The following is a 269,104-nucleotide window of genomic DNA, read 5'->3' as shown; positions in this document are numbered from 1 at the left end:
CCCAATTCCAAAGTCTTTTTTGTTATACCAGTGTATAGCATGATTTCTGGATGTTCTTTTAATTTAACCCTTAACACTAAGATAATGATTTAACTCTTTTATGTGCCCACACATTCACACATACATACATATTCTGTCTTCCCCCATTCTCCCAAAAAGAGTTATGCCACAATTTCTGGTTAAATCATTAACCAGCTGTTTATATTATTATAAGAAAGTAATTTTTTTTTCAGATTTCATTTATTTATTTGAGAGAGAGAGAACACAAGCCTGGGGAGAGACAGAAGAAGGGAAGCAGACTCCCTACTGAGTAGGGAGCCCAAAGCAGGGCTTGATCCCAGGACCCCAAGACCATACATGACCTGAGCTGAAGGCAGATGCTTAACTGACTCTGCCACTCAGGCATCCTTAAGCAAAGTAAATATTTTTATAACTAAAAACATGTTATGCTATGATTATTTCTTTCCTGTATAATTGCAATCACTATTTGCCATCTTTCTTTCACTCACTTAATTTTCTGTATATTGATCATCTTGGAAGTTTTCATCAGAATTGGAAATCATTTCTCAATACATTTTAACACAGCAAGAAATCTATCAAATGTTTTCCTTGCTTGAAAACATCCCTCCTTCACCTTATTCCCTTTCAGTGGAACTTGGATTGATTGCTATCCAATCTATTATAGCTATGGAACTGGAAATATTCTTTTAGTATCACTTCCAGAATTGACTTTTTATTTCTCCTGTGTTGAGGATCACCTGTCTCTTGGTCTACTCCCTTTTTAAATTTTTATTTTATTTATTTATTTATTTATTGCTGGAGTACATACACCAATAACTCTCTGAGAAAAGGTACATGATTTATTTTATTTTATTTTTTAGTTTGCATGTCTTAAAATCTTTTTTTTTTTATTCTACCCTCATATTTGCTTAATGTTTAGGTTTTGTATAGTATGCTGGGTTGGACTTCTTCCTCCCCCATCTCTTAAATGATGTCAAGATTTGAGTGAGGATGGTGTGGGGAGCGGCCCTTATGGTATCTTATAGCAAAGGAATAACAGAGGTCAATTGTGAAGAGGGGGTTAACCAGAATGACATCTCCACCACAAGTTTGTTCTTAGGCACATCGTTTTTATAAAAGAGCAGATGGTATTTGAGGATCTGGGAAAGGATTCCTTTAAACTGTCTATGCTTGCATATTTTACAACAGTTATCATGTACTTAAATTCTTGACTTTCATATACCTAACCAATTTGAACTCTTCATATACTTAACCAGTTTGAATAATATTCTAAAGCATCAACTCTTCCTGGAAGAGGGGTACCTCCAGGAGTAGAGAGACAAAAAACACTGGCTCTCTCATTCTCTCATTCTTTTTCCCTTACCACCCCTCAGGACCAGAAACAAAAAGCTTTAGAAAACAAAAGTAATTTTTTCTACTCTATCACATCCTTCCTCCACCCTACAAAAATGGTTCAATGGCCTCGTTGTGGAGTCTGTTGGTTAATAACCCAAATTTCTCTAGAGTTTAGAATACTTATAAATAAAATCACCAATAATGACAATTTTCATTTATTTTTCCTTTTAAAATTTATATCAGAAATTTATATGGTCCCCTTTGAAAGATGATAAGAATTTAAGAAATATATACATTATAAATTTTTTTAAAAGACTCACAATTTGTAAAGATTCAAGATAAAGAAAAAAAGAAAGACTTCAATGATTTTCTAATCATATTTATCATGAACAATTTTGGCCTATGTTTCTACTAATGAAAACCATTATTAATTTTAGTCAAGCTTTAAAGAAAGTAATCAAGTCCTAGAGATTGGATATTACGGTAATGTTATAACCTTATTTTCCAGGCTTTCATAATCTCCTTGTAGATACCAGACAGTTTTATAGTGAACAATTAAACAGTCTATGATTAACTGCTAAAATGAGAGCTATAAGCATATAATATCTGACTCCATATCATGAAAGACCTAGGTTATTAGCAAATGTGCTGCAGAACTTTATCCTATAATCTACTTAAATAAAAAATAAAAGTTACTAAGCTGTAAGTTGGTGAGAAATGCAACAGAAAAATTCATAGTAAAACTCAAAACAGATCATCTTAATATATATATTCAACCTCCCGGTCCAAGCATATTCATGTCTAACACAAGTTCTGCATAGAAACAAACATGATACTAAAATTGAATTTTTACCCTAAAGCTAACATGGAAATGAAAACTGAAGAAAAAAAAAAGTACATTTATTTCTTTTACCGAGATTTTTCCTAAGATTTTTAAGTTATTTGTACATTTGGACCTTTTGCATTTTAACTTCCTCTGAGAACAATAGAAGTAGATTCCCACCCTGTTACAACCTTATCAGCCAGGTCTATGGAGAAATCCTTTCAACTAAAACAGTTAACAAGGTTAAAATCTAGATTCTATCAATTAATGATGAAAGTTAGCAATTTAGTAATTGATCAATGTTACATGTTTAATGAACTTAGATGAACACTTTCATGCCTTTGAACTAACAACTCATATTAATTAATTCAGTTAAATGCAGAATTCATCTTTGATCTCCCTATCACATAGCAAATGTAGACAGCTTGAAAAGCCATAAATGGCTACAAACAATGTAAATGTGCAGGAATTTCAGTATAGAAAAGCAGAAAGGAAAAAAAAAAATCTAGAGCCGGTCCAAATTGTTCTAAAAACTAAAGTTTAGATTTCCCTTTCTATTTGGCATTTGCTGAATTTCTGGATTCCACCAATTGTCTTTAAATTCTAAACAGTGAAAAACTGCTTCCTCAGAAGTACTGGGGGGAAAAAAAAGAGGAAAGAAAAAGGAAACTAAATTGCTTTTTAAAGCATTCAAAACCAACTGTCAAAGGTCATTGCTGGGGAAATAAGCAGCCAGTATTTGAGTGAGACCTCAAAGTATAAATATCAACTGTTGTAGTCCATGCCTTGGCTCTACTTCTCAACTGAAGACTTCCAAAATTACATGGTTTCTAGTAAGTGAATTACATTTACATTTTTCCCATAATCAAAGAATCCAGATCAAAGCTTGATTTCATAATCTTGTTGTTTCCTGAAGAGGTGTTCTGTAGTGAAAATGAGGTCATTGCCTTGGTAAATTGAGAGACCAGCTCAGAAAGTTACCAAAACGATGAAAAAACTGGTTTTGTGATTTAAGGATGTACAAGCACATTTTATTGAGAGCCACAAGGTCCCAGGAAAGTACTGATGTATATTTTTGCCTCATGCTTTGGCATATTTTTTTTTCATTACAATGGTTACATTTGGAGATCCATAAGGAAGAGCAGTGCTGTACCAAAGGAAGGAAAAGGGGTTGGGCATTTTAACCTTTAATGGAATAATTTCAGCAATTTAAATTTCCTTTTAGCTTTAATCTATTCATATGCTAAGACTGGAGGAAATATTTTGGGATTGACTCTCTACCCCCAAAAATCAATTCTTGTTTTTAAAAAGGGAGTTTTTGTTATATACTGGAGAAATATGCACAAGTGCAAACAGAATTAGTACAAATGCTATCTCTGGAATAAAAACAAAGGCTGGGTTGGTGTTAAAAGGCTCCTGGGATGGAGGCCACAAGAGCACGGTAAAAGCAAATTAACTACAGGATGTTTTCCATCCAGAGTGGATTCATCTACTGACAATGAAAGGGGAAAAAGTTCTCTTGGTTATGGATTGGGTTTGTCTAGAATTTTTAAACAACCAAAATACCATTGTAGGGCCATATGTCTGTGAGAAATATCATTACAACTAAACATTTAACTAAAGAAGGAAAAAATTGAAGTTTTGCCCATTAGCCAATACTAAGTTCTTTAAATTGTTATCATCAAAGTTGCTCGTTTAAATAATCCAGTAAGACAAATATTTTTCTTTATTTCAATAAATGGGTCAAAATGTACAAGCAATACCTGGTAATGTTCTATAGAGTTCATTCTGGGCACAGCTGCAGAATCTGTATACCACCAGACAAGTTTTTTAAGAAAACAATGAAAATTGGCAATGCAGATGCTATAGGAAATTTTATGCTTAGGCAATCTTGCATCTATTCTGTAATTCATGTATCTGAAACTTGCTAGCTATTGAAAGATTGTTCATCAGAGTTGTTCTTAATTAAGATACTTTTGAATTTTTAAATATGTTTTAGTTTAGACAATATTTATTAAAATTTAAATATAATAAAACCAGTAGCAAGTTAAGATAGTTTCCCCTCTCTGTGTTCCTCATCTTAATGCTCCTTAAAAATCATTGAATTTTTTGGGGGTGCCTGGGCAGCTCAGCCGTTAAGCAGCTGCCTTTGGCTCAGGTCATGATCCCAGGGTCCTGGGATCAAGCCCTGCATCGGGCTCCCTGCTCATTGGGAAGCCTGCTTTCCCCTCTCCCACTCCCCCTGCTTGTGTTCCCTTTCTCACTGAGTCTCTCTCTGTCAAATAAATAAAATCTTAAAAAAAAAAAAAATCACTGAATTTTTAAATTAAGAATTCCAAATAGTGTGTTCCCTTTTCTTCTCACTCCTTTGGCCCGAACATCTAGAAAAGGCTTTATTTTGACATGATTTTTACATTTTCTTTTATCTCTATTAAACTCATGTACACTGAGTGATGTAATCACTAGATTTACTAGGTTAATAAATGGTAGTTGAAGATATATAACACAACAATTTCTGACTCGAGATGAGCTCCCTCAGAATGAGCACAGAAAGGAAATTTTTCAATCAGTAAAGCTTGTTCAGCCATTAATGAATCAATAAAAAATTTTTAAATCACATGACACCTAAAAGATTTCAAATGTTGGGCGCCTGGGTGGCTCAGTGGGTTAAGCCGCTGCCTTCGGCTCAGGTCATGATCTCAGGGTCCTGGGATCGAGGCCCGCATCGGGCTCTCTGCTCAGCGGGGAGCCTGCTTCCCTCTCTCTCTCTCTCTGTCTGCCTCTCTGTCTACTTGTGATCTCTCTCTGTCAAATAAATAAATAAAATCTTTAAAAAAAAAAAAGATTTCAAATGTTTTTACATAATTTTCCAAGAAATAGTCAACACTGGTATACTATACTGTCTCACACCTCTACATTCCAGGTTCTTTATTCCTTGAGAGGCCAGATAATTTCACTATTCCACAAAAAAACAAAACTAAACTAAACAAACACCACACACACACACACACACACACACACAAAATCCCTAATTATGCCTGTAAGTAGGTGACCTTACTCTATTATTCTTACTCTATACAAAGAATGTGAAATATACCACAATATTTGAATATGTTTCATATAAATTGTTCATTTAATTGTAGGTACTTTAGTGGTAAAGTACCTATATTTTTATACATGTTTAAGTGTTTTTATTTTATTAGCAGATGTTCTTTATTCATTAACATATCTCCCTAGACTGAAACATTCAGATACTACCTTCCCCACTTTCCCAATAAGGAGGGAGCAACCCTCAGAACAGACTCCTGTTTCCTGACCACAGGAGTAGCCATGTGACCCATCATTCTGGCCACAGTGAAGCATGAACATGTGATCCAGTTAAAGCAATGTGGAGTCCTGCCTAGGACTCTCTGCTGGACCTTAGTGGAAAGGAATTCCAATTCTCTGCTGATGACACAACTCTAACAATGTGACCACAGGACTGCCAGCCACTAGGTTCCCCACCTCATGGAAAAGTTTGAGAGAATAAAGTTGATGTCCTGACCATGGCTAACCAGGCTCAGGACAGCACAAACTTCCAGGTTTGAGTTCCTGAGACCCACCAACCAAACCACAAAATTAGAATCTCTGGTTTGGGAAAGTAGGGGCATTCCTTCTTTAACAATGGAGTCAATGACATTCTGCTTCCAGTAACACCTCCCAAAAACAAAACTAGTTAGGTCTTGCTGAATCCTATCTTTCCTTGACACTCATCTCCCTTACAATGACTTTTACAGTCCTGGCACATAATAGGAGCTCAATAAATACGTTCTGAGTGAACGAATGAATGAATCAATGAATTTGTTAGCACTGAACTATACTGTACAGTTAGTGAAGGTGAGTTAGTAAACATAGGAACACAGTAATTTAGAGCTCACATTGAGAGGTGTCTTTAAATGGCTCTGTAAGCATATAGTCTTTTCTGGGTACCATATTCAGCTTAAGCACAGAACACCCAAAGAAAGTGAGGGTCCCATGGTGAGAGGAATCTGGTGCTATACAAATGGGGCAAGAGACTTCGGGCTAAAAGCTGGAGAAATAGGTCTCCCAGCCACCAAATGGGATCTGAGCCACCTCAACTGTTATGGATGGAATGTCTGTGTCTCCCTAAAAGTCATGTTGCAACCTCCAAACTTACCTAATGTGACAGTATTTGTAGGTGAGAATTTGGGGGGGTAAATAGATTTAGATGAGAGCATAAGGGTGGGCCTCCCATGATGGGATGCGTGTCCTTAAAAGACCCCAAAGAGCTTGCTTCCTCTCTATCTGCACATATGGAGGAAAGGCCATGTGAGGACACAGGAAGAAGGTGCTGTGAGCAACCCAACAAGAGAGGCCTTACCAGACTTGGATCCTGCTGGCACCTTGATCTTGAACTAGTAATCTCCAGAACTGTGAAAAATAAATACCTGCTGTTTAAACCACGCAGTCTATGGTATTGGTTAAAGCAGCCCAAGCTAAGACAAATTTTCTTATCAGGATCAGGCCCTATGTCTCAGAGTCCGCCTCACTACAGAATGTGATGGCTAGTCTCAGCTCCCCGCAGAACACTTAATTTTATTTAAGATAAGTTTTACTGTGTTTACTGAGGCTATACAAAGCATAATAAAATTTACATTTTATAAAGTCATACGATTTGTTCACTCTGAATTTTATTTGGCTACTATTTTTCTACTAGGTTGAGTTCCATGATTGACTGTTGAATATAATAAACATTTATTATGTACCTTTTACATACTAAATTCATTCTAGATCAGGGGATATTGAAGAAAATGCCTGTCCTAATAGAGTTTATATTCTAGTCGAAGAGGGATGAGGTGAAACAGGGGATAAACCAACAAACATGTAAACAAATAAACATGTAGTATGTTATATAGTGACCTCCAGTTCTGGGCATGACAAACCCTTTCATATCTGTTTAACTATCTCATCAAAAACAACTACAGGAAAACATGAAGAAGGCCCTGGAGAGTAACCAAATGTGACAGATTACAATGCTCAAAGCAGGAGAACATAGGAGGTCCACATTTACCCTGTCATTTTCCCAAGCACATTTTCCAAAAGGCAGAACATAGGAAAAGTGTCCAAGTTGAATGGCAGTCTTAGCAGAAAAAGAGACAACAGTCAGTATTTGGAGCTGTCAAAGCATTTGGATATGAGCAAAACCAAAGAAAGAAGAGAATCACAGAGAAAAAGCCTAAAGATCTTCACACAAAGTCCTCCCAAGGCATTGTCTGACCCTGAAATTTTTCATGGACAGTGTAAGCCTTCCTGAAGAAGAAAACAAAGAACCCTGGGGAAAAAAACAGAACAGGGCGGCTAAAAAGAGTCAAACAGAACCTTTAGCATCTAAGAATTACTGGGGAAACAGAGGTCAGAGTTCAAGGTAGAATGATCTTGGTAAACATTCAAGCTTGAATTTGAGATCCTAGAGTAGCCGGGAAGCATAGCTTTGTCATAAAACTAAGGGGATAACCTTAAACAGACCAGACTTAACAATGCTTGCAATCAAATTTCAAAAGAATCAAGATGATCTGCCAATTTCCTAGCTACCTTCCAGAAGAAAATTAGACCTCTTCGGAAGAACAGAGTAACATTCCAGAGTTCTTAAAATGTTTTAACCATAAGGTTCATCATCCAGACAAAAATCACCAGGGGTGAGACGTAAGAGGGTGGAGGAGTAGCAGACTGAAATGACATCAGATCCCAGGAGTTCAGCTAGATAGGTATCAAACCATTCCAAACATACAAACTCAACAGGAGAGAGAAGAGAAGAGCAGCAATTCTAGGAACAGAAAATTGACCACTTTATGAAACGTAGGAGGAGCAGAGAAGTGAGTCCCAAGGGATGGGAAGATAGATTGCGGGGGGGGGGGGGGAGGCTGGCTCCCGGCAAGCAGCGGAGTGGCGGAGCACAAAATCAGAACTTTTAGAAGTCTGCTCCACTGAGGGACATCGCTCCAGAGGCCAGGGCGGGAGACCCTTGTGAGGACAGTATGGTCTCAGGTCCTGTGGGGTCACAGAAAGATTGGGGGTGCCAGAGTGTGGCAAAGCTGCCAGGTATTGGAGTGGGGAAGCCGACTACAAAGACAGAGCCAGAGAGTGAGCTTTCAGCTCGGGGTTACCTGAAACTGATCCGTGGCACAGTCAGACCACTGCTCTTTGAGCAGAGACCCCACAAGTGACAGACCCGGGGAGACCCACTTTCCTCCGCCGGGAGAAACAGTGTCGCAGGAATCTGCTGGTTTTGGAGACTCCAAATGGGGATGTGCGCCAGAGATACAAACACTCAGTCACAGGCAGGTGAGCTCCGAGTGTAGCCAGAGACCAGGGAGATAGGAGTGATTGATTGTTTTTCTCTGAGGGTGAACTGAAGAGTGGGGCCCCAAGCTCTTGGCTCCTCCAAGCCAGAGATTGGGAGGCCTCCCATCCTCCAAAGCTGTTGGAAAAGTGTTCAGGGAACAAAAGCTCCAAGAGCGAACCTGAGCAGATTATTTAGCCCAGCCCCTGGCAAGAGCGGTGCAATTCCACCTCAGGCAAAGACATTTGAGAATCACAGCAAGAGGACCTTCCTGCAGAAGATCCGCAAGAACATCCAGCCAGACCAAGCTCACCAATCAAGGAGAACAGCAGAACTCCAGAGCTAGAGAAAAGCAATACATAGAATTCATGGCTTTTCCCCATAATCCTTTAGTCTTGCAAAGTTAAATTTTTTAAATTTTACTTTTTTTCTTGTTCTATATTTTTAACCTTTCCTCTTTCTGCTTTTAATGTTTTTTAACTAGTTTAACAATATCTTTCTAAAAAATCTTTTTAGACCATATTATCATAATCATATTTTATCCCTTCATTATATTTAACCTTATTTTTTGTATATCTATAGGTTTTGGGTTTTTTTCTAAAAACTTTTGGGATACAGTTTCTTATAACAGATCAAAATATACCCTAATCTAGCACATGGCTTAGTTCTAGTCTCCAGACTAATCACATTCTTTTTTTTTTCCCTCTTCCTTTTTCTAACCAACTTATCAATTATTTTTTAGAATTTTTTTTAAATTTTCACCTTTACAATCATATTCCATCCCTTCATTGTGTTTACCCTTATTTTCGTGTATATATAAGTCTTTATTTCTTTAAAATTTTGGGAGGTAGTTTCTTCTAAGAGACCAAAATACACCCAAAATCAAGTGGGTGGCTCAAGACTGGGTTCTATTCACCAGTCTAATATATATATATATATATATATATATATATATATATGTACAGAGAGAGAGAGAAAGAGAGAGATAATACACACACACAATATTTTTATTATATATATTTAGTATATAAAATAATATAAAATTAATTATAAAATATATTATATTTTAAAGTAATTTTAATAAAATATATTAATTAATAATATAATAAATATATTTATTATATATATAATACACACACAATATTTTATTTTTTATTTAATTGCTTTTTTCCTCCTTTCTTCTCCCACAGTTTTGAATCTCTTCAGATTTGGTTAGCGTTTATTTTTCTGGGGTCATTGCCACCTGTTTAGTATTTTATTCTCTCGTTCATATATTCTTAACTGGACAAAATGACAAGGCAGAAAAACTCACCACAAAGAAAAGAACAAGAGGTAGTACCAACATCTAGAAACCTAATCAATACAGACATTGGTAATATGTCAGAACTAGAGTTAAGAAAGACGATTCTGAAGGTGCTAGCTGGGCTTGAAAAAGGCAAGGAAGATATTAGAGAAACCTTTTCTGGAGAAATAAAATCCCTTTCTGGAGAAATAAAAGAACTAAAATCTAACCAAGTTGAAATAAAGAAAGCTACTAAAGAGATGTGGTCAAAAATGGAGGCTCTTACTGCTAGGATAAATGATGCAGAAGAGAGAATTAGTGATATAGGAGATCAAATGACAGAGAATAAAGAAGCTGAGCAAAAGAGAGACAAACAACTACTGCACCAAAATTCAGAGATAAGTGATACCATAAGATGAGACAATATGAAAATAACTGGGATTCCAGAAGAAGAAAGAGAGAGGGGGCAGAAGGTATATTGGACCAAATTATAGTAGAGACTTTCCCTAATATGGCAAAGGGAACAAGCATCAGAATCCAGGAGGTAAAGAGAACCCCTCTTAAAATCAATAAAAATAGGTCCATACCCCGTCATCTAATAGTAAAACTTACAAGTCTTAGTGACAAAAAGAAAATCCCGAAAGCAGCACGGGACAAGAAGTCTGTATCATTAAGTGATAGAAATATTAGATTAGCAGTAGTCTTATCCACAGAGACCTGGCAGGCCAGAAAGGACTGGCATGATATATTCAGAGCACTAAATGAGAAAAACATGCAGCCAAGAATACTACATCCAGTTAGGCTGTCATTGAAAATAAAAGGAGAGATGAAAAGCTTACAGGACAAACAAAAACTAAAAGAATTTGAAAACACCAAAACAGCCCTACAGGAAATATTGAAAGGGGTCCTCTAAGCAAGAAGAGAGCCTAAAAGTAGTAGGCCAGAAAGGAACAGAGACAATACATAGTAACAGTCACCTTACAGGCAATACAATGGCACTAAATTCATATCTCTCAATAGTTATCCAGAATGTAAATGGGCTAAATGCCCCAATCAAAAGACACAGGATTTCAGAATGAATAAAAAAATAAGACCCATTCATATGCTGTCTATAAGAAACTCATTTAGACCCAAAGACACCTCCAGATTTAAAGTGAGGGGGTGGAAAACAATTTACCATGCTAATGGACATCAAAAGAAAACAGGGGAGGCAATCCTTATACCAGATAAATTAGATTTTAAGTCAAAGACTATAAAAAGAGATGAGGAAGGATACTAAAAGGGTCAGTCCAACAAGAAGACCTAACAATTTTAAATATCTATGCCCCTAACATGGGAGTAGCCAATTATACAAACCAATTAATAACAAAATCAAAGGAACACATTGATATTACAATAGTAAGGGACTTTAACAACCCCCCTCACTGAAGTGGACAGATCATCCAAGCAAAAGATTATCAGGGAAATAAAGGCCTTAAATGAGACACTGGACCAGATGGACATCGCAGATATATTCAGAACATTCCATCCCAAAGCAATATAATACACAATCTTTCCTAGGGCACATGGAACATTCTCCAGAATAGATCACATTCTGGGTCACAAATTGGGTCTCAACCAGTAGCAAAAGATTGGGATCATTCTCTGTATATTTTCAAACCACAATGATCTGAAGCAAGAACTCAATCACAAGAGAAAAGTTGGAAAGAACTCAAATAATGGAGGCTAAAGAGCGTCCTACCAAAGAATGAATGGATCAACCAGGAAATTAAAGAAGAAGTGAAAAAATTCATGGAAAAAAATGAAAATTAAAACACAACATTTCAAAAGAAAAAAAAAAAAAACACACAACATTTCAAAATCTATGGACATAGCAAAGGCAGTCCTGAGAGGAAAGTATATAGTGATACAAGCCTTTCTCAAGAAACAAGAATGGTCTCAAGTACACAACCTAACTCTACACCTAAAGTAGCTACAGAAAGAACAGCAAAAAAAGCCTAAACCCAGCAAGGGAACAGAAATCACAAAGCTCAGAGAAGAAATCAAGAAATAGAAGCCAAAAGAATGGTAGAAAATATGAATGAAACTAGGAGCTGGTTCTTTGAAAGAATTAGTAAGATGATAAACCCCTGGACAGACTTATTGACAATGTGGAGGAAATGGATGCATTCTTAGAGACACATTAACTACCGAAACTGAACAAGGAAGAAACAGAAAACCTGAACAGACCCAAAACCAGTAAGGAAATTGAAGGGGTCTTCAAAAACCTCCCAAAAACAAGAGCCCATGGCCAGATGGCATCCCAGGGGAATTCTACCAAACATTTAATGAAGAATTAATACCTATTCTCCTGAAACTGTTTCAAAAAATAGAAATAGAAGGAAAACTGCCAAACTCATCTTATGAGGCCAGCATTACCTTGATCCCAAAACCAGACAAAGACCCCACCAAAAAGGAGAATTACACACCAATATCCCTGATGAATACAGATGCAAAAATTCTCACCTAAATACTAGCCAATAGGACCTAACAGTACATTAAAAGGATTATTCACCAGGACCAAGTGGTGGGATTTATTCTTGGGCTAACATGGCTGGTTCAACATCCGTAAATCAATCAGTGTGATACATTAATAAAAGAAAGAACAAGAATCATATACTCTTAATAGATGCTGAAAAAGCATTTGACAGGCGTGCCTGGGTAGCTCAGTGTGCTAAAGCCTCTGCCTTTGGCTCAGGTCATGATCCCAGGCTCCTGGGATCAAGCCCTGCAGGTGGCTCTCTGCTCAGCAGGGAAACTACCCCCCCCACCTGCCTCTCTGCCTACTTGTGATCTCTGTCAATAAATTTTAAAAAATCTTTTTTTTTCTCTTAGATTTTATTTGTTTATTTGACGGACAGAGATCACAAGTAGGCAGAGAGGCAGGCAGAGAGAGAGAGAGGGAAGCAGGCTCCCTGCTGAGCAGAGAGCCCGATGCGGGACTCAATCCCAGGAACCTGAGATCATGACCTGAGCCGAAGGCAGCGGCTTAACCCACTGAGCCACCCAGGCGCCCAAAATTTTAAAAATCTTAAAAAAAAAAAAAAAAAAGGCATTTGACAAAGTACAGCATCCTTTCTCAATCAAAACTCTTCAAAGTGTAGGGATAGAGGGTACATACCTTAATATCATCAAAGCCATCTATGAAAAACCCACAGCAAATATCATTCTCAGTAAAAACTGAGAGCTTTTCCCCTAAGGGCAGGAACATGGCAGGGATGTCCACTACCACCACTGCTATTCAACATAGTACTAGAAGTACTAGCCTCAACAATCAGACAACAAAAAGAAATTAAAGGCATCCGAATCAGCAAAGAAGAAATCAAACTCTCACTCTTTGCAGATGATATGATACTTTATGTGGAAGACCCAAAAGACTCCACTCCAAAACTGCTAGAACTTGTATAAGAATTCAGAAAAGTGTCAGGATATAAAATCAATGCACAGAAATCAGTTGCATTTCTATACCCCAACACCAAGACAGAAGAAAGAGAAATTAAGGAGTCAATCCCACTTACAATTGTACCCAAAACCATAAGATACCTAGGAATAAACCTAACCAAAGAGGCAAAGAATCTGTACTCAGAAAACTATAAAGTACTCATGAAAGAAACTGAGGAAGACACAAAGAAATGGGAAAACATTCCATGCTCATGGATTGGGAGAACAAATATTGTGAAAATGTCTATGCTACCTATAGCAATCTACACAATGCGATCCCAATCAAAATACCATCAATTTTTTTTCAAAGAAATGGAACAAATAATCCTAAAATTTATATGGAACCAGAAAAGACCCCGAATAGCCAGAGGAATGTTGAAAAAGAAAGCCAAAGTTGGTGGTATCACAATTCCAGACTTCAAGCTCTATTACAAAGCTGTCATCATCAAGACTGTATGGTACTGGCACAAAAACAGACACATAGAACAATGGAATGGAATAGAGAGCCCAGAAATAGACCCTCAACTCTATGGTCGGCTAATCTCTGACAAAGCAGGAAAGAATGTCCAATGGAAAAAAAGTCTCCTAAACAAATGGTGCTGGGGAAATTGGACAGCCACATGCAGAGGAATGGAACTGGACCATTTCCTTACACCACACACAAAAATAGACTCAAAATGGATGAAAGACCTCAATGTGAGAAAGGAATCCATCAAAATCCTTGAGGCGAACACAGGCAGCGACCTCTTCGTCCTCAGCTGCAGCAACTTCTTCCTAGGAACATCGCCAAAGACAAGGGAAGCAAGGGCAAAATGAACTGTTGGGACTCCATCAAGATCAAAAGCTTTTGCACGGCAAAGGAAACAGTCAACAAAACCAAAAGACAACTGACAGAACGGGAGAAGATATTTGCAAATCATATATCAGATAAAGGGCTAGTATTCAGAATGTATAAAGAACTTACAAACTCAACACCCAAAGAACAACTAATCTAATCAAAGAATGGGCAGAGGACATGAACAGACATTTCTGCAAAGAACACATCCAGAGGGCCATTAGACACATGAAAAAGTGTTCAACATCACTCGGGGTCAGGGAAATACACATCAAAACCTCAAAGAGATACCACCTCACACCAGTCAGAATGGCTAAAATTAACAAGTCAGGAAATGACAGATGATGGTGAGGATGTGGAGAAAGGGGAACCTTCCTACATTGTTGATGGGAATGCAAACTGGTGCAGGCACTCTGGAAAATAGCACAGAGGTTCCTCAGAAAGTTGAAAATAGCTACCCTATGACCCAGCAATAGCACTAGGTATTTACCCTAAAGATACAAATGTAACAATACAAATGTAGTCATCCAAAGAGGCACATGCACCCGTATGTTTATAGCAGCAATGTCCACAATAGCGAAACTATGGAAAGAACCTAGACGTTCATCAACAGATGGATGGATAAAGATGTGGTGTATATATACAATGGAATACTATGCAGCCATCAAAAGATATGAAATCCTGCCATTTGCATTGATGTGGATGGAACTAGAGGGTAATGCTGAGTGAAATAAGTCAATCAGAGAAAGACAATTATCATATGATCTCCCTGATATGAGGAATTTGAGAGGCAGAGTGGAGCGTTGTGGGGGGTAGGGAAGGAAAATATGAAACAAGATGGGATTGGGAGGGAGACAAACCATAAGAGACTCTTAATCTCACAGAACAAACTGAGGGTTGCTGGGGGGAGGGGCGTGTGTGGAAAGGGTGGTTGTGTTATTGACCTTGGGGAAGGATGTGCTACGGTGAGTGCTTTGAAGTATGTAAGGCTGATCATTCATAATCCTGTACCCCTGGGGCAAATAATACATTATATGTTAATAAAAATAGTTAATTCAAAAATTACCAGGAATGCTTAAAAACAACAAACAACAAAAATAGGGCCAAAGGACTGCAAGTCAGGCAATAAGGAAAAAACACAATGAAATGGATCCAGATGAAAAAAAATCTCAGCTGAAAAATGGAAACTACCATAGAACCAAATAGAAAGTGGAATCAAAGAACACCATTAAAAATTTACAAGCTAGGCGTAACCAAAAAACTGGAAATCATAGATGGGAGGATTAGGTAACTCAAAGATAGATCAATAAAAATGATACAGTATGAAGAGGTGAGAGAATGGTTGAAAAAATAAAGAGTTTTGATGATATTTAGGGAAGTAACAGTCTAATACACATGAAATTGGAAGTCTACCAGGAAAGAACAAGAAAGGGATAGAAAAAGAAATTAAAGAAATAATGATGAAAAATTTCCTGAAGTTAGCAAAAGAAAAGGAAAAAAAAAGATTTAGAGATCCAAGAAACACAACAAAATCCAAATAGGATCAATTCAAAGAGAACCACACCTCAGCACATAAATAATTGGACTACTGAAAAATAAAGACAAAGAAAAACTAAAATATAAAAAGAAGTAAGAAAGAAAAGGAAAAATCTTAAAAGTGTGCGGTGGTCAGTAGTGAAAGAATTACACCTAATTTACAGAGAAAGAATAGTGCAAATGGCAGCTGGTTTATCATCAGCAAGAACAGGGTCCAGAAGACCATGGCATAACATTTTAAAAGTAGTTACAGAGCAAAGGAAAAGGTCAACCTAGAATTCTATACCCATTGAAAATATCTTTCAAAAACAAAGGGTAAAATGAAGATAATTCTGTTAAAGAAAAGTTGAGAGAATTCATTGCCTTCAGATTTACATCATTGGAAACACTGAAATGCAATTTTTTAAAAGATTTATTTTATTTATTTATTTTAGAATGAGTCATGGTAGGGGCAAAGGAAGAGAATCTTCAAGCTGACTCCCCACTGAGCACAGAATCCAATGTAGGACTTGATCTCAGTACCCTGAGATCACAACATGAGCCAAAACCAAGAGTCCACAATCATCTGAGACCCAGGCACCCTGAAATGCCTTTTAAATAGGATTTAGCTATTTTCAGTTTCAGTTAATTGTCCTAAACTTGCCAGGCTGGTCATATGTACTGATAGAGTTTAGGACAACTATTCAAAGTTTATAACAAAGAGATTATTTCTGTTTTAATGATAGTGGGCTAGCTATAATATAAATGGCTATTTTCCGTAAGTGGGGAAGGAAATTTACCTTGAATTCATCAAAACGATTACCATAGGAACAGAGATGGTGATTTTTTTCCTATCCATTTAGGTGCAGGCCAAGAAGTTAGAATGTAGAGTGTAAGTATAGTTACAACTACTTCCAGAAGGAAGTTCCTGTTCAGGATGTACTTACTACAAAATGACAGGAAGTTTAAGAGAAATGGCTGAGCTTGGGTATATGAATAAGAAAGAGAGGATGGAAGGTTTCTTTAGTCTGCTAGAAAGCATAAAACTGTGGCTCCTTGCATAACAGGGCACAAGTGTCTCAGGCAATCTGATCAAACACATAAGCAAAAAGAAGTAACATTTTCCTTTATGCACAAAACATGTGGAGAAGTCCTGCCAAGAGTTACAATTCAACTTTACCTAATCGTGTTCCTATATTAGCATATCAGACAGTTTTCTTTTAAGTGAACCTTTCCAAGGCCATGCAAGGGAAAGCCATGTTCCCATCCTCAGGATTAAAAGGTGAAGCTCATAAGATACACAAGTCAGGCCCCATAAGTGGTCACCTGTCAGTGCCTGGATAGAACATCTTTGTTTAAGCTAAAGTAGTCCCCTGGAGAAGAAAGAAGCAATTCATTTGCTTCTGCTGAGGTTTCCCCCTGACAATCAGAAATAAATATTCTAAACAACAGAAAACACCAAGTAGAGGAAGTATATCATACTGGATGACAGCATGGATTTTGGGACCAAATGGCGGTAAGTTTGTAAGCCGGTTCCGTCACTAGGTATCTTTGTGACCTTCCAAGGTCCACCTTTGCATCAGTTTTTCTTTTTTCTGATGCTAAGGTGCCTGTCTCACAGTGGGCTGCATCGAGGATGCAAAATATATGTTAAGTAAGAGTTAGTAGTACATACATTAGCACAGTTTAAGCTCACTATTATTTTGCTAAGAAATAAATGATGTAAAATCCAGCTCTCCATTTTCACCTATTGATTCCAGGAGATTCCAGAACCCATATATTGTAGAGCAATGGATTCTTCTGTATTACAAGATATACATCCCTTTGTTTTCTAGGCAATTGTTACACCCCCCAGCACTATGAGGACGGTGATTCTCTGGGGCAAATGGTGCTCACCACCTGGCAGCCACAAGAAAACAAGAATGCCAAGGTCTACAGTGAGGAGAGGGAAATGGTTTGTGGCAAATGCAGGAGGGAAACAAGTGGCTTGAGAATGAGTTCTCAGTGGAAGAAGAGATGCCACCTCTTAAAATCGCTAGGGGTGTGCACCTGGATGGCTCAGTCCATTAGGTGTTTGACTCTTGATCTCCACTCAGGATTTCATCTGAGGGTTGTGAGTTCTAGCCATGCATTGGGCTCCGAGCTGGGCATGGAGCCTACTCAAAAAATTGCAGGGGGTAAGGCGGGCCCAGAGAGCAGATTATCTGCACAAGGGAAGAGGCTTTCTCTAGTAAGAACCTTGGGTAGAATTCCACACACATATATGGAAAATACATACATACATACATACATACATACATACGTGTGTGTGTATATTTTTTTGAGAGAGCGCGCACACGCGAGTGTGAAAGCAGGGGAGGGACGGCGGGAGAGATCGTAAGCAGACTCCACACTCAGCACAGAGCCTATCATGGGGCTCGATCTCCCAACCCTGAGATCATGACCTGAGCTAAAGTCAAGAGTTGGATGCTTAACCCGGTGAGCCACCCAGGCACCCTTAATTCCATGTACTTAAGAAAAAATTTTATAAATTCGCTTGTGACCTAGGCCCAGGGCAGGATTTGATGGCCCAAAGTGACCTCTAGGCAAGACAGCTGGCCCTGTTCATATACCATATAGAAATAACCCCTGCTCTGGCCAGTCACTCTTTGACTTTTTACACTCTTAAGGGTGCCTTTCCCAAGAGGACTTCTAACTCCTTAGAGGAGGTGGCAAAGCTTCCTGGTACTAAGCAGGGAAAATGCAGTTGAAGACTAAAAGTGTAATCCCAGGAGTTTGGGTGCAAAGCCAGCTGTATTCAGAAACATACTTACTCTTGGGGCGCCTGGGTGGCTCAGTGGGTTAAGCCACTGCCTTCGGCTCAGGTCATGATCCCAGGGTCCTTGGATCAAGTCCCGCATCAGGCTCTCTACTCAGCGGGGAGCCTGCTTCCTCCTCTCTCTCTCTGCCTGCCTCTCTGCCTGCTTGTGATCTCTGTCAAATAAATAAATTCTTTAAAAAAAAAAAAAGAAAAGAAAAGAAACATACTTACTCAGATGCCACTACGACTGGGTTCTCTGCCAGTGTCAGGCCCAGGCATTACTGCGCCATGGACTTTGGGGAGAAGGCTTCGTGGGGAGGGAGAGTGGGAACAGACGAACTGGTGTTCACCACCCATTAGCAAGACAAGTCATGCAAAAGAAGAAAACAAGAGTCAAAATTTTTAAAAGATGTTTCAGCACAACCTTCTTCCAGTGAAGTTTTATTACTACACTCATTTTAAGTAGACTTGGTCTCACAGGTGTTCTGCCTGCTTACTCCCAGCTCTATGTTGAAGGCTTTCAGGGCAGTAATTAACATTAGCTGATTACTAATTCATTTCATGTCTCCCACGAGCAAAGCTATTTCACTTTTTCCTAATTTTTTTTTTTTACTAATTTTGGTCCCTACCCTCCAGTCTCTGCCCAGTTTATGGGGCATCCAGAAACCAACTAGTACCTGATTTAATTAAACTTCAGACTCTGTATCCAGGTTATTAAGTAGACTACAAGGCAGATCTTGTGAACGAAATTTTTATTTACACACTGTATCTAGAAGCAGATACATAAATTCTTATACAATTAATTTCCAAAAATGTGCAAGAAATTACTATAATTTGTTTACAAACCAAAACACATATTAAAATCAATGGACTTTGGATAATTCATTCTGTGGTGTTCTCAGTACAAATGGTACACACCTGATTTGAAACATACAGAAAAAGTGTAAACTACAGCAATCTGGATTGCAAGTATTAATTTCATGGCACTCCAACGACTATAAAATTTCTTTAATCCAACATGTATACTTATTACAAAATTCTATAAGAATTTTTCATCATCTCTGGATGTAGAGTTTGGATCACTTTTCAGAAACATCAACTACACATTCACCATATTATGACTGATCAATAAAAAGGATGTTTATTTAAAAAATCCTTAATAGGATTTTACAAAGTAGCAAAAAGAACCAAATTTGTGATTACTAATGTACCAATACTTTATTTTGGAACTTTAAAGTTATTTATGGAACTGGTAGCTGCTCCTTATTAGAGTTTTCAACAAAACTGTCTATTGCTGGTAGAGTGATTTCATTTTCAAATTGACTTCACATTTGATGACAAGCCATTAGGATTTAATATATATTATTCTGAATCATTCATGAAACAAATTATCTCATATATAATGTGAAATGTACAATGATTAAAACTGGCGTTTCTGAAAGCATTATTAAGATATTTAGATTTATAGCACTAGCAGGGGCACTGCGTATAACCTATTCAAGATTTTAGTCATTTTTATCCTGTTTCATTAATACTGGCTCAGAAATTATAATGTATACTTTGTATTTATTTCCTATATGCCAATGATTTTTGTCTTTTGGCACACAATTTTCTTCAACAGCAAGATGGTTACCCTTGTAGTCGGTTTCCTTAAAAACTATTCTTAGTTCTATGATCATTTCCTGTGATATGTTTCTGACCTTCTAGATTTTCAGATTATTGCACCAAGTAGAAAGAGAACAGTTTTCCTTAGAAAGAGTGAGATATTTTTCAAGTACTTTCTATGCTTTCTTATTATTTATAAAAATGCCTAATAGTGTCCTAGTAAGCCTAGAATTAGCTTCTGGCCTCCATCGTGTTTTGTGACAAAATGTTTGATTAAAAAAAATGACTCTGATTCATTTACTATGGCAAAAGGATACAGCTTTCCTGTTTTCTCTTTCTTGCCTTGAGCTCAGATTTTTTAGAAGCACATATTTTAAAAATCACTTACAGGTTTTTCCTGCGCCATCTAAACTGCCATTCAGTAGAATCCAGAAATTTAACCAAATGGTATCTAAATCAAACTACAGGACAGAGATTTCTCTCTTTTCCCCTTTCCATTTTTAAAGACTATTTTATTTTAGGATCCTATAAAGCCAGTTTCTCACATTATGTTGTGCTGCCTATGCCAAATGGTTCTTTCTACACAAAAGCAGAAAATATCCCAATACTCCTTTGTTGGTAAATAATTTCTTGGCAAATACTTTTATTTTTATCAGTACACTATCAGGCCCTAGCAATTTCAAACTGGATTAGAATAGGGCATTTCACCTTGAAGTATTTTATGTTACGACTACACAAAAAGCACATAAAAAACTGGCTTTCTGAAATAGAACAGCATCAAGACTTGCCCTCCATAAAACACAAAATACAATTTTAAAAACATTTAGATGAAAATCAAACTAATCTTAACTTGAAACTAAATAGCTAGATCTTGAACACATGGCATCATGAGGAAAACGTGGGGGGCAGGCTTTGCCCACATGACGAGACAGGGTTCAGGGCAGTCCAAAGACCTCTGTGCACCATGATCTCACAAAGAGTACATGTAAATGCTTCTAGAAACACGGAGAAGCCATTTCAACATTTATTATTAATACACAGTGACTCTGTGACAATACCTGCCATCTAATATAGATGCACAGGGACTTTTAACTCACCCTAGATATATTTTAAATTGTTTAAAAATAAATAGTTTTGCAAAAAAATAGTTTAAATGTCTTGCATTAATTTGATAAGTTTACAACTCTGTTATAGTTCTTAATCCAAATAGCTTATAGTGAACACTTAAATTATATTATTACAGTATACTCCATATTCCATCCTATTAGGTGAAAACGTATCAGAAAATGAAAGAGGAGTCTTTGCGACAAGGTACAATCAACATTCCACCAAAATTAAGTACCTTTTCCCCTTTAAGTCAAAATACCGTAACACGGTATTATTGTGCCTTTTCTTGGTATTTCTCAGTTCTGACCCTAAAAAACAGAAACAACAACAGCAACAAAAAACAGGGACACTGGCGTGTCTGCATGACAAAGCCATTAAGGGTGACCTAAGACCTTTACTCTTACTTTTAATTGAGGGGTAAGAGATAGGAAAACTGAGTGGCAAAGGAAGAAATGTCTTAAATTATATGTTTCATCGGAGGTGGAAACATTTTCTAGATGGGATGCTTCCAAAACACTCACTGAAGCGAATAAACACTGAATTTCAAAATAACCAAAGTACTGGGGATAACACACTCCTTTCTGTGCCCCAACCCAAGCAACTGAATCAGAGATAAAACAACTAATGCTGGCTGCCAATTTACTTAAGACTTAACTAAATTTAAAACAAGACAAAACAAAAAACCGATTTTTAAATGGCGGTATAAACAATGGGCAACAAGACTTCTATATACCTGATATGGTTTTTAATATTCTTCTTACAGGAGGCTCCACGAGTTATACAATTTTTCAACTAAAGTCATCAGGTTTTTTGGTTTTGTTTGGTGGAGAGAAGGAAGGGTCAAATCTAGCACATCTTAACAGTGACTACATAAAAGAAGAATATAAACCCAAATCTAAAACAAGGTTTTCTACTCAAATCAATTTAAAACTTTATATAAACTTAAATGTCCCAAGAGAATCTAGTCCTTTACGAAGGTCAGTTCTACATCAAGTTCACCCAAAGAAAATGCTGGCTAAACTAAAGAAATCACAGATAAAACACTTTACCAAAGGAAAGTATAATTAAAACAACAAAATTACTATCACAGGAAACTATGATCATCTAGTGTCTCTTCAATAATAGTTCTAGTCCCATAGGTCTGCTTATGTTATTCCAATTTGTACCAGAGCTTAATGACAGAAAAGGCAACAATTTCTAAATTGGTGGTATACACTTCTTTACGATTTTTTTTTCATGTAAGGCCATTTATTAAAATAGACAAACCACAAGATGAAAATGAAGGCAACAGAAAAATTCAACTTTTCACAACCAAAAAACAGCACAAACTCAAAAACAATTTGGAAATAAGTGTTGTAGAAGTTATGTTGCAGATCTGCATTCCAATACCCAAGATTATGTCAAATCATAGTTCTAAATAAATCCATCTGAAGTATGAGATTAAAAATCATTTTCAGTGTATGTGTAAATTCTGCATTTTTTCATATGGGTATGTTTATTCAACATGATCTTTGAAAACGGGCCACTTAAAGAGACAACAATATTCATTCTGTAGGTTTCATTCAACTTTACTTAGGGTTGAATACACATGAAATGTGCTTTTAATGCATAAAAATCACAGTGGATAGCAGCAAAGGACTGGGGGGGGGGGTGGTTAAGGAGAATCTGATCATTCACATTGTGATTATTCTGCACATTTATGAAAGATAATTCACACTTCCAAAACCGCAAGACTTCCCTTTTTAAAGAACCAAAATAAACCCAAGACACCTTGCTGACACTTCCCCACCCCTGAATAGATTGATTACTTTTACACATAAAACTGAAATAGTATGGCAGCAAAAGATTTTGATAGCAATGTAAGTTTGTAAACTGTATTTCAATCTCTTTTTCTTATTCCCAAAGTGCAAGATGCAGGGTTCTCGTAATCTTTCAGTAGTGCTTCTCCTGTAAGTAATCCTTCATTTTGTTTGGCAAAGGCAGTTTCTGAATCAAGTCTATCCTAGTATACTGACGTATAACAAAACGACACAGGTACTGCAAAGAACGCACCTGCATGAACCGCGACACGGGATTGGTCAGTCTGACCGGGTAAGTTGCAGATCCAGGCAACCGAGACCTTGAATAACAAAAAGCTCCATTTTCAGAGTCCCTGATTGAATGCTCAATTAGATCAACGATGGACGTATGTCCTTCTACGTCGGGCTGTTCATAAAAGCTAAACCTACCATTGGAGTGTTCGATTCTCGTGTGAAGTGTTTTGCCATGGGAGCGGAAGCTCAAGCTCAAAAGGTAACGGTCGTCAGAACTGTCCCGAACAAGGAACGAGCCATCCGGCACATTCGCCAGCTTCCCCTCTGCCTCCCAGCGCGTGATGGGTCCCCAGTACCACCCTTGTTTCGCCAGTTTTTTCAGCTCCTCCGTAAGGCTCGTCACAACCATGGGGCCGCTACTCTGCACCGAGTCGTACACTCTCGCCACCCCAGGGGCAGAGTTCGGGTCAAAATTCAAATGGCAGCGCATGCTTTCGGCCACGTGGGCGTCTGTGCCGGCGAGCGCCCCGAAGTTCCTTTGGACTGGATTGGTCTGCATCGGAGGTAGCAACGGTGAGAGTGGGGGGGCGTCGTCGTGCCCCGCTCGGGGGCTCTGCAGCATGACTCCGGTGGTGCCGATCAACAGGCCGTTCACCGCCTGGTCCACGAAGATCTCCGGGGCCACCACGAGGTCCTGGTCTACCTGATTCTCGTCTTCGGCGAAGGAGCCGCCTCCCACCTGCGGAGGGACCGCGGAGACCTCCATGGGCGAAGAGGTGTCCAGACAGTAGCCGCGCGGCCCCTCCAGCGGGTACATCCCCTCGTCTAAAGGCACGGTGTACTGAATGTAGTCCTGAGGCACAAGTCCGATAACGACAGGCACGTGGTCCTCGAGGTGCAGGTGCAGGTCCCCGTGCTGGGACTCGGAGCCCTTGAGGGAGCTGCTCTGCTCCGGGCACACGGTCTCCGACTGCAGGTCGTGAAAATCCTTCCGCACCCCGTTCAGGGCCGGGCTCGGACTGGACGTGTGAACCAAGGCCTTGACCCTCACCTCCATCTTGATGCACGTCTCCTCCGAGTTGGTGGGCCGCAGCGGCCACGGCGTGGGGCTGTAGTGGTGGCTGCGCAGCGACGTGGAGCGGATGGGCCGCTGCGCGCGCACGTCCTTGAAGACCAGCGGCGCCGACGAGGAGGAGAAGGTGTCGTCGTCGGCCGAGCCGCCGGCCGCCGCGCCGCCCTTGCCCTTCTGCTTCTGCTTCGCCGACAGCCGCCGTTTCAACGTCCCCATGAGGCTCTCGCTCTTGGAGCGGCCCTTCCCGCCCTGCTCGCCGTCGCCGCTCAGGTCGCAGCCCGCCAGCTCCTTCCCGTAGCAGCCGCCGAACAAGGGCTCGTCCTTCCCGAAGTCGCCGGCCAGCGCCGGCTGCGGCACCACCATGAAATCCGTCTCGTCCTTGCTCTTGCTCAGGTTGAACGACTTCCGGAAGGTCTTGAGGCTGATCTTCTTCATGGTGACGCGCTGCCCGCACCAGGCTCCGCCGCTCGCCGCGAAGCGCTCCGCACGCCTCCGCGGAGGCCGCGATGCCGCATCTACGGCCTCGCCCGGCCTCGCAGAGCCTCCGGAGCCGTCCCCTGGAAGCAGAAAACGTGCAGTTTTTAAAAAGTCTCATTACGGGGTTTCTGCGCACACGTTTGAGGTCACTGTTTCAGGCCTTTAGCTCCCGAAGGAGGACGCGCGTGTGGCGGCAGCAGGGTCGGCGCCGTCCGCGCGGGGCGCCGTCCCCCGCTGTCCCCGGCTGTCCCCCCCCGTCCCCCGCTGTCCCCGGCTGTCCCCCCCGCCCCCCCCGCCCCCCGCCGCCCCCGGAAGAGCCCGCGGTCCTGCGGCGGTCCGCGTCTGACAAACTCCTCGCGACGCCTCCAGAACAAACCCTACTCTCCTTTCCGCACCTCGCTTTGAGACAGAGTCCAGGTTCCCGCCTTTCCTAACTCGCTCCGCCGGGGCGACGCTCGCTGCTGTCGCCCGCGTCCCCAGCAGCACAGGCTCAGGGACCACGACACCGGGTCCAACTGGCAGAGTAACAAAGCCCGGCCGATTCCTCAATATTTACATACACTTTCAAATACGGAATCATCTGTAGGGACACATAAAAAGAATCCTACCATCCGCGAAAACCTGCAGAAAGTCAGGGCATGGGCCCGCATGCCCGCGAGTCCCCAAGAAGGCTCCGGCCGCAGCTTCCCCGCGCGGGCGCCCGGCGCCGCCCGAGCCCCGCTCGCGCTGCGCCGCTCCCAGCCGAAGCCGCGCAGGTGTAAGTGTCGGGCTATTCGGAAGATTACGAAGCAGATTTCCAGAATGATTATTTCTTCCTCCTCTTCTTCTTTCTTTTCCCCCCTGGCAAATTTTTACTTCTGTATCCAAAAATATGTTTTCTAAACTATCTTATAAAACATTCCATCAGAGAAAAGATAGGATTTTAACCTGTAAAGACTTTCTGAATATCATTTTATAGGGAAAATTTGGGGCCCCAGAAGTAATACTGGTAACAGTAGTACCTGCCTTGCAAAGACATTCTGGTTTTTTTTTTTAAGATTTTATTTATTTATTTATTTGTTTACTTGACAGACAGAGATCACAAGGAGGCAGAGAGGCAGGCAGAGAGAGAGGGGGGGAAGCAGGCTCCCTGCTAAGCAGAGAGCCCCATGCGGGGCTGGATCCCAGAACCCTGGGATCATGACCTGAGCCGAAGGCAGAGGCTTTAACCCACTGAGCCACCCAGGCGCCCCAAGACATTCTGTTTTAAACTACACACGTTTTATTTCCTCTCTGTCCAAGCTCTGCAGGTTCTGCAACCATCAAAGTATAATGTCCTAAAATAAGATGATTAGCTTGACTTGAGCAAAATGCTAATAAAACTAAGAGCAAGATCCTCCCCACCCATCAGTTCAGCACCACTCTGTTTCTTGGCAAAAGAAAAAAAGCTCTAAGCTTGATGACATTCACAAATTCACTATGCATTTGCTAAGTCCCTGCTACACACCCAGCACTGTATGGTCATACACAGATTAATAAATCGTTTATGGCCTCATAATCTAGTAGCACAGAGAGATGTATGAATGTATGTATGAATGGACAATATTTAAGACAAACCTATTAGTAATATACTGATGATAACACAAAGGGAACTAAGAGAGACATCTTACAAACATTTACAGATAGACAGGATTTGGTTACTGTGTGCATAGAATCTGAATGAAATCATTTTTAATAAAAGCCACTCACATCAGACAATCTATCGGGGGATCAGCAATATCATCTCCTTAAAGGAAAAAGCAATTTTAAAAAGTCTTACTGTCATGTACTATGTTTTCGAGCAAGCTGTAAAAAAATGCATATATGTACTTGGAGGGCCAGTTACTTTTAAACATACTAAGTTGTCTATTAGATGAACTCACTATCCAAGTACCATTATCTTCCACCTAAGCATAAACATGTAATAATTAAGTTATTAACAATTTTAATGTAACAAAAATATGACCACTCATAAACATGAAATGGAGAATGTAACAATATACTTTAGTTGGCAAGTCACTCCTTCTGAGTAGACCATATAGGTTTTGTAGCCAAAGACAGATTCCAACATGTAATCTTTTCTGATAAGAATAATAATCCAACTATGGTCGTGATAGGTACATCTCTAAGTATAACTCCTCTACGCAGCAGAATTTAGAGATTTTTTTGCTATGTGATAAAGATGAATTACAACCACTAGAAAGAAGCGGATATGAAACACAAGTTAAGTAAAATAAGCTCTTCTCTTACACAACACGTGTAAATTATGTTGAAATTTTAAAAGGTCAACAAGAAAAAAGAACAACAGAAAGGAGCTGATATCATAGAAATAATAAATAGTAAGTAAAAATGTACAAAGTAGCTTTCTGGTAAAAATTAATATTGTGTGTTTGCATCACACAAGCCCGATCTATGGGCTTGAGGATGAGTAAGTCCTGGGTCAGACCGTGACACCCCGCACCCCCAACTATGCAACCGCTTCAGGGGTCATCAACCAATGATGTCACGAAACCTACCACACTTAGAATTTCCATAGTAATTATCATATCAACTTGCCTTGCTACAGAAATATTTCAGGAAGGCAAGCGTATGTAGCTCCATGAAAATCTGTACGCTGCATGAGCATATGAAGTTTTAAAAATGCCTGAAAGTCAGTCATACATTCTGCTGCAATTAAATACCACTCCAGAGTAACATAAATGCTGCAATACTACCTATGAATGTGCCAGGGAAATATCTGGAGAAATCTTTGCAAGTAAAGAAACACTATCACACACAGAAGCAGGTCCAGGCATACATGGAAACAGGGCACATCGGCAAACCGATGGCAAAGGACACAATTCAGTCCTCAGCGTGAAGACAACTGGTTATACATCTGGAAAAATGAGAAAACTGGATTCCATACCTCACACCAGCAGTGAAAATAAATTATGAGATTAAAGATCTAACAGTGAAAATCTCATTTTAGTTGAAACAAAATATAAAATATCTTTAAGACTTTGAGATAGGAATAAAATGTCTAAGTGCTCGCTTTGGCAGCACATATACTAAAAATAGGAATAAAATGTCTTAAGGCACAAAAAAGGATAAAGAATAAAATCAGGGCACCTGGCTGGCTCAGTGGGAAGAGCATGTGACTCTTGATCTTGGGGTCTCACATCACTTTAAGCCCCATGTCGGGGGTAGAGATTACTTTAAAAAATAAAAGCTTTAAAAAAATAACAAAACTTGTTCAAAAAGATGCACAAAGGGACTGAGATGTCATCTATCAAATTCTTTTGTGAAGCTAAGAAAAACAGGACAACGTAAGTATACCAAAGCATCCACTAACTTCTCTTAATCAGAGAGAACTTTTTTTTTAAACATTTTATCTACTTGATAGAGAGCAAGCACGAACAGGAGCAGCAGACAGAGGCAGAGGGAGAGGCAGGCTCCCCACTGAGCAGGGAACCCATGTGGGGCTCGATCCCAGCACCCTGGGATCACAACCAGAGCTGGAGGCAGATGCCTAATGAATAAGCCATTCAGACATCTCCAGAGAGAACTTTTTTTTTTTTTTAAGATACATTTTTTTAAAATTTATTTGACACAGACAGGTCACAAGCAGACAGAGAGGCAGGCAGAGAGAGAGGCGGAAGCAGATTCCCTGCTGAGCAGGGAGCCCGATTTGGGGCTCGATCCCAGGACCCTGGGATCATGACCTAAGCCGAAGGCAGAGGATTAACCCACTGAGCCACCCAGGTGTTGCCCCCCCTACCCCCAGAGAGAACTTTAAAGTACAATTCTTCACAGCAGTAGAAACTGCATTTATTTGTCTTAACAGGCTGAAATGGTGACCTGAACACTAATAAAACCTCCTGCATTCATGATAATTTTCTGGCTCACTAGCACAATGAATCCAATTTTGTTCATAAAAGAACTGGGCATCAGTTCACACAGAGATTAAGAAAACAATTACCAATAGCTATAAAACCAAAGGATGCAAACATGAGACAAAACAAACATGTTCAACCCCAGTATCAGGGACGTTGCAAAGAGAGTACGGTTTGCATTAATTCTTTAACCCTCTCAGCCACCCAGGCATCCCATGTTTGCATTAATTCTTGAAAATCAGCAAATTCTCCACAGACTAGGTAGGTCAACAGATCAACAACCAGAATGGCTTATATATGGTCTGTCTGGACTGTCACTTCAACATATCTCAAACCCAAACATGTACATCAACCTAAAATCTGACCCACAGGCTCTAGCCCAGTTAATTTTCTAGGATTAGTATAAAGTGTTAGCTCAGTTTCGATCTTAATAACAAAGGTTTCTGTTTTCCTGCTTCTGTGCCTGGTTATGCTATTCCCTCCTCCTGGCAAAAGTTCTCTTTCTTTTTCCTAATCCACCTTTCAGAGAATTCCTTAAAAATATATTCCTCTTCCTGAAATCTGCTCTGATCACCCTCCAGAAGGGAGTTCTCTCTCCCTTCTCCGAACACACCCTGCATGTATTTAATAGTATGTCACACAGTGACCCAGAATTGCTTGCATTCTATTCCTATCCTATTCCCCAGATGGTAGTGCTTGAAGACAGAGACCATGTCTCATTCATTTTTCTATTCCTAACCAGGAACTATCATTACATATTTATTATAATCTGTTTAAGATCTCTGATACCAAATAAATATTCCTTCACTATTAAGTAAATGATAGGAACAATGGCATGGGGAAATCATACTGTACAAAACTGGCTAAATCTCCTCTTATCAAAATGGAGCAACTGATCCACAAAATCAAAAGTCATTATTACAAATGATGCAGGACTGGCAATTCCATCTAAAAAGGCCACACAGAAAATACCCGCCGATTCTGACAAGGTCTACCACTCAGAATCCAGCCCCATACTTCCACATGGCAGGTGTTTTGTGTTCCGTCATGTAAAGGCTACTGAAGAAATGCTACCAAATACACGAGTTAAGAGAAAGAAGTAAAAATACTAAATGCCACCCCCCATTACTTACTTCCACACAGTTATAGTACATCTAAAAAATAAAAAATCTGCTTTTGAAAATTGAGCATCCACGGCATTATCAATACACTGAAGTATGCTATCATCAGGAAATAAAAGTACGAAGTAACTGAATGTTCCAGGAGGCACTACGGACCTTTCTGTCGTACGCTGTTATTCATAAAGCTCTCTCCCTCCTTCCCCACACCTGCCGCGTGTAAGATACTCTATCAGATCTAAGAGAACTTCAACTGACACAAAACTAAGAGAGGACATCTGTGAGCTCCGAGAGAGGTCAAAGAAATGCTAGGAAAAGGCTGGCCTGAGACAGTCTGATACAGCATCCTCAAGCAGTAAACTCTGAACGGTGACCAACAATTAAAAGCTGTCAGTCAGACTAGACTGTAAACAAGAGAGGGTGAGAGTATATGGTGACTCTTTGCTTCCCAGCTGCTCCCTGACTGCCCTATGTGGACATGTGGGTGAAAGCCACAAGCAGGTCTTAGTGGCTCTGAGGTGCCCCTGAACTTGGACTAAACATTCTGTCCTTGTTCTTTTCATCACTATCATCAGAACCTCAGAGGAGTCTTGACCCACAGAAAGTCTGTCTTCAGTAGAAGGAACAGCCTCTGATAGTAACAGAGTCCAGTCCATCACGGTGGCCACTATATGGGCAGAGGCTGTCTGGGCAGCACAGACAGGAAACAAGTAAACCAAGGGAGACGTGATAGTTAGGAACTGTGAGAGATACCATGAAGGAAAGGAAGCAATCAGAGAATACCGGGGGTTCCTACTCTAGGTTCCCAAAACACTGAAGACCCCTCCAAGGCCTCTCCAACAAGCCAGTATTTACACCGACGCCAGTCACGCAAAGGAAGGTTGAGGCGGAGAGAACAGCTTTCCGGACGGAGGGAGGGGCAAGCTCTGGGCTGAGGTGGGAGCTGCAGATGCAAACACAGAATCCAGCTGCCCCTCAAGTGGATGGTGTGGAGTGGGGCGTAAGACGCACATCAATGTATTTGGGTCTGACTCTAAGTGCGTTCAGAGGAATGAAAAGGTTTCCGGCGCGCCTGGGTAGCTCAGTCGGATAAGGGTCTCACTCTCAATTTTGGCTCAAGTCATGATCTCAGGGTTAAGACTGAGCGCCAAGTGGGGCTCCACGGTCAGCGGAAAGTCTGCTTAAGATTCTCTCTTTTCCTCTCTCTTTGCTCCTTCCCACACTGTGTGCACGTGCAACGACGCTAAAAATAAATAAATTAAAAAAAAAAAAAGGTTTCAAGTATCAACATGTTCTAGTTTAAGGATGCATTTCCCAGTTCTGAGCCACATATCCTCCTCCTCAACATACAAGCATACACAAACCCACTAGGCCGGTAACTTGGGATGGCAAAAACAAAGTCAAAAACAAAACCCAGGGTTTCCCATTACCTTACCCCAAAAACAGATGAACACTTTCTTCATAAAATGCAGATGCTAAAACAATCACTGGAAACTACTTCTGTAGTTCTAGGAGAACTACAGGTCTTCCCCTGGTAGACCACACTCTCCCATTTCTCAGCAAGAGTTAGGCTGAGACAAAGGAAACCGTCAAAAAAACGAAGAGGCAACCCACGGAATGGGAGAAGATATTTGCAAATGACAGTACAGACAAAAGGTTGATATCCAGGATCTATAATGAACTCCTCAAACTCAACACACACAAAACAGACAATCATATCAAAAAATGGGCAGAAGATATGAACAGACACTTCTCCAATCAAGACATACAAATGGCTATCAGACACATGAAAAAATGTTCATCGTCACTAGCCATCAGGGAGATTCAAATTAAAACCACATTGAGATATCACCTTACACCAGTTAGAATGGCCAAAATTAACAAGACAGGAAACAACATGTGTTGGAGAGGATGTGGAGGAAGGGGAACCCTCTTACGCTGTTGATGGGAAAGCAAATTGGTGCAGCCACTATGGAAAACAGTGTGGAGATTCCTCAAAAAGCTAAAAATACAGCTACCCTATGACCCTGCAATTGTACTACTGGGTATTTACCCCAAAGATACAGATGTAGTGAAAAGAAGGGCCATCTGTACCCCAATGTTTATAGCAGCAATGGCCATGGTCGCCAAACTGTGGAAAGAACCAAGATGCCCTTCAACGGACGAATGGATAAGGAAGATGTGGTCCATATACACTATGGAGTATGATGCCTCCATCTGAAAGGATGAATACCCAACTTTTGTAGCAACATGGATGGGACTAGAAGAGATTATGCTGAGTGAAATAAGTCAAACAGAGAGATTCAATTATCATATGGTTTCACTTATTTGTGGAGCATAACAAATATCATGGAGGATAAGGGGTGTTAGAGAGGAGAAGGGAGTTGGGGTAAATTGGAAGGGGAGGTGAATCATGAGAGACTATGGACTCTAAAAAACAATCTGAGGGTTTTGAAGTGGCGGGGGGGGTGGGAGGTTGGGGTAGCAGGTGGTGGGTATTATAGAGGGCACGGATTGCATGGAGCACTGGGTGTGGTGAAAAAATAATGAATACTGTTTTTTCTGAAAATAAATTAATTAAAAAAAAAGAGGCTGAGAGAATTTCAGGTTCAACATATGAACACTGGAGAGAGTCAAACATGAGTCAATTGCATACAAAGGTTTTATTAATATCTAATTTCCATTTACAAGCCATTCTTGATAATGCCTCACTTTGTGATGTAATTTTAGTGACATTAACATTCAACTTCTTTAAAAATTGCTAATCACTTGAAATATGATCTCTGTCAGGAAACATCTAGAGCTACAAACCCTTCTGGGTCCGCAGTTATGAATACACTAGTCATCATGCGAGAAACATGTGTCCGTGTGTGCTTGAAGGTGCGCAGACACAGATAATACAGTAGAAATGCATACAAACTCATCTCGGGGCTGGGTGGAAAATATCTGTAAGGACATGCCACACGCTGTAAGCCTACGCTTTAGAGATCCATAATTAGGTAAGTTTTGAAAAGTAGGTATAGAAGCCGAAGAAAGTCTCAGATCTGATTGGGAAAGCAGACCTGAGCAGGAAAGAGTACGGCGGAGGACCGGGGAGGCGTATCTACCCCAACCTGCCCACAGACACTCTGCTTTGTCTGGAATTCAATGGACAAACTACAAGAAGAGTAATACACCAAATGCTTTCCATTTGCCTCACTTTTTCAAGCACAAGTCTTGACAGCCCTAAGCCCGCCATAATGTGCCTCTCCCATTCTCACACTTGTCCTCTGCCCCACTGCCACTCTGAGACCACCACCAACACGCGGCCGTTCGGGGCACCGGTGCTGCTGCGACCACCACCCTGCAAACCCCTCACGTTCCCCAAGTCTTTGCTCTGCTGTCACCTTCTCCGGGAGGCCTGGCCCGAGCAGGCAGGTGAGCTGCAGTGCAGCCCCTGGCACTGCGCCGCGGTACTTTCCCCAGCACACCCCCTCCTCGTTTACTGTGCTTTCTCCCCCTCCAGACGCTGGAGCAGGTGAGCTTCACAGAAGTGAAGCTCCGTGTTACCCACTGCTGCCCCCCAAGAATCTAGGACCATACCAAGGGCGCAGGAGACGCTCAGTCACTCTGCGTAAGCCGATGTCAGAGCCGCAAACCTCATCCGGCAGGCGATCGCCTACGCTGCCCACCTTGCCCTCAAGCCATAATTCGCCATTATTTACCAAAAAGTCACTTAACTCCTTAACGTGGCGTGACGCCGTTCTTTCCTTGATCTCGGCTCCAGTCACACTGAAAGCATTCACACTCAGCACATTCTCGCTCAACACTGAACTTCTGCCATACTGCCTCTTTGACTGGAAATGTCTCCTTCATCTTCCTCACCAACTAACTCCTTCACGCCTCCGCTGTTCCAGTAGTTCCTCTAAGAACCACATTCTGCTCTTCCTGAGGGTGAAACCCCCCAAGTCCAGGACCGCAGAGTACTGCATACCTCTCCGGCCTAGAATTCTCATCTGGGATGTGTACTCAGATCTGTCTGTATGAACGAGTGATTAATGACTCACCGCAGCGGACGATCTATACTCAATATGAAAGCAAAGAACATGTTAATTTTTTTTTGACATTTTTATCCTCCACATCTAGCACACACCTGGCCCCAAAAAGGCACTCAAAAAAATGTGCTGAGTGAACACGGCAGTGAAATGAAGGAGAACACTGGTCCACAGTGAGAGGCAACACGACGTACACAGGTGCCCCTGCAGCAGAACTGGTAACGATTCTGAGGGGCTACGTAGTCCCGTTTAAATTAACCTCACTAAACTTAGGGTTCAAATGGCTCTGATTCCCATTACTGCATCCCTTTTGTACAAAAAAAGACTGACAACCAGAGTAAAAGTACTTGGTAATTATCTACTTGATAACTATTCCTTTTCCAACTACCAATCCATATGCAACTCAACATTAACATTAAATAAACAAAAATCAATCCTGGACATGAAAATACTGTAAGAAGTTCTATTAGGCCATATGGCCTTTTAACTCTTCCTTTCACTTTCTAGGCAAAGATCACTCTGAAAGTTTTAAGAGTATCTGTTTTTCTGTTTGCACTTCCAAAAATATATGCCATCTTTTTATAGGATTACCATCTGCCTCACCATGCCTAAGTAAATGTTCTGAATTAGTTTTATTGCTTTTTAATTATAAAATTTTAAGTTTACACATACTGAAAATGTGTCTAAAGGTTCAAAGGAAAAGGTTTTAGACATGAATACTTTGTTCATATGGGCAGAAGCTAACCTCTTCAAACAATTTCCCAGCCTGTTTTCAAAGGAATGACTGGAGATAGTCATGCCTGACATTAAAACACCTAATGAAAACATTTAAAATACAACATCAACTATTTAACATTCAACAAGTAATATAGCTTTATTATTGCTGGTTTATAAGGGAGGAAACCAGGTCTCAGAGAGATTAAAACTTGCCCAACCAAGTTAAGTAATGTGTCACGAGGAGAGATGTGGAATGTGATCGTGGCACATCGAAGCTCCCATTCTCCCCCCGTGACAGGCTGCCACGCAGCCAACTCAGCAGTTCCCAACTTCCCAGGCTGGGGACCCCTTCATCCTCTTACAAATTACTCAAGAACCACCAAAAGCTCGTCTGTGTGGCTTTTATCTACTGAAACTTTGCCTGCTAGAAATTAAAACTGAGACTTTAAAATAGTTAATCATTTTTCAATAACAATATACTCATTACATGTTAACATAAATAACATTTTTCTGAAAAATATATTTACCCAAACAATAAAAATTCAGTGAGACAAGCGGCACTGTTTTACATTACTGTAAATCGTTTTTCTGTCTGACTTAAGACAGCTGGACTCTCATGTTTCCATCTGCATTCAATCTGCTACAATATGTTGTTCCAGTTAAAGCCTAATTAGAAAATCCAACCTCCTACAGATACATAGCTGGTAAAGGGAGAAATATTTTCTTTAATAATATTTTCATATAACCGTGGGTATTCTTTCCTGTGATATTATACCAAAAATCAACAAGTGATAGTTTCTTAAAAACTCAGTTGCACTGGGAAATCTGAAACCCTTTAGATAACTTCTTTATTACATTCAAATCCCATGGTCTAAGCTTGCATTTTGAATCAATCATCCAGGTATGTATTATTTTGTAGTATCATGGTGATTTCATTACTCAATCTTGAAAAATCCCGTTTATTAACATTACCATTGACTGATCCCATCAGGAAAGTCTACGCACTGGGAAGCAGTAAACTAGCAGTGGGAGACACAAGCTCTCCATAATTCTGATTTTTGCTTTAAAGCCTGGATTTATCACTGACACCAATACTGTCTGTAAATTTATGAAACTGTATCTACCGAAACCCTGAAGCTAAAAAACCGTAGTTGGTCAACAGGTCTTTTGTTAATTTATTTAGGTTTTGTTTTGTTTTTTAAGTTAAGTTCTTTGCCCAACGTGGGGCTTGAACTCATGACCCTGAGATCAAGAGTCACATGCACTACTGACTGAGCCAGCCAGTCGCCCCCTCAACAGTTCTTTCAGGTAAAAGTGGTATCTCCTGACAGATTTCATGAAAGAGGAGCTGTAGTGCAGCATCTCCAACAACAGCACAAATGCTTCCCCTGAGACACCTTCTTCCATTAGTCTGTGGGAGAAACCATGCTCTATACACTTGCATTTCGTCACAAGGATTTTGAAAAGATGTGTACTCAGGGTCAAGATTTAATAAGTGTAACAATTTTTACAGCTTCCTCAGTGACTTTTTTTTTTTTTAAGATTTATTTATTTACCAGAGACAGCACACAAGCAGGGGGAGCAGCAGGCAGAGCAGGCAGAGGGAGAAGCAGGCTCCCCACTGAGCAGGGAGCCTGATGGGGGACTCGATCCCACGACCCCAGGATCATGACCTGAGCTGAAGGCAGACACTTAACCTACTGAGCCACCCAGGAGCCCCTCCTCAGTAACATTCTTAAACATAACTGTGACTTGCTTTTTACTGCAAGTGCTTAAAGGTAAAGAACAGGAGACTGCTATGAATGTTCAAATCACAGCTGGGGCCACAGCCGTGGCCATGGGAGGGCACCACCAATTGTATCCACCATTGCTTCTGTACCCTCAGAGAATGGCAAATAATGTTTCAGCCTCATTATCAAAGGGGATCCACAGACCATACTTAGAACTACCAGCTTAAACTATCTGTGAAAACAGTTTAAAAGAACAAAGAGAAAGAATTTAAGGTAAGCAAGGCATCCACATAAGTTACCAAGACAAAGAGTTTCACTATCATCTCTCTGCCCTAAAGGTGGCCAGTTTCTTAGCAAACCATGGTTCGTGCCCTTCCATTTCAGCTCTTCAGTTTCTATTCCGTTGTTCCTGAATCTGTCAGTATATTACTTGCCATTAACTTTATAAAAAATGAAAAATAAATAACAGATAATAAAATCCTTCCAGAAAGGGAGGAGAAAGGAGAGAAAGTAGACCATATGATAAAAAGGAAAATAAAGGCAATGGCCAATACTAGATGAAATGCAACAGAATTTAGGTCCCAATGTTTGGTATGCCAATATATATAACTGGGATAAACTCAACTATTAGAAAAAGATTTTCAGGTCTGGTCTTAAAAATCCCATCATATGCAAAACAAAGTTTCAAAACACCATAACAGCATCTGCTAGCCACTATCAGACTATCCTCTTCTTCAGCATTTCTGCGATTATCATATTCTATCAAGTGAATCAAGTTTACTTGTATTCTACTTGGGATCATGAATGTTATCAGTCACTGGTATATCCCCATTACATAAAATACCTCCTGGGTTTGACTGAGGTTCATCCAAACTTTTTTGAATTTAAATTCACTGCATATTTTAAGCATGCAAACAAGTAAGTAATTTTTTGTTAAGTTCTTCCTACAAAAATAATTGATTCGTAAACACTAAATAAATGCAGATGGCTAAAAATTTTCTGTGGAATTAAGTGTAAACAAAACCATTCTAAAAGCCAACAAAACAGTACTTTAAAAAAATACAGGCTTTTGTACAAAGACTGCTTTGCAAATATGATTAACTTCTACTTAAAAGAAATGTCAAAATGGAAATCACATGTAATATATCATTGAAGGACAGATTTTACACAATTCAGACTGATAGAATTCCGTCAATGGATATTTAAAGGAAAGACACTGGTCCTACATATGGAAATTACGAAAGACTGCATATTTACTTGTTTCAATTAAAAATGAAATGTTTAAAAATACGTGAGTCCATACTTAAGTAAAGTTTTTCAATTAACTGACAAACACCAATCTTACTTGCTTCAAGGAAAAATCCTCTAACAGAAAAGAATGAAAAAAGGAATATGCAAACAATAAGAAAGCTAGTGTAACAGTAACAAGATAGTGAAAACGGTCATACAAATACAAAGGGGCACATTACATAAGGTATAACCCACACAGAAAATAAAAATGCCAAAAATTTTTACACACAAGGAGGCCCAGGTGGCACACTCAGTTAAGCGTCCAACTCTTGGTTTCGGCTGAGGTCATAATCTCAGGTCAGGAGATTAAGCCCGAGACAGGCTCCACACTAAACGCAGAGTCCACTCGAAATTCTTTCTCTCTGTCAGCCTCTCCCACACATGTTCTTTCCCTCTCTAAAATAAATAAATCAATTAAAAAAAAAAAACTATACACACAAAATCGAACATTAAAATATCTTTTTCAGCCCAAGAAAATAAATGAAAATGAAGAATACAGATTTAAATTACATAATTACTTTATTCCTTTAATATATGGATTCTGTACTCTAAAAAGTAAGAAAGCATCTGCTTTTCCAAATGTACTAATATATGAGGTCACAATGGAAATATCGGTAAACTGAAAAATCAGAAATATCTCACTGGGGCACCTGGATGGCTCAGTTAGGCATCGGACTCTTGGTTCTGGCTTAGGTCATAATCTCAAGAGGAGGAGATGGAGCCCCACACTGGGCTCCACTGGGCAAGGAGCCTGCTTGGGATTCTCTCTCCCCCACTCCCCCTGTCCCTCTCCCATCTCTTAAAAAAAAAAACCTCCTCAAATGACGACAAGACAATAAAAACATAAAAAGGAAAACAGAAAAGTAAAAATGACCAAGCATCCTCTTGAATCAAAGAGGAAATCTCAAAGAGAAGAAAAATGGTATACTCTTTATAAACTAAAATCATGGAAATGCGACAGATCAAAAACTATGTGATTCTGCAAGACCCTACTAACTGTGCCCCCAGAAAACTTCTAAGCCTTAAAGGCTTACAAAACTAAACATTAAGGAATTTTAAAATTAATAAATAAAAATAAATAGCAAGGAATTAAAAGAAACAAAGTATGCATTCAATTCCAGAAGTCAGCAATGAGAAACCACCCCCCCCAAAAACAAAAAATAGTGGTAAACATTCTAAGAGTTGATTCTTCGGTCAAATGACAACTTAGTTGATGAGCAGCTAAGCTGGCTGTTGTAAGAAAAAGGAAAACTGTATTTATATGAATTAGAAATGAAGTAATAAGTATAAAACAGTAATAAGTATAAATACAGTATAAAACTGTATTTATATGGATTAGAAATGAAGTAACTACAAAATATGTAAGAGTACTGTGTAATTTCAATAAAAATTTGAAATTTAGATGAAATGGGAATTTTAAGGCAAAATATGTATTACCAAAATTTGCCTTACAAGAGGCAGGAATCCAGAAGAGACTAATAGTTGTCAAACAACTTGAGGAAGTCCTGAAAGAACTACCACGACCCCTCTTCCTTTGGGGAAAAAAGGGGACTAATTACTAAAAACACGAAATACAAAACTCACTAACCTACTTCAGGACATAGTACAAGCAGCCTCCCAAATGTACTTCTGAAGCTAAAGAATATTGATACCACCACTGGACAAAGACAATACATTCAATACAAGACAAAACAAAAAACCCCCCAGGTCTCACTTATGAATACTGAAATGCAAATTTTAAACACCAGAGTGGTGAGGGGAAGCAATTCAGCTATGTAAGGTACATCCCAGGACTGCCTGCACAGCTGATTATTTGTAAATTCATTATAATTTACCATAGAGCAAAGGAGCAAAATCATATGACAACAGCTATAAATCTCTCTCTCTCTCACAAACACACACACCAAAAAAAATTATCAATCCTAACCCTTCAAAATAGAAACAGATGGACATTTAACACATGATGATATAACAAAATTAAGAGTCATATGAATAAAGAAATGATAAAAAGCCAGCAACAAAGATGTGGATTATCAAGTATTAATTAACATTATTTTCAACATGCTAGCTAATTAATCAGACAAGGGTAAGGAGTATAAATATTGGAAAGGAGAAGGCAAACTGTCATTATTTACAGATGGCAGGAGTGAGTACCTAGAATACAACAGATGCAGCTGAACAACTATTAGGGAAAAAAAGAAAACAAAAAAAATTCCCTCTAGTGACTACTTACAAAATTTACATGTAAAAATCACTAGTAATTACTTTAAAAAAGCTGGTGGGGGGGGGGCGCCTGGGTGGCTCAGTGGTTAAGCCTCTGCCTTCACCTCAGGTCATGATCTCAGGGTCCTGGGATGGAGCCCCACACCAGGCTCCCTGCTCCGCAAGAAGCCTGCTTCTCCCTCTCCCACTCCCCCTGCTTGTGTTCTCTCTCTCTGTATCTCTCTCTGTCAAATAAATAAATAAAATCTTTTAAAAAAAAAAAAGGCTAAAATAGGCTAATATAGTAAAAGACTAGATTTGATTTACAATAGTTTCGAAAAAGATGAAATTATTTTTTTCAAGATTTTATCTGCTAAAGGGAGAGTGAGTGAGCGAGCACACAAGTAGGGGGAGCAGACTCCCCACTAATCAAGGAGCCCAACCAGTGCTCAGCCCCAGGACCCTGGGATCACAACCTGAGCCAAAGGCAGATGCTTAACCGACTGAGACACCTAGGCACCCCAGATGAAATTAATTTTTCAAAAATGTCCAGAAATACATGAAAAACTTTAAAACTCAAGAGGATCATAACCGATTTAGATATATAGAAAGACACATTTTATTCTCAGATAAAACAATTAAATCCTGTCAAAACATTTCTCAAGACCCCAAGAAAACATCAATGATATCTGCAAGAAACCAGATAAAATTATACTGAAATTGGACCTATAAACAAGGAAAAGAGGAAAAAAAACTAAAGGATAAATGAGGGCGAGTGAGCTGCACAAGATCTTAAGCTGCACAGCTTAGGGCACCTGGGTGGCTCAGCCACTTAAGCGACTGTCTTCCGCTCAGGTCATGATCCCAGAGCCCCCGTTTCGAGTCCCACATCGGGCTCCCTGATCAGCAGGGAGTCTGCTTCTCCCTCTGACGATCCCCTCTCTCATGCTCTCACTTTCTCTCTCTCTCTCAAATTAAAAAAAAAAAAAATTAAAATTAAAAATTAAAACAAAACATACAGCTTAAAACTGGAGGGGGGAAAAAGACTAGAAAGTCAAGAAATAGACCAAACACACATCGAAAGAGTATGTGCCCAACAGAACACGTGACGCTACTGGGGGGAAGAGAGATTCTTCAAGAAAGGATGATGAGCAGGCTGGGTGACCATTTGGGGAATGATGGAGAAAGCAAAGCTCTTACTTTCTTATATAAAAGTACTGTGCAGAAGGATCAAATACATAAACATAAAAGAAAATACAAAAGTTGTAGAAAAATCTTTTAAAAAAATCTTAGCACTGCAGAAAGCTTTTCTATGCATAACATAAAACCATGAAACCATAGAGGAAAAGAATGACAATCCAACAATGCAAAAGTTATAAATCTCTGGATAGCTAAAAGAATGGCATTACTAAAGCCAAAAGATAAACCAGAGGAAAACTGCGAGCACATGACAAAGGACTAATTTCTGTAGCACACACTGTGCTCTTAGAAATCAGTACGAGAAAGGCACAAAATCCCATAAGCAAACAGGCACAACATACAAAAGAACAGTTCACAGAGAAATAACGGAAGGAAAGAAAAAAGAAAGGCAAGAAAACAAGAGAAACCAAGCAAGTGAGAGAGGGAGAAAACAAATTCAAGTAGCCAATCATCACCCTAGAAGATTTTCAATTCATTCATAACAATGAAATTAAAGGAATCTGGGGTGCTAGAAACTGTTCTATATCTTGATTGTGGTAGTGGTTACACGACCGAATATATTTGTTAAAAATCAACAGATGGTACGCTATAAAGGCTGGCTTTTATTCTAAGTATATTCTAAAATTTTTACTAACTTATTTGAGAGAGAAAGAGAGCGAGCACACATGCACACACACGGGGAGGGGGGCAGAGGGAGAGGGACAGACTCCACTCCACGCTGAGCGTGAGCCCAACAGAGAACTCAATCTCATGACCCTGAGATCATGACTTGAGCTGAAATCAAGGAGTCAGATGCTTAACTGAATAAACCACCCAGGCAGCCCCCCCTGGAGAATATTCTATCTCAACTTTAAAAATGCACTGAAAGGAAAAGCGAAATGGTAGTACCTCTCACCTATGAGTTTGAAAAAAGTTAAATCAGTAACAGTGTTGGCAAGGGCATGAAAAACTGATAAAAAACTTAATACAAATTGGTATGATTTGTGGAGAATTATCTGAAAATATTTATCAAAATTTTAAATTCACATATGCTTTTAAGAAGTTAATTATGTGAAGAGGAATTTGTGTTTTGGATATATACTCATGCCAAAAACAATGACATACGGAAAATGATGTTCCCTAAAGCATTAAAATTTTTTTTTTTTTTTTTTTTTTTTTTTTTTTTTTAAAGATTTTATTCATTTATTTGACAGAGAGAGATTACAAGTAGGCAGAGAGAGAGAGGAGGAAGCAGGCTCCCCGCTGAGCAGAGAGCCCGATGCGGGACTCGATCCCAGGACCCTGAGATCATGACCTGAGCCGAAGGTAGTGGCCCAACCCACTGAGCCACCCAGGCGCCCCAAGCATTAAAATTTTTAAAAGCTACTATTACTTGATCATTTACCTTAGTACTGGTAAATATAGACCACACATTAGCCCAATGCATGCCAGGCTCTGGTTTAAGCCTTCTGAATACACAGCATCTTACTAAACCCTTAGAACCCAGTGTACTCAGTACTGTACCCAAAGCAGTCTAACACAGTGGAAAGCACTCTGGAACCACAAAGCAGGAGTTCATATATTTCCTGGGTCCACGATTTAACAGTTGTATGATCTTCAAAATAACGGAACCTACCACTCAAGTCAGTTGTGAGGTTTAAACATGTTAATATATGGGGCACCTGGGTGGCTCAGTAGGTTAAGTGTCTGCCTTCATCTCAGGTCATGATCCCAGGGTCCTGGGATGGAGCCCTACATTGGGCTCTCTATTCCATGGGGAGCCTCTCTCCCTGCCTGCCTCTCCGCCTACTTGTGATCTCTCGGTCAAATAAATGAATAAAATCTTAAAAAAAAAAAAAAGCGTTAATATATGCGGTGTCCTCACAACATAGCCTAGCGCGTATTAGGCTGATATGTGTTTGCAGGTAATAGTAGTAGTCCAAACAGTAATATCCCCACTGTAGAAATGGGGAAGCTGAGGTAGAGATTAAGGGTAGAACTGATTCTACAGGTCAAAGAACTGATTCTACAGAATGAGTCCATTTATTCACTCTACAGACATATGCTAAAAAATTTATTTTGGCAAAAATGCAGAATTAATCTAAATATCTGAAACAATAACAGACAACAAAAATCAGTGAACTACTTTAATAAACTATAATCCACCAATACGACAGGATATCATGCAGATAAAGCAAGGGGTCCAAAATACATTGTTGGTAAAGGGCGAGCTACAAAACAAAATGCAAACATGATCCCATTTGTGTACGTGTTCATATGCCCACACGTATCGAGTGAACGTCTCAAAGACTACCCGGCCTCCGTGACTGCAGCTCGAGTGACCAGGGCAAGGGGTCGGAAGCCCGACAGACTGCTCTTTTCCGATATCGTCCGCTTTTTGAACTGCGCCCCACACCACGTTAACTTTTACAAAACAAAAAGAGCTCCATCAGTGCCCGGTCTGGCTGACCAAAAGAAATCCGCAGAGGGTTTTGGCTTTTGCAGAAACCGCATTCCCTGTGCTTGGCAGTGAGCGGGGTGGGAGGCTGTGCTCCCTCAAGCCGCGAGCGTGGCGCCCCCCAGCTCCTGCCCGGGGAACTGCACTCAGTGTCCAGGTCCAGCCGCGGGAGCTCGGAACTGGGCCCGTGAGCATGTGTGCTTTACCCGATTCACTCTGCGCTTCCATTGGCAAGACATGTTCTAAGGTACCAGAAAAACCTCAAAGAGATTATTTTGGGGGGTATGGAAATGCTCAAAACATTTCCCATGTAATTTATGATAACTGCTTCTTCACTTTACATACCATTTTGGCTCATAAAAGGTTTCACAGGAACGCCCTACTTTCAGATAGTGGGGGAGTCCTGTATTAGATCTTTCGGTGACCAGGAAGCACGTTTCACTTTACTACAAAACAACCACTCCCACCACAACCTGAGAAAAGAAAACAGGCAGGCTAGGTAAAATATGTACTTGTGTGTTTCGGTCACCTCTTATCCAGAAAAGCAGGATGCTGATGCCCTCAGGGTCAAAGGTCTCAATACTTTTCCTAAATCCATCTCTCCCTAAACCTTCCCAAACCATTCCCAGTTCTCCCTCGCTGTTTATCTCAAGGAGGCAAACTCTTCCCCTCCATGCCCCGTGTCATTTCGGGTCCCGCACTGTCGTCTTCAGTCTTTCGCTCCCCTGTTCACAAGCAGCCTCTTCCCGTGGCGCCGCTCCCTCTGCATGCCAGGAATGAGCACCTTCTCCAACCCAAATCCCTGACACCGGACAACCTTGGCACCCTGGGGTTCGCCCCATATGGCAAGTGCTTCTCACGACATTCGCTATGATTTCTGTTTAACTTACACCACTCACCACGGCGAGTCCCTCTCCCATCATCATTTCAGGTGACATCCTGGTCTGGACACTGTAAGACACTGCACTTCCTGGAAAAGTTTAAGGAGATGCTGCCAGATCTACACAGAGATGAAAGGCCTTACCCTCAAGGACCTTAGACTCAAGTACAGACTATAAGCAAGCAGCGTTTGCAGAAACAGGGAGGGGCTGCACAGGCAGAGTTCAGGGGCTATCCCCATTCACAGGAGATACCCAGGAGGAAGAGGAGGGGGTCCTGCCAGCCGTTAGTACCTCTATACCATACAACTTCCATTACTAATACCAGCACAACCACTGCCCAGTCAGAGGGGACTACATCCTAAAAAACGTACATTCATCTTCTTGGATCCTCATAAGAACTCTATCAGAAGGTATTTTCTTTATATCTTTATCTCCATTTTATAGAAGAGGAAACTAAAGCTTAGAAAGTTTGAGTCTGGGACACCTGGGTAGCTCAGTCGGTTAAGCATCTGACTCTTGGTTTGGGCTCAAGTCATTATCTCAGGGTCCTGAGAGTGAGCCGGCATCAGGCTCTGTGCTCTGGGCAAAGTCAGCTTGAAATCCTTTCCCTCTCCCTCTCCCCTTCCCCAACTCAAGCGCATCTCTCTCTCTCTCTCTCTCTCAAATAAATAAAATCTTTAAAAAGGTTAAAAAAAAAAAAAAAAAAAAGGAGGGGCGCCTGGGTGGCTCAGTGGGTTAAAGCCTCTGCCTTCCGCTCAGGTCATGATCCCAGGGTCCTGGAATTGAGTCCCACATCAGGCTCTCTCTTCTACGGAGAGCCTGCTTCCTCCTCTCTCTCCCTACCTGCCTCTCTGCCTACTTATGATCTGTCTGTCAAATAAATAAATAAAAATCTTTAAAAAAAAAAAAAAAAAAGGGGAAAGAAAGTTTAACAATCTGTCCAAAGTCACAAGGGAAGGGGCCAAGTAACTGACCCGAGTACAGACCTTCGGTGCATAGTCTAGAAACTACCACCTTTTCGGACGGTTTAGAATGGGAGAGCAGAGCCTAGTGACTAAGAGCACAGACCTGGAACCACGCCACTTGAACTCAGATCAAAGGCAGCATTTCCTAATGAGCGTGCGCACCCAGGCCTCAGATTCGTCATCTAGAACAGACATCAAACAAGCGTCTACCCAGGGGAACTCACTTCTGGGTGATGGCAAGAGGAAGCTGACAAACCTTCTCTGCAAGAGGCAACCATACAGTTGGGTCAAACTGTAGAATGCGACCACTTCAGCACTCTGGAGATGAACTAACAGCATGCGAGAACGGAGAACCTTATTCGTGAAAACCACTCAACTCTGGGACTGCATTAAAATTACAGACTTTTATGCTCCAAAACACGGTGAGAGAGAGCAAGTCACAGACTAGGAAAAAATATTTGTACATCACATATCTGATATAGCATCTTTATGCAGAACAAATAAAAAACCTTTACAACTGAATTAAGATAACCTAAGTTTTTAAATTGGCAGAGGACATGGATAGATCTTTTACTAAAGAAGACAGAAGACATGCAAATGGCTAATAAGCACACGTTATTATTAAGGTGCTTAATATTACTGGTCATTAATAGAAATTAAAAGCCACAATGATACCAGCACACAGCCACCTGAATGACCAGACCTAGTATTAGCAAGTACGTGGCGAAACTGCAACCTTCATGCATTGTTGGTGGGAATGCAGAACAGCTTGACTTTTGAACCGTTCTCTGTTTTCCTTAGTGTGAGAAAAATGTTGTAGGTAACAAAAAGATTTTTGATAGAGCAGGTACATTTTAGACCCCCAGAAGTCAGTGCCTATCAGTTCATGGGGACCCTGTACTTCCTTTTTCCTACCGCTGTAGAATGCTTGTGTATTGACTTCATTCTTCTTGTGGCACCTTAAGGAAGTTTCTCGTTTTATTTTAGTTGATTTTGTCAGTTTTCTTTTATTGTTTGCTCCTTTTGTTGTCTTAAGAAATCCTCCTGATGCTGAAGTCCTATACTCTTCCGTATTTCCTATACAAGTACTGAAGTTTTGTTTTTCACCTATAAGTCCTTGATTAATCCAGTATTGATTTATACAATGTAAGGATTAATTTACAGTTTTGCACATGGACAACCAAGTGGCTAACACATAAAAAAAATACTGACCCTCCGGCACCTGGATGGCTCAGTCAGTTAAGCCTCCAACTCTTGGTTTTGGTTTCAGTTCAGGTCATGATCTCAGGGACCATAAGATCAAGCCCTGAATGAGGTTCTCCGCTCAGTGGAGAGGCGGCTTCAAAGATTCTCACCCTGTGTCTCTCCCTCGACTCACAGAAACACTTTCCTCTCCTCTCCTCTCCCCCTCTCCCTAAAACAAGTAAGTAAATCTAAATTTAAAAAAACAAAACAAAACAAAACAAAAAAACTAACCCTGATAAGATCAAAGAAACAAAATTAAAATAGGAATAACTTTCCACAACCCAAATTAGTAAAGATTTTTCTAAATGATAATATTCATTACTTGAAAATGTCTTAACATAGCTGTTTTAAAAAAACTTGGTTCTATGCAACTCTTAGAAAAATATTCATACTCTTTGATCCAATAATGCTGTTCTTATAACTCTTAAAGAAATAACACAAAACCAAAGCATGACAATGTCCCCTACATTATTAAATAGGATAACAAAAAATAAATTTTAAGAATCAGACACATTCTAATTTCCAACAGTCTGAGAACTGTAAACAAAATTCTAGCACATCTACATACTGGAGCTTCAGGGAACCACTAAAACTGATATTTATACAGGGTTATAAATAACATGAGGGAAAAGTTCATATTGTTCATTTGTTAAGTGCAAAAACACAGGAAACAAAATCATATGTACAGTGTGGTCTCGATTATGTAGAAAGAATAGGGAGGCACACCAGACCAGAAAGAAATACAGCAAAACTGCCATCTGGACCACGGAATGCTCCGTAAATACTATTTTCAATACTTTATTTTCAAAATATTCTATAAATACAGAGTTTTTATAAGAAGAGGTCTGTGAGTTTGTTCTTAAGTTACTTTTCTAAAGGGAGTGGCTGAGTAAATCCATCAGATTCAAGCAAAATGCAAGGCCTTTTCTTGGCTTTCAGTTCTACCACGAATGAACAAAAATATAAATCAATAGATAAGAATATTGTATTTTTTAAATGAAAGCCTAGGCAGCCTTCTCTTTCTCTTTACCCCACCCAAAACAAATTTTTGCCAATCTGACACTTGATTTTGATTTGTGTATAGTTAGTTCTGGCCTGAAATATTCAGTCTGATGAATATTATATCAATATAGAGTTAATACAGACTTAATGTATAAATATTAACTCAGAATAATAAACTCATCAGCTTTTCAGTGACCCTCTTAACTCCTTACTCAGCTTCTATTCCACACTCAATCACAATCATTCCCTAGCATGTACCCTCAATTCCCGTTCTCACTTGACTCTGACACACTCTCTTGGCAAAACATCACTGCTTCAATCCAACTCTGCCCATGCCATGTCTACACCCTTACAGGAAAACGTGGCTGGAGAAACACATACCACTCTGCCTGGTCTCACTTAACGTCATGACCCATGAACCTCTGCTGGAAACTTAATGCTGCCTGGAAATCAAACTACACTTCCCTGATCCATTCACTCTCTCCTGTTTATTGCCAACCAGCCCCGATCTTTCTTCGACCTGTAACAGGTACTCCCCCATCTTTAATCTCAGCTGATGGCCCAGCTTCCTCGCTCACTGAGAAAATTAGGACATGAGAAGAAAACTTCGGACAAAACCATCCTGTTCCTTTACCTATCCGTGCACCTCTCTCAAGGCCCTCCCCTCCATTTGTCTACTGGATCTCCCTCACGTCCCAACAAGCTCCCCTCTCTACTGGATTCCTCCTAAAAGCATCATTTCTCATGTATACAAACTTGTCTTTAGGCTACCTTCCCCACCAGCTATGGTTCCGTCTCTTTAACTCCCTCTGCAACAAAACACCGTGGGAGAAACATACATACTGGAGACCTACTAATCCTTTCCTCCCGGTTTCCCTCTACCCACATCAGACACCTTCTCTACCACATCAAACAAACTGCTCTGGTCAAGGTCACCAATGACATCTCACTGTCAATCCAGCATCAGTGCTCAGTTCTTACCTGCGCTATCCACAGCACCTGCCACAGCTGATCAGTCCTTCTCCACTACCGTGTCTCCGATCTGTCTCGCTGGGTACCGGAGCACTCACGCTGGGTCACTTTTCCTGACACCCCAGTGACTTCCCTCGGTCTCATGCCTGAAATAGCGCCGGTGTCTCCTCCACTCCCAGATCCACATCTTTCATTAGCCTCGTTTTAGTCAACTTCCTTCTTGACACTGCCACTCACTGTGTTAGGAATATCCGAGACTAAATGTGTTCAAAACTGAACTCCGGATCTCTCCCATCGCAGCCCCATACCTGCTCTACTTGCAGCCTTTGCCACTTCGGTCTATGGTTACCCCATCCTTCCAACTGCTCAGATTGAGACCTCCACAATCAGCCATGGTTCCTCTCCCTCTCCCTCGCCACATTCGGGGTCATGGTTCAACTACTTTCAAAATACATGCAGAATCCAATCTCCTGCTGCCACTTAACTGCCTGTGCTCTCAGCCACAGTAGTTAACTGCCTCCCACTTCATTTCCTTGCTTTCTCCTCGGGCCTCTACATTCTTTTCTCACATGCTGTCAGTGCCCTCAGTAATGAAGTCCTTTATCTCTGACCCAGGACTGTCAGGTCTTCCAGCAGCAATCATGAAACTGCCAGGCTAAGGTGACAGCCTGAGCACAAGGTGCAATCTCCTACTCGTCACAGTTCTTGACGACTACATGCAAATAAAAATAAATGAAAAATAGTAAATGGAACAGAATTCCTTGGACTTCTTTTAGGGCCTCCAGATCTTACACAACAAGCTTTATTTTACAAAGAATTATGATTATTTGCATGATTACAAAGGTAGATAAAGAAATTTAAAGATAAGCAAGTTAAGAAAAATGAACTTAAAACTGCCAAGTAATTTCAAATTTAATTAAGAATAAATTAAGGGGCACCTGGATGGCTCAGTCATGGCTCAGGCCATGATCCAGGGTCCTGGGATCAAGCCCCACACATCAGACTCCCTGCCCAGCTCCTCTCTCTCCCCACTGCCCAGCTCTCTCTCTAATAAATAAAATCTTTTAAAAAAATAAATAAATTTATAATTACAACAAAAGCTCTAATAAATTTTCAAGTGATTCTCTCCCACCCTATAGGCTACTGACACAAAAATATGGGGTAGCACTAGTTTGCTGTGTGACACTGAATCAATCTTTCCTTTGTTAGTCTGATTTCCCATATAAAATAGGTTGATCTCTAAAGCATGCTCAGTTCTGTAAGTACCTGACTCAGGGCAAAGAAAAATACGCAGAGACTAAGAAATCTAACCTGCAGAAACAAAATTTTACACGAGCATCTCTAAGCATCTTTTTAACTGTGTTCAATACATTTCTATTAAGTTAAATATGAAAATGTTCACAAATCCAATCATTTAAAATATTAAGGGAGCTGGCTTATATAAGAATTGATTAATGAGCTAAATTCACTCCTCTTTAACTTTAATTCATACTTTAACATTTAAAATTTAAAAAGCAGAACACTTGGGGTGACTAGCTGGCTCGGTCGGTGGAGCACACAACTGTTGATCTTGGGTCATGAGGTCAAGCCCCATGCTGGATGTGGACGTTACCTAAAAAATGAAATCTTGAAACATAAAAAAAAAAAAAATGAAATCTTAAGGTGCCTGGGTGGCTCAGTTGGTTAAGCAACTGCCTTGAGCTCAGGTCATGATCCTGGAGTCCCAGGATAGAGTCCCATATCAGGCTCCCTGCTGGACAGGGAGTCTGCTTCTCCTGCTGACCTCTCCCCCCCCCCCCTCAAATAAATAAATAAAATCTTTAAGAAAAAAAATCTTAAAAAAAGAAGGTAGCACACCTATATACCAGTTCATCACCATCTATGAAGTATGCACATATTAAATGTTTAATGTTTACATTTTTATACCTGTGTAGACACTTACCAATGTACTAGCTAAAAACGCCGCAAGTTCCCTAAACAACAGTAGCGCTTTCATTGCCAATGACCAAGTACAGCCTCACTGGTTAAGTACCCAGTAGATAAGGCCCTTTGAGAACTTTGTTTTACAAACTGGTTAAAAGTAAGGTCCAAAGATCTATGTTTGCTGCTTTCGTTTTTATTCTGGCTTTAAAAGTTGAGGAAAAAACTAAAAAAATTAAGATACTGATCCACAAAGTCCAACATCTGGTGAAGAAGAGCTTCAGTTCAAGACAAGAAAATGAAAGGGAAGAAATTACAGAAGAAACGGAGAATTTTCCTGTAAAGGAACGACACAAGCTCACAGACTGAAAGGCTCCATGGAACACTCAGTACAAAGAAGAACAATAAGCAGGCGCACCGTGATGAAATTTGTAGGAGACAGCAAAATGAAACTAAAAGCTTCCCCCAAAATGAGGGGAACATGACACACAACTGATGGGAAACAGCAACTAACTCAGTAACGCAGCAAACTGCTGGTCCAACATCTTCAAAATTCCAAGAGCAAATTTCTTTTCAGTGCAGCATGCGTTCCCAGGGAGCGACTTCTTGTGCGTGTGCACACTGCTCGGCACCCGTGCAGGGCCACGGCTTCTGGTAAATGGACTGTGAGGAACATGACATGTGTCACTTCTGGGCCAAATAGTTCAGGGCCAGCGTGACCCGTCAGCTCTCCCCTGCGCCTGCTGTGGTAACGCAGAGCCGTCGGGGGACGGTGACGGGGACCTGCGGGTGAAAGCAGACTGGACCCAAAGACGACGCAGGAAGAGCCCAGGCGCAGTGCAGACTTGGGGCAAGCAAGACAGAACTTCTATTTACCCGCGAAAATTTCAGAGTTCATCTATCAATGCAGCATCACCTACTCCACCCTGACTACAGCAATAACCGAGGGGCGCCAGGGTGGCTCAGCTGGTTAAGCATCTGCCTACAGCTCAGATCATGATCTCGGGGTCCTGGGATCGAGCCCCACACTGGGCTTCCTGCTCAGCGGGGAGCCTGCTTCTCCCTCTGCCTGCCGCTCCCCCTGCATGTGTGCGTACACGTGTTCTCTCTGCCTCTGACAGATAAATAAAATCTTTTTTAAAAAAAAATAAATAAATAAAACAATAACCTAGAATTCTACACACACAGACTATAAATTAGATATTTGGAACATACATGCTTTCTGACAAAGACTGAACAAAACACAATAACCCCACCTTTCTCAGGAAGTTACTAGAATGAGCTCCATTAAATCAAGGACGTAAACTAAGAAACAGAATATAGGTAGCCTCACTCTGGAAAGAGGAGAAAAGAATCTCTAGGTTGCTATTATAGCTCCTGCTGTTCAGCCTCTTTAAGATAATGTCCCGCCGCTTACGGTTCTTCCCAAACACAGCTCACCCTCCAAGAGCCGGCTCAACTGTTACCTCCTCCACGAAGACACAGATTCAAGTTCCCCACCTCCCAGGAGTGAATGAAAACATCGCGCATCCACAGGACGTGCCCTCCAGTTGCGACTCTGCTAGCACTGTGGTCTAGGACTTGGGCCGACTGCTTCACCTCAGTTTCCCTCTCCCCAGGATGTATGTATGCAAGGATGAAGCTGGCCAATAATCTGAAGCTCCCTTGTAACCCTCAAATGCAGTAATTCTCCAAATGCACAAAACTATTAAAATCTTAAAATAATTCTATGTGTGTTAAATGCTTACATACTTCCACAGTCTGTGACATTTGGTAATAATATTATTCCCTAAGTATATTTTTTTCACTTTCAAAAGCAATTGTCAACAGATAAAAATGATTATTGTCATAGGGATGATATTTCCTTTAAAACCAAAATTAAGCTTTAATAAGAAACATCTCATTACTATAAACACCAAAACAAAATTTACAAAAGCAAAATCATACTAAGTAACAGTACACCAGTGAGAATTACCTTACTTTACCGGTGTATTAACCCTGCTGCTTCAACCATCCAGTGTTGCTGGGGTACCCAAAATAACACCTATTCCCCACAAGGACAACCATCAGCAGTTCCAAATAATAGGCCATCTAGAGCACGTGATGAATTTACCTTTCCCAAATCATTCTAAAGAATAACATCAAATTCTTAAAATTGTTTTTGATGGACATTTTTCCCATTGGGGGCCACAGAGTCCTCTGTTCTCCTAAAAGGGAAACCTTACACACAAGCACGCACACCAAATATAAATAATCTCGTGCTGTCACTGAAGTGCTGTACATAGGTGCCTCTTCGGATGACCAAATCTACCTGTTGCAAAACTTCAGGATGGCATAGTGACATCTTCAGGTTCACTGATGCTGAGATAACGGTTTGTCTCCCAGGCCTTCAGAGATCTCTGTCTTTTCTTCCTTCTTTCTTCTCTATTACTCAACAGTCTGCTCCCAAGGACAATGGGACAGTCACTGCTCCTCAAACATATTCTCCAAGTGTGATGCCCTTTTAATAATTTTAAGAAAATATTTCAGTGTGATGGCTGTTAACAGTGATACAAATATACGTATATATATTGCACCAGTATAAAACAAGAGCCTGGAGCCCTGCAGAAGGCCAAGTGCTGTACCTTTGTTGGTCTACATCTCCCCCCAGCTGATTGCAGTGACCCAGTGCCAAGCAACTCGATAGCTGCCCACATCTGTAACCCTCACAATCCTAGTAGCTGCCACCATCAATACTTCCATGGGCTCCCACAGTCTTTCCTCTTTTATTTTCATTTTTCTTGTTCCTTTGGTCTTACTCCCTGTCCCACACAGGGCTTCTTTAAGAAAAACCAAGTCTTGGGATGCCCGGGTGGCTCAGTTGGTTAAGTGTCTGGCTTTGGCTCAGGTCGCGATCTCACAGTCCTGGGATGGAGCCCCACATCGGGCTCCCTGCTCGTCGGGAAGCCTGCTTCTCCCTCTGGTGCTCCCCCTGCTTGTGCTCTATCTCACACACACACTCTCAAATAAAGTAAATGCAAAAAAAGAAAAAAGAAAAAGAAAAAAGAAAGAAAGAAAGAAAAACGAAGTCTTGCATATATGTTACTAATCACCCACAATGCTCCTTTTAGCTAACCTCAGTATATTTTAAACTGATTATTTTTTTTTAGGATTTTATTTATTTGACGGAGAGAAAGCCACGCAAGCAGGGGGAGCAGGAGAGGGAGAAGCAGGCTCCCCAGTGAGCAGGGAACCTGATGCAGGGCTCAATCCCAGCACCCTGGGATCATGACCTGAGCTGAGGGCAGATGCTTAACTGACTGAGCCACCCAGGTGCCCCTAAAGTGATTATTAATATCAGCAGGTTATACTCCTCACTGAATCCATACATTTCTGTGTGTTTTCTCATTTAATCTCCACAACAATGCTGAGAAAGACACTATTACTATTTTACAGATAAAACAAGTAAGACCGAATTTATTTTAAAAACCTACCCTAGGGCGCCTGGGTGGCTCAGTGGGTTAAACCCTCTACCTTCGGCTCAGGTTGTGATCCCAAGGTTCTGGGATCGAGCCCCGCATCAGGCTCTCTGCTCAGCGGGGAGCCTGTCCCCGCCCCCCCCCACCTGCCTCTCTGCCTACTTGTGATCTCTGTCAAATAAATAAATAAAATCTTTTTAAAAATAAATAAATAAAAATAAAATCCTACCCTATAAAGTCACAGAGCTGAAATTCAAACCTAGATCTTCATCCCTATGAAAGACTGCCTTCCCCATAACCAGTTAGTTATCTAGGCCTCGTACTGGTCTGATTCCAAATGAGGTTTTTTCCCTCCTGCTGAATTCCGCATCACAGAACTGAGAATGCCAGAGGTGCCAGATAACCATGGGTTTACGTGAGCTAACATTAAGGGAAATGTGCTCTGGAGTTGTTACTCTCCATACACTCTAGAGAACTACACTTCCAGAAGTGATGAAGGCCTGTGCCTACTCGTGAGTGGCCAGCTGGACACTTGAGTAAGCTCAGACCCACGCTATGGGTCTACAGCTAAAGACAGTTCCTGGGGTATCTGCCTGGCTCAGTCAGTAGAGCAGTAACTCTTGATCTTCGGGTCAAGTTTGGGACCCAGGTTGGGAGTAGACCTGACTTAAAAAAACATAAACAAACAGACCAAAAAAACCACTGTTCTCTCTGTGTAGGGTGAGCTGGGCCCTAAAGTTACAAAAATGTTGGTCTTATTAGTGTTATGATTTATTCAGCTAAGCAGATCAGATGGGCAACACAAAATGAGCAACACAAAAAGCCAACAGATTTCTACCATCTACCCTGTACACCCTTGCCTTTAATGTGTACACAACAACATAAAAACTACAAGCACTTTCTGTATGCCATGTCCCTAAAGGATGTGTTAGGGAGACACAGAAACACAGAGCACATTCTGCCCATGTGGGACTTTGAGGAGGAGAAAGACCAAAAGAAATAAAATAGTTATACGCTGCAGTAAATGTCATGATGAAAACATACGAACTGGTAAGACAGGACTCCTGACGGGCCTAGAAGAACGAGTAGTCGGGACAGACTTCCCCGGTGCCATGAACCTGGGCTTGAGAGAGAATGAACGGACAATAAGAACAACACTCTAGGCAAATGAACTACCACGTCACAGATGAGGAGGCCAGAAACAGCCTGGAACGCGAGAGAACAGAAAGGCTAGAGGGTTAACTTCATGGTGAGAAAGACAGGGTTGTTTGAGATGAATGGAAGAACTGGGCAGAAATCTTGTAGCCCATGGTACAGAGTTTGGAGTTTACTTTAAATAAAATATTCACAATAACTCTGTCAGGTGGATTTATTATCCTCACTTGAGCCCCACAGGAGGAGGACATGGAGGGACATGGTTCAAAGTCACAAAGCTAGTAATGTATATTAAAGATCAAACACCACCAAAAGGTACTCACGGCCCTTTGCAACAAGAGAATTCAAATTTTAAATGACTTTATCTAAGTACATCCATTCTCAAAACATCAGTAAGTCCACAGGCACCTAAAAATAATTGCCCCATTAAGTAAAATTTAATGTTTGTATGCATCATCAGAGATCCTGAAGTCCGTTTAAAATGTGCCTTAGTTCTAAAGCCTTCACTACTTACCTGCTAAACCAACATACTATACAGAATAACAAATTAACCACAAAAACATTAAAGACCACTTCACTGTAGATGCAATTTAAAACATGTCCCAATGCTCTTTCGTTTTTACTCCCCGAACTACTCTCTCTCAATCTAGTCATAGAACAAAGTTCCCCCTTTTTATGGCATACACTTGTATTATAAATTTCTCCCTTGTAAAAGGAGTAATTTTACAGAAATACTCAGGCACCACAGATGTGCCATTTCTAAAACTGGAAAAAGATTAGGGATGGGGACCAAGAACTGAAATAATCTTCACTTCCCATAAAAGATCCAACAAACAAAATAGCAAACAGTGATCCTAGCTTAGGTCATTTACCTACCTACCTACCGCTATTGAGTATTAAAATCTATGTGCACACACCCATTAGTTACGCTATATATAAATAACATGGGGTATCTGACCTCATATTCAACATATTTGTGTAACAACCCATTCCACATGACTGCATATTTTTGAGAAAACAGTAATTGCCACAAATTGAAAAATGGACATAACATTTCCATTTTTCAGACTATATTGTGACTTTTAAATAAGATCACACAAGTACTTCTATGAGCAAAATAAAAGATACTTGCTATTTTTTTTTTAAGATCTTATTTAACTGAAACACTGAGAGAGAGTGAGAGAGAGAGCACAAGCAGGGGAAGCTGAAGGCAGAGGGCAAGGGAAAAGCAGGCTCCCAGCTGAGCAGGGTGACCGATGTGGGGCTTGATCCCAGGACCCTGGGCAGAAGGCAGACCCCCAAAGACTGGCGCCACCCAGGCGCCCCAAAGATACTTGCTATTAATAACACAAGTTTCCTGAAAACCAACGGCAGTGGAGAAAAACTACCAGAGTTTTCTCTGAGGAGTGAAGTTACATAACAAGACAGTCTTAAGCAGACACTTGCTTCTGTTCCCCCCCAAAAGAGGGGCGTTAAAAGGAATACTCCCGATGGCAAAATGGGTAAGAATCCAGTCAGCACAGCTTTTCCTCCCAGGTCATGGCACTGCCCAGGTAGGCTACAGCCCAGGTCAAGGTCACCCAAACCCCTTCCCTGCCACTCCCTATAAGGTGCTGCCTTGGGACGATGCCACGGGACACCCGAGAGTGTGCCCCTCGGTTCCGGGGAGGCCATGTTTAAGGCCTGCCCTATCTTCCCACTAAAAGAAGGCAAAAGGGCAGTGCCAGGTACCTCCGATCAATTTAGAAGGCATTTAAAGATCATAATAAGGGGGAAAATATTTCCAAAGAGATGCTGAATGGAGACCCAAAAAGGGTAAAGGCTCGTCCTTAACCAGACCAAAGAGTGGAAAGCACTTGACCAACCCCGGATAATCAGTTCTGAGATGCGTTATCAAGGGGACGGTCTGTGAGCCAGCTTCCCCAAAGGCAAGGAGAAAACGTTTCAGAAGGTCCTGGAACCAAAGGGTTGCGACGAAAGACTGTGTTTCGAACAGAGACGGATTCCGAAAGTTACCGCACCGGCCGCGAAGATGCAGCAGTGAGGAAAAATTAGAAAGCCCAGAGGAAAAGAGAAATATCCCCGGCTACACTTTCCCGCTTTGTCTGTGCAACTTGGTCAACAATACCACCGATGCTTTTAAGTGAGGAGGATCCTCCACAGCACGGAGTACTCCACTTAACACTCGTTCATTCAAGTAAGCTAAGTGGATTTCGCGCTCTGTGTTGGGTTTTTAAAGCCAATTTAAATGTGCGCCTGCCGTGGCTGAGGGCACGTCCGACACCTCGCCCTGAAGTCGGTGGCAGTTCACTTCTGTCTGATCACCCGCATCTGTATTCCAAGAAACCCCGGCCATTCAAAACGTCCTGGGGAACCGTGCGATGCCTCGCTCCCGTTTTTACTGGGATTACTACATTCTCCGACCCCGACCTCGCACCCAGGAGCACGTCGCCTCACCCAGGACAGACCTTCAGGAAACGTTTGCTGAACTGACTTCATCACGGTCCATTTCGTTCCCGGCAGCCCGCGCCGTGTCACCTATCCCCCCCGCCCCCCGGCCCTTAATTCCAAAACGCGGGGACGGGAACCCCAAATTCCACTTTCCGACTAACTGTGAAGTTGGCATCCAGCCTGCTGCGCGCATTCCGAGTTCTGTGCCAGGACCTGCCACCGAGAAACGTCAATAGTTGTGCCACATAATGAGCCACCATGGTGTCCCCGAAGTTGCCAACTCCTGAAGCAAATTGAAAATTAAGGCCTGTCTCGCTTCCAGGGGCCGCTGAAAAGCCCACGGCCCCCACCTCCGTGCGAGTAAATCCCATCCAGCAGCACCGTCACGCGCGGCACACGCGGGGGGCCCCCGGCGCGACCTCCCGGCGGGCGGGGGCGGCGGCGGCACCGACGCGGCCTGGGCCCTCCCGAGCCCGCGCGCCCTCCGGCCCCTGGACCACGGCCCGAGCCCGAGCCCGAGCCCGAGGAGCGGCCGAGCGGGCCGGGCGGCGGGCTGCGAGCCGCGCAGGCCCCGCGCCGCCGCCCCAGGCCTTCGCCAAGCCCCGGCCTCTCGCCGGCGGGGCTGCGGGCAACAAAGGCGGAGGCCCGGGCCGGCGCGCCGCGGACGGGGAGGCCGAGGGGTCGGACCGGCGCTCGGCGGAAGCAGGCCTCGGCCCTCCCCCGCCCGGCTCCCCGCCCGGCCCGGCTTCCCGGACGCCGCTTCCCCGCCGGCCGCCCCCCCCCCCCCCCCCCGCCTCCCCGCCCGCGGACCCGCCGCGGCGGCCCGGGCCTCGCGCCGCCCGGACCCTCGGCTGCAGGCGCGCCGGGCGGCCTCCCCAGCCCCGCGCGCGCCGGATCCGCCCCCGCCGCCCCGAGGGGAGCAGCAGCCCCCGCGGCCAGTTTCCCGGGTTACGGACGAGAGGGCGCCGACGGCGAAGCCCGGACCCAGCCCCCGACTCGGCTCCGCAGACGCTCACCCGGCGGCGGCCCGCTCCGCTTCCTCGCCCAGCGCCGGCGCGACTGCCGCGCTCGTCCCTCCTCTCCCGCAACTCCTCCCTCCTCCTCCTTCCTCCTCCTCCTCCTCCTCCAGGAGGGGCGCGCGGCGGCGCCTGGGCCCGAGCGCCGAGCCGGAGCGGAGGAGCCGAGCGGGCCGGCCCGCGCCCTCTCCTCGGCCCGCGGCGCAGGCGGGCGTCCCGGCGCGGGGGGCGGGCCGGGCGGGGGGCGTCCGGGGGCGGGGGGCGGGGACGCGCGGGGTCGCCGGCGTCCCGGAAGGGGGAGCCGGGGCCGCGCGGAGGGCGCCGAGGGCTCGGGCGCGTCGGGGGACGCGAGGGGCGGAGAGGCGCGCGCGGGGCGTCTGAGGGCCGGGGGCGCGCGGGGTCTGGGCGCGTGCGGGAGTCGTGCGGGCGGGGTGGGGCGCCGCGGGTCGAGGAGGGGGATTCGGCGGCCGGAGTCGGGCGGGGGTCCGACCCGCGTCCCGACCCCCAGCCCTGGGGGGGACGCTCGTGTCGCGCTCGTGCTTCGGCCCTGCCTCCCCTCTTCGGGTGGCCGGCGCGGAGAAGAAAATCGCGGCCCTCGGGCGCCGGCCCTCCCTGTGCCTCTGCGGCGGGGGTGGCGGCCGAGGGGCGCCCACCGGGCGCGGCGACCCGGGGGCGAGGGACCGAGGCCGGCCGAGCACGCCTGCCGGGGCGGGGCCCCTCTGGGGCGCTCTCCCCACCCCTCCTCCGGCTTCCTCGTCGGATGTGTTCGCGGACCGAAAACTTACTGCTTGCTTGAAGCCGTCCGCTTCTCCCTGTAGGACTTTTTAGTGCTTTGTACCGGAGTTCGCTATTGTTTGTGCCGCTGAATTTCACGGTAGCGTGATGTAAAAAGTTTCCTGTTGGTAACTTGGTTTCTTTGGAAATCGGATGAATGTGCCACCGACGTGTAGCAAAACCAGCGGATTTTATTTTTGTCAATGAGAAGAATGAGAAGCCACAGGGAAAAAAATTCATTTCTCTTTTGATGAAAAGCTGTTAAAGCTCAGTGTCGTTAAAAGAAGTATTTTTGACTTTAAACGTTGTATTTCTTTAATAGGACCTTTTAAAAAGAGAAACAGAAGTTCATGTTCAAGTGTGAATTTATATCTGGATTACATCTCAATAAAGCTGTTAGTTTAAAAAAAGCTCAGGTAATTGATCTTAATTACTATAAATGTCTAATTACAATATTCATCTAAACAAAATCTAGATTAGTAATTTAAAAATTGGATTATCAGGTAATTCGATCGGTTTTTATGACTGAAGAGTATGTATGAGACTGATGTCATCTAGTGTGTGTGATTCACCAGACTCAGTGTTCTTTTCGGTTCTTACCTGTATTTATGAATAAACCTGCGCTGTTACTGTTATCCCGATATAAATGCTACTCAATTCTCAAATGTCTACTTGTAGTGAATGTAAACTAAATAGAATGGCCAGAGAGGTTAACAGTAATAACAAGTAATAAGCAGCACACTTTTCAACGCGCCCCCTCAGAAGGAGAGTGTGTGGATTAGTGGGGTTTATCATCTGATCCAAAGAACCCAGGAGCCCCCCAGGGACAATGGGCCTGATGAGCTCTTAGCCAAGCAATGCACTGACTCCTCCAGCAGATAGGATCAAACCCTGGCCTTCTGAGTCTGTCTGAGCTGGTCAGCATCTTGGCTTTGATAGTTCATACAGTTGTGACCTTAACCAAGGTTCTCAGCTGTAATTTCAGATTCTACTTGTAAAGAAGCAGGGTGGGGATGGGGGAGTGGCTTTAGAGGTGAACTGTGTCAGATAGCTGTGAAGATTACATGAAATAATTGCACAAAAACCACTTAATTTGGTGCCTGGTCCAGAAGGATTATCATTACTAGATAATGTATATTTTATGAGCCAGGCATTGCATTAAGTGCTTTTGAATATATAATCTGCTTTAATTTGAACAAGTATCTATAAGTTGCGTATTATCATCTCCACATTGCAGATGATGAAAATGAGCCTTCTTGTGTATAAGTAGGAAATAACTTTCACACTGTTATTATGGGGCAGAGCTGAAATTCAGACTTCGGTCTCTCTGACTCCAGAATATGAGCTTTCAGCCACTAGATTAAAATAACATTAGTAATGCAGCAACAACTTCAGTGTAGAGTTACTAGTGGCTGAATACACTATTAAAATCTTCCTGTTTGCCTGAATTCCAAACACTTCTTGGCAGTAGACACGTGCTCTCAACCAAGCCTTCCTCTAGCAGCAGCTCCATCACCCTTTGGGGGAAATCTTATCTTTGCTTATTAAACTCAGCACTGCTGAGAGGCAGGCCCAGGACGAAGACTGCTGTTTACACTCTTGCCCAGGATTGTCACCCTGCAGCAAGCGATGCGAACGAGGAAAGTGGAGGGGAGAAGGGGATTGACCCACCCTAGTAGGCTCCCTGGACCAGATGGTTCCTTGTGCCTGCCCCCGAAAGCCTGCTAAGAAACTCCCGTTTTGCTCCTGCTAACCAATTTCCATTCCCTGCAACCAAAAAGGCTATGTGATAGATACATGTACTTGCTAAAAGATAATAATAGCAAAGGGTCTTATTGAAACTCTCCTATTGAGGGAGCATGGTTCCACCTTTTCCTCCTAAAGTCATAGCTTCTACAGCCAGAAAGACCTTTTTTGGTCAACAACATCAATACCACCATTTTACGGAGGAAGAAACAGACTCAGCGATGGTATGATCTGTCCAAGATGACAAAGTTAAAAGCAGCTGAGTCATGACTTGGACTGCCATCCCCGGACTTACAGTCTGGTTTGATTTCTAGTATTAAATAAATGTCTTACCTTCCCTGAGAAGGGGGAAAGAAGAGAAAATTGGGAGGCAGCAGGATGGCATACAGGGGCAGCCTTCCACCCTCTGGGCCCCCAGGGAAAACTGCCCAAGTGAGCAGAATTCCACACCCTTAATGTTCCTTTCTCCTTCCCATGGCCCTTCTGCTGCCTCCCACCTTCCGGTCTTTGAGAATCCTAAGCTATCCCCCACTCATTCAAGTTCCTCATTTGGTACTTACCGGTGTTGAAGAGGGTCTCTCAAGATGCAGGTCCTTCCCAGAGGCTCGGAATGTGACTTGGTTTGGAAGTGGCATCTTTGCAGACGTAGTTCAGTTAGTATGAGGTCATATTGGAGAAGGCTGAGACCCTGGTCCAACATCATTGGTGTCTTTATGAGAGACGCAGAGGCAGATGCATGGAGAAGACAAGGTAAAGACACAGGGAGAATGCTAGGAAGGCAGAGATGGCAGTGAAGACAACCAAGGAAGCTAAGGAACTCCAAGGATAAGCGACAGCCAGCGGAAGCTAGGAAGAGGCAAGAAAGGATTCTTCTGGGCCTTCATAGCTAGCAAGGCCCTACCAACACCTTGGTTTTATACTTCAAGCTCTCAGAACCATGAAAGAATATATGTCTGCTGTGTTAAGCACCTGGTTTGTGGCGGTGCCTAGGTGGCTCAGTGGGTTAAGCCTCTGCCTCCAGCTCAGGTCATGATCTCAGGGTCTTGGGATGGAGCCCTGCATCAGTCGCTCTGCTCAGCAGGTAGCCTGCTGCCCCCCCACCTGCCTCTCTGCCTACTTGGGATCTCTCTCTCTGTCCAATAAATAAATAAAATATTAAAAATCAAAACAAAACAAAAAAATAAACAGCGCCCAGTTTGTCGTACTTTGGGGTGGTACGTGGGGAATGCATCCAGGACTTCCAGGTCCACCCAGCCCAGGTGGCTGTTTGCTGGAAGTCTCCTCCCAACTCAAGCTTCTCTTTGCAGAGGCTCCCGGTTACCAGTGTTGACCGTAGGTCCCAGTGTGCCCAGACCAGTACCACATTATAACTGTTGTTTTGTCATCTCCAAATTGTTCCAGAGATTGAGAAACATCTCAATAATTGTTCCAATAAATTCTGTGTTCACCCGGCCTCCGTCCTAATGTGTAAAATAGTGACTCAGTTACACAACATCAAAGTTCCTTGAGAACTGGACCCAGACTGCTTCTCCAGCCTCACAGTCCACTTCCTTATATCATACTTTGCTAGGCCACACGGGGCCACTTCCCTTCCAGATAGTTCCAGCTCTGTGCCTTAACTCATGCTCTTCTCTCTGCCAAGAATGTTCTTCCATTTCACCCACCCCTACCTTCTGATTATTTCTGTTTATTGAAAATCTTATCATCAGTCAAGTTCAGATCTGCCCAGTCAGAAGTGACATCATTCTATTCAGAACCCCCACCTTGGGTTCAACCTCTTTTTAGAGCACTTCGCCCTAAATTGAAAAAAATCTCTCTCCTCCTTTGAATGCAGATTTTTTTTTTTTTAAGGTTTTATGTATTCACTTGACACAGAGAGAGAGCGCAAGCAGGGGGAGCAACAAGCAGAGGGAGATGGAGAAGCAGGCTCTCCGCTGAGCAGGGAGTCCCATGTGGGGCTCAGTCCTGGGACTCCAGGATCATGAGCTGAGCCAAAGGCAGACGCTTAACCTACTGAGCGCCCCCCCACCCCCATGCCCCTGCAGATGCTTTATCTTACTCATCACTGCATTATACTACTAGTGCCTTGAGTAAAGACTTCACACAGTAAAGACTCAAATGTTTGGTAAATAAATATGAATATTCCACTCCTCTCTCCATCTCTTTGGGGATGGCTCAGTGACAAATGGGCTTTCAAAATCCCTTTTAAAGATCCATTTCCAGATGTAGGGTGGCTAGTTAGAACTTCAGGAAGGGACCAACACCTGCTTTCTGGGGGAATGTCTGTGCTATTTTGATCAGCAGCTAGACTCTACTCGCCGTTAACGGGCTGAAGTCAAAGGAGTGATGCCCACCTCCCAGAACAATGAGCTCTGAGGATTTTTAAAACCAGACGGAAGGTCTGTGGACACCTGTTGAGTCAGAAAGGCGGCACTGCGACAGAACACCGTTCCTGTGTAACGAGTCCGCGGCGCTGCAGGCCTAGCTTCACACTATTCTATTTCAGATCAAAGATTCCTATTTGTAGACAATTTAAAGAAATACCTCACTCTTTCTTGTCTTCTCCACTTCCATGATCCAGGGCCCCTCTGACTGCTTAGGAATGTTTCACTGTGTAAGGTAATCCTGTTGATTTAGTGCAAAAAAATTTAGCAAATACCCATTCCGATGAGAACTTGATGGCATGAATTTGCCTCCCCAGAAATTTAGGAGGTATGTTCTGTTACAGAATATCACCCTGTATTACCCTCACCCCCACTAAGCCACCAATGCAAGAATGTGCTAGAATTCTTCCCTATAGTAGGCAGAGAGCCAGAACTCCTATGGCCTGCTCAGGGTAGTCTGAAACTGCCATCACAGCTCGGGGTGACGTGCTAGCTGTGCAGAATCCCATCTCTTTGGGGTGCCTGGATGGCTCAGTTGTTAAACATCTGCCTTGGGCTCAAGTCATGATCTCAGGGTCCTGGGATCAAGCCCTGCATCAGACTGTCTGCTTGGCGGGGAGTCCTGGCAAACCATAAAAAAGGGGAAAAAAATACTGTGCCTCCTATGGCATTGACTAATATTCTGTATTAGAATTTTGTTCCTTTAGATTTGAAGGTCTTAAGGTACAAATACCTTCCCAGAAGCAATAGCGCTTTCAAGTATCATTACCCTGTGATCCATGTATTACTATCATACTGTTATTTGATTCTCGCGTCATTTTCAACTTTTTACGTCTAGGTGTTCCCCAATTTACCTATGCAATTCCATTCTAAGAACTTCTTCGTAATTTATAAATTCATTTTACAATTCAATGTTTCTAAGGAAAAAATGCAATGTCATAAATGGTCATTAGATTCCCAAATTGTCTCCTCTACCCAACTAAAAAGATTGTAATATAATTCAACTATACGACTAGAATGAATATTAAATCTTCCCGGTTATCCAATATGCTATATGTTATTCAAAAGCTACCCTAGTCTATTAGCGGCAGGCTCTTGAGGAATGAGTAGCAACTGGGAACCACATGGTTCAGTAAACACATCAGGACTCAGCCCCCAGGAGGAAGGGCTTTGCTGGACCCACATGCTGGCTTCCAGTCTACGCAGGAAAACTACAGTAGGGGTCAGAGAAAAGTCAAAATTGCAAGAAAAATGTCCCCAGTGTAAGTATTGTGTTAGGTACTGGTGTGGTATTAGGTCTGGGAGTGTGTTAGGTACTGGGAGCCTCTCGTATAAGTATGGTGTAGGGTACTGATGTGGGTTGAATTGTATCTCCCAAGAGATACGACTAAAGCCCTAACCCCCATACCTGTCAATGTAACTTTATTTGAATATAGAGTCTTTGTAGACATAATCGATTTAGTACAAAATCATACTGGATTCGGGTGGGCCCTATGCCTCTGACAGATTCTTGCATGAGGGAAATCTGAGGATGTGCACCTGCTCTCATTCAGGAAGGCAGAGACCCAAGCATGGAGACAGGTGAGCTGTAAAGAGCCAGACGGCAGCTTCGACTCATTCCATATCCAATAAGTAGCTCCTGAGCACCTAAGTCCCAGCACATAACTATGTTCCAGGGGTAGCTCTCAGCCCAGCAGATGTTTCCGCAGACGTTAGCTGAGCACCCACTGTATTCTAGGCATAGTTCTTCATGTGGTCGATAAGGAATAGGGACGACGTGAAAGTGCTCTTAAAGGGTTTAATTTAGTGGGAATGGGAGAGGAAAGGGGTGGGAAGAGTTGACCCTAAATATTTAAGCAAATAAACAGAAAAGTCTAGATTATAAATGTGCTATAAAGGCAGTAAAATGGGTGATGAGAAAGACAGTAACTGGGGAAGGGTTGGCGGCACTTGTGTAAGAGTCAATCCAGGAGGGCTGCTCTGAGGAAGCCATCCTCACTCTGAAACTTGAAGGATGAGGATGAGAAAAAAATGTGAAGGTCTTGGCAGGGAAGCCTTCTGGGAAAACCTCTAAGGTCTGACAGAATTTGGCATATTTGAGGAAGAATGAAAACTGGTGTGGTTAGAACATGGTAACGGGTAGGTGGGAGATAAAGGCGGAATGGGGGGGCACTGACAATCATTTCAGCCTTGGGGCACCTGGGTGGCTCAGTGGGTTAAGCCTCTGCCTTCGGCTCAGGTCAGGATCTCAGGGTCCTGGGATGGAGCCCCTGCTCAGCGGGGGGCCTGCTTCTCTCTCATTCTCTGCCTGCCTCTCTGCCTACTTGTGATCTCTCTCTCTGTCAAATAAATAAATAAAATCTTAAAAAAAAAAGAAAGAAAGAAAGAAAGAAAACCATTTCAGCCTTATAGGTAGGGAGCTTTAGTTTTATTCTAAGAGTGATGGGAAGTAACGAGGGGATTTAATCAGGGGTTGGTGCAGACTGTCTCCTTGCTGCACGGAGAACGGATTTTTCTCCGGACAAGGTTAGAAGAAAGAAGAGTAGGAGCCCAGGTGACGGGTGATGGCAGTTGGGACTGGGTTGGAGGTCACAGAAGTCAACTGCATTGATGTGGCTGGCCTTAGGAATTTAACAGGAGAGTACAACTAAGCGAAGAGCTGGATGAAGGGGTTTTGGTGATTATAAAACATATCCAGAATTCTTTGACACTCTCCTCCCCTTAATTTGGGCTAGTGACTCCCTTTAAACCAACAAGGCAAATTTATTTAATATAAAGTTTAGGCAACATGGGCATCTTCACAAAATGAAGATGTGAAGAATTGGTGAAGCCTGCGTGTTTTCAGACTAAGTATGAGGGACAGTGAAAAGTCGTGGCAAGACACCAGAGGACGAAGAGTTTGAGTGTAGCAAACTGGAGGAGACTTAGCAAGGTGTTCAGACTTCACGAAGTGTCCCTTTATCTTTGGAGATAAGGATGCTCCTTTCCTCTGGGATACGGAGGACACCTCTGACCTGCTTCACATGTAGGTCAGAAAGTCTTTCCTAGGTTTTATGACCTGCTTTGGGGCAAAGAAAATTCTTTCTGCTTATGCCATTACTCAAATTCCTTCAGCTTCAAATCTTCAGTATGTCAAGTGTCCATATTTTGGGGTAGAATGTCCTGAACCCATCAAGAAAAGCCTAATTCCATCAGGCACCTGGGTGGCTCCATCACTGGGCGTCTGTCTGCCTTTGGCTCGGGTTGTGATCCCGGGGTCCTGGGATTGAGTCTCTCTCTGTCAAATAAATAAATTAAATCTTAAAATAAAAGAAAAGCATAATTCCTTACCAGAACTTTTGTGTCTCTGCTGCTATCTCTTCAAAGGATATAAGCCCAAAGGGTAAAACAAGAAAAAGTTCTCTACTGACCTCTTAAATTATAATCCTGCAAATTAAACGGACAAAAGACAGAATAACAGGCAAAAAGGCATGTACATTTTTAAATTAGTGTTAATATTTTTATGGGTATAGGGGCTTCATGGAAAAGAAGTAGAAACCCAGGGGTACCTGGGTGGCTCTGTTGGTTAAGCAACCGACTGCTGATGTCATCTCCGGTCATGATGTCAGGGTCCGGAGATGGAGCCCCCAGCAGGGCTCTGCGCTGGGCGAGGCGCCTGCTTGGGATTCTCTCTCTCCCTCTCCTTCTTCCCCTCCTCCTTCCTCCCCACTCATGCGCCACCCCCCACCTCCCCCCCCTCCGCATGCTCTCTCTCAAACAAAAAAAAAGTACAAACCCAAAGAAGCATTTAGAGTTGGGCTTACATATAATTATAAATTGTAGAGAAATAACCAGGCAGAGGAAGAGGGACTGAGCTCAAGGGCAATAAATTGTGGGAAGGGGACCAAGAAAGGCATCGTCATTAAGAGTAAGGATTTTTACCCAGACTCCTCTCCTCCCCTCCCCTCCCCTCCCCTCCTCTCCCCCCTCCCCTCTCCTCTCAGTGCCTCTTTGATCCTCCCGGAAGAACACCCTACAAATGGAAATGTATATCACCTTCGCAGAGGGAACATGTGCCCTGCTTTTAGGCAGGAAAAACCGAAGGCGAAGAGCTCCTCCTGTGTCTGCCATTTTGGACTACCTTCAGCTCAGAAGCATCTATCGATACGCCTAAGTGGCCTATCATGGGGTACCACATACTGACCACCTCCCAAAGTTAAAGCTGCTGCACTGGCAACAATTTTCCTCTCTTAGAATTTACTGTGCAGCTAGATTCTTGAGAATGAGACTAGTCACAGATTACAGAATACCTTAAATGTGCTGAAAGTCAGATTTATCTCAGAGAAAATACTGCAAGGGGCAGACATTGGAACTGTAAAAAAAAAAAGGAGTCTTATATCCCTTAGCAGGCAACCCAAGACAAACACATAGAATGTCAGTAGTAATACATAAGGCCACCAGTCAATGACTAGTAAAGCATTCATACCAATTATAACTTATATGGAAGTAATTTTACTCTTTTCAGCTAACAGCAGACCTGTTTGAAAGGGAGGAGATGTGTGTTCAGGCAGGGAAATATCGGTCCTGCAAACATCTTGTTGCGTAACAATAAGGAACATACCTTTGGTATTGGTATGTGTAAAATTTCCTATCCTGAGTCACATCTCAGCAGTGGCCGGTTGGTCTTGGGACTTGAGATCCAAAGGCACTCTCTTTGAAGGAAGTGTAGAAATGTTTTCAGTGAATGATTTCCCCACAAGGATCCATTTTCATGGCCCCTTGGTTCTGAGTTTTGGCGGAGGTTGGGAACAATGGGTGCTAAGTATCCGCACACTGAGTGCTAATCTATGCCAGGCTTTGCAAGAGGAGTGGCTCTGAACCTGTTTTGCCTGAATTAACCAACCCACCCAGCTTCCGGGTACAAAAGGAAAAAGGCTGTGTGTCCGTCCTTCCCCGAGGGAAAAGGAGTTGTTTCCTCCCCATTTAAAGCCAAATGGCGACAAGCTTCAAGAAAACCAGAGTCTGATCTGGGGCCTTGGTAGGGGTGTTGGGGGCCTGATGTCACAGTCACACATGAAAATGTTGAAGGATATGGACACACTAGGGCTGCCAGACCCAGTAGCAAAACAGAACAAAAGACTCACAACACCTCTGCAGTGTGGCAGGCTAAGGGTATGGGAACCACCTGTGGGCTTTGTGGGCCTGTAGACAGAGCTAGAGTCAGGTGACGTACAAAGGACTCTGCCCTAGAGGGTGTTAAAGAGAAAAATTATTGTGATGCTTGTTAAGACAGTAAGGGAGACTTTCTTGTGATCTATGTAAAGACAACTGGAACAGCAGAGAGAGACTGGCTTCACTCTGAACACAGCAAAGACTGCTGAGGCTTTACAGCCCACAAGCAGAGCGAAGGCGGCCAGTGGATGGAAAATTACTCAGTGGAAATAGGACTAAGTGGAGGGAGTCTTAGAGAGTCTTGCTAAATCATCACCATCTTGTGAGGAGACCCAAGCTACCCACAGCAAGCACCACATGAGTGCGCCATCTTGGAAACCCTCGCCCCACATCAGCCTTCAAAGGACCCGCAGCCCAGCCCATGTCTTGCCTTCAAAATCAGAAGAGACCCCACACCAGACCCACCCAACCAAACTACTTCTGAGTTCTTGGCCCAAAGAAACTGAAATAAAATGTGTTTATTGTTTTAAATCACTAAGTTTCAGGGTGATTTGTTATGTAGGAGAGAAGTAATATACCCCATTTTACAAATAAGAAAAATAAGGCACAGAGAGGTTAAATAACTGGTTGGTGTCATGCTGCTCTAAGTGACAAAATCGGGATTTGAACTTACATCATCTGGTTTAGTGTGCCGCCTTGACAGACCTATGCCTTTGCCATGGAAAGAAAGTGAGATGTGCCGCTCAGCATGGAGATGGATGGGACCTCCCGGTGGCCAGCAGGTACGTGAGTGGGCCCATGTATATTTGACACGGGAGTAGTCTTTTAGTTTTCAGAATTTTGAATAGACTTTTATTTTTAGAGGAGTTTTGGGTTCACAGCAACATCAAGCAGAAAATTCTGATCATTATTTTTTAACCATCAAACCTTTGCACGTATTTGAGCTTACCCGGTAGCTGATAATAATTGAGTATTTTATAATAAAGATTAGTCTGTGCTCTTTACACTAAAACTATTTTTGTGAAGGAAATGTTTTCTTTTACCTGATTTACATCTCTTCTTCATTCATTTTCACCTGGCTTTTATGATTTAATTTGTAATAGGCAGAATACTTGATTTATTTATTATTTTTAGATTTTATATATTTATTTGACAGACAGAGATCACAAGTAGGCAGAGAGGCAGACAGAGAGAGGAGGAAGCAGGCTCCCTGCTGAACAGAGAGCCTGATGCGGCGCTTGATCCCAGGACCCTGGGATCACGACCTGAGCCGAAGGCAGAGGCTTTAACCCACTGAGCCATCCAGGTGCCCCAAGATGTTTGATTTAAATAACTGAATGAAGTACTAACATTTTAAGAAAGTAATATTCAACATCCACTTGTGAGGGTTCAAAATATGTAAACTGCTTAATCTTTCAACCTTACTTATGTCCTCATAAAAAGACGCTGCACACCCTGATCGTGTTCTTGGGCTCATCTGTCTTCCACCTTCTCTCTTTCCGGTTGATTTCAGGGTAATCACCTTGCCATGTCCGTGGTAACCGTACTGGGCAAAGAAGAAAGTATGGGAAAGGGAGTGAGGGGAGCAAACCAGTTTCCAACGCTCTCTCATTCCTAAACTTTTGATCAAGAGGAGCTGGGAAGGTAGAGTTAACTTTTAACTATCTATTAATAAGTATCAAAAGACAAATGCTAAGTCAGCCAACTGCATACATCTTTTCCCTTTCCCTTCATTACCCCTAGGTTGTCAACTTGAAAAAGTATGACTTCAAATGAGACCCAGAAATAGAAGAGGCTGTGCACCAGCTTAGGAGAAGCACTCGGCAAAAGACAAGTCTTTGTTATATAAGGAAATAAATGAGCGCTGATCAAGAAACACCAATTTAAATATTACCTTTCCGTCGGGACATACTGTATACTTCATTACAAGAGCAAACCAACATCTATTAAAAATAAGTAATTTGGGGGTACCTGGGTGGCTCAGTCACTAAGCGTCTGCCTTCTGCTCAGGTCACGATCCCAGGGTCCCTGCTTGGCAGGAAGCCTGCCTCTCCCACTCCCCGCGCTTGGGTTCCCTCTCTCGCTGTGTCTCTCTCTGTCAAATAAATAAATAAAATCTTTTTAAAAAGTAATTTTGACTGAGCTTTTGAAATGGTTTTCTAACAGATCCTCCCTCTACAATGTTGCTGAATGTGCGTAAACTCGGGAAAAATCTGGCAACTCCGGGATTTAGCTTGGAAAGAAAAGCCACCGAAGACCTGGGGAGCTATTGAGGAAACATCAGTGTGATTCAGATCTCCTTCTGTCATTGACTGTTTACAGGTTCGGCTGTGTTTGAAAACAGCTCTGTAGGGATGGGGGGTAAGGGGTCGATAGCAGTCCGAGCTGTCAGCTCTCCTTTGGCGGGTCTCAGTGAGCTCCGGACAGGTGCCCCCTGCATACAGATGCCCCCGCACACAGAGTAGCTCTGGGCTGAGTCGAGGCTGAATGTTGAGTGGCAGTGGGATGAACGTGTTATTCCCAACAAACGGCTTGCGGGGGTGGTTTACTTAAGTCTTTATTTCTAGGTGGCACAGAGAAATAGGCTTCACTCTTAGATAGGCTGAGGCCAGACCAGCCACACACACACATAAAAGCAGAAAAGGATAGATCCAAATAGAAGGTCTTCCTATGTGGGCCCATGGGTTGTCCCAGGGTGTTCCTGAGGAAAAGGCCAAAATGCCCCTCAACAACTGACTTTCGCTCTGTCAAACCTTCCTGATTTCAGGTTCCAGGTTCCTCGGGAGTCCCTCAGTGAAGCTGCTACATCCTTAGGTAGGGGCGTCGGGGCCCCTGTGTAGGAGAGATGCTGCCTCGGCTTCTCTGCAAAGCGTGCGAGGCTTGCTGGCTTGATGCTGGCGGAGAGATCCAGGGGAGGAAGAGGGCAGCCGGCAGCTGGGGAGATGTCCGCGCCCCAAGGGAAATGGGGGGCACCTGCCGGGGTCTGCACGTGCTCTCCAAGTGTCCTGGTGTCTTTGGGAGCGTGACATTAAACAGCAAATAAAACACATCACGACAGGTAGAAAGACGCCGAGGGACATCTACCTATTGAGTCATTTGGCATTTCCCCAAAATGTGTCACCCTGAGCAGTAATCACAGGATTCTATGACTGACTGCTAACTTCTTCAGTACGGTATGCAAAAGTCGTTTAAAAACACATCCTTAAAAAAATAAAATAAAATAAATAAAAATTTAAAATTTAAAAAATAAAAAAATAAAAATAAAAACATATCCTGCGGGACGCCTGGGTGGTTCAGTGGGTTAAGCCGCTGCCTTGGGCTCAGGTCATGATCCCAGCGTCCTGGGATCGAGTCCCGCATCGGGCTCCTTGCCTGGCAGGGAGCCTGCTTCTCCCTCTGCCTCTGCCTGCCTCTCTGCCTGCTTGTGTGTACTCTCTCTCTCTTTCTGGCAAATAAATAAAATCTTTTAAAAAAATAAAATAAAAAATAAAAACACATCCGGCTTATGCAGAGGCTCGTCTTGGGGTCCAGCGACAAGACAACGAGCACCGCGGGGTGCGTGCTCCCTGCCCCCTCCTCGCGGCGCTGCGGTTGCAGCGGGGACCGCCCTCCTTGGCTCTAGGTTTGGGGAGATACTTCTAGGCCCTTCCATCTCACACCGGGGCTGCTCCCTCCGCTTGCCTCGCCCGGGCGGCTGTGGGTGGCAATGGCTCTGTGTGGCCACTGGGTCCCGGGTGTCATCGGCCCTTGTGAGTCCTGAGCTCTGCCCACCACACCACTCCATGCACCGTCTCTTTCTTAAGCTTTTTTTTTTTTTTTTTTTTTGGTTAAAGCCTTTCGGTCCGCCTTCTGTTCTGCCAGCGCTCTGCGATAGCACCTCTTTTTTGCACAGCCTGCAAATGGATGCAATTCAGGTCTGGAGCTTGGAGGAGTCGGATTGGAGCACACATTCCAGAACCAGGCTGTCGTTCCATTTTCGGGATAAGCCCTAAGCATACTCTGCTGGCCTGGCAATATGCTCACTTGGCGAGGCTGGACATTTCTCAGAATTCTGGGCCCGGTATATTTGTGGTTGGTGGGGGGGAGGTTGGGGGAGCCACAGAGACATCCGCAAAAGGGAAGTGGAGTGGCGGTTAGATTATTCCGATGCTCAGGAGATCAGTGGAGAGGCCCAGGCTTTGGGGCAGCTCACCCATTTGGTTGCATTTTCCTGCCGGCTGGCCTTGTTGGTCCGGGTGTTCTTCCACACCCTCCCCGGGCTGCTCTGATGCCTGGGCCAGGTGTGTTTTGAGCTTGGAGGCGGAAAGTGCCAGATTCCCCTGAATAGAGCGATGGGCATCACCAGCATAGAGCGATGGGCACTTAGCAGGTTCCAGTCTGTCTCTGTGGGCTCCAGCTCCTGCCCCCTGACTTCCAGATTCCCTGACACTTTTCCTGGTCTGGTCTTCCCTTCCTGCCTATGGCCCTGAGACTGAAGACCACATAGCAGATAGAAAGACCTGACAGAGACCGCCTAACCAGCTCCTGTGATTGTGCAAGGTCAAGCCATACAATACACACATGTTTCTATAACAAAGAATATATATAGTGGTTTTGCGACTGTAATAAAACCCCCACATATTTAAACCACAATTCTTTTTATCTGCCCTATTTAGTTTCCCTTTTATCTCCCCTACATGTTAAAATACTTCCTGTTACTTTCTTCTTTATTAATGCCATTTCAACTACAATTTCAGAGCTTCATTACCTTCTAAAATATCTTAGAAATAACACTGTGCAATGGTATTCTCTCTGAAAACATAATTAACTAATTAATGTCAATCCGAATGCCTGCTTTGAGGCCATAAGCATCCTCACAGAGGCTAAGATTTGGAAATTGAAATAAAATTCAAATGAGCTATTTTTGTTATTTCTCAAGCCATTTTATGGTTGTTATCAGGTTTTGTGAAAATACTTAAAAAATCATTAACTTATAAATCTTAAATGACCTGTGCATTTTGCTTATCCATATTAATGCCATTCTCTCTCTCTCTCTCTTTCTCTTTAGTTTATGAATGTCTAAATTGGTCAAAAAATTGGTGTTATCTATCCTTCTATTAAACTACTTCTAGTAAGAAACCTGCTGTGATTCCAGTATTTTATCAGTGGAAGGTAAAGACCTTTTATTGGGCCAGTGAAAATCCCTCCGCAGGAGCTCATTTCTGATTGTGACATTCATTGCAAACACAGACAAGTTTCCTTCTCTCCGTATAGAATCTTTTCCACATATTTGAAACTCATTATTATGTCACACATGTCCTTCATGTGTGTGCATGTGAAGCAAAGGGTCTGAATTAGTTTTTTTTTTTTTTTTTGGACGTTTTAGAAGTGGTTACATTCTTATTTTCTTTCTCTTTTTGGAATTTATCCTTCAAAGTTCCAATTCTACTGCATAGAGTATGTTCATTGTCAATATCCATCTCAGACAGATAACGTGACAATGCATCAGGTAATAACATTCAGAACAAATTATGTCAGAATTTTCTTTCCTATGAATACCTTTGCTTTTTTATTGTTATTTTTATTAGTATATAATGTATTACTTGCCCCAGGGGTACAGATCTGTGAATCGTCAGGCTTACACATTTCACAGCACTCACCACAGTGCAGACACTCCCCAACGTCCATAACCCAACCACTCTCTCCACACCCCAATACCTTTGCTTTTATGGACCACGTGCTATTGTGGTCCATAAAATATTTTGTGTTTATTTGTGTAAAATACTTGAATATTTTTATATCAGAAAAGAAAAAAAATATTTTTGGAGAGATAAGTACAACAAACATGACCAACATATCTAAGAATCACAAGACATTTCATTCATGTCAGAAAGGAGTAAAAGAGAAAAAAAGGTCTAATTTTAATCCATCAGTGTGTGAAATGAACTGCGTGTAACACAGTATTTGGAAGCCAGTTATACCTCAAAAGCTTTTTATATTCCCCAACCTGAAAGACATTATTTAATGTAACAATTAAAATGTGACTTTCTTTACTATGCGAACTCCCTCTTAAGAGATAAATAAGAACATTCATATTAATAAGATATGCATTCTCTTATTTAATTAAATGTCATCCACAATGGAACTCATCAATTTGAAGAGGATAATAGACTTGGGTAATGTTAGAATGTTAGACCATCGCAGAAACGAAGCCCCCAGAAACCAAGAAGAAAGCCAAGACTTTCTTCTAATTTTAAAAATCATTTTCTAAATCACATACATAAATTGGAACAATGCTCATTTTAGTTCAAAGATGTTTATTTTAAAAGTAATTGGCACAGAAACAGGGCAATGTTCTATCCCACTAATTTTATAGTCCCGGAGAGCTCACTACAAACAGATGAAAAGCATGGTCAGTAATTTCCTGAGCCAGAGCTAAATTTGTAATTAACAGAATTTGTTTAGATGGGGTGAGAAAATGGGAGAGAAATAAGTAAGTGCATAAGAAAGCGACCTTGAACCTTCCATAGTAAGATGTACTTTTAACAAATTGACTTCATTTGTATGAGACATATTCCATAATTCCATAAAATATGGGCTAGCTTAATAAATACTAATGTTAATAATCATAGTGATTACCAAGATTTTAAAAAATCACTGGAATTTCTGTTTTCAATGTGGATAGAAATGAAGGAATCATTCATCTTATGAATTTTATTCCTTGCCTAATGCGACAATTATTGGATATGTCAAGGAAAAGAAATCAGTATTTCAAGAGAAGATGAAAATTAAAAATTACGAAGTAATACTTAGGTCTGGAATTCCTAGTGAAATTCAAATTAATTAAAGGCAAAATGCTAATTATCTCTTCAGGAAAAGAAAGTAATTAAATTGTCCTTTTAAAAACTAAGATTATTTTTCTATTCCATTTGAAATGGACTTCAGTATTTTCTATTTTTAAAAAAGATTTATTTATTTATTTTAGGAAGGGTGATGGAGGCAGAGGGAGAGGGAGGGGGAGTCTTTAGCGGACTCTGTGACCAGCCCAGAGCCTGTCCCAGGGCTCGATCTCATGACCCTGAGATTGCGACCTGAACCCAAATCAAGAGTCTGTTGCTTAACCAACTGAGTCGCCCAGGAGCTCCAGTATTTTCTGTTTGTTTTTTTTTTTTATACTAAAATGAGTCTTTCACATATTGTGATAATATTAAACATATTTGTTTTCTTGGATTAGATGCCTAGCATTAGAATCCAATTTTAATATAAAGTTAAAATTATTTGTATATCCACTTTCAATCCCCAATAGCTAAAGCATGCATGTTAGCTCTTTAACTGTCTTAATATCTTAAAATAAACAGAACAGACACTTAAGTACATCAGTTTGAGTATATTTGTATGTCTCAACAATTTCAACCTCATTCCTCACTCTTGGTTTTCAGCAGTGCTAACACAAGAGAAATTGTGGGTGTTGCACTAAGTGATTTTCCTACTTGAATTCAAAGACAATGATAGTGTTGTTCTAGGTTTAGGAAAATTTACGGCCAGTTTAGTGTTCTAAGTTTGTACAAAAATAGTCATTGGACTTCTCACTGGTATTTAACTTTATGAAGTAATATTATGTCAATTTTACTGCATGAATTTTCACTCCAGAATACAATAGCAATGCTAAACTTTTAACACACACCAATCTATTTTCAGGATTGTTTGCCATGAAATTACTGATTGATCCCTTTGGTTGGACCCTGTTCACTGATTCCTTCTCTCTCTGCATAGATTTATAGACCTACCAAACATCACATAAAGCTGTTAATATGGGAATGCTATTTAATGCGGCTGCACGGCCAGTGTTACAAGGTAATGATGTTAAAATTTTAAAAGCAGGTTTCAAGAACAGGGCTAACTTCAACATTTTTTCCTTTAGAATATTGGAAAGCCTTGAAAATAATGACTTATTAAAAATATATAAAAATTAAACTTATAACAGTGCATCAAAATACGCATTGTATTATGCACTGAATGTGCACTAAACATGAAAGGCTTCCTTTTAAAATTAATCACTTATTACCATGTATTATATTTTCATGCTTCCACAATACTAATTCATGGTCAGAAAGGACACTAGAAAGTTTAAGAATTTTAAAGAAACAAGCATTACAACTTTGTACTTTATCTGAATTTCAAGATAATTCTCCCTAAATATACTCCATGTTTACTTTTTAAAAACAGCTTCTTTTGTTACTTTGATGAATGAGTTGCTTGATATTCAGTAGTTTATGAACCTCTTGGAAAGGGAACCAGCATCATGAGGCTAAGGCATGGTTTCACTAATGACAAGTGATGTCACACTAACCTTATTTCTTTCTTAAAAAGTGTGACTAAACGGGTCATTAAGGGCCCCACTGCAGACCCAGAGTATCTGGACTTCAGCAAAGCATTTGACAAGGTCCTCATGTGATATCTTTGAAGATTTGGTAGAGAAATATTAGCTTGAGGCAAGGGTGGTTTGATAGATTGAATTCTGGATGGATGATTATGATCAAGAAATGTCAGATGATCGTAATCAAGGGCAAGCTTTGTCCTCAGTCCTTTGCTGATCAGATTTGTTAATGACTTGGATAAAAATATAAAGCACCTAAGACTGGTAGCTAGTATATAAAACTGAACAGAACAGTTGGGCAATTGGATTAAATTTACTAAAATGGCATCGAACACAGTAAGTTCTTGATCCTAGTTTAAAAAATAAAATCGGACAAGTGCGGTTGGAGGATATTTAGCTCAGCAATTTTAGTGAAAATATGAGCCAACAGCAAGATGTGACCTTAGCAAAGTTATGCCGACCTTCAGCTGCATTACTAGCACCATAACATCCAGAGTGAAGAAGGCAATTGTCTCAGTCCACTCAGTAAGACCCCACTTGGAAAACTGTATTTTCTGGATGCAAATTGGAGCTTATTCAAGAGATAGTGACCGGAACAGTACAGGAATTTCAAAGCATGTGATACAAGAAATAAAGAAACGGGGGGTGTTTAACTGGGACACAGGAAGACTGAGAAAATCTAAAATCGTGGTTTTAAAACGCTGGAAGAATAGATAGGAAAAGAAGGGTTGGACTCATGTGTAGGGCAAAGAGGTAACACAGATCACCCCTGTAGAGATGCGGAAAAGCTCTTTGCATAGATCGCGAGCTTATCAATGTAGAGGACTGAGGGAGGTTTTTTTTTTTTTTAATTTTTAAAATTTATTTTCAGCGTAACAGTATTCATTGTTTTTGCACCACCACCCAGTGCTCCATGCAATCCGTGCCGTCTCTAATACCCACCACCTGGTACCCCAACCTCCCACCCCCCGCCCCTTCAAAACCCTCAGGTTGTTTTTCAGAGCACTGCGTTGCAACTGCTGTTGAAATCACGGAGCCAGGCGGGAATGACTGCTGGATGCTGCAGCCAGGAGAGCAGGACTGGCAGGAATCAGGAGATTCACAGGCAAAGTGTCGACGCACAGGCTGCCTCCTGCTATAATGCTTGTTTTGAAGCCACAGTTTAGTTCCAAGGTGACTGATGTATTAGGGAACAGTTTGAGCATAACTCAAATTGGGCGTAACACTTGCCTGTGCATGACCTCATTCACCAGCCCCATCCTCCGGACACCCACATGCGAACCACAGGCTTTTGGGGGAGAAAATGCCGTATTTCTATAGTGTTCATGTATTTCTTATCCATTTAGCATGTGTAAAACTGATTTCCTGCCATTTTCCCTGGGTTCCTTTTCTTTCTTTCTTTTTTTTTTGATTTGTGCCTCTAACTCCACGTCCTCATAAACCCTGTGGTTCTTTATCTTGTAATTTTGCATAGCTGATGATTTTTAGAACATTTTCTAAGTTATAAATGACTCACTGTACTTCCTAATCACAACGTTTAAAAGGACCCACAGTGGAATGATCTGGCTGTCTCTGCCTTATGTGAAATGTCTTAGATGGACCTCACATTATGTACTTCTTGGTGGGATGCAATACGAAGTACACCCATCACCTACAAAATAGCCAGAAATATGTAAATGGAATCTCACCAAGCCTTTCCACTTAAATAAAATGGAACCTTTGTTTCCATATTCACATTCAAGATCGGCACCTCACTGTCAAGTAGCACAAGTAATACATTTCATTTGAAAACACAAACTAAAATAAAACCAGCTATAAAAAACACTTGCAGAAAATTGGGGAAAGTTGAAAATAGACTGGATATTAAGTTATTGTAATTTTTCTGGGTATGATAATGGTATCCTGATTGTACAGGAGCATATCTTTTTTGGAGGTGCACGCTGAAATTGAACTAAAATGTCACAATGTGTCCAATGTGGTTGTCCATCATATTGTTCTTTCAAATATATGTTTTAAAACATTAACAGTAGTTGAAAAATTAATATAAATCATGGGAAGCGAATGAGAGGGCTGGAAAGGGGTTGTTATTGATCTCAGGATTCCAGATTAAATAGTTTTTATGGTCTACTCCCATTTGAAAGTTCCACGTAATTTCTGTATGTTAGATACATCCAATTTTGTTCACTAGGAGAAAAAAAAAGACTAATTACTTCAAGTCATTATTAAAGTGCCTGGTGTTAAAAAATGTAGCCCCTTCATTGAATAATGAGCTTCAGGGAATTGTATTGGAAGGCAATGGAGAGAAGAAATGATTTATGCGCAATGGGCAATGGTAAAGCAATGTGTAAAGGTGAGAGAGAGATTCTAAGGAATACAGTGTTGGTGTGAAAAAACGAGCAAATGGTTTTAGAAATTATTTTTTTAAGCAAAACGAAGAGAAAAATCTATGCATACAAAATACAAAATCTGAGCTCTCAGAGGAGAATTGGGTGGGAAGTGTCGGTGCCTGTTCTGGATCTTCTCTTGGGCAACAGTGAGTCAGTCACGCCCCTGCTGATCAGCTCCGGTTGCCTCTCTTTCCAGTGGGATTATGTTAGAGAAACTACGGTCATGGAAGTTGATCTTAAGTAGAAAGAATTTCAGTAAGACAATTTTAATAAGACAGATTCTTCTTGTGCTGACAAAAAAGGACAATGTCATGGCAGAGGCTTATCAGTTATGTGGCATGTATTACATAAATCCGACTTTATTCTCGCTTGAGTTTTAGAACCTAGTGTAAACTGTAATCATAGCCCACTCATAGCCCATGATTTCGTTACAGTTCCTCACCACTCAGAGAGTTTTGCTTTTTCTGTATTTTGGCTTGTCTTCAAATTTCAATCTTTTTTTCTGTTGATGGGAAGAAAATCGATTTTATTTACATAAACCCATGAACTTCATATTATTTTTTAAAAAGATTTTATTTGGGAGAGAGAGAGAGAGAGAGAACAAGTGAGCGAGCACGAGTCGGAGGAGGGGCAGAGGGAGAGGGAGAGACAATCTCAAGCAGACTCCACGCTGAGCTCAGAGCTGGACGCAGAGATGCAGGGCTCTATCCCACGACCCTGAGATCGTGACCTGAGCTGAAACCAGGAGGCTTAATCCACTTAACTGACTGAGCCACTTAGGTGCCCCATAAACACATGACTTTTAAATGTAAGATTATCTCCCCAACTTGGAAAATGGTGACCAATATGTCAAAATTAGGAGACAGACTGTTAACGTTCTAACTTCTACTTAGAACAAAACTTTCATCTAATTATCTTGAGTCTCACAGAGCTACAGGCCAGAACTAAATGAATTCATACAGAGAAGAGTGAAAAACCAGGAACGAGGGCCAGCCCTTGGTTCTCAACAGTGTTGGTGGTGAATTAGAAGGAAGGTGTGGCAGTCAGAATGGCTAAAATTAACAAGTCAGGAAACAACAGATGCTGGCGAGGATGTGGAGAAAGGGGAACCCTCCTACACTGTTGGCAGGAATGCAAGCTGGTGCAGCCTCTCTGGAAAACAGCATGGAGGTTCCTCAAAAAGTTGAAAATAGATCTACCCTACGACCCAGCAATCGTACTACTGGATATTTACCTTAAAGATACAAATGCAGTGATCTGAAGGGGCACATGCACCTGAATGTTTATAGCAGCAATGTCCGCAATAGCCAAACTATGGAAAGAACTTAGGTGTCCACCAACAGATGAATGGATAAAGAAGATGTGGAATATAGATACAATGGAATACTATGCAGCCATCAAAAGAAATGAAATCTTGGCATTTGCGATGACGTGGATGGAAGTAGAGGGTATTATGCTGAGCGAAATAAGTCAATCAGAGAAAGACTGATTTTCTAATGATTCAATTATCATATCTCTCTGATATGAAGAATTTAAGAGGCAATGGGAAGGGCATGTGCTGTGGTGAGTGCTGGGAAGTGTGTAAGCCTGACGATTCACAGACCTGTACCCCTGCGACTAATAATACATTATATGTTAATTTAAAAAAAAAAAAAAAGAGGAAGGAAGGCATGGGAAGTGTGCTTGGGACAGGCCAGGCCCCGTGGCGGCCACATCTGAGGCCAGGATGTCGGAGTGAAGGGGAGGTGATTAGGAGACAGCACTGAAAAGCCACAAGAACAGGTGCATTTCACAAATGGACGCATGGAAACATCTTGGGATGATTCTTGCACACACTGTTTGTAGTCAAGATACATCCGTAATTTTTTTAAGTACCAAATGACTTCCCCCTTGCTCCCTAAAAGCTCTACCTCCCTCAACTCTGACATCTCAGTTATAAGTGATAGCTGTCCGTGTTTTAGAATTTCTTGGTTTTATGCTTGAAGCCATCCTTAGGCCACAGACAGCATCAGTCCTTTGTCTCGAGGGGTCCATTGTGGGACAAGTACGGGGAAAAATAAAGAGGCTTATTCCACACACCCCCCACCCCTGCCTCCTTCTCTCCCCATCGGTTATTCCTGCATTGACAGGCACACACACATACTCCATACTCTTTCTCCAAATTTCTAAAGCAAAAGCGGAAACTAGTTCCCCTCTCCCATTTTGTGGCTTTTCTTTTTCCTCAAGGGAGACTTTGAAATGTATTTAACTAGATTCCAGCTGGACAAAATTGCTGGTTAGGTAGAGAAGGAAGCATGTAATGTGATTATGCGTGCCCCACTACTTCCTCGAAATAGTCCTGTGTACCGAATTCCCTTAAGGAGATGTCTTGCTGTTGTATAATCCATAGAGCATCTTATAATTACACAGCCATTTGTTCCTTTTCCTGTTTCCAATTTCACTGATTAACTTATCTAACAGTGCCATTAAAACCCATATATCATTTTTCACCATTAATCAGTTATTCATGAGTTTTATTCATCTCTGAAGTATGTTCATCAAGGAAAAATAGCCTCAATTTGCATTTTAATTGACCAGCGTACAGTGCTATCTGACAATACAAATGGTGATCTCTGTTATTTTACAGTTCTCTGATGTGATTTTCCTAAATGCATTAAAGTGGAAAGTAGGCATTGCTTGGATGTTCACTGATTTTACCAGCAGGCTTGCAACCAGGTTGCAAGATAAAATATAGTAGGCACCGGTGCATGTGAATTTTAGGAAAACACAAAATATTAATTAAATATGTAAGAACATATACAATATTTCAGACACATTTATACTATAAATATTCATTTGTTTTTCTGAAATTCAAATTTAAGTGTGTGCTCTGCCTTCTTGTTTGCTAAGTCTGGCAACCCTGAATATATACACTTAAACAACTACGTACGAAGTGAAAATAACTACGCAATTCTCTGTTGTTAACAAAGCTTTCCTTTATTACTGCAAGCTTGTTTTTAAATATGTTTTTGCTAACTGTGAATGTGATTATTCAAATTAGTTGAGTTTTACCAGATATCTTCATCTATAAAATATAAACAGCCTTGTCTCTATATAACCTTGAATAGGGGCGTCTGGGTGGCTCAGTTGGTTAAGCAACTGCCTTCAGCTCAGGTCATGATCCTAGAGTCTCAGGATCAAGCCCCACATCAGGCGCCCTGCTCAGCAGGGAGTCTGCTTCTCCCTCTGACCTCTCCTCTCTCATCCTCTCTCTCTCAAGCAAATAAATAAAATCTTAAAACACACACACACACACACACACACACACAAAAACCCAAAACCCCTCGAATAACCGTATTAGTAGACCAAGGAAACTCCTGACTTTTATTCTTGCTGTTGAGATCATCAGTTACATCTTTCTGACTTTTCATTGTGTAAAAACCATGTTGTATTTACCAGCTAGTATCAAAAAGACAAGAAATAACAAGCATTGGCGAGGATGTGAAGGAAAGGGAGCCTCAGGCATTGCTGGTGGGAATGTCTACTGGTGCAACTGGAAAAAATAGGGAGTTTCCTCAAAAAAATTAAAAAATAGAAATACGATGTTGTCCGGCAAATCTACTGCTGGGCAGTCACCCAGCAAAAGACTCTCACTTACTGTCCTCTTTCCTGTGCAAAGAAGAGGGTGCCATCTGACTCTGCCTGACATGCTTTGGCTGTTAGAAATCTGTGGTCTGGAACCCCTCAGTGTCTTTACTGAATAAACCTCTAGTCTCTGCCTCAGCTCAAGTGAGGAAATAAATGTTTAAAAAAAGAGTTGCAGAACAGTGATGTGCATAATAACATTAGAGTTATCTAAAAATGAGAGTGGAAACATTCTATTTCCACATACCTCCTACGTGCTTCTATAGGCGCACACGATGTCTGGAAAGATGCGCACTGGGCTGTTGACAGTGCCTATCTCTAGGAAATGGTTTGGGGGGGGGGAGGCAAGAGACGGGGATTTATTTTTAATTCTTACAATTCTATACTTTTCTTGGCTTTATAATGATTTTCAAAAATAGCTCTCAAGGTAGTTTTCATGTCCAGCCAGCCTCAGAACCACTCACCATTATCTGATTTCTGTGTTTCACTCTTATCGGAATATTGGATCATTGGCTGTGACACCAATTACAGCAAAGGTTGCACGGCCTGATGAGAAGAATTCTGCTAGTAGTCTTCCGGTGTGACATAGGGTAAGGCCGGTGCTGCAAAAAGGAAATGGCAAACTAGGAATTCATGGAGGTGTTTTTATTTTCACTGAATGCACGTTTGACACAAAAATGTCTTGGTGTTTTTTTTTTATAAAGTGCCATGGATATTTGATAGACATTGATCATACATCAGCAATCTATCTGTGACCCTAAGCAATGCACTACAGAATATGATGCCTTACTGCTTTCAGCTGAGGAACTGATTTTTTTTCAATGTTTTCCCATACTGAAAAGACATACACGGAAAACCACTGATATAAATCGGGGTTTTGGGGTCTCTATAATTCCCTATCTATATCAGCATATTTGTAAAAACAAAGAAAAACCCTAACTGTTTGACTTCAACACTTCAACACAATGATTATTTTTTAAAAAATTTTTTACGTTAGAGCTTTAAATAAATTCTCCATGTAAATAAGATTGCTTAAGTTTTTGTCTGAATTTTATGATTCTGAAACCTAGAGAATAACTTCACTTTTCTACAAACTGATTTTTTCCTATAGATAAACTGCAATACATTTGAAAAGTATTTTTCCATTAAATAAAAAAAATAAAGTATTGTGTTTCAGAGTGTCTGCTGTTACTTTTTCCACCCACTAAAAAAACATTCCATTGCTACTCAAAAAATGTCCCACTTTTTTCCCAAAACATTGTCAGAAATTCCTGTGATAGTTTTTTTTTTTTTTTAAATTCTTTGCTAGGGTAAAAGGGTGTGATATGCTGTGGGTTTTGCCTTATGCACCATTGTAATGACATTTTGAGAAAAATATTTTTGAGTAAACAAACAAAAAAAAGCACCAAGTGTTTTATTTGTAACCACGGTTAAACCAAGGGTAGGTCTTTTGTTTCTGAATATGGAAGAGGTAAATTTCTTACATCTCTGGGCCAGAGTACATTCCTGTGTGTCAAACCAAGCAAACAATGTCATTTGTTGATATTCACTGTTAATTACTGGTCTTCACACAAGTCCAGCAATTGTATTACTTGGAATTCCATATTCCTTCAAGCCTAGCCAATGTTTTGCTTTGCAATGCTCTACAAATTTATAGAAAGAAATAAACCATTGTTAAACAGAAAAAAATAAAGATTTTTTTAAAAAGAATTCCTTCAAAATTCTCAATAAGACTATTTTTTGTTTGTTTCTGGCTCATATCTGAACATCAGAGTAAGTAATGCATGAATTTGTGGGTTTTCCATTGTTTGTGAATGAAGCATACTCTAATGCGTTTGTTTTTATAAGCCTGTAACTTCACACGGACTGAGAGCTCTACCACACCCTAGCTAGTTTTTACTAACAAAGACACACCTTTGGAAAGTATGCAGTACCACTGTCACTCTTCCCTTGTAATAAAATCTTAGCACTGACTAGGGATGCTTCTGTTGTTGACTTAATTAATAAAGCTGTAATGAATAAAAAATAATTTCTTGCTTATTCTAATGAAAGCTCAGTCGTTGAAAATGGCCCTAGGCGTTCAAGTAGGAACGGTGCTATGCCTTCATTCATTTATTGAACACACCCTTCAAAGAGAGTTTTATCCCAATTCCATTGTTTCCTAATGAGCTAGAGTTCTTGAAGATGGCCAAAGGGACTGGTTTACAAATCAAATCTACAGAGTTTTACTCTCACTTTTCAGACTTTGCTACCTGCCCTACCTAACTGTTCTTTGAACCCAGAGAGAGGAAGTGGGACGGACGCCGTGCCTTTGGGAAGATGAGCCCAGAATTCAGGTGGTTCCCAAGCCAACACGACATCCTTAAGCCTCTGCTTCTGGCCAGGAGCCAGGCCCCGCCCTCCCCTCTTCCATTTCATTGTGATCTAGGTACTCCCAGCAGTCACGCCCCGCGCCGCCTCCGCCCACATGCAGCCGCGGAAGAAAGACAAAGATATCCCTAAAATGTATTTCTCCGTATTTGAGATATATCCCCGAGACCTCTACTGGCTCTTGATGAGTATGGTGGGAGTTTCACCAAGATTTGCTAATTAACTACACAGCCACCTTTTGTCATGAGGTCACGCTCTTTTTGATCATTGCAGGTAGGTTTTATCTTTTTCCTTCAACTTTTTCTCCCACTCGCTTTTTATGGGCCCCGGGAATGGAAGAGTCTGTGGTTTGGTTTCCTCTGCCTATACTTCCTTTCCATTGCCACCTGACTCAAGCGGGATCGTGGCTGAAAGACATTAAGTGGTTTTGCCCCTACTTGCCACTGGCGTGCTACAGAGCTTGTATTTGACTCAGGGTTGACTTCCCAGCCCTGCTTCTTCTGATCCCAGGAGTCACAAACCCCAAGGCCCCCAGAGGGACTGGGCTGGTAAGTGATTGCAAGCAGCCAGGTGGGGAATCAGCTACTACTCCGGGTCAGGTTCCCTGTTTAAAATCAGACAGTAGCTTTTCATCCCATTTACATGAAATTCGAATTCCTTCACCTCCCTGGTCAGTCTGGTTATCAGGTCTGAGCAGAAATCCAATCCAGATAAAGGAGGCAAACGTACAGTTCCAGACAGGACAGCCAACAGGATCCGCATGTCAGAGGGACACCAGGTCCGCTCAGGATTTGAGTCTGAAACAAGGCAAAAACGAATAGTTGTAAATGACAAATCTACAACTTAGCAGTGACTCCGATGTCCTTCATCCAAGGTCAAATAATGCATGGCTTGGGGGAATGCAGTGCCTCGCCGAGCAGTGGAACGCCATTCTGCCCCCATCTGGGGCAAGAGGGAGATTTGTAGCGCATTGGGAGAGGCAACGCAGAAACGGGGCACGATACGCGAGGAGACCAGGATGCCCTTGGAAGGCAGGCAGGTGCGCCTCCGGGGGTGAGGTAAGCCAGCTGGTGCTGGACTGGGACTGGTCTGCGCTGGAGTTCCTCGACGGCATTTCCGTAGGTGCGGGCTGTCTTAGGCTCGCACGTGGGCCTGTGGATCCCGATATACACGTGAACTTTATGGCTGGGAACAGGAAGGCAGCAGCGGCGTGGAGAACAGAAGCTGGCGTATTGCGGGAAGAAGCTTCTGCTCAGCGCAGGGACAGACGCGGCGCCGTTGTCCTCCGTCCGCAGTGGCGCTGTCACCACTCGGGGTACCCACGCGCTCGATAAGGGGCTGGGGGGTTTGGAGGAGGCAGGGGACTGGCAGATGGGAGAAGGCAAAATCCATTTCTACTTCTCTGCATCTTTCTGGTGAAGGCTCTGGATATAGGTCTGTCTACACTGGATTGAGGGGGAAAAAATCACCTGCGCTGATATCAGCCTGGGGTCTGTTAGAGCTAAGACCAGGACAGGGTAATGATTTATTAAATCAAGCTCTGAGCATTCTGGCATTCAAGTCCAAAAATCAATCAGTTAAAGAATCAGTCGTTGGGGTATTTAGTGGCCCAGTCTGTTAAGTACCACACTCTTGGTTTTGGTTCAGGTTGTCATCTCGGGGTCATGATCTCAGGGTCCTGAGACCCAGCCCCGCATCAGGCTCCGTGCCAAGAGTCTGCTTGAGATTCTCTCTCTCCCCCTGCCCCTCCTCCCCACCCTCTGAGATCTCTCTCTCTCAGATAAAGAAATGTTTCGGAATCTGAACTGGGTCCTGACGGAAGAGCTAGTGGCACTCAGAGACTCTGAACGATAGGTTTATTTAACCCCAATGGGCTCAGAGTAGAATGATCTCCAAAGGTCTGAGCCACGAACACAGACGAAGCGAGTAATTTATACCCTTCTGTTTCTGCATACTTTGTATTTTTGGTGTTCTTGGAAAGCAGAGCAGGGAGAAGAACGTGCAAGAGCCCCGGGGTAGTGGCTGGGACTCCTTTGCTAACTCGGTCAGCCATCTTAGAAAACAGATTTTCCCTTATCAAATAAATCTCGAAAAAACCCCAATCGATTGTTGGGTATATAAGATGTTAGCGGTGATAGTGTTGTCTAACAGTAACAGAACACTCAGCTCAAAAGGGGAAATTTCCATAGCAAGCTGTCTGGAGGGAGGCTGGTTCCCGGGGTCCTTAAGTCAGAGGCTTAAGACATGTTGGAGGGAAATGATTTCATCTTTCTGCTCTGCCTTCCTCCCAGCGCTGGGCCACCTCCTGCCATTCCTCATGGTCACAAGGGGGCTGCCGCAGCTGCAAACATCACGCGCTCCCACAAACGTATCCAGAGGTTGGACAAGCAGTGAGGACCACAATCCTTCTGGCGTCCTGCTTTAGAGTGAGTTCCCCGCAGATCCCCCCTCTCCTGTCACTGGCTGGTGTTGTATCCACCAACATCCACCAACACGACCAAGTCCCGGTGGAATGAGGAGTGCAGGTTCAGCCTCTGTCCTCACCCCAACCCAGGACTGAGGGGGGGGCTCATCTCCCCGATGGCTGAATGCAACCCAAGGAATGGCAGCATGACACAGGTGGGGGAAGGCACCTCCCACAGCATTTGTCTCCATGGTTTATGTAATTCTTCCATTTGGTAAAAAGAAAAAAATATGTATATATTTTAAACAGAGACTAGTCTGCATTGATATTCATTAAAATATACATGGGGTACTTCTCAGCTAAGCACTTTGGCATGTCGGTCCTAGAGTCGAAAAATAGGACAGGTGATTAAAATCTACCATGATTAAATTCTTATTAGACAGCATCCATACACCTGAAGCTCCACATAATGAACTTAATTTATTTTTACCCCGTGTTACTGAATTTAGCTTGCTTCAAGTAAAAGGTGAACAATTTCCAAGTGAAAGATGTCTTTTTCTGCAGTAAAATAAACACCCTCACACACGGATCCTTGCCAGAGCGGAGATATACTTCCAAGTGGAATATCTAGTTTCATGGAACGAGTGTGTTCTTGAAACTTCGGGATGCCTGTCCTTCTTCAGATACTCAAGGGCCATTGAACTCAGTACTGTTTTGAAAGCCAACTCTTCAATTAAAAATAATACTCGTTCACTACCTTATTACCCCGTGTGAAGAGATGTGAGTAAGGCACGGAAGGCTGATCTGCAAACACCACACAATTTTAGTGGCTGCGATCGAGAAGTCAGCTCTTTGACCTGAGTGACATGGAGTACCGGGGAGAGGGGAACACAGAGGAACCCACGCCGTAGTCAACACACATTTACACAGAGGTTTGCAAGCTTTATGTATATTTTGTCTTCCCTGTTTTCTCTTTTTTAAAACCCAAAAACATAATAGTTGTGGAAAAATAAACCACATCATTAAAAACAATGCAATTTCTCACAAACCTATTTTTGTAGGAGCTTTGTGAAATTTTAAAACATTGGAGGCAGTTACTATTTGCATGAATTTGGCAAATGGAGAGTGACCTGATCTGAAGGTGAGTTTCAGTTCAGATACACGGTATCTTGCTTTTCTTCTCTGTGATCAATTCTCAAAATTGGAAAGTTGTATTCTTCACAAGCCAATTATCAACAAAACTATTTTGACTGATTATCTCTAAAGACTGGTCTATTTTAAACACATTACTTTCCCTCTCGGGAGGACATATTGGTAAATTAACAAAGCAGTGTATTTACCACATCTTTTCTTGTGCATCACCAATTTGGTTTCCTTAATCCTGAAAACTAAGGAATGTATGTATCATTTCCACTCGACGGACGGATAGTGAGGTCCAGAGATGTCAAGCGTCTCAGCCCAGAGAAGGCGGAGCTAGATCTCGTTAGATCTCTTGACTTCAGTAATCTGTTCTTTTTGAGTAAGTGGATGGGCTTCTGACCAGAAGGAGTGTTGACAGAGACGGCAAAAGGGAACACTCGGCTTGCTTTCCTAAGCCTGCAAATGATTGCCAGGGAAGAGAACTTTTGGAACTCTCCTACCTACTTTGATAGGTAGTACATTCTGACCCTTTCTTTCTCTCATAAAGGCGAAAGAACTGCCTCTGAGGCTCAAAAAAAAAATCACGGTGGTGGGCTTATCCTCAGCTTCCTTGATGTCAAGGAAAGAGAGTGTGAGCAGATGCTGAATATTTTGATTCCTTCTCCATCTTGGCAATTGATTTTCATCTCAGACCTGGTATTTACTTTTTTTTAAAAAAGTGTATTATTTATTTATTTGACAGAGATCACAAGGAGGCAGAGAGGTAGGCAGAGAGAGGGGGGGAGAAACAGGCTCCTCGCTGAGCAGAGAGCCCGATGCAGGACTCAATCCCAGGACCCTGAGATCATGACCCGAGCCAAAGGCAGAGGCTTAACCCACTGAGCCACTCAGGCACCCCAGAGCTGGTATTTACTTTAACTGGAAGAATAATGATAAGCATGCTATCTGATGAGAAGAATTAGAATATTCCCCAAAGTGAAGAGAATGAGTCATCTCAATATTATGTTCTTTAAGAGGGAGAGAAGTGCTAAATAAGTGAAAATAACAAGTGAACACGCTTGTTTTCTTGTTTTGATGTGCTGTGGAGAGATGACTCCTACGGCAGTATCTGTGGACAAAGGGTGAGGAGTGTGTGATCTGGTTTCTGGTCCACTAACTCTGTATAGCTAAGGAGATGCTTCTGGCTGGATTTCAGGTTCTCCTTATAAAACGGAGAAAGCATTCGATTGAGAAGCTGGAAAGATATTTGAGTGCTACATTTTAGGCTCTTAAACTATCCTGGGTGTCTACAGCAGTCTGTACTGGGCCTTATTATGCTTCCATTCACTGATTAGTTCCGTTATTTATCCATTCGATACATTCCACTGTGTGTCCGGTGGTTGACATTGGAGATGCATTAAAAGCTTATCTAGTTTCTAGACCTTCCAGATGCACAGATGAGCTCGTGACCTAATAATAACCAGTATCAGCTGAAACCTTAGCAGAGATTAAGTTGACAGCTTGAGAGGGAATCGGGCATAGGAGGGTTAGCTTTGGAATTTGAGCAGCACAGAGGGAACATCTATGGAAAGATCTCCAGCATGTGGCTGGACTGTGTGCTCTCAGGGCATTACTGGAACAAGGGAATGGGGCTCCTGCCACTGGAGATGCCAGAGCCAAGGCTGTGAGTTATTTTGGTCTCAGGTTCTCAGCATTGGGCTCGACATCAGGCTTTGAACCAAGAGACTCTCTAGCTCCTGGAATTTCCAGATTTTTACAGTTTTAACTTTGTGCAATGGCCCTGGAAACTGTGGGGAAAATAAATGTTCTAAGAAAAGCTCGCTCTTAGGTGCTCCTATGGGGAGAACGGCACTGTGTCATTTATTGGTTGTGTGGTCCTAGACAAGTGTCATTAGCTTTTTAGCTCACTCTCCTCATGTCCCAACAACCTCCTCATAAAACCATGGAGATTAATTAAAGATTAAGTCATGGACCTGGCACATATCGTCACTTTGAGTCATAGCTATTACTAAAAACAAGCATTTTCAAAATGGAGGGTCTTTCTGTGAATTTAATAATCGTTCCATAAGCTTCTTGAAATCTTAATGCCTCTCTACTGAACTAAATGTGTTTTTATCTACTTGCTGGGCTGTTATGGTTTAGAAACCTGCATATGAATCCGTCATCTAAAAATTGCAAGAGATTTCTGATTGTATATGAAGTACAGTGTGTAAGGTATGCAAAATAAACCTTTTCCACCTGTTGGCAGAATCACTACATATGTTTGTCTTTAAATTAAAACATAATTAGGGGCGCCTGGGTGGCTCAGTGGATTAAGCCGCTGCCTTCGGCTCAGGTCATGATCTCGGAGTCCTGGGATCCAGTCCCGCATCAGGCTGTCTGCTCATCAGGAGCCTGCTTCCTCCTCTCTCTCTCTCTGCCTGCCTCTCTGCCTACTCGTGATCTCTGTCAAATAAATAAATAAAATCTTAAAAAAAAATAAAATAAAAAATAAATTAAAACTTAATTAGCAATAATAAGTTCCTAAAACTTCCTACAGCAAGCCAATAACCAAAAACTAATTACAATGAGTAGATACAAACAGAAGAAATGTCTTTTCTTTTTATCTGTGGGTCAGTTATATCATCAAGTTGATTATCTGTTGACTATGCTGTGTTGTACTTCATCAAGGATACGATCTGACCAAGAAATTCTTGTTTGGCTTTTCTTATCTGGAAAAGTGCTTTAACCTTTCCTATAACCCTGTGTGTGTTCTAGAAACAGTAGTTGAACATGTTATTTAAATAGAGGACATATCATAGGCTTGGCTCATTAAGATGAGAAGGCAGAGACTAACCCAGATGTTACCCTTGTGACAAAACTTGTAAATATTATATCTCACCCCAAATCAGTACTTTCTCAGGCAAGGAACTGTTCCAAGATTGCATGAAAAAAGATGAATGCACGTGGTGGATAGAGCTAAAATTCCATAATTACTAAATCCAAATTTCACTGGGGCAGGGGCAATAACTAGTTTCTGTATTTCTTGAAGCAGAATGTTTTGAATGAATGGAGAAATATATAATACAAAATGGTTAAAATCTGGACATATTATCTTTCAAGAAATGTTTTGATAAAAGAAACTACTTGTGTCATTGTTAAAAGTTATCTTCTGCTATGGTAAACAATTCTTGCATATTCTATTACTGCAGGAGTTTTAAATTCCATTTATTTATTTATTTACTTATAAAGGTTTTATTTATTTATTTGTCAGAGAGAGAGAGAGAGAGAGAGACAGTGCGCACAAGCAGGGGGAGTTGCAGGCAGAGGGAGACGGAAAATACTACTCCCTACTGAGCCCGGAGCCAGATGCGGACTCTATCCCAGGACCCTGGGATCTGACCTGAGCCAAAAACAGACCTTAAGATGGCTTGAGGACTGAGCCATCCAGGCACCCCTAAAATTATTATTTTAGATAATATTACTTTGTAAACATTTTCTAGTAAGTAGAGTATGCAGTTAACACTTCTTTGTGAACAATCCTAATGTTTAGTTTTACTTTGCTTTTAATAATATGATGCAAACCTGCTTAAAATTAAAACAGGGAAGGTGTTACCTCAATTGAGTACTGGGTTTCTTCTCCTACTCTATGGTCTCATTTACACTGTGTGATGTGTGCTTTTCTATGCCCCTGCTGTGTATAACAAGTCACATAGAATATATTGGGATTCATTAACATTGCATATTTCTGATTAATTATTAAAGCTTCAATATAGTCTTGAATTTCTTCTGATGTTCAAAAACTACTCAAAATGTACATCTGTGGTTAATGATATTGGTATAATTCCCTTGATAGTTAAACTGAGTTTTGCTCTTCAGAAATAACTACTCATAACCAGTATAATAGTATACCTTGAATGGAGTTAATTTTTGCCTTTTTCTTTTCTTTTTTTTTTAAGGTTTTATTTATTTATTTGACAGGCAGAGATCACAAGTAGGCAGAGAGGCAGGCAGAGAGAGAGGGGGAAGCAGGTTCCCTGCTGAGCAGAGAGCCCAATGAGGGCTCGATCCCAGGACCCTGAGATCATGACCTGAGCTGAAGGCAGAGGCTTAACCCACTGAGCCACCCAGGTGCCCCTGCCTTTTTCTTTTTAATTCTTCCAAATTTTTTGGTTGAAGGATAGTTGACTTACAATATTATATTCGTTTCCAGTTATAACATAGTGACTCGTCATTTATGTACATTACAGTGTGGTCACCACAATAGATCTAGTTACCATCTCTTTTAGGGTTCCTCAAGTCAATTCTAACTTTGTGGAGATGTTCCCCCCATATATATAACACAAACGATTCTTGAACACCAGCAATATGTCCAAGAATTCAACTGGATTCAACTCAACTCTGACCCTTCTAGCTGGAGATAGCATCAGATTCAATCCTACAAGACTGTTTCCCCCACCCCCACCCCCATTTTCTATGCCAGTCTCCAACCTCGGGCTGTTACCTATGCTTCTGACCAATCAGCTTCAGATTCAAGGTTCCACAAGCTTTCTCCTTAGGTTCTCATCATTTGCTAGAGAAGCTCACAGAATGCAAGGAAACACTTAGGTTTACCAGTTTTTTTCTTTTTTTTTAAATACTTCTAAAAATTTTTAAATAAACATATAATGTATTATTAGCCCAGGGGTACGAGTCTTTGAATCGCCAGGTTTACACACTTCACAGCACTCACCATAGCACATACCCTCCCCAATGTCCATAACCTCACCCCCCTCTCCTAACCACCCCTCCAGCCACCCTCAGTTTGTTTTGTGAGATTAAGAGTCACTTATGGTTTGTCTCCCTCTCGATCCCATCTTGTTTCATTTATTCTTTTCCTACCCCCCAAACCCCCCACATTGCATCTCCACTTCCTCATTTCAGGGAGATCATATGATAGTTGTCTTTCTCTGACTGACTCATTTCACTAAGCAGAATACCCTCTAGTTCCATCCACGTGGTTTACCAGTTCCTTACAGGATACGATAAAAGTTACAAATCAGTGTCAGATGAAGAGATACACAGGACAAGGTACAGGGAACCGGTGCAGATCTTCCCTGCCCTTTCCAGGTATCGCCACTCTCCCCAAATCTCTATAGTTTCCCCAGCCTGGAAGCTCTCCACAGCCAGTCCTCTTGGGTCATTATGGAGGCTTCATTGCAGAACCGTGATTGTTATTAGCCATTGGCTGATTTGGTCTCCAGCCCCCTCCCCACCCTGGAGGTCAGGAGAGAGGCTGGAAGTTCCAACCCTCTAATCTTAGGGTTGGTTCTCCTGGCAACTAACCTCCACACTTGGGTAAGGTCCAAAAGTTGTCTTCATTAATAATAAGACACCCATGTGACTTTTATGCTCTAGGCCATTTTCAGTAACGATCAATGAAGATCAAATATATCGGAGAAATATATTTTGGTCATCTGACTAAATATACATTTATTTTAAGATTGTACTTATTATTTTAGAGAAAGAGAGCGCCAGCAGGGGGAAGAACAGAGGGAGATGGACAAGCAGGGGACCATGGTGAGTGTGGAGCCCATCGTGTTGCCAGGCTCAATCTCACGACTCCGAGATCATGACCTGAGCCGAAATCAAGAGTCGGACACTTAACTGACTGAGCTACTTGGGCACCCCAATATAACACTACCTGTTACCAGATGAAGTTATTACCATATTAATGACTATATTCCCTATGTTGCACTTTTCACCCCTGTGACTTATTTATGTTATAACTGGAAGATTGTACTTCTTAATTCTTTTCAACTATCTCACCCCCCACCCCGCCAGCAACCACCACTCTGTTCTCTGTCTCTTTGAGACTGTTTCTATTTTGCTTTCTTTGTTCATTTGTCTTGCTTTTTAGATTCCAGACATAAGTGAATATATGGCATTTGTCTTTTTCTGACCTATTTCACTTAGCATAATAGCTCTAGGTGACTAGGGCTTATTTTGAATCACTGTTTAAGTATTTCAGTAGAAAGAATTTTTTGGCCACATTATACCCAACGGGACAGAGATAAAAATTCACACGGCAATTGAGAGTGACCCTTTATAGAACTGTAGAAAATGGGGACAGTTACTAGAGTTTTAACACTTTGAAAGATCTTATTATATCCTAGCAGGAACCAGTGAATAGACGTCTTGGAATGTCTGAAAGAAACATGGGTTATAAATTAAAGACCCAGGAGGATAAAGTATTGACCATTAACTGATAATTCAGAATAGGTTCCCCATTTAAAGGGGAAGTGTATGTTACTCCTCCTGGGATCGAATCTTAGGCTTCAGCTAGAAGAGAATACCAGGTGGTCACATGTAGAAATAAAAATCGGCCCTTGTGTCTTCAGTTCATATGTAGCTCTGATGTCAGTGAGGAATTGGCACCTGTTTTTCAGGAATAATGACACATAACAAATTAACTGCAGTGGGCAGGGTTGTTGGACCTGTTACCAAGTCACTGGCCCTTAGCTCCCAAGCACCCTCCCGGCGAGGCTTTGTGACAGGGGGACTGGGTCTCAGACATATCTGTTCTGCCCTGTGGATTTTGCCCATAGGGAGGGCCATCGGAAGGTATGCAGGGCTAGGGAGGAGGGCTTCTCCTTCCTGGGGACGTCCTAGTTGGGAAGCTGTGACCAACTCCTAAACAGTATTTCTTCACTCCAGCAACAGCAGTGGATTGCTGAGGCAGAAGGTGAATCCACTTTGCAGGCTTTCTAACCCTTGGAGAACTAAATTCAAAGGGCTACCCTGGGGCACATGGCTGGCTCAGTCAGTAGAGCGCATGACTCTTGATCTCAAGGTCCTGAGCTCAAGTCGCATGTTAGATATAGAGTTTACTTTAAAAAAAAAAAAAAAAGTACCACTTTAAGAGACACCAGCATCAGCTGGCTCACAAAAGTTGGGGTTCCAGTGTCATTGGGTACCCCCTTTCTCAGAGGTCTGGAGTTCAACTCTATGGGACCCTTTCTCAAAGCTTCTCTTCAGTCCCCTGAAAGTGAAGGAACCATCTGCTTCCCAAAGTCTTGTGACCTCCACTGTGCTTTAATATTCCGTTTTACCTTTTTAGAGCTTCAAAACATAGTTAACAATTCTTTACATCTAGTTATTGATCATTTATGTTAAGCTGTCTATATTAAAATAACGTGTCATTCCTGTCTCTTGATTGATACAGTTGTGTTAGGAGACAAGGGATGAAAACGATGCAACTCTATGAGTCAACGAATAGGGCTGGTACTTTACAAAGGTTCACATTTGCTTGGAAGGTCAAGTGGCTAAAATTTATCATATCTTATGAAGAGAGAGGAATATGGAAGTATCCTAAAAATCAACTAAACCGAGTAATTTTTCTCAACTCTTATGAGAGTTTGCTATATTATTTGTGAAATATTTAATTCCATAACAGAAGACAAGAGAGACAAATGGGGTATTAGTCAGGGTTTTCCAGAGAGCCAACAGGGATTGGCTCAGAGAGTTATGGAGACCAAGAAATCCTAGGAACTGTGATCTGCAAGGTGGCGAACCCAGAAAGTCACCCACGCAATTCGGTCTGAACCCAAAAGTCTGAGAATGGAGGATGGAAGTCCCAGTCTGAGTCTGAAAGACCAAGAATCAGGAGTCGATGTCTGGAGGCAGGAGAAGACGGATGTCCCAGCTAAGCAAAGAAAGCAAACCCACTCTTCCTCCGCCTTTTCTCTGCCATTCCCTTTTTATCTGGCCCTCACGGAACTGGATGATGCCACCTCATTGGTGATGGTGGATCTTCTTTTACTGAGTCTTTACTGAGTTTTACTGATTCAAATGCTAGTCTTTTCCAGAGACACCCAAGTATAACGGTTTACCAGCCATCAGGGCATCCTTTGGCCCAGTTAAGTTAGTTGACACATAAAATTAACCATCACAGTTGGGATGGATGAACCTCATTTAAGTGTTAAGTGTAGCGAATACATAAGCTAATAGTTTATGAGTTGTAGGTAAAACTCAGAAGAGGTGTTAAAAATAGAAAACGAGTAAAGATGTAGCTTGAAAACTACGAGCAGAATTCACACGATATGTTAAATATAGAGAATACGTCAGGGACATTCAAGACATATTACATATATGATAAATAGGATGAAACAAGCAAAAGTGTTTATTTAGGGAAAGAAAAATATGAGAGAGCCAAGTCAGAAGGTACAGATCCTGTCACTTCTTGGTTGACAGCTCATCATCCTCAGGTTGGTTACTCATTCGGACCCGTCCTGGCCCATGGTGCTTGGGTTAAGAAATGCAAACAATACCATGGTTGTTTCGCAGGACCAGCTAGCAAGCTAGAGTTGACATGAGAAGTACTTGCTCCTGGTTCCAAAGGAGGCAAGGCGTATTCCTGATCCCGGGCACTTCCAGCATAACCTTTCAATGTCGGCTCTGGTACTTGTGACAGAATGAGGGGGGTGGTCAGGAGAAGAACGGAGGAAGAGAGGGGGGGAGACGGCAGCGGGAGCAGAGAGCGAGCAAGAGACGGAATCCCAAGCATTAAGCTTCTGGTGCTCTGTGCTATGTTAATTATTCTAGCTGCCCCCCCCCCCGCCCCAGTGTCTCACTAAGAGTTTTGAATTAATAAACCATCTGATTTAGCATCTTCATTGAGACTCTCTGTTCACTGAACTGTAGGATCATCCTAGTCCATTCCTGTGGAAAGGGCAGTTGGGACTTTGTGAGGGACTGCACTGCATCCGTAGATCCGTTTTTGATGACTGCCATCTTAATGATACCAAGTCCTCCGACGCATGACACAGGATGTCTTCCCATTTACTTAGGTCTTAAAAACTATTTTTTCAGTTGCATCTCATAATTTTCATTGTGCAAGTCTTTTTTTTTTTTTTTAAGATGTTATTTATTTGACAGAGAGAGATCACAAGTAGGCAGTGAGGCAGGCAGAGAGAGGGGAAGCAGGCTCCCCGCTGAGCAGAGAGCCCAATTCGGGACTCGATCCCAGGACCCTGGGACCATGACCTGAGCTGAAGGCAGAGGCTTTAACCCACTGAGCCACCCAGGTGCCCCTAATTGTGCAAATCTTAAAATTATTTTGTTAAATTGATTCCTAAGTATTTTTGATGCTATTATAAACAATAAGCAATAAATGGAATGTTGTGCAATATTAAGATGCAATTAAGAAAATGTGATACATATAATAACAGAAGTTATTGTTGGAAATAGGGTATAGTAGCATTGGAAGATGATTTTTATTTAAGGAAAAGAATAAAAACATCAAATCATTTGCATAATAAAACTGTGACTATGTGCCCCAAACAAGCAAAGAAACCTGTATACAGAAGTGCTAAAGTAAAAGTAAAATGTAATTTTTCTCTTTTTTCACCTTTTTGTAATTTCAAACATCTTTAATGACAATGATTACTTTTATCGTGAAAACTCTGAATATGTATTAACAAAAATCCAATGACCTTGAACTATTTGGGTGGTTAAAATAGTCAGACTGGACTATTTATTTATTTATTTATTTATTTTAAAGATTTTATTTATTTATTTGACAGAGAGAGATCACAAGTAGGCAGAGAGGCAGGCAGAGAGAGAGAGGAGGAGCAGGCTCCATGCTGAGCAGAGAGCCCGATGCGGGACTCGATCCCAGGACCCTGAGATCATGACCTGAGCTGAAGGCAGCAGCTTTAACCCACTGAGCCACCCAGGTGCCCCTAATTGTGCAAATCTTAAAATTATTTTGTTAAATTGATTCCTAAGTATTTTTGATGCTATTATAAACAATAAGCAATAAATGGAATGTTGTGCAATATTAAGATGCAATTAAGAAAATGTGATACATATAATAACAGAAGTTATTGTTGGAAATAGGGTATAGTAGCATTGGAAGATGATTTTTATTTAAGGAAAAGAATAAAAACATCAAATCATTTGCATAATAAAACTGTGACTATGTGCCCCAAACAAGCAAAGAAACCTGTATACAGAAGTGCTAAAGTAAAAGTAAAATGTAATTTTTCTCTTTTTTCACCTTTTTGTAATTTCAAACATCTTTAATGACAATGATTACTTTTATCGTGAAAACTCTGAATATGTATTAACAAAAATCCAATGACCTTGAACTATTTGGGTGGTTAAAATAGTCAGACTGGACTATTTATGATACATCCTTTTTGAGAGCTAATTACATGTTTATTCTTACAGGGCTAAAAATAAAATTGCTGCATTTGATTTCAAATTGACACCAGTTAATCATGTAAGATTTTTTTTTTCAATTTCTCATTCTAAGCAGCTCCTGTAACATTAATTTATATTTGGTTTAAATGCTAATCATATCTACATTCTGTTTATCAGTTTTCTAGTTTTGTTTTTTTTTAATGATTTTTTCAAAGATTTTATTCATTTATTTGGGAGGGACAGTGAGCAAGGGAGAAAGTGAGAGAGAGACAGAGAGAGAGATAGCACGAGTTGATGGGGGAAGGGCAGAGGGAGAAGCAGGCTGAGCAGGGAGACAGACATGGGGCTCCACCCCAGAACCCTGGGATCAGGACCTGAGCTGAAGGCAGAAGCTCAACCACTGAGCGCCCCCCCCTTCCACTTACCAGCTTTTTTGCAGTATAGATTTTAATTTCTTTTTAATTTCCCATTAAAATTTATTCATGCTGTACAATAGCTCAACAGTCAGTATATGATTAAAAAATTATAATCACAGAAAACTACATTTGACATCACAGGAAACAATTTTCATTTCTCACTGAGTAAATAATTCAAATTCTGGCTGCGGAATATAGGTGATTGTCAGGATAGTCTAATTTTTGTGCTTCAGACTTTCTGAATGTTTCATGGATATAAGAAAAAACAAACCAGTACTCTTATATCTCTTACATTTGCTATCCACATTGCCCGAAAGAGGCAGATTTATAGTTGTGTACAGGAAAATGAGCTATTGCTGGAATCTTCCCCACTTGCGACACGTCTCTCCCCATCACTGCGCGCATCCTCTGAGCTGAAGCGGCGGAGAGTCCAAGCATATGGGCGGCTGTTGGAGCTGCTGCCTCCTTCCATGAGAGCCGTTTCCCTAGCTAATTGGAAGGGGCTCTGCTGCGGACTACCGCTTCATGCTAGAAAGACTGTGCCCCACAATTTAATTAGTTGGTAATTCTAATCTACTAATTTAGCTAACACTTGTTGTGAGCATTGTGTCACCTGGCACACCATTTTTGAGACTTAATAGAAGAGCGCACAGTTTCCGGGCAGCGCGCCTTCATTTAGGGCACCGTTAACGGCCCCTTCATTATTTGATTTAACTATTCTATTCTCTGGAATTGTGAGGTTTTCAGCCAAACCTATTGATGCGTGCTCATTAAGACCAGTTGTCTACAAAGCACCTGCTTTCCTGAGAAAGGATCTTATTACTAACACACAGCTAGTTCTCGCCAAGAGGGCTTACATTTCTTTGGCTGGCTGGAAGCTTTATCAGACTGCCTTTTCCGTCTTTGTAGTCATTGTGCTAAGTCCAAATTCTTTCCTTCTCCTTTTGTTCTGGGAAGGTCCTGCTGCAAATCACTCTCCATCCTCCCTGGGGAAGCCGGACCCGTTGCCCTGCCCAGCCCTGCGGCTAGATTCTCCTGTGATAGGAGCACAATGGTTCTAATTCCTGTCACCTTCTCAGGGGAGTCATTTAAACCCAAGGACATCCAAAAAAAGTCAGCACCTGCCCTCCACCCCCCATGGCTGTTAGCCTATACTCTACCCTTCCTCTCCTTCTGTTCTATTCTGGTCACCCTTGTCCCTCCCTCGGTAAAGGACTCCCACTGGAATCAGTAAAGGCAGGACCAGCAGAGGCAGCTGTGCTACAAGCCATTCCTTTGTTCTGAGGACAGTGAGTTCCAAGCAGTGCTCTTTTAAAAATGGAAACACTCTCAAGGAGGAAGTCACCTGAAACTCAAAATACCTCCTGTGAAAAGAAGCAGCAGGACCTACTGTAACTACCCCGCGACCTTAGGCTTGAAGCCATGTTTCTTCTAGTGTCAGTTTCCTCATCTGTGAAAGGTGAGCATGGGCTCAGTCCATTTCTTTAGTTTCGGAGGGTTGAGAGCATGCTTTGGGATTCAGTGAAAGCCACGGACTTTCTCCTTAGAATAGCACACCTGCGCAAATTAAGAAAAAAATATAAAAAAAGCTAGGGATGGGCTGGAACTCTGGAGACCCACGGCCACTGGGTTAAAATAAAACATAAACGTGCAAATTAAACCATGAACACAATCTCAGGCACCCAGTCTCACTATTTTAAACTCTCCTGATTAGCGATCTTAATTCCGTCAGCAACCTTAATGAGTAAGGGAGTCCATAGGTTCCACGAATCAGGCTGTGGACATCTTTGGGGGAGCTCTTAGTCTGCCTAGTAGGTACACATCAGAACAAAGATGAGGGATATGAATTCCCAGAGAGGGGAAACACTTATGATGAACAAATTATGTTCAGAAATGCCAGGACAATGATCTTAAGCATCATCTGGAAGTACATTCATTTTTCTATTAGAATGTTTATTAAGCACATAACATGGGCCAAATTCCCATTGAGAAGCAAAGGTGGAGAGGTCTTCAGTGGTCAGCCAAAGGTCCCTTCAAAACCCAGTCTGCCCTAGACCACCTCAGGTATCCTAAAATACTACCAGTAAAGAATGTATTGATTGTAGAGACCTTATGTATGAGAAGATGTTCTTCAGAATTCCAAGGCTTTTGTCTTCATTTCAGAGTCAACAGGACAGTGTTTAATCTATCTGATTGCTGTGTAAGGTTACCTTCACAAATTAGGAGAGGGCTCAAAGCACTTTTTAAAGAAATGACCAGTGTTAGCTGTGGACTGCCTTTTTGCCTTAACTGATAACCTACTTTCCCTTAGAGATACCTAACTTAATTGAGCCAACATTGAAAAAAATCTGCAGTATCAAAATGCATTCTGTAGAAGTGACTAGAATCAGTATTTTATTTACAGACCCAAGAAATATTCAGCACAGCTGCACCACCTGCCAAGGCAGGGCTGAAAGTCAGGGTCATTTTTGTAACTTCAATTAAATAGATTACAGGCAGCAGGGGCACCAATGGAGGCCATTATCATTAGAGTTGAGTTGCGAGAGGTGGCAAACATGGGCACCACCTTAAGATCACAGGAAAATATGCCTTTGTGCTAGATCTCCAAAAAGCTGGTTCTTATTTTTTCTCCCTGGAAGTAATGCTTGCCCAGAATCACATATCTGACTGTAACAGCAAGGTTATGTGACTTTACACATTGAGAATATATCTAAACACAATAACAATATTACTTTGAACTTCCATTGCACTCTTCATCCAAGGACTTTTCCATCATTAGCTAATTAAATCTCACAGTGTGAAGATGGTAATGTATACTTACCTTATTTTACCAAAGGGAAAGTTTTCCAGTGGTTAGATGACAGAGTGAACAGTTACCGCAATGGGAAGGCAGTAGGGGGGCGGGGGTGGAAACGTCTTGCTGAATAATGCAGACGCCTGGGAACGGAGCTCAAAGGTTCACATAAGGGCCATTCATCTTATCTATCACTTTAGAAGGCTGAGTCTAAATGTGACAGATACATGGATAATCCTGCGTTCACAAATTCTCTGGACAGGACACTGACTCTCCTTACAGAACTATCTTGGTGTCTTTACAAATTAAGTTCTTTATAAAATGAATTTTTTTTTAATGTATAAGGATATTTATTGCAGCATTGTTTGTAAAAGCAAAACACTAGAAACAATACAAACATGGATAAAGAGGATGGCAATTAGTGGTACCTTCGAGCATGCAATATTGAATATTGTGAAAGTATTAAAAAGAGCAGAATTGGGGTGCCTGGGTGCCTCAGTCAGTTAAGCATCTGCCTGGCTCAGGTCTCAATCCTGGAGTCCCCCAAGGATGGAGCCCACATCTGGTTCCCTGCTCAGTGGGGAGTCTGCTTCTCCCCCTGCTCTTCCACTGCCTCTCACCCCACTCGTGCTTTTTCTCTTTCTAGTGTATGTGTTCTCTCTCTCAAAAAAATAATTTTTAAAAATCTTTGAAAAAATAAGGCAGAATCAACAGAGGTCTATCTATTGGCCCAATGACAATGATGCAATGTTGAATGAAGAAGGTAAGTTACTTAGTAATTTTATAAAAACATATGAAAATAGAAACTATTGAGTAATTTTACTCAATATAAAAGAAATTCTTGTTTTCAACTTAATGTCTTACTGCTTTTATTTTCATAACACCTTATTGAAATAGAACCCATGTGCCAAGTAATTCACAAATTTAAAGTGTACGTTTCAATGGTTTTTAAATACATATACAGATATGTGCAACTGACACCACAGATAATTTTAGAACATTTTCATCATCTCAAAGAGAAACCCCTCACCTCTTAGCTATTACTGCTCAGTTACCCCAACGACCACCAAATCTAAGTAAACTCGGAATCATTTTGCTTTCATAGATGTGCCTGCTCTGGACAGCTCATCTAAATGAGATCATATACTATGTGGTTTTCTGCATCTGGTTTCTTTCACTTGGCATAATGTTTTCAAGGTTCATCCATGTTATAGGGTGCATCAGTATTTCTTACCTTTTTTTTTTTAAGCTACATAATGTTTCATTGTATAGATATGATTTATCCATTCCACACACCCATGTCTATCCACTCATTAATTATGGACATTTGGGTTGCTTCTACATTTCAGCTCTTACGAAGGAGGCCGCTATCAACACTCATATACGAGTTTTTGTGGGTACGTGTTTTCATTCAGGGGGCACGTACCTAGAAGTAGAATTGGCTGGTCACATAGTAATTCTATCTTTACCTTTTTGAGGAACTGTTGACTATTTCAGTTCTCTTGGGTATATATCCAGGGGAGAGTTGCTAGGTCATATGTTAATTCTATTATTCATCTTTGGAGGAACTGCCAGACTGTTTTCCACAGTGGCTGCCCCACTCTCAACCCCCAGCTGCAGGTGTGAGGGTTCCAATTTCCACACATCCTGGCCGACAATACTATTTCCCCTATTTTTGATTACAGCCAACCTGGAGAAGTATCTCATTTTGATTTTTTTGATGTGCATTTCCTTGATAACTAAAGATGTTCCATATCTTTTCAAATGTTTTTGTTTTTGTTTTGGGGGGATATATGGAAAGAGTATGTTGCAGTTAGGAACAAAATATACTTTCTTGGCAAAAGAAAGAAAAGAAAGTTCTTTTGATCTCCTTGAATGCAGCACACACTAAAAGTGACGGTTTCTCTCAGCACCCTCACAAATGGAGGAATAAGCAGAGGGCCGGAGTGCAGAGATCTTTTTCTGGGCCCAGACCTGTGAAAAGCGATGACCAAGTGTTCGTGCTGAGCGAGGCCCACGGTTGGAAGGTGTTCCTGGTTAGCCCCCTGGCGTCTGGAAGCATCACACCTCCAGTAGTGTATTTGTGTGGCATACCTCGGAGATATTGTGGGTTCGGTTTCTGGGAGAAGGCACAGGGGTGTACTGGGAGATGTGCGCTCCTTGTGTAGTGACAGCCATGGGCATGTACATGCCCGTGCTGCTGAGGGAGAGGTACCCCCCTGATGGGTATGAGGTCCCACTGTGAAGGCAGGCTGGAGAGAAATGGGGTGATCCATTCCCTCAGGGCAGAACTGAAGCTGAAAGCTGCAGGGGGTATGACGGGTGGTGCATCCAAGATGGCTTAGGTGATGGCAGAGGAGGTGTGAGAGTCACACATGTGTGGCTCCCATGTGGTCAGAAGACACAGGAGATGGAAGACACGGGGAGGGTGCAGACTGAGCAAGCATCCTGCTGCAGGAGATGTTATAACGGGAAACCGATTCGGAAGAGCTGGGCTGGGGTCCTAGGTCAAGACTATACCACCCATAGCTGCATTCCTTAGCCAGGCCTGTCCATTTTGCACAGACTTCCCTTGGTTCTGCCATTTCTGTGGACCGTCAGCAAACCTGCAAAGCAAGGGGTCAGACGGAGCTGGAACTCCGGCGGGTGTCTTAATACATTTGCCGTTAAAGTGGGTGATGATGCTTCACACTTCTCTGCGGACTCCATTCTTGCAAAGCCATCCCCTCTGCTGTCCCACTGGTGTCTCGGAGGATTCGAGTGAGGATGACTTGGCCAGAGGGCTTCCCCTTCTAGTTCCTGCTTATCCATTGCTAGTGGAACGATGGACAGGTGTCACTTCGTGGGGTCCTGCCCCTGTTGCTTTGTGGCTCTGGGCCTGTATGCCACTGGCTTTCAGTGCTGTTACAGTTTTCTGTGCCGCTGAAGGAGGGTCAAAGTCCACAAAGCCACAGCTGCTGCACTTGCTGGTGCTTTTCTCCAGTATGACCTCGGGGGAGACAATCCTGCTGTATGACCAGTACGATTTGATAGGGTCCTGGTCAGTAGTGCCTGGTTGCAATCCCCGGATATAGATGCTGGTTTTGCTCAGCTGGCCCTTTCCATTGCTCCCCCTGCTGCTGCTAGGGACACCGTTGCTTGGATGAGGTGACGTCATCTGCTGAGGCAGTGACACATACAGCTGCTTCTTGTTTTTCTTCTACTCAAAAGTCGAAATCCCGGGCCTGGAAACCACTGAGAGCAGCATCTTCTCTTGAATGTTAGGTAGCTGAGCCTTCCCACGTGTTTATTGGCCATTTAGATACCTTCTTTGAAGAACTGTCTATTCAGATTGTTGCCCATTTTTAAATTGGGTAGTTTTTCTAATGTTGAGTTATAAGGATTTTTGTTGTTTTAACATATTTTGCATAAAAGATTTTTATTAGATACATGGTTTGCAAATGTTTCCTCCTACTCTTTGCTTGACTTTTCACTTTCTTGATAGTATCCTTAGAAGTGCAAAATTTTAAATTGTGATGATGTCCAATTTACCTTTTTAAATTTTTGCTTGTGTTTTTGTTGCCATGTCTAAGAAACCACTGCCTAATTCATAGTCATGAACACTTATGCCTATTTTTTCCCGAGAAAAAAATAATCTCAAGTGCTTGCATTTAGGACCTCGATCCATTTTGAGTTCATTTTGTAGACAGTGTGAGGTATAAATCCAAATTCATTCTTTTGCATGTGGATATCCAGCTGTCCCATTTTTTGAAAAAAATAGTCTTTCCTTGTTGAATTGTTGTGGCATATTTATTGATAAGCAATTGACCACAAATGTAAGTGATTATTTCTGGACTTTCAGTTTTATTCCATTAGTGTATATGTCTGTCCTTATGTCAGTACTGCACTGACATACTGTCAATACTGTCCTTATGTCTTGGATGCTGTAGCTTTGTAATAAGTTTTGACACTGGGAAGCAGAAGTCCTTCAATTTTGTTCTTTTTTTGGGTTAGTTTTGTGCAGTCTGGTTCCCTTAATTTCTACATGAATATAAGCCAATAGTATCCATATTGTTTCCATATGAATAAGCTTATTAATTTTATGAGGAAGGTGGCTGGGTATTTGACAGAGACTGCTTTAAATCTGTAGTTCCGTTTGGGGAGTCTCGCCATTTTAACAATATAAAATCTTCCAATCAATTGCACAGGATGTCTTTCTACTCAGTTTGGTCTTTAAAAAATGTTTTTCTTTCTTTCTTTCTTTCTTTCTTTTTTAAGATTTTATTTATTTATTTGACAGAGAGAGACACACACAAAGCAAGAGAGGGAACACAAGCAGGGGAAGTGGGAGAGGGAGAAGGAAGCCTGATTCGGGGCTTGATCCCGGGACTCTGGGATCATGACCTGAGCCAGAGGCAGACGCTTAATGACTGAGCTGCCCAGACACCCCTAAAAATGTTTTTCAATGGGGATGCCTGGGTGGCTCCATTGGTTAAGTATCTGCCTTTGGCCCAGGTCATGATCCCAGGTTCCTGGGATTGAGCCCTGTATAGGGCTTCTTGCTCAGCAGGGAGCCTGCTTCTCCCTCTGCCTGCTGCTCCCCCTGATTGTTTTCTCTTTCTCTTTGACAAATAAAGTCTTTTAAAAAAATGTCTTTCAATGATATTTTGTAGTTTTCCACATAGATGTCCCGTATTTGTGTTACATTTATTCCCAAGTATTTTATTCTTTTTACCATTATTGTAAATGTAGTATTTCCTTTATTTAATTTTTGGATTGTTTATTGCTTGTGTGGAGAAACAATTTGATTTTGTGTATTGATTTTGTATTTTGTAACCTTGCTAAAGTCTTTCCTTTGGTCTAATAGTTTCTCTGTGGATTCCTTTGAGTCTTCTACATGTAAGGTCATGTCAACTGTAAATAGAAATAGATTTACTTTTCCTTACTAATCTGGAATGTCTTTTATTTCTTTTTTTGGCAATTACTCTGAATAACACTTCCACTACAATATTGAATAGCAATGGTGATAGCAGAAATCCTTGTCTGCTTTGCCACATCTATAATTAAGAACCCTATTTATTAAATTGTGCAAAGAAAGATATTATCAAATCTGTGTTGCTCTGCTATTTGAAGTGGAACATGAACATACCTTGTTTCAATTCTTCCACTTTAAAATGGCATAAAATATTTATTACCTTTCTATTTTGGTATTGGGAAGATGAATTAGAATGTGATGGTCCCCTTAAAAATTAAATATTATGTAAATTCATAGAACAAATTTATGGGCCATGATTAGGATAGTTCTTAACGAGGGGATGAAACCTTTCACCACAACCATTTTTCCTTCTTAAAGGTCCGAATTATTGGGGTGCTGAGTGGCTCAGTTTGTTAAGCAACTGACTCTTGATCTCAGCTCAGGTCTTGATCTCAGGGTTGTGAGTTCAAGCCCCACATTTGGCTCCATCATGGGCATGGAGCCAACTTAAAAAAAATAAAAAAATAAAAAACCTCAAAGATCCAAATTATTAATTAATCATGCTTTTTAAAAAAATCATTATTTTAAGATTTATTTATTTTGAGAGAAAGATGGAGAGCGTGTATATGGGGTGGGAGGAGGGGCACAGGGAGAGAGAGAATCTTAAGCAGACTCCCTTCTCAGGGCAGAGCTCAACATGGGGCTCAATCCACTATCCTGAGATCACGACCCCAGCTGAAATCAAGAGTTGGTCACCCAACCGACCAAGCCACCCAGGCACTCTGAATCATGATCTTTATTCTTGACTAAGGCAGGCTTGGATCCGGGCGACTTTCTGGAAGACACACAATGTTTTCCTGTCCTGGGGACCACGAATAACTTGAATAATCACAAATAATCCACATCTGTTGGTTAGTCTTTTTGTTTATGAATCCTGCTTTTTTGCTCCTTTTTACATATTGTCTTGATAAATTAATATCCCAATTAATGTAAAAGTGGCTTATAAAAGAATTTCTCCTTTGGGCCAATAATTCCTTCCCTCTGAACAATGAGGAAAAGAGGATCAGAGAACTCCCTTTCCCCTGGCCGTTGTGCCTGGGTATGGCCGCATCAATAGCTGGACGGTCCTGAGTCCTAGCCTGCGAGACCTCCCGCAGGGAGCAGAAAGACTGTGTCTTGGGCCAGGTCCCTCTGAGTCCCTCTGCTGAACAGAGCTACCTCGTGGTTTTACTTGCAGGTAGCACTGATACAAAACACTGCATTCTCTTCCTAGAAAGACAAATATTTCAGTCCATACAGCTACTATAATAAAATACCACAGACTGGACAGGGATGGTTTATAAACCAACAGAAACTTATTTCTCACGGTTCTAGAGGATGGAAAGCCCAAGATCAGAGTTCCTGGTTCATAGATAGCTCTTTTTTCTCTGTCTTCTCATGGCTGAGAGGGGGAGGGACCGATCTGGAACGTCTTTTAGAAAAGCCTGAGTCCTGGGGCGCCTGGGTGGCTCAGTGGGTTAAAGCCTCTGCCTTCGGCTCAGGGATCAGGTCATGATCCCAGTGTTCTGGGATCAAGCCCAGTGTTGGGCTCTCTGCTCAGCGGGGAGCCTGCTTTCTTCCCCCTCCCCCGCCTGCCTCTCTGCCTACTTGTGATCTCTGTCTGTCAAATAAATAAAATCCTAAAAAAAAAAAAAAGGAAAGAAAAGCATGAGTCCTGGGACACCTGGGTGGCTCAGTCTCTGGCTCAGATCATGATCCCAGGGTCCTGGGATTGAGTCCTGCATTGGGCTCCTTGCTCAGCAGGGAGACTGTGTCTCCCTCTACATGCCACAACCCCTGCTTGTGCTACTCTCTCTCTCTAATAAATAAAATCTTGGGGAAAAAAAAAAAAAAGCATGAGTCCCATTCATGAGGATTCACCCTCATGACCTAGTAACTTCTCAAAAGTCACACCTCCTAATACCAGCACAATGGGGATCATATTTTAACATACAAGTTTGGGGGAGTGGGGAGGAGGGAGACACCAAACATTCAATATGGCAAAGAGGCATCCTCAGGTTTGACAGCCACTAAAATCTCTATTATTTGTAGCAACTACCTATTATAGAGGTCCCGGGGTAAGCGCTTTCCCTGGTTTATCTCCTTTAGTCTTCACACAGTCCTATCAGTGGGTGCTATATTTAACCCCAATTTCAACCTGCACAAGCTAAGGTTTACGGATTATAGAGGCTTCGGGGCTCCCCTACCCAAGGTTCTCCCCCTCCTGCCCCATTTTCTGTTCGTCCCACCCTTTTCCTTGGTGGAAGTTTTTGGCCCAACTCCTTGTAACTCTGGTACGATTATGATGCCCTGGCCCACAGTTCAGGGTGTGAATGAGTAACCCAGCATCGGGCAAGCTCATAAACACTACCAGATGGGGTTTCCCATCACAGGTTTTGTATCTGGATGTTGGGAGAAATGTTCTTTCTTTCTTCTTGGGTCACTATATGGGAAGATGAAGTCTGGACCACACTCCTCTCTTGTCCTATATATTTTGGGAGGATCCTGCCTATATTAAAAAAAGAATGGGACAAACATACTGAGGGAAGCAAGACTAAGATGTTGAGAAAAAGAATATTAATATTTTTGAGTCTCTGAGGCCAGATCCTTTTCTAGAGCGAGGTAATAAATCTCATTTTTGCTTACTCCTCGGAGTAAAATTTTTGTCATTTGCAACCAAGAAAGTTAATGAGCTTCCCCATAATTATGCAATTAGGAAGGCTGCAAAGCTGGTTTTAAACCCATGTCTGGCTCCAAGGTTTGTGTTCTATGTAATAGTTTGTTTAGCTTATATGACTATGAGCCAGGGATTTTAAGTTAGTCAAGATACAGAAATAAAGGGTAGGAAGTGCACATGATCCCAACTGACAGACCTACTGGGTATAACCCGAAGTATTAGAATTCAAGTTCAAATTGTGAGGAAGAGAAAAATTGCACAACCTTTCCACGAAGAAAAAATAAAGTATTTCTTTTTCTTCTAGCCTAAATCACCACAGATAGTAGAATGAGTTCTTTATGAGAGTAACTGAGTATTTCCTGTGGCTTTCGGTATAAATATCTCTTCATCTAAGCCAAAGGATCCAGTATAGCAGACTGAGGCAATGCTAGTGATTTGTGGGTATAACTGAAAGGTCGAAGGATGGTTGATAATTAAGTGGAGCTCAATAATTAGAATTTGACCTGTGCTCCTGGATCCACATGTTTTTCTCTTTCATGTTGCATGGTTTGTGACAAGCAGATCCCAACATACAAGATCTCTACTTTTCATTCAGTCCCAAGCCATTCAGACCCTGCCAGCTGAACGACTGTCATTTACCACCAGGTAAAATTCAACATGTTTTCCCTGTAAGTTGGCATTTAAAGAAATATAACAAAAACTACTGTAAGTACAAGTAGAAAATTACAAATATACATCCATACAGTTCTCCATACATGCACACAAATATCAACTGTCCATATTTCAAGCACTCAGACATCATTTAAAAAAACCACATCAAAGTTCAAAATGACAAAACCCGAGTTGCTGACTGGGATACAGTAACAGTAAAAATGAATAATTAAAGGATATGCAGGACAGATTTGATGATTAAAAACCTCCTACATAGATGTTGGGTGAAACTGAAAGTATCAAAATAGCAGGTTCAGCATGGTTGAGAGTTCTAACTGTAGACAGAACATTATAAATCTGAACTCATGATAATGCTTAAACCTTTCCTTAGATGTGGATTCATGGAATTCTCTATAACCAAATAAGAAAGAATACAGACAAACAGCAAAACCTTTAGTTCAAGAAGTGAGAAAAGGAACTGCAAAACAAACCTAGGGAAGGAGAAAGTTACTGATAATAAGTAAAAGTACAGTAAATACATTAGGGTATGAGTATTCTTTTTAGAGAATTGATAAGTTGAAGATTGATTCTTTGAGGAAAAATTGGCAAATCAATACTTAGTCTAATAGAATGATACATAATTGCTTTGAATGTGATAAGCAGGACTTCATGACTTTTTTTGTAATTATAAAAAGAATATATGCTCAACAATAACAGTAAAAATTAGAAAATAAAAACAACATAAACAAAACCGTTTTGGATGGATGGCTACCAGACATAGTGTGGTAGGTCATTTCACAGTGTCTATCAATATCAAATATCAATACTGATATAATGTTGTATGTCCATCAAATCTCATTTCATTTTTGACCCCTCCCCCCTTTTTGCTTGCTACATGCTTGTTTTAAATTATAGCTGACCCCTGAACAACAGGGTTTGGGGACAGTGAGCCCTGCGCTGTCAAAAATCCACATCTAACTTTTGATTCCCACAAAACCTAGCTACCACTTATCTACTGTTGACACGAACCCTACCGGTAACAGATAATTGATTAACACAGATTTTGTATGTTACATGTAGTACACACTGTATTCTTACAATAGAGCAAGCTACAGAAAAGAGAATGTTAAGAAAATCATAGGAAGAGAAAATACATCTGTAGTACAGTCATACTCTATTTATTGAAAAAAAAAATTGTGCATCAGTGGGCCAGGGCAGTTCAAACCTATGTTGATCTAGAGTCAACTCTAGTGTGCCTGGGTGGCTCAGTGGGTTAAGCTGCTGCCTTTGGCTCAGGTCATGATCTCAGGGTCCTGGGATCGAGCCCCGCATCGGGCTCTCTGCTCAGCAGGGAGCCTGCTTCCTCCTCTCTCTGCCTGCCTCTGCCTGCTTGTGATCTCCGTCTGTCAAATAAATAAATAAAATCTTAAAAAAAAAAAAAGAGTCAACTCTAACTTATTTTTCCCCCACAGCATCGTCATCCCTTCCCCACTGATACCCTCAGTGTCTCATCTTTCTAAGACTTTCATCTTAGAAATATCTTTGAAAAGTTATTTCCGTTTTGTACTGTCACGTGTACTTTGACCCTGACACTTCGGATCTGCAACTGTAGCCTTCATGCCTGGGTCACTGTGGAAACTTCTCGGCTGGTTTAACTGTTCCCACTTTCTGGTCCTTCGGGCACCGTAACCGGCACGAGCTCTTCTCTCTCCTGGGGCTGAGCAGTGCGTTCCCGTTACCGGCGCGGCCGGTGGGGCTCGGGTGTGGACGGGTGGGACTTGGTGGGACTTGGGTTAAATGTCCACACCTCTGTCCTCGCACTCTCTGATCCCCGACGGCTGTGTCCTGCCCGGCAGAGGGACAAGCGGGGCGCAACCAGCGGGCCAGCAGCCCCGGCACCTCCCTGTCTCCCCCCGGGGTAACCGGGCCGCACAGCGCGGCTCTTCCGCGGCCCTCGACGGACGCACTCTGAGTCCTTGCTTTGCACCGACCGCTTTCTCGGGCAGGAATTCCCTGACCCCATTTCCCTTCCTGGCGAACAAACCCCTACGTACCCTTCCAGGTCCGGCGCAAACATCCCCACCGTCCGGCCCGCGACCTCGCGGGGCGCCGAGGCCCCGCGGGCGCTGCAGGGAACGAAGGTCCGGCCCCGGCGGGACCCCGGCAAGGAACCGCGCTGATGACCGCAGCACGGGAACGGGTATTATGCCGCCGGGACAGCCTTTCCAAGGCACTGAAAACATCCGTGAGAAAATGTTCTCTACGGTGAAAACCACTGGACACATTGAACTTTGTCGTTGCTCTCAGCCCTGCTTGCATTTTTCTGTTTGTTCAGTGCGAAACTCAACTACCCTTACCCCGCCGCCCCGATTTGTTCGTTTGTTCAGTGCGAAACTCAACTACCCTTACCCCGCCGCCCCGATTTGTTCGTTTGTTTCTACAGTCCCCTTCCTCTCTTCCCTTCTCGTAGTTCTCTCCCGCCCCCCTTGTCTTTGGCGACTTGCCTGTCTACACGGAACTTCGGGATCCGAGGGCGCCGCTTGCCCTTGCAGGTACATTTTACCGTTAAAGTAAGTGATTTTAGTAACAGACGGCGGTGGGGCGGTTGTGGGCGTGCGGGAATCCAAACCCCACCAAACTCTCCGTTATCAATGGCAAAGTTCTGGGAGCCGAGACTTGAGACGGGCAGGGCCGGAGCCAGTTTGCAGGGCCCGGTTGGCACCCGTCGGGACCACTGCAGCCCGCGCCCGAGCCCGCGCTGAGATGCCGGAACCCCGGGAAGGTGGGTGCCGTGGCGAGCCCGGAATTCCGGGCACGGAGCACAAATGGGCGAAGACCACAACTCCCGGTGTGCACCGCGGCCGGGACGCGTTCTATTCCCGGCTTGTCTCCTCATTCTTTCCGGTTCTTACGATAGAGACTGCTGTGTAGGAGCTGCTTCGTGGTAATTACAGAGAGACTGTAAGCTTCTGTGGTGTCGCGGGGGCTCACAGTAGCTCACGGGGTGCCTCCTGGTCGTCTGGTGGTTCCCTGTGGCATCGCGGAACTCACTGTCCGACCGCCCGGGTTTCCACGGGGACACTAAGTGTTGACGGACGCTGTGGCGCGGCAGTTTAATTCTCCGGCGGCGGCTGATTGAGCGGGACGAAATGGTCTTGACGGGGCTCATCGGGAAACTCGGTAACAGGCTGGGCGGCCCCTCTCTCCGTCACCCTCCTGTCGTGGCCACTTGCTGGGCATAGCCGTGCAGCATTCTCGAGGCCGGCCCACCCCGAGACGGCTTCCTCCCGTCCCGGCCTCGCCGGGGCGGCCCCCGGGGACCCGTCTGGGATTTCGCGTCCACTCCGCCGTTCGCGCCCCGAACGCCCCGGAGGCCGCCTGTGAAAAAATCCGGTTTAGTTCCCTCTTCGCCCCGCCCTCGTCCGCAGCGTCACTAAGCGGGTGGTCGGGTCGGCCCGGGGGGGCGTCTCCTCGCAGGTGGGCGACGCGCCGCGCGCGGTGTTTCCACAGGGCACCCGCTGGCCGAGATCCGGGAGCGCGCGCTCGGGAACATCCTGCGCAAGCTGGAGCGCGGCCTGGTCCGCGGCGACGACCTGGCCCGGGAGAGGCCGCTGCTGCTGCGCCTGCTGCGCTGGTTCGGCTTCGCGTCCGTGCCGCTGAGGGAGGAGGCGCTCGGCCTGCTCAGCACGCTGGCCAAGGTAGGCGCCGTCTGAGGTGCACGCGGACGAGCCGGGGCTGCCGGCTCAGCTCGCGGCAGCGCTTTTGGGGAAAGTTAAGGAATCACCACTTTGTCCCCCCGTAAACTCACGAGCGATGTTGAACTTGAATTCCTCGGGGTCTGGGAGGCTCGACTTCCTTTTCTCTTGCGCGCCGCGTGGACTCCCGCGTTGCGGCCGCCGCGCTCCCTGGAGGAGCCGCCTCTGGGTTCTGGCGTGTCCTGGTTCTTGCGAATCCTCTTTGGACGCCGGCAGAGCCGTCCTGCTTTCCGTTTCGTCCGGTCGTTCGGTTATTCGTCCCGCGGCGCGTCTGTGGGAGCGCGGTCAGACGGCTCGGCGCAGCGCGTGACAGAAACCCCTCAGGCGCCGCCCCGCGTCTCTGGATCTGTTTGCCGGTGGAGGGCCCCGGCCGGTGCGGAGCGTGGTTGTCAGGGTTCAGAGGTCAAGCGTGCGGCCGTGACCTTTCCGAACTGCCCCTGTGCTGCGGTCAGAGGGGATCGTCGCTTTGGCGTTCCCTGGCCGGGGTAGGGCAGGGTAGGCCCGGAGGCCACGGCCGGAGGCGATCCACTCAGTGGGCAGACGGGAGTGGGCCGTGAGCATGTCTAGTGCCCCGTGTCTGGGCTTTTCAGGACTTACCACGTGGGTTACTCGTCTCTATAATCTGTTTCATACACAGGGAAGTTCTTTACTTTTCCCTATGTCAATACAAGCTTTAGTTTTTTAAAAAAAGGAGCATCTAGAATACTAAGAATAACTTCATGTTTCTGTGGCTGTCAGAACGTAGAAATTCTGCTACATATGGTTGCTCTCCAGACTCTCCCCTTCTTATTTCAGTATCCGCCCGCCGTCCAGCATTTGGTCGACCTTGGTGCCGTGGAGTTCTTATCTAAACTTCGTTCTAACGTGGAGCCCAATCTGCAGGCTGAAATCGATGGCATTCTGGATGGACTTTTTATTCTTCCTTCAGAAGATGCTGCACTGTATCCTGCATCTTACCAAACCAGACAAACTGGTAACTCTTTGGAATCCATCTCTGATGCATTCTGTTAAAACAGAGATGTATTGGTTCTAGTGGTTAATTCTAAGGAGAGGGACCTGAGGTTTAAAAAAAAAAAAAAAAAAAAAGAGATCATTTTCTCAAACTAACATACATGAGCTTGACCTTCCCACCCCCCCACAGTTATTCAGAGGAAGATTCATTTGTATTTGTTGCTTTTTTGGTCAAGCGGCCTGAAAGATGCCAGAGATTTTCTTTTTTGAGATTAGTTTGCCATATTACTTCTGCAGTAATACAAGTGATCAACAGTAGCAGTAATAATGTGTTCCCATTCTAAATGCAACTGAACTGCAGAATATGTAATCACATGTGACAGAATTGTCAAAGGTACTGAAAGAGTGCTTGATTCCTTTGTTTTTGACAACTTTTTCTCTAAAGATATTAATGCAGGTTAATATCTTTGTTTATGAAGATATTAGTAAAGATATTAATGAAGGTTGAAGTTTCAGGAACTACATAATTGGAGTAAGAGAGAGGAAGGAGATGGACTAGGAAGCAGAGATGATTCCTTAAATACTTTGTAACAGATTCTTTATGTATGTTGTGGATATTTTCATTCTAACAAACAGTTGTATTTGCTGAACCATAAAAGAGGGGAATTCCCCCCCCCAAAACTATCTCAGCACTTACACTTTTTTCCTCTATAGGAAGACTCTTCAGATGAACAAATTACTATAACTTTCCCAGTTTTTGAAATGACTCTAAGACTTAAAAGATTAGTATTTGAAAAAAGTAAATTTTACTTTTAGCAAATAAGGAATCAATAATACAGTAATGTATATTTTCTTATCAGAATTGCCACAACAACCTGAAATCTTAATAGGATATTTTCCTCAAGACAAAAGTAATTTCCAACAGATGGAAGTGTCTCCACGACCAATGGGTGTGTATATGTATAGAGAAGTAGATCCTGTTAACCTGGTAAATCAGAAGTTAATGTACTTTTCTTTGTTGTTGTAAAGACTTAAATGTTTCAACACTGAACCAAATGTTTCAGTTTCCTAAAATTAGGATGTAGAGTCTAAGTAGTAACATTTTGTGTTATTGTAACTGCATTTGAGCAACTCTGGTGGTGGGTGGTGATGGTGGCAGTAGTTCTCCTGAGCCCGCTGAGCACAGATTTATCCCGGATGGTGCCATGAACTAGATGCTTGTCTTGGTATTTATTCTCCAGCTCACTAAGTGCTATTGTTCATCCAGTTACTCAGGCCAAAGACTCAAGACCATTTGGGTTTTGTCATTTGTCTTTATCCCAGCATCCACTTGATGGAAGAGTTCTGATTTAGGGCCTCTTTCTCTCCCTGGAGTCTCATCCAGGTCTTTTCATGTCCTGCTATGTCTCTGCTCACATGTTACCTCTTTGGAGAGACCCTCCTGAGGACACCTGCCAGTGATCACTTTATGTCTAATTTTCTTCCTAACATACATCATAATCTGAAATTACATATTTATTACCTCTTTTTGTCTTCCTTGTTATAAGTTTAATGATAGTGGTGAACACTGCTTTATCCCCAGTGAGCAGAATGATGCCAAAAACTTCCTAGGCACTCAGTGTGTATTCTCTGGATGAATGAATGAATCCTTTCTGGAGTCCCAGTGAAATTGATACTGTTCTATCTCCATTTTACTGATGAAGGCCCTGAGGCTTAGAAAGGATAAAACCTTTGTTCTGGGTGATGTAGTTAGGGAATAATTAAGTAAGCTGTATCTGACAGCTTATTTGCACAGTTGAAATGAAAAGGTTGTGTCCAAGGGTATATCTGCTCATGTCAAGTATTCAGTTTATCCGCTTGGAAGCCCTCCATTAATAAAATGCTTCCATAGAAACTCTCTGGTTGAATAACAGCATGAGAAAGACCTGCAGACTTGTTTAGTTGTTAAAATATTTTACCTTTTCTTTCTGTAAAAGTTCTGTTAGACTTGTTAGGGAGCCTCAGTTTTTGAGATGGTAGTTTCTTGTGTTCATGATTAAGAGGCTTCACTGAGTGACTGTGCGAGAAGAGAGTACGTCCAGGTCTGGGAAGGTGCGCACTTGAGTGCAGCTGTGGAAAACGTTAGGGACCGTTGAGATGGTGATATTTTGTTGCGTGAGTTGCATTTTGTGGATTGATGATATGGCTTATTTTGGTCACATCTTTTTGTGTGCGGTATAAGTCTGTCCTTCACTCCATCCCCCTTTAACTTTTCTGTTAGAAAATAAATCCTGCTTGGATCTTAGCACTTTTGAAAGAAACAACTGTGCTATATCTGGGAATTTAATAATGCTGTTATCTAAATTCAGTGATTTCATGCTCTTTTCAAAGCATTTGGCAGAGGGAATATTTTTGTCACTTGGAAGGGTTTATGTAGATACTAGATACTGCTTCTCAGCATTGCCACCTTAACTTGTACAACACGAGATTCGTTAAAAAATAATTTGAACGGGTGGTTCAACACTGTTGGTTTCTCAGATTTCTTTTCATCTCGAGTGGTGCTATTTGATCTTCAACCTTATGGTCTTCAAGTCATCTTCAAAGAGGTTTAAACATCTAACACCATTGAGGATATTTGAACATGACTAATTAAATATAATGTCTGATTATGTTTATATCATTTTTAATTTCTCCAAATTAAAGATCTCCAAAATGCCAGTTCCTTTTATGTTAAATTTAAGCTCTGTGTTTTGGTTAGCCACAGGGTAAAATAGAAAATGTAATTGAAGCTCTAAATGTCATTCAATATTGGTTTGTATTTATGCCACTCTGAAAATATATGGTTCTGTGTAAATTATGAAAACAGAGCTCTGTTATTTATCTTGTTAGGGGACAGATTTGTAGCTGACCTTGTTTGGTATATTTTAGGTCACTGTAACATGTAACTGTAAGATGTAGTGTAAGATGTAACTTTATTTGAAGACTTGTTTTAAGGGTGAAGCTGTATTCTTAGCGTGGTGAGTCTCTCCACATTGCCTTTGATCCCTTAAATTTTGCTGTTCCATTAACAGTAAATCAGACCGTGAAGTGTTTGAAGTTTTCTACGTTTCCTTGGCTACCCCTGACTACAACAGATAGACATGTTCTCTCGTCTAATGAAAGGTATGGTACCTGCTGTGTGTCATGTATTTTGGTTCATTTATAGCCATTAAGTCTGGTTGCCATTATTGTATATTTTCACCAGGAAAAAACATACTAAATGGCTGTGAAAGGTAGTAATGGGAATGTATGAGTGATTTTCACTGTTTCAAAAAGCAAGTCAGAAACTTCCTATTTGCCATTATCTGGCTACACATCAAGATTTTGCTTTTGTTTTGTTTTTGTGGTTGGGATCTTGTATGCTTCTTGGTGGTAAAAATCATCTCTAATTGATCAGATTCTCCGATTGGCCATTGCTTAGGCCCTTAGTTAATAAAAATAGAAAAAGATTAAACATAAGTATAGTATTTTTTAGTGGAAAATATATTCAGTTGACAGTAAAAAGACCAGCTTGCTAGAGTTAGGACTAGAGAAACAGTTGGATGCTATTAAATTCTTTTTGATGCTGCCACTTCCACAGCATCAGTAGATTCTCTTGAAACAACGTATTGAAGAGGTAGAGTCCATGTGGGAAAGCGGCAGGGGTGGTTTTGATGTCAGCTCTGAGGCAGGCCTCAAGGAGGAGCTGTGATTTCTGGTACACACCTCTGGATGGTGGGTGGTGGACTGGAGCTGGGCTGAGGGGAGGGTATAAATTCTTATGGTGGGAGGTAAACAATTGCCAAATCCCTGGGGAGAACTTACTGTCTGAGACGGTGAGGGGTGTCCTCTCGGATAAGAGAATCCCAGCTTCATTCACTAGGCCAAGGAAGAGCAGTAAGGAATTTAATTTCTAGAATTACCTTTATACTTGCTCTCATATTCTCTGTCATTTAGCAGATTTCGTTGCATTCTGTGCCCTTTGACATTGATTTCATTTGGAGCACGGTGATGGTCTTGGCATACAGTGGTGGATACTGTGTAGTGCTGGCTCTTGAGGAGGGTCGGTGGGGGATAGAAGGTCAGTGTGCAGTTGCCATAGTACCACATGTGGGCGGAAGGAGGAAGGACCCACTCCCGAGTTCGTGATTAGGGAAAAGATCTAGGAAGGCTGGGTAGAGTCATTATGCCACTAGGTTACTTAGAGTCTGGTATACATAAACTTTTTAAGAATAAATAATGCTATTTACTTATTTATTTATTTCGGGTAGCTCTTTAAGAAGTAGTAACCACACTTTAATTTGGAACACCTGTGAACTATTGAAGGATGTAATCATGCAAGATTTTCCTGCTGAAATTTTCCTTCAAAGGCCAAAAATTGTTCAGGTATGTATCCTCTGTAATTGTTTTAGATTTTGAAATAGAGAACTTTTTTTTTTTTTTTTTTTTAGAGATTTTATTTGTCTGACAGAGAGAGACACAGCAAGAGAGAGACACAAGCAGGGGGAATGGGAGAGGGAGAAGCAGGCTTTCCACCACGCAGAGAGTGCAGCATGGGGCCCAAACCCAGGACCCCAGGATCATGATCTGAGCCGAAGGCAGATGTTTAACGACTGATCTGAGCATCCCGAAATAGAGAAGTTTTTATAGTGAAACAAATTTTGGAAAGTAGGAGTCCTTGGGAAGGAATATACTATATTTAAAAAATGAGGTATTTGGTTCCTGAAATCACTTCTGCTCCAACTTCTTTGGATAGTGGTAGTTCTTCGAATAGGAGGTAGTCTTGTTTGACACATACAGGTCCAGTTTGGCCATCTTGAATTTACCTTTTATGGGTCACTTAAAGAGGAGAATAGACTTTGGAAATTGAGATTTGACAGCAGTAACCCTTCTTCTTCTTCTTCTTTTTTTAATAAAGATTTTATTTATTTATTTGACAGAGACATGGCGAGAGAAGGAACACGGCGAGTGAGTGGGAGAGGGAGAAGTAGGCTTCCTGCTGAGCGGGAGCCCAATGCAGGGCTCGATCCCAGGACCCTGGGCTCATGACCTGAGTTGAGGGCAGATGTCTAATGACTGAGGCACTCAGGCGCCTCACCAGTAACCCTTCTTAGCAGTGAGAATAGCATTGCTTTTTGAGTATCTGGGATGTATAAGGCACAGTGTTAGATCCTGTGGAAATAGAGAGTAGTGAGCAGTTCAGGTGGATTCTTTACAGTCTAGTCTGTTGTTTAATAGTAGAGCTTGGGATATGGGGTCTGGGATCATGGCGTAGCCACAGCTGCTGATGATGCCCCAGCACCCTCAGTCCGCAATCCCAGGACTGGAGTGTGTGCCTCTGAATGGCAACTATTAATACATACTGTTGTAGTTGTCGAAAGATAGCAGAGGAAAAGCTGTTAGTTGCCAAAAGGTGGCAAAATGATTTAGCTGTTTGAGATGCTGAAGGCTTGCTGTGATTTTTAAAAAGTATGGTATAACTTAATGTTCCGAATGGGGAATAATTCGTGTGTTCTCTCAGAATAGGTACTCAGCCAACAGATTTTAGATATAATAAACACTATTTAAATTTTATTTTGTTTTGTCCCATCTTCTGGCATTATGCTAAGTCAATTTTGCCTATTGTTTCTTGGTTTATAGATATTTTTCAAGTTATTTTATTTCCTTTGGTTATTCATTTGATCTTACTTAAACTCCACACCCACCTTCCTTTGATCATTTTCCTTGCTCTTCTTTATTTCAGAGCCTTTTATCTCTGTTGAAACTGGCCTTCGGAGGAGATGGAAAACATCGCCTGGCATTACAGTCAGTGTCTTGCTTGCAGCAGCTGTGCATATACTTAAGAAACAGACTTAACTTTCACCGAGATCCAGGTTTTTTCTCCAGTAAACAAGGTATTTGTTTATTTATTCATTAGTCACTTTTGGTATTTACAGATGCTTCTGAGTACTCCCTATTATACTTACTGTATAAATTTTCATAAACCCCTCATTCCTAAATGTCATTAAATGATCATCTTTGAAAACCAGTTGTGTGTATGATAGAACCTCTCCTGCTCCCATCCTCGTTTTTGGGTAACAGCCATTGGCAAGATGTTTTTCTTTTCTCTTATGCGTACAGTGTTGTTGGCAGCTAGGGACCAGAATTCTGAGTTCAGCTATTCATGTGGGACTGTGGGCATTTTATAAAGCTACTTGTATTAGTAGATTGTTTGATTTGAAAAAGAACAATGTGTAGTTTTTTAATAAATATTTGTTTAGGGGCCCCTGGGTGGCTCAGTGGGTTAAGCATCTGCCTTCGGCTTAGGTCATGATCCCAGGGTCTTGGGATCGAGCCCTGCATCAGCCTCTCTGCTCAGCAGGGATCCTGCTTCCCTTCCTCTCTCTCTGCCTGCCTCTCAGCCTACTTGTGATCTCTGTCAAATAAATAAATAAAATTTAAAAAAATATTTGTTTAACATTTGGTCTATTTAATTAATTTAATTAATTTATTTTAAAATAAACTCTGCACCCAACGTGGGTATTGAACTCACAACCCCAGGATCAAGAGTTGCATGTACTACCGACTGAGCCAGCCAGGTGCCCTCAGTTTGTATTTTATGAAAACTGTTTTTATGCAACTTTTGATGTAGAGAGTAGTTTTAATGTGTTAATGGTGCCAGACTTTTAAGGGAGAAGGCACCACCTAATGGCCAAATAGAGCACTAGACTGGCTCTGTCAAAACACTATTTATAACTTAGGAATTCTGTGCACTTGCTTTGAAAGTTGAATGTTAAATTACAGTGATTTGTCATCATGCTTCACAGTTAATCCCTATTCTGTTCAGAGCTTCACTGGCCCTGTACTACTTGCATGCTTATGCTATATATTAATTTTATTATATATCTCAGGGTGTAGGGTTTCTCATTAACATTCTTGAGCTTGAGCATTTTGCATATGCCTGATAACAGATCTGCAGGTTCCCCATATTTCATCAGAATAAGTTATAATGTTGATAAAAATAGTATCGTTGAAGATTTATTCATGTATTGAATGTTTATTTATCACCAACTATATTCCAGCTGATGTTCTAGGCTCTGTGGGATATAACCCTGAACAAAGCAGATAAGGTCCCTACCCTTCTGAGCTTATCCATGAGAAGGTTGGAGACAGCTAATAAACGAGTAAACAAGTTTGTTTCAGGTCAGAAGTGCTCGAGGGAAATATGAAGGGTCATGTGACTGAAGGTGACCAGGGAACCCCAGCTTACCTGGATAGGCCTGGCAGGGAGAGCCTCTCAGAGGAGGTGATCTGAAGGGTGAGAAGGAACCATCCACCTGAGCTGCAGGAACAGTGTTCCTGGCTGGTTGGGGGTCTTGGAAATGAGGTGACCTGCCTGAGGAAAGGAAGCCAGGCCGCCGTGTGAGTGGATGCAGTAAGCAGGAGGAGTAAGGAGGGACTGGGGTGAGATCAGAGGGGTAGCCAGGGGCCAAAGTGCTTTGGGATTTGTAGATCTTGGGAAGCGTTTCATATTTTCTTTGCAGTGCAGTGAGAAAGCTGGGGAGCTTTCTTTTTTCCTCTTCAGATGCCTTTATTTTATTTAATCCCGTAAAAAAATATGATAAAATATGTATAGCATAAAATCTGCCATCATAACCATTTAGAAGTGTGCAATTTTGTTGGCATTAATTGCTTTCACACTCTTGTGCAACCATCACCATTATCTGTTCTCAAACGTTTATCACCCTAAATAGAAGAACTGTGACTGTACCCCTGCTCTTCATGTCCCCTTCTCTCGGCAGCACCTCAGCTATGTTCTGTCTCTAAATTTGTTCTTGGTACCTCATAGAAGCGGAGTCATACAGAGTTTGTCCTTTTGTGTCTGGCTCGTCATGTTCTGAGCGTCACGTTCTCAGGGTTCGTCCCATGTTTCAGCTGTGTCACAACTTCATTCCTTTTTATGGATGAATAATGTTCTGCTGTGTGGCTATGCCACATTTGGCTTATTCATTTATCTGTTGAGGGACACTTGAGTCGTTCTTACCCTTTGGCTCTTGTGAATAATGTTTTGGTAAATATTGGCATATCTGAGCCCGTTTTCAGTTCTGTTGGGTATATACCTAAGAGTGGAGTGGCGGGGTCATGTTAATTCTACAGTTAGCTGTCTGAGGAACAAGGAGACTGTTTGCCACCGTGGCTGTCTGATTTTACGTCCCCCCTGGCAACCTGTGAGACTTCCAGTTTCTCCACATGCTGTCAACACTTGTTATTTTTCCATTTTATCTTATTTCATTTATTTGTCTTTAAAAGGTTTTATTTATTTGAGAGAGATCACACAAGAGAGAGCCCAAGCAGGGAGGAGGGGTAGAGAGAGCAGGGAGCCTCAAGGCTCTATCCCAGTTTCTAACCCTGAAATAAAGGCAGCTCAGTACTCTGAGCTAAAGACAGATGCTTAACTGACTGAGCCAACCAGGCACCCCGTTTTCCCTTTTTAAAATCATAGTCATCCTAGTAGGTGTGAGGTGGTAGGTATTTCATTGTGGTTCTGATTTATTTCCCTGAAGACTCAGTAGTCTTAATGATTAGTGATTTGAATGACTTTAATGACTAGTGATTTCCTAGTGACTTTTTACATGCAGACCAGCCATTGGTGTGTCTTCTTTGGAAAACTGTCTTTTTAAGTCTTTGCCCATTTTCTAAATTGGATGTTTTTTGTTTTTCGTTTTTAAGATTTTTATTTACTTATCTTATTTTATTATTTTTTAAAAGATTTATTTATTTGAGAGAGAGAGAGAGCACAGGTAGGCAGAAGGGAAAGGGAGAAGCAGACTCCCAGCTAAGCAGGGACCCTGATGCAGGGCTCAATCCCAGGACCCCGAGATCACGACCCGAACTGTACACAGCTGCTTAACCAACTGAGCTTCCCCTTATTTACTTATTTTAGAGAGAGGGAGAGCGTTGTGGGAGGTTTGAGGGGAGAGTGGGGCAGAAAGAGAGAGAAAATCTCAAGCAGATTCCTTGCTGAGCTTGGAGCCCGAGGTGGGATTTTATCTTATGACCATGACATCCTGACCTGAGCCAAAATCAAGAGCTGGAAGCTCAACCGACTGACACACCCACGTGCCTGTGGTTTTTTGAGTTTTTGTTTGTTTGTTTGTTTGCTTGTTTTCTTGTTGAGTTTTAGGAGTTCTTTATATACCCTGATTTTAAGTCTATTTTAGATACATGATCTGCAAATATTTTTTTTTCAGTCTGTAGGTTTTCAGTTTCTTGATAATGTCCTTTGATGCACAAAAGTTTTTGATTTTGATGAAGTCCAGTTTATCTTTGTTTTCTTTGGTCCTGCTTTTGGTTTCATGTATTGCCAATCCAAGATCATGAAGGTTTACTTCTATATTTTCTGCTAAGAGCTTTATGGTTTTAACTCTCATATATAGGCTTATTTTTTGAGTTCCTTTTTACATTTGGTTTCAGTTCATTTTTGAGTTCATTTTTTTTTTTTTTAAAGATTTTATTTATTTATTTAACAGACAGAGATCACAAGTGGGCAGAGAGGCAGGCTGGGGCAGGGGGAAGCAGGCTTCCTGCTGAGCAGAGAGCCCGATGTGGGGCTCCATTCCAGGACCCTGGGATCATGACCTGAGCTGAAGGCAGAGACTTAACCTACTGAGCCATCAGGCGCCCCTTGATTTCCTTTAAAATAAAAAAATAAAAAAATAAAAAAAAGATTTATTTATTTATTTGACAGACAGAGATCACAAGTAGGCAGAGAGGCAGGCAGAGAAAGAGGAGGAAGCAGGCTCCCCACCAAGCAGCCCAGTGCGGGGCTTGATCCCAGGACCCTGGAACCACGACCTGAACTGAAGGCAGAGGCTTTAACCCACTGAACCACCCAGGCGCCCCTTTGATTTCATTTTTATATGTGCTTTGAGGTAGAGTTTCTCGTAGAATTTCGAGCAGGGGAGTGCATGACCTTTTATTCTGCTTTTGCAGTCCTGGATGTTATAAGTCAATTATGCTGGCTAGAAGGCTACATGTAATCAGGTCCGTTAGTTATAAATCTAAATGTGCTAAGTGAGTACTTTCAGAAAAGGTTGACCTTTACTTTCACCTCAGTAGAAGTGTTTCTACTATCTTAACTTTGTTAATGTTTTTTGGAAGAATGACATATAAAAGCTGTATAATCATCATTTGTTGCTATTGAGGGATAATTTCATTCTTTTCTCCCCCTCAGATGTCGTTTCCCAAAATTCTTCTTTGTCTTACTGTCATGAAGTTAGAGTTGCTCATCATTCTCAGAATCCTTCTCCAGGAAGCAGTAGTCCCCGGCCTTCTGTGGTCGGACGCACAGGCCAGCGACCCAGAGGAGATGGCCAAGATTGGGATGCCGTGTCTTCCAGGTGAACCCTGAAAAGCCCAGTTAATGCGTGTGTATGTTTTAATCTCAGAGGGAGATTAATAATTTTTCTCTGTCTTGTCTTTTGGAGCACTACCACAAGTATTGGCCTTGTGTTGAATCAGTGGTTTTCATACTTTTTTGACCATAACCCACAGTAAGAAATCATATTACATTGAATTCAATATGCCATACACAGTCACATGCTTTTACATATATGTGTATGTATGTTTGCATGTGTGTACACCTGTGTGTGTGTCCCTTTCAAAGAAAGGTGTTCACAAAGTAGTACTTTGATTCCATATGGTACGTAGTCAATGATATTTTCTGTTCTTTTTTATTTTATTAAAAAATAGTGAAGATTCTGGCCTTTTAAGTTGTTTTTATTAGCCACAGGTGAAATGTGATCTAGTTTAAAAGCATAGCTTTAAATGATAGATACATTTTGATGGTATTTCAAACCGTCATATGTAAGTTTAATCATAATTTAAATGAATCAGTATTACTATTAAAGGGAATGAAGAGAGACTATAAAACATTCCTTTCCAATGCACAATTTACGGAATTTTACTTATTTATATAAATACAGATTTTTATATATCAATTTTTTATAATCAATTTAAGGGGATTGGTGTGGTATTTGTGTGTTACCTCATCCTTAGGCTACAAGCATCTTATAAACATACTAGTTTCTTCCTTGGTGCTGTTTTAATAAATGCTCGGTGAGCTGAGCACTCATTGTTGGAGTGATCATTTACTCGTATCACTGCTGCTGCTACACTCGGACACTGATTCACGCTCTCTGCTTGGTGTTACGCCAAGTGCTGTACATGCTTTATCTCCTTTAGTTGTCCTCCTGACAGTCCTGTAATGGCATTGGTATTATCTTCATCATCATTTCAGACAAACCTGGTTTGGAAAGGCAATGAGCCTTATCCCAGTTTATACAGTTGGTGAAGAGGAGGGCAGGGGTTTGAACAGTATGATCTGAGAGCCCGTGCCTAATCCTTCTGTAGGAGTGGGTGTTGGTCAGACATGGTTTTCTCTTTACCCTTATAAAGCCTTTCTACCTCATTCTCTGAGATGTATCTAGTGTGCTTCATGGTTATATCTTTTCACTCCTTGCTGAATACCTTCCTCATGGAGCCTTTTAGAGTTTGAGGGAAGCCCACCTCCTTTTCATGTTTTGCATTGTTGAAATTGAAGAAATGACAGAACATGTTTTAAATTTTGGAAGTTTTACATGATTAGTAGCATTAGTGTATCTGTGATTCAGCTTCAATTATGGATAACGTTAAAAGTAAAAAATTTGAGGTCTTTTGTAAATGTGAGGTTCAGGCCTTTCTATAGCATTTTATCCCCGTCCCATCATTTGACACCCAAGGTCAGAATTCTTTATGAAGAAGGTCAAGAAAGATGGGAGGTTCCACTTTTTGGTATAATTTCAAAATCATGATGTGACGTTGAATATACTAAATGAAGTAATCCCCTTCTCCTCATGTTTTTCTGGCATTTTTTTAGCATTCTTCAGTTGCTAACATTGGCTTACTTGGAACATTTGGTGAAAATCACAGAAAATCTAGGAAAGTAAATGATTTAGTTTTGCCTCTGTAAGTTGATTACAGAAGAACTTTGCTGTGAATTGGCTTGATCTTGAGAAACGAATGGGTTATTAGTGCTAATGTTGATTGCTCTTACAGGAATTTTAAGAACATCATTTTGAAAAGCAATATATAGATGCATTTTTGGTTTCATTTACAATTTCAACTCCTCGTTATGGAATTTAATCTTATAAATTTGTCAGGGTTTCTCAAATCTGAGCAGGCTTGTTGCATGTTGTGTCCAATGTGAAGCTTCTTACATGCCAGACGGCCGAGAGGCAGTAAACCTATTTGTGGGCTGTCTCCACATTTGAGGATTATCCTTTGTTTATTTTGCAGTGGAAGTAGTGGTCGTGTTCCGGTGAACTCTCGGGTATCTGTGCATTCGCCTTTGGATGTGGTACACATAGATCTGCCGGAGCTGGAGACGGAAGACACGCTCGAGCTGCAGTTCCAGCAGCTCAGTCTTCCCCAGTTCTGTGTCTCTATCCTGGAATCAGCAGTTCCTCTCTTAAGAACAGGTTAGTTTTTGAAGTTACAGTTCTTTTTATATAATTTGTCTTTGTTTTGTCTGTTTTCAGGGATTTTTCTTTTCACCTAAGTTATGACATTTAGAATCTGTATTTACTTATGTTTTAGGATACAATTTTTTCTTTTCCTTTTTTTTTTTTAAATTTTATTAATTTTTTTGAGAGAAAGAGAGAGAGCACACATGCGAGCCTGAGCGGAAGGGAGGGGCAGAGGTTGGAGCACACTCCGCTGCCGAGCAGGGAGCCTGGCACACCGGACTGGATCCCAGGAGCCCAGGATCATGACCTGAGCCAAAGGCAGATGCTTAACCGACTGAGCCACCCAGGCGCCTCTGGGATACAAATTCTTAAGCACTTAATAAAGTCTTATTAAATGTGGATGCCGTGACCAGTGTTTAGATGGAGTATTCCCTTCCATTTATGACTTTTATTGCACAGGATTCCATTTCTGTATGGCTGTTTGAAACGTAAGCACTGAACAAACAGTGCAGCCAGAGTAAGTTAGAGAAGGTGGGCCAGCATTAATGGAGCAGGATAAAAAACTCTTTGGCTTACGCCCTTTGGAAACTTGTTGAGTTGCTCTCAGTTGCTCAGTTTTCCCACTCAGTTTATAGTTAAGCCATGAAAATGTGAAAAACAACCCCCAAACTGGATTCTTACCTTTGCAATTATTTCTTTTTCTAAGGAAAAAAAAAAACCCCAAACTCAAGAAATCTAGCATTCTGCGGTTGCTCTTTCTCTCAAATGTGCTGGGTAAATCTGCAAAGATATACTCAAGTACTTAAGTATCCATTGTAATATAGTTGTAATTTTAGTGAAGTGCGATAGGAACAGTAATAATACGGCCAGTGTTCCAGAGACTTTAGGACCAGAACAGCAGTTCCCGCCGGCTTTGTGTGCGTGGTTTCATGCATTTCTCTCGCCATCCCACTGTACCTTCCCCGAAGCGGGAGTTCCTACTTTCATCCCCGTTTCACACATGAGAGAACGGAGGCTTAGAGTGGTTTAGAAACTTATCCAAAGTCAAACAGCTAAAACAGCTAAAAACCTTGAACCAAGGTTCTTCTGAAGCCAGTGTCCAATGCTCCTAAGCACTTAGCATTTTGTGAGGTACAAAAAGGTTTGGAAGCAGTAACGTTTTTTTGTTCTCTAACTATACATTTTCAGTAGTTGATAAACTTGTCAAGATATAAATACAAGATAAACAGGATATGTATTTTATGATCTGTACAGGCTCAATTAAAAAAATGTATTCTATTTCAATGATTTCTCAAGCACTAATTTTTGCCTGCTTGGTGGTGTAGTGGGGTGGGAAGCAGGGCAGAGGTCTATATTGGGGAAGCATTAAAAATGTTTCTATCCCGGGGCGCCTGGATGGCTCAGTGGGTTAAGCCACTGCCTTCGGCTCAGGTCATGTTCTCAGGGTCCTGGGATCGAGTCCCGCATCAGGCTCTCTGCTCGGCAGGGAGCCTGCTTCCCTCTCTCTCTCTCTCTGCCTGCCTCTCCATCTACTTGTGATTTCTCTCCGTCAAATAAATAAATAAAATCTTTAAAAAAAAAAATGTTTCTATCCCAAGGAAACCCAAATAACCCTAACTTAGCACTGACTGAGTAACTCTGCTTCCAGGAGTTAGAAGCACATATTAATTCATGTACTAGTAGTGTGAAATAAAGAAAGGCTGAACTTTGGTATCAGAAAGTATATATGTTTGTCTGCATGCTGTACTGAGAACAGTTTTAGATTTAATGATTTCTCATTTAACCTTTTCTTAATTTGCTGTAAAAAGTCAGATTGATAATTATAAAGCTATAGCTTGGTACATAAAATTTTCTAAATGTTCTCTTGCCCTTTTGTGGTAAATTATTGCATAATTTGTAATTGTTCAATATCATAAGAGGTTTCTAAGAGGACTTGCTCTAGCTGTTCTAATGGGACAATTACTCTAGACCCTTACGATCTTGTAGTTTGCTTTACTTTTAGTCATTGGAAACTGACCTTTGGTGTGTGGGAAGTCTTGAATGAATGTTCACCTTATGGATAGTAGAGTTCCTTTGTTATTCTGTCTCTGTGGAGAAAAGGGATTGCTTTGGCGGGTGTGACAGAACAGTTTCTTTGGAATTTTTTTTTTTTTTAAGACTTATTTATTTTAGAGAGAGAGAGAGAGAAAGAGTGAGTGCATATGAGCAAGGGGGCAGGGCGGGGTGGGGTGGGGTGGTTGGGCAGAGAGAATCCTTAAGTATAGTCCATGCTGAGCAGGGAGCCCGACTTGGGGCTCTATCCCAGGACCCAGAGGTCATGATCTGAGCTGAAATCAAGAGTCAGATCCTCAACTAACTGAGCCACCCACTTGCCCCTCTTTCGGAATTTTTATAGAGTTTTAAGTCCATAGAGGCTTGATACCTGTTTGAGATGGATTTTCTTGACATTTCTTCTGGAAATGCCATCATGCACATTTATTCCTTTAGTTGTCCAGTGCAACTTCTGACAAGGGCCTTCTAGCGCTAAGTTTCAGAGAATGCATTTTCTAAACCTAACCTGGTGCTTTGTTATATATTACATGTAACATGGAAAGTCTCTGGATTAGCAAAATTTTAATCTACCTCACAGTATTTTTAGTTAGATTTTGCTACTTTCTTTTTGAACATCTTTCTCATTTATGAGCACATTGAATTTGTTGTAAATAGTATTGTGATTGCAACAGAGGTGTTAATGGTTGTTAGAGATTGTGACATCCCTATTCATCTCTTTCAGTGATTCTAAAGACATCAAAAAATAAAAAGAGAAATAGGAGTTTGGGGGCATGACTAGAGGATTGAGCAGTATGCTATGTAGCTGTTCATTTGAAAGTTAACTTTTTAAATTCTCTCCTGTTTATATATCTAGGTAGTAGACAAGTGATAATAAGAGTTCTGGAATTGCTTGCAGAGGATCTGATACTTATTGGTGAAGCGATTTCAGAAGACATCTGGGATGACAACAGCCTTTTTGCTATAGATATGGTGAGGATCAGTAATTTCCTTTTTATTTTATTTTGGTCCTTTTAAGCTGGTTTCATTGTCTCATTAGTCTTTGAAAGCTTTCTTTCTAACCACTGTGTCCCAGGCTTATTTTGTGCATTCTGGAACAAACCATTTCACTAGAAATTCTGGTTACTTTAACTAATTATTCTGGTTACTTGTCATGGGTGGGGGGATATATATACTGAGACTAAAAACAGGGCAATGGGGTCCTTATAGCTATTGTCTTACAATTTTTTTTTTTTTTAAAGATTTTATTTATTCATTTGACAGAGAGAGATCACAGGTAGGTAGAGAGGCTGGCAGAGAGAGAGAGAGAGAGAGAGAGAAGCAGGCTCCCTGCTGAGCAGAGAGCCCGATGCGGGACTCGATCCCAGGACCCTGAGATCATGACCTGAGCTGAAGGCAGCGACTTAACCCACTGAGCCACCCAGGCGCCCCCACAATTTTTTTTTTTTAGTAATTGAACTAGGAAATAATATATTTTAAAAAATGAACTTAGATTGATATTTTTCTGATTTTAAGCTTATATTTCCTTGCTCATATTTTGTACTGTTGCTCATAGAAAGTCTTAGTTTTTGGCAATAAAGTTATTAGCTCTAACCTTCAGCACATAACTAAGTAATTTCAGAATAGCAGTGTTAGTATCATTGTGGTCACTGACTGATAATGGTCAAGATTTCTTGGCAGTTCTTTTTGACTCAGACTAAATCTCACTAAGAATATGCAGTCAAGAGGCACCTGGGTGGCTCAGGTGGTTGAGCACCACACTCTTGATTCAACTCAGGTGGTTATCTTAGAGTCACACGAGGTTGAGCCCTGTGTGGGGCTCTGTGCTGAGCGTACAGTCTGCTTGAGATTCTCCCTCTGCCTCTCCCCCCACTCAAGCTCTCTCTTGCATGTACTTTCTCTCCCTCTCTAAAATAAATGAATAAAATCTTTAAAAGAAAAAGGAATATACAGTCAAAAAATGTGCATCAAAGTCACATGAAAGAATTCTTTTCTCTGTTAACAATTTCTTATATGGTTATAGTTGTTTTAATTTATTTTTACTTTTGGGAATTATTTTCTCATAAATATGTAATTCAGAGATGTTCCCCTGTCATCCTGTTCTCTGTTCATTTTTCCCATTTTTATTTTCATTTTTGCAAATATAAGCAAGTAAGCATGTAGATTGTCACTGCTCTTCTCAGACCTTACATAAGAGGTAGTATGTCACATGTGGTTTTCCACCTTGTTCTTAGACCTTAAAAATATATCCGTGTGCATGGAATAATAGGTATGGAGATATTTCATGTCCATATGTGGAGGTGTTCATCATTCTGTTTTATAGGCTACAAGTGTCTCAGTGTGTGTTTATTCGCCAGTCTCCTATTGTTGGACACAATTGCTAATACAAATTGTGTGCTGTGAATAACGTGCATATGTCATTTCATACATGTACAAGTGTGTCTCTAGGGTAGATTTCTTTAAGTTAAGATTGTTGCACATCAAAACAGTTGTCAGAGGAAGGGTGGTTGTGGGGACCAGCAAAATGGATGAAGGGGAGTGAGAGGTACAGGCTTCTAGTTAGGGAATGTCTAATTTGTGGGGGTGAAAGGTACAGCAGTACACCATAGGGAATATGATCAGTGATACTTTAATAGCATTATATGGTGACAGGTTGCTATACTGGTGAGCATAGCACAGAGTATACAGTTGTGGAATCACTGTGTTGTATACCTGAATCTAAATGTAACACTGTGTGTCAACTATACTTAAATTGAAAAACTATGTGTATTTTAAATCTTAGATATTGTTGCATTCTCCTGTGTAACCATTTCATTCACTGACCAGCAGTTTATTGGAAGGTGTTTTCTCCTACACACTCAGCAGTAGGGTTTATAGTCAAACCTCAGATTTTTGCCATTCTAGTAAGTGAGATACGGTATGTCAGTGTAGTATTAATTTGCTCTTCTCTGTGAGTAGAGCTGAGCATCTTTTTGTAACTTTAAGGGTCATTTTCTTTTCTTTTTCTGTAAATAGTCCGGGCATTTATCCATTTTTCATCCATTTATCTCTTGGGTCATTGGTCTTTTGTTCTTTTTATATATTAAAGGGGCCTTGACTTTCCAAGACAAGCTGCCCTTTTCTTTCCTCCGGCCCGTCCGCCTGCCTTCTTTCCTCTCCTCTCCTCCGCCCTCCTCTCCTCCGTCCGTCCCTGCCTCCCTTCCTTCTTGACTTTCCTACTGATGCTTTCGTGACTGCAACATCTTCTACTCATTTGTTTGATTTTTTGATTGAGAGAGAGAGTGTGAGCACAGATGGGAGGGGTAGACGGAGAGGCAGAGAGAGAGTCTTCAGCAGACTCCCCACTGAGCGAGGGCTCCATCCCACAGCCTTGAGAGCATGACCTGAGCCAAAATCTAGAGTTGGACGCCTAACCGACTGAGTTACAGGAACCCCTTCACATGTGAATTTTTATATAGCTGGCTTTGTCAGGTTTTTTTTTTTTTTTAATCCGTTCTAGATTTTGGATCATAGAAAGATTTTCTTCACACCTTAGGAAAAACATGCTCTATCTTTCCATTTCTTGAAGTCCACTTTTTTGTCTTTCAAGAATATTTTTCTCATAATGATTTTGTACATTATTTATTGTTTATTCATATGTATGTATGTGAATATATATATGTGTGGGTGTTTAACAACTTCATTAATATAAGTTGCAGGTGTTTTAAAAAGTTTCTTGATACATTGACGTATGGATATACATGATATAGATTAGTTTGCATTTTCTATGTAGAATTCATATGCTTTTTTGTCTGCTCTCTTTCAGTAGGATTACTCTGAGATGCTGCCATGTTGATGTGTGTATCAGTAGTTCATTTTATTACTCGATGCCATGTTCTTTGCTATTTGTATTTCAGTAGAGAAGATAGTTTTGGAGAATATGTTTTTATTTATGTATTTTTCTGAAAATGTTTTGATAAGTAATATTTCACATGAGTGATCAACATGTGTATAGGGAACTCAGGAATGTTAGGTTACAACCTATTATTTTCTTAATATTTTCTTAAATGTGTAAACTAACAGTATGTCTCTATGTAAATGGAAATCATGTTCTTTCTTACATTTCAATATGTCATAAATCATTTGTCATTTTACACCTTCTGTCTTAAAATTATCAAGTGATTTCTTTGAAGAACTGATATTCTATCTCTTGTATTAATCTAAATTGGTAACATGTCTCTCTCTCTTTTTTAATGCTTGCCTTGTCAGAGAAGCAGAAGCAAAATTTATTAATTACAAAAATATATGTTAATTCCCTGAGTTGCTGGTTTTTTTCTCTTTATGTTATTTTGACCTAGGTCTGTCTTTGTTGTATTAAACTGTGTTAGGACTGTCTGATCCTTGTAAATAGAGGTTAGAACCTAAAAAACAAAGAAAATACTGATGTTTACTTAATACCAATACCTGTGTGTGGAAAACCAAAACCTTAAGACACACACACACCCCCCTCTTGAAAAGAGAAACACCTATTATAATAGGTATAATACATTGTTTCAAGTCCTTCAATTTCTTTACCCATAATATAGGAATAATAGTTCTTAATCTTAGTTTTTCTTTAGTCCTTAAGGTTATCATACTATTTGGTAGTACTTTTTGAAGATTTTCACATATTGAAGTTTTTCAACAAGTGATTTTTTTCTTAGAAGTGTGAAGAATGTTTTATCGGTTGCTTCTTAAATTAACTTGAATTTTCTTGGCCAGAACATTTATCTGTAAAAGTTAGTCATTCACTTTTAACTTTTGGCTGCTGATCTTTTATGATTCAATGAATTATTTTTACTTTAAAGGTTAAATCTGTTGTAGAAGTGCCAATTGGTATGATAGAAATGTTAAATAAAACAGTACTGCTTAAAATTATGTTTGATTTACTTTTACTTGTTTAAAAGAATGAATGCCTCCTAAGGAAAAAATCTCATGCCTTTGGGTATATATTAATAGAAGCAAACAATAGAATTCTTAATGTCCCTACTTTCATCGAGTTTAAAAAGGAAGATGGAAGCAGTATTTTTGTTGAGTCGCTAAAGGAACAAAATAGTGTGTTACTACCAATTCAGAAAGTAGACACCTGAGGATATGTAATCCGATCTCTAGACTTTTCCCAATGGTGTTATTAACAGTCATGTCTGGAGCTCCATGGCTCAGTTTGTGTAAGCATAGTCAAAAGCAACCCCCCCCCTCCAGTCTCCTGCACTGAATGTTTTTATTTCCTGTGAAGTAAATAAAAGAAAAAAAATTTTAATGAACTGTTTTGTTAAGATTAATTTGCTAAGCACTTATAAAAGTTAGGTTGACCTAGAGTATGACATCCCTTCTTTGCTTTCCCATTGAAATCAAGTCTGCTTGAACTTCATTCACATGGTAAGTTAGGTTCAAGAAGTGAGGATCTTTACCTCATGCCAGATAACCCCAGACCCCTGGGGGCTGTCTGCCATTCGTTCACGCTGTGCCCTTCTCTTCTCTTGCTCCTGTCATTGCGGTGTCATGAAAGACCGCTTTTTCTCCTCCTTCATGACTCGGTGCTTCCCCATTCCCATCTGACCTGCTGTGAGTGGGTGACTTAGCTATTCAGGCATGTTGGAGAATTGCTGGTTGGAGTTCAAGTGGGGCTGAGAGCATTGCGAACGCATCTAGAGAGAAGGGCTTTGTACCCAGTGAGGGCTCAGTAAGGGTAAGTGAAGCCGACTGTGAATTTATAATTGGGTGAGTGGAATCTCTAATTAGCATAGGCCTCCCCTGCTGCTGCCATCAGTTCAGAGACAGTTATTTTAGTTCACCAAACATTTCTGGATTGCCCATTATACGCTAGGCACTGGGGGTGCAGGATGAATAAGAGGCAGCCCTTTTCACTTTTGTGGAAGATAGACACTTCTGCTCTGACACCAGTAAAACCAAGGTAAGCATACAGGAATAACACTTCAAGGGGTCGTTGAAGGATAGCAGTTACTCTGTTGTAGACCCCGTCTAAGCACTCTGTGTTTATGAAGTCACTGAATCATCACGGCCCTCTAAGGCAGATAACACATGTTACAGATGAAGAAATGGAGGCTCAGTTTTCTTTTTTAGGGTCATTTTAGAGTCTAGGTTTTCAATCATGTTTTATTGCCAGGGATGCCTTGACAACACTCCCATCTTAGAATCTCGGGGCGGGGGCCACTTCTTGTAAATCATTACTGAGCTGAGTCTTAAATTAGAAGTATGATTTGGCTAAGCAGTGAAGGTAGGGTTTTATCAGGCAGAAGGGAAGGGAATGACAGGATAGCGGTGGCGACAGGGAGGTGTGGTGGGGCCATGCAAGCCATAAGGCATAGAACTCAAGGTGGGGGGGGGGCTGGGGGGTGTGCTGCCTGGTGCTGAGTCGTTCGGCCTCTGTTCTGAAGGCAGGACGGGCTTGCTCTTCCCCAGGAGAATGCCTGGGGAGGTTCGCACAGGAAAGGAAGGAGGGAAGGAAGTACGGAGTGTGGGGCTGGAAGCATGGGCGGGGTGGGGGCTCGGGGGGCTGGGCAGAGCCCGATCCAGTTACCTATTTCAGAGCCTTCACAGGATCTACCACCTATTTTGTAATGTGCAGATAGTGGAGAAATTGTGTTTGCACTGTAAATTCTGTTTTATTGAGAACATTTGGGATATTTTGCTACTCAGTTTAATTCTGTACTTTCTTTTGTAAAAGCCATAAATATCCTCTGAAAACTGGCCTCCCACACCCTCTCCATCAACTACTTCACAGCATTTTGAACATTTCTAGCCCAACGAATTAAGACTGTGGACCAGTTTCTGTTGTTTTCAGTCCTTTCTTTTTTTAAAACATTAAAACAAACTTTTTTTTCTTGCTTAGAAGAAATGTTGGAAATGGTGAAAATTGCAAGCCTGATTCTTCATAGTACTTTCTTTTTATACTATCCTGAGAAGCATTCAACGTGTCATTGGAATTATTAAGGTTACTTGAAATCGTTTCACAAATAAATAGATTTTTAGAAAAAGCTCTACAATACTGAGATTTTAAATTAAGTTAATGTTGAATAGCAGATATGTTGCTTGTAGGTGTATAAAAGTATTAATTTAATGGAGAGGTGCTGTGTGGAAGTATTGCATGTCAGAATTGTAAGATGGTTTCTGTGTTTTTAGTTTTTGTCAGACTGGTAGTTATTAATATAATGGCTTCTGGTTTAAATTTTCTTAATTTTTAGTTTTATTTTCTTTGGATTAGAGAAGATACCTTTAAATATATTTTGAAGTTTTCTTTTCGGTTAAGTAAATGGTTTTTGTCACTGTTTCTTGGACACATGAGGAGTTGTATTCTTTGAAATGGTCAAAGCTTATATCTTCTTATTTATGAATTAAGTTAAAAATGACTGGATTAAATCCTGTAAGACTATTTTTCTTTCAGTGACAGGTTTTGCTTGATATTATATATTATTCAGATCCCACAGACAACTCATATTGGGTCTTTACTCTTAATTATGCATTTCATCAGAAAATATGACCCCTTTTATCTAATTTTTTCCCCTGAATTATTTGTTATTCTTATTTTATAGATTTTTTTATTCGTATTTCACTACATATTTAATTTTTAGCCTTTTATGCACAAAAATGAAGGTATCTTTTTATGTATCAGTTATTTTGGTTTTTACTTTAACATGAAATCATATTTGACTTAGAGGAAAATTTATACTTTTTATAGCACAGTTAATGCATGGTCTTCTCAAAAATTTTTGCTGTTTCTTTTGTTTCCATTTAAAATTTTTTTTACTGTATAGAATATTTTTTCTTCTTTTTTACTTCTGCAATGATTTGAAAAGTATCATAATTTTAATTTTGTTTATTTTAAAAATCAACACTATCAAATGATCCATGTAAATAATGTTTTCTCATCTATGTAATTTGTGTTTTGTGTATGTGTTAGAAAATATATAACATAAAATTTACCATTTTAACCCTTTTTGAGTATATAATTCAGTGTCAGTAAGTACATTCACATTCACATTGTTGTACAATCACACTGTTTATCTTCAAAACTTGTCCAATATCTCAAACTGAAACTCTGTACCCTACACGGTAACTCTTTTCCCCAGCCCCTGGCAGCTACGGCAGTGTGTTTTTCTTTATGAGTCTGACTGTTGTAGGTACCTCATGTAAGTATAGTGAATCACAAAATATCATTCTTTCTGTATCTGGCGTATTTTACTTGGCATAATATTTTCACAGTTCATCCATGTTATGTCATGTGTCAGAATTTCAGTACTTTTTTTTTTTAAGAATTTCATTCCTTTTTAAGGCTGAATAATATTTCACTGTACATATATGGGGCATACCACATTTCGTTTATCTGTTCATCTGTTGATAGATACATTTCCACCTTTTGGCCATTGCGGATACTGTTCCTATGAACAGTGGTGTACATGTGTGCATTCGAATCCCTGCTTTCAATTCTCATAGATATATTATGCAAAAGTGAATTTGCTGGATTATGTAGTATTTTTACATTTAATTTTTTGAGGAGCTGCCACACTGTTTCCATAGTGACCTGTCCATTTTACATATTTACCAGCAATGCACAGAGATTCCAGTTTCCCTGCATTTTTGCCAACACTTGCAGTTTTCCATTATTTTTGATAATAGCCATTATTGTGGCTTTGATCCTTTATATAATTTTTTTTTAGGCCTTATACCTTTAGATTTGCTTCTAATATATTTATCCTTGAATAAAAAAAATTCGGGCATACATTTTTATCCTTAGTTTACAGGTTATTTCCTATTTCTATTTGCCTATATTCTCAGTGGAAAGGTGAGTGTGAGATCTCCAGTGCTCGTTTGTTCTACTATCTTACAGATGCTGGCCTTTTACCAGCTGGTTTATGAGGGCATGTCGGCATGTGTAAGATGTATTTTGATCTGTATTGTTATGAGTTGCAAGTTAACTATGTTGTAGTTTTCTCTTGGTATTTTATGTATGCCTTTAAATTTAAAGGATATAACTTCTAGTTAAATACTAAGTTACCTGTAAATATATGATGGCAGAACATTTGCCTTAAAACAATCTTTTTACATGGAGAGTTCATGTAATTTTATATGTAATTGTTTTATAGTGATCTGACTTTCCCTGTTTCATTTCTTTTTTTAGGATCAGTTTGAGTTTAGGGATGTCTCTTGTTCTAATGCATTTTCCCCCATTATACTTGCCGTTATGTTAACCATATAGTAAGCCTAATAAGTACTTTATGAGAGTTTCGCATGCCGATATTTTTTTAATATTTTATTTATTTATTTGACAGAGAGAGATCACAAGTAGAGAGGCAGGCAGAGAAAGAGAGAGAGCGAGGGAAGCAGGCTCCCTGCTGAGCAGAGAGCCCGATGCGGGACTCGATCCCAGGACCCTGAGATCATGACCTGAGCCGAAGGCAGTGGCTTAACCCACTGAGCCACCTAGGCACCCGCATGCTGATTTTTTCAAAAAGATTTTATTCATTCATTTGACAGAGAGAGACACAGTGAGAGAGGACACAAGCAGGGAGAGTGGAAGGGGGAGAAGCAGGCCTCCTGCTAGCAGAGAGCCCAATATGGGGCTTGATTCCAGGACCCTGGGATCATGACCTGAGCCAAAGGCAGACGCTTAATGACTGAGCCACCCAGGCGCCCCTGCATGCCGATTTTTGAAGTTAGAATAATTAAGCAGTAGAAACTAGGAGTTTATGTTTCATTTAGCTTTGGTATTTTGTTTATTTTTATTCATTATTAGTTAGAAATATTGTTTGAAAAAACTTTAGGTGTGCTTAGTTTTCATTTATACTGCTTTAAATTACTTCAGCAGGTATGGGTTATTTTATTTTATTTTATTTTTTAAGATTTTACTTATTTATTCATTTGTCAGAGAGAGAGGACAAGTAAAAGTAGGGGGAATGGCAGGCAGAGGGAGAAGCAGACTCCCCACTGAGCAAGGAGCCCTATGTGGGACTCGATCCCAGGACCCTGAGATCATGACCTGAGCTGAAGGCAGATGCTTAACTGACTGAGCCACCCTGGCGTCCTGGTATAGGTTATTCTTATAGGGAGGAATAACTTTTTTTGGTTTTTGTTCTTTAGTCATAATATTTTAAATTATTCTCTGTGAAATTTTCCATACTGGATCCCTGAAATTTTTTTTTCCTGTTTCGTGTTTAAATGTCTGCAGAAAGAAAAACTGCTCGTGGTGTTGGGGTCCCTGGGAGATACCGTGTGCTACCACAAAAGCGGAGTGAGCTCGGACCAACCAGAGGTCGTGCTGGTGCACCACCGAATGGCCTTTGTCAGCGTTTCACTGTTTGCAGTCCGGGTGCTGCAGATGCTTCTCCCTGTTGAAAAGGTAAGGCAGGTGACGTTTCTTTGTGTTTTTTTGAACTGAACTGTGTGTTCAGTTGCTTAATGTTGTTTAGTGTTTGGAGTATTACAGGTAAGTGCTGTGTCATGTATTTCTTCTGATCATGTCATGGTGTACAAAGGTTACATTGAGAAAGACTAACATTTCTGAATAGTTTTGGCAAATCATTTGATAGGAAAACATTAGTTCTAAAAAATTTTTTCTTTAGGTAACTTAAAATTATAGTATAACATGTTTAGAAAAGTATACAGTTTCATACATTTTTATAAAGTGAATATATCTGTGTTTAAAAAGTGGCCATCACCCAGAACAGAGAATAGAGTATTACCAGCATTTCAGAGGCCCCTTCTCATCCATTACCTCCCCTTCCTCCCTTCCTGCTGAACTCCTCCTTTCTGACTTCTGTCAATATAGATCAATCTGTCTGTTTTTCATCATTGCATAAGTGGAATTCTAAGGTATGAACTGGCTCAAGGTCTTTTTTGAGGTTCATCACTGTTGTTGCTAATAGCAGTTTATTAAGTTTTTATTGCAAAATACGATTCCATTTTATAACTGTGTTAAAGGTGATTTTAGTAGGTGTCCATCTTTCTTTTAAATCATCTCTCAGTTTGAATGTCAGTGGTAAAATATCTCAAGTGATTCATGCACAAGTGTTTTATAGTGTACTTAGTGCAAGAAGAAAGGTGTGGCACGTTTACATAAAGGTATAAGAGAAATTACTGCAACTCAAGAACTACTTCCTGTCTTTGTATTGTCCTTTGTTATAGACATTTGCCCTTTTGTAAGATTCTGAAGAGCATAGAGGCTAAACTCCGTTTTTTCATAACACTTTTAAATGCACTATATTATCAGATCACCTGGGAAAGAAGAACAAAACATCAAATTTTTATTAAATATTTATATATTTATTTGAAAGAGAGAGAGAGTGCATGCACAAGCAGGAAGGGCAGAGGGAGGAGGAGAGAGAGACTCTTAAGCAGACTCTGCTGAGCACAGAGCCTGACATAGGGCTCAATCTCACCACCCCGAGATCACAACCTGAGCTGAAACCAAGAGTCCGATTCTTAACTGTGCCGTCCAGGCATACCCCAAACATTAAATATTAAATTTAGTATTTTGCTTTAGGGAAAAGAACATCACTTTTGTTAATTTTAATTTTTAACTTTCATTCATTACTTACTATGAAGAAGTGACTAATCTGAAGGCATTTTCTGCTTTGAGGACATTTTCCAATGTTTAAAGTATTATTAATTGAAGAGTTCAGTCATATAAGATTGTAATTGCATTTAAATTATGGAAGTCTCACTTTACATAATACATAGCTGAAAAATTAGTGGTGCTACACTAACTTGTTATTAAGTATTACAGATGATCAATCTATAGGTTGAAATATTGATAGAAAACTTACCAATTCTATCATACAGTTTTATTTATTTTTGATTATAGATTTTTTCATTTTTGTGCTTCCTGGGCACGGGTCAATTCAAGTAGAAATCAATGATTTGTTTTGAGTTATTTCAGTGATAGAATAATATAAAGCTTCATGCCTTTTTTACTTTTTGAAGTTATTTTTTATTTGTTTTTGTTTTTGAAGGCAAATAAGTGTCTGTGAATTTTGCTACCTCTCTTAAATACATAACTTGGGGGGGGCGCCTGGGTGGCTCAGTGGGTTGAGCCGCTGCCTTCGGCTCAGGTCATGATCTCGGGGTCCTGGGATCGAGTCCTGCATCGGGCTCTCTGCTCAGCAGGGAACCTGCTTCCCTCTCTTTCTCTGCCTGCCTCTCTGCCTGCTTGTGATCTTTCTCTCTGTCAAATAAATAAATAAAATCTTTAAAAAAAAAATGCATAACTTGGCACTTCATTAGAGTGGTACATAAGGCCGTGGGGGAGATGGTAATTGGGTATTGGTTTTTAGATCATTGTAATTGCTTTGATTGATTAAGAACTTTAAAATGAGATCTAAACAAAAATCCTTTGCTATTGCTGTCAAATGTCTTCTTTTAGTTTATATGAATACAAGATTATGCTGCCCTCTGCCTGTTGTTGGCCCTCCAAAAGTTGAAGTGCAGTTTGGATTCTGAAACTTCCAGCCTGGAAAGTGGTTTTGAAATATTTGAGTTGCTACTTCCCAAATATGTAATTCGGAAGTTGGAAAATGGTAACATGAATCTGTGTAGAGATTTCCTGGATTTGAAAGTTTTGACAAAATGTCCTTGAAGGCCTTTTTGAAGTTCATAATTATTGGTTTTGAAAATATTTTGAATGATACCTATGTACAGGTTAAAATGATAATTAGTAATCCTATGAAAAATAATTTATTTGGATAAATCAAATTGGTAGAAACTAAGAACTAAAAATACTGGCCCTGTGCTGGAAGCAGGATCCAGAGCATCTCTGGAGCTTCTGTGTCTGTTTCCTAGCTTGCTGACTGAGGAGGGAAAGAGTTTGTTCCACAAGGCTTTGACTCTTTTCAGAGCATCACTTCTCAAAGTTTAATGTGCAAACGGGTCACCTAGGATCTTGCATATTCCCAACCTTTAGTTCTGGACTAGGAATTGAAAGTCTGTGTTCTAACAAGTCCTTTAGATGATACTGTGCCTGATCTGAGTTGGAAGGCATAGAGAGACCAGTGTTTTGCCCCTTCCCCACTTGGCACACGAAATGATTTTGTTGGTTGATTGTATCTAAGAGTGGTGATGGACTGGCACTGATGTATCTTCACTTAGTTCGGACTGACATGTGACTAATGCTTGTATACATAGGATAGCGTCTTTATTCTGTTGACTGATCAGTCCATTGCCCCATGCAGCACTAAACTTGAGTCTGTAGCATGGTGCTCTGAGTTGCTGAGATGATGAAGTTTCAGATGTAGGGACGAAGAATGAAGATGTCAGAATTCCTTAGTGTTGGGGGGAAAAGAAGAAAGAAAGGACATTAATATTTGATAAGGGAGATATGCTAGACGTCTGCTCAGTGCTTAATTCTCACATCAGCTCTTCTTACTTTTCTGATTAGAGTTGGAGAAAGGTCTTTTAAAATAAAAAAACAGAACCTTTGGCATTAGATCCCTGAGGATTTGATATCTTAGCATAGTGCCCAACTCACAAGCTCTCCTTGGCGAATTCCTCTTTCTCTTCCTAACTTTTGAAAGGAGTAGAACCCTAGGACTGACCAAGGTCCTCAGGAGACATCATTCCATTTGTGGCCTTAAATACCATTAATTGGCTGACACCTCCTGGATTTGTAGTTCCAGTACACGTGTGTCACCCGAACTGCAAACTCGCATTTATTCACCATGCTTGTTGACATTTTCACTTGGGTGACCGTTGATGTTTTCAGCAAAGTGTGTCTCAACCCCAGTTCTTCACTTCTGCTCTGTTCTTTCTACAGTCTTCCCTCTCTGGGTAGGTCGCACCTTCAATCTTCTAGTTGTTTGTTGATCACAACTAAGCAAGAATGCTTAGATTCATCCTTGATTTCTGTCTTTCACACACATCTAGATCTAGTCCCTCTGCAGAATTTGTCATTTCTTCCTTGACATCTGTCTGGAATCTGAACACCTCTCGCCGTTCCCACTGCTGTTTCCAGAGTTCAGGCACGTCTCTGGCCTGGGTTGTTGTGGTAGCTTCATCCTTGATGTCCTACCTTCCCCTCACACTGTTTCATCTTTTCCCTACGGGCTGCGCTTGATGGCTGCTCGAAACTTTCCAGGGCTTCTTCCAAAGACGGCTTTTAAGATGAGCCAAAGCCTTACGTGATGTGGTCAGTTTGCCCCTGCACTGGCCTCCTTGAATCCAGATATACTGTGTCTCTGGGTCTTTGTACTTGTCGTTCCCTCTTCTACCAATGCTGTTCCTCCAGATAATCCACATGACTTCTCACTCCTCCGGGTCTTCATTTCAATGTTGCCTTATCAGGGAGGCCTTCCCCTTCTGCTCTTCCCTTGTTCTACTCCCCATTGTGTCTCTTCCTCTCCATCTTTCCCATCCCTTGTTTCCCTTCTTAGCATTACTGATCACACCTGATGTCTTATGAAATACATTGATTTACTCTGCCTTCTTCACTGGACTGTTTACTTCCTGAGGGCAGAGGCTCTGTTTGCTTCCTCCTGTGCCCTCAGGATCTGGCATACAGTAGGGGAATACAGTAGGGGCCCAATAATTTTTTTCCTGAGTGAGCAAATAATAGGTGATCAGGTAACTCAGTTTGCCTCTCTTTTTTCCCCACTAAGAGAGTTCTTCACAAAATCATGAAATTTCTCTTGACTTTCTAAAAGCTGCTATCTTAATAGCTGGGTTGTTGTTTTTTCCCCCTATGGTTAAGAACCTAAAAATTTGATTCCTTTAGTTTCTTATATTTATTTGGCAACTTTATTTCATTGAGAAGCATTATTTAGCTGATTCAGTCCTTAATCTTAGATTTTCAGGCAGTAACTAATTATCCTTAAAATAGGTTATCCATGAAATGAATGGTGACCAAACCTACTTTAATAAAGACATCATTTCAGCCAAAGTAGTGAGCTCTGCCAAATGACTTTCTCCAAACATTGAATTTTTAATCCTTTGTGTTTTTTAATTGATTCGTAGAATCCTGTCACTAAGCTCTAATTGTTAAAAAACCAGAACCTGAACAGTTCTTTCAATTTTAAGTCAGTTGATTAAGGTTAAAAAATGTATAATATAAAATTTGAGCCTGTGGTTTTATACTAATTAAGGGTCAGTTTTCTTTGGGTGTTCTAGAACTATTTAAATATTGTTGAATTACCCCTTTCCCTCTAAAATACAAACTAAACAAAAATTCAATATCTGTTCAAATCAACTGCTGTTATGCTTGATTTAGTGTTATTCAGTTCAACGTGTAGTTAATAAGCCCTGGGTTATATGTTCAGCTTTGGTAGGGACGTGCTTGTCTTCAAAAATTTATTGCATTATTCTGGGGATTTATGTGCATAGCATGCAATACTCAAATCAAAAAGCCTCCTGCTTTTGGTTCAGTAGCAGAGTTATAAACAAGGTGGAGGGTCCAGTTCTGGCTGTTGGTAGTTCTGGTTGTTGGTTTAGGGAAGAAGTAAGTATCTTGTATCCCAGGCGTTGGGAATGTGTTGAAGATTGCACTTGAGTTATTCTGGGCAGAGAAAAATTACAGTGAACAAGACATGGAAGTGAGTAGTGCGTTAGGGAATAGAATTTTCTTTGGAGAAGCAGAGACTTTGCGATATAGAGAATGATAAAAATAGAAAGTGGAGCTAGCTACATTAAGATCGTATAGTTTACCATGTTTTTCGTAAAAAATTTTTAACTTTTTTATTTTTTTTATTCATTAAGGCAGGCCAACTTTTACCGGAACCTATGTCAGCAGCATTATTTCTAGTTTCTTTGGACATGCCTATTTCTTTGGAATATCCAAATATTCATGAAGCTGTTGTGGCATATTTGGAACAGCTGAATTCTGAAAACTACAGTATTTATAAGCGAACTGCAGAGGCTGTTTATTCAATTGAATGTACCTGTAACTTCCTGTCTGATGTTGGGAAGGAGGTAAACAGTTTCTTAATATCTTCTAAATACTCCTTTGCTAAAATATTTGGAAAATATAACCTTTACTTTCAAATCAATGGACATATAATAACTGTATTGTGGGGGGTACATTATTATTAAATGGTCACTTGTCAGGTTAAAGTAAGGATATGGTATGTGTGAAGGTAAACAAAGAATTTATGGGACTGACGCGCTGCCTACTGTGCTAAGGAAGCGGGTAAATGAAGACTTCAGATAGATGAATGGTGCATATTCATAGGACCAGTTGTTTTTAAAAAGACAGTAATTATTATCAATGTCTTAATATTTAATAATTCCTTTTTTTTTTAAAGATTTTATTTATTCACTTGACAGAGAGAAAGATCACAAGTAGGCAGAGAGGCAGGCAGAGAGAGAGGGGGAAGCAGGCTCCCCACCGAGCAGAGAGCCCGATGTGGGGCTCGATCCCAGGACCCTGAGATCATGACCTGAGTCGAAAGCAGAGGCTTAACCCACTGAGCCACCCAGGTGCCCCTAATAGTTCCTTTTTGAACACCGTGACAATTGACATAAACACAATTATAAAGGCCATTTTAGTGCTTATCTGTAGACACATGTTTCCTTTAATATTTTATAAACCTTAGTACATACTCACACAGAGAACCTGATTTTTTATTAAATAAAACCATGAACTAGATTGTTTTTAAGGTAAGATGAATTTAGAGGCAATGTTATAGCAATAATTATATATTGTTTATCCCTTTTAGAGAGACTATTAATTACAATTTTTAGTATTTTTATCAATGAAGGGATTAGTGAGTCTTAAAGTAGACACTGACTACAATAGGTGTTTACTGTTTGAAAGTTCCTGAAAAATTAAGAACTAAGTTCTTAACTCTTTTTGTTCCCTACAGGGGAAGCTATCTCAGCCTCTAATTCTCCTTAATTTACCCTTTTTTTCTTTTTCTGTAGCCGTATCTCAGTGCCAGTGCCATCTTGTTTCTTCTGTAATAGAAGTGCAAATTGTCTTTAAATTGAATTACTTCTGTGGTATTCTGCATGGTCAGTTAATCTTGCATGTACTGGCTGTCCTTTATGTTTGCAGAAGCAGTCAGGATGTAGAAGAGGGACGTGGATCATCAAGATACATGAGTCCTGCCTTGAGTCTACAGTTAGTAGGGAGATAGGGCTACAAACAAATAGCCACTCGATGTAACCTTATACCTACTTAGAGGTGAAAAATGGAAACTTGCTTGGGCCTTTAGCAAGGAATTTTCCCCACATTTTTCCACCTAAGCTGACATTTTTCGTTTGCTGGTTGGGAAGGTGGACTTAAGCAAATGTGAACAGTCTCAAGGTCTCTGAATAATCTAATTTCTCTTTAAATTTTACTTAGTTAGCAGTGCAGTATTGGTTTTTGGAATAGAATTCAGTGATTCATCACTTACATACAACCGCCAGTGCTCATCACAACATGTGCCCTCCTTAATGCCTGTCACCCATCTGTCCTATCCTACAGCCTCCTCCGTCCGTCAACCTTCAGTTCTCTGTCGTTAAGAGGCTCTTCTGGTTTATTTTCCTGTATCCTTCCTCCCTCCCTTCCCATATGTTCATCTGTTTTCTTTCTTAATGAATGATCTAATCACTTGAAGTTGCTTAGTTAGCTGTTGAGAATTCTGTTGTACATGAATTTGACATTTACTGTTTCATTCTGCTCTTTTTTTAGGGAGAGAGGAATCTCTTAGAATTAGTGGAGCTGGCAGACCAAGCCTTGGGAAGCTTTTCCTATCATCAGCATTTCCCCCTAATAAAGGAAATCATCTGCCTGTGTTCAAAGATGTAATATTCTCTTTCTTGATATGATTATATTATTATAGGATGTATTGTGTGTGTATGCACTTAGAAGCAATGAAAACAGACCTGGCCTTAAATCTTGTTACTGTTTTTTAGTTAAAATTGTTTTTATATATGTGTGACCTCTAAATCTATACGTATAGCTGCATTAGGGCAGTCAGCTATTTTATTCAAGGGTAAACTTTAAATTCCATGCCTGTAATCAACATTAACTATCCCTGGATTTTCATACATTTGTTTTGGTGTCCATCCAAACTAAGTATTCAAACATATTTGTTTATTTATCTTTGAAGATATCTTTAATTACTAACTTAAATTGAGGGTCTTTTAATGTTTCGTTACTTTCTACCTTTTTCTATATGGATTTTTAGAATGCATCATGCATTGGTTAATTTATTTTGAAGACACTGGGGGGCTTCTGGGGGACTCAGTCCCTTAAGTGTCTGTCTGCTTTGGGCTCAGGTCATGATCCCAGGGTTCTGGGATGAGCTCCACATTGGGCTCCCTGCTCAGGAGGGGAGTCTGCTTTCCCTTTCTTCCTCCCTCTGCTCATCCTCTGTCTTCCTCTTTTTCTCTGTTACTCTCCTCTCTCTCAAATAAATAAATCTTAAAAAAATATTTTGAAGACATTGGAGCAGATTCCTATTTAGAATTTAGTGTCTTCATTGGAGCAGATTCCTATTTAGAATTTAGTATCTTCATTGCTTTTGAAGAGTAAATTCCATGATGATAAATATTTGTTTTTAAAATTTATTTATTACCTCACATAGTTAATGTTTGTGTATGTGTGTATATGTTTATGTATAGTAAGAAAATTTATGATCTGTTCTCTTAACAAGTATTAAGAATATAATACAATATTATCTGTAGTCATCATAGAGAACTTTAGATTTCCAGAATTTGTACGTTCTGAAAAACTAAAACCTTGTATGCTTTGACCAACATCTCCACATTTCCTGTGTTCCTCAGTCCCTGGCCACCACCATTTTGCTCTCTGTTTCTAGGAGTTTGACTTTTTTAGATTACACATATAAATGAGATTATGCAGTGTATTTGTCTTTCTGTACCTGGCTTATTTATGTTACTTAGCATAATGTCTCTAAAAAGATTTCTTTTCTTTTTTAAGGCTGAGTAATATGCCATTGTGTGTGTGTGTGTGTGTGTGTGTGTATATATATATATATATATATATAAAACTTTTTTTTTGTATTTGTTCATCCTTCAAGGGATACTTCGTTGTTTCCACATATAATTACTCTTGAAAAACACAGATTTGAACTGTGAGAGTCCACTTATGTGAGGATTTATTTCAATAAATATATGTATAGTGCTGTAAATGTATTTCTCTTACCATTCTTTAGATATTTTTTTCTCTAGCTCTATTTAAGAATACAGTGTATATGTAACCCATATAACGTACAAAATATGTGTTAATCATTTGTTTATGTTACTGGGAGGGCTTCTGGTCAACAGTAGGCTATTACTAGTTAAGTGTTTGGGGATTCAAAAGTTATACAAGGATTTTTAACTGCAGGGAAGTCAGTGCCCTAACCCCTGTGTTATTCAAACGTCAGCTGGAGAAGGGAGTTGAGGGAAATTGGAAGGGGAGGTGAACCATGAGAGACTATGGACTCTGAAAAACAACCTGAGGGTCTGGGGGGGCGGTGGGAGGTTGGGGGAACAAGGTGGTGGGTATTAGGGAGGGCACGTGTTGCATGGAGCACTGGGTGTGGCGCAAAAACAATGAATACTGTTACGCTGAAAAGAAATTAAAAAAAATAAAGGTCAGCTGTATTGAACAGTGTGAATAATACTGGGATGTACATGGGAGTACAGATATTTTCTTCGAGATACTGATTTCATTTCCTTTGGATTTATAACCAGTAGTGGAATTGCTGGATTATGAGTAGTTATATTTTTAATTTTGAGGAAACGCCATACTGTTTTCCATAATGGCTGTATATCAATTTACACCCCAAATATGGGTTTTTAAAGACTTCTTTTGTACTTTTCAAGAGAATATTTTTTCCATTGAGACAGGTAAGGTCTTGGGTAAATATTAATACTGGGTTAAATAGATTCCAGTTGGAGAAATTGGAGTAGGAAGAAACCCCTTCCACTGTGCTTCTCAGTCTCTTGAGTAACTCACTTACCTTAGATATCTTGGATGTTTTACCTTTTTACCAGTTGGAAATCTGCACAGGCCAGTCCATTACTTCAAGGAGAAAGTCAGAAGGTGTTTCTACGCATGTTATCTCACCCATTACTGCAAGTGAAAGTGGAAACTTACAATTGCTGTCTGGAAATTATTAAGGTGCGTTTTTTTGTTTTGTTTTTTGTTGTTGGGGAGAGCTAATAGTGGATTCTCTTAATTTATTTTATGTATTTATTTTTTATATAGTATTTTACTTTATTTTTAAAATGGGCTCCATGCCCAGCATAAGGCTTGAACTCATGACCCTGAGATCAAGAGTTGCATGCTCTGCTGACTGAGCCAGCCAATGCCCCTGGATTCTCTTATTCAAACTCTAAAATTAATTGACATTTTGTGTGAGATACAAGAATTATTACCATAAAAATAAATGACAGTTATTAGTCAACTTTAAGACATTTTTGCTATTAATTCTCTAAATACCGAGTCTAGCAATTAAAGTGCTTTTTAAAGAAAATTTGTCAAGAATTACATTTGTGTTTTGTTATTTAATGATGGAAGCATTGTAAGAAAATCTTGATTTCTACCATGTATTCAAAAGTCATTTCTGGGTGCTTTCGTGGCTCAGTTGGTTAAGCATGGGCATAAAAATACCGTCTGAATCACTGCTTTTATTTATTTTGGGTGTATATATCCAGAAGTAGGATTACTGGATTGCATGGTAGTTCTATTATTAATGTTTTGAGGAACTGCCATGCTGTTTTTCATAGTGGCTGCATCATTTCATGTCCCCACCAGTAGTTCAGGAGGGTTCCAGTTTCTCTAAATGCTCCCCAACAGTTGTTATTTTCTGTTTTAATAACAGCCACCTCAGTCTCATCAGGTTTGCTTTTAATTTACTCATTAAGTTTAAATTTCACTTACTCCATTTTTATTACTATGCTTTTTCTTTGCTTCTTTTTTAACTTTTTTTTTTCTATAATAATCTTTCATTTTCTTCTTTTGCTTCTTTGGAAATTGTGAACATACTGATTTTATAATTTATTTAGATTATTCTATTATTTAGAATGCTTTCATTTATTATGGCTATTGAATCTCATATGTTGTTCATTTCAGCAGGTGATAATGATTTTTAATTGTAAGGTTTTCTTTGGCAGGTGGTTTGTACTTTGGGAATCTCATATTCTGTAGACAGTGGTTTTATACCTACTTCTGCCTTGTTTACAGGGATTTGACAGAATTGATAGGTGCTGTAGGCTGGAAGGAGTTTATTAGGGAGATATATTTTCATTTAATATGTCTCAATGCTCATCAAAAGAACCAGCTGAGAGGGAAGGAGGGTGGCAAGTGCCTAATTAAGAGAAGCTAGTGCCTTTGAAAGTTGAAGGCATTGGGCTCTAGATTATTGATGGCTGATTGAGCCTAAGTGGGCTTAGGTATAGCAGCAAGTGGAAGGTACTTCCTTCTATTGATTTTTTATTTTCTTTGAGATTGAAAGTAAGTGCCTTGTTTAGTGTGTTTGAAATAACTGGTGTGAGTAGAAGTTTGATAAGATCAAATAGCAGGATTTGGGGGTCGTATTGGGGTTTGGTTGATTGTTTTTATAATCTTAATAGTGAAACTAATCTACTTTGCATGATTGGCTAGCTGTTTGTGATTTTGGAGAATGTGGGCATTTGGATCCATCAAGGGTTGTGGTTTTTCCCTAATAAAGGGAGGGAAGGCCTTTGGTTAAAAGTGAGCTGAGTGGCTGACATGAGAGCCCGCAGAATCAAAGGAGGTAAAAGCTAGAGGGAAAGAAGTAGTTCAGACTGGATGTCAGAGAAGTATATTGTGAGGTGTTAAACGGGTAGAAACCTGTATTTATGATTTTAGAGGAGATATAAGTGGAAGCTAAGTTGAAGTGTTCCTGAGTTACGGGGCAGATAGTGGTTATTGAGATGAGGAGGTCAAGAAGCTGAGATCTGCGTGTGTGGGATGGTCCTTGCCCTCAGAAATGTAAAATAGTGGAATTGGTTTTGATGTTCTGATCCTCGAAGTGGACTTCCAAGAATTCCTTGGAATGGCTTGCCAACCATTATGAAGCTTTGGATTTTATTCTAAGTACAGTGAGGAGCTATGAATGATTTTAGGCAGGGAAATGATTTGATCTATTTACCTTTTTAAAAAGATCATTCTTCCTGTCGTGTGAGGAATCAGTTGCCGGGGGTCAAGAGTGGAAGCCAAAAGACCAGTTCCACTGTAGTAGCCCTGCTGAGATGGGAGCCTGTGGTGGGGATGAAGGAAAAAAGGAATTCAGGATGTACTACGGACATAGAGCCGGTCGGTCTGCTGCTAACGGGAGTAAGATACAGAAAGTGGTCAAAGAAGAGTTCTGGGGTTTGGGACTTAGCAGCTGGATTGATGGTGCTGTCCTAAGTATCAGATTGTGGATTGGATAGAACTCTTGAACCTGTTAAGTTTGAGATGCCTTTTTACATCTAAGTGGAAGTTCTAAGTAGAGGGTAGAATATAATAATAGTACCAACAACAACAATAATGCCAGTTATAATGATGGTGATGATGGTGGTAATAATAGTGATAACGACTAATATTTATTCTATGCACCAATAACATATTTTCTAAATATGTTACATCATCTAATCATTATTAGATGAAAAGACCAATGTAGGTAAGCTGATACATTTAGTGATGAGAAAAGAAAAGTGTTTTCAGGGTTAGGTATTATTCCCATTATATGGATTAGTAAACTGAAGGTCAGAGAGTTCAAGTTGTGTTTTTTTTTTTTTTTAAGATTTTATTTATTTGTTTGAGAGGAAAGAGAAAGTATGCACACTAGCCGTGGGAGGGGCACACAGGAGAGAGGGAGAATCTCAAGTAGACTCCACAGTGAGGGGCTCAGTCTCATGACCACGAGAGCATGATCTCTGCCGAAATTAACAATTGGTCGCTTAACTGACTGAGCCACCCAAGTGCACCGAGTTTAAGGATTTTGAGGAGCAACTTTTTTTTTTTTTAAGATATTATTTATTTATTTATGTATTTGAGAAAGGGAGGGAGAGAGAGCGAGCCTGTGCCCAAGTTGGGGGAGAGGCAGAGGGAAAGGAGAGAGAATCCCAAGCACACTCTCCATTGAGCGGGGAGCTCGACGCTGGCCTCAGTCTCATGACCCCGAGATCATGACCTAAGCAGAAGTCAGGCATGGATGGATGCTCAGCTGACTACACCACCCAGGCACCCCAAGTGCCAGAGCTCTTATTAAACCATAGGCCAAGGCTATGCTCTTTCAAAAGGTTAGAATATACACTTATTGTCTAGCATGATTAAAATCTAAAGAGAAAAATTATGTAGTAACGTGTATGTATATATGTGTGTGTGTGTGTGTGTGTGTGTGTGTGTAGCTTTTTGACCTCTGACTTACTGTTTGTGGTTAGGAAGTAGTATTTTGCAGAGTGAAAAAAAATCCATTTCTGAGAGTCATTGTTGATTTTGTATTGTGTTTTAAGTTCTGTTACTATTACAGGTAGCTTTTGTCCCCTTGTTAAGCAGTCTCTAAGAGAATACTGTCCTCTAGCTCAAATTGAGAAAAGAATTTGTGGTGATTTGGAGAGATGGTGCGGAGGTAGTGCTTGTTGTATTTAGGTGCATGGCTGCATTGATGATCAGTGTCCTACACATATGTTGTCCTCCCCTTCCTGCAAAACTTCAGGTCCATTTTTATTTGAATTTTGTTTTTCTTTCTCAAACTTCAGTAAGCAAAGTGCGAAAACCCTAAGATAAGTTTATTGTGTTTTTTAAAAATGTTTATCATTATGAACAACCTCAAGAGATTATGATTGTTTCAGAAGTTTGGTTATTTAATTTATCAAAACTCTGCTTGTTGGCAGAAAGTAACTTAACACATACCTCATGTAGACTCAAAAGGCAAGAGAAATTTTTTTCATCCTCCATCAGTTAAAAGTTTTAGTGAAGTGAAAAGTTAAATTAGAATTAAATTGTAAACGGAAGAAAGAGGAATTCTTTGGAACAATTAGCATCACTAATTTTTAAAACCTATTTTACAGGAATGTTTAGGTGTCCATAATGTCACTAAACCTGTGTCTTCACTTTGTAATGGAATTCATTTTCTACTTCACCCGAAAGTTTTGTATGAAATCTCTGCATTTGGCATTCAAGAGCCCAAAAATGAGGTATGGCTTAAGAGTAAATGCGAAAGACCAGTGTATTTATTAGATACTCAGTTAAATCAAGATCCTATTCTAATATAATTAGATAGTATGATGGGAAGTTGAAAAGAGACTTGCTTTTGATTCATGGGTTCGCTTGAGATTTTATTTACATAAGGAGAAATGTGAAGGAAAATGCGAGAGTCAAGATATGAGCACATACTTGTTCTTGAAGAATTCGGATGCGCTCTTACGTTTTCCATGTGAGATATGCGCTGTACAGTATTATAGCCAGCAGGTTATTTCAGGGGAATTTTTATTTAATGCAAAAATATGCCTTTAAGGTTAAAAACAAAGGAAATCCTTAGGGAGGGAGACTAGCTGAGAAGAGAAGGTGAGATGAAGCTACAGAACACGAGCACTTGAGGGAAGAGATGGTCGTCCGGTGCGTGTCCCGCGCTGACGCAGTGTTACAGGCACGCAGGGGGCTTGAGCAGGGCCTCACTGTCGGATTCTGCGATCCGTGTTGTTGCAGGTGAACGCTGCCGCCAGGGCCATCCTGCTGTATCTGCTGCAGGGACGACTGATGATGACAGCGGTGACCTGGAACAAGTTCATTGAGTCTCTCTGCCCTGTCATTCCAGTGCTGCAGGTACTCTGGGCCAGGCCCGTCTGCCATCCCATTTATCTTGGGCGAGCGTGACGGGTTGAAACACGTGCAGACGGCAGAGCTGTCATGCGAGAGAGAAATGAGACGCCGTGTAGGCTCTGTGGAGCAGGGGGCGGGGAGTGGGTGGCTGTCTTGCTGCTGCAGAAGGTTCGATCAGGAGAGCTAATTTGTCTGTGTGCACTTTATGGATCTGGGTGGGAGGTTAAGGAGCGGGGTGCAGGGATTTGGCACTGACTGTGAAAAATAAACTCAGCCTCTGTAAAGGCTTTTAGGCAAAGCCAACGGTGCTTTTAAAGCAGATGTTACGTAACTAAACTTGCCTGTGAATTGCATCCATGTATGTAGGCGATCGGAGTGCTACTTTGATTCACAGGTTCTGGGAAGCAGGCTTCTCCAGCAGTGATTCTGGGCGCTGCGGAGGAGTGAGGGGCATTCAGGCCAGTCCCCTGCTTCCACCTCTTTCCTGTGGGCACAGGTCTAAAGATCTGGGAAGCACCTCATCTAGGGGAGGGGCCACTGCCAGAATCTTGGAAAATAGGAAAATCAGCAAGCATCAAGAGAGTTGGCATATTTTCCTGAAGTTGTTCAATATTATTATTATTATTATTTGTTAAAGATTTTATTTATTTGACAGAGAGACAGCGAGAGTGGGAACACAAGCAGGGGCCGTGGGAGAGGGAGAAGCAGGCTTTTCGCAGAGCCAGGAGCCCGACTCTGGGGCTCGATCCCAGGACCCTGGGATCATGACCTGAGCCAAAGGCAGCCGCTTAAGGACTGAGCTACCCAGGTGCACCCCCCACCCTGTGTTATTTTTTTAATAAAACTTTTTATATAGGCTTCTTACCTGACATAGGTTATTTTGACAAGTGACTATTCATCCGAACTGAAAGAAATTTTAGGATTTGCTCGACAGGCTAAAACAATTCTTACTTTGAAGTTAAAAAGTTCAGCAATATGTATCAAACAAAGAGTAATTTCTCTTTTTCCGGAATCTGTTAGGGCTATGCTGACACAGAAGATCCTTTGGGTAACTCCATTCTCCTCCTGAGCAAAGGGAGTCCTGAGGCGGGCGAAGGGGCTCTCCCCTGTACCACCCGACTGAAGTCCCTGCTGCGGCTCCTGCTCGTCAGAAAGCCCTCGTAAGTAGAGCGGGATCTGCCAGGTGGGCAGGATTCCTGGGCGCATTCTCAGAAAGCGGAGGAATTCCATCATTTCCAAGTACAGTAGAACCGGAGGGGGTAGAGGAAAGTGACTCTCCATTGTAAGGCAGAGAGAGGAAACCCGTGTGTGAATCGGAACAGACACGGGGATGGACGTTTGGTGCCTTCCTGCCGCCTTCCTTGGTGGCCAGGTCAGCGTGCCTTCTCCTGTGCTGCTCGCTGGCACTGCGGGCTCGTTACAAAGCCACCGGGATGGGTAGATGGTGTCTTCTTTCTTTAGAAATCGGTAGCCTCCTCTTCTGAACATTTGTTCTGAAAGTTAGTAAGTGTTCGTAAAACTGTAACGGCCCGGTTGACCACATACCGGAGTGAGCAGCATTTTCTCTTGCTTAGTTTGTCCTCCTACTTGGGAAACTAGAAAAGCGTTCTTTTTGCCACTATTAGTTTAAGTGTCATTTAAACTAAAAGAAAAGAAGAAAAATGTATTGCCTCTCTCCCTCTCTGTCAGGGCGACATGGATCTTGTCTGTTGTTCGCTTTAGGGAACAGTGGTCATTTTTTCCCTCACTGAGAAGAGAGCAAGCTTAGTCGCGATGGATGAGCAGTGATGACGGGCAGGAGGCGGTTGCAGGGGCGGGGAGGAGCAGGCGTCCTTTTCGACAGTGGATAACTTTGCTTTAATCAAACCTTACCTCAGGATAATACAGCGGCTTATTTATAAACACACGATCAGGCTGAGCCATAAGGAAGTAGATAGACATATCTAAAACACTGAGTGAACGGAGGGAGGAAGGTCAAGAGAAGAGACTACGATAGCGGCACTGAGAGTGAGGTTTCCCAGCAGGTGCAGCGATGCAGGACGCAGGGGCAGGTGGAGTTACAGTGTCTGCCGCTCGGGAGTGGCCTCCACACGACGGGGCAGTGTCTGTACTAACGAGCCCGGCTAGTATTCTTCACCCCCAGATTTGGTGATGTAACACAGTAGAAGCTTATTTTCTGTTCACCTTTGGGGGGCCACAGTCTCCAGGTGAACAAAGACATACTCATCAGGTAGGCCCTTTCAAGACTTAGAGATCACCTCCCAGGAGCCCAGGGCGAGGCCAAGCACCTTTCCAGTAAGGTCATTTTCTCACAACGAACTCGGAACAGTTTGAATCACATACTCGTTCTCGTCGGAGTCATTGTGCCCTATCCCACCAGACCGTAAACTCTGTGTAGTCAAGAACCGTGTCCGTTGCCGATCTTTTTGTCATTAGAACTTCGCAGAGTGCCTCTGTAGACACCTTGGACGCAAATGTGCTCAAAACACAACATGTTGAAGGAAATAAGTGGTGAGAATGAGTGGACTCTGTTGCCCCACACTAAACCTAAACGTGCTGAATTTCTCTCCTAGACGAGACGCATGAGTACACGCTTTACATACTCCACTCTGGCCTTTTTGCCGGGGGCTCACAGCCCCAGAGTTTAATATAGACGGCCCTGGCTTGAAATGAAAGGAGCAAAGTAAAGTTTTCTGTAGGTGTCTAGCTATTCTCACAGCAAATGGTAGAGGAAGGACGTTTGTCTGACTTTTCACACCATCTTGGAGTAAATATCAGTACTCTGAAGAGGACATCTGTTAATAAAATCACTGTAAATTTCTCTCAGATTTGGAAAGTCCTTATTGGATGTCAACTGTGTGCCTTACGAGCCACGGGAGGCTGTGGGAAATTAACAGCACTTGGTGTGGACACAGCACTGGCTGTATGGAATTGGGCTTGTAATTGGGAGGAGAAATGTTACTGGTTATACTTTATTATTGATTGTAATAAAGCGAGATTGGCATTATGCTACTCGGACTTCAGGGTGACAGGACCACACACAGCAAGGTGACCCAGCCTTGGCTGTGGTAGGGAAGACTCTACAGAGTAAAGTTTCCTAGAGAGTTGAGTAGGGGGTGGGAGATAGCAGGTTTTAACTGTCGTCTCATAAATGATACTTAAAACCTGGAACTTGGGTTATCACTTAGAATTTTCCCAGTTTTTATGTCATTCAAGAACCTGTCAGAGTAGCAGTAGATATCTGGTTGTCTCACCGTCTCCCGACTCCATGCCCTTTGTCCACTTAATGGTTTTCATTTTTCCATTTCATCGTCTAATGGCATGCAACATTTAATCTTTTTGTTTTTTTAAGGCTTTATTTATTTATTTGACAGAGAGAAATACAGTGAGAGAGAGAACACAAGCAGGGGGAGTGGGAGAGGGAGAAGCAGGCTTCCTGTGGAGCAGGGAGCCTGAGCCTGATGCAGTGCTCGATCCCAGGACCGGACCCTGGGATCATGACCTGAGCTGAAGGCAGAGGCTATAACCCACTGAGCCACCCAGGAGCCCCAACATTTAATCTTTTCTTGAAATTTCTCACCTCCTATTCAACTGACTTTAATCCTAATCCATTCCAGATAAAATGGGATTTTGATGGGAGTCACAAGAATTTGCATTTTTTTTTTGAGAAGAATTTGTTTGACCCCTAATATAAGAACATTTTCACACATTGTTGTGACATTACATTTTAGTTATTAATATGATTATTCTCTTGGAGGTTTGATCTAATGTTTGTACTCTGTTCATGAGTCTGGTAATTTTTGATTTTTAGCTAGATTGCTAGGCTTCGAGTCAGAAATTATGGATGTGATTTGCAGGTTTTATTAATTTATTGCTGTTGACTGTGATATTGAACATGGACTATGAAGTTGATCGTCTCAGTGAGTCTGTCTCTTCATTTGTAACTTGATTATTCTTTATTTCTGAAGAGTAATTGTGAGTATATACTATTTTAGTAGAAAAACAAAGTACCTTTGTTAGTAATGTCAGTATAAACATGGTAAATTATCGTGTTGATATACAGTAATGCCTTGTGATTATAGACATTTAAAATATAGACATTGTGTATTACAAAATGTTGACTGAAACACTTTGTTTCTTTAGGGTCCGCTCACTAGCATTAAAGCTTTTAGCGTGTCATCTCACAAGGGAAGAAGGGGCTGACACAAAGCGGCCTTCAATAGATGCCAGAGTTCTCTCCAGAGTTACTAATTTATTTATCGTGAAAAAGCCTATTGAACTCAAATTGGATGACAGAAGAGAACTGGTTATTAAGGTGACTATAACTGTCAGGTTTATTATTTCCTGGTTACTTGATGCATTTGTGTATCACATGTTTAATGTTACATTCTTCAGTTTGTGTACGCATCTGAGAGGAAAGGAAGTGTTTATTCATGGCTTGTTTGAAATTGTGTTCTGGCTTTGTCTGGCTTCTGGATAGATTTATTTATTGAATAAATATTTCTTGGGTGCCCACTGCATGCCAGGCATTATGTCCCTTTCATTTAATATATACACTGGAAATGCAGATTAATTTGAATAGCATCTTAAATACAAGATAAGGTTAATGTAGTGGAAAGAAATTCCGTGGTGGCTCTTTTTTTTTTTTTTCACTTTTTAAAAAATTTTTTTTAAATTTATTTTCAGCGTAACAGTATTTGTTGTTTTTGCACCACACCCAGTGCTCCATGCAATCTGTGCCCTCTCCAATACCCACCACCTGGTTCCCCCAACCTTCCACTCCCTGCCCCTTCAAACCCCTCAGATTTTCAGAGTCCATAGTCTCTAGTGGTGACTCTTAAAACAAATATACTGACATAAAAACTCTTGGAAATTCTTCTTGTTCTTATGTTGGAAATAGCCTATAAAGAAGAAGGAAAAAGTTCCTATGATTAAAGTTATTAGCTTCTTTATTATGAGAGGCAAAAAATAATACAGGTGGAAAGGCGATTTCTCTTAAATGTTACAGTGGTTCTGGGATTTTGTCAGTAATCTCTTTTCTAAATCTTTGGCTCCTTATATACCTCCAGAGGCATATCATCCATTTCCCTATCTTTAGTCAGGACTGTACCCAAATCATCCAGGACCAACGGAGGATCCGATAAAGAAAGCTATCCGTTATCTTCATTGATTCATTTCTACGCTTTATAGCTTCTCTCGTGACTTCCAGGGTATAGTCTATCAGTTTTAATTGAAGTTTAGACCAACCCCCAAAGCCTGCGGTGGTATTGTATAGCCCCAGATAATTCATGGATTTTCTAAATGTTTTTCTAACCTAAGTGTTCAGGGCCACGTGACAGCCCCAGCAGGAGGATCGGAGAACCTTCCCCTGACTATATGTCACGTCCTGCTGGGGGCTTCCTGAGTACTGCCCGCTGGTAGTTGCTCCTGTGGCTTGGGTGTGATGTGGAGGAACGTGGGGAGTAGGGCTTCCGGCACTGTCTTTGTGAGTCCATGTTAGGGCCAAAAGATAGGTGGGGAAAAGGGGTGTTGTCTTTGTCCTTTTCCTGTTCCCCTTCACTGTTGGGTTTGCTACCTCAGACCTGTCCTGGTATGAAGTGACAGGGACTGGTGTTGGGAGTGGCTCTATCGGAGTGCCAGGCAGCAAGTCCTAGCATGTGCTGCCTGGCCTCTGAAGAGGGAAGAACGGCAGAGGGCCAGGGGATTTTGGCTGGTGGCTTCTGGGAGCCGTGGAGAAATCTGGAGTCACATGTCTGGGGTTGCTATTCTTCGGTAACTACCTGTAGAGATGTTATGCAGCTTGGATGTTTTCTGTGACGTTCTTAAGGTGCTGATGGGTTATGAATGACTTCCTGGCAAAAATATACCTTAAAAAGAAAGGCATATTTGACATGATGGCTCTTTGTTTTAGATCCTAAGTTTTCCCTGACCTAGCACATCATTGCTGAAAATTTACATGTAAATATATGTAAGTAAGTGGACTTTGGAGCTTTTGTTCTTATGGTATGAATTATAAAATTTTATTGAACAATTGGAAGTAGATGAAAGCAATTTCTTTTTTTTTTTCTTTCTGTTTTTCAGTTGGAGACTGTTGAAAAGGTATATGAAATCTTTACCTCAGATGATATCGATCTTGTTTTGAGAAAGTCAGCCGCAGAACAGTTAGCTGTGATTATGCAAGGTAATGTCTTTTAAGAAAAATGATTGCTGTACTGCTGGTAATTGGATTTTAGATAGCTGTGTGCAGTAGTATCAGGAGTTGCAAACTGCAGTTTTGGGGGCCAGATACTGGCTACAGCCCGTTTTTTGTTTTTTGTTTTTTTGTTTGTTTGTTTAGTAGTCCTTAAGAATGGTTTTTAACATTTTTATTTATTTAAATTTTTAAAAAAAGATTTTATTTATTTGAGAGACAGTGAGAGCACAAGCAGGGGGAGGGGCAGAGGGAGAGGGAGAAACAGACTCCCTGTTGAGCAGGGATCTTGACATGGGCTGGTTCCCAGGACCCCTGGATCATGACCCAAGCCAAAGGCAGACACTTAACTGACTGAGCCACCCAGGTGCCCTGGTTTTAACATTTTTAAATAGTTATTAAAAAAAAGAAACATAGAGAATATGTAACAAAGATGATTTGTGACCAGCAAAATCTACCATATTTTCTGTCTAGTTCTTTTCAGAAAATGTATGCTGACCCCAGTCGAGATTACCATAATTTAACCTGTAGAATGTCATTTGATAGAATTATCTTCCTTCTAAAGTAGTGATTTAATTCTAATAGTGAACTGGGTATTCCCTTCTCAATACGTAGTACACGATATTTTCAGTTCGTTCCAGCTTGGGTAAAGAAATCAATCAGACAGTACTTTGTGGGTAGATAAAATAAAAACAGTGCACTGTAACTTTGTATTTTCTTTAAAGGTTTATTTAAAAAAAAAAACAACTAGTAAAATATATTGGTAACTTTATTTGCAGTGTTGTTATTCTACAGGCTTCCATTCTTTGGGTTTTCTATTTTTCCTTATATGTGATGCGTGTAATTTATTTTTAATATTTGGGAGAAATGATAATTTTGCACTTACATAAAAAGATTCTATCCTGGAACATGGGATGTACTTAATGTTCCTGCCCTGACATTAGTGGAAACTGGCGTGAGAAGAGTGATTTGAAAAAGCATATCTAACGTATTTGTGGCTTTAATAATGGTACAGACTGTAGAAAATAAGGCTCTTGAAAATGTAGACAGTCTTGGCTAAGAAAATCTTAAAACTCTTTTAGAGAGGATTCTTCCAGTATTGTTAATTACAAAAATAAAGCTTATAATTTTGGTGTACACTGTATTGGCAGGTAGTGGAAACTTTTATTTTTAAGTGGCAGCCAAAGGTATTTCTAGTCATAGATTCAAATTCAATATCAGTATTTGTATTTTTTTTTTAATTAACGTATAATGTATTGTCTCAAGGGTACAGGTTTGTGAATTATCAGTCTTACCCAATTCTCATTGTATACATGTATATTCTCAGTGAGAGTTATAGGAGAATAAATTAAGAAAATTTGTCTGTGAGAATTTGAATACTTACAACTAATCTATAAGCAACTAGACATTTTGTTGCTAGTAATATCTCCAGTATCTGTGTGTGCACACGTGTGTGTGTGTGTGCACGTGCATGTATGTCTTACTATATTTGGGCTGCACTAATAGAATACCACAGACTGGGTACCTTATGAAAAATGGAGATTTATTTCTCACCGTTCTGGGGGTTGGGAGTCCAAGATCAAGGTGGCCGCAGATTCAGTGTCTGGGGAGAGCCAGCTGCTTGGTTCACAGACAGCCAACTTTGCCCTGTGTCCTCATAGGGAGAAGAGGCTTCTTTTACGAGGACAGTAATCCCATGCTTCAGGGCTCCACTGTCCTGACCTAATCACCTCCAAAAGGCCCCGCCTCCTCGTATCATCTCACTGGAGATTAGGTTTCAGCAAATGAATTTTGGCGGAACATAAACAGTCCAGAGCAGTGAATACACACACACACACACATACACACACACCCCCCACATACACATAAACACACAGTCATGTACATATGCTTACTTAAAAAGGTCATATTTTTCAGAAATTCATGGAGTATGTTATAGTTCCTTACCCGTTATATTTGCCATTGAGAGTTTTGAGGTTAGAAATCTAAATTTTATTTATTTTATTTACTTATTTAGTAAGCTCAGTGCCCAGTGTGGGGCTCAAACTTATGACCCTGAGATCAAGAGTCACATGCTCTAGTGGCTGAACCAGCCAGACAACCCTGAAATCTGAGTTTTTATTAATAGAAAAATGACCGTGTTGCAAGTTATTAACATTACTTTTAGATAATTCTAAACATCTTGAGGTGATGGATTTGGAAAAGAGAAGAATTGTCAATGAAACAATATAAAGAAATTAACTTGTCATGTACCAATAAAAGAATTCATTTGTATACTTAAAATTGTAGTAGTTTTCAGGGTCTGAACTATTTGATTTAACTATTCTTTTTTAATAGCTTTTGAATTTTACATTGTAGAAATGAGTACGATTTGCTTGTTACTTAAAAGTTTTCAAATAGTTCAGCCGTGTGTAAAGTAAAAATGTAAAGTTTCCAAGTTTCCTCCTCTAATTTCAACACGGGGTGTAACTGTTTTTAACAGTTTGAGTTGTGGATACCTGCTCTGTATTTTAAAACTACAAAAAATATTCTTTAACTCTTAGCGACTTCTTTTTTTTTTTTTTTTTGTCTACAGATATTAAAATGCATGCTGTGGTGAAAAAGTTACACTTAGTTGACAAGATAATTGAGTATTTAAATGAATGTGTAGGTCAGGATGGTGAGGTAAGACTAACAGTGTATCTAGACATTATTTTTATGGGTTGGTATTTTTATTAATCAGATCTGAAATTAAATTCAGCTGAATTTGGGTAAGTACTTGGAGATTAAGTCCCGATTAACACTAAGTATCTTGTTTATTTTTTTATTTCTAAGAGTGAGGTCTCTCTAAAGGAAAACTAATGTTAAATTTTTCAGGATGTATAAGCAGAAGTATAAACAAAGCTTATTTCATTGGAGAATAATTTTAATATTTATTTGAATTTTGTTTTATACAGTCTTGATGAAAAAGCATACAATTTCGAATAAGTTAATATTATAATATATTTTATCTCGCTTTAGAATTGGTGATAGTAGCATAACTGTGTTTTCCCTCCTGGCCAGGTCATAGAATGTTTAATTCAGCCGTGCCTCACGCTCTTGAGGAAAGTTCTTTGTGCCGACCCAGTCATGCGCATGGCCCTCTCCCAGCAGTCTTCTCTTTTGATCCTGCTATTCAGAGGTGAATAAAATAAATTCTGCTAATAATGAGATCAGTCTTAAGCTTTAAGTGTTTATGCTTTAACTGTAGGTCACATTTACTTTCTGTTTCACTAATAGAATAACAACGTTTTTTAGTGGATATGCTGCTAAGAATATCCGTTGCAATGGAAAATGTTTCTTTTGTGAAATTTCCTTGTAATCCTGTTACTGAGGAGGCCTCAGAGCTGAGAAAGGCTGAAGCCTCTGGTTGTTTTTTGCACATTGAGGTGACTTTCATTTGGTGCTCAATTACCTGTTATCTATAAAGAGTGCAAGCTGCCGCTGCTGTCATTATGCCTTCTGTCCCTTATCCATGGCCACAGTCTTAGTCTGCTTGTGCCTTTACATACTGACCTGTGGCGTGGTATCTGGTTGTGTTATTAAACTGACAGTGGGAGTGTACACCCAGTGTGTGTGGGCGGGGAGCTAGGTCATCCCGAAGGACTCTGAGCGCTAGTTTATTTCAAAGAGTGATTCTTTTTTTCTTAACCCATTTCAGTTTGGTTGTATTTAGGTAGAAAAATTCCATGTAGTTTTGTTCTCTTTTTCTTCCTTCTGACTGTTCTTGGTAGAAAGCTTGGTAACATTTTGTGCTATTTTTTTCTGAGAAGTTTAGCCACTGCCTTTAAATAAATCTGCAAGACGCATCTCGATCAAATGTCTCAATATGCTTAACCTTGTTAATTATCATAAGTGATATTTATGTTACAAATATTATTAGGATATACATTAGAATATAGTCATTTTATTTTAGCATTTTTGTTTCTTCTAATGCCATCTGCTTGCCAAGTGAAGAGTACACAGTTTATTTAATAGAAGCATCGAATATAAGTATTGGTAAAGGTCCGAACCAGGTGAAGTTCTAAACAGACTCTGTGTCCAGGCTCCTGCTTTGAGTAGTGCATGAAATTTTACAATTTTTAACAGATCTGGAAGAGTAGTGGTTGTGGATCTTGAGTTTTCTTTAATCCTATTAATTATCTTGCTGATAATCTCACTCAGTAGAATTTCATCCCTAGTTTACCTTTTCTTTGTTTTCTTTTTAAATTTTTACAAATTCTTATTTTTATAATTATGATTTAAATTATTTATAATTTTGATTCAAATTATTTAAGCATTCATGAGCCCTTACTAGATTCGGCACTTTCTAAGTCAGCCTCATCTGTACCCTTTCAGTATTAACAATTTTTCTATTTCGTTGATGTTTGTGAGAACTATTTCAGTGAATCTGAAAATGAATTACAGCACCTCTTATTATGGATTTAGTTTCAGGACAAAGTTATTTATTTATTTATTTATTTATTTATTTAAAGATTTTATTTATTTATTTGACAGAGAGAGATCACAAGTAGACAGAGAGGCAGGCAGAGAGAGAGAGAGGGAAGCAGGCTCCCTGCTGAGCAGAGAGACCCATGCGGGACTCGATCCCAGGACCCTGAGATCATGACCTGAGCCGAAGGTGCCCCAGGACAAAGTTTTTTTTAAAGATTTATTTATTTTTGAGAGAGAGAGCACACATGTGTGAGCAGAGTGGGGGAGGGGCAGAGGAAGAAGGAGAGAGAGAGAGCATTTCAAGCAATTTCCCTACTGAGCACAGAGCCCCACTCAGGGCTCCATCCCACAACCCTGAGATCATGATCTGAGCTGAAATCAAGAGTTGGATGTTTAAGTGACTGAGCCACCCAGGCGCCATGGCAAAATAAGTTTTTTAATCAAGTTCTCTACCAGGAAACTCAATTCCTCAGCAAATATTTATTGAGTACATGCTATGTGCTAGGTACAGCACTAGGCTCTGGGATATATTGATGAGCTTGGTAAATGACCTCCTTGAAGCTTACTTACAGTATAGTTGGGGACTTTGACAAATACACAGTGAAGCATAAAAATACCTATAATAGTGGATTTCCTGGTGCCAGAGGGAAATGTAGATTAGGTGGTGGGAAAACATCAGAGAATGCTTCCAGGAAATGTGGACCCAAGCTGGAATTTCAGAAATGAATAGTTCAGTTAGAGAGGGTTGATTTCAGATAGAGGGAGCCACAGTTAAGTGTGAGAGAGAACGTGTGTTTGAAATGGTGGTTGGTCAGGGATGACTGGATTTTGGGGGCTTCTGGGGTAAGGGGAAGACGAGGAGATGAGGCATGGAGGGCAGTTCAGATGGGGCCTGGTAGGTCACGGGAGACAGCACGGAGAAGCCGTTTAAGATTATTCAACTGAAGGGTATGTGTTTTAGAAAGATTACTCTATCCACAGCATGGTGGATAGGTTGAAGGGGAATAACAATTAAATAATCTATCAGACACACTGCTTTTAATTATAAATTTTATGTAATGACAGAATCCTACCCCTGACAGAATTGCATGGTGAGAACTTAATCATTTATTACACTATCTTGCAGTGAGGAAATTGAGATCTAGAGAGATTTATTGACTTGGCCAAGTTCATAACCAGATAATGGTGGAGGCAAGAAAACCTAAACTTCCTTACTTTAGTCTGTTCGTTTTTGTTTTAAATAATTGCAGAACTTCTATATTCTTACTGTAAAGATTTGAACAGTATGGAATGATAGAAGTAAAATGCTAGAAGTTTTTAAACTTTTCTTTCCTTTCTCAGTTTCCCCAAAGAAGAATGTGCTAGGTATTGTTTGGCATATGTCATTTGGATGATCTTTTCTTTATAGCCATGTTATATTTTTTTATGCTATATACTTAAGTATTGTGTTGCCTTTTTTCAACTGAAAATGTATTTTGAATATCTTCCCATGTTATTACATGTGAGTCTGCCTTATTAAAAAACACAAAATCAAAAAATCACTGCATAATGTTTCAGAATTTCTGTTTGTCATATTTATATTTCTCTCAGATTTTTTCTTAGAAGATTTTATTTATTTATTTGACAGAGAGATCACAAGTAGACAGAGAGGCAGGCAGAGAGAGAGGGGGAAACAGGTTCCCCACTGAGCAGAGAGTCTGATGTGGGGCTCGATCCCAGGACCCTGAGATTATGAGATTATGACTGAGCCAAAGGCAGAGGCTTAACCCACTGAGCCACTCAAGCACCCCTTCTCTCAGATTTTTTTTTTTTAAAGATTTTATTTATTTATTTGACAGAGAACACAAGTAGGCAGAGAGGCAGGCAGAGAGAGAGAGAGAGAGAGAAGCAGGCTCTGCACTGAGCAGAGAGCCCGGTGCGGGGCTCTATCCCAGGACCCTGGGATCATGACCTGGGCTGAAGGCAGCGGCTTTAACCCAGGCGCCCCTCTCTCAGATATTTAGCTATGATAATCATGTTTTATGATCATTTGTGTGTACGCTGTAATCAGAATTGCTGGGTCAAATAGATTTCACAGGATAAGGTTTGGTTTCCCTTCACATCATTCCCACCAGTGGTATTTTAAAGTGCTTATTTTCTTCATAACCTTGCTAAAACCGAATATGTCTCTTTTAAAACAGTTCTTTAATGTTATTGGTGAAAATAATATCTTACTATTGTTTTATTTTCTATTTTTAAAACAGTTTTAGTGCAGGTGATTATCTTTTCATGTATTTATCATACTCAGGTTCTTATTCTATGAATTGCCTATTTTTCTGTTGCATTTAATTTCTTTTTAGTGACTTACAGAATTTTTATATAACATAAATATAAGCCTTATGCCTGATTTTATGTTAAGATTTTCTTCCAACCTTTGTATCCTTTTTAATGTATTTATTATTACATCTTTAGCCTTAACTATTTTATGGAAGTTTATAAAGCTTTTCTGTTACGGCAGCTGAGCTTTTCATCATGCCCTAAAAGGAGGGCCTTTCTAATTCTGAATTCAGGATTCTTTTTTTTTTTTTTTTTTTTTTAAATAAAGTCCTTTTTATTTATTTATTTGCCAGAGAGAGAATGTGGGAGAGAGGGAACGAGAGTACAAGCAGGGGGAGTGGCAGGCAGAGGGAGAAGCTGGCTCCTGCAGAGCGAGGAGCCCAATGTGGGACTTGATCCCAGGATCCTGGGGTCATGATGTGAGCCGAAGGCAGACACTTAACCACCTGAGCCATCCAGGTGTCCCTGAATTGGGGATTCTAAATGGGCTTCTGTTCTTTCTCTTAACATGTTTATAGTGTTGTTTAAAAAAAATTTAGATCTTTATGTAGAACTGGTTTTGGTAAATAGTGTAAGGTAGGGATCTAGATCTTTTTTTTTTTTTTTTTTTAATATTGTAGGCAGTTATATTGCAGTAATTTCTTAGCTCATCCTGTTCCCACTGATGTGAAGTCTACTTTATCATAAATTAAATTCTTACATGTATTTCTGTTTCTTTTTAGCTCATTGATGTTTTTAACCATGTTATTCACATGCTGATACTATCCTTAAGTCAGGAAAAGTATCTCCTTTGAAATTAATTTCTTGTTGCTACTTTCCTTGATTTGCTAACTCTGTATCATGTTATTATTCCCATGTGCTTGGTACCACCAGCATACCTATTTGATTAGAATTTCATAGTTGTCAAGCACTGAGAAGTTGTAGCATAGGGAATGGTACAGAGGTGGGAACTAAGGCTTATTAATGCTATAGTATTTGACCAGGCCACTTCACTAGTAGGACATAATGGTGCTAACTTTGGATCTTATTAGTGCAGAGCAGTTTCCTTTTCCATTATCTTGTAATAAGCAAGAGACACGAATTAAAATGCCACCAACACAAACAGTGTGTTCTGAAGGCCAACCCAAGTTCCATGACTATATGTTTGTAGGAATGGGCAGAAGTGATCAAATAAGTAGATCTTTGAATGAGCAAACTTTAGCTGGAGGTAAAGGACTTGGCAGATCTCCCTAGAAGCTACATTGCTTTGCTTCTTTAAGAACTGAAAGTATAGGGGAACCTGGGTGGCTCAGTGGGTTAAGGCCTCTGCCTTCAGCTCAGGTCATGATCCCAGGGTCCTGGGATCGAGCCCCGCATCAGGCTCTCTGCTCAGAGGGGAGCCTGCTTCCTCCTCTCTCTCTGCTTGCCTCTCTGCATACTTGTGATCTCTCTTTGTCAAATAAATAAAATAAAATCTTTAAAAAAAAAAAAAAAGAACTGAAAGTACACAGTATCTAGTGAGTGGATCTGCAGGTGGGTTTCCTGAGCCAGCAGCATGCGGGATTCACAGGCTCCAGCCCAGAGCTGCTCAAGCAGAAGCTGGGTTTTAGCAAGCCTTCCTGATGACCCACGTGTGTCAGTGTGTCTGTGCTCGTGTTGCAGTTCTCTGAGAATGACCTCTCTTCCCTTGGAGCTAAGATATTTTAAATTTGAAGTCCATTTTTCTAGAGGTAAAAATATTTCATGAAGTTTTGCTTCTTTTTATTTCTTAGTTTCGTTGATATTTCGTGAAAATTGTGCTGTTGTGACTGAAGTCGGAGCATTATTTTGTCTTCTGTTATTTGACGAAGTATCAAGAATGGATATGTGGTGAGCTATAAGAATTGTAAAACTCCTTTACTCTTATTTAAGGTTTCTGATGCAATCTTATAGCAATGCATGGAAATTTCTGAATTACAAAGCTTATACTTTCCATTTTGGTTTGAGTAAACAGTATCAAAAAGTCAAAAAGTGTATTGGCTCGGAAAGTTCCATGAACTTTTTTTTTTTTTTTTTTTAATTTATTTGTCGGAGAGAGAGAGACAGAGAGAGAGCACAAGCGAGGGACGGGGAGGCAGAGGAGAAGCAGGGAGCCCAGTGTGAGACTTGATCCCAGGACTCTGGGATCATGACCTGAGCTGAAGGCAGCTGAGTATCTGATTAACACGGACCCTGATTGAGCAGGATCCAGTGGGAGTGGGACACAGATTCACCTGCTAGTACAGTGCCCACATTATATGAGTAATTTATTATATGTACTCCTAAGCACTAATTTACTCTCTAGAAGCAAATCTAGGTAGTAGGAAAGTGTTCTTCAAATGATAGAGCCAATTGCAGCTCTTGTTTGGTGATTCAGTCAAGGAGCAAATCGTATTTGTTGGATAAAACCATGGTTTACTCATTTGTTTCTTTCCTTGTGTGTGTGTGTTTTTAATGAAATAGGTCTATTAATCCTTCCACGAAACCTTCACCATCGGTCTTCAGTTTGCCTGTCTCAGTTTTTAGAAGGTAAATGATTTACTGTTTTGACATTTGACTTTTTTTGAAGAGAACCTGTTTCAGGAAGGTTTATCTGACATATTAAATCATATGACTTGTAGTGTTTTAATGTTTTCTCACCATGCTGCTTCGGAGAGTTCAGTAAATGCATGGCCCCATCCCCATCTTTCCATCTGATGTAGTTCAGGTGTACAGAAAAGATGAAAGAACTATACAGTGAATGTGTGCTTACTCTCCAGCCTTGATTCAGCAGTTGTTAACGCATGGACTTAGTTTCTTTTTCTCTCTCAATGTATTTATTTATTTGTTTATTTTATGTAATTTTTCTCTGATGCATTTGAAAATAAGTTTCAGACATAATTTCACTTGTCTCCTAATTATTCCAGTGTATACCTCCTTAAATTAAGGACACTCTCCTATATAACCACTGTGCCATGCATGATCACATCTAAGAAAATTAAAAATCATTCTGTAACATAATCCATTTTCTCCAGTTGTATCCAAAATAATAATTACCTCCTAGAGGAGAGCAAGGGGAGAGGGAACAGCAAAACTTTCCGAAGGGTTGGAGATGTTCTATATTTTGTTCTCAATGGTGGTCATGCAAATGAATACAAATATAAAAATTCATCAGGCTATATCTAAATTGGAAATCTATGTATTTAAAGATAAGTAAATTATGTCTTAATAAAATTATAATTAATTTAAAATAACATTCCATAATTTGGCAGGACTTATTATACATACTGTAATCCTTGTCATTACTGTATAATATTCTGTTGTTGAATTTATTTACCACAGTTTATTCATTCTCCAGTCAGAAGGTATTTGGGTTGATTCTGGGCTTCTGTTCCTATATCCGCTCCTGTAAGCATGTATATGTTTCCCAGTGTAGTGTGTAAGAGTTCCTTTTAAATATATTTTTCAGAGTGAAATTCCTTGTTTGTAGACATCACCCACTCTTCATGGTCTTTTGATTTGGCTAAGTAATCAAACTCACATGACTATAATATGCCTTGCTTAGAATGAGATTACATGTGTGGATGCTGGAAGCTCTCTTGGTTTAGAAGACCCATGTGCTAGTAGGAAATAACTTCTTTAGTTAAGTGTGCCATAAGCATAATTTCCAGGACCCCACAAAACAGGTGACTTGTAAGAGCCACAGCACTCAGGGTTGCTCAGAGCTCTGGCTTCCCTTCATGGATTTACGGTTTATTCCTACACCTCCCAGCCCAGATGTAAGTGTCATTTTTGCTGTAAGCACAAACCACAGCTTAGTAACATGTTGAAATTCCTTATCTGTTTGGTCATCCTGGGGCAAAGGGCCAGAATTAGCTCAAGATAAAATTTGTCCATAGAGAAGAACCAAGGGTTTTGTTATTCCTTTACTCAGAGTAATGTTGTCATTTTAAAAATTGTCTGTCTGGCGGATATATAGTAGTTTTGCAAACCTGTTGTGATGTATTACCCTGCACTTTTCTTTCCTTTCTTCCTTCTTGTTCTTGGATTAATTTGCAGTTCATTTTCCAACTTACTAAAGAATTCCCCGTTGATCAGTTGCCATGCCTTTTCTTATTCAGTGCAAGTCCTTTCAAGTGGGCTCTGTGTCCCTTTTGTCAAGGCCCCCTGAGTCTATTAGTATTTTCTTGTTTTCTAGCACAAAGAAATGTCCAAGAATCACCTTTTATTTCCCTATCTGACACCTAGTTTTAGCCCTCTATCTAAGGATTCTTGGTTACTTTTGTGGAATATTTCAATTTTTAAATTTTTAAAACTATCAAACTGTTCAGCCTGATTTATATGTAGTACCCTCCTTTAGCTTATTTATTGAGACACTTTAAATGAAAAAGCACTGTAAAGTTCCTCTGAGAAGTCTTACCCAGTTGTGTTTATCTAATACTAGTCACTAATATGTGAATTAGTGGTTTGGGATATAATTTTTTAGCAAAATGACTTTTTAACATTTGAACATGCTGGACATTACTGTCCTGTTAAACACTGTTAAATTAACTTGGACTGATTTAAGAGCTGTTGCTATTGTATCTGTTCTTGAATCTAAAAATATTTCTGGGTCTTCTTGGTAACACGTAGTAGCCGAGTTTATTGATGATGCAGCTGTGTCCAAGTAAAAATATTAGGTTGTGATTTGGTCACTCACTGATTCCTGTGAACATAAGGCAATTCATTTAGTCTCTTTAGTACTCATTTTGATCATCTGTAAAATGGGTATCAGTGCCATGCATGTAACTGAATGAATGGTGGGTAATATGCAGTGTTTGGCAATAAGTAGGCACTCATGTTCTAGCTGAAACCCTTTATATGTGGCTCACTGTAGCTATAGGCCTTGCCCTGAGGAGGCATTAGTCATCTCTGCTAACAACTCCAGTACAGCACAGAATAAGGAAGTCTTCGAGCAAGAATTTAAAAAGCATTTTGGGGAGTTTAGAGGATGGCAAAAAAATAAGGGAAATACGATGTACAGTTTGATAACTGTTCAGAATAGGAGCTATGAGAGTGATCTCTGCATTATCATGAGAACTAGCACTCATTTATAATAGCTCATCTGTTTGTAGTAGGGTTTAAGAATTTCAAAGTTCATAATTATTTGTATATATTCTCTTTAGGTATCATCTGCCAGTGCGTGTAGTTGGCCACCACGCTGTGAGTCCTTACTCCATGGTTGTGCCATTATCTGCTGACTGTTTGGCCTTGAAGCCAGTCTCAGACATGCTGAGAATAGCTTGGAACTTGTCCTGGTATCATGGGAGTGATAATTTGTTGAAGCAAACAAATTCTGAACCTAAAATCCAAGAGTAAGCTGTTCATATTTAACCAGTTATAAGTGACTAGTTTGGTTTTATTTTTCCTTTAGGTCAAGTGCCTTTTTAAGGTACTATCATCTGATTCTTTTTTTCCACTGAAGATTATAATTTTTACTTTGTTTTACTTTTTAAAATATATTTTGCTTATTTATTTATTTTACTTTGTTTTAAAGATTATTTGTGTTCATTACTTTTTAGAAACTATCACGCAGGGAAATTTAAATTAAAAACCATGTGCTCTGGGGCACCTGGGTGGCTCAGTTGGTTGAGCGACTGCCTTCGGCTCAGGTCATGATCCCAGACTTCCAGGATCGAGTCCCGCATTGGGCTCCCAGCTCCTTAGGAGTCTGCTTCTCCCTCTGACCTTCTCCTCTCTCATGCTCTCTCTCACTCATTCTCCCTGAAATAAATAAATTAAAAAAACAAAACAAAACAAAACCACGTGCTCTATGCTGTTTTAGAGATTATATAAAGTTTGATTAGTTATTATTTTTTTTTCCAGAGAGAATGTACACATATGAACGGGAGTGGAGGTGGGGGTGGGGAGGTGCTGAGAGAGAGGCAGAGAGAATCTTTTTTGTTTTTTTTTTTTAAGATTTTATTTATTTGACAGAGAGACACATAGCAAAAGAGAGAGAGAGAACACAAGCAGAAGGAGTGGGAGAGGGAGTAGAGAAGCAGGGTTCCTGCCGAACAGGGAGCCTCATGGGGGGGTTCGATCCTGGGACTCTGGGATCATGGCCTGAGCTGAAGGCAGACACTTAACAGCTGAGCCACTCAGGTGCCCCCATAGAGAGAATCTTAAGCAGGCTCCATACCCAGCAGGGATCCTGACACAGCGTTCAAGCTCACGACCCTGAGACCATGAATTTAGCTGAAACCAAGAGTCAGACCTCAATCAACTGAGCCACTCAGACACCTCAAGTCTGGTTAGTTAATGGATATAAATCTCTAGGGAAAGTAGTCTGGATTAGAGTCAGAGTTCAGCAAGTGTATGTATAAATGTTACCATTACTTGATGATGATGACGATTACTTTGGAATATCCTACATTCTGATCTGTTACTGCTTTCTTGTTTGTATGAAAGTTATATTTCTGTAAGCAGGAAAATGTCAACACAAATGCTTAGGATGCTAACATAAAACTCTAATTGACAGATGTATACCAGATTTTCTTTTGGCCCTGAGTCAGCCTCTAAAATGAAGATAAAACAGAATTTTTTGAAGAGAGTTTTTAATAAACATAAATGTGGGCTTTTATTTGACTGGTTTTATGTTGCTCTTCCTTTGTTTCTTTTTGTTTAGATTTTCAGATGCATTGAAGTTATCCACAGAGGACACCCTTGCTCTGAAGGTGACACACACAGCTAGTGGACTGAAGGACTGTCTTCATTCCATTGTCGAGGCTGCAGTCCACAGAGAAGTGAGGGCTGCTGTCACGAGGATGAGTTTTTATCTTCTGAATGACAGATTGTCTTTAAAGAGTGGCGCTGGCCCATGTGGGATTACCTTGAAGTCCTTGTCTTGGCACACTGCACTGAACAGGTCAGTATATTACAGCTCAATGCCAGTTTCAAAAAGCAGGATTGAATCATATTTGGGCTTATCTCCACATTCTTGAAGATAAGAGCATGTATTCTTCTTGTTGCTATCGTTAGAGAAATGTTTTGTTCAGTAAGAAAACCTGGGATTTTTATTATGCATAATAAATATATAATAATAACAAAAGGAAAAATTTTCTGAATCACTACATTTTGGACTTAATAATAAACAACACTGTTTTTATATCCTATCATAGAAAATTTTATTTCACTATCTCACAGAAGCAGATGACTAGGATAAGACATGGTTGAACACAGTGAATGTGAGTGTTTATCACTGTCCACATTAAAAGAGCCAAGACATCAGTGAGCTGACTAATAGGTTTGGTACACCTGTGGTGGACTTTTTTATTTTGTTTTGCTTTTGTTTTGTTCCTAAGAATATTACCTCATTCTTCTTACCCTGGATTTCATGAAGTTGATTGCCATGTGGAGATCCGTTAGTAGTTACTGGGAAGGCTCTAGCTCGTGAATGTAATGTGTTGCACCGGTAGCAGATGGCTGCGTTTGAAACCAGCAAGACTGATGGGCAGCCGTTGCCGGCAGTTTTACATGTTACTCTTCATGTGACTTTAGTGTAAGATGTATAACTTTCTATTAAACATAATGTGTGTCGTTTTTAAAATGTGAGGTTAAATGAGTTTCCAAAATGTGAACTCAAAATGGATCTCTCACAATTCAGATCCCTAATTTGGCTTTTCCACTGGTATGTGTTGGAATCAGCCAGTACTTCCTTGTGAGAGAGCTGGCAGTTGAAGATCAGGATTTTTAAAGTTAGTTGTTAAAACACAGCCCTTCTTCAGAATGAAATTGCATACACTCAGAGTTAAATAAATTATAAGAAAAATGAAGGTAATGATTATGCCGATATCATCATTTCCTGATTATTTTGCAACATTTTACTGATACCTGTGTTCTTGAGGTTATTTACATCTGTTATATCTGTGTTGTGAAAATGCCATATAATGGTATGCTGCTGTGCGTCTCTCCACAACTGTTTGTTATGTTGGTGGCTTGCAGTTGACAAGGGGAGAATATTTACACTGTGAAAATAGGCAAATACAAGAAACCATCCCACTCCTTACCTGGTTGCTAAATATTTATCAGCACACCACTTATTGTAAAGAGCTAGAAACCATGATAATTCCCTTTTTTATTGTAGGTTTTTACAGGTGCTTCCTGCTTCCACTGAAGATGAGAAACTGCTAATAGATATTATACATTTTTTAAATAAGTTATTGAAGGAACAAAGAAAAAACTCATCAGTAGAACTTCTAAACTGGCTTCTAGAATTACTTCTTAGACATGTAAGTGTTATTAAGGAATTGAATGGATTTTATGAGACTGACGCGCTGCCTACTGCGTTAAGAAGGCACTTGAATGGATTTTAGATCTGACAAATGATTTATTTATAAAAATTAGTAATGCTTTGTAATGAAAAAGCCTAATTTTTATATAGCCCATGTTTAGTAAAGTGGTCTTATATTGTATGAGACTGTTTACTCAAAACTTTGGAGTCGAGAAGATTTTTCCAAGTTACCTAAGTAGAACCTATAAAGAGGGAATTCTATAAATATAATTACATAAAATTACATGGCAGTGAATAAGACAAAAAAACCCTGTCTTCATGGAGTATATTCTAGGGTGGTGGAATGGACAGAAAACAAAGATTTTCTGCAGAGGGGAGCAATAAGTGTGAGAGGAAACATTGATAACAGACACGGCGGGACGCTACTTTGTGATGGTCATAGAAGGCTCGCCTCTTTGACTAACATTTGGCCAGAGCACTGAGTTAAGTGTGAGGTCAGCCATGTAGGTATCTAAGGGAAGAACGTTCTAGCCAGAAAGGAAGAAAATGAAAAAGCACTTAGTTGTCTGGGCCGTGTTTGAAGAACAACTAGAGGTCTTTGTGGCAGCAACAGGATGAATGGAGTATGGTGGTAGGAGATGAGATCAGAAGGATATTCCCAGTCAAGCTCAAAGAGAACCTTGTAGGCCATGGATGGCTATATAAAAATTAGGCTTTTTTATGTATGAGAGAGAAAACTGGTGGAGGGTTTTGAGCAGAAGAGTTACATGATGTGACGTCAGTTTAAGAAGACTGTGGGTAGCAGCTGTCTCTAGAACCACAGGTGGCGTGGGTGGAAGCTGGGAGGCCTGCAGTAACCCAGGGGAGGGTGGTGGTAGCTTGGCCTAGAGTGGTGATGCGCGAGGTGGTGGTGAAGGCAGCTCTTCCTTTCTTTCCCTCCTTCTCTCTCGTACACACACCAATAGGACTGTGACTAAGTGTGGAAATTATGGTCCTGGACTACAATTTGAATGTTGTGAAAGATGAAAAGCAGAAATAGCATCACTAGCAAAAGCTAGGAGATGAAAGGCGTAGACCAGATAGGAATATAAAATAAGTCCAAAATACCATAAGCAAGGTCTTATATTTCGTGACTTTGTGATTGGATTTAGTATTATGTTTTTTGATACGCCTGTGTTTTCTGAAGAACTGCACTTTTAAGTCATAGCAAGTTTTTCTTTAATAAACCTTATTTTTTATATTTTTCTCTTGCCCTTTTTTGTTTCAGATTAACTTTATTTTCAGTTTGTGTAACTTAACAACAAAACTGTTATCCAGTGGGAGGGTATTTATATGTAAGTTTTATTGGCTTCTGTATGTATGGCAAGAAATACTTCAAATATAGTTAAAAAGACACGATAAACTGAGAAAAATATTTGTAACACAAATGAGAGATGATGCACAAATTTCCTTAAAGTAAATAATTAATAAATGAAGCTTTAATAAGATGATTGAACTCCCAGAATACACAGACCTAGAAATTTTGCTCTCCTGTTATGTTCTTGAGGATGATTTCAAAGTACAGTATTTACTATACTTTGATTTTCTTGTATCATTTAATTACTAAAAAAAATTAACAAAGCATTTGGAGGCAGTTATTTTCTGACCATTTTTAATAAAGCAAATAGTAAAACCATATGTCACTCTAGTTCCTTGTTCAGCTTTTAGGCATGCTTAAATATTTCAGATATTGGATATTAAAATATTAAAAGAATCTTACAAAATTTTTCCTGAGGTTTTTTTTTTTTGATAAATCGATTTTTGATATGTAAATATTTTATAACTTCATAATCCTTTTAGTCTTTTATAAAAAAAAGAAAATTTTTAACAGTTTCCTCCTTAGGTTAAACTTCTTGTATTCTGAGAGTTATGGTTACTTTGGGTTGTGTAAAGCAGTTATAGTGGGCTTAGGTAAATCTTTTCTTGAAACTCTGTGTAATAATTGAATGTTAGCTTGGAAGACTTTGCATGTGGTATATACAGTAGGAATAACTATGCATATTAAAACATATTTACCTAAATTATGAAACTACAGTTAAAACTTCACATTTATTATGAATTTTATAGTATGTCATAAGTGCTGATGCATATTGAAAAATTTATTGATGGTTTTGAAATTAAAATAAAATTTCTACAAAATTCTAAATGATTGTAATTTTAATGCAGTTTCAGAGAAGGATTTTTGGCATAATTAAATATATTTATTTGACTTTGTATGGTATTAAGGCTGTCTTTGGAAAGCTTTTACTTTGTCTCATATATTATCATCACTGGTGTTAAAAATAACAATAGAGGGAACAAAAGGTGAGCAGTGGACCTAAGCATTCACTATTAAGAGAGTTTACTCTTTGTTGTGCTACAAGAATTAAATTATTAAGTGTTATGTTAAGAGTAACATTCAATATAAAGGAAGCTTGAAAATAAAGTGAAATGCCTTTTAATCATCTGAAATGGGTAAAATAAGTGAAAGATGATTTAAGAAGGTCAGTAAGATAGTATTTCCAAAGGAATTGTTTTCAATGTATGGACATACAATGAAAAAGTATATGAAAGCCAGGGCAAAAATTAGTAAAATTAGGCAGAATATTTGAATACTTGATCAGGCAGAATGTGAATAGGAGGCGTAAAGAGAAGTCAGCTAACTTACCGAGGGAAGACTGAGAAACTTTCTCTTGTGAAAAATGTGTATGTTTTTTCAGAATACTGATTTGTTACAGTTTAGGCACTTTAGGAATTTATGACACCACATTAATTTTACATTTTAATGTAATGATGCTCTTGTTAATATATATAAAATAAGCTGAAAGTGCTGAGTTTGAATACCTTTCTTTTCAGAATGAGTTTTTTGATGGAAGGTCATAAAAGTAGAGCCATAATTTTTTTGGCGGGGGCGGGGGGAGGCTATTCAGAACTATACAGCATATGTCTTTCTTTGTCGACCGACTCGCACAGACACCTGTGCACTCAGAGTTCGTGGAGTGCATTGCATCTCCTCTTGTTGATGGCTGGTAAAGTGGATGTGATGAGTGTGGATAAGGAAAATGAGCCATCATTGTAGAAATTGTTGCTTTTTGGAGGTTGCCGGTGACAAAGTAATGGTAATGGTAGTTGGTTTAAAATTGGGATTGAATACTAACGTCTAAAGACAAAACCTTCACGTCTGATTAAGCACTTGAGATCAGCAGGCATCGGTAGAGGAATATTTCCTTCTTGTGCATGAGGAATGGTCATTCATCCCATGTTTTAGAAGTGATGTTTCTGAGGTTTACTGAATCTTAATATTAACATGTGTATCTAAGATGTGTTAGAAAGGGAAAAATTGTCTCAGCAAGTACTAGTATAAACAAACTACTAACAATGATAATTTGGAGGAAGAATCTTAGTTTTAGTCATATACATACTATAATATTAATCTATCAATCAGGAGTTTCTACTTAATTTTTATGGGTATGTCAGGGTTAATCATTCCTGATTGTAATATATTTTACCAAGATGGAGGTTACATTAAAAACAGCTTTCTTATTTTGTCAGTATTTATGGGAGTTGGAGGGAAGGTGGGTATAAGTCAGCCTTTTGTTATTTGGGTCTAAGAATACTATGGAGTATGTGTATTTATTTTTGTGATTTTATTAAATGTGTATTTTGATTATTTTATTCCTATTTAAAACATAGAAGTTATAGTCATGTTTTATGTAATTTTATTTGATCCGAATGAGGTACTTCTTGTTCAAGATGAAAAGAAAGCTGGGAAAAAATGTTTCTTAGGTGTAAAATGTAGTAAAGTAAGGTAAAAGCAAAACATCTGTCCCCAGTACTTTCTAAAATTTTTCAGTTGTTTTCTTTATAATTGTGTGTACCTGATTGAAGTATTCTGTATGTACTGCATAATACAAACAATGTAGAATTTTCTTCCCATTTTTTTCATTTCCACAAAAAGAATGCAGTTATTTTTGAATTGAGTTCTTTAGGTGAACGATTTCATAACAACAGTGATTACATTTTGATTTTATCTCTTTTTGTATGTTGTAATTTTCAGAATTGATATGACATAATGTGGGGGACAGAATATTAACTAGCTTTGAAGTAAGGTGATTCTCAAGTTGAATCCTTGCTTTGTTCATTCATATGTCTTTGGACAAGTTATATAACCTCTTCATAAACCCCTGTTTAACCATCTGTAAAATATGAAAATGCACATCTTCCAGTTTAGTAAAAAAGTAGAATCTTGTTTTCTTTCCCTTTTTAGCACAGTGCCTGTGATACTATAGGTGATGATACTACACCATGTATCTTTAATGCTGTCTGTTAATATAACATTTTTTGTTCTTAGTATTATTAAAAATAATTATGCTATATTTCTTGAGCTATATATTTTTTAAAGTTGGAAAGCAGGAAGAAATTTAAGTAGCTCTAGTTTTATTTAGCAGCCTATTGAATTGACAAGGATTGCATCCGTATTAATGCTACTCATTGGCGTGGATGCTGTGGTCTTCTTCCACCCTGCTTGGGGATTTGTATTGGTACACATTTTGCAGAGGCAATTTGGCAATATATGTTGAAGACATTAAAACAATTAAATCTACTTGATTTAATATCATTGCTTAGAATTCACATGTCTGATATAATCAGAATTGGACATTGCAGCACAGCTCAGTAAAATTAGAAATCACTGATTCTTTAGTACTTGGTGTGGTAAATTGTTATGGTTGAAAAATAATCAGATATTTTTTTGAAGAAATACTGATAACATTAAGTTAAAAAAGGGGTAACAGTAGTGTTTTTTTTTCACTTTGTCTTAGTTTCGTAAAAAATATGGAATTATAATTGTGTTTATATGCCACAAAAAGAATAGTGTGCACCAGTATACTAATAGTGACTATCTCTGTGAGGTGTGATCATGGGTGGTTTTTGTTTTTCTCTTTGTGCTTCTCCATATTATACTCAGTTTTCTTTCTTTTTCTTTTTTGGTAAAGATTTTATCTATTTATTTGACAGAGAGAAACAAAGTGATAGAGGGAACACAAGCAGGGAGAGTGGGAGAGGGGCAAGCGGTTTCCCGCTGAGCAGGGATCCCGACATGAGACTCAGTCCCAGGGTTCTGGGATCGTGACCTGAGCCAAAGGCAGATGCTTAATGACTGAGCCACCCAGGCACCCCTATACTCAGTTTTTTATAATTGATGTGCCTTTTTTTTGTCGAGATCACATATGATGCACCTTTTGAGTTTAGAACATAACATCTCTATTAGTGCACTACAGACCAATACCTATTGGCTAGGTAATATAACTCTTAGGTAGTCCAGAACGTGGTATGTAACAAAAATCTTTATAGAAAACAACCCACAAATCAATTAGAGAGTAAATACATTTTTTTTTTTTACAAATACTATTTTTTAGAGTCCAAACCCACTATTAGACCTGCTGGTTCTGACGGAGTCACAGGCACAAGAGGAAACGGATGACATCCGGACTGCTGTCAGGCAACAGCTCCAGAAAGAACTGATTGCTCTTTTCAATACACTGCTGCTCAGTTTCATTGCAGTTACGGACAGGTACCGTTTGTCATTGAAGATTTGGGGACATTGATGAAGAACCTAGTTTCCTTTTGATTGCCAAAGAATATTACTTTTTATTTGTTTCAAATCAAGGAAGAAGGAATTCAGTAATAGTCAGTTGTGGTCTGTTTGTTTTTATTTCAGTGGAATCTCTGGTATAGACTGTTATTTCACACACACACACACACACACACACAAATACACACACACACACACACACACAGTATTTTGCTCTTTCTAGGTTTTAGGTCTTGATCCTTTCTTAATTCTCTGAGCAATTATACCCATTTCTGTGGCTTTATGACTGTTTTTACATAGATGATTTTCAAGTGTGTATCTATAATTTGGACTTAAATTTTTTTTAATTGGATAAAATTTACTATTTTAACCATTTAAAGTATACTTTTGTGGTTTTTAATATGTTCACAATGTTGTTCAACTGTCAGTATTTAATTCCAGAATATTTTCATTACTCTGAAAAGAAACTTGGTACCCTTTAAGCAGTTCCTCCTCCTTCACTCCTTATCCAAGCCTTTGGCAACCACTAATCTTTCGTCTCTCTGAATTTGCTTATTCTGGATATTTTTTATAAATGGAATCAGACATATGTGACCTTTTGTATCTGATTCCACATTGTGTCTTCAAGGTCCATTGCTGTGATGGCCCATAACAGTGCTTGCTTCTTCCTATGGCTGATTAATGTTCCATGTACAGATATACCACATTCTGTTTATCCATTTTTCTGTTGGTGGACATGTAAGTTGTTTCTATCTTTGATTATTACGAATAGTACAGCTATGAACATTTGTGTACAAGTTTTATGTGAACACACGTTTTTAAGTCTTCAGTACCTACTTAGAACCAGAATTTCTGGTTCGTATGGTAGGTAACTCTGTGATTACTTCTTCAAGGAAGTGCCAGTTGTTTTCCATAGCGGCTATACCATTTTACATTGCCACCAGCAATGTGCGAGTGTTCTAATTTCTCGGCATCTACCCTAACATTTCTTACTATGGCCATCCTTCTGGTGTAAACTACAATTATTTTGGTTTTGATTCTATTTCCCTAATGAGAAATGATGCTGAGCATCTTTTCATGTGCTTAATGATTATTTGTTATCTTCTCTGAAGAAATGTCTGCTCAAGTCCTTTGCCTGTTTTTATACTGGGTTGTTGTTTTTGAGTCATTCTGGACATCAGTCTTTTTTTTTTTTTTTTTTTTTAAAGATTTATTTATTTATTTATTTGACAGAGACATAGCGCAAGCAGGCAGAGCAGCAGGCAGAGGAAGAGGGAGAATTTCCATTGAGCAGGGAGCCCAATGTGGGGCCCTGCTGACTTGCTTAGATATTTGCAGAGGTACCATTCCCTTTGATGGTATAGTTTTTCTTTTGGAGTGGTTAAGGTAAAAAGGATCCCAGGACCCTGGGATCATGATCTGAGCTGAAGGCAGCTGCTTAACGGACTGAGCCACCCAGGCGCCCTCGGACATCAGTCTTTTATCAAATATGATTTGCAAAGTTTTCTTCCATTCTGTGAGCTGTGTTTTCACTCTTTGGATAGTGTCCTTTGATGTATGAAAGTTTTTTTATCTGATAAGGTCTTCCTGTGCTCAGATCCCAAATCTGCTAGATGGAAGGACTGATCCCACACACATGAAACATCTGAAACATGCTAAAGTGTCAAAACAACCCTAATTCAGCTCAACACCTGGCTAGATCTCAAAGAGCAGCCTCCTAACCACATCTTGTGACCAAATGGCAAGCCTTTTCTCTGAGAAACTGTTAGGTACTTTGCTTTCAGTAGCTCTTGTATACAAATACTTGACATACAGTCACAAATGGAGAGAATATAAAGAAGTAAGAAAATGTCTCATGTAACTAAGAGAAAAAAGTCGTTAGAAACACTCACAAATGTCAATATTAGAGGAACTTTAAAGCTGTTATTATAAAATTTTCAATATAAATGTAATAGATATTAGATGAGAAGATGGACAAGATAAGTAAAAATATGTAGAACATCAATAGCAGAGAAAGCGAAACTGCAAAAAAGAACTAAATACTAATTCTACTACTGAGAAATACAGTTTCTAAAGAATTTATTGCATGGGCTTAGCCAACTAGACACAGTATAAAAGAGGATTAGTGAATTTAGAATACAAGTCAATAAAAATTTCACTACACGGGGTCAGAAGGTCACCTCACCTTCTGAGGCGCTGAGAATGTTATATATGTTATTTTGCTTGGTGATTATGTGATTATATACATAGGTAAACCATCCTGTAGTGTATTTATAAGATTTATGAATTTTACCTTATGCATTTGTGTGTCAATGAAGTACTGAAGACAAGAACAAAATGAATCCATTGGTGGTAGACTCTGGAATGTGTATAGACTCTTTTGAGGTGGGCTTATTAAAATATTAAGATCAGTAGCTCAGGAATCTACATATTAAATAAATGCCATAGATAGTCCTGTGGGCTAGACTTTGAGAAAGACTCAAAGTACTATGGACTCTTCCTCGGGTGAATGTTCTTTGGCTATTGAGAGGAACTTGCATAGGGAGGATGAGGCCAGCTGGGTCTGGAGCTTGGGGAAGGTACAGGGACTAGTAGAGGGAATTGATGGCAGCTGTGCCAGGTTCAACCGGCTTGCTTAGATCTTTGTGGAGGCACCATTCCCTTTCATGGTATAGTTTTTCTTTGGGAGTAGTTAAGATAAAAGGAGCAGACAATGAGAATGACTTTTATGTTAATTTAAAAAACAGAAGAACAGGGGTGCCTGGGTGGCTCAGTGAGTTAAGCATCTGCCTTTTGCTCAGGTTGTGATCTCAGGGTCCTGGGACTGAGCCCCACATCGGACTCCTTGCTCATTGGGGAGCCTGCTGCTTCCTCTGCCTCTATCCCTCCCCACCAACTTATGCTTGCTCTCTCTCTCTCTCAAATAAATAAAATCTTTTAAAAAACCAGAATACTGTTTTTAATACTGTTAATTACAAGTGATCCTTGCACAACACAGGTTTGAACTATGTGGGTCCACATATACATGGATTTTTGGGGGATAAATACAGTATAGTATTACACATGTATTTTCTTTTATGATTTTCTTAATAATATTTTCCTTTCTTGGGGTACCTGACTGTCTCAGTCAGTAGAGCATGTGCCTTTTGATCTTAGGGTTATGAGTTTAGGTCCCATGTTGGGCATGGAGCTTACTTACAAAAAAATATTTTCTCTTCTCTAGTTTGCTTTTCTCTAGTTGTTATAAGAAAACAGTTTATAATAACATATCACATATAAAATATATGTTAATTAACTATGTTATCAGTAAGGTTTCTGGTCATCAGAAGGCTATTTGTTGACTTTTTGGAGAGTCAAAAGTATATGAGGATTTTGACTGCACATGGGGGTCAATGCCCCTAACCTCCATGTCATTCAAGGTTCAGCTGTACTTTGTTGTTGACTCATGAGGTATATGAATTTACACAAATAACTTTTAGGCTTTGGTATGAGTTCTGTGTGTTTCTGAAACTTCAAAAACACCTGGATGGCGGGTATATAAAAATTAGGATCTTTAAATCATACAACTATGATTGTATGATCTTTAAATCACACCTATGAGACTGTGATGCAATGGGTAAAAGTATAGGCAGTAGTTGTCAATTTTAGAGTGTAAAAAAACTGAGGAAATTTCAGATTTTATTCAGTGCTTTGTTAGACAATGATATTCCTTCTAGCAGTTTCATCTTTGTATCCATGCCTACTTATTAGTTTTAGGGATTTTGTTTTCTAATAAAAAATGTTCTCTCGATTGTTCTGTTTCTGACAGTTACCTTTAAATTATGTGTCAAAACTCATTAAAACTTTTTGTTTTAGCTTTCTGGGGAAAACAATTTCAGCTAATTAAAAATTCACTTTTTTATCTAATGATTAAAAGTATAGATTTAATGTCTGTCAATTAAAGGCATTTAAAGTATGCATTTAATTTTCCATTCCAACTTTAAAATTTTATTTTTGGGTGCTAATACCAATATCCATTTATGTACTTTTCAAAGATGTCATAGACCCTAGGTGGTATTTTAACTGTGTTTTCCTTGAAAAATCTTGTTTGAGACTGCCATTTCTCCTGGTTCATACTTTCCTGATGTGGGAAGTTGTTAGTAACCCTCTACTACCAATAAGTTAACCTATTAGGCTCATCACACTTGTTCTCTCATTGATTTTTTTTCCCTCCTTTACATACACAGGAAGTGCTTGGAGCTTTTTTATGTCTTCCAAACGCAGCTGGCTCTGAAACTGCTCCAGTGTCTTAGAGTCACAGACGCTCCTCACTTCTATGGCCTGCCATCTCTCGAGAGGACCTTACGAGGGATGGCCCATCTCACGGCATCTCCGGGATGGAGCTCCCATTCTCCTCTCACAAAGCCATTTGAAATTTGTGTTAAGTACTTATCAGGCCTCCTTGAAGTAAGTAAACATTGTAAGTGACTATAACAACCAGAATTACAACTCCCAAAGAAGAGCTATTTACTATGTATTGTAGTATTGATTGATTGATCATTCCCTTTGTGACAGGCACAATGTTAAGTGAATTATATGTATCACTGTATTTAATGCAGGTGATTATTCAGCATTTGTATGATTCCTTATAATGGCTAAATGTTTTAGTGATTTTTATTAATAAATAGGTAAGATCACTTTCAGGATACACTCATTTTCAAGAAGACTAGGGCCTACATTCAAGTCCTCTCATTAGGGTAATTTATTTATTCACTTATGTTATTTGTCCTTTTTATATTTATGAAATACAACACTTATGTGGAGAAAACATAAATATATAGTTCAGGTGTTGCATAGTGAATCACTCCTGATCTAAAAATAGCACATAGCCAGCACCTTGGGAATGTTTGTCTCTGCTCCTCTCCTGAAAGGAAAACTAAAAACTTTGTTTTTAAAAACTAAAAACATAAAACTTTGAGTTTTATGGTAAACGCTTGTTTACATTTCTTGGTAGTCTACCGCTTAATTATGTGTTCATATTTACAACAATTCCTGATTTTTAAAATTTAGTAAAATGGAATCATGACTGCTTTCTTTATTCATTCTGCTGCCTGTAGGTAGAGTTGGTTTAATTTATTTTTCTCTACTATTCAGCACTACAGTATTGAAGGACATTTGGATTTTCTTTTTTTTTTTTTAAGATTTTACTTATTTATTTGACTGACAGAGAGATCACAAGTAGGCAGAGAGGCAGGCAGAGAGAGAGAGAGAAGGAGGCAGGCTCCCTGCTGAGCAGAGAGCCTGATTCGGGGCTTGATCCCAGGACCCTGAGATCATGACCTGAGCCGAAGGCAGAAGCTTTAACCCACTGAGCCACCCAGTCGCCCCTGGATTTTCTTATTCTAATTTAGAACAATTTTGGATCCTGCTTCAGTGAATATTCTCATCTCTTAGTGAACAGACTTTTTGATATTTTCCTTTCTAAGTATTGTTGAATATATGGAAATTAATTGTTTTTTTTTTTTAATATTAACCATAAACCCAGCAATCCTTATCTACAAAATTAAAGTAAAGGCCTTTAATTTTTCACCTTTTCATCATCATGCTGTTTATGGTAATTTTTTCAATTAAAGAGAAATAAGATTAAGGAAGTTTCCTTCTAGTCCTATTTTGCTAAGTGGGTTTTTTTTTTTTTTTTAATCATAGATGTATAGTGCTTTTTCTGTATGTTTTAAGATAGACAGGATTTTTCTCCTGTATCCTATTAAGGTGGTGGATGCAGTGGATCCATTTAAAAATGTTAAGCAACCTTGCATTTCTGGGAGAATTCAACTTAGATTACGACATATGATTCCTTTGTGTATCAAGAGATTTGGTTTATTAATGTTTTTAGAATTCTTCTAATTTTCTAATGCAGAGGGTGCTTTTAGAATTATTGCATGTCTTCTTTCTCATAAAACTTTATTTATTATTTATTTATGAATGAATGAGGGAGAGTGCCCCATGCACCAGAGAGAGTGCACTGTGCACAAGCAAGGGGAGTGGCTGGCAGAGTCCCTATTGAGCAGGGAGTCTAATGGTGGGGCTCGATCCCAGGATCTTGGGATTATGATCTGAGCCCAAGCCAGAGGCTTAAGTGATTGAGCCACCCAGGCACCCCTTTTTGTCAGGCTTCAATATCAAAATTAGCCCGCCATCTATATATAAATTTTATGTACCTTTTTTTCCATTTAGAATAGTTGATTTGAATTGGTGGTATTTCTTCCTTAAATGTTTAGTAGAATTTGATGATGAAGCAGTCAGACCTAAGAGTTTTCTTTTGGAGAAGATTTTAAATGAATAGAATGAAAAATGAATTTAAATCTAGAATTTTGAGAGTTTTATTTTTTTGCATCAGTAAATTATGTTTTTCTAGAATTTTATGTAAATTTTTGAATTATAGCTCTAAAATTATCCATCTGTCAGCTCATTCTTTAAATATATGTCAGATATACAATGAGGTCCTGTTTCATTCCAGGTATTAATTATTCCTTCCCTCTAGTTTTCTTGATTAGTCTTACGGGTAGATTTATGTTTTATTGTTATCATTTTTTTCAAATAATGAATTTTGGTATTGTTGATCCTCCCTTTAAAAAGTTTTTCACTGTTTTATTAGTTTCTGCTTATGCTTATTTCTTTCTCCTTTGGGTTTAAAATATGGCTCTTTTTCTGAAAATCTTTTTAATTAAAGAAAGGATTTATTTATTTATTTATTCCAGGGGTGCCTCGAGAGAGCGAGCGAGCGAGCGTCCCAAGCAGACTCTGTGCTGGGGGTGGGTGGAGCCCAGTGTAAAACTCAGTCTCATAATCCTGAGATCACGACCTGAGGGAAAACCAAGAGTTGGTCGCTTAAACTACTGGGCCACCCAAGTGCCCTGTTTTTTCCAATATTTTAAGATGGAGTCTTATTTCACTAATTTTTTTTTAAAGCTTTTTTCAAGTATTTTTAGCTGTCATTACTTCTAATAAGCATGACCTTAATGTTATTTCACACATTATGGTGTGTCCCATTTTTATCACTTAGGGCACTATAGTTTTAATATGATGTAATATATATAGCAGTGATAGAACTGTGCACGGTTCTGTAAGAGAAGAGCTTCACCAGGGCTCCTCCCAGCCTTGCATTTCTGCGTGCAGTCCGCCAAGGCAGGGCTTAATCATAGTTGATCTAAGTCTTGAAAAAGATCCTGTGATTATTCTGGAACATGAGAACATGAGGCTTGCAAGGAACTGCTACGAGACCGTTTCTTACTTGCTTTGCTCTCTATAGAGATGTCTGCATTGTGCCTGTTTCTTCTTGCCTCCTGGGTTCTGATGACTGGGCTCTCTGCCTCCATTCCCTTAGGGAACAGCCACAGGCCATGAGCGGGGCCTGAGCGCCGCCACAGCGGAGCGCCCTGTCCACATTGCTGTTGTCAGGCGCCTCTGTTTCCGTGTCCGCCTGTAAGGACTGGGAGCTGGCACCTTTGGCTACTATTGCTTTTGCTATTTTATGTGACTAATACACTGTCTGACTCTAAAAACAGCTTGTTGTTTCCTTATTGACCAGATCTGTCAGCATTGCTTGTCTTGAACTTTCAGTGATAGCCAGAGATGATAGTCAGAGGTTGGGATCTTTTAACTATTAGGATGTCAGGAAAGTCTCTTAGAGGCGGCGGTGGACAGATTTGGAAAGATGACTGAACTGATTGATAGTGATGGGCATTCTAGACATGGGATGTTTTGACCAAATTGTCTCAATAACTTCCTATTCCTTTCCATGCCGCACACCTGCTTGTGGTCCAGCTGTCTACCTACCAGCAGATTATCCTGTGCAGACAGAAACCTTTCAACCCAAGCCTTTTCAAGTGCATATTGGCTCTTTGTAATCTTGGATTTTGAATCTTACATTTGTTTTAATTTTTTCCCATATCTCTGAAGTTTTCATTTTATTTGTCTGTTTTCACTAAATAAAAAAGTCTATTTTAGGGGCACCTGGGTGGTTCAGTTATTAAGCTTCTGCCTTTGGCTCAGGTCATGATCCCAGGATCCTGGGATCATGACCTGAGCCGAAGGCAGAGGCTTTAACCCACTGAGCCACCCAGGCGCCCAATCCTAAATACTCTTAGCTGTAGTATAGAATTTAATATGAATTTTAGTGTAGCCATTTTAATAAAATTCTTTTTCTTAGATAATTATAAATACTAAAGAAATATACACTGATAGTTTTCCCAAACTTCAACATGTCCAGAAATGTTTGTATTTTGAGAATGGTTATATTAGCTTAGAGACCTTACCACAGTAGTTTTTGAAAACTCAGATCCTCTAATGTATTTCAGTATAACTCAATATGAAGTACCTAATTTACAGCATTATGTGTTACGTGATTTGTCTGTACTCCAGTTAGTTATAAACCTTTTGGAATCCATCTCCTCTATAAAGTAATTTTTATCTGTTTCAGATCAGGGGTGTGTGTGGGTCTGCCACAGCAGTGACTGAAGAACTTAAGTGCTAACATTATTTATATCTGGAAACTACCCGGAGTGCTTTTTTTTTTTTTTTTTAAATTGTGTAAGAGGAGAGATTTCAGATCACACCTCATGTTTCAAATACCAGAAATTAAAATGAGCTTTCTTGGTATTAGAGAATAAAATGTCGTCTTAGTTCTAGGTGAGAAGTCGAGGCAAACGGCAGTAATGCCATTCTAAGGTCACTTGTCTTTGAGGTAATAAAAATCAACACAGCGTATAAGCTAAGGAAGAGATAAAAAGTACAATCCCTGTTTTATAATGTTCCACAGTTAAGAAAAACTTGTTTAACAAATCTTGATTTGGTATAAACATGTTTTATACAATGTCTTGGGAAGAAAATCTTTTTGTCTTCACATTAAGTGACAGGAAAATAATGAGATATCTGTCAGTTTTGTCAGACATTGTGGCAGAGACCCATTAAATCTTCCTTGGGTCCTTTTGCATAGTTACATAATTAGTAAACATCTACATTTATTTATTTTACTACTGGTTAAGTGTATTTTTTAAAGAATGAAGTAAGGCTTATGAAAATACATATTGAGGGGCCCTTGGGTAGCTCAGTGGGTTAAGCCTCTGCCTTCAGTTCAGGTCATGATCGCAGGGTCCTGGGATGGAGCCCCGCATCGGGCTCTCTGCTAAGCGGGGGGCCTGCTTCCCTCCCCCTGCGCCCCCCTCCACATGCCACTTTGCTTACTTGTGATCTCTCTCTCTCTCTCTGTGTCAAATAAATAAATAAATAGATCTTAAGAAAATACACATTGAAACAAAGTCATTGTTGGTCCAGATGACTTGCTATGTAGTTTCTCACTAAAGCCGATTCCTTTACAGAAGGGAGCTGTATTTCTAATGTAGGTATTTTATTTCTGCCCAGTGAAATTTGAATGGGAATATTTGCTTTTAGTGGTTGAGAAATGAAGCTTTTAAACCAAGCATGATACATTAAGATAGGTGAATAGACCGTGATAATTAAATCCTTAAAACCAGATATACAGAATATAATTCCATGGGTCTGACAGAAAGGTCTGATTGAAAGGAGATAGTACTAAAGGCCTTGGCTTGTCCTTTACCATGTAGGCATGAAACCACAGTATAGTTATCTCCAGTGACTTAGAGAATAATAATACTTAGATAATAATAACTGGTCATTCTGGTGTCTTAGTTCTAAGATAGTCCTTTACAGTTTTCAACTTTTAATTATGAAAAATTTCAAATCTACACATGAGGAAGGAGTAGTAGAACAGAGCCCATCCCCTATAGTTTTTAACTGCTGGACAATTTCATTTTATTTTTCAGACATAATATACACTTTTTTGGTTTATGAAAATTCTCATGTAGTTTACAGATCCCAAATCATCTTCAAATAAATTGCTTTTGTTCAATAAGCTGTACCTTAACATTTGTGATTTATGTTGTCTTTTTAAAATCATCTGCTGTACGAGCTGAAAAAAAAAAATCCTAAACTAGAAAGTAGTCTCTGTTTTAAGACAAAAGGACTTACTTCAGAGGATGCTGTGATGAATCAACACACTCAGAGGCTTGGCAGTACTTTTTATTGTATTGGTCAGATAACAAGTTTTTAACATTTAAAAAAAAATTATTGTTTTTTCTTAAGAGAGCCCAGGAGTGGGGGAGGATGGGCAGAGGGAGAGAGAAAGAATCTTAAGCAGGCTCCACACTCAGTGCTGAGCCTAATGCCGGCCTTCATCTCCCTACTCTGAGATAATAACCTGAGCTGAAACCAAGAGGTAGTCACTTAACTGATTGATCCACTGAAGCACCCCAGATATCGAGTAGTTTTGATTGTTTTGCCTCAAAACGTATTTTTCTTTTATAATGTATTGGCACCTATATATAGTGAGCATTCCTTTTTTACTAAAATTTTATGAATTTTAAATGATCTTTTGTCACTTTGAAATTTTTTTTTAGTTTAAGAGTTGAAAAGTGGGGCACTCAGGGTCATGAGATCGAGCCCCTCATTGGGCTCTTCATTTAGTGTGGAATCTGCTTGAGATTCTCTCTCTCCTTTGGCTTCTGCCTCTCCCCCATCTCACACATGCACACTCTCTTACTCTAAAATAAATAAATCTTTTTTAAAAAGTTGAAAAGTTATAAAGGTTCTTGTTCAGCCAGTGAACAAATACTTATTGAATCCCAATTTGAGGGACTATATATGATTTACATAGAAATGTTCCAAAAGGGTATGTCACGTATTTTAAAGGATTTTTAAAAATTAGGTAGAAGGACTTTTCCTTAAATTGCTGTCACCTGGTTCCGCTTATCTATTCTTAACTTGTCAGTTAAGGCATATTTCTTCAGATAAGAAACATTTCTTTTGTTGTTATTGATGGAAATGTTTCAAATCCTTCAGATATGTGGGAGAGTTGAGAAAAAGTTGAGAGCCAATGATTTAAATAATGAACATATTCTTAAATGTGGAATAGAAATCTGAGATTGCTCAGAAGTGGGAAAAAATACCATTTACATTTAAATCATAATTCTGGAAAATCTGCCTAGCCCTGATAGTAGGGTTTTGTTTTCTAATTTTTAAATTTTCTTTTCTTTTTAAAAAGATTTTATTATTTATTTGACACGGAGAGAGAGATCACAAGTAGGCAGAGAGGCAGGCAGAGAGAGAGGAGGAAGCAGGCTCCCTGTTCAGCAGAGAACCCGATGCGGGATTCCATCCCAGGACCCTGAGACCATGACCTGAGCTGAAGACAGAGGCTTAACCCACTGAGCCACCCAGGCACCTGTTTTTAAAATTTTTAAAAGATTTTATTATCTGAGAAAGAGAGAGGGGGAGCGCGCACACGAGTGAGGTGAGGGGGAGAGGAAGAGGGAGAAGCAGACGGTCCACTGAGCAGGGAGCCCACTGTGGGGCTCAATCCCAGGACTCTGGCATCATGACCCTGAGCTGAAGGTAGACACTCAACTGACTGAGCCACCCAGGCGCCCTGTTAGAGTTTTATTTTTTTATTTTTATTTTTAAAAATATTTTATTTATTTTTTTGACAGAGAAAGAGAGAGATCACAAGTAGGCAGAGAGGCGGGTGGGGGGGAAGCAGGCTCTCTGCTCAGCAGAGAGCCTGAAGTGGGCCTTGATTCCAGGACCCTGAGATCATGACCTGAGCTGAAGGCAGAGGCTTTAACCCACTGAGCCACCTGGGCGCCCCCAAAGTTTTATATGGGTAGCAATTTCTAAGTATATTTTTCCAATAAGATATTGATAAGCTCTTTTACTTAAAGAATACTGTAACATTTGAAAAATGTGTGAGCATATTCTGCATCACAGAAGTCTCCTAGGAGGATACTACACATCTTTGTATAAGTTCCAAAGGGAGAAAATTTTAAACTAACAATATTTAATTGTGGTAGCAACCTAAAATATACCATCTTAACCATTTTGAAATATGTAAGTATACTTTATGTGGTTAGGATTCAAATCAGACAAGTTAGTAGAAAGTTACATGTTTGTTTTTAGGTACCACTCAGAGTAAAGCCACCATGACATTGTTTATCCTTGTTTTTCAGGTCATTACTTCTTTTTATGTGGAGCGTGGTGGAAATGCTATGTCCTTTATGGGAAAAGGTGTCACAAAGAGCACAATTCTTTGCTTGCTTCACTTATCTCATGAGATGATGGCCCAGGCCCAGAACTTGGTGAGAGCACTGAAAGCTGCTGTCTTCTGAACACTTGCTAGACAAGGAGTGTGTGTGTCTCACACATTTCAAGCCTACATGAAAACGTCTCTTTGCCTTTCCTTCTTAGACAAAAATGATTTTTGACTGAGATGTTTCTTAGAAGTTGTGTATTATGCAAATCTGAATTTTATTTGAAATTTTATTTAAATTTGTGTGCTCTAGAGAATTGCATTTTGTCTAAATCATGGGGGGGATTAGTTTTGAAGAAAAATTAACTTTTTAGGAAGAAGCTGAATCTTTGTTTTTTTGTGGGTTTTTTTTTTTACCTTGTTTTTCTTAAATACTGAATGAAAGCCAAGTCTTAAGTACATTTTAACTTTATTTTGATTTTTAAAAATTCAGTTATTTAAACTTCCTCTGTTTTAGTCTTAGAAACTTACCTAAATTGTCTTTTCCCTTTTTTTCATTCTAGGAGTGGATGTCACTTTGGTTCTTGCCTTTGGGTAGTCACAGTGAAGAGCATAGTCCTACTCAACAAGGATTGGCTTGGTTGATTCCATTATGGGTTGATCGAGACCCAGAGGTCAGTGTGAAGGAAAAAAAAAATTTGTTATATTAAAAACAAATGAAACAAAATAATATGTGCATATACGTGAATTCATATTTTCCAAACTGAGATTATTTTAGTGACTATATATTAAGCTATTTACTCCCTATCTTAGTTTGGGCTGCCATAACACATAACAGGTGACTTGGAACACAGAAATTTATTTCCTCATAGTTCTAGAGGCTGGAAATCAGAGATTAAGGTGTCACCATGGTTGGGTTCTGGTGAGGCCTCTTCTTTCTGGCTTTCAGACAGCTGCCTTCCTCACTGTATACTCAGTGACCTTTCCTTTCTTTCTCCTCTTAAAAGGCCATCAATCCTATCAGATTAGGACCCTACCTTTAAGACCTCATTTAACCTTAATTACCTCCTAAAAGTTCTATCATCAAATTTATGTACATTGGGGGTTAGGGCTTACATACCAATTTAGAGGGGATATAGTTCAGTTCATAGCAGACCCTTCTCAGTGAAATTCATTAAAGTATAGATTAAAAATAGAAAAAGAGAAAGGATCATAGAATCTTTCATGTTTAGAACAGTGAAAAATTAATGGAGAAGCCTAGCCATTTTCAAGTCTAGAAGGAGAGCTGCTAAATGACATTTGTGTGTCATTTAATAAAATAATACCATTGCAGTACAAAATTTTATATTAATAAAATTTCCAGTTTTAGCCATTTGTCCACTTACCTCTTTTCTTAAAAACCACTTTATTGAGGTATGATTGACATACAAAAAGCTATACGTATTTAATGTGTACAGATTCAGGAATTTGGAGGTAAGTGAACACCCTGGAATCATTACCACAATCGGTGTTTTAAACATATCCTTCGCCTACAAAAGTTGACTCCTGTCCTCTATGTTGTTTATTTTTATGATCAGAACACTGAACTTAAGATTCATCCTCTTAGCAAATATTTAAGTATATAATACAGTACTGTTAACTATGGGCACCATAATTTAATTATGAAATATAATTAATTTCAAGCAAGCAATGATTATATTCTATTCCACTGAAAACCTTGATTTTTAGAAACACTATTGGATCTGATGTAGAGGTTCCATTCTTTATACATATTGGACTTGGACTTGTTGCTTGAACATGTTATGACTACATTATTTTTTGTTACCCTGTAGCTATCAGTGAAACTATTTTAGAATCAGAATTCAGAAGTGAACCAAAATGCATAGCTTGAGCAGCAGTGGAACTATGGTAAACATATACCTCATCAATCTTATTTGAAAGATTTTTCTTTTATAGTAATTTTAGAGAAAATACTAAATGCTTTATAAAAAGTAAAGTCATGTAGAAGAAACACCAATAACTTAAGGATGGTAGAACAAAATAATAGATAACCTCTTAAAAGTAAGGAATAAACAGGAATCATGTTCATAAAATATATGTAAGCACCTGATGCTTTCTCTTGAAAGAGGTTTGTGAGCTATTATTTTTATTCTTATTTATACCTGGTTTTGATTTTCTATGACATCTGCTTGTTTGAATTGTGGAATAGGATTTTAATTCATTCATAAATTTATAGAGCACTATTTTCTGTAAGTGCCTTTTATAACTTAGGATCATCAGTGTCGTAAAAGTATGATATCTTATGTAAAATTAAGAATTTATGTTAGGGAATTGGGTTCTTTGATTTGACAATTTTACTTTCATTTGAACAGGTGAGGTTCACTTCGCTGGGATTAGGATCAGCACTGACCACCCTTGAAACTGGCTGTATGGCTTTGGCAAACAGTTGTCAAAACATTTCTGGTGGGCTCTGGGGAACGGTGGTGAACATTCTTCTGGATCAGTCGGAGTGTAGTATGGTGCGCCGGGAGGTACGCCTGTCTTTAGCACCATCTCCCCGTTCAGCCGCAGAGATTTGTTACGATGGTCTTTATAAACTGTACCCTCTGTTCAGCACTGTGGACTGATCACCCACTGATCTTTTGTCCCTGCAGAAACACCCGAATGAAATGCTATCAGAGAATAAAAAAGATAACTAATTCACAGTAAATACTGGCGTCCTTTATTTTGATAAGATCAAAGCTGAATTTGCTGTATTTTATACAAACTCTTCTATATTATTACACATTGAAAAGTAGTTCACAGAAAAAAAAATTACTTTTCTGTTCCTCAGTGTGTAAGTAATATCTATAAAGCTTAAATTGGATGCATGACTGTCACAATACTCTGTAGTAGTTACATGATCTAAGAGGAAAAAAAACCCTGTTTTAATTCTTTCTAAATAATTTGTGGTTTTCTGTCATTGCTGCTTTGAAATGGTGATTAATGCCAATATTTTTAAAAACAGTAATGAAACAGTGATTAGAGGCTTATGGAGAGGAAACAGGAGCTCCAGGGCTCACAATTTGCTGGTTCTCCATTCCAAAATCCAAATCCTATAGTTACTTGTTTTTTAGTGGTAATGCTTAAACTTTAGTTTCTTCTTGATTTACCAACTTTAAAGACATCTGTTGACTTAACAATTAAGGTAGTTGAAAATTTCACTCTTGGGTCCCCTCTGTTAGCCCTGTTATTCACCCTCATATCGTCATCTTCACTGTATAGATGATCAGTGTTCATACCGCTAGGATTATTCAATTTGACCATCTTCAGGACGTAGAAGATAAAGTTGGACATTTGTGGTTTGTATTTCTAGTTAGGCCTCTTACTGAGAGGAGCTTGGATGAGAGGGAAAAGGGGGGAGAGAGAGAGAACAGGGTACATGTGTATGTGGAATAATAGAAACATGAAAGTGTATTTCTTAACCTCTGTCACAAAAGTTTATATTTTATAGATCATTTTTTGGAAAAATAAAATTATGAAATAGGAGTGAGCTAAGCAGTTCTCATAGTGATGTCTTAGCATGTATTGTTGCCCAGTGATATGTTTTTTATTATGAAATTTCAATATATTGGTTATTTTGGAGATGACAACAAGGTGGCAGTATTGACATTTTCTTTTCTTTTCTTTTTTTTTTCCTAGGCTGCATTTATTCTTCAGAATCTCCTTGTAATTCCAATGCCTTCAGTAATTTTAAAGGATTACACTTGGCAGGTGGGTGACCTTAAAACTTATCAAGCTAGTAGATATTTGAGATTAATTGGTGATAGAGTATACATATATAAATATATATCTCATTACTAAAGAAACTATGGCAACAATATCTCTTACAAGAGTATATAGAAAAAAATTTTTTTTTAAGATTTTTTTTTATTTATTTGGCACAGAGAGAGAGAGAGAGAGAGATCACAAATAGGCAGAGAGGCAGGCAGAGAGAGAGGGGGAAGCAGGCTCCGAGCTAACCAGAGAGCCCAATGCGGGGCTTGATCCCAGGACCCTGAGCTGAGATCATGACCTGAGCTGAAGGCAGAGGCTTAACCCACTGAGCTACCCATGTACCCATGAATATAGAACTTTTCTTATAGTTTTTCAGATTTACAATTTTTTCTCTGTAATGTTAAAGGTAATTTTGGTCAGAAATAATGGCTAACATCATATTTACTATGTATAGAAATAATAGTTAATACAGTTTATTATGCAGTCTTCTAGGAGCTTAACAATATTTAACTTAATATTTAACTTGTATAATTGAATTCTGAACCACCAATTATTTTTATTTTGTAGATTAAGGAACTTTAGCACACGGTTTAAATAGATTTGCCCTAAATCACACCTTTGCTTTGAATCCAGCTAGTCTCTCTTTTCCATTCATTATACTGCCTCTCTAATTTAATAATAATACATAAATTTGTTTGTGGTTAAGAATGCATTAGTGTTAACATCTTTTTTCCTTTTTTCTGGGTTAGTGCAGTTAAGGTCATAATTTATCTTTCTTTGGTTTTTACTGGATTAATTTTTTGTTTTGAAAATCAAGTCCAGTGGTACCTAACTTCTTTTATAGCTTCCTGCTTTTTTAGATGATTTGGAGAATAGAAAAGTGTTGCCACTGGGGAGATAAGAGATGTGCTTTCTCTCTGTATATTTATCAGTTACATTGCTACATCTCACTCTCCAGGATCCTAGACAAATCCAAGATTTCTTTCCCTTTTTCCACTAGAATGTATCTTTGGAGGAATTGCTAAACTCAGTTGAGCCTGCTATGAGGGCAGCTTTCCAGGCAGAGACCTGAAGCCTGGATCCAGGTCTAGGCCCACATCTCATTTTACTCTCAGAAGGCCGTTTTCGATAGCTGATGTACCAACTTAACCCTGCTAGTTACGGAGTATCCTGGCCACTTTTCTACTTGTTCCTCTAATTTGTTTAACATTGTCTTCTGATAGTGGTTGATTATCCATAGTCTGTACTATAATAAAGGAGACAAAACTGGAGGGAATGTACAGGATTAATATTTATGTTAATAGTGTAGTAGTTTGATTTTTGTCATCCAATAACTAGATTTTAAAATGTGGTTTTTTTGGCTCAAATACAAATCATCTCTAGTCCCATTGTTAAACTAGTGACACTTGTGTTTTATATGGTTGGTAATATAATGCCAATGAATAAATATAATATGAAAGCAAGAGTAATACTACTTCTGGGTTCTATTAAAGCTTTTGGGACATTTTATTAAAATATAGAAGCATATATAGATTTTCCTGTTTTTCTTTCGCAAGTTCAATACCATACAGTTCGTTTTTGTTGCTAATGACATGCTTACTGCAGCTTTTGGTTTTATTATTCTCCACTTCTTTATCACAGAATTAATTTTCTACTAAAACATTGAAAATAGTGCTTTATTTTTTTTTTAAGATTTAATTTATTTGACAAAGAGAGAGAACAAGAGAAAGGGATCACAAGTAGGCATGGTGGCAGGCAGAGGGAGAGGGAGAAGCAGGCTTCCGGCTGAGCAGGGAGCCCAGTGTGGGGCTCCATCCCAGGACCCTGAGATCACGACCTGAGCCGAAGGCAGCGGCTCACCCCACGGAGCCCCCCGGCACCCGTTCATGGTAACTGTCCTTATTTAGCACCGTAACGAGCTGATAGTTTCATATTTGTCCCCCCGCCTTTTTTTTTTTAAGTTTAGTGGTACTTTACATCCCAAAGTGAAAACAGCTGTTCCAAGAAGGAAGAAAAATAGTCTTCAAATACTTCGATGGAATTTTATAATCTCCAAGAGGTTGTGGCCTTTGCCAGTTTATTATATTTAGAAAGAATGTGCTACAAATCCAGACCAGAACTGTCTTTGGTAGAATGATGAATAATCTTATTCAAAAGAATGTTTTAGAGCGCCTGGTGGCTCAGTGGGTTAAGCCTCTGCCTTCAGCTCAGGTTGAGATCTCGGGCTCTCTGCTCAGTGGGGAGCCCGTTTCCCCCCTACTCTCTGCCTGTCTCTATGCCTACTTGTGACCTCTCTCTGTCAAGTAAATAAATAAAATCTTTAAGAAAAGTTTTATTTGCTTGTCTTTATATATATTTCACAGTATTTTGAGGATAGAGCAGGAAGTAACACCAGTATCTAGAAGCATTGTAAATATGTTATTTTGATTGAGATAGGTATTTCATTAATTATGTTTTACAAAGAGAACTTCTTTTACTGCTTTGCACTTTGTTTTGATGGCTGAAGTCCAAGTTGATATTCTCTGTACTGTTGCTCCACTGGGCATTCTGCAGTGTTCTTTTTGTGATTACTATGCCTTCCCAAATTCTTTCCCTACACATCCAGAATAAATTCCTATTTCATGTCAGTATCTGCAATTGTACTTCTGAGTGGTAATAATTCGTATGTACAAATAATGTAACTCCTTGGTTTTCCTTTTATTGCTGAGTGCTAGAAAGTTTAGAGCCTTCCTATCCAATGTGGCTTATCTGTATATATGTTTTTTGGCTCTATTCCTGGTTCGGTATTTTCATACCCTTCTTTTTCTTTCTTTCATCCCTGTTATACTTTTACTATCATGTTATAATTTACCTTTCCTTGCAATAGGCCTTTAATCTTTTCTGGAACAAGATGAGGCATAAATCACTTAAAACATTTTAATTTTAAAAAGTATTTATTAAAAAATACTCTCAGTAGGGGCACCTGGGTGGCTCAGTGGGTTAAGGCCTCTGCTTTCAGCTCAGGTCATGATCCCAGAGTCCTGGGATCGAGCCCCGCATCGGGCTCTCTGCTCGGCAGGGAGCCTGCTTTTTCCTCTCTCTCTGCCTGCCTCTCTGCCTACTTGTGATCTCTGTCAAATGAATAAATAAAATCTTAAAAAAAAAAAAATACTCTCAGTAAACCATATAATCCATTTTAATTCCCTCTAATCAGCATTATCTATATCAATAATTTAGATTCTTTTTCATATATTAACTTTATTGCCTTGCCCACTTTTTTTTTTTTTTAAGATCTTATTTATTTAATTTGAAAGAGAGTGTGAGAGAGATAGGGGGAAAGTACAGAGGGAGAGTGAGAGGGAGAAGCCTCTATGACCTGAGCCATAGGCAGACACTTAGCCAACTGAGCCACTCAGGAGCCCCTGCCTTGCCTTACTTCTTACCACTTAATCTTTCTGTGTAGAATATATGTGACCATATTTTTCATATATTTTTTAAATGTTTCTATCAGCCCTCGCCCCAGACATGATAGTGATTCATTAGTCTTTGCTAGTACATAATGATTTTGCTAAGTAAATAAAGTTAAAAATCAGGTCTTAAGTTTTTTAGCATGATTCCCCACTTACTGTTGCATGGATACAGAAATGTAGTGGGTATGGGCAGGGACCAGGAGCAGGGGGAGAGAAGGGGCCTGACTTCAGTGCAGTTTCACTCAGCACCCAGCACCTTCATTCGGGCCTGAAACCCTGGCTCCTGCTGCAACAAGAACTCAGTTTTTGGTGCATCAGGCCTGGTGTGCTTCATAGCACTGTTTTTTGTTTTTTTTAAAGATTTATTTATTAAAGAGAGAGCACGTGTCCATATGTGTAGGGGGAAGGGCATTGGGAGAGGAAGAGAGGTAGAATCAATCCTCTAGCAGATGGCCCGCTGAGCACAGAGCTGGACATCGGGCTCTGTCCCAGGATTCTGTGTTGATGACCCGAGCTGAAGTCAAGAGCTGGCGGCTCAACCAACTGAGCCAGGCAGGCGCCCCTCAAGAGCTGTGCCTCTGAAGACCAGTATTGTCTTCCCTTCTTCAAGGCTTCCGCCTCCCCAGGCAGAGGAAACAGAATCATTGTCCTTCAGGCTTCAGACTGTCCTGCTCCCAGCTCTCCCTTGTCTTGTAAACCAGGTCTCTACAGAGTGACTTGGATTCAGTACTCTGGCGTGGGGAAGATTCTGTTGCTGGGTTTAGTTTGAGAACCATTATCACAAATCCGTATCCCTGCAACTTTAATAACCAGGATGGGATTTTAGAGTTAAATATAACAAATTTATTGACTAGATAGGGATTATCAATGTAGTTTGTTAGACTTCATTTGTGTAAACATTTGTTGAGCACCTCAGTTTTGGGGGTTCACATGTACCTAATCAGATTTAATTCTCCAGGGCTTATGGCCTATGGGAGAGACCAAACATGTACCCAGGGAACTTTGCTATAATATTTTATGGAGAATCATGGCAACTTATGCATACTTTTTATAATATTAAAGTTGTTTTTTCCACTTGAATATTATCACACATTTAAATGTAAAGATAATTTCATGCACTTACGTATAGTGAGTTGTCAGTTTGTGGTTAAGTACACTTGTTTATGCTTTAGTTCCTTTCCACATTTTGATAGGACTTTGAATGGTCTATGTGTATTTTATTTTTTTTAATTTATTTTGAAAAAAAATTAGTCTTCTGTGAAAGCTGCAGAAACAGTACAATTTTTGTATACCTTTTACCCAGACTCCCCATATATTACAGTTATACCAAGTTTGCCTTCGCTCTCTCTGCTAGTGTCTTTTCTCTGAACTGTTGAGAGTTGCAGGCATAATTCTTCTTTTTTCCCTAAACGCTTAAGTGTGAATTGCCTAAAAATGAGGTCATTCTCATATAAAATTATCATAGTAATTATTAAAGTTAGGTAATTATTCAAATTTTCCCAGTTGTCCTACTATTGTCCTTCATAGGAAAGAAAGAAATAACGCCACCCTAGTAAAGATCTAAGATCAGAAATACATGTTACAGACAGGTGTCATATCCATTTTGTTTCTTTCTTCTAAAATAGGTCCTGAATCTTTAACATTTATGACCTTAGCATTTTTGGAGAGTACAGGCTATTTAGTTTTTGTAATATTCTTTTAAGTTTATCTGCTCTCATGATCAGATTCAGGTTATACATTTTTTGCCCGAAAAGCATAGAATTGATGTATTCTTGTTAGTACATTGTATCTGGAGACAGGATCATCTCTTTGTCCCATTACTGGGGATACTGACTTTGCTTACATGTTTAAGGTAGAGTCTGCTTGTTTCCTTCGGGTGGAGTTACAGTTGTAACTTGTGGGAAGACACTCTGAGATTGTATTAATACCTGTTTCTCATCAACTTTCTTCCTCTAGTTTTAGCTTCCATTTGCGACTCTTGTCTGAATTCTTGTGATTCTTGTCTTGTCTGAAACAATGGTTGCCAGATAGTGACTTTCTAATTCTGTCCTTCTTTCTCCATTTACTACATTTTCTGTTAGAGCTTTCATTTCTCCCCCCTTTATTTGTTTACTTCATTTATTTATTTAATGAATAAAGAAGGTTCTTTGTCTTATGAGTTATAGCCTGTTTCAATCCTAATTTATTTAGATATTCAAATTGTTCCAGATTTGACTAGGTGGAGCCCCCTCATGAAGAATAGTTTGTCCCTTTAATGTGTTTTCTTCAGTCTTTGAGCACTTCCCTATTTTCTGGTGTAGCAAGCAGCCCCAGCCCGGAATCAGACATTTGCTCAGAGAGCCGTGATCTTTTAATGGAGAATGGTATTTAGAAATGAGATCTGGGTTCTAAATATGTTCATTGTTTCTGAGCAGGGGGAAGGAGTCATTGCTTCCATGCATTCATAGTGGAAACTCTCTGCGTGTGTCTTTATGTGTCTGTTTTAGATGGATCGCTGACTCATTTATAGTTACAATATGTATCATTTCTGTATTTGATGTGATAACTACCAGTACATGTTTTTCATCTTTTAAGGTGTTCATCATGAATCATTATGAGTATTGATTTCATAAAACAATAAATACTTGGTATCAGAGAAGCAATATCATTGTATCTATCTATATTCATAATTTATATGTAGTTAGGGATTTCTTATGTAACTAGGGTCATTTTTTCCAGTCTTTGTATTATATTAGAGGAGTTTTTTCTATCTGTTACATATCAAAATAATTCTTTTTTCAACTTGAAAATATTCTTTAGTCCTTTTTTTTTTTTTTTAAAGATTTTAAGTAATATCTACACTCAGCATGGGGCTCGAACCCACAACCCTAAGGTTGAGAGTTGTTTGCTTACCCGCTAAACCAGCCAGGTGCCCCTATTCTCTGCTCTTAAATGTGATTTTTATTTTGCTTCTCTTTTGCTTCCTTTTGAACCACAGCTTAATGGGTATTTTAGTACTGGGACACCAGGAGTAAAATATATGTTTTTAAATTAATATTATAGCTTATTGCATCCTTGAGAACAATGTTTTCAAATTAATTGGAGTGTTTTATGACATAATTAATTTGCTCTTTTCTATGCATACTTACTTATAATCATACCTGGTGATTTGAAGAGTTTTCTTCCTTTGCATACTGTCCTTCTCAGCTCTCCCTGGCCGTTTTGCAGATGATCTGGCAGCCCCAGCACTCACCTGAGGGCAAGTCTGGTAGGGATAAAGACATGCCGAGAAAGAGCAGTGAGACCATGCTGATTTCCCCACTATGCCAGAAGACAGCCCCATCAATTACTGATGAATCTGTAGAGCGAAGCCTTATGCATACATAAAAAGCTTCATTGTTATGGACCTTCTACTATTAGTCATCTGTGGAAAGCCTGAGTCAGATCATCTTTTGTACACATGCTGGGCTTGGCACTACTGCCCTGGGTAAAGCTGTGTTGCTAACATGCCATTGCTACTAGGAAGCTTTGGCAGGTGGAGAATGGGGATCCATGCTTAATGCTTAGGTAAAATAAATTGAATAAAAAAATAATATTCCAGATTTGATATTCTTTGAGAACTTAAAAATATTTTGAATGATTTGTTTGAATTTTTAGAAGAATTTTAAAAATAATAATAAATATGTATAGTTAAAACAACCATTAAGGCTTATAATGAACTTTACTGCATCTCTTCATTCACAGAGACAGCTTTACCTCCTACTGATTTTAATTCTTCAGGTAGTTGCTTTCATATCTCTAAATAGTAGTTTGCAATAATCTTTATTCCTTTACTGTGTTGATGCAGGAGTTAGCTCATTTAAGTAATGTCCTGCCAATTTAGTTCTGTTACCAAACTTAGTTTCTCCACCTGCTGTTTCTGATCTTGTTACCTGTGGATGATTTCTCCATCCCTACCATTTAGAAGGTAAGGAAGTTGTGGCTAGGATGTCCCTATCCTTTTACTTCTGCTGATCTTTGTCAGTTTTATCTTTTATTTTGTGAATGGTGATGACATTTATATTCTCTTTGCAACCTCGATTTATCTATAAATGGATTCTAAAAATTGAAAACTAGTAATTTACTACACAGCCACTTACAGGGCTGTGATTATACTTCTGTATCTCTTCATCCGGGGCTGTGATTTCTCTGGTGCTCAGAAGAAACATTTTCTGATATTTATGTATATATTGTATGTATACAAACATAGCTGTTTGTGTATGTGTATAATTAAAAAAAGTGGTTTGGGTGAATTTTTTCCTATGGAGTGTCTATTTAATAATTTTTTAAATTGTGAGTCTATATTATATCTAATGTTTTTTTTAAACTCTTAGTCATCCTTTTTTTTTTCAGTTAGGATCCTTTCTTGAAGAGAAAGGATCTTCAAAATGATCATACTCCTACCTAAAAACAAGTGCATGAGCAAGAAACTTGATGAGTTCTTGTGTTTTTGAAAATGTATTTAAATTGTACTCCAGTAGTTTGGGTAGTTACCACATAGGTTGAAATCATTCCTCACAGGAATTTTGCTCCATTGTTTTCTAACATCCTATACTGCTGATGAGAAATTGGACACCCAGCTTGCTTTTTTTACCTCTTTATGGCCAACTTTTTCATTTATCATCCTCCTTTTATCTTTGATGTCCTTGAATTTTATGGATTTGTATCTTTTTTCATTGCTCTTGCAATTAAGCTCATTAAGCTTCTTAATTTGAAGACATAGATGTACTGTATCTTTTGGCTCTGACACATATTTTCATTTTTATTTTTATTTTTTTAAAGATTCATTTATTTTAGCGCCTGTGCAAGAGAAAGTACGCATGCTTGTGCGCAAGCAGGGGGAGGGACAAAGAGGGAGAGAGAATCCTCAAGTGGACTCCTGCTGAGCATGCACCCTTATTTGGGGCTTGATCCCAGGACTCTAGATCATGACCTGAGCAGAAATCAAGATTCGGTTGTTTAACTGATTGAGCCACCCATGCACCCCTATTTTTATTTAATTTAAAAATGACTTTTCTTTTTCCTTTGTTCTGTCATTCCACATATTGTATGAGTCCCATATAAAGTCCCTTGAATTGATTTTATTTCCTTATCTTTTATAGTTTTACCTCTTAGTCTTTTTTTTCTGGGATATTAATCCTTCGTTCATATCAGAATTAATTTAACGTATTCGATCTTGGTAGGCTGCAATATTCTCACACTGATTTATAGCCAAAGGAAAAAAACAGTTTGTTTGTTTGTTTTTTTAAAGATTTTATTATTTATTTGAGAGAGAGAGAGAGCACGCAGGCAGGGTGGCGGGGAGGGGGAAAGAATCTTGAGCGGACTCCATGCTGAGTGTAGAGCCCAGCACAGGCTCGATCCTACCACCCTGAGATCATGACTTCAGCCAAAACCAAGAGTCTGACACTTAACTCACTGAGCCACCCAGGGGCTCCTTTTTCTTTCTTTCTTTCTTTTTTTTTTTTTTTTTTAAGTTTTTATTTAAGTAATCTCTACAGCCAACATGGGGTTCAAATTCACAGCCCCAAGATCAAGAGTTGTATGTTCTTCCGACTGAGCCAGCCAGGCACCACCCCCGCCCTCCCACCAGAAATAGGTTCTGAAACCTTACTAAGTAGATGGAATTTTAAAGTCAACATCTCCAAAAATAAAATAAATAGATAGATAGATAAATAAATAAATAAAGTTAACATCTCTTATTATGGCTTATTTTGTATCATTATTTTCTAAATCTTTTCTTTCTATATTCATAAGGACCAGAGAAAAAAATGAACTTTAAAAATATAAATATTCCTTAACTTACAATGGGGTTATGTCCCAGTAAACTCACTGTTAAATTAAAAATATTATAAGTTGAAAATGCATTTAATATGCCTATTGAATGTCAGAGATTAGCCATGCCTACCTTAAATGTGCTCAGAATGCTTACATTAGCCTGCAGTTGGACAAAATCATCTACACAAAGTCTGTTTGATAATAAAGTGTTGAATATCTCCTGTAGTTCATTGAATATTAGAATGAAAGTGAAAAACAGAATGGTCGTTTACCCTTGTGCTCACTGGCTAACTAGGAGCTGTGGCTGGCTACTGCCGCCCAGCATCATGAGAATATGTTACTGCATATCACCAGCCGGGGAAGAGATCAAAATTCAAAGTTTGAAATAGTTTTTACTGAACACATATCACTTTGCTCCATTATAAAGTTGAAAAATTGCAGGTTGAACCATTGTAAGTCAGGGACTATCTGTGTACTAACTGAAGGATTATGTTAATGATTCTTTATCACTAAGATAATTATCTATACTTGGAGAGTCGTTACTCTAGTTCTACATCCCTTATGTATAATTTCTCCCTTACTTTAGAAATACTTATAACTGAAGAAAAGGTAGATTTATTTATTTATTTATTTACTTACTCATTCATTCATTTATTATTTTTTAAAAGATTTTACTTATTAGCGGGGGGAGGAGCAGAAAAGAGAGAGGGACAAGCATACTCTCCACAGCGTGTGGAGTCCGACATGGGGCTCGATCTCACAACTCTGAGATCTTGACCTGAGCCAAAATCAAGAGTCACTTAACCAACTGAGCCACCAAGGCACCCCAAAAAGGTGGATTTTAGAAGACAGCTAGTCTGTAATATACCTTTCCTTCTAGCAGTTGGTATAAACTTCAGCCTCAGCAGACCTTTACAGAGTAAAGAACGAGTAGATTTAATGAGAGCTCTTGAAGGGCTTGTTTTTGAGATTTATATAGCTTATATTCTTTCACCTATTTTTATTAAGCCTTCATGAATTCTAAGACTGTGGTGTAACTCATCTAGAAAGATAAGTATGATTTTTTTTTATAGGTATAATTTTACAAAAGTAAAAATTTTATGTGGTCTGTAACAAAATTTAAAAATTTTTGTGGGCATCATTATGAAATATATTTAAAAAGGTAGTATTTGTTCTACTTTGTTTAATCATTTTATTTTATTGGCTTATTGAAGACTGTTTAGTTGGAACTAAGCTAGTAAACTTAGCTGAATTACTTATAATTCTCATCTTGATTGTTAATTCCTTCCCTGAATTATTATAGTGAAGGCTTTACTTTGTGATGTTAAGCAACTGTTGTAAATCTTCTGTATATTTGAGATGTTTTCTACATTTAGAATGTTATAAGTTGCCTAAAAGATAGAAGAGTTTGAAGATATGGATGTTAGGATTGACTCTGTGGTTTTGGATGAATTATTTCATTCCAGATCATTAAATAAGTGCATGAAAGGGCCACATTGCCTGAAACATTTACCGTGGTTGACAAACAGCCATATGACCCTGTTCTTGTACTTTTACAAGAAAAGTTTTACCTGCTTCTTCTAGACCTCAAAATTTAAAGTTATGCAGGGAGCACGATGTGCTGGTTGCTCATTAAATAGCCTTCTTTCTTATTAAATATGTAAATTGCTCTATGGATGAAGAGTAAGTTCACAGTATTAGGTAGTTTTATTGGAATACAACCATAACAATTCACGGCCATAAAAGGAATTTAATCATGAAGTCAGAGGTTTGATTATAATGACAATATCCTTAAAAAGAAAGGTTACTGGAAATAATCTTACTGTTTTAATTTTACCTTTCATTTGTGAATTATTTTATCTTCCTGGATAGTAAGTTTTAACATCCATCTTTCCTTGGTGATGAGCAGACATGAGCAAAGGGACCTGTACATAAATATCACAGTTAATGATAAACTTCGAATATGTTTGGACCATACCTTTCCTTGTGGCACTTAGATTTCTGTTTTTTCTCTTTTATATTTCTCTCTCTTATGGTCTGTTTTAAAAATCATAACTTTTATCATTTTCCAAAAACAAAAATAAGCTAGTGACATGATTCTTTGCAAACTTTAAACATATCCTGATTGCTTGGTTTTTGCCACTGGATATTCCAGGAAAAGTAGTGAGTAGCAGTGCAAAACACAGTTTGGAAAAAGTGCAATGAGATTAAAATCGTATAATGGCAGATTCTTCTCAGTGTCCTGATGGAAGTGTGTGTGTGGACATGTGTGCCTGCATGTTTCTCTTGGCAGAATTCATTCAGGGAGAAGTAATGTGGCAAACGAGTTTTATCCTTGATAGTGATGAGGCTTTCATTTTTATCTGGCATGTTGATCGGTGCAACAATATTTGGAACACAATTACTGGATCACATTATTTCAGATATTTAAATACTTATTTTATTCCGTGTAGGTTGAAAAATACTGCTTTTATTGTATTTGTGGCTCGAGTATATAATTACTTGGCTAAAACTGTAGCATTTCATAGAAGCGTTGTAAACTAATGTTTATTCCTCAAGAGATAGATCAGCCTTCTGCCTTCAGAGGACTTTTAGGCAGCAAAAACTGAGAGGATGAAATATTTGCCCTCGGTCAGGTTGCTTTGAGTGTGGAGCGACAGAGGCAGGCGGAAGGGTCCTGGTAGCACCTGGGTTGCATTTGATTGGCTGAGGGGAATGTGGGGCAGACAGCAGGTCTTTTTGAAGAAACTACATAATGAATCAGTTTCTCTTTCTTCTTCTCTCCTTCTTTTCTTATAGGGCCCCTGTGTCCATGATGAGGATTCTGGCCTGTCACTAACAGGAAAACCTGCCCTTCAGGCTCTTTTATATCACTGCCATTTTTATGAACATTTGAATCAGATGGTAAAACACTGTTACCTGGGACGGTATACATTTGATTTGAATTTTTCTGCTCTTGATCGAACTTCAGAAGGCAGCGATTTAAATGGTAAGTACATTATATCTTTATTTTTATGAGATCTAACTTATTAAAAACTGTTGAATACGTATGTGTTTGTTACAGAATATTTGAAAAATAATGGAAGTACACAGGAAAACGCTTTTCTCTGGGCGTCACTATGCAAACATGACCTTCGTTAACGTCAGGGTGGATTTTCTCCAGTCTTCTCTCTCCTGTAGCTTTTGTTTGTTTTACATGATTGTGTTCATGTCTATGTGCATTTTTGTTCCCTCCTTCCACTAAACATTGCCTAAGCGTTTTTCTACGTTATAAATTGTTCATGGAAACCATTTTGACATCTGATTAATGTTTAATAAGCTATTCATGCCCTTCAGTAAAGTTTTACAGTTTTTTTCTCTATTAGATGTTTTAAACTTTTCAGAATTTTCTTCCTAGGCAATCAAGAATGAGACCTTTTCCTACTAAATTTTCTAATTTGTTTTGTAATATATCAAAAAGCTATTTGTTTTTGGTATGGTTCTCATTTATCAAAATATCTTGCTGAAACCTTCTTATATTTATTTGTAGATTCTTTTGGATTTCTGTGATCTTAGCATGTATAAATACTTTTGTCTCATAATAATAACTTAATGATTTTAAAAAATAAGTTATATTTTTAAAATTAATTTTTAATAGTAATTTTTGAAAATCTTGACATAGTTTCACACTTCTAGAAGAGGTGCAAGAATGCAAGAATGTTCTCAAATGTTAACATTTTACTGTATTTGTTCCCCTATGCCATGCGTATGCATATGTATGTGTTTATATGCATGTATACATATATTTTTTTTCTGAGGTATTCTAAGAGTGAATTGCATACATAGTTCCTTTACTCCCAGATACTTAAGTGTGAGCTTCTAATTCACTTTTCACCTCAGTTCTTGAAGGAATTAAGTGGAAAATGACATTTGATGGAGATTTTGAACATTTTTATTTTTTAAGAGGAAGAGAGAGAGAAGGATGAGGTGGAGGGGGCGTAGAAGAGAGAGAGAGAGAGAGAATCTGAAGCAGGCTCCACACCCAGGACAGAGCCTGACGTGGGCTTTCATTTCCTCACCCTGAGATTATGACCTGAGCTGAAATCAGAGTCAGACGTTTAACCAGCTGAGCCATCCAGGCACCCCAGAAATTTCTGAAATTTTAAATAAATGTCCTTATTAGGAAAGTGACCTATTTCATTGTTTGGATTTCTCTGGGTCAGTGTTACTCAAAGCATGGCTCTTGAACCACCATATTCAAATCTTTTGTGATTGTGTTAAATGCAAAATTACAACTCTTACCCTGATTTGGGGGAGTAGACTCTCTGGGAATAGGACCCAGGAAATTTCTTTAACAAGCATTTTATGCTTCTTATACACATTAAAGTTTGGGAGCTAGTGGTCTTGATAAATTGTATTAAATTAAGCCAAGCAAACTCCATTAATTGTCATTAAAATTTTTTGTGAAACAAGATTTATATATAAATTAACTAAGAATAATAAAAATTAAGCAAACTTTTTTCCTTAGTTCTTGGTTGGTTTCCTGGAACAAGTTCTTGACTGGTATCCTATAACAAGTATTCTTTCTGTTAAATGTTTTAATACGGAGGAGACTGTATTCATGTTGACAGTTTTCCTGTTGTCACAGGTTTAGATGACTCATTGAAGTTTTGGAGGGCACCATCTAGAATGTCCAATCAAGATCAAGATTCAAGTTCTCTCTCCACCTTGGAAACAATGGTACTTCCAAAGAATGCACGAGTGCTTCATTTTGAATCTCTGAAAAAATTTGAATTTACATGGTGGATAGATAAAACTGTATACAGAGTATAAGGTTATGATTAAAATAGCTGTGATTTACTTATTTATTTTTTAAAAATATATTTATTTATTTACCAATTTATTATTTAAAGTAATCTCTGTAGCCAGCATGGGGCTCAAACCCACAGCCCTGAGATCAAGAGCCCCATGCTCCACTACTGACTAAGCCAGCCGGGGGCCCAATAGCTATGATTTTTTAAACTGCGGTCTGTGTAGAACTAGGGTCTAATGTACTCATAGAGTTACACTGGATGTCCTTTTAGATGAATTTACAACCTTTTTTTCACCTTATTTGATAGAACCAGAAGCATCAAAATTTAAAAATGTTTATCAGTAGTAATAGAATAGATCCCATATGATAATAATGCTTGAATACTGTGCAGTTTTGCTGAAGGGCAAAGCAATTTGGAGAAAATGGACCCATTCAAATGATTTCTGTTTGGTCCTGTAGATTTCAAGCACTTTTCGGAATACTTGCCTGAGGCAGAAGCTTGTTTTGATGATCTGAAATACCTGAAATTTATGCCTGCCTGCCTGCCTTTTTCTTTTAATATATAAGTTGCTTTGTTCTCAAAAGTTTGAGACACATTAAGTATTTCTAAGTATGACTGATGTTAGGTTTCACTTGTTTTACAAGCATATGAAACCATTTCCTCTCAACTGGAAAGCATGACATTGAGTCGTAAAGTGTTTTTGGAACAGTTACTGTGTCATAGACCCTGTCAGGAAGGCAAAGGCTTGGCACTCCTGCTATTGGAGCAAAAAAATATGAGAATAATAAATAATTAAAAGGTAATAATAAAATTCACTTCCTGTAGTTTCTCAACACTGGTACTTTTTGCTGCAGTTTGAGGAGTTATTTTTTACACGTAGACTCAGAAGAGGTTGTGGGTAGTGCTGTATTGAACCTTTATTTGGAAAAGTAGAGTAATTACCCCAGTTCCACTAGATGTCATGCTTTCCTTTCCATGCTAGAAATAGTATGTATCTTCTTCTCAACAAGAGAAATAATATAATTCAATGCAAAAAAGAGCTATATTAATTTGTTATTTAATTCACAGAAGGGCAGCACTAATATGTGCTTAAAAGTAATTCTTAGTCTTCCCTGTCTATTAAAAGCGCTATCCATAGACTAACCTTGAAATTTGTACATTCTTCAGCTCTTTGCTTGTAGTAAAGAGGTACTCAGTAAGGAGCAATTGCTCTGATTAACTTCTAGTCATCTTAGCTATTTTGTAGATACTGAGTTGTCTTTATTCTATGCAATAATACTAAGTCCTTTGCATTTTTCTATTTTATGAGATAATAATATATAACAATTATATATACTATATAGTAATAGATATTTTAATAACAACAAATCTGATACATCAGGTTTTCTGAGAAAAATTATAGAAATATGTTATTATAATCATTATTAAAATAGAAACATCTTTATTAGCATAAGACTCTAACTTGCTTGTGTTTGGATGTTACATATTCTTTTAGAAATAAAAACCAATGAAATCTTTTTTTTTTTAAATAAAGAATTCTTATTGTAGTTCTATGTGGGATTGATTTTGTGGGGTTTCTCAAAAGATAATTATCTGTTGGAGTTTTTACATTCTTCTTTTTTTTTACATTTCTTCTTTTAGATTCTAAGTAGAAGAGCTTTGGTGTTGGTGACTTGCTCACCAAACTGGTGACTTTTATTCACAGAAGTAGTCTCATTACCCCAAATTTTGCTAATTGTCATGTTTTTCTTGCCATGCCAGAGATACTGTATGTTTTTGTTCCAACAGGAAAAAAAAATTGGAGAATTTATTCATTATACCAGTATTTATTTATTTAAAAAGGTTTATTTATTTATTTGGTGGGGGAAACGCACAAGAGGGAAGGGCAGAGAGAGAGGGAGAAACCTCAGTAGACTCTGCAGTGAGCACGGAGCCTACCGCGGGGCTCTGTCCCACAACCCTGAGATCAGGACACGAGCAGAATTGAGAGTCAGACACTTAACCGATTAAGCCACCCAGCGCACCCATGTACTATTACTTTAAACCAAAGCTGTCATACCTAGACCAGCTAATAATTTCTTAAGGATAAGAATATGTTGAAGTTACAATAAAGGTATCAGTTTAGTGGATTTAAATCTTGCCAATAAGTGTATCTGATTATTTATATCGTTATTTTGTATATTTGCCAGATATGACAAAAGATGCAATTTGTTTATTGGTTTGTTTTTCCATTTTGTCTTTCTAAGGAAAGCACTGTCTTTTGATTTGAGTCGTAATCATCGAATGTGTTGTCACTGGGTTGTTATCCATTCTGTGCAGTTAATGCCCCATTAGGGACTTTAATGGTGTTGTCTAATGAATATAGTAGTTCAGTTTGGCAAACTTTGTAGGGATTGGGACATGTGTGATCATAAATTACAGACAGGATAAAGAGAGTCATTTTCATCTTGGTGCATTGCCCTTATAACTAACCATCTTTTCAGAGATGGCTTCTATCCAGCCCAGTGTCTCTTTCTCCCAGGTAGGAAGGCCTCAGGCATTGGTTGGTTTTCCTCCTGAAATCTCATTTCTACTTTTTAGAGATATCCACACTAGATGGGTACTTACGCCTAGTATATACCGGTATGCAGCAACAGTTTTCTGACCAAAATGTGCATTTTTTAAAAACTACTGTTGAGCAGAATTATGTCTGTATTTTTTTTAATCTGTTTTATCAGTTGCCAAAATAAAGGAGAGGTGGTTTCTTCCCTTTGAGCTTTTCTTTGTGAAATATGTGATTGTTTGAAACTTATAGGAGCACCAGTTTAAATAGAACTGATTTTATTTTAGTTTATTTAAACATTTAAAGAGAAATTACTCATGGGATTCTTACTATTGCTCTTTTACAAAAGAAGAGATTAAGTCATGCAAGGATTAAGTGTCATGTTCAAGATTCCAGTACTGGTAACTGATAAGAGCATTATTTGAACCCAGAAGTATGTTTGGCTCTAGAGCCCAGGTTGTTGACCGTGATGTTCTACTCCTTCACGACAAAGTCAGATGTGGTAGGTGCCATAACAGATGTTCTAGTCAGGGTGCAGTGAGGTTACAGGAGGGCATCATGAAACAGAAAGTGAATTTGTATAGGAAGTGGTAATTGAAATAAGCTTTGAGGGGTTAGTCTTTCTTAGATGTAAGTACACATTTTCAGGGAACCAAAAAGATATGCAAAGTTGTCTTAGGATTCAATACCTTTTGACAGGAGTTGAAAGTCTTGTCAGGAACACGAAGCACAAAGAAAACATACCGGCATTTATGTGGTTGTGTGGTACTAAAAGCATTAGATGCTCAGAAAATGTCTGGTTTGTTTGGAATATGCAACAAGGCCAAAGTTTAATTACCAGGTAGGGGTTAGCTAAGAGAGCTAAGTCTGTTTTTGGTTTGAAGAGGTAAGATGTAATAGCTGTAAAGATACAGACATAAAGGCATTTCAGCTGAGTAGTATGCATGAAACGTTAACGTTGACATTATAGAAATATGCATTGGCATTTGTGTGAAGGTAGTTACGAGTTATTTTATAGAATGAAGAACAGACCAAGGACAGTTAAAGCAGGGATGAATTGAAGTCGTTTTTTAGAAGAACAATCATTTTGGCATAGGAATTAGTGATAGAGTAGGTATATACGTCCAGTGCAGTGACCCCAGGAAAACCTGGGGAGTCAGCCGTTCGCATGATGGTGGAGATAAAGAGGATGATATACTTTGTTTAGATAAATTTCAACCACTTGGGGATTACCCAGGATCTAAGACTTTGTGTATTTTAGTTAGAAAGACAGTATAAGTAAGTTTCTAGTTCCTAAGTGTTGGTAATATAGGCCACAGGGCAGTAGTACAATGAAAGTAAGTTTGTTGTGGGTTTTTTTTTTTTTTTTGTATAAAAATGTAATATTGATTCTTTTATTTTAAAAAAAGATGGATTTATTTATTTTAGAGAGAGAGAGAGCATAACTAGGGGTGGGGGGGAGGAGCAGAGGGAGAGGGCGTAAGAGAGAGAGGCAGACTTCTTGATGAACGCAGAGCCTGACGCCAGCCTTGATCTCAGGACCCATGAGATTGCACCCTGAGTGAGCCACCCAGGAGCCCCTAATATTGATTCTTTTAATAAGACTTAGATATTGATGGTTAGTAATACCTCCATGTTAGTTTTTTTTACTAGGATTTTTGTGTGTGTGACATTAAAATGAATATAATGGCTAGTGGAAATAGAATATGCATTCCAGTCTGTGTACATAGTGTATATTATTTTATAAATATTATTTAAAAAATCATTGGAAAGAGCAAATAATATTTATTTTGTGTTTTTTATCTGTATTTTTTATTGCTTTGGTGTGCTTGAAATTATCCAGCCTAAGTAACTATAGAGGTATAGCCATTACTATCAAGTGCAAACATTTAAGGAAATGGCAAAAATGTTTTGAGATTGATTTCAGCAACTTTATTAAGCAGGTAACTGTAACTGAAATAAGTAAAATAGGTTTGGGTCTTATTTTATATTTGTACTAAAATATATTTCCTTAATTTTGGTAAAACTGGTTATTTTTTGTAGTCAGTTTTGATATATGTGGAGAGTCAGCCTTGGGCCTTTAGAGCTCAGATGACAATAGCTTCATCTAGTTCGCTCTTGGCTGGAGAGCTGCAGATGGGTTCAGGTGTTAAGTCTACACCATTTGAGAGCGGAGCCCTTTCACAAATGAAGAAGTGGTGTCTCCAAGAATCCGGGTATTTGGTGTAGGGTCACAAAGCTGATGGAGACAGGAATAGGATGACAAGCTCTAGGAAACTTGTTCTCTTAGGGCACAGGGATGTGATTATTTCCTAAGCTTAAATCTTTGCATGCAAGTGAGTGGATCTTGTATCATCTTAGACTCGTTGCTTCAGTGATATTTCTCTGAGCTTCCTTTTTTTTTGTATTGTACACAGTCCATTTGAATCGTGGATCTATATAGTCGAAGTGGTTTGAAGTTCTTCTTATAATTTGGTGAGAATTAACAATTACAAATTGTGAAGTGTCCCAGAGCTTTTCTGGTATTGGGCAGAGACAGGTATCATCTGTAGTACTGAACATGTGAAACCTGTTCCTCAGAAACTTTCCATACTTTGTATTTTGCCATGTTTTAAAAATTTGAGTCAATTTGTACCCCGTCTATTTCATCTCACAGATCCTCATTTTCTTCCTTTGTTTCCTTAATTTTTAAAAAACCAAATAACTTACTTGGAAAACAATCTACTTTTGATGAAAGAGGATATAGAAAATATTATAAAATTACTTGACATATAGCATTCAAAAAACTTCGAAGTATCCAGTGAACACTTTCATTTCTGTAGGGCAGAATACAAAAGAAAATAGTTTTGAACATAGATGCATTTTGTTTGTTTGACAGAAATTGTGGTGTTTTTAGACCCAAATTCTACTTTGATATTGTAAACGACTTTGCTATTTTCTGCTACTTCAAAGGGACTCTTTTAAAATTGTAACTGCCTATTTTACAATGAGGCATGATTTAGAAATCTTTTTTAGCTATCAAATCTGTTTATAAATACATTGAAGCAAAGGTTATTATCTTTTTTAGTTTTTTTTTTTTTTAAGATTTTATTTATTTATTAGACAGAGATCACAAGTAGGCAGAGAGGCAGGCAGAGAGAGAGAGAGAGAGAGAAGCAGGCTTCCTGCGGAGCAGAGAGCCTGATGCGGGGCTTGATCCCAGGACCCTGAGATCATGACCCGAGCCGAAGGCAGCAGCCCAAACCACTGAGCCACCCAGGCGCCCCTATCTTTTTTAGTTTTTATAAGCAAAATTTGATTGTTTTACGACAGTAGTAACACCAGTTTATCTGTATTAATAGGCTTTTATTGCCTGTTACAATACCAGAAAGGTGAAGGGTAGAAGTATACATACTTCAATTCAAGGAATACTCAGTTTTATTTGTCTTATCAAGGGAATGTAAATTAAAAATCTCAAGATGTGTCATGGGGCAGACAAGAAAGAGGAAAATGTCTAGATTGTGATTTTGTACTGAAGTCATTTTAATGAATTTAATGAATAGAGCAATGACAGAAGAATTAGACAGACTCCCTGGTATGAGGACAGCCCTGGCCCCCCACTTGGGGCTTTATGGTTACTGTGAGAGCAAATGAGAAGGTGTGTTCTCTGCTGGGAGGGGTTGGTGGGGGTTGGGGGAAGAGGTGACTAAGTACACTCAGCTTGGCTGGCCAGCATTCTGGAGGTTTGTCTGAGGGCTTCCTCTGACTTGAGTGTATTGGTGCTTCTGTGAACATAGTCCTCAAGAGAATCCTATTTAAAGTGTGACCTTGTGGTCCTTTTCTCTCAATGAGGACCTGGACTAGATCAGGCCTTTTCTGCTTATGGCATTGTGGGCTTATGTGAGCCTCCTCCACCTTCCAGAAGCTAATACGTGAATATTCAAATGGATTAGTTGTTACTTGGATTTCAAGGTAAGTAACATATTTGTGTGTGTATGTATATATACACATATGCACACACACATACATACACTTACCCTGTATGGTAACTTTATGCATATATATATATATACACATATAATATATAAATATAAATACAAATTTATCATTATTATTATACATATATACATATATACATGAATTATCAATTTATACAAAGTTACCGTTATTATATACATAAATATGTGCATATTACCATATATATATATAATACATATATATACACACATATATATAATACACACACACACACACACACACACACACAAGTTACCATACAGGATAAGTTATAATACAACTATTAAGTTAGGGGCTTTCTAAAATATTTTCTAAATTTGTATATCACTTCTTTGGACTATACTGAGGAAAATCACAACTTTTATTAATGTTTGACTTTTGGTCACTTCTTGTGATTTTGCTTTTTTCTAATGAGCCAGGTATTCTATGGGCCCTTAGGAACTTTTTTATCCTGCACTGAGTGCTGCCTCTTCTTGCCAGTAGGGAGGACTGGATATGGTCTATCCCCTCTTATTGCCCAAATGTTTAAAGGCTAAAACACATTCCTTTAACTTTTGCATGACTGAGACAGTCTGCCCTACTTGATTCATAATAAACTTATAAAATATAAGTTTCAGATGGCGTATGCAAGGGATGTTTAGGGAAAAGGTAAAGGATTCTAGCAGCATTGTCTTCTTAAATTTTATTATACAAAAAAAGGAGCTTATGGCAGGCGCCGTATCGTCTTTGTGATATCAGTCTCAGTTATGATTGTTGTTTTCACACACAGTGAAAGTTATTTGGATGTCTGTTGAAAGGAATTTTTTTTAACATTTCTTAGAGTCAGATGTAGGTAAATAGCATTTTTAGAAAAATAAATTTTAGGTTTTTTTCCTATTATCTGGATCTAATATTAGATAAAATAAGGTATTTAATATATAATTATTTAAGACTATTTATTTAAACTGAAATTTATCCAGGTTTACTTTTTAAGATGACTTTATGTGCTTGGCTTACATTTATTGGCCACACCTTTCAGTTATTGTTTTGTCATACTTGAAGTGGTGAGAGATGATTAAAGTCTTAATTTGAAAGGGGGATTTTAAAAACTGTATATAAATTCCATCAACCATCTCCTTCAGATTTATATTCTCTTTACTAACAGAAACTGAAGGGGGCACCTGGGTGGTTCAGTCATTGAGCGTCTGCTTTCAGCTCAGGTCATGATCCCAGTGTCCTGGGATCGAGACCCAAGTCGGGCTCCCTTCTCTATGAAAAGCCTGCTTCTCCGTCTCCCACTCCCCCTGCTTGTGTTCCCTCACTCACTGTTGTCTCTTTCTGTCAAATAAGTAGATAAAATCTTAAAAAAAAAACCCTGAAAACAAAAATAACCTTGCTGTTTTGCTTTTATTCTGTTATATCTACTTTATATGTTAAGATAAAACACGATCAGTATACAAGTTCTGAGCTGTATGGTATCTGAGTTTGAGGTAGGGTTGATTCGTAAGTTCTAGTGACAGCTCATACTGTATGTATGCGCTGACATGGAGCTCATCCAGGTTTGGGACGTTCAGGGTATTTCAGAGAAAATAGATTGATGGTAAGAAAAAGAGTGATCTGACCTCTCCAGATAAGGTATATTTCATATAGAAGGTGCCAGATACATCAGTTTGAACTTTTTCCATTTTAGGAGGCCACACAGTCTACTCATCTGTAAACCTGTACGTGAAATTGTGTTTGTCTTCTACAGAATTCATGTTATGTTTAATGTTTTAAAAAATACTGATTTCTGAAACACCATGTCAACATACTGCCTGAAACAGTTCTTTTGTGATATGGGGAAGGTAGAGAAAAATCTTTTAATACTTCTCTTGATTTTTTTTCTTAGGCACTATTAAAATTTGTGTGTGCCATTTGAAACTTATAAAAAGAACCCCTCTTATTATGAGTCAAGTAGGGCAAACTATGACAATCATGCAAAAGTTAAAGGAGTATGTTTTAGCCTTTTAACATTTTGGTACTAAGAGGGGATAGGCCATATCCAGACCTTAAAATCCTAAATGGGCTTCAAATCAAAACTTTGTTTCTTTGAGTTACTGATTTATATAACTTCCAGCAAGCCCTATAAGAAGAAGTAAGAAGTGCCATTCAAAAAACTTACAACTCTAGGGGCACCTGGGTGGCCCAGTTGGTTAAGCGGCTGCCTTTGACTCCGGTCATGATCCCAGGGTGCTGGGATGGAGCCCCACATTGGGTTCCCTGCTCAGCAGAGAGCCTGCTTCCCCCTCTCCCTCTGCCTGTCTCTCTGCCTACTTGTGCTCTCTCTCTCTATAGCTCTCTGTCAAATAAATAAATAAAAATCTTTAAAAACCCCAACAAACCTACAACTCTAGGGGCACCTGGCTAGCTTGGTTCTTAAGCATCTGCCTTTGCCTCTCAGGTCATGATCCCAGGGTCCTGGGATTGAGCCCCGCATCAGGATCTGGGCTCGGCAGGAGGCCTCTTCTCCCTCTCCCACTCCCCCTGCTTGTGTTCCCTCTCTTGCCGTGTCTTTTTCTGTCAAATGAATAAACAAAATCTTAAAAAACAAACAAACAAACAAAAAACCCCAACTCTCAAGATGTGGAATGTTTTCCAGTCATATGAACTAGTGTAGTTTTGTTATTAACCTTCTTGTTTAAGGATATTTTGTATATATTACTTCTGTTTCACTTTCCATATGGTAACATTAATGAATGAATGTTACAAATAACATAATTTTCTTTGCTGCTTGATAGGTGGCACCTTCGTCGGGTAGTGCTGAATTTCCGCCCCTTGGACCCTCAGCAGTGTCTCTCCCTGAAGCGTCACATGACCAGTTTGTGGCTCAAGGTACTTTTAGGAAGACATTCTACTTTCAAAAAGAAAAATGGCAAGTCGGTCCAGATATTTTGAAACTAAATATCTACATAAAAAAAAATTAAATAAGTCACAAAGCACAGTGAATGTCTAAATAATAACACCATGAAGTGGCCCAGAACATGATAGAATAAATATATCAGAAATTAACAAACCATGTGCCCTTACCTAATAAATGGAGCTTAGGTGTCTGATTGACATATGGTTTCTTATTAGTTAGGTATAGATATTTCGTGTTTGAACTGGAGAACTAATAGGTATTAGTTACCTTTATTTTGCTCCCTCTTTAGGGAAACACTTCAATTTACCACAGCACTCCTCTTAAAAGTGGAGAGAATCTGGTCATAAGTATTTTTCAAGGGGAATACTTCCATTTTAAAGTCCACAAAATGGTGTTGCATCTTTATTAGAAATGCTTGATGAGTAGCCTGGGGTTTATTTTTATTAACGGTAATATTCCCTATTCTTTGTATTAGGGACTGCTTCCAACTCTGTTATGCTTCAAACTTTATATATTTGGAACATTACAGCTTAACTTGTGTTTATTCTAGAGAATGTACAGGCCTTTATTCAGTAGCACTAAATTCATCACCTGTAAGGAATATACTCCCTAAAAAGAAGGTAATTTTAAACACTGAAATATAAGCATCTGCAGGGAAAAGACTTTCTAAAACTTCAGAAAAAAATTGCTTAATTAAGGCTTTCCTCTGAATTTTTATTATAGTATTTGTTCCCTACCTTCCTAAACAGTGTCCCATTTGGGTTTTTTTAGTAATATATGTTAACAATATAAAAAAGTGTTTAATTGTAGAAAGTACTCGTTTGATCCTCTAAACAATAAAAGGAGCAAACTCACGTTGTTTAAATAGTTGACACAGAGCATGAAATGAAATTTGATAATGAATTTCATGAACGTTTATCTCTGAAAGTACGTTGCATTATTCTTTTTTAATAACTTCATTGAGAATAATTTACATACCATAAATCACCCATTTAATAAGTGAATTCATAGGTTTTGAGTCTGTTCGCAGACCTGTGCATCACCACAATCAATTGTAGGACGTATTCATCACCCCAAGAAGAAACCTTGACATTAACAGTCACTCTTCATCTCCTTTGATCCTTCCTAGTCCTAGGCCATTATTAGTCTACTTTCCCTCCTTATAGATTTGCCTGTTACGGAAATTTCATAAAAAAGCAATAATATAGTATGTGTTTTATTGTGACTTTTTTTTTCACTTAGCATCATGTTTTCAAGGTTGATCCATGTTGTATTATGTGTCAGTACTTAATCTCTTTTTATTGCTACAAATCCTCCACTGTATGGATATACCACATTTTATTTACCCATTCATCAACTGATGGACATTTGGGTATTTCCCACTTTTTTGCTATTATGAATAATACTGCTATAGACATTCATGTATAAGTTTTTGTGTGGACATACAGTTGTGTGGGGTTTTTTGTCTTTTTTTTTAATTGTATTATTCTTTATTTGGATTTTATTTTCAAGGATTATGCTTAGAATATGTATTCACACCCAGTTTTACAGGTTGCCAATCACTTAAGTGTGTATATTTGACAAAAAACTTTTTAGTCCTTTTTGTTGAAACTGCCACTGAACAGTGCTGCAAAGCATCGAATATATATTGTCAGTGAGCCATAATACTAGAGCAATTACTTTGTTGTTGTTAAATACCTTCTTGAATCCCATCTCTTTAATATAGTATTAAGATAAAATGTGATTTTTTTTTTTGTTTTTATTTTTTGGTGATAATGAGATTTTAGTGCCCTCAGCCGGAACATCCAGCAGGATTTGCTGGTAAAGCTGGTTAGTCCTTTTATTTGTTGTTTTGCTAATTCTTAATTAACCAGGAAATTAATATACTCCAAAGTGATTTAGGACAGGGTGGAAAAAAATTGTCTCTAGCATGTACATTAGGGCCACTTGAGACATCCAAGTTTTCATTTTTAAATTTAGTTCCTAACTTTTGTAAAAGAAGAATTATTTTATTTAAAAAAAAAACAAACAAAAAACCTTAACAGGATCTCTTACAGGATCTCTAAGCTACATTTGATATACAAAGATGAAAAGGATCATTAAAAAATAAAAATGTTCATGTATTTGAGGACTACTGACATAAACAAATGGGATAATTTCTTTAGATAAAATATCGAAGTTTATTTAAATATATTAGATGAGTTTGAATTTCTTAACCTCCATGCCCTCTCCTTTTATTGATCTTCTTCTATATCCTTGGCCTAAAAATGCTGAAACCATTAGGCTCCCTGCTCAGTGGGAAGCCTGCTTCTCCCTCTCCCACTCCCACTGCTTGTGTTCCCCCTCTTGCTGTCTCTTTCTCTCTCTGTCAAATAAATAAGTCTTTTAAAAAATAAAACATATTAAACATCAAATCTTTTTTGATGTTACGTAGCCCCAAAGTTATATAGTCCTAATTCTTCCCCTGAAGGAATTAATTACAAGGGAAAATTGAACTTTACAGTGGAGGAGCTGGGTAGATACCACTTCGATCGAATGGCTGAAGGTAACAGCACCAGTAGCAGCACAGACAGGAATCCTGTTTTTCCTGCTGGGATTCACTGAAGATCCACGCATGAGGAAACATCAAACATCAGGCATTCTACAAAGTAACTGGCCTGTGCTCTAAAGGAAATAAGTGAGGGTCATGAGGGAAAGTCTTGAGGCAGATTAACAAAGATAGCTTTCTTATTAACCATCCCTTGTTGAGTTTTCTGGAAAAGGTGCACAGTCTCATAACTTCAGTTCTAAAATCCAGAATCTGAAACCTCAAAAGTTTTCTCAGAATTCACTTGGTGAAAAACCTACCTGTACCTGAACACCGTTGCTGCGGAACCTGAGCAGTACTGGTTTGAGGTGGTCTTTCTGCCTTTCGGCCTCCTGCTTACCTGTGACTGTACATGGGTCACACCATAGAAGTACTCATTTCATTGTGGGGTATTGCCCAAGATCCCATTAAATGTGTGAGTTAATGTACGGTATGTGTATCTTATTGTTTTTCTAAGATCTAAAATATTTTGAATTCTGAAGCATTTCTGGCTCCTAGAGCTTTAGAAAAAGAGTTGTAGACCATCTATTCCTTAATGTCTGAACACTTGAGGACACAAAATGTGCACTACCCTTCTTGTCTAGGGTCTTTCACTGTCACCCAAGGCAGACACAGACAGACAGACAGACACATTCACACACACACACACACACACACACACACACGCAGAGTGGAAGAGTTGGATGTCTGCTTCCTTGGCCTCAGGGTTGAGATGAGTTGTGCACTAAGGCAATTCCCCAGCCATCTCTCTTTGGCATTTTCAGACTTTCAGGGACTTTCCTCAATTATCAGAACTTGTGAATATTGTGCATAACCACAAAGTAAGCACAGTTGTGATCATCTTTATGCTTGTTTTCAGTAATGGGTCAGCCTGAAACTGTATCAGCACAGCTTCCTCGTGGCACATCCCTTCCCGCCGCTCTGCCCAGGCAGTGTGTGGTCACCCCACCACTCCTTTCAGCCGTGTGTGGCCTGCTGGATGGGCTCTTGGCGATCGCTCCGGGAGACGGGGCCCGTGCTTTCCAGCAAGCCCGGCTCATTGAGCTTCTCTGTAGGTAAGACAGGCAGCTGGTAGAGATGAGTTGACACCAGCTCTGCTCACGACTTGGTGTAAGACTGCATGTGTGCTGCAAACATATCTTTACCTTTTCTTTTTTTTGGCCCATTAGATTGAAGGTTTCTTCTTGCCAGAATTTTCTTTTGCCAGAATTGTCTTGACAGTTTTAGTTTGGATCTGTTACAGCACTCATATTGGTTTGTTATGTTGATGTTATGCACTCCCACCTTCTGATTTTTTTTTTTTTAATAATTCAGAGGTTCTAAACCTTATCTGTCCTCCACCCTACTCAAGAAGTATGATACAGTCCCCTTGGCCATTCTAAATGGAAGTGAAAGAGGTCATTCATCTCTCTAGGGTTATATCAGAATCATAGCCATCAGTTGATAATCATTGTTTAAATTCATTTGGAGTATTTTTCATTTTTGAGATTAAGCTCTTTGTTTTGTTTTGTTTTGTTTTTGGTTTACACTTTTAATTTGAAATAACTTAGAGAAAATTTGCAAAAATAGTGTAAAGAATTCCTGTGTACCCTTCACCCAGCTTCCCCTAATGTGAACATACTACATAGACATAGTCCAGTGATCAAAACCAGGAAGTCAGTCTTGGCATAATGCTTTAACTAAAGCAAAAAAAGTGATATTTGAATCCCAACAATTTTCTGTTAATGCCCTTTTCTTCTGTTGTACAACCCAGTCAAGAATCCCACATTGCATTCAGTGTTCAAATCTGTTTAATTTCTTCCCTTATGTGAAGGTTCCTCAGTCTTTCGTTGTCCTTCATAATCAGGGTCATCAGGAAGTACTATGATAAAATTTAGGAAATCATGATTTTCTTCTTTCATTTAGCTAATATTAATGAACTTAGGGCAGGACCTTCGGATGGTCACATTGGTTATATGGTATAGTAAGAAAGGCTGCAGATCCTCAGCAAGCCTGACTTAAGGTCTTACTATAGTTCATTCACACCCTAGCATTACAGCCTTGGGAAAGTTATTTTAATCTCAGTGGTGTCATTAATAACATCTGTTTAATGGTATTCGTGTGAGGATTTAGTGCTGATGTCTAGGATACTCTCTTTATAGTATCTGCTCCTGTTCTTTCTTCCCACAACCAGATTCTTAGAGCCAGCCTACCTCCTCGTGTTGACTACTCAGTCATTTGCATTTCTCTGCCTGTGAACATTCACCGTCTGAAATATCATCTTCTTCTTGGTCAAATCACAGTACTTTCTTTTTCTTTTCAGGATATTAAGAAAACTCTAAAAAGAAAGAAGTATCCCTTTCAGCTCACTTTTCATTACTTATTTACCATTTATAATAAGCTATGGGGTGTGAGTTTGTTCTCATTTACTTGTCATCTTTGTACTGTGGGACCTACAAGAGTTGGAAAGGAACCCACTAGTCAATTGACTTTTCCTGATGGATGTTTTCCTGCCTTGCAAAGATCAGAATGGAGCTTTAGGAATCCTCTGGCTTCTCAAGGGTCAGCCAGGAGTCTGCTGTGAAATTAGGCCACAGAGCTATTAAAGGATCTTTTATGGCAAAGGCTTGTCATATTCTGTACCTGTTCTTTATTCCTGACTTAAAACAATTTTCCTGTTTGTTTTGCATTATTTTGGTTTTTACTTTCTAAATCAGAACTTATTTCCTAGCAAGTATTTTTCCTGTTTTACAGGGGAAACTAACCACCAAGGTTTTATTCTTGTTTGCTTTCCTTCAAAAAGAGCTTCATTATATTTTATTCTGCTTTTCATTAGATATTTGCTTCCCATGTTTATTGGATAAGATCTTTCCTGTGTTCTAAAATACTATAGGCTACCTTTTTATATACAGTTATTGTCTTTATGAAAATCTTTTCTCTTTTTTTGTTTTTACTTTCTATTCGAGTATAGTTGATACACAATGTCACAGTACTTTCAGGTGTGCACCTTAATTATGCGACAGATTTATGTGTAACGCTGTGTCCCCTACGAGCATACTTACCATCTGTCCCGTTACATTGCCATTACAGTATCATTGACTACTATGTTCCTTACGGTGGGCCCTTTATTCCCGTGAGTTACTCATTCCCTAACTGGAGGCCTGTATCTCCCACTCCCCTTCACCCACTTTGCCCAACACCCCCACCCACGCTCCCTCTGGCAACCATCAGTTTGTTCTCTGTTCTTAAATTTAAGGTTATAGTCAGACTTCACATACTAATTTATTTAGTTTTTAATAAGCAGCATACAACTCCTCTGGAGGGTTTTCTTTTTCTTTTCTTCGCAGGATTGCAGATGCCACCCTCCTAGAGAGCTGTGTCCAGGAGCTCAAGGCTCCGCTGCCTTTGTCACCCCCAACTGAACACACTCAGGCTCAGGTAAGTGTTAGGCCTCCCTCCCGCCTCATGTCTGTTGGCACAGTTTTTTGCTTCAAGTGCCAGAGAGATTTCTGCCGAGAATATACTAACCATTGGAGAGGTATGGGAATCTTAGGTGATACATGGTATGACAAGGGTGTTTGAAACAGGTTACTTACCATTCTAATCCGAGACGTCTTCACATGGTGAAAGAAAGCAGCGGGCTTTAAAGATCTAGAGTCTCTTCCTGATTCCATTATTAACCAGCTCTAAATGTTTATCCACGGGTCTGGATATCTTTGAGCACCATATTAAAAAAAGAGGACGTTGTATAGACCACTTTCCCATTCTGTGTTACTTCCATCATTTTCATCTAAACTGAAGTTGTTAAAAATACATAGTGACTAAATTCAATGTATTTTCAATATTGAATCTAATAAAAAATAAATTTATTTTTGTTAGATATTTAGATATTTACTATTTTGTTTTTTAGATACTACTTTTAAGTTCTTGCTTGCAGCTAGCATCTTTATGTAAAGTATGCTTAACAATTCCTTGCGTAGTTGTTGCTAATAGAAATGTTACCTCTAATCAGTTTTTAAGAAGGGCTACAAGATTTATTTATAATTAAAGGTGGATCAGACCAGTATCTCTTGCTTTGTGGTACTGTCTTTGAGGTTTCTGAGTAGGGAAGACACCCTTTTACAAGGTTGTGTAATACAGTGTGCATCATCTTCAAAACACTTGTCCCAGTGCAGTGTTTTCATTTTTGAGTGTGTTTATTTGCCTGAGGCTATCTCCTCCATTTCACTCTCTATCCATCCAGCAGATTTTTACTGAAGGCCTACCATGTGCCAGGATCTTGCCTGTGTAGATACACCTGCTGATGATAGACATCCGAGAAGAAAAACTAAAAACGGAATGATGTCAGAGCTGGGAGGGTTAGGGCTTTCCACTTCGGGTGGTCAGGGAGGTTCTTTCAGACAGGAACATGTAACCCGAGCCATGTGAGGAAGCTAGTCCTGGGGTGCACTGCAGGACCCCTGAGATTGGGATATGTTTGGTCTATCCAAGAAGTATCAAGGAGGCCAGAGTGGTTAGAGCGCATCTGTGAGGGGGAGATGAGGTCGGAGGCTACAGTGAGCTCTGTGAAGGGAGGGCTTTGCCTGTTCTTACGAATCGGTTATAACCTGGATGCTGAGCGCGGTGCCTGGCCCGTGGAAGGTGTTCACTTAGTCCTTGCGGAATGAACGAGAGCAACAGTAGCACACATTTACGGAGTGCTTGTTTGCACTAATGTATGTCATCCTCACAGTCCCATGAAGTATCGATGGTGGCTTCATTGTCAAAGTAAATGGCTGGAAGGGTCCAGGCTTGCTCATAAACAAAGGGGCAGAGCCATGATTCCAGCTCACACAGGCTGCTTCCGGAGCGCACACCCTTCCTCATTTCATCACCGGGCCTCCTGTAGGCTCACTGCTTCTTGGCTGTTTGTCCTCACACAAGATTACTCATTCATTCCAGAAAAGTTCTGGAACCTCTTCTCTGCCAGACTGTGTGCTGGATGCCAGTGTCAGATGTGAACAGAGCAAACACACTGCCCACGTGAGTTCTGTCCTCGGTGCAGAAGACAGACAGTAAGCAGCAAATAAGACGTGAAGTGTTCTATCAGCTGGTGACACGTGGCGTAGGAAAAACCAGGGTGGGTGGAGGGTGCGTGGTGGCGGGAGAGGTGCCGTGTGTCGTCAGGGGCTCAAGAGAGGCCCCTCGAGGGGGAGAGTGGAGCTGCGAGTGGAGGCGCCAAGGAGGCAGGGGTGTGGCGGGGCGGAGCGCCGGGGCGGGGGAGAAGCGCGGGCCTTCTCTCTCCGATGCGTCTCGTTGGCGCTCACTTGCACGGCTCATCTCGGCCCGGTCGGGCTGCGTGTGGCGGAGTCAGACTTGCTGGGGCCGCAGTCGGTAGTGTAGAGTACAAAGGTGTCAAACAAGACTTCCCAGCAATAAGGAAATTAAATGTTACAAACTTGCATTTTACCTGATAGGATAGGACATGTGTTAAAGAGTATTTCGTAATCTTTCTTTCTTTATAAAATTGTACAATATATGGCACTGGAATGCCCCTTTCTTCCACAATATTGATTCCACAGGTTAGCTACTTAACTAAAAAGGCCTTCTTTCTCTAAATGGAATTTGAAATTTGACTTTGAAAATACCAACTACTTTGTTTGGTATTATTATACTTGACAGTGTTAATGTCATTAATGACATGTTTATGAGAAAAATAATACTTTGTGTGCTATGCATTCCTTTTAGATTTTAAAAATTATGATTAATATTTTATTAGTTTTTTTATTAACTTACATTACAAAGTGACTCATAACGCATAGAAAGCTGATATATCACTGAATTAGACTTTTCATATAATCTGGTTTTTTTCCCTTTGTCTGTTTTGAAAAAATAGGTATCCTTTCTCCTAGAATACCTGTCCTCTTTGTCCAGGCTTCTACAGTCGTGTTTGCTGGTAGATCCCGACCTTGTGATTCAGGATGAGCTTCTGAAACCTCTTATCACAAACATCATTGGGGTCCTCACCATATGCACCAAAGATGTGTTAGGTAAGCCTTATTTTTTTTAGATTTAGGACAGAAGCAAAAAATTGAGGAAAAAAGTCTTAACTCTACACCAGATACTCACTTCAAGGTTAAATTTTATGTTGTGCTTTGCCAATGTTTTGGAAAGCTTTTATAATGTGTTTTATAGTTTGGATCTTTTTTTAAGTGGTTCCAGGAGACCATTTGAGACAAATTCCTAGTATGGTGAAGGGTCTATCCCCTGTGCTGTCAATTTAAATGAGGGCAAAGTTTGTATGTAATATTAGCAAGTGCAGTGAATTTCAGATAGTAATTATTCTTATAAGCTATGGGTACAGCCAAATGACCTACTAATAACTTACTTGTAATAATAAGTATAAATAAGTGCAACATATAATATTAAACATTTTGATAAAGTCCTAAATTATTGAAAAATACACTCTGATAAAAATTTGCATATAGTACTAAATAGAAAAGAACATTAAAACAATATAGGATCTTTAACAGAATTAAAATATAATAATTAAAAGATTTAATGAAGTAACTGATAATTTGGCTATTGCTAAATGGCTCTTTGCCTGTTCATTTATTACTTAGTTTTTGGAATTTTATGGATTTGCTTGGTTTTAGGTAAGTAGAATGTTTTATGATGCCAGCAAATTTAGTCCTCAGTGTCTCATTAGTGTTAAAATATTCTGGTGCTAGAAGAATAGTAATTCCTTACTTGGAAATTTTATAAGTGGTCATGATGTCTTAACTAAGCAAATCAGGATAGACCATGCATTCTCTATGAGGGTGATATCACCCCCCTAGAAGCAAAAAATTAAATCTTGGGGGAAAGTGGTAGGAGAAAAATCTTAGCTGTTACAATGGTTTGTGGCCCTTCAATAAAATCGTATTCCTTGGTGTTTAATTTCTCTTGTTGGGTTTCTTTGATATCACTTGGGAAGCACTGATACTGAGCTCATAGAAGATAAACCGGAAATACACAATATCATTGCTCAAAACCCTAGTGCATAGATGTCATGACTGGAGGACTTCTGATTCAACACTTGATCCCAAAGTCATATGGCAAAGAGAGCCAAGTCTTACGGCCAGATGTCCCAAAGTTATATCATGTCTTGATTGTCATTGGCTGACTTGTGGATTTTTTTTTTAATTGATTCTCTTGCTTTTGTGTGTGACTTGGGCCTTGAGAATTAAATAAAAATAGTATATGTTTTATTATTATAAGAATTAATTGGCCCATCAGTAATTATGTCAACTGCTGAAAATAAAAATGTCACTGATATTTGAATGTAGACCTAGTGGCTGGTTAAGTTAGAAGTCATTTTCTCATATCTAGCAAAAGGTAAAAGTTCAGTAAAAATTTTTTAAGATATGAGGGTTTTTTTTTTTTTTTAAAGATTTTATTTATTTATTTGACAGAGTGATAGAGAGCACAAGTAGGCAGAGCCGCAGGCAGAGGGAGAGGGAGAAGCAGACTCCCTGTCCGGGACCCTGGGATCATGACCTGAGCCGAAGGCAGACGCTTAACTGACTGAGCTACCCAGGCGCCCCTAAGAAACAAGTTTTAAAAATCTCTGGAAAAATAGCTGTGAATGATTTTATAAAGTATTGATTATCTTTCTAGTGTATATTTATATGATTTGCTAATTTCCATATGTAATTCGATACATTTTATTAGGAGCAAGTAAATTACATTGAAAGTTATTTAGCAAAAGTGGTTATAAAGTTAAGTTAAATGTTAATTGATTTTCAATTTTTAAACATTTTTTTAAGATTTTATTTATTTATTCAACAGAGAGAGAGAGAGATCACAAACAGGCAGAGAGGCAGGCAGAGGGAGAGGGAGAAGCAGACTCCCTGTCCGGGACTCTTGAGATCATGACCTGAGCCAAAGGCAGAGGCTTAACCCACTGAGCTACCCAGGCACCCCAATTTTTAAAGGTTTTATTTATTTATTTGATAGATAACAAGTTGGCAGAGAGGCAAGCGGGTTGGGGGGTGGGGGAAGCAGGCTCCCTGCTGAGCAGAGAGCCTGGTTCGGGGCTTGATCCCAGGACCCTGAGACCATGAGCTAAACAAAGGCATAGGCTTAACCCACTGAGCCACCCAGGTGCTCCAATTTTTAAACTTTTAAATATTTTATTTGGCTATCTTGAATAAAATCAGTAAGCTTAATACCTAATTCTTTTTAAGCATAAAGTGCAGATATACTGATAGTACATAAACAGATATACAGAATCTGTAGAATTGAAATTTCATGGGGATGATGAGGAGGAAACATATGTCTGAAAAGACTCCTTATAGAGCTGAGAATGACAAGAAGGTTGAGACACACAGCAAGGATTGCTTTAATCCAAACTCCCCGGAATATGCCATTTCCAAAGAACCCTGAAATGGAAGTCCTTAGTTTGCAAAAGCTGGCAGTGTGGTCAGAGAAGATAGTCCTAAGATTGCTGCTTCTTTCTAGCCTCCATTTGACACGTAGACTGAAGGAAAAGCTGTCCTTACGATAGGTTAATTGCTATTTTCTCAGCCATAGGCAAAGGTGCAAAATCCTCTTTTGTGTCACGTTTTCATTGAGGGGTAATACTCATGGTTGTTCAGAGGAATTCTCCTTTCTTTTCTGCCAGGACCTGGCACATTGTGCTTGCTTCTTTCACCCCTGCACAAAGGTGACAAAGATAATAGGAGAAATTTTATAAAAGTAGCACAAATAATGCCATCCTTTTACAGTCTGTACAGTGATTCCTGTACCTATGGTGAAAGGTTATGTATTAAGGTTATGACTTAATATTCAGTTTGTCAGACCTTCTGAATTGTTACGGAATGTGTGTTAATGAGAGGAAGATGCAGGAGTGTGAATTTGTCTTTATGGAGAGGGGTAGGTAAGAGAGATCTTAAAGAAGCAGTGAAAAAGTTAATTAAGATAAATTTTGGATGCTGAATTTGTCCTCATTTAACAGGTACATGCCTCTTAAGTATAATGTAGTGCCTGGCGATTTGTATTTTCTACTCTTTGTGGTAATAACTTAAAATATTTTCATTAATTTTATAGATGTAGAGTTGATATCGGCTTTTTATCACACATGGACACATTTATTTAACCTTCTGGCTACATTCCTGAGGAAGGCTGCTGTTGCCTCCCTCCCGTCTATTACGGTGGGTCTGGCCAAGCACTGGACAGCAGTGATCGGTAAGCAGATACTCTCCCTAGGCTGCGGGTCTTGCTGCTAATGAAAGTTAAGATAATCAATATTTACAATTTTTACATATTTTTTTCTTAAAATTAAATACTTACGCTGTGGCATTTGAAAGAGAAACCAGGTATTTACTTTGAGAAGTTTGCAGTGTTCTTGAGGAACCTCAAAAAGGCATTTTTTGAAAAATTGAAACCCAGTTCAAAAAACTATAAAAACAAGTTAAGAAAATACTGTGGTATAATTAAGAGATATTAATATGACATGATTATAAAACAATGAGAAAGATTTTCACATGTTGGCATAGAAACCAGTCTCTTTCCTGACATATGTGCACTGTACGTGGGTAAGCCTATACCTAAAATTCTGTATATGTGATAACTTGGGAACTTATAATAAAAATAGTGTCTTGTGTCAAGACAAGGATTTTCTTATAGTACACAAATGCTAAGTGTGTAGTATAGTTAATTATTTTTACAAGATGTTTTCCATATAATGATCTAGGATAAATGATTTTTTAAAATAACTACTAATTTTTCATAGAGTCTCTTTTAAATTTTAGCATAGCAGGAAGACTTTTTTTTTTAAGTTTTGTTGTTGCTGTTGTTTTTTAATATTTTATTTATTTATTTGACAGAGATCCCAAGTAGGCAGAGAGGCAGGCAGAGAGAGAGGAGAAAGCAGGCTCCCCGCTGAGCAGAGAGCCCGAAGCAGGGCTTGATCCCAGGACCCTGGGATCATGACCTGAGCTGAAGGCAGAGGCTTTAACCCACTGAGCCACCTAGGCGCCCCAGCAGGAAGACTTTTAAAAACATAAATGCATATAAATAACATTTATGTTACTTTTTTTAAAAAGCTAGTTTAAATGAATTGAAAATTGAGTTCTTTAAGCTTCCAAGTTACCACTAATTAAGTTAACTTATATTTTTCACATTTTACTTTATCATTTGATCATTCTATAGAATTAGATGGATGATAAGATACATTTTGTAACCAGAGTGGTAGTGTTGAAGTAAGTTTTATGGGGAAATACATGTTTAGTAAGAAGCAAAATTGTTTGTTACCTAAAGATAACCTAAAGTTCTGAGTTTACCTAAGAGGAATAGTGTCCATTTAGAAATCATTATTTTGTTAAAAACTGAAAGAGATTGTGTAATTGAGATTTTCTTATCCATGGTGGGGAAATTTAGTTTACCATCTGAGTCACTGCTAATATAAAGCAAGGTTGACTCATGTGGGACACCTACGGTCAAGCGGGCAGCTGCGGCCGGCTGCTTGTTTTGGTAAATGAGATTGTATCAGGCAGGCACTACTCTTTCTCATTTACTTGTTGCCCGAGGCTGCTTTCCTGCTACAGTGGTAGAGCTGAAAAGCTGTGATAAAGGCCTGTGACTGTGAAGTGTAAAATACTCACTTCCTCTCTGACCCTTTACAGAAAAAGTTTGCTGGCCCCTGCTTTCAGCCTGTTTCCCTGACACTTCCCCTAGTGATAAAATAAGGATGTAGTAAATTCAGAATCTTTCTACAAAACGTGTATACACAGTTTATGTAATATGGTGCTAATCAGAAATAAGTTACTACATAAACAGCTAGCTTTGATAAAGTAATGCTTATGAAAATAAAACTAATGATTGTTGCTATTCCTTGTCATGGAGTTGTCTTTGTTCGTTTTTAGTTTCCATCCCATATGTTATACAAACTTAAAACATCTTTTGGCCATTTTGTAACTTGTGTTCTCTAAAAGAGTCTTTTCTCAGACCTGAGTCATATTTAGGCATCATTTAAATGAACATAATTCTCATGAAATGCCACTCTCACTAAATTATTTTTCTTGTATTAGTTAAGAAAATAAGAATTTCTTTTAGCCTAAATCTAGGTAGAAGTTCTTATGGTTATAACTCTTATACAAGTATAAATTCCAAATGATATAAAAGTAAAACATAACAAAATTGTAAACCAGTGTTACTGAAATTAATACAATTGAGATAACATATCAGATGTTTCTTTGATGAAATCAGTGATCATAATAGGAAATTAATAATGACTGATTCAGTGTAGATTCTTTTGAGTTGGCTTGCCTGTTCTTTCTAATTTGTGTTATGTTTGCAAATTTGTGCATAACCACTCTTGTTCTATATTCTGAACTACCACTAAGTTGGTTCTGCACCAAGCCGCACTGTGCACTAAGTCTTGTAAGTACTGTTTAGCATCAACTTGTTTGACAACAGAAACACAGTTATATAGTGGTGATCTAGATAATTCAGAGTACAGTCCCATGAAATTTTGTCTAGGTAAGCGCTGAAATAAAAATTACAAAGTTAAAAACTCCAGAGACTTTGTGGATTCCAAAAGACCCCAGAGGGATCAGTACTCATCTATATATAATCCTCTTATTTGGGGTCTTAGCAAATGTTGTGTGTATGTGGTTTTGTGAACACACACACACACACACACACACACACACTTTCATACCAAAAAGAGCCCATATGAAAAGAATGAAATGAGATTAAATCAGCTCCTTGATTCTGTTGTCTTCCATATTGACTGTTTAGATTACTTTTAAGCACTAGAGTTATTCTCATGGTACTTATAAATATTGATGGGTTTACTTCATCAGAAATAAAAAGGCTATAAACTTAATTACTCAAATTGATCTGATTCACTTCTTTAATATTGAAGATGTTTCAAACATTACATAGAAAGTATTCTCTCCCTCAGACATGTGGTGCACATGTGTGGGTTTGTCTACCACGTGCCCTACGTTATCTACCGCCGGCCTGCAGTTCCTTTCTGTTCTCTTGACGGAGGAAGCGAAAAGGCATCTCCGAGATAAGGATAAGGCAAACGAATGCCAGGGTCCGTCAGTGGCTTCACTTCTTGATAAAACTCAGGAAAATCAGAAATCTCTAGAACGACTTAATGAAGTAATTCTTCAGGTATGTGATATCTTGACCTTTCAAAAACTTTGCTTAATATTTAAATAAATCCACTTTCAGTCTTGGCCTTGTAAAAATTTTTTTTACTCATTCAAGTTAAAAAGCAATTAGTGTTCATTATGACATTTACATGAAACAAAAGCATGTAAAGTTAAATTAAGCATCTCATCTCCAGTCCTGGTTTCTGATGTTGACTAGTTTCTTTAATGATTATGATGTAAAATTTCCAAATGAAATATTAGAAATCTAAATCCATTCGTTTCCCAAAATACAGTGTGCCGTTGTAGAACCAAAATGGTTATATTTCAGGAATGCAGCTATAATTCATAATGTCTTGCCATTTTAAAGATATTTCTACATCTCTAAACATATATTCATCTAAACAACTTTTGATTTATGTAAGTAAATTACATATATTTAAGGTGGTTTGTCTATAGAAATGGGCGGACTTCGTTGGTACATTTATGGGAAAATGCCACCTTTCTAAGCCACATTGCCTTATGAACTTATCTTATAAACTTACTTTTTGCAATCCTAAAATATGAACCAAGAATTTTGTTCATCGAGAAACATTCTAAAATCACGAAGTATGATTTTATAAGTAGATGAACCAGAAAAACCTCCCAAGTGTTTCCTAAGTTGTGTAGTCATTTTTACAAATAGGAAATTGCTAGATTTTTCAATATTAAGAATCTCCCTTTTTAATAATCATACGGTTTTATGATTTTTATCTTCTTGCTGGGAGGTGGAAAAGAATTAGACTTGTGCCTTAATGGATTTGCTTCCATCCATTCCCCTGTCAGTCAGCCATGTTTCATAAAGGCAGGTTACTCCAGTTTGCTGATATGTTACTCTCTCTTGGCTGCTTTGAATTTGGGAATTTTTGCCGCTTATCTGCATCTGGGAGTTATGGCTGTACAGATCTTGCTGGCATGACCACTTGTGTGTTGTGTGCAGCAGTTCCCATTATGTTGCGAAGCAGACAAGGCTGCAAGAGACAAGGACGGCTCCTGGTCCAGTAGGAACCCACCCGCTGAAGGTGGGGCTCGTGCTCTTGGGGGACTTCTGTCTTCCTCTCCTTTGGCCGGCACACAGTTACTTTCAGAGCACAGATACGGAGACTGATACAGGGCCTCCGACATTTTCTCCTGTCTCCAGTAGCAGCTTCAGAAGCTGGACTCCAGCGAGAAAAGATCCTCACAGCATCGCTCAAAGTCAGTCAGTCTGGGGAGGCTGTAGCCTCCCTCCCTCCACTCAGCTCTTCTTAGCTTAAAACCAAAGCTGGATAGTGTCCCAACTATCTCGTTCCCCATCAGAACAATGGGCTCTATTTGATTAACTGAGTCTGATTTTGCACTTTAAAGAGTATTAGAGAGGAAACTCAAATTCACACCTTTGCCGTATGAATCTCCTGACTTTGGCTTCAGTAGAGCTTTTTTCCCTAGGGAAGGGGCCTTCGCTCTTACCGACATTCCTTCCCCTCCAGGGAGTGGAAATGATTTCTGGAGTCACTCCTCCTTTTCTGGCCCTCAGCTGGGGTTGGGGGGTAGAGGGGGTGGGGGTGTGCATCTGCCCTTCTCCCCTGCCCAGGCCAGGAATGCCCAGTAGCTCTGGGAGCCTTGACCGCAGCCAGTCCTCCTGGACCAGGTGAAATGTAAAGACCTCCAGCCAGGCCAAACCAAAGCTGTCTTATTTCCTAGCTGTTTTCTCTCACTTACTGGTCGTGCTGCTTCAAGGAATCATGATTACACCTATGATAAATATGGGTCCCTGTTGGTTGATGCACCAGATTAAAATAAATGTACATAGGAAAAATTCTTTGCCACAGGAATTTAAAAATTTTTTCTTGCTCCTTATTTTTTCTTAATATTTTGTAATATTATTCATTATAAAAGTTATCATTTATAATCCTTTGCTGTTACCTTCTTGGCCAAAGAAAATGAGGTATCCTAGAGCCACAGGGTATCTCAATGATTTTCCTAATGACTAGCCAATTTTCCTCTCCATTTCCTCCAAATTATAAAAGATGTAAAGCCTTCTGTGTGGATATGGATACTTTAACCAATTATATAAACTGTTTCTTCTAATAAATCACACTCTTCTTATTCATATAAACAGTAGAATATAAATCCATGACATTTGTTAGAAGGGCACAAGCAAGTTTAAGACAAAGAAAGTAAAGGAAGTGTCCCTGTGACATACTTATGAGGAAATGTATGTCTCACATGAGATGGGACATTTATTAATGAGCTTTATTAAACTACAAATGCTATTATGTTTTCTTTGCTCTGCCCTATATAAAGATGATATGTGATTTAAAATGTTAATCAAATACATAAACCAGCAATACATAATAATAAATTACATAGGTTTCTTATTACACATGCATGTAGCCTGTGTATTGTGCCAGGTTTTATATAAAAGAAAGGAAACTACAGTCTTTAAATGGTCAGAAGAAATAGTATACTAAAATTGATGACCTTCAGAGGTTTATTACCTTACTCAAAAATATTGGATGTGCCACCCTAAGCATATCAATTAACCTCTTGTAATTCAGTTCTTAAAATGCCAATGCGAACTGAGAGGATTGTATTAAGTTTGTATAAGCTGGCCCTAGAGCGCAGTCCTCGTAACAGATTGTTATGCTGTAACTTCAATTAAAAGGTCTTGGCAAAGAATCTTTTCAATGGCTGCTTTACTGTACTCCCCCATGGGGGATACAAATTGAAAGATTGCATTTGGTATTTATTTCTTAAATTATGTGCAAGTTTATTTTTTCATAATTCCATTTTGAGGAGGTTTGAGGATTTGAATATTCTCTTAGAAACTATTCTATCTTTTGACATATATGTCCTATGAGGTATATTTTTTGGCCATAGAGACCGTATTATCTGTTGACCATACATACTGAACATATTTGACTTAATAGAGATTTTGCCTTCCCCAGTGAGATGATATGATTCATTTGCAAAGACATATAATATACATAATAGATTTTGCTCATAATTGAGATGTTGAATTAATTTTGCTCCTTATATTTGGTCTGATATCTAAGGATAATAATGAAAGGAAAGAACAAACTCTAATTTCACATTTTAGAAGGTAGATTTTGCACAAGTGTTTAGTGAATGGTGACGTTCAAGAGTTAATCTGTTAGAAAAGGCTTATCTATTTGAGATACTGCTGTGTCAGTGAGTGTTCACTGTAATTAAAAACCCCGTTCTTTATATCAGTGCCTTTTGGAAAGGAAGTAGAGTCTTGATCTAGAATACCTACATCACTTCATGTATAGAAGGAATTAGATCTAAACAGAACATAAAATTTAAATAAGTTACATTGAGTCCTGATTTTCTTTCTTCCTATGGTTGTCCCAAAGACATGCTGTTTCTTGCTCTGTATCCTCTTGATTGATTTCTCCTCTTGTGTGTGACTGTGTCACCCAGTAGCTGGTTGTCTGTCGCTTCAGCTATTGGACATGGAGTCTTAGCCTCCGCCTTCTTGCCTCCTGGGCTTCCGGCGCTTTGAGCCCCGTGCTCCTGCTCACGTGCTCCTGCTCACGTGCTCCTGCTCTGTGCACAGATGCTCAGAGCGACTTTTCAGTCTGCAGGAAGTGCTGCATGGAAAATGGCAGAAACTAAATCCTCTACTCTGACCTTCGGTCTATGTTGAAAAATATGTGATTTACTAGAAGTTAATCCTGCTTATTTCTTTTTTTGTTTTTAGTTTTTGGCTTTCATATCAGTTTGTGTATACATTTCAGAGTGCCAAGCAGGTTTATAAGTTTTGTATCCAAAGGAGAAGACTTCTGTCCTTTTCCTTCATCTCCCTCTTCTTAGAGGCAGCTACTCCTGCCTCTTTTAGGTGATTGTTTTATGTTTCCCTTCCAAGTCTGTAACATGCTGTATTATTCTGTCTTGGTTATTCCATTTTAAACATTTTCTGTTGACTTCCTGCTTTGGGACATGAGACTTGAATTCCCTTTCCAGGCCCCAACCACCTACCTGGCCACAGTGGGGCTCCCCTCTCCTTTCCCTGCTATCCGACGTCTTCACGGTGGCGAGAGAGGAGGCCGCATGTGGTAGTGAGTCTGTGAAAGTGCTGCACATAGTCGAACTTCACAGCTTCCATTTTCCTTAGACATAATTATTGTATTATTTTTTAATTTGCTATGTTTTCTATTGTCACTGATAAGCTCCGTGCTCCTTTCCAGCAATTGAATGTCCTCTCAGTCTATATAGACATGTGGGAACTGATGTCAGCTTCATGTTCTGGAAGAAATCACTCCTAGTTCCTTCTGGCCCTGCATATCGCCCAGTATGATCCTGGCATCTCCATTCACCTTCGTCCTGGGGAATTCCTCTACCTCTCTGCTTTTTGCTGTGTTCACAGGTCTCTCGGGTTCTCCTTTTCCTGCTTGCCATGTTCCTTTGGGTAGAGTCTGTTGTCTGGTACCTTGCAGAGTAAAGGTGCGTGTAAGAGGCTCTTTTGAGATCCGGACAGTCTTTTTCTAACCTTACATTAAATTTATAGTTTAGTCTAGTGAGGATTCTAGATTAGAAGTCATAGAAGTCATTCACTTCAGAATTGAGGAGGCCTTGTCTCTTCCCTTTAACTTCTCCTAGTACTGTGGAAAGATCTGAAGCCATTATGATGTCTGGTTTCTCTCACCTGGGAGTTATAAGAATTTTTTTCTGTCTCCAGCATTCTGCATTTTTCAGATGAAGTTTGTGGGCGGAGTCTGTTTAATTCATTGTCTGACCTCTCTTGAGGATTCTTTTTATTATTCTTTTTTTCTTTTAAAGATTTAGTTGTTTACTTTAGAGCGCAGAAGTGGGAGGGGGCAGAGGGAGAGCGAGAAAAAATCTCAAACATTGCCTGTGCACAGTGTGGAGCCCGACACGGGGCTCCCTCTCCTGATTTGAGATCATGACATGAGCCAAAGCCAAGAGTCGCAAGCTCCACTGACGACACACAGGTGCCCCTCGTGGGGTTCTTTCCATCTGAACTCCTACTTCACTTAACTGGCATCCCCCCTACTTTGTGTGTTCTGTACGTTTGCAGCTCTTAGTAAGTTTTCTTCTTACATAATTTCTCTTTTCTTCCTTTTTGACTATTTTGGTTTCTGTGTTCTGGTTAGGGCTTCTCTCACGTATGTGGTCATCTTGGTGGTCTGTGGCGGTTGAAACTGGGAGATGGGAAGTAGACTGGAAGCCCTGGGCAGCAGAGTGCACCGTCAGCTGCAGGCGGTGCTGTGTGAGGGCTTCGGCCCCCGCCATCTGTGGCCTGCCTTTCTGAGCTTGTCGCATTCCCGAGGGAAGAATCTTCTGGTCTCCTGCCTGGAGGTGAAAACCCAGCTGCCAAGTGTTTTGCCACAAAGTAAGAGGAAGAGAGCAGCTGTCTCAGAAATCAGTTTACACATTTCACTTAATCCTGTTTTCAGTGTAATACCCAGGTTTCTTGCAAAGGTGGGGAGGAGGAGCGGCTTGGCTGTGCGGAGTTGGGGGGATGATGGGCAAAATCTGGTCCTCGAACTGGTTCTCAGAGATTTTTCAAGTAATCTTCCTTCGTTTTCACTTCCAGGGGAACCTGGTGCTGAGTTCCCTTAGCCGCTGGCAATTCATTGTACAGAGCGGGTGGTATTCCACCTTCTCAAGCCTTCCGCTGCGTTTGCTATTCGTCCGTCTGCTTCCTGGTTTCCTGACTGTGTGACTGAGTGAGTGAGTACTCACTCCTCTGTGTCTGTCTGGTGTTTAATCCCATTTCTGTCATTTCAGTGAGATTTCATGAGGGAATAAAGGACACATTTACGTGCATGACTGTTTCCCTAGAATTTTTACCGCTGTTTTCTCCCTCATTGCTGCAGAGTGTAGATGAGTAATAGATTTCAGTGAGATCATTTTGGTTTTCCTCAAAACATTAATGTATTCAGGTTCACTAAGGGTGTGTATAGGAGAGCAGTTTTCTTATTAGTGGTGAAGATTAAGTTTATAGGCAAATTAGGATGCTCATAATTAGCTATAATGATTATACTCCACACATATTCATTATCCGAAATAGTTTTCTGCCTCCCCACCCCCTTCTTCAAGGTCACATTAGCATGATCTTTATCAAGCAGCCTGGGTCTGGGCATTTAATATCGAACTCATTGGCCAGATACGGAACTTCCTGGTTAGAGGCAGCAGCCTAGGTAAGGTATTTAGGATGGCATCACACTTCCCCTGGTGGTGGGGCTGGAAGGCCCCCCACATCCCCCCACCCCCACAGGCTCCTCGGGTGTCACATTGTTGGGTATAGGCTAATCAGGGAGAGTGAAGTTGCATCTGTGTATGCTATACTGTATTTTATGTAAGATTGTATTTTGAGCTTGATTTTAATATGATATTATAAAACCAGATCATTGAAAATTACTGGTGAAAGGAAAAATTGCAAATGTGAGTTATAGCTAATATTTATAAATCATATGAGGAACTTCTAGTTCTTATACTTGAATTTATGGATCCTTTGGAATTGTAATTAAACTTTATGTGTATATCCACATGAGAATCTTATCACAAAAGATTTCACCTGAATGTACTCAAGCCTTTAGAACTATAGCACCTGGTAAATGAGAAATACAGAGCGGAGAAAACAAGTTCAAATCGTCACAAGGAAGCAGTCAAACCCAGGATGTGGGGCATTCCTTAGGATGACTGATCTAGTTTATTCAACAACTAACAATATGAACGGAACGAAATGAAAAACCCTGGTGGGTGGTTTGGGAGGTGTGAAAATGGCAGGTGCTCTAGATTTAGGAGATCTATTGATAGGCTGTGAGGGCTTTATTGGGTGCTGATTCCACTAAAACAACCATAAGGAGACATTTTTGAGGCAAGGGAAAAATCTGAATTTGGACTGGATATTAGGTTGATACCAATAAATTATTAAATATGTTAGGCATGATAATGGCTTTATGGTAGTGTATACTTGAATGTGACATTATATGATACCTAGTATTTACCTGAAATAGTTTAGCCCACAATTTTTTAAAAGGAGAGAGTATGTACTATGACAGATAAATGTGACTGTAGAAACGCAGGATGGAAAGAACAACATTCCCTGAGGTATAGGGGTGTATAGGGTGGAAATTGAGGGAGGGATGTGTCTCAAGAAGAAGATAGGGGGGATTTGATGGCAGTTTTCCTATTCAGCCGTTTAGTCAGGGCCCTTTTTAATAAGTTACATATATGTACGTACATTCCTGGTGAATTTGAGTTAAGTGCACAGTTCTTCCTTTACATGATGAGCCTTTGAAAATGACTGCTCTTTTCTACATTTTAAGTTTCTTCTACAGTCTCATTCACACGGAGCATTCTCAGTCTGAAATCTTAATGATTTATCAAGTTCCAGTGAATTTCATGGAGTAGTTGAAACCTGGCAATACCTTTTAAATAGACCACATCTTTTATTCACAACGGTTTTGCTCCAGATAAAGTTTTTTTTCAAGGCAGTTTGGTATACATTCTTTGCAGTGCTATGAAGGGAAATCTTCCAAGGATGTCCTGAAAAGAGTTGCTGCAAATGCACTGATGTCACTTTTGGCTGTCAGTAGAAGAGCTCAGAAACATGCTTTGAAAGGTGAGCCACATGACTCAACTGCTATGGTATATTGTCAATTCATATATTTTGCTGCTTGTTTCTTTTAATTTTCTTTGGATTCAGAATGTAAAGAACTTTAAAATCTCAGTGACTAAAACATTTTTCTCATGTAGAAACACAGTAAACATGTATTGCTTTTAAAATAAAGATTACACATGTAGATTATTTTTTGAGTACTGATTATTAATCTAGAGAATATATAAACATTAGGGAAGCTTTTTATTTATTTATTTATTTTTATGATTTTACTTATTTGAGAGAGAGAGATTATGAGTGAGGGGAGGGGCCGAGGGAGAGGGACAAGCAGACGCCACGCTGAGCATGGAACCTGATATGCAGCTGATCCCATGACCCTGAGATCACGACCTGAACCAAAATCAGGAGTCGGACACTTAACTGACTGAGCCACCCAGGTGTCCCTAGTGGGGAAACTGTAAGAAGAAACACATCACTTAGTTTCATAATAACTGGCACAGATTGCATACTTGAAAAAAAGCCCACACCCACATAGTTTTGATAGCAATAACAACAGTGTTAGATGATTCTGCATTTTCATATATATTTCCCTTCTAGAGGATGGTGATTTTTCCTCTCTAATCGGAGAACATAGGTCTTAGAGTTAAAGAGAATAAGGCAACATCAAGCCTAGTAATTTCTGTTGTGATTTGCTATTAAAATGAATTATGCATACCTTAAACCATAAAGTAGGTTTTGGAAGTATCATACTAAATCGAAAACATTCAAGTTGTTAAACATTTTAGTTCTCTTTCTTTTTCTCTGATTTGTTAATTTCTCCCTGAAAATATCAAAATGAAGTTGCTCAGAAATATAAAGCATTATTTTTTGGAGACTTTGTTATATGTGATTTCAACTTATTTGGGAATGGAATATCCTTTTGATTGTTTTGGATTTTATCTTTCAGCTGGTCTAATAGACACCTGCATGGAGCAGATGAAACACATTAATGCACAACTGAACCTAGATTCTCTCCGGCCTGGGAAGGCAGCCCTAAAGAAACAGGTAACTCTGAATTCCAAACATCTGGATGGATGAAGGAATGACGTAGAGACCATCTCTCCAGTTTCCAGTACTTATAAATGACATCAGCATTTGGTACAAATGGGTATCTGATTTAGAAGAGAAGTATAGAGAAATTGAAGGGATTTCTACATTAGCAACTTTAGGCTTGGGATTGTGTGTGTGTGTGTGAGAGAGAGAGAGAGAGAGGGACAGATTTAATTTTCACTTAAAGAGCTTAAAATGAGATTTATATATTACATGTTTTTTGTTATAAGCATTTTGAAGTGTGTATGATATTTTACCAGATAAATTGTTTATATTACAAAAGGAGGTATTTTTCTCAAAGCAGCCGTGTATTCACTAGGAATGAGATATAACGTAACGAGTTTTTCTACATAGCAGGCACTCTTCTCTAAGCAGATCGTATTTATTCTCTCATGAACAGTAAGGTCAACATAGTCATAAAACTAGGAACTGAGAAAGCCGGTAGTTGCTCTGTATCTGGATGGTTGTAGAACTGGTATTCCTAATCTTTCTTTATTCCTGCCATGGCTTTTGGAAAGTCTCTTTCTAGCATTGAATGCATGCTCATGTAAGCTCAAGATAACACAGTTTTTATATAATAGTGATGATAATAATAATTTTTTTACATTTTTAAAATAATTTTTATTAACGTATAATGTATTATTAGCCCCAGGGGAATAGGTTTGTGAATTGCCAGGTTTACACACTTCACAGCACTCAACATAGCACATACCTTCCCTAATGTCCACAGCCCAACCACCCTCTCCCTCCCCCGCTCCTCCCGGCAACCCTTAGTTTGTTTTGTGAGATTAAGAGTCCCTAATGGTTTGTCTCTCTCCCGATCCCATCTTGTTTCATTTATTCCTTTCCTACCCCACCAATCCCCCACATTGCCTCTCAACTTCCTCATATCAGGGAGATCATATGATAATTGCCTTTCTCTGATTGACTTGTTTCATTCAGCGTAATACCCTCTGGTTCCATTCATGTCGTCGCAAATGGCAAGATTTCATTTCTTTTGATGGCTGCATAGTATTCCATATTATTTATATTTATATATAAATATCATATATGTAATAGTTAAATATATATGATATTTATATATAAAATCTTCTTTATCCATTCATCTGTTGATGGACATCTAGGTTCTTTCCATAGTTTGGCTATTATAGACATTGCTGCTAATAACATTTGGGTGCACGTGCCCCTTCAGATCATTACATTTGTATCTTTAGGGTAAGTACCCAGTAGTGCAATTGCTGGGTCGTAGGGTAGCTCTATTTTCAACTTTCTGAGGAACCTCCATGCTGTTTTCCAGAGTGGTTGCACCAGCTTGCATTCCCACCAACAGTGTAGGAGGGTTCCCCTTTCTCCACATCCTTGCCGGCATCTGTCATTTCCTGACTTGTTAATTTCAGCCATTCTGACTGGCGTGAGGTGGTATCTCATTGTGGTTTTGATCTGTATTTCCCTGATGCCGCGTGATGTGGAGCACTTTTTCACATGTGTGTTGGCCATTTGGATGTCTTCTTTGCAGAAATGTCTGTTTATGTCCTCTGCCCGTTTCTTGATTGGATTATTTGTTCTTTGGGTGTTGAGTTTGATAAGTTCTTTACAGATTTTGGATACTAGCCCTTTATCTGATATGTCATTTACAAATATCTTCTCCAGTTCTGTCAGTTGTCTTTTGGTTTTGTTGACTGTTTCCTTTGCTGTGCAAAAGCTTTTGATCTTAATGAAGTCCCAATAGTTCATTTTTGCCCTTGCTTCCCTTGCCTTTGGCGATGTTCCTAGGAAGAAGTTGCTGTGGCTGAGGTCGAAGAGGTTGCTGCCTCTGTTTTCCTCAAGGATTTTGATGGATTCCTTTTTCACATTTAGGTCCTTCATCCATTTTGAGTCTATTTTCGTATGCAGTATAAGGAAATAGTCCAGTTTCATTTTTCTGCATGTGGCTGTCCAATTTTTCTAACACCATTTGTTGAAGAGACTGTCTTTTTTTCCATTGAACATTCTTTCCTGCTTTGTCGAAGATTAGTTGACCATAGAGTTGAGGGTCTATTTCTGGGCACTCTATTCTGTTCCACTGATCTATGTGTCTGTTTTTGTGCCAGTACCATGCTGTCTTGATGATGACAGCTTTGTAATAGAGCTTGAAGTCTGGAATTGTGATGCCACCAACTTTAGCTTTCTTTTTCAACATTCCTCTGGCTATTTGAGGTCTTTTCTGGCTCTATATAAATTTTAGGATTGTTTGTTCCATTTCTTTGAAAAAAATGGATGGTATTTTGATAGGGATTGCGTTAAATGTGTAGATTGCTTTAGGTAGCATAGACATTTTCACAGTATTTGTTCTTCCAATCCATGTGCATGGAACATTTTTCCATTTCTTTGTGTGTTCCTCAATTTCTTTCATGAGTACTTTATAGGTTTCTGAGTACAGATTCTTTGCCTCTTTGGTTAGGTTTATTCCTAGATCTTACGGTTTTGGGTGCAATTGTAAATGGGATTGACTCCTTAATTTCTCTTTCTTCTGTCTTGGTGGTGGTGTATAGAAATGCAACTGATTTCTGTGCATTGATTTTGTATCCTGACACTTTACTAAATTCCTGTACAAGTTGTAGCAGACTTGGAGTAGAGTCTTTTGGGTTTTCCACATAAAGTATCATATCATCTGCAAAGAGTGATAGTTTGGCTTCTTCTTTGCCTATTTGGATGCCTTTAATTTCTTTTTTTTTGTCTGATTGTTGAGGGTAGGACTTCCAGTACTATGTTGAATAGCAGTGGTGATAATGGACATCCCTGCTGTGTTCCCTATCTTAGGGGAAAAGCTCTCAGTTTTTCTCCATTGAGAATGATACTCGCGGTGGGTTTTTCATAGATGGCTTTGATGATGTTGATGTATGTACCCTCTATTCCTACACTTTGAAGAGTTTTGATTAAGAAAGGATGCTGTACTTTTTCAAATGCTTTTTCAGCATCTATTGAGAGTATCCTATGGTTCTTGTTCTTTCTTTCATTAATGTATTGTATCACATTGATTGGTTTGCAGATGTTGAACTAATCTCGTAGCCCTGGAATAAATCCCACTTGGTCGTGGTGAATAATCCTTTTAATGTACTATTGGATCCTTTTGGCTAGTATTTTGGTGAGAATTTTCGCATCATGTTCATCAAGGATATTGGTCTGTAATTCTCTTTTTTGATGGGGTCTTTGTCTGGTTTTGGGATCAAGGTGATGCTGACCTCATAAAGTGAGTTTGGAAGTTATCCTTCCATTTCTACTTTTTAGACAGTTTCAGGAGAATAGGAATTAGTTCTTTAAATGTTTGGTAGAATTCCCCTGGGAAGCCATCTGGCCCTGGCTCTTGTTTGTTGGGAGATTTTTGATGACGGCTTCAATCTCCATACTGGTTATGGGTCTGCTCAAGTTTTCTGTTTCTTCCTGGTTCAGTTTTGGTAGTTTATATGTCTCTAGGAATGCATCCATTTCTTCCAGATTGTCAAATTTGCTGACTTATAGTTGCTCATAATATGTTCTTATAATTGTTTGTATTTCTTTGGTATTGGTTATGATCTCTCCTCTTTGATTTGTGATTTTATTTATTTGAGTCCTTTCTCTTTTCTTTTTGATAAGTCTGGCCAGGGGTGTATCAGTCTTATTCTTTCAAAGAACCAGCTCCCAGTTTCGTTGATTTGTTCTGTTGTATTTTTGGTTTCTGTTTCATTGATTTCTGCTTTGATCTTTATTATTTCTCTTCTCTTGCTGGGTTTAGGCTCTCTTTGTTGTTCTTTCTCCAACCTCTTTAGGTGTAGGGTTAGGTTGTGTACTTGAGACCTTTCTTGTTTCTTGAGAAAGGCTTGTATGGCTATATACTTTCCTCTCAGGACTGTTTTTGCTGTGTCCCACAGATTTTGAACCATTGTGTTTTATCATTTGTTTCTGTGAATTTTTTCAATTCTTCTTTAATTGCTTGGTTGACCCATTTATTCTTTAGAAGGATGCTCTTTAGCCTCCATGTATTTGGGTTCTTTCCAAATTTCCTCTTGTGATTGAGTTCTAGCTTCAGAGCATTGTGGTCTGATAATATGCAGGGAATGATCCCAATCTTTTGATACCGGTTGAGACCTGATTTGTGATCCAGTATGTGATCTATTCTGGAGAATGTTCCATGTGCACTAGAGAAGAATGTGTAGTGTTGCTTTGGCATGGAATGTTCTGAATATATCTGTGATGTCCATCTAGTCCAATGTGTCATTTAAGGCCTTTATTTCCTTGTTCATCTTTTGCTTGGATGATCTGCCCATTTCAGGGAGAAGAGTGTTAAAGTCCCCTACTATTATTGTATTATTGTTGGTGTTTTCTTTGATTTTGTTATTAATTGGTTTATATAGTTAGCTGCTCCCATGTTAGGGGCATAGATATTTAAAATTGTTAGATCTTCTTGTTGGACAGACCCTTTAAGTATGATATAGTGTCCTTTCTCATCTCTTATTATAGTCTTTGGCTTAAAATCTAATTTATCTGATATAAGGATTGCCACCCCAGCTTTCTTTTGATGTTCATTAGCATGGTAAATTGTTTTTCACTCCCTTACTTTAAATCTTTAAATTTTAAAGTGGACTTTAAATTTGGACCAAATCTCTTTGGGTCCAAAATGAGTTTCTTGTAGACAGCATATTGATGGGTTTTTGTTTTTTATCCATTCTGATACCCTGTGTCTTTTGATTGGGGCATTTAGCCCATTTACATTCAAGGTAACTATTGAGAGATATGAATTTAGTGCTATTGTATTGCCTATAAGGTGACTGTTACTATACATTGTCTCTGTTCCTTTCTGGTCTACTACTCTTAGGCTCTCTCTTTGCTTAGAGGACCCCTTTCAATATTTCCTGTAGAGCTGGTGTGGTGTTTACAAATTCTTTTAGTTTTTGTTTGTCCTGAAAGCTTTTTATCTCTCCTTCTATTTTTAATGATAGCCTAGCTGGATGTAGTATTCTCGGCTACATATTTTTCTCATTTAGTGCTCTGAATATATCATGCCAGTTCTTTCTGGCCTGCCAGGTCTCTGTGGAAAAGTCTGCCTCCAATCTAGTATCTTCATCATTTTATGTTACAGACTTCTTTCCTGGGCTGCTTTCAGGATTTTCTCTTTGTCGCTAAGACTTGTAAGTTTTACTATTAGATGACGGGGTGTGGACCTATTCTTCTTGATTTTGAGTGGGGTTCTCTGTCCCTCCTTAATTTTGATGCTTGTTCCCTTTGCCATATTAGGGAAATTCTCTACAATAATTCGCTCCAATGTGCCTTCTGCCCCCACCCTCTCTTTCTTCTTCTTCTGGAATCCCAATTATTCTATTGTTGTTTCGTCTTATGGTATCACTTATCTCTTCGATTCTCTCCTTGTCTTATGGTATCACTTACTCTTCAATTCTCTCCTCGTGGTCCAGGAGTTGTTTGTCTCTCTTTTGCTCAGCTTCTTTATTCTCTGTCATGTGGTCTTCTGTATCACCAGTTCTCTCTTCTGCCTCATTTGTCCTAGAAGTAAGAGCATCTATTTTTTTTTTTTTAAAGATTTTATTTATTTATTTGTAAGAGAGAGAGAGAGTGAGAGCAAGCACAGGCAGACAGAGTGGAAGGCAGAGTCAGAGGGAGAAGCAGGCTCCCTGCGGAGCAAGGAACCCGATGTGGGACTCGATCCCAGGACGCTGGGATCATGACCTGAGCCGAAGCTGCTTAACCAACTGAGCCACCCAGGCGTCCCAAGAGCATCTATTTTTTATTACACCTCATTAATAGCTTTTTTTATTGCAGCTTGGTTAGATTTAGTTCTTTTATTTCTCCAGAAAGGGATTTTATTTCTCTAGACAGCGTTTCTCTAATACCTCCTGTGCCTTTTTTGAGCCCAGCTAGCTCCTTGAGAATAGTCATTCTGAGCTCTAGAATGTCCATATTGATTAGGTCCCTAGCCTTCAGTACTGCCTTTTGTTCTTTTTGTGTGTGTGCTGAGTTTTTCTGCCTTGTCATTTTATCCAAATAAGAATATATGAAGGAGAGAATAAAATAGTAAAAGGGTGGCAAAGACCCCAGAAAAATGTGTGTTAACCAAATCAGAAGAGACCCCAAATCTTGGGGGGAACAAAACGGGGGCAAAAAGAAGTTCAAAAAAAAAAAAGGAAAATATATATATTAGACAGGTGAATAGAACAGAGTCACCCACTTAATTTTGGGAGTATTTTGGTCTCTTAGAAGAAACGACTTCTCAAAACTTTAAAGAAAGAAAAACCTACATATATACAAAAAAAGGGGATATGCTCCTTTTTGAGAAGATGAATGCATATGTATTTATAAATTTAGAAGTATACATATATTCATATATAGCTAAGGCCATTATAGCAGCGACCTGTATAATACCTACTTTCTGTTGCATATGATAAGAAACCAAAAAAAAAAAGCCTCATTTAATAATTTTATTGATGCAGGGGGTTACCTATTTGTCAGTTTCTTTTCTTGCCTCTTTTCCTTTTTCTTCTGTAGGCAAAGGTTCTTTACTTCATCATTGAGAAAGTCAGCCAACACCTGATATGATTGAAAACCAGTCAGTACCTGCTTCACTTTATTGAGATGAAACATGGAGCCTATTATATATCTCAGTTCCTCCATGCTTGATAGAACAGAAATAGCTTTTTCATGGTGGATGTGCTTCTTGAGATATGGTCATCTTTCAAAGATCATTAGCTTGTCAGTCCCCTCAAAGTTATGGTGGTCAGGCACAATGAGAGCATACTGCATTGTAATGTGACCCAAAGGAAAAGGAATTACTGTATATAAAAATTGGAATATGCCATTGTGTTCGTATTTTTAAACTACTTTTTGTTTAAACAGGAGGACGGTTTTATTAAAGAGTTAAGCATTTCTATGCAGCTTCTAAGAAACTGTCTTTATCAAAATGAAGAATGTAAAGTAAGTAGAATGATGTTTCAAAATTTTGATAGTAATGCTGGCATTAAACAGTTCACAATTTTTATATGAGATAATATAGTGGGAACACGAAGAACTCTTTAGATTGTTTTAGATGTATATTTGATTGGTCCTTAAAGTCAGTGTTAATTCATAGAAATGGTTATACTTTGTATTCTTCAACATTGATGGCATTTCTTGTTTATGTCAGATTTTAACTTTGTTTCTTACACTTCTCGCAGCTAAAGGAAACTTGAGCTTCTTTTTCTGTGGTTTTGCATTTCAGTTGTATTTTATTAAGGTGGACTGCTTGGTTATGTTCTTTCAAAGGCAGGTGTCAGGTAGCTGTCCAGGAAATAAGTGGAGGTTATGTATCCATAAGGAAAGAAGAGGAGTGTGTCTCCTGTTTGGGTAGAAAATGCTTACTGCGATCCCTGGGCTTGGCCCTGTTCACTCTGGGAGGCTTTTCACCTCCACCTCTGCTGGCTCTGCTTGACTCAACCCCTCTGCCTGGGAACCACTGAGGTGTTTTGCTGTGTCTTGGGTATTGATGGTGTTGTTTATTTATTTATTCTTAATTTTTAAAAAAACATTTATTTATTTATTTATTCCAGAGAGAGTATGCTTTGGAGCATGTGTGGGGGTGGGGGTGGGGGAGAGGCAGAGGGACAGAATCTCAAGCAGACTTCCCGCTGAGCAGGGAGCCCCACTTGGGGTTCAGTCCCAGGACCCTGAGATCGTGACCTGAGCCAAAGCCAAGACCTGGCTGCTCAACTGACTGAGTCAGTCACTCTGGCACCCTGTTGATGGTGTCATTTAAAACACTGTGTTAGTAACTGTTACACAGGATACAGTGTCCTGAACTCTTTGATTTGCTTTGTCATAGGGATACAACACTTTTGAAGCACTAGCTTTCACACAGAAATACTGCGGAAAATGAGTACCAGAAAGATAAATAATAGGCGCTTTGTTTTTAAGGAAGTTCTTACCTTTATTTGCTTTTACTTGGGATGAAACTGGAAAAAACATAACTGGAAAATGAACATCTTGAATATACTCCTTAGGCTCTGTTCATTTGTTCAAGACATTCCTAGCAATTTACTTTTCAAAACAATTTGACAGGAATTAAGTGCTAATACATTTCATTGAAATTCCCAAGGTATTAACTTTTTACTCAAAATGGAGGTATCATTTACTAAATTTGTGATCCTTTATGCTGCATAGTGTGATTGTGACTTGCACTTGACATTAATCCATGACACCTTACATTTGGAATACCCTGGAACACTTTCCAGGTAGGATCTGCTTATGCAGATTTGGGTACTACTTATAAATACAGTATTCACATTTCTATCACGTTAGCCATCTATGAAAGTGTCATCTCTCAATAAGCCTAAGCAGCTCTCCATTTCTGAGTTGTTGAATAAGGAATAAATTCGAAGAAGAGTATTTAAATTACTCTTGAGTATAAATATAGTCCTATGGGGCAAAGATTCTTAATTTCTTTTCCTGTTCCAACTTACCTGTGGAGTATAAGATATTCCCAGTGCTAACTGTTAGGCACTCTTGTGGTAATTCAGCAAGTCACCCATGCCTGCCTCGCTCCAGTGTCTGTGCACATGGGACGTTAAAGAGTTTCCATACTGGGAAGATCATGGTGGCTAGGAGATAAATGAACAGTGGGCAAGGTTAGTGGGCAAGGTTAGAGGCAGGGGACTGAGTAGGCGGGAGATGATGAGGCCCCTGGGACAGGGACAGGTGGAGAAGGGAAGGAGTGTGGGGAGATACCGGGGAGAAAAGAGAGATGTGGAATGATTTCCAGGCTCTGCCTTGATTATATGCACATAATAGAACAGAGTGTAGACTTGAGAGAGTGTAATGTTTGGGTTTACACATGGTAGTGTAAAGTGTCTTTGGGGCATCCAGGGGGAAAATGGCTGGTACTCAGTAGATGACAAGGCTCTGGGGCTCTGAGTGGTGATATAGCTTGGGGGTATTAGGATTTATCAGTGTAAATTGTGGAAATTTCCCAAGAGATTATATATGAAAATATCTGTGGAAACTATATTTAAGAGAAGGCAGAAAACACCTGGGAAAGGAGTGCTGGGGAGAGTTTGGAGATGTTCCAGGGTAGAGAGGCTGCATGGGAATGAAAAAGAAACAGACTTGTTTCTTTTGCCCATGTGAGCGCACGGGTCTGTAAATTGCCTAGTGATTCCTGTTCACATAAGCGATTGCTGCATTTACTGAAAACGGTTAGATTGTATACGTAATATTGTTTTGGGGGTAACTGATCTCTGTAATAAAGACTATGGGTTACTTAAGAATTGATTTAGCATATTATTTTAACTAAATTTTACTGTGTTCAAATTATTTACAAACAGTAATCTACCTCTGATCTATCCAGACTTACTAGACAGATGTACACACATACACATATAGAGGAGAGAGGCGGTGGAGGGTACAACTTAGAACTGATCAGAATGTTTACTTAACCAGAAAATTCAATTTCTTAACTGTATCAGAGTATTTATAAGAGTTTATTCAGTGTGGTGGGATGTCACCATCTTGCATGTTTAGAAGCTGCTTCTTTAACGATTTTTACCTGAGTTGTGTATTGTGGCTACCCCAGTGTTGAAGGGACTTCCTGAGACTGGTTGGGCTCGTGGTCAGGGCCATCCTGGGCAAGGTGCTGAATCCGTCCGCGGGGTTCCAATGCCTGCTGGCACTAATCAGAACAAAGATAAATTCAGTTTTTGTCTCCTTTTGTTGATAACAGGTTTGTTTTTTAACTTGATTTTAATTTTATGTTTTCATACATTCAGACTAACACTGTCTGCATTTCCTTTTCACAACAGGAAGCAGCTCTGGAAGCTCATCTCGTTCCCGTCTTACACTCTCTCTGGCCTTGGCTCTTGATGGATGATTCATTGATGCAAATTGCCCTGCAGCTACTTTGTGTCTATACTGCAAATTTTCCAAATGGTAAATAGATCCCAACACTGCCTTTCAGGAGTATACTAAACCACAAATTTTATATAATATTATTAAAGTGGACTGGAAAAACAAATACAGATTTTGAAGTGTTTTTCCTACTTACAGAACGTATCTTGGTTAGAGGGAAGTTTTCTCATAGGTACTGTAAGATACTTCAATATGTGTTTGTTGAGAGCCATTAGATAGCTCAGGGAATAGAGGGGGAAGATACTTGCCTGGTTATATGGCAGTGAGAAATTGAATTTAATAGGAAAATTGAGAGAGTGAAAATTATGATGTAAAACTTTAAAAACCAAATAAAGGTCTTCAACAGATGAATGGATAAAGAAGATATGGTCCATATATACAATGGAATATTACTCAGCCCTCAGAAAGGATGAATACCCAACTTTTGCATCAACATGGATGGGACTGGAGGAGATGATGCTGAGTGAAATAAGTCAAGCAGAGAGAGTCAGTTATCATATGGTTTCACTGACTTGTGGAGCATAAGGAATAACAAAGGACATTAGGAGAAGGAAAGGAAAACTGAATTGGGGGAAATCGGAGGGAGAGATGAACCATGAGAGACTGTGAACTGTGAGAAACAAACTGAGGGTTTTAGAAAGGAGGGGGATGGAGGCCGGGCGAGCCTGGGGCTGGGTGTTAAGGAGGGCACGGATTGCGTGGAGCCCTGGGTGTGGGGCAGAAACATGAATCTTGGAACACTGAAAAAATAAAATAAAATTTTTACAAAAAGGTTAAAACTTCTAAAGATTTTAGAGGAGGAGCTGGCATGATGAAAGGTAGCTCTTGCCCTGTGATAACTGGTGTCCTTGGGACACCTCTTTTCACGCCTTTACCAGGTGTTTTATTGAGAAGCTGCTGAGGGCCATGCGTTGTTAGAGACTGAGCCAAGGCGAGGCTGGGAGTGATTTGAGAAAAGAGGAGGAGGAGGTGAGAGGTGAAGTAGGATTGCTGGCAGTATTCATTTCCCCTTGGAAACTCGGGGTCATACACGTAAGGTCTGGTCAGCAAGGGCGTGAGCTTTCTTCTAGCCACCATTCAGCAGCTCAGCAGCTGGGTTCTCCGAACGTGGAAAGATGTGCAGAGAAAGGACTGGAACTCAAAACAATTTGGAGTCCATCTCATCACTACCATGTGCTTGATGGTCAGCTCTGGGCTGTCTGTTCCTGGAGCCCACTCAGCTTGTCTCTCCCCAGCAGGAACCGATAACACAGATTTTCAAGTTTTTAATGCCTGAACTTTCACTGTGGTGTGTGGAGTGCGCCATGGCACAGAATTTCCTTGTTTTTGTTCTGTCACTGACTTTCTCGTTCTTCTGCTTGGACCGTCTCCTGTGGCTGTGTCCTCCAGCTCCCTGCCCCGGACAGCACGGCCGGTGCAGTAGACCCTCTGCCCGGTGCTGCGTCTGCGCCTTGTCCTTCTTCACCCGCCTTCATGCCTTAGTTGAGGGTTTAGGGAAAGAAGCAGGAAAGAAGAAGCAGTTGCTAAATATTGAGCAAAAGAAACATTTTTTGAGTCTTTTGAAACTATAATCTATGCTGGTTATATACTTAAAATTGATGTAAATATGAGATTGTGGTTAGGTTCCTAAATCAAGGAAGAAACCTTTTATTTTCCTATCTCGTTTATTTTCAGGCATCATTTAGTGGATTAATAGAAACCTTGCTGTTTGGTTACTGCTGTGTAGTGTGAGTAGAGGAAAGATCACGATATTATTTGTGTTTACTTGCCTTTTATCAATTTATCTTGCAGAATGTATTTGATTCTGATCTGGTTATACATAGGCTGGTCTCCTTGCATGGACTTTCATAAGTTAATTTTCTTTAGATTTACAGTACAGCAAGATGAATTTCTAATTCTTTTATGATTATTTTACTCCCATGATAAATCTGTTTGGTTGTTTAATTTATTGAGAAAACACTGGACCTGGAAAACCAGTTGACACCACTGCTGGCTCTTGGTGCTTATGAGCTGTGTCCCTCCGAGCAAGTCACTGGCTTCTGTGAAGCTGTGCCCTTAGTTAGCGTACATGGCTGCTGTCATTTGTCTGTGCCCACACCCCAGCACTTTTGTGTCCTCTTTTTTTTTTCTTCTGTGAAATGAAGGCATTAGACCAAGTTACATTCCATTTCTAAAATTCTATTCTTCTACACAAGTCTTTCTTTAGATGTCTTTTTAAGGAACCGTTTAAAAACTTCTTGTGCATATCTTATTCTTTAAAAAAAAATAAACTTAGTGTTTTAAAGTGCCCTATCGAGATCAAGAATAGCTTCTGTGAGGATGGCAGATCGTCACTGAATGTAGACTGATGTAGGCATCAGAACTAGCCTTTAGTGCCCATATGCAGGTCATAGGTTAGTGAATAAGTCACTGATAGATTGGACAGATATGCTTTGCTGCTTAGGGTTGTTTTTTTGTTTGTTTGTTTTGTTTTGTTTTTTACTTGACAGAAAGAGACCCAGAGAGGGAACACAAGCAGAGGGAGTGGGAGAGGGAGAAGCAGGCTTCCTGCTGAGCAGGGAGCCTGATGTGGGGCTCGATCCCAGGACCCTGGGATTGTGACCTGAGCCGAAGGCAGCTGCTTAACAACTGAGCCACCCAGGCACCCCACTACTTAGGGTTTTTTAACTAAATAGTGAAACTAAGAAGACATTGTGATAGGCTGTTTCTTTTTTTTTTTTTTAAGGTTGCAGTTCTCTTTGTTGGTCAAGTTATGGACTACATCCAGTTCAACCTGCGTATAGAGGAGCCCCTGGTGCATCTCTGATGGGGTGTATCCTGAAGTTGGCTTCCCAGATGCCTCTTGAGAACACTGCAGTTCAGCAGATGGTTTTTATGTTTCTTTCAAATCTGGCTTTATCTCATGACTGTAAAGGAGTAATTCAGAAAGTAAGTACTTAATCTCTCTTTCATATCTTTTTAAAAATTAATTTATTTTAGAGAGAGAGTGCATGTGAGAGTGGGGAAGGGGGCAGAAAGAGAGGGAGAGGATATCAAGCAGACTCCCCATGGAGCACGGAGCCTGACATGGGGCTTGATCTCACGACCCTGAGGCCACGACCTGAGCTAAAATCAAGAGTCGGACTCTTAACTGACTGAGGCACCCAGGCATCCCCTTCATATCTTGAGAAGGATAGTAAAATAATCCTTCTAATCGAGAACATGTATGAAAAATCTGGAACTCAATTTCTAGGATTAAATTATTATGATTTCAAAACATCACATTTTAAAAGATTTTAAAAAGATTAAGAAGGTTCACTTTGTTTAAAGCCAGGTGATAGATGATACATGAAAAGTGACAGTATGATCATTCCATTTCCTTTTCGTTTATCTTCTTAGCTTCTACATTATATTTTATCTCTCTAAAAATGAGGGCTTTAGAAAGACAGCTGTCTTACATTTATTTGAGATCATAAAAGTAATGTATTGGTCTTTATGTAGACCAAATTGAGCAGTAACAATTTCTGTTCAATTTACATTGTCAAAATGGTGTGTGAAGTCATAGCCACTTCTCCCCTAAACTTAAACCTAACTTCTTTATGACACAATAGGTGATATTATCAGTTCTCTGGGACTCCAGTGCCAATACCTGACTTCTTATCACTGATTTTACCCTAGGGTACTTTTCAATGGATTGAATGAGTTAAATTTTAGTACACATGTTCAGTGAGGTTATATTTAGATATGTATGAACAGAATCCGTAATTTGGAAGATCCTTTAAGATGTGACTATGATCACATTATCTGTTATAATGTGATCTGTGGTTTGTTTCTGTTTCTTTTACATGGACGCCAAGATAAATTATGAAAGTTAACAGCATTCATAAGAATTTCGTCTCCTTTTCCTCTATTGTGTCAGCTCCCCATCCTCCACCCACCCCAAAACACCCCACTCCGATGGCAGTCTCCAAATAAATAGCAGTTATGACTAAGGAACAGTCTTTTCAGTGGTCTGTTGGAGCTAACTCGGGCTGGCGCAGGAGTGTCAGGAATTTTGTGACCCAGTTGACATCACGTTGCTATCTTGAAATCAGTCACGGTGGGAATGCTCACCCTGCGTGAGTTTACAAGGGATGCAAATCAGGGACCCACTACTCCCGCCAGAAGCAGCTGTTTATTTGCTGGCATAGGGCTGGATATACATGTGAAGTCCTGCTGAGCTGGCTGTGTGTGGTGCCATTAGCACGTATGTGGGAGCACAGACGGGGGGTACAGCTTCCTGCCACCTCCCTGTAGAGCACATGGGTGAAGTAGAAGAGGAGCTCCCAAATGACTGCTAGTCTCGGGTCTGACATGTCACTTTGAGCTGGAGACCTTCTCTCCCTAAGCTTCATTTGTAAACTTCTCAGGTTAAACATGATCTTGATGGTGTCTTCCAATCTCAGGCTGCGTTACTGTGCTCAAGCATATTTTGATGTATATTTCATTGGACTCTGTTTCAGGTGCGGCTCAATCAAGTTGTTTTTCCTCTGCTCTAATTAGGCAACCCCCGAGCCTTCCCCTGCTGCTTTGTCATAATGAGCCCCGGGCACTATAGTTATACCTCTCCATTACTCATCCATAGACATAGAAAATGTAGCTAGCACTGTTGTACAGCTGAGATTCTAAAATGTCTAGTTTCTTTCCACCGTGTCTAGTATGGGGAGTTGTCTAAAAGCATCTTTAGCTCTAGCAAAAAGAAGGAATGCTATAACATATTTATAATTTTAAGGAACTACCATATATTTCATCACTAGTGTCAACTCCAAATCTCCAATATCGTGGCAGAATCTATCTGAACGGGAAAGGCAAGGGATAAATCTAAAAAGCATTAATTTGGACTGAGCGATGAGAAGTAGCTATGAGTGGTGGCAAGTACAGTACGAAGTGGGCCTATAGTTTTGCAGTTTGCTTGTTGCTTGGGTTGTGTTGCTAATATTTCTGTTGCTCGTTTCGTTTTCGTTTTTTATTTTTTATTTTTTTTAATTTTTATTTAAATTCCAGTTAGTTAACATATACAAGGTAATACTAGTTTCAGGTATAAAATATAGTGACATAGTACTTTCTCACCATTTCATTTTTAGACTGGGAGTCCTTCTGTTAAATTTACCTTCTAGATTCGAGCCAGCATCTTGATTTAGGTGCAGGAGAACCCAAGAAATAGGCCAGAATAGATTATTAAGCAGGAGAGAAATGAGAGGTACTCTGGACATTTATGAAAGTTCAGTAATCATATTTCTGTACCCTAATCAAAATATCTAACTGATATTTTTGGTATTCATTTCCAAGTTTACTAAAATGGCATGTAGCCATGAGAAATTATCTGTGAAGGTAAACAGTTAAAGTGAATATAAGATGTACACAGAGATTTTTAAAAAAAATTTTTAAGAATGCTTAGATTCATATCTCTTTAGTACTAGTAGAGTTGTTAACTGGTATCCAAGACTGATTTGGGTTTTGTTTCTTTTTCCTCCCCATAGGATAGCTTTTAATGAGCAGCAAAATTGCCAGAAGGCAGACAGAAAGAGAAAACTCAAGAGGCCTAAAATAATCCCCAAACCGAATTATCCATCCTAAATAATTAAGAGTTGACTATATGTAGCTACTTATCCATCATCAGGAAAGAATTATAAGAATTAAAATTTGAGCACTATTTTGTGCCCTTTAACTTTTTCACTTATACTTGGAAACAATATAGATGGAATATACCTTCGAAGGTAGGTGTTAGAAGGAAGGAGGAATTAAGGTTGTGGAAAAGAAGAGCAGAATTCTAGTTAATTGGTCTCCAAGGGACAAGGAAAATAATGAAAAGACTCAGAAAGAAAATAATATTCTCTCTATTTACCCACAGAGTAACTTCTTACAGAACTTTCTATCTCTAACATTGCCGAAAGGAGGAAATAAGCATCTCAGTAATCTGACCATTCTTTGGTTGAAATTACTCCTGAATATATCATTTGGAGAAGACGGGCAGCAAATGATCCTGAGGCTGGACGGCTGTTTAGACTTACTTACAGAGATGAGCAAATATAAGCACAAGAGCAGCCCTTCCATACCACTTCTTATCTTTCATAATATTTGCTTCAGTCCTGCCAATAAGCCCAAGATCCTGGCTAATGGTGAGTATTCACATGATCCACAGCACGCGCGTGTGCACACACACGTGCACACACAGGTATCTGGTTATACATGTGGTCATTCCTTGAGTATTCCATTCAGATTACAACACAGAATTGTTTTATAAATAATTTGTCAGGTATTTATTAGGCACCACTGTGTACAAGGCCCTGTGGGAGGGTAAAGGCCGTTGGAAAGAATCAGGTGTGATCTCGTCCTCAGAGGTGACCCAGACGTGGCTCCAGCCCTCCAGGGACTTCCAGGAGTCTCCTCCGGCTTAACAAGTCTTGCCACTGGTGGCTACACTGGATCCAGGAGGTAGCAGGGAAGAGGAGCATGGAGTGGGCCTGTCCGGCCGCGCCCTGGCTTCTCTCATCTCTCTTGCCCTCGCTCCTCTAGGTCTCTGAGCAGATGCTGCCTCGGTGAAGCCTTTCCAGACCCAGCTGTCGACAGGATAGTCCTCACATCCTTCTTCCTGCCTCCTCCCTCCTCTCTCTCACTCACTCTCTCCTCTGCCTGTTTTATTTTTCTCCACGGCATTATCAACCGTTGAGATACTCTGTGTGTTCAGCCCGTGTTTGTTTATTCCTAGTCTGCCCAGCATTAGAACATTAGCTCTTATGAGGTCAAGAGGCTTTTGTCTCTTTTCTTCACGTTTCTCTGTAGCACGTGGAGTTGTGCCTGGCACAGTCCGCACTCAGGGAGTGTCCAGTGACTGAAAGAGCCCCTGCGCAGGCTGGAGGCTTCAGAACCCACGACCACATGGTGACATTAGCCTTACAGAGACCTCGTTCTCTGAGAGGTAGGACAGGTGGGGGGAGGATTCAGAAAAATTTTGAAGCAGAAGGAGGGAAATTGCGGTTTCTGCAGCCATGTGCTTTCTCTGTGAGGACAGTGTGGCTTTTATAGGGAGGGCGTTGTAGAAGGTTCCGTTGCATTGTTTTGGGGGGAAATCAGAGGTGGAGTCTAGACTCTCACACACCTGGTGTGGAACCGGTGTGATGTGCCGACCCTTGTGTGCTCACTCCAGAGTCACCTGGGACAGCTTCCCTAGGTCTCGTTTTTACATCTGTAAAATAATCCTCTCTTGGTTTGGTAGAAATCAGTTTATAAACACACATAAAGTACCAGTACAATTTATGGTACGTAGTCGATGCTTCAGAGAGATTAATTCTGTTTTCCTTTCATGTTTTTTACTTAATCTTTCTTTGAGGTTTTTTTCCAGGACACATGGAGTTTTCTAAGTGAGTGGCAATGATTCTGCCTATTTCCTGCTGTGTATGCAATGGTGATTCTCTTTTTCTGGTAATTATGGAATTGTTGGAAATACAGGGAGAGATTTTAGAAGCTTGGTCAGCTTTTAACTTTGCAAAATGAGCTGTGGATCTGAGCTCTGCTTTTCTGTAGTTCCTCCACTGATGCTGCGATGGCTGCCGTTTGAGGGGTGTGCCTCAGTCCTCATGTGGGTAAAGTGAGGCTAGGGACAGGCCCTGCCTCGTAGGGCGGTGCGATAGATAGGTGAGGTGTCTGTTCCCAGGCCTGCTATCACCTATTACTCATTTTTCTCAGAAGAAGTTTTTCTTTGGGACTACTCATTACAATTTTATTATTGAGAGAGTCAGAAAAAGGATGGGCTTTAGGGAATTCAAGGAGAAGTCTACATTTTCCCCCTGGATTTATTTTTAGCATTTCTTTGTAATAGTGATGCTCTCTTCCTCCTTAGCTTAAAACAGTTGGACAAACTTTTGGTAAGGAGGAGCTTCCTCAGCCCCAGGGACATGAGATCGGGGGCCTCCAAGGCAGGAATAGGAGGCAGCAACTGTGCGGTTTTTGTATGGACCTTTGAAGGCATGTCACAGACACTGCCTCCTATTTCCCCTTGGGCATCCAGAGGGAGGGCTTAGCAGAGTCAGCTAGCTTAAAAATCTACCAGGTAAGACTGCAAAAACTCTGATCATGAGTGCCCCACCTCTGGTTTTGATGGTTAGAGATGGAGTGAGTTGTGGGGCTTGACCTTACTTTAGAAGTAGAGCTAGAATATTCCTTATTTCCGGTAATTTCAGGCAAGGGCTCCTCTGGAAACAACAAAATTATGCTAGATAAAATATGTCAGAATTCACTGTAAAAAAAAGAAAATCAAAGAACTGAAAAGATAGTGAGAAACTCCCAGGCCAATTTTGATTGAAAGTTTATGCCTTAGAGAGACACAAAATATATGTATGAAGTGTGTATTTTTTGTTTCAAGGACATTTGCCAACATTGTATGCTTGGCTTCGGTTCAGGCATGCCAAGGAATCTGGGAACAAGTCAAGAATGTCTAAGATGGAGAGTTCATGGGCCATTTTGTTTGTATTAAGGTAGAACTCCAAAGAACTAAGCTCTTAGGAGAAGGATGAATCAAAATTAAATCGGTCCCCCAACCCTTATTTACGGTATTATAAAGACCAGAAAAACAAGTGTGAGCATGGGTACCCCAGAGGTGTAGAGCCTGAGTGGCCTGTGACCTTGGTTTGAGCCGAACCTGGAGTGACGGTGGCTCTGGGTGCGCCACACAGGCTCTCTGCCGCTCTGACGGAGGGAGGGCAAGTGCGGACTGGGCCTCAGAGAACCGCCACCTGTTTTCAAAAAGTATTAACCAGGGTGTGGTGACCTGTGACCAAGCAGAGCAGGAACTGCGGCGACAGGAGTGAGAGCCAGCAGGGGAGACACCCAACTCGTCTGCCCAGGCTTCAGACACTGGAATTAAAGTCACAGATTTAAAGATAAATTGATTTATGCCATGTTTAGATAAGTAAATGGCCAGCCTGGAAATGTTTGCAGGAGGTAGGAAAATGGAAAATGGAAAGATTTGAAATAATAACTAAACAAATTCTATGAATATATCTGTACCGGCCATGGGAGCACAGCATAGGGGCCGTTTACTGAGCTTTTGTGTCTGTAAGCCCATATGTGGCTGCGGTCTCATCGTGATGTGACGCACGAAATCGCAGCCCGGTTGGCTTTTCTCCCAATCAGTGTATTGTCATTAAATCTAATTTGTAATATACTATGAAAACTATTTCTCACCTTTATGCAAAATATAGTCATAAAACAGACCTCTTTCAGCTTTACCATTAATTCAACTCTGGTTTGTTGCATTTGTGGTTTTCATGGTGTAAATACTTTTAATGTAGCTGATTTCAAGCTAGGAATACGACATGCCTAAATAAGTAATTAACTCAATTACATATTAAAGAAAGGTAATAGGTATTTAAAACTCATCATTTACTACTTAACTAGCTACATTTTACTGTTATCTAGTCTCTTGAAGTTATTTATAGGTATATATCGGTGTTCCCTTCATACCTATTAAACTTTTTTTAATTAAAATTTTTTTAAAATTTAAATCCAATAATTAACATATAATATATTATTTGTTTCAGGGATACAGGCCTGTGATTCATCGTCTTATATAATACCCAGTGCTCATTACAACACACACCCTCCCCAAAGTCCGCCACCCATTTATCCCACCGCCCCCCCCAGCGACTCTCAGTTTATTTCCTATGATTAGGAGTCTCTTCTGGTTTGTCTCCCTCTCTAGTTTCATCTTACTTCATTTTTTCCTCTCTTCCCCTATGATCCTCTGCCTTGTTTCTTAGATTCCACATACCAGTGAGATCATAGGATAATTGTCTTTGTCTGATTGACTTATTTTCTTAGTGTAATATCCTGTAGTTCCATCCAGGTTGTTGCAAATAGGAAGATTTCATTTGTTTTTTGATGGCTGCATGATATTCCATTGTAGATATACCCCACATCTTCTTTATCCATTCATTGGTTAATGGACAACCCATTAGTTAAAAATGTTTAATGTGCCTTTTTTGTATGCATGCTGTATTTCAAAGTGAAATATATTTTTTAAATTGACCTAGTTACATCATCATTGGGGAGACCATATTAATTGATCTATATATGTACTTTATTAAAAATGCCTAAGAGATAGTATCAACTTACTTAGATTATAGCTTATATGTTCTGAGTGTTTAGTACACTATGTAAAAATATCACTTGGTGATACTCAGAGAATCACCTGGGAACCACCCTTTCATTGCATGATGTGCCCTAAGAGTGCCAGCTGCCACCTACAACCTCACGTAACAAATTTCATCAGATAACTATTTATATAGGCTAGTTAGGGAAAGTTAGAGTGCGGGAAAAGCAAGGGAAACTAGGGAAGGTGGAGGTGTGGTAAGGAGTAGGGGTAGTCGGCTGGAAAGTTCAGCACCTGTATGTACCTTCCACACTATCCCTCAGCTATACAGAAGTTACTTTATGGAGCAGCTTTTTTTTTCTCTGTAGAACATTTAAAATTTTTAAAAAACTAAACAGAATTACCAAAACAGCATTTTTGTTGCTTTAGTTATGGAATCTTTCATCCAGATAGTATTTATAAAGGCCCTAAAATAAACTGGCACTAGGGTTGAAGTATTCATCAGTGAGCAGACGCACGTTTTGCCCTCAACCAGGTTACGGTGTAATGAGATGCATGTAGTAGAGTGAGGAGTGGTTCTACATACTGAGAGCTCCCATAGCAACCCTTGAAAATGCTACATGTTTTTAAGCATACATTTGAGAGGAAAAATAATTTTATACAATTTAATGATATATATAAAAATAAGTAATAACATAGGTTCATATATTGGTCTGAAACACCCTGACAGTTTCCTTGGAACTGAACTTTGTATCTTCACGTAAACGATTAGGCTGCTACAGGTAGTTTTTGTAAGTCTTGATTTCATACTCTGGCTAGCTTTGCAAAAAGGGGACATATCTCGTGTGTTGATGTGCCTTTAAATTACTTTTTCCTCTGACATATACATACACGAAAACATTTCTCTGAAATGCTTAGTCCTTTTTTAAAAAGCTTAACTAATTTTGCATTTCTTGATTATTGTTTTATATGGTAACCCATGCTGTTGATGTTCTTATAATAGTCTTTATAATTTATCATCAGGGCAAATCTGTTCTCCTGCACATCAAAATGTGAGCTGTAATTGAACAGCTCATTTATACGACTCTTTGTATAGTTACTTACTTCTCCACTATTGCTGTTTAAATGAATGTGCTGTTGTTGAATTAGGGCCAAAAACTTAGGCTGCCACGGCTTCCCTGACTGTTCTCTGCCTGTCATGAAAATAATTTGTTTGGAGGTTGTCCTTCCCCACAGAGTCAGTGTCCTTCCCTCAGAGTCTAGTGACACCAGCTTTGTGTGTGTTCTGATGGGGAAAGAGAGGATCTGACTAGTCCAAGATCAGAATACATTGTAATGTCTGGGACTGAACTTTTTTTTTTCTAATGTGTTTATTATTAGAAAAAGTCATTAGTGTGCTAGCTGCCTGTCTGGAAAGCGAGAATCAAAATGCTCAGAGGATTGGAGCAGCTGCGCTTTGGGCTCTGATTCACAATTATCAAAAGGTCAGTTTTTAAAGTCCTTGTTCTAGCCGGGGGCAAACACCGAGGCTCTGAGGGTACATCCAGGGATACTGGCAGGGCATCAGCAAGGGAGAAAAAGTGAACTCAAAGACCTTGTTGTCTTGTGCATTTATACAATTAGTGAGCCATCAGTTGAAATCTTTTTCATTTAATTAACAGGAGGTCTCATTTCAAAAAGGTGTCTCTTTGGGGTGAATTTTCCCTGTCAATATAAATCGATTTGGCATACTGATTTAATATTAGTGTAGATCGTTTCTGCTAAAAGATGTATTAAGGAAAAATGCATCCTGAAATAAAACCAGATAATGAAGTTTTACCCAGCTGAGTGATTCCTCTTGTTCTAGCCTGTGCTGTTACTGAGTTTTGAGAAAACTTGGTTCTTGTGAGGCTGCAGCCCAGGACCAGCCCCAGGGGAGCGATGCGCAGGTGGGGACCTGTCCTTGCTCTCCCTGGCCTTTGGGCTTCTCTTTGACTGCAGACATCTCATTCCTGAGAGAAATGCCCTCCTCGTATGTCTAGCAATCAAGTAGTGGCCAAGTGACAGACCATGCTGGGATCGACACCGTCCCCAAATGCTGCTCCTGGCTGTCTGTCCCGTGTCTGTGCTGCTTGCTCCCCCTGCTGGCTGGCGACAGTGTCCGGGAGGCCAGAGGCAGTGCCGATGCTTTTACTGCGTGTCCCCAGGGATTAGCATAGCACAGGAGTTGACGCTCTGCAGTTACTCTGCAGTTACAGCTGGTACTGTTTGATACGGTTCATCTGAAATCTGGGCTTTGAGGGCATATGGAATATTGAAACCAAGACTGAGTCTTCCTTTAAGACTTGAGGTTAGGGGAGAAGGGCCGGGAGAGAAGCACATGGAGCTCCAGAGAAAGGAGTGAGGGAGGGAGGGAAGGACGTGGGTGACAGCACAGTGAGGGGGGTGACAGCACAGTGAGACGTGCTCAGTCGTTCTTCCCAAGCTCCGCCGTCATCTTCGTAGTACTCTGCTGAGGGCTGTGCTGGCAGCATTAGCACGCTGGTACCCGGATCCGCAGCTTATGGGAATAAATCTAATTAATGCATTGCTCTGTGTTACCTGCAGGCAAAAACAACTTTGAAAAATCCATCAATAAAGAGAAGAGTGGACGAAGCATATTCCTTAGCAAAGAAAAGTAAGTTCTGTTATGAAAGAGATTACGGTTAAACTTGGAAGCTATTAAGCAGATTCCCTGATTAATGAATCATTGGATACTTCACAGCAAGATGACAGTTTTCTACACTGATGTTTGAGGAGCTTTTTTATTGAAGCACTATAAAATGTGCTGATATCTGGTCCCTACTTTTCATTTATGTCACCTTTTTAAATAATATATTGTTTTGCTAGATGAAGGTTTGAGATAAAATTTCTTAAAATATGTCTTTGATCTTTCTGCAATTCGTTTTCTTTTTCATGCACTAAACTTCCTTTGCCAGTGGCTACCTCTGTGCTGTAATGTGTTCTGAGGTGATAAGAACTGGGCCCAATTAGAATTGACCTTGAACAGAAAACTTGGATCTAACATCAGGTAGTTGACTTACAGTCTTCCGAGAATAGATCGAGTTGCCCCTCTATCCTCTCAGCCTGGTGATGTGATTATGATAGGAGGCAGGGTTTTTCTTTGTATGGTTCCTGATTCATTTTAAGTGACACCAGTTTTCAGTGAGCATTATTCTTTGAACACTTTTTATGCCAAAGCACTGTACTGTGTCTTTCTTGTACTGTATTAAGTCTGTTATTAATTTGTGCTTTTATAGCCTGATTTTTTATAAGTGGTTTGTGGATTTTTCAGTTTGTTTCTCACTGTGACCGTGAGTTTCTAGAGATAGTAATGTTAGAATTTGTGCATTTGAGGGGTGATAAGTACATAAAGCAAGGCATTCTTGCGGGGCTATAGGTAATGCCAGCCATTATGGAGGTATATTGGTGTTTGTTTATACTTTTTGGCTATAAAAAGCTAAAAATAAAAAATAAATAGAAATTGTCTGTTCTTAAGTGCAGTGCTAAATTTAATAAACTTATTTTTCCATCCTCTTTATTTTTCTGTCTCAGCTTTCTCAAACTCAGAAGAAACCCCTCTGAATGCCTATTACTTGAAATGTCTTGAAAACCTCGTTCAGCTTCTTAACTCTTCCTGAGTGATGTGAGAGTCTCCTGCCTGAGACTGATGGCCACCAGACAGGTGAGCCAACTTAGAAGCAAGCTCTGTGTAGCCACTGTTACCTGGAGACATGCTAAATCCCTGCAGGGTGCTGTGCCCTTCCCGCCCGACGAGAAACAGATGGGGACATCTCCGCTCTGTCGCTTCGTACCAGCTCTCTGAGTAAGAGCAGCTGATAAGAAGATGACGGACAAAGGACATGGAAAGTTTTGGAAACATAAACATTTTTACCTTTTTCTATGCAATTTGCTTTGTAAAATCTTATTTAACAGTTATTTAATAAAATATTTTTAGAAACAAAATTGACTAGTAATTCCTGCTTGCAGACTTTTATCGGGCTCATGAATATAAATTTTAGTAACTGGAAGAAGACAGGATGTTCTGATTTCCTTTATTTCCTTAAATTTTTACATGGAATTTGGCTCTTGTCAGTACAAATCCTTGCTTCTCAAACCTTTGTATTGCCCAGAGCATACACACTGGTAAAGAGATATTTGTATATAAGTGTCTATAGTTTTGTCAGTAGCTTCTTTATGCAGTTTTTAATGATTCTAACTGATTTCCATATGATTTGTGAACCTGCTATGTTTTATTATTTTCACCTTTAGACTTCTGAAATGCTGTGTAATAAGGAAGAAATGAATTTACGATCAGGTAGGCCTAGGTTCAAATTCTAGCTCAGCCCAAAACATCACAAAGAATAAGACTTAAAAAAATCTAGCAGGAATGAGTTCTGTCAAATATTCATCTTAGTGAACGTTAGTTTTGAACTGAGAAATTACACCAATGTCATTTAAGTACTGATCAATTACAGCAGTTTTCTCAACCCTTTTGAGAGAAAGAAAATTGTGTCTAAGAAAAGAAAAACACATCGCTATACACATTATTTACACATGTACAGCTGTATACACTCATTATTTAGGGGAGCATTTTCTAACTGAATTATGGTTAACAAAAAAATAACATCTTTAAAACACTTTAGCAAATTGCTATCATCACGAAAACAAGGCCAGTGATTTTATTTAAGATAGAAGCATGACAGCAGAATAGATGTTAAATATTGAAATAGAAGCAGATAAATTTGTGGTGTCTGAAAATTATTGATTAGAGATCTTAACAGTAGATCTAGGAAGTTCAGAATTTCCTAGACAGCCGAAGCTAATTCAAAGAAATGGACATGCCGATACTCTGAAAAATTCACCAATTCTGAGAGCAGGAATCAGGAATTATTTCTACCTTTTCTCCTGGTTTCTTATATTCTGTGCCATTTTCTTGGTATTACCTTATAAGTTCTCACAGATGAATAATAGCATGGATTTCTTTGTAACTTTCATGTAAAGAGCTCTTCCTATGTCACGGGCACTATTCTCAGAATGTTCAGTATTTAGCCTGTCTGTCTATGCTTGTTGCCGCCTTTTCTTTTCTGATTGGAATTTCTGTCTTTGTATTTGGATCTTATAGATAACTACCCGTTTTTCTACAAAAATCA

At 39.8% G+C, this 269,104-nt stretch overlaps 3 protein-coding genes and 1 pseudogene across 11 annotated transcripts; 2 read left to right on the top strand and 2 right to left on the bottom strand.

The window, feature by feature from the left end:
- Window positions 1-19,168: 19,168 nt before the first annotated feature.
- Window positions 19,169-58,453, bottom strand: SOCS6 (suppressor of cytokine signaling 6). 5 transcript variants are annotated; one of them, XM_045085212.1, is made up of 3 exons: window positions 58,409-58,453; window positions 52,640-52,828; window positions 19,169-24,805 (listed from the first exon to the last, which is right to left on the bottom strand). In XM_045085212.1, exon 3 carries the CDS (start codon window positions 24,681-24,683, stop codon window positions 23,076-23,078), a length of 1,608 nt encoding a protein of 535 aa, XP_044941147.1. In that variant the 5' UTR covers window positions 24,684-24,805; window positions 52,640-52,828; window positions 58,409-58,453; the 3' UTR covers window positions 19,169-23,075. The 5 variants fall into 5 exon arrangements, 4 of the variants coding, with proteins under 4 accessions (XP_044941147.1, XP_044941148.1, XP_044941149.1 ...); XM_045085213.1 differs by lacking the exon at window positions 58,409-58,453 and adding an exon at window positions 57,410-57,475; XM_045085214.1 differs by lacking the exons at window positions 52,640-52,828; window positions 58,409-58,453 and adding an exon at window positions 58,349-58,394.
- Window positions 57,641-59,204, top strand: LOC123393416 (collagen alpha-1(I) chain-like). The gene is made up of 2 exons (XM_045085287.1): window positions 57,641-57,653; window positions 57,715-59,204. The coding sequence occupies exons 1-2, from the start codon at window positions 57,641-57,643 to the stop codon at window positions 59,202-59,204; spliced, it is 1,503 nt and encodes a 500-aa protein (XP_044941222.1).
- Window positions 59,205-102,959: 43,755 nt separating this feature from the next.
- LOC101685262 lies at window positions 102,960-105,555 on the bottom strand (annotated as a pseudogene).
- Window positions 105,556-113,482: 7,927 nt separating this feature from the next.
- On the top strand, window positions 113,483-267,917 carry RTTN (rotatin). Of its 5 annotated transcripts, XM_013052789.2 has the most exons (50): window positions 113,483-113,619; window positions 113,950-114,137; window positions 114,990-115,167; window positions 116,006-116,095; window positions 118,196-118,286; window positions 119,414-119,528; window positions 120,886-121,036; window positions 125,356-125,521; window positions 127,458-127,639; window positions 130,533-130,648; window positions 139,881-140,051; window positions 145,394-145,606; window positions 147,312-147,424; window positions 149,627-149,753; window positions 153,656-153,781; window positions 154,293-154,409; window positions 155,427-155,566; window positions 158,550-158,721; window positions 160,488-160,587; window positions 163,172-163,260; window positions 163,639-163,756; window positions 169,116-169,212; window positions 169,825-169,890; window positions 172,506-172,694; window positions 174,008-174,247; window positions 175,466-175,610; window positions 181,048-181,202; window positions 185,450-185,669; window positions 193,283-193,411; window positions 193,866-193,976; window positions 195,675-195,833; window positions 196,984-197,055; window positions 209,103-209,292; window positions 210,931-211,022; window positions 220,391-220,484; window positions 223,959-224,154; window positions 226,426-226,516; window positions 228,020-228,100; window positions 228,954-229,107; window positions 232,148-232,285; window positions 235,008-235,225; window positions 242,734-242,839; window positions 243,783-243,880; window positions 250,787-250,864; window positions 253,720-253,846; window positions 256,551-256,753; window positions 259,695-259,962; window positions 265,314-265,417; window positions 266,520-266,589; window positions 267,507-267,917. In XM_013052789.2, exons 1-50 carry the CDS (start codon window positions 113,589-113,591, stop codon window positions 267,590-267,592), a joined length of 6,771 nt encoding a protein of 2,256 aa, XP_012908243.1. In that variant the 5' UTR covers window positions 113,483-113,588; the 3' UTR covers window positions 267,593-267,917. The 5 variants fall into 5 exon arrangements, with proteins under 5 accessions (XP_012908243.1, XP_012908244.1, XP_004745684.1 ...); XM_013052790.2 differs by lacking the exon at window positions 195,675-195,833; XM_004745627.3 differs by lacking the exon at window positions 228,020-228,100.
- Window positions 267,918-269,104: the final 1,187 nt, after the last annotated feature.

Source organism: Mustela putorius, unplaced genomic scaffold (genome assembly GCF_011764305.1).
Source record: "Mustela putorius furo isolate JIRA1106 unplaced genomic scaffold, ASM1176430v1.1 tig00000835_pilon_pilon_pilon, whole genome shotgun sequence".
In the NCBI taxonomy this organism is placed as follows: domain Eukaryota; kingdom Metazoa; phylum Chordata; class Mammalia; order Carnivora; family Mustelidae; genus Mustela; species Mustela putorius.
This window is presented reverse-complemented; position numbering and strand designations above follow the sequence as displayed.

What these genes read in the sequence shown, in the direction of transcription:
- SOCS6 (XM_004745629.3), bottom strand. Translation starts at nt 57,440, where the DNA reads ATGAAGTCAGTTCAGCAAACGTTTCCTGAAG. An exon ending in TCAGCAAACGTTTCCTGAAG is followed by an intron (nt 24,806 to 57,409) that starts GTCTGTCCTGGG and finishes TTCTGCTTCCAG; the next exon opens with GGGACGGCTCCGGAGGCTCT.
- RTTN (XM_013052789.2), top strand. Translation starts at nt 113,589, where the DNA reads ATGGTCTTGACGGGGCTCATCGGGAAACTCG. An exon ending in TTTGATCCTGCTATTCAGAG is followed by an intron (nt 163,757 to 169,115) that starts GTGAATAAAATA and finishes TTTATTTCTTAG; the next exon opens with TTTCGTTGATATTTCGTGAA. An exon ending in TGACCAGTTTGTGGCTCAAG is followed by an intron (nt 220,485 to 223,958) that starts GTACTTTTAGGA and finishes GCTTGTTTTCAG; the next exon opens with TAATGGGTCAGCCTGAAACT.